General features: G+C 53.7%; 95 protein-coding genes across 95 annotated transcripts; 48 read left to right on the forward strand and 47 right to left on the reverse strand.

Moving 5' to 3' along the window:
• On the reverse strand, window positions 1–384 carry E0L32_008861 (uncharacterized protein; the record flags this gene model as incomplete). Its single annotated transcript, XM_031143762.1, has 1 exon — window positions 1–384. A coding segment is annotated over one exon (384 nt), but the record flags the coding sequence as incomplete, so codon positions are not given.
• Window positions 385–1,309: 925 nt separating this feature from the next.
• E0L32_008862 (uncharacterized protein) lies at window positions 1,310–2,431 on the forward strand (the record flags this gene model as incomplete). The annotated part of the gene is made up of 3 exons (XM_031143763.1): window positions 1,310–1,505; window positions 1,584–1,878; window positions 2,008–2,431. 3 exons carry the CDS (start codon window positions 1,310–1,312, stop codon window positions 2,429–2,431), a joined length of 915 nt encoding a protein of 304 aa, XP_030991551.1.
• A 670-nt stretch (window positions 2,432–3,101) lies between these two features.
• Window positions 3,102–3,531, reverse strand: E0L32_008863 (uncharacterized protein; the record flags this gene model as incomplete). The annotated part of the gene is made up of 3 exons (XM_031143764.1): window positions 3,102–3,125; window positions 3,178–3,297; window positions 3,472–3,531. The coding sequence occupies 3 exons, from the start codon at window positions 3,529–3,531 to the stop codon at window positions 3,102–3,104; spliced, it is 204 nt and encodes a 67-aa protein (XP_030991552.1).
• A 1,079-nt stretch (window positions 3,532–4,610) lies between these two features.
• On the reverse strand, window positions 4,611–6,797 carry E0L32_008864 (uncharacterized protein; the record flags this gene model as incomplete). Its single annotated transcript, XM_031143765.1, has 1 exon — window positions 4,611–6,797. The coding sequence occupies one exon, from the start codon at window positions 6,795–6,797 to the stop codon at window positions 4,611–4,613; it is 2,187 nt and encodes a 728-aa protein (XP_030991553.1).
• A 472-nt stretch (window positions 6,798–7,269) lies between these two features.
• Window positions 7,270–8,367, reverse strand: E0L32_008865 (uncharacterized protein; the record flags this gene model as incomplete). The annotated part of the gene is made up of 1 exon (XM_031143766.1): window positions 7,270–8,367. One exon carries the CDS (start codon window positions 8,365–8,367, stop codon window positions 7,270–7,272), a length of 1,098 nt encoding a protein of 365 aa, XP_030991554.1.
• A 4,886-nt stretch (window positions 8,368–13,253) lies between these two features.
• E0L32_008866 (uncharacterized protein) lies at window positions 13,254–14,907 on the forward strand (the record flags this gene model as incomplete). The annotated part of the gene is made up of 2 exons (XM_031143767.1): window positions 13,254–13,327; window positions 13,386–14,907. 2 exons carry the CDS (start codon window positions 13,254–13,256, stop codon window positions 14,905–14,907), a joined length of 1,596 nt encoding a protein of 531 aa, XP_030991555.1.
• A 183-nt stretch (window positions 14,908–15,090) lies between these two features.
• On the reverse strand, window positions 15,091–16,482 carry E0L32_008867 (uncharacterized protein; the record flags this gene model as incomplete). Its single annotated transcript, XM_031143769.1, has 1 exon — window positions 15,091–16,482. The coding sequence occupies one exon, from the start codon at window positions 16,480–16,482 to the stop codon at window positions 15,091–15,093; it is 1,392 nt and encodes a 463-aa protein (XP_030991556.1).
• Window positions 16,483–17,614: 1,132 nt separating this feature from the next.
• Window positions 17,615–19,454, forward strand: E0L32_008868 (uncharacterized protein; the record flags this gene model as incomplete). Its single annotated transcript, XM_031143770.1, has 3 exons — window positions 17,615–17,724; window positions 17,795–18,547; window positions 18,623–19,454. 3 exons carry the CDS (start codon window positions 17,615–17,617, stop codon window positions 19,452–19,454), a joined length of 1,695 nt encoding a protein of 564 aa, XP_030991557.1.
• A 725-nt stretch (window positions 19,455–20,179) lies between these two features.
• Window positions 20,180–21,779, forward strand: E0L32_008869 (uncharacterized protein; the record flags this gene model as incomplete). The annotated part of the gene is made up of 2 exons (XM_031143771.1): window positions 20,180–20,451; window positions 20,519–21,779. The coding sequence occupies 2 exons, from the start codon at window positions 20,180–20,182 to the stop codon at window positions 21,777–21,779; spliced, it is 1,533 nt and encodes a 510-aa protein (XP_030991558.1).
• A 548-nt stretch (window positions 21,780–22,327) lies between these two features.
• On the forward strand, window positions 22,328–22,762 carry E0L32_008870 (uncharacterized protein; the record flags this gene model as incomplete). The annotated part of the gene is made up of 1 exon (XM_031143772.1): window positions 22,328–22,762. The coding sequence occupies one exon, from the start codon at window positions 22,328–22,330 to the stop codon at window positions 22,760–22,762; it is 435 nt and encodes a 144-aa protein (XP_030991559.1).
• A 517-nt stretch (window positions 22,763–23,279) lies between these two features.
• E0L32_008871 (uncharacterized protein) lies at window positions 23,280–24,223 on the reverse strand (the record flags this gene model as incomplete). The annotated part of the gene is made up of 3 exons (XM_031143773.1): window positions 23,280–23,690; window positions 23,758–23,945; window positions 24,013–24,223. 3 exons carry the CDS (start codon window positions 24,221–24,223, stop codon window positions 23,280–23,282), a joined length of 810 nt encoding a protein of 269 aa, XP_030991560.1.
• Window positions 24,224–25,418: 1,195 nt separating this feature from the next.
• Window positions 25,419–26,048, forward strand: E0L32_008872 (uncharacterized protein; the record flags this gene model as incomplete). Its single annotated transcript, XM_031143774.1, has 1 exon — window positions 25,419–26,048. One exon carries the CDS (start codon window positions 25,419–25,421, stop codon window positions 26,046–26,048), a length of 630 nt encoding a protein of 209 aa, XP_030991561.1.
• Window positions 26,049–26,445: 397 nt separating this feature from the next.
• Window positions 26,446–27,808, reverse strand: E0L32_008873 (uncharacterized protein; the record flags this gene model as incomplete). The annotated part of the gene is made up of 2 exons (XM_031143775.1): window positions 26,446–27,544; window positions 27,609–27,808. The coding sequence occupies 2 exons, from the start codon at window positions 27,806–27,808 to the stop codon at window positions 26,446–26,448; spliced, it is 1,299 nt and encodes a 432-aa protein (XP_030991562.1).
• A 322-nt stretch (window positions 27,809–28,130) lies between these two features.
• Window positions 28,131–30,375, forward strand: E0L32_008874 (uncharacterized protein; the record flags this gene model as incomplete). The annotated part of the gene is made up of 3 exons (XM_031143776.1): window positions 28,131–30,152; window positions 30,209–30,265; window positions 30,319–30,375. The coding sequence occupies 3 exons, from the start codon at window positions 28,131–28,133 to the stop codon at window positions 30,373–30,375; spliced, it is 2,136 nt and encodes a 711-aa protein (XP_030991563.1).
• A 358-nt stretch (window positions 30,376–30,733) lies between these two features.
• Window positions 30,734–32,668, reverse strand: E0L32_008875 (uncharacterized protein; the record flags this gene model as incomplete). The annotated part of the gene is made up of 4 exons (XM_031143777.1): window positions 30,734–30,789; window positions 30,837–31,594; window positions 31,676–32,333; window positions 32,389–32,668. The coding sequence occupies 4 exons, from the start codon at window positions 32,666–32,668 to the stop codon at window positions 30,734–30,736; spliced, it is 1,752 nt and encodes a 583-aa protein (XP_030991564.1).
• A 394-nt stretch (window positions 32,669–33,062) lies between these two features.
• Window positions 33,063–34,931, forward strand: E0L32_008876 (uncharacterized protein; the record flags this gene model as incomplete). The annotated part of the gene is made up of 3 exons (XM_031143778.1): window positions 33,063–33,473; window positions 33,527–34,095; window positions 34,160–34,931. The coding sequence occupies 3 exons, from the start codon at window positions 33,063–33,065 to the stop codon at window positions 34,929–34,931; spliced, it is 1,752 nt and encodes a 583-aa protein (XP_030991565.1).
• Window positions 34,932–35,218: 287 nt separating this feature from the next.
• On the reverse strand, window positions 35,219–37,059 carry E0L32_008877 (uncharacterized protein; the record flags this gene model as incomplete). The annotated part of the gene is made up of 2 exons (XM_031143781.1): window positions 35,219–36,709; window positions 36,772–37,059. 2 exons carry the CDS (start codon window positions 37,057–37,059, stop codon window positions 35,219–35,221), a joined length of 1,779 nt encoding a protein of 592 aa, XP_030991566.1.
• A 2,585-nt stretch (window positions 37,060–39,644) lies between these two features.
• Window positions 39,645–41,158, forward strand: E0L32_008878 (uncharacterized protein; the record flags this gene model as incomplete). Its single annotated transcript, XM_031143782.1, has 5 exons — window positions 39,645–39,693; window positions 39,790–40,213; window positions 40,283–40,400; window positions 40,454–40,503; window positions 40,570–41,158. 5 exons carry the CDS (start codon window positions 39,645–39,647, stop codon window positions 41,156–41,158), a joined length of 1,230 nt encoding a protein of 409 aa, XP_030991567.1.
• Window positions 41,159–41,391: 233 nt separating this feature from the next.
• Window positions 41,392–46,048, reverse strand: E0L32_008879 (uncharacterized protein; the record flags this gene model as incomplete). The annotated part of the gene is made up of 5 exons (XM_031143783.1): window positions 41,392–44,401; window positions 44,458–45,024; window positions 45,078–45,273; window positions 45,329–45,543; window positions 45,600–46,048. The coding sequence occupies 5 exons, from the start codon at window positions 46,046–46,048 to the stop codon at window positions 41,392–41,394; spliced, it is 4,437 nt and encodes a 1,478-aa protein (XP_030991568.1).
• Window positions 46,049–46,461: 413 nt separating this feature from the next.
• E0L32_008880 (uncharacterized protein) lies at window positions 46,462–47,974 on the forward strand (the record flags this gene model as incomplete). The annotated part of the gene is made up of 2 exons (XM_031143784.1): window positions 46,462–46,981; window positions 47,049–47,974. 2 exons carry the CDS (start codon window positions 46,462–46,464, stop codon window positions 47,972–47,974), a joined length of 1,446 nt encoding a protein of 481 aa, XP_030991569.1.
• Window positions 47,975–48,103: 129 nt separating this feature from the next.
• On the reverse strand, window positions 48,104–48,951 carry E0L32_008881 (uncharacterized protein; the record flags this gene model as incomplete). Its single annotated transcript, XM_031143785.1, has 6 exons — window positions 48,104–48,169; window positions 48,228–48,291; window positions 48,351–48,502; window positions 48,560–48,656; window positions 48,723–48,814; window positions 48,868–48,951. The coding sequence occupies 6 exons, from the start codon at window positions 48,949–48,951 to the stop codon at window positions 48,104–48,106; spliced, it is 555 nt and encodes a 184-aa protein (XP_030991570.1).
• Window positions 48,952–50,043: 1,092 nt separating this feature from the next.
• E0L32_008882 (uncharacterized protein) lies at window positions 50,044–53,399 on the reverse strand (the record flags this gene model as incomplete). Its single annotated transcript, XM_031143786.1, has 4 exons — window positions 50,044–51,183; window positions 51,244–51,333; window positions 51,388–53,237; window positions 53,360–53,399. The coding sequence occupies 4 exons, from the start codon at window positions 53,397–53,399 to the stop codon at window positions 50,044–50,046; spliced, it is 3,120 nt and encodes a 1,039-aa protein (XP_030991571.1).
• A 5,935-nt stretch (window positions 53,400–59,334) lies between these two features.
• On the forward strand, window positions 59,335–60,276 carry E0L32_008883 (uncharacterized protein; the record flags this gene model as incomplete). Its single annotated transcript, XM_031143787.1, has 1 exon — window positions 59,335–60,276. The coding sequence occupies one exon, from the start codon at window positions 59,335–59,337 to the stop codon at window positions 60,274–60,276; it is 942 nt and encodes a 313-aa protein (XP_030991572.1).
• A 2,070-nt stretch (window positions 60,277–62,346) lies between these two features.
• On the forward strand, window positions 62,347–64,324 carry E0L32_008884 (uncharacterized protein; the record flags this gene model as incomplete). Its single annotated transcript, XM_031143788.1, has 3 exons — window positions 62,347–62,401; window positions 62,473–63,867; window positions 63,927–64,324. 3 exons carry the CDS (start codon window positions 62,347–62,349, stop codon window positions 64,322–64,324), a joined length of 1,848 nt encoding a protein of 615 aa, XP_030991573.1.
• Window positions 64,325–64,858: 534 nt separating this feature from the next.
• E0L32_008885 (uncharacterized protein) lies at window positions 64,859–66,352 on the reverse strand (the record flags this gene model as incomplete). The annotated part of the gene is made up of 4 exons (XM_031143789.1): window positions 64,859–65,119; window positions 65,212–65,988; window positions 66,042–66,115; window positions 66,181–66,352. The coding sequence occupies 4 exons, from the start codon at window positions 66,350–66,352 to the stop codon at window positions 64,859–64,861; spliced, it is 1,284 nt and encodes a 427-aa protein (XP_030991574.1).
• A 780-nt stretch (window positions 66,353–67,132) lies between these two features.
• Window positions 67,133–68,653, forward strand: E0L32_008886 (uncharacterized protein; the record flags this gene model as incomplete). Its single annotated transcript, XM_031143790.1, has 1 exon — window positions 67,133–68,653. The coding sequence occupies one exon, from the start codon at window positions 67,133–67,135 to the stop codon at window positions 68,651–68,653; it is 1,521 nt and encodes a 506-aa protein (XP_030991575.1).
• Window positions 68,654–68,885: 232 nt separating this feature from the next.
• On the reverse strand, window positions 68,886–71,389 carry E0L32_008887 (uncharacterized protein; the record flags this gene model as incomplete). Its single annotated transcript, XM_031143792.1, has 3 exons — window positions 68,886–69,831; window positions 69,900–70,294; window positions 70,361–71,389. The coding sequence occupies 3 exons, from the start codon at window positions 71,387–71,389 to the stop codon at window positions 68,886–68,888; spliced, it is 2,370 nt and encodes a 789-aa protein (XP_030991576.1).
• Window positions 71,390–72,338: 949 nt separating this feature from the next.
• Window positions 72,339–74,199, forward strand: E0L32_008888 (uncharacterized protein; the record flags this gene model as incomplete). Its single annotated transcript, XM_031143793.1, has 6 exons — window positions 72,339–72,585; window positions 72,647–72,790; window positions 72,851–72,957; window positions 73,024–73,158; window positions 73,215–73,588; window positions 73,650–74,199. 6 exons carry the CDS (start codon window positions 72,339–72,341, stop codon window positions 74,197–74,199), a joined length of 1,557 nt encoding a protein of 518 aa, XP_030991577.1.
• A 1,001-nt stretch (window positions 74,200–75,200) lies between these two features.
• E0L32_008889 (uncharacterized protein) lies at window positions 75,201–78,605 on the reverse strand (the record flags this gene model as incomplete). Its single annotated transcript, XM_031143794.1, has 1 exon — window positions 75,201–78,605. The coding sequence occupies one exon, from the start codon at window positions 78,603–78,605 to the stop codon at window positions 75,201–75,203; it is 3,405 nt and encodes a 1,134-aa protein (XP_030991578.1).
• Window positions 78,606–79,493: 888 nt separating this feature from the next.
• On the reverse strand, window positions 79,494–80,973 carry E0L32_008890 (uncharacterized protein; the record flags this gene model as incomplete). The annotated part of the gene is made up of 2 exons (XM_031143795.1): window positions 79,494–80,327; window positions 80,398–80,973. 2 exons carry the CDS (start codon window positions 80,971–80,973, stop codon window positions 79,494–79,496), a joined length of 1,410 nt encoding a protein of 469 aa, XP_030991579.1.
• Window positions 80,974–81,389: 416 nt separating this feature from the next.
• E0L32_008891 (uncharacterized protein) lies at window positions 81,390–83,093 on the forward strand (the record flags this gene model as incomplete). The annotated part of the gene is made up of 3 exons (XM_031143796.1): window positions 81,390–82,125; window positions 82,601–82,794; window positions 82,845–83,093. The coding sequence occupies 3 exons, from the start codon at window positions 81,390–81,392 to the stop codon at window positions 83,091–83,093; spliced, it is 1,179 nt and encodes a 392-aa protein (XP_030991580.1).
• A 574-nt stretch (window positions 83,094–83,667) lies between these two features.
• E0L32_008892 (uncharacterized protein) lies at window positions 83,668–85,363 on the forward strand (the record flags this gene model as incomplete). The annotated part of the gene is made up of 3 exons (XM_031143797.1): window positions 83,668–83,882; window positions 83,942–85,074; window positions 85,128–85,363. The coding sequence occupies 3 exons, from the start codon at window positions 83,668–83,670 to the stop codon at window positions 85,361–85,363; spliced, it is 1,584 nt and encodes a 527-aa protein (XP_030991581.1).
• Window positions 85,364–85,656: 293 nt separating this feature from the next.
• On the reverse strand, window positions 85,657–86,580 carry E0L32_008893 (uncharacterized protein; the record flags this gene model as incomplete). The annotated part of the gene is made up of 1 exon (XM_031143798.1): window positions 85,657–86,580. One exon carries the CDS (start codon window positions 86,578–86,580, stop codon window positions 85,657–85,659), a length of 924 nt encoding a protein of 307 aa, XP_030991582.1.
• A 122-nt stretch (window positions 86,581–86,702) lies between these two features.
• E0L32_008894 (uncharacterized protein) lies at window positions 86,703–88,176 on the reverse strand (the record flags this gene model as incomplete). The annotated part of the gene is made up of 3 exons (XM_031143799.1): window positions 86,703–87,284; window positions 87,375–87,890; window positions 87,961–88,176. 3 exons carry the CDS (start codon window positions 88,174–88,176, stop codon window positions 86,703–86,705), a joined length of 1,314 nt encoding a protein of 437 aa, XP_030991583.1.
• Window positions 88,177–89,621: 1,445 nt separating this feature from the next.
• E0L32_008895 (uncharacterized protein) lies at window positions 89,622–91,136 on the forward strand (the record flags this gene model as incomplete). Its single annotated transcript, XM_031143800.1, has 1 exon — window positions 89,622–91,136. One exon carries the CDS (start codon window positions 89,622–89,624, stop codon window positions 91,134–91,136), a length of 1,515 nt encoding a protein of 504 aa, XP_030991584.1.
• Window positions 91,137–91,459: 323 nt separating this feature from the next.
• E0L32_008896 (uncharacterized protein) lies at window positions 91,460–92,037 on the reverse strand (the record flags this gene model as incomplete). Its single annotated transcript, XM_031143801.1, has 3 exons — window positions 91,460–91,526; window positions 91,587–91,783; window positions 91,846–92,037. 3 exons carry the CDS (start codon window positions 92,035–92,037, stop codon window positions 91,460–91,462), a joined length of 456 nt encoding a protein of 151 aa, XP_030991585.1.
• Window positions 92,038–92,281: 244 nt separating this feature from the next.
• E0L32_008897 (uncharacterized protein) lies at window positions 92,282–92,835 on the forward strand (the record flags this gene model as incomplete). Its single annotated transcript, XM_031143803.1, has 2 exons — window positions 92,282–92,351; window positions 92,408–92,835. 2 exons carry the CDS (start codon window positions 92,282–92,284, stop codon window positions 92,833–92,835), a joined length of 498 nt encoding a protein of 165 aa, XP_030991586.1.
• Window positions 92,836–93,503: 668 nt separating this feature from the next.
• On the reverse strand, window positions 93,504–99,328 carry E0L32_008898 (uncharacterized protein; the record flags this gene model as incomplete). The annotated part of the gene is made up of 8 exons (XM_031143804.1): window positions 93,504–94,751; window positions 94,814–94,847; window positions 94,911–96,870; window positions 96,932–97,304; window positions 97,359–98,336; window positions 98,393–98,518; window positions 98,583–98,895; window positions 98,952–99,328. 8 exons carry the CDS (start codon window positions 99,326–99,328, stop codon window positions 93,504–93,506), a joined length of 5,409 nt encoding a protein of 1,802 aa, XP_030991587.1.
• Window positions 99,329–99,780: 452 nt separating this feature from the next.
• Window positions 99,781–100,808, forward strand: E0L32_008899 (uncharacterized protein; the record flags this gene model as incomplete). Its single annotated transcript, XM_031143805.1, has 2 exons — window positions 99,781–99,942; window positions 100,002–100,808. 2 exons carry the CDS (start codon window positions 99,781–99,783, stop codon window positions 100,806–100,808), a joined length of 969 nt encoding a protein of 322 aa, XP_030991588.1.
• Window positions 100,809–101,281: 473 nt separating this feature from the next.
• E0L32_008900 (uncharacterized protein) lies at window positions 101,282–101,907 on the reverse strand (the record flags this gene model as incomplete). The annotated part of the gene is made up of 3 exons (XM_031143806.1): window positions 101,282–101,650; window positions 101,710–101,798; window positions 101,880–101,907. The coding sequence occupies 3 exons, from the start codon at window positions 101,905–101,907 to the stop codon at window positions 101,282–101,284; spliced, it is 486 nt and encodes a 161-aa protein (XP_030991589.1).
• A 365-nt stretch (window positions 101,908–102,272) lies between these two features.
• E0L32_008901 (uncharacterized protein) lies at window positions 102,273–103,067 on the forward strand (the record flags this gene model as incomplete). The annotated part of the gene is made up of 1 exon (XM_031143807.1): window positions 102,273–103,067. One exon carries the CDS (start codon window positions 102,273–102,275, stop codon window positions 103,065–103,067), a length of 795 nt encoding a protein of 264 aa, XP_030991590.1.
• Window positions 103,068–103,158: 91 nt separating this feature from the next.
• On the reverse strand, window positions 103,159–104,292 carry E0L32_008902 (uncharacterized protein; the record flags this gene model as incomplete). The annotated part of the gene is made up of 1 exon (XM_031143808.1): window positions 103,159–104,292. The coding sequence occupies one exon, from the start codon at window positions 104,290–104,292 to the stop codon at window positions 103,159–103,161; it is 1,134 nt and encodes a 377-aa protein (XP_030991591.1).
• A 1,084-nt stretch (window positions 104,293–105,376) lies between these two features.
• E0L32_008903 (uncharacterized protein) lies at window positions 105,377–106,818 on the forward strand (the record flags this gene model as incomplete). Its single annotated transcript, XM_031143809.1, has 3 exons — window positions 105,377–105,437; window positions 105,493–105,728; window positions 105,781–106,818. The coding sequence occupies 3 exons, from the start codon at window positions 105,377–105,379 to the stop codon at window positions 106,816–106,818; spliced, it is 1,335 nt and encodes a 444-aa protein (XP_030991592.1).
• Window positions 106,819–106,929: 111 nt separating this feature from the next.
• E0L32_008904 (uncharacterized protein) lies at window positions 106,930–108,711 on the reverse strand (the record flags this gene model as incomplete). The annotated part of the gene is made up of 3 exons (XM_031143810.1): window positions 106,930–107,918; window positions 107,972–108,352; window positions 108,414–108,711. 3 exons carry the CDS (start codon window positions 108,709–108,711, stop codon window positions 106,930–106,932), a joined length of 1,668 nt encoding a protein of 555 aa, XP_030991593.1.
• Window positions 108,712–109,086: 375 nt separating this feature from the next.
• E0L32_008905 (uncharacterized protein) lies at window positions 109,087–111,451 on the reverse strand (the record flags this gene model as incomplete). Its single annotated transcript, XM_031143811.1, has 5 exons — window positions 109,087–110,370; window positions 110,443–110,922; window positions 110,978–111,005; window positions 111,065–111,148; window positions 111,240–111,451. 5 exons carry the CDS (start codon window positions 111,449–111,451, stop codon window positions 109,087–109,089), a joined length of 2,088 nt encoding a protein of 695 aa, XP_030991594.1.
• A 1,019-nt stretch (window positions 111,452–112,470) lies between these two features.
• On the forward strand, window positions 112,471–113,129 carry E0L32_008906 (uncharacterized protein; the record flags this gene model as incomplete). The annotated part of the gene is made up of 3 exons (XM_031143812.1): window positions 112,471–112,530; window positions 112,682–112,855; window positions 112,983–113,129. The coding sequence occupies 3 exons, from the start codon at window positions 112,471–112,473 to the stop codon at window positions 113,127–113,129; spliced, it is 381 nt and encodes a 126-aa protein (XP_030991595.1).
• Window positions 113,130–113,324: 195 nt separating this feature from the next.
• Window positions 113,325–115,095, reverse strand: E0L32_008907 (uncharacterized protein; the record flags this gene model as incomplete). The annotated part of the gene is made up of 2 exons (XM_031143814.1): window positions 113,325–114,681; window positions 114,743–115,095. The coding sequence occupies 2 exons, from the start codon at window positions 115,093–115,095 to the stop codon at window positions 113,325–113,327; spliced, it is 1,710 nt and encodes a 569-aa protein (XP_030991596.1).
• Window positions 115,096–116,472: 1,377 nt separating this feature from the next.
• Window positions 116,473–119,029, forward strand: E0L32_008908 (uncharacterized protein; the record flags this gene model as incomplete). Its single annotated transcript, XM_031143815.1, has 8 exons — window positions 116,473–116,608; window positions 116,679–116,915; window positions 116,965–117,518; window positions 117,592–117,716; window positions 117,767–117,915; window positions 117,974–118,149; window positions 118,201–118,384; window positions 118,467–119,029. The coding sequence occupies 8 exons, from the start codon at window positions 116,473–116,475 to the stop codon at window positions 119,027–119,029; spliced, it is 2,124 nt and encodes a 707-aa protein (XP_030991597.1).
• A 317-nt stretch (window positions 119,030–119,346) lies between these two features.
• Window positions 119,347–122,886, reverse strand: E0L32_008909 (uncharacterized protein; the record flags this gene model as incomplete). The annotated part of the gene is made up of 1 exon (XM_031143816.1): window positions 119,347–122,886. One exon carries the CDS (start codon window positions 122,884–122,886, stop codon window positions 119,347–119,349), a length of 3,540 nt encoding a protein of 1,179 aa, XP_030991598.1.
• A 466-nt stretch (window positions 122,887–123,352) lies between these two features.
• On the reverse strand, window positions 123,353–125,032 carry E0L32_008910 (uncharacterized protein; the record flags this gene model as incomplete). The annotated part of the gene is made up of 3 exons (XM_031143817.1): window positions 123,353–124,331; window positions 124,389–124,781; window positions 124,839–125,032. The coding sequence occupies 3 exons, from the start codon at window positions 125,030–125,032 to the stop codon at window positions 123,353–123,355; spliced, it is 1,566 nt and encodes a 521-aa protein (XP_030991599.1).
• A 499-nt stretch (window positions 125,033–125,531) lies between these two features.
• On the reverse strand, window positions 125,532–126,629 carry E0L32_008911 (uncharacterized protein; the record flags this gene model as incomplete). The annotated part of the gene is made up of 1 exon (XM_031143818.1): window positions 125,532–126,629. The coding sequence occupies one exon, from the start codon at window positions 126,627–126,629 to the stop codon at window positions 125,532–125,534; it is 1,098 nt and encodes a 365-aa protein (XP_030991600.1).
• Window positions 126,630–127,063: 434 nt separating this feature from the next.
• E0L32_008912 (uncharacterized protein) lies at window positions 127,064–128,070 on the forward strand (the record flags this gene model as incomplete). Its single annotated transcript, XM_031143819.1, has 2 exons — window positions 127,064–127,305; window positions 127,407–128,070. 2 exons carry the CDS (start codon window positions 127,064–127,066, stop codon window positions 128,068–128,070), a joined length of 906 nt encoding a protein of 301 aa, XP_030991601.1.
• A 152-nt stretch (window positions 128,071–128,222) lies between these two features.
• Window positions 128,223–129,251, reverse strand: E0L32_008913 (uncharacterized protein; the record flags this gene model as incomplete). The annotated part of the gene is made up of 1 exon (XM_031143820.1): window positions 128,223–129,251. The coding sequence occupies one exon, from the start codon at window positions 129,249–129,251 to the stop codon at window positions 128,223–128,225; it is 1,029 nt and encodes a 342-aa protein (XP_030991602.1).
• Window positions 129,252–132,896: 3,645 nt separating this feature from the next.
• On the forward strand, window positions 132,897–134,978 carry E0L32_008914 (uncharacterized protein; the record flags this gene model as incomplete). The annotated part of the gene is made up of 1 exon (XM_031143821.1): window positions 132,897–134,978. One exon carries the CDS (start codon window positions 132,897–132,899, stop codon window positions 134,976–134,978), a length of 2,082 nt encoding a protein of 693 aa, XP_030991603.1.
• Window positions 134,979–138,103: 3,125 nt separating this feature from the next.
• Window positions 138,104–145,951, forward strand: E0L32_008915 (uncharacterized protein; the record flags this gene model as incomplete). The annotated part of the gene is made up of 3 exons (XM_031143822.1): window positions 138,104–138,158; window positions 138,267–143,778; window positions 144,889–145,951. The coding sequence occupies 3 exons, from the start codon at window positions 138,104–138,106 to the stop codon at window positions 145,949–145,951; spliced, it is 6,630 nt and encodes a 2,209-aa protein (XP_030991604.1).
• Window positions 145,952–146,961: 1,010 nt separating this feature from the next.
• E0L32_008916 (uncharacterized protein) lies at window positions 146,962–149,231 on the forward strand (the record flags this gene model as incomplete). The annotated part of the gene is made up of 6 exons (XM_031143823.1): window positions 146,962–147,023; window positions 147,174–148,044; window positions 148,109–148,169; window positions 148,221–148,359; window positions 148,434–148,494; window positions 148,551–149,231. 6 exons carry the CDS (start codon window positions 146,962–146,964, stop codon window positions 149,229–149,231), a joined length of 1,875 nt encoding a protein of 624 aa, XP_030991605.1.
• A 161-nt stretch (window positions 149,232–149,392) lies between these two features.
• On the reverse strand, window positions 149,393–150,169 carry E0L32_008917 (uncharacterized protein; the record flags this gene model as incomplete). The annotated part of the gene is made up of 2 exons (XM_031143825.1): window positions 149,393–149,855; window positions 149,922–150,169. The coding sequence occupies 2 exons, from the start codon at window positions 150,167–150,169 to the stop codon at window positions 149,393–149,395; spliced, it is 711 nt and encodes a 236-aa protein (XP_030991606.1).
• Window positions 150,170–150,631: 462 nt separating this feature from the next.
• Window positions 150,632–153,160, forward strand: E0L32_008918 (uncharacterized protein; the record flags this gene model as incomplete). Its single annotated transcript, XM_031143826.1, has 2 exons — window positions 150,632–150,869; window positions 150,924–153,160. The coding sequence occupies 2 exons, from the start codon at window positions 150,632–150,634 to the stop codon at window positions 153,158–153,160; spliced, it is 2,475 nt and encodes an 824-aa protein (XP_030991607.1).
• A 4,547-nt stretch (window positions 153,161–157,707) lies between these two features.
• On the forward strand, window positions 157,708–159,343 carry E0L32_008919 (uncharacterized protein; the record flags this gene model as incomplete). Its single annotated transcript, XM_031143827.1, has 3 exons — window positions 157,708–157,970; window positions 158,010–158,202; window positions 158,351–159,343. 3 exons carry the CDS (start codon window positions 157,708–157,710, stop codon window positions 159,341–159,343), a joined length of 1,449 nt encoding a protein of 482 aa, XP_030991608.1.
• A 730-nt stretch (window positions 159,344–160,073) lies between these two features.
• Window positions 160,074–162,602, forward strand: E0L32_008920 (uncharacterized protein; the record flags this gene model as incomplete). Its single annotated transcript, XM_031143828.1, has 2 exons — window positions 160,074–160,583; window positions 160,638–162,602. The coding sequence occupies 2 exons, from the start codon at window positions 160,074–160,076 to the stop codon at window positions 162,600–162,602; spliced, it is 2,475 nt and encodes an 824-aa protein (XP_030991609.1).
• A 596-nt stretch (window positions 162,603–163,198) lies between these two features.
• E0L32_008921 (uncharacterized protein) lies at window positions 163,199–163,785 on the reverse strand (the record flags this gene model as incomplete). The annotated part of the gene is made up of 3 exons (XM_031143829.1): window positions 163,199–163,248; window positions 163,305–163,386; window positions 163,450–163,785. 3 exons carry the CDS (start codon window positions 163,783–163,785, stop codon window positions 163,199–163,201), a joined length of 468 nt encoding a protein of 155 aa, XP_030991610.1.
• Window positions 163,786–164,660: 875 nt separating this feature from the next.
• Window positions 164,661–165,931, reverse strand: E0L32_008922 (uncharacterized protein; the record flags this gene model as incomplete). The annotated part of the gene is made up of 2 exons (XM_031143830.1): window positions 164,661–165,297; window positions 165,423–165,931. 2 exons carry the CDS (start codon window positions 165,929–165,931, stop codon window positions 164,661–164,663), a joined length of 1,146 nt encoding a protein of 381 aa, XP_030991611.1.
• A 915-nt stretch (window positions 165,932–166,846) lies between these two features.
• On the forward strand, window positions 166,847–170,445 carry E0L32_008923 (uncharacterized protein; the record flags this gene model as incomplete). The annotated part of the gene is made up of 5 exons (XM_031143831.1): window positions 166,847–167,878; window positions 168,045–168,335; window positions 168,398–168,640; window positions 168,692–170,042; window positions 170,372–170,445. 5 exons carry the CDS (start codon window positions 166,847–166,849, stop codon window positions 170,443–170,445), a joined length of 2,991 nt encoding a protein of 996 aa, XP_030991612.1.
• A 4,063-nt stretch (window positions 170,446–174,508) lies between these two features.
• E0L32_008924 (uncharacterized protein) lies at window positions 174,509–176,347 on the reverse strand (the record flags this gene model as incomplete). The annotated part of the gene is made up of 4 exons (XM_031143832.1): window positions 174,509–175,049; window positions 175,108–175,502; window positions 175,579–176,068; window positions 176,148–176,347. The coding sequence occupies 4 exons, from the start codon at window positions 176,345–176,347 to the stop codon at window positions 174,509–174,511; spliced, it is 1,626 nt and encodes a 541-aa protein (XP_030991613.1).
• A 3,222-nt stretch (window positions 176,348–179,569) lies between these two features.
• Window positions 179,570–180,026, forward strand: E0L32_008925 (uncharacterized protein; the record flags this gene model as incomplete). Its single annotated transcript, XM_031143833.1, has 2 exons — window positions 179,570–179,726; window positions 179,806–180,026. The coding sequence occupies 2 exons, from the start codon at window positions 179,570–179,572 to the stop codon at window positions 180,024–180,026; spliced, it is 378 nt and encodes a 125-aa protein (XP_030991614.1).
• A 580-nt stretch (window positions 180,027–180,606) lies between these two features.
• On the reverse strand, window positions 180,607–181,461 carry E0L32_008926 (uncharacterized protein; the record flags this gene model as incomplete). Its single annotated transcript, XM_031143835.1, has 1 exon — window positions 180,607–181,461. The coding sequence occupies one exon, from the start codon at window positions 181,459–181,461 to the stop codon at window positions 180,607–180,609; it is 855 nt and encodes a 284-aa protein (XP_030991615.1).
• Window positions 181,462–182,712: 1,251 nt separating this feature from the next.
• E0L32_008927 (uncharacterized protein) lies at window positions 182,713–185,379 on the reverse strand (the record flags this gene model as incomplete). Its single annotated transcript, XM_031143836.1, has 2 exons — window positions 182,713–185,184; window positions 185,248–185,379. 2 exons carry the CDS (start codon window positions 185,377–185,379, stop codon window positions 182,713–182,715), a joined length of 2,604 nt encoding a protein of 867 aa, XP_030991616.1.
• A 2,218-nt stretch (window positions 185,380–187,597) lies between these two features.
• Window positions 187,598–189,937, forward strand: E0L32_008928 (uncharacterized protein; the record flags this gene model as incomplete). The annotated part of the gene is made up of 4 exons (XM_031143837.1): window positions 187,598–187,602; window positions 187,684–188,395; window positions 188,455–188,508; window positions 188,573–189,937. The coding sequence occupies 4 exons, from the start codon at window positions 187,598–187,600 to the stop codon at window positions 189,935–189,937; spliced, it is 2,136 nt and encodes a 711-aa protein (XP_030991617.1).
• Window positions 189,938–190,023: 86 nt separating this feature from the next.
• On the reverse strand, window positions 190,024–191,484 carry E0L32_008929 (uncharacterized protein; the record flags this gene model as incomplete). Its single annotated transcript, XM_031143838.1, has 1 exon — window positions 190,024–191,484. The coding sequence occupies one exon, from the start codon at window positions 191,482–191,484 to the stop codon at window positions 190,024–190,026; it is 1,461 nt and encodes a 486-aa protein (XP_030991618.1).
• Window positions 191,485–192,294: 810 nt separating this feature from the next.
• Window positions 192,295–193,293, forward strand: E0L32_008930 (uncharacterized protein; the record flags this gene model as incomplete). Its single annotated transcript, XM_031143839.1, has 2 exons — window positions 192,295–192,550; window positions 192,638–193,293. The coding sequence occupies 2 exons, from the start codon at window positions 192,295–192,297 to the stop codon at window positions 193,291–193,293; spliced, it is 912 nt and encodes a 303-aa protein (XP_030991619.1).
• A 443-nt stretch (window positions 193,294–193,736) lies between these two features.
• E0L32_008931 (uncharacterized protein) lies at window positions 193,737–194,545 on the reverse strand (the record flags this gene model as incomplete). Its single annotated transcript, XM_031143840.1, has 2 exons — window positions 193,737–194,202; window positions 194,259–194,545. The coding sequence occupies 2 exons, from the start codon at window positions 194,543–194,545 to the stop codon at window positions 193,737–193,739; spliced, it is 753 nt and encodes a 250-aa protein (XP_030991620.1).
• A 501-nt stretch (window positions 194,546–195,046) lies between these two features.
• On the forward strand, window positions 195,047–196,138 carry E0L32_008932 (uncharacterized protein; the record flags this gene model as incomplete). Its single annotated transcript, XM_031143841.1, has 1 exon — window positions 195,047–196,138. The coding sequence occupies one exon, from the start codon at window positions 195,047–195,049 to the stop codon at window positions 196,136–196,138; it is 1,092 nt and encodes a 363-aa protein (XP_030991621.1).
• A 632-nt stretch (window positions 196,139–196,770) lies between these two features.
• E0L32_008933 (uncharacterized protein) lies at window positions 196,771–198,419 on the reverse strand (the record flags this gene model as incomplete). The annotated part of the gene is made up of 2 exons (XM_031143842.1): window positions 196,771–198,218; window positions 198,281–198,419. 2 exons carry the CDS (start codon window positions 198,417–198,419, stop codon window positions 196,771–196,773), a joined length of 1,587 nt encoding a protein of 528 aa, XP_030991622.1.
• Window positions 198,420–199,194: 775 nt separating this feature from the next.
• E0L32_008934 (uncharacterized protein) lies at window positions 199,195–200,658 on the forward strand (the record flags this gene model as incomplete). The annotated part of the gene is made up of 1 exon (XM_031143843.1): window positions 199,195–200,658. One exon carries the CDS (start codon window positions 199,195–199,197, stop codon window positions 200,656–200,658), a length of 1,464 nt encoding a protein of 487 aa, XP_030991623.1.
• Window positions 200,659–200,904: 246 nt separating this feature from the next.
• E0L32_008935 (uncharacterized protein) lies at window positions 200,905–202,279 on the reverse strand (the record flags this gene model as incomplete). Its single annotated transcript, XM_031143844.1, has 2 exons — window positions 200,905–201,070; window positions 201,147–202,279. The coding sequence occupies 2 exons, from the start codon at window positions 202,277–202,279 to the stop codon at window positions 200,905–200,907; spliced, it is 1,299 nt and encodes a 432-aa protein (XP_030991624.1).
• A 1,541-nt stretch (window positions 202,280–203,820) lies between these two features.
• On the forward strand, window positions 203,821–205,140 carry E0L32_008936 (uncharacterized protein; the record flags this gene model as incomplete). Its single annotated transcript, XM_031143846.1, has 3 exons — window positions 203,821–204,046; window positions 204,117–204,629; window positions 204,707–205,140. The coding sequence occupies 3 exons, from the start codon at window positions 203,821–203,823 to the stop codon at window positions 205,138–205,140; spliced, it is 1,173 nt and encodes a 390-aa protein (XP_030991625.1).
• Window positions 205,141–207,149: 2,009 nt separating this feature from the next.
• Window positions 207,150–209,117, forward strand: E0L32_008937 (uncharacterized protein; the record flags this gene model as incomplete). The annotated part of the gene is made up of 6 exons (XM_031143847.1): window positions 207,150–207,248; window positions 207,483–207,552; window positions 207,638–207,994; window positions 208,057–208,279; window positions 208,334–208,721; window positions 208,788–209,117. 6 exons carry the CDS (start codon window positions 207,150–207,152, stop codon window positions 209,115–209,117), a joined length of 1,467 nt encoding a protein of 488 aa, XP_030991626.1.
• A 711-nt stretch (window positions 209,118–209,828) lies between these two features.
• E0L32_008938 (uncharacterized protein) lies at window positions 209,829–211,337 on the forward strand (the record flags this gene model as incomplete). Its single annotated transcript, XM_031143848.1, has 4 exons — window positions 209,829–209,869; window positions 209,949–210,963; window positions 211,023–211,120; window positions 211,184–211,337. The coding sequence occupies 4 exons, from the start codon at window positions 209,829–209,831 to the stop codon at window positions 211,335–211,337; spliced, it is 1,308 nt and encodes a 435-aa protein (XP_030991627.1).
• Window positions 211,338–211,753: 416 nt separating this feature from the next.
• Window positions 211,754–212,224, forward strand: E0L32_008939 (uncharacterized protein; the record flags this gene model as incomplete). The annotated part of the gene is made up of 1 exon (XM_031143849.1): window positions 211,754–212,224. One exon carries the CDS (start codon window positions 211,754–211,756, stop codon window positions 212,222–212,224), a length of 471 nt encoding a protein of 156 aa, XP_030991628.1.
• A 137-nt stretch (window positions 212,225–212,361) lies between these two features.
• Window positions 212,362–213,612, reverse strand: E0L32_008940 (uncharacterized protein; the record flags this gene model as incomplete). The annotated part of the gene is made up of 1 exon (XM_031143850.1): window positions 212,362–213,612. One exon carries the CDS (start codon window positions 213,610–213,612, stop codon window positions 212,362–212,364), a length of 1,251 nt encoding a protein of 416 aa, XP_030991629.1.
• A 763-nt stretch (window positions 213,613–214,375) lies between these two features.
• E0L32_008941 (uncharacterized protein) lies at window positions 214,376–216,720 on the forward strand (the record flags this gene model as incomplete). The annotated part of the gene is made up of 4 exons (XM_031143851.1): window positions 214,376–214,425; window positions 214,475–214,702; window positions 214,751–214,778; window positions 214,831–216,720. The coding sequence occupies 4 exons, from the start codon at window positions 214,376–214,378 to the stop codon at window positions 216,718–216,720; spliced, it is 2,196 nt and encodes a 731-aa protein (XP_030991630.1).
• A 159-nt stretch (window positions 216,721–216,879) lies between these two features.
• Window positions 216,880–217,860, reverse strand: E0L32_008942 (uncharacterized protein; the record flags this gene model as incomplete). Its single annotated transcript, XM_031143852.1, has 1 exon — window positions 216,880–217,860. One exon carries the CDS (start codon window positions 217,858–217,860, stop codon window positions 216,880–216,882), a length of 981 nt encoding a protein of 326 aa, XP_030991631.1.
• An 806-nt stretch (window positions 217,861–218,666) lies between these two features.
• Window positions 218,667–220,314, forward strand: E0L32_008943 (uncharacterized protein; the record flags this gene model as incomplete). Its single annotated transcript, XM_031143853.1, has 2 exons — window positions 218,667–218,744; window positions 218,815–220,314. The coding sequence occupies 2 exons, from the start codon at window positions 218,667–218,669 to the stop codon at window positions 220,312–220,314; spliced, it is 1,578 nt and encodes a 525-aa protein (XP_030991632.1).
• An 834-nt stretch (window positions 220,315–221,148) lies between these two features.
• Window positions 221,149–222,384, forward strand: E0L32_008944 (uncharacterized protein; the record flags this gene model as incomplete). Its single annotated transcript, XM_031143854.1, has 1 exon — window positions 221,149–222,384. The coding sequence occupies one exon, from the start codon at window positions 221,149–221,151 to the stop codon at window positions 222,382–222,384; it is 1,236 nt and encodes a 411-aa protein (XP_030991633.1).
• Window positions 222,385–222,666: 282 nt separating this feature from the next.
• E0L32_008945 (uncharacterized protein) lies at window positions 222,667–222,988 on the reverse strand (the record flags this gene model as incomplete). The annotated part of the gene is made up of 2 exons (XM_031143855.1): window positions 222,667–222,809; window positions 222,874–222,988. 2 exons carry the CDS (start codon window positions 222,986–222,988, stop codon window positions 222,667–222,669), a joined length of 258 nt encoding a protein of 85 aa, XP_030991634.1.
• Window positions 222,989–225,106: 2,118 nt separating this feature from the next.
• E0L32_008946 (uncharacterized protein) lies at window positions 225,107–227,268 on the forward strand (the record flags this gene model as incomplete). The annotated part of the gene is made up of 5 exons (XM_031143857.1): window positions 225,107–225,291; window positions 225,356–225,521; window positions 225,578–225,673; window positions 225,765–226,489; window positions 226,572–227,268. The coding sequence occupies 5 exons, from the start codon at window positions 225,107–225,109 to the stop codon at window positions 227,266–227,268; spliced, it is 1,869 nt and encodes a 622-aa protein (XP_030991635.1).
• A 208-nt stretch (window positions 227,269–227,476) lies between these two features.
• On the reverse strand, window positions 227,477–228,542 carry E0L32_008947 (uncharacterized protein; the record flags this gene model as incomplete). Its single annotated transcript, XM_031143858.1, has 2 exons — window positions 227,477–228,305; window positions 228,382–228,542. The coding sequence occupies 2 exons, from the start codon at window positions 228,540–228,542 to the stop codon at window positions 227,477–227,479; spliced, it is 990 nt and encodes a 329-aa protein (XP_030991636.1).
• A 771-nt stretch (window positions 228,543–229,313) lies between these two features.
• E0L32_008948 (uncharacterized protein) lies at window positions 229,314–230,568 on the reverse strand (the record flags this gene model as incomplete). Its single annotated transcript, XM_031143859.1, has 2 exons — window positions 229,314–230,309; window positions 230,380–230,568. The coding sequence occupies 2 exons, from the start codon at window positions 230,566–230,568 to the stop codon at window positions 229,314–229,316; spliced, it is 1,185 nt and encodes a 394-aa protein (XP_030991637.1).
• Window positions 230,569–234,709: 4,141 nt separating this feature from the next.
• On the forward strand, window positions 234,710–236,889 carry E0L32_008949 (uncharacterized protein; the record flags this gene model as incomplete). Its single annotated transcript, XM_031143860.1, has 3 exons — window positions 234,710–234,751; window positions 235,057–235,815; window positions 235,876–236,889. 3 exons carry the CDS (start codon window positions 234,710–234,712, stop codon window positions 236,887–236,889), a joined length of 1,815 nt encoding a protein of 604 aa, XP_030991638.1.
• Window positions 236,890–237,488: 599 nt separating this feature from the next.
• Window positions 237,489–238,284, forward strand: E0L32_008950 (uncharacterized protein; the record flags this gene model as incomplete). The annotated part of the gene is made up of 4 exons (XM_031143861.1): window positions 237,489–237,491; window positions 237,550–237,642; window positions 237,714–237,729; window positions 237,782–238,284. The coding sequence occupies 4 exons, from the start codon at window positions 237,489–237,491 to the stop codon at window positions 238,282–238,284; spliced, it is 615 nt and encodes a 204-aa protein (XP_030991639.1).
• Window positions 238,285–239,578: 1,294 nt separating this feature from the next.
• Window positions 239,579–243,041, forward strand: E0L32_008951 (uncharacterized protein; the record flags this gene model as incomplete). The annotated part of the gene is made up of 4 exons (XM_031143862.1): window positions 239,579–241,036; window positions 241,100–242,242; window positions 242,299–242,412; window positions 242,481–243,041. The coding sequence occupies 4 exons, from the start codon at window positions 239,579–239,581 to the stop codon at window positions 243,039–243,041; spliced, it is 3,276 nt and encodes a 1,091-aa protein (XP_030991640.1).
• Window positions 243,042–243,206: 165 nt separating this feature from the next.
• Window positions 243,207–244,223, reverse strand: E0L32_008952 (uncharacterized protein; the record flags this gene model as incomplete). Its single annotated transcript, XM_031143863.1, has 1 exon — window positions 243,207–244,223. One exon carries the CDS (start codon window positions 244,221–244,223, stop codon window positions 243,207–243,209), a length of 1,017 nt encoding a protein of 338 aa, XP_030991641.1.
• Window positions 244,224–245,852: 1,629 nt separating this feature from the next.
• Window positions 245,853–246,512, reverse strand: E0L32_008953 (uncharacterized protein; the record flags this gene model as incomplete). The annotated part of the gene is made up of 1 exon (XM_031143864.1): window positions 245,853–246,512. The coding sequence occupies one exon, from the start codon at window positions 246,510–246,512 to the stop codon at window positions 245,853–245,855; it is 660 nt and encodes a 219-aa protein (XP_030991642.1).
• A 2,682-nt stretch (window positions 246,513–249,194) lies between these two features.
• E0L32_008954 (uncharacterized protein) lies at window positions 249,195–249,878 on the reverse strand (the record flags this gene model as incomplete). Its single annotated transcript, XM_031143865.1, has 1 exon — window positions 249,195–249,878. The coding sequence occupies one exon, from the start codon at window positions 249,876–249,878 to the stop codon at window positions 249,195–249,197; it is 684 nt and encodes a 227-aa protein (XP_030991643.1).
• Window positions 249,879–254,076: 4,198 nt separating this feature from the next.
• E0L32_008955 (uncharacterized protein) lies at window positions 254,077–255,078 on the forward strand (the record flags this gene model as incomplete). Its single annotated transcript, XM_031143866.1, has 1 exon — window positions 254,077–255,078. One exon carries the CDS (start codon window positions 254,077–254,079, stop codon window positions 255,076–255,078), a length of 1,002 nt encoding a protein of 333 aa, XP_030991644.1.
• Between the last annotated feature and the right edge of the window lie 7,215 nt (window positions 255,079–262,293).

Consider the following 262,293-nt stretch of genomic DNA (forward strand, 5'->3'; position numbering starts at 1 on the left):
GCGCTGCACGGCTCGCTCGTCGCGATGCGCGAGTACGCGTCCGACATGCGGGCGCTCGAGCTCGCCGCCGCGCGGGACCGGGCCGTGCGGGCGGGCGACAGGCTGTCGTCGCTCGTGCTGCAGCGCTTCGAGTTCTCGGCCGCGGCCATGGCGCCGCTGCGCTTCGCCGCCGTGGTGCGCGCGCCCGTCCTCGTGGGAGGAGGGGGCCGGGGCGCTGCCGGCGCCGGCGGCGCGGCGCAGCTCGAGTGGGGGGCGTACTGCTCCGGGTGCCGCTCGGGCATCGCGGGCCGCACGCCCAGGCAGATGCACCCGCGCCGGCTGTACACGCCCGCGTCGTTTGAGAGGCACTTGGAGGAGTGCGGGAGGATAGAGGATGGCAAGCATGTTACGGAGTAACTAAAAAACAAAAGTGTTTATTTGCTTGCTTGGGATTTTTTGTTTTTTATTGGCATGGCATCGTTGTTGGAGAAATATTCGGGACATTTGGGAACACTCGGGAATGGGAAGTTGATCGCGAGGGGATCATTCAACACGCCACCCGCAACAACAACAAAAAGGGCGTTTTTCTGCTTTTGCTAACGAAGTCATGGTTTCTTCTTTTTGTTCTGGAGAGGATGAGTGGAGGACGCACATCCTCCCTGTTTCAACTAATTATTCGCCCAGCTGGAGGCGACTCAGCAAAATATCCACAGCGACCTCATGTCTAACACGATAGTAATGCTCGAAAAGTATTCTGATCTTGATCCTCTAGGGATGTTTTAATAGCGGTTGGCTTTCTAGGAAAGTCTTTTGGGATCCTGGGTAAGGGAAAGGAGGGGGCTTGGAACATCCCAAAGCACATCATATCATCCGGCGAGATGAAAGTAGGCGACTAGAGACTTCTCAGTCGCCCGGCCCCGATCTGTTAAATTCCGCGGCCGTCTGGAGGTTGAATGAGCCATTGATGCTCTCAGCCCAGGGCTTTGTCATAATGGTAGTTGGGGAACCTGTCTGTTCTGCAGAACGAACACAATATCCAGAAACTACTTTGCAGGCACATCATCCTCGCCAATGCAGACCATCATGTGAAAGCTTGAGCATAGCTGTTTTCCCGATGCAGAAAAGCGCCAGTGACATATGCCGTACTTGCAGATCATCAAGGTACGGACGGTGAACTTGGTGTACCAAAAGCGCTAGCCCAATTTTGTCGAATCCTACACAGATCTCCTCGAATCATCTCAAACTCGGTCGATGACATCTTTTGTTGCCGAATGTTCCGTGACCAGATCATCGCCTCGGGACAGGAATACAACCATATTGCAGTTGCAGCATGTCGTCAGTGCCGCCGTACTACCCGGAGGGCTGGGACCGCGACCGCATGCTCAACAGCGGCGCTGCCGACGACATGGAGGGGCTCACCCCGGAGAACATGTCCGCCTTCCGCGATGGTCTGCGGGCGGACGTCGGCGACGAAGAGTACGAAAAGTTCTTTGACGAGATGTGGACGCGGGAAAAGCGTGCCAAGGGTGAGTAGAAGGGTCACCAGCCATCTTTTTTGTTCGTTGAGTCTTGGAGTTCACGGTGTGTTCATTATGTACTCGCAGGTATCGCGGACCCGCCCCCGTCCGAGCCCCTGTTCATGCAGGCCATGAGGCTCATGGAGGAGCGCCGCGGTCCGGAGTCGCGCTGGGACCCGTGGGGGTTCGTCGTGTTCAAGAGCCCCGAGATCCGGGACGAGGCGGAGTGGGCTGCCTGCCGGGAGCGGTTCGACTTGATCCTGAAAGAGTCGACGGACCTTTACAAGGGGTTCGATGGCCTCGAGGAGTGCCTATCACGGATGAAGTTCCGCTGGGTAGAGGACGTGACCGAAGGCGACGCAGGGTTCGATGGAATTGCTCGGTGAGTGAACATTCATCTGAACCTACACACACGTGCTGTCTCTTTTGAGAATGAACTACGACGCTCCCCCATCCGCTCAATACCCACCCCTGTCCACCTAGTATCACTGACCTCACACCCAAACCAAAGCCTATACTCCGCAATGTCCGACAACCTGCCCCCCGGCCTCGCCCACAGCGTCTGCCTCTACATCACCCCGCCCGCCCTGCGCTCCGTCCTCGACTCCCGCCTCCCCTCGTCGGGCAAGCGCCAGTACCGCAGGGAGATCCCCTACGCCGTCGCCGTGTCCGCCAAGGCGGCCGAGCCCGTCGACCCGCAGGACGTCGAGGACGACGTCGCGGGCGCCGACTGGCGCGGATACTTCAACGTGGCGCTCGAGTCGCTGCTCGAGTCGCTCTTCCCGACCGTGGCCAGCGGCTCGCGGACGCCGTTCGAGATGGCCGGCCACGTCGAGGGCGAGGACGTCTGGTGCGACGGGTACCGGTGGGGGGTGCACAAGACCGGGATAGGGTACTGGGACAGGAGGACGCAGCAGCCTGGGACCGGGCTGTGACGGGTTAGAGGCTGCGTATGTCCAGGATGATGGTTCGGGGGTATGAAACTGCAGACGACCTGCGAGTCAAAAGCGTGAGAAGAGTCCCTTATCAGACACGATCCTATAGCGTTAGAGATGCAAGGGCAGATGTGGACTCGGTTATCCTGAGGAACTAGAAGCGCCTGCAGCAATGAATCACGAACAAGAGGCGTCAAGATCTTTGGACGCGCAAATTTGAGGCAAAGACAAATATGACAACAGGTCGCGAGCAAGTCATCCGTCCCATCCCTGCTTTCTGTCGAGTTGCCATATTCTTCAAGTCATGATCAATTCAAGAACGCACCATGCGGAACCATGACCGTAGCAGTGAATTTTATCAGGATGTCCGACGAAGTATCCGTATTTCTTTTTCCTGTATATGCTCTACCAGAAGGGGCCGGAATCCTCGAAAGGTCGCACCATGTTGGTTTTTCCCTGATGCCCTCTCTTCCCGGTGCCCTCCGCGCAAACGCAGAAGCCACAAGACCGAATGAACCGATAAAAAAGTGATGCCGGGAGTAAATGCGAAATTGTCCATCGAATTTCCAGCCACGCAGTAAAGTCATGACACCATCCCAAGAGAAACCACCGTCTCCGGCCGCTGTTCCATTATCGAGTTGAAAAAAGGAGAATTTTCGATTCGATTCGCTTAAGAGCCGGGGTTGGGGTTCATCTGTGGTGCAGAATCTTGTCAGCACTCCTGCCTCCTCATTATTTCGCAGTACCAGAATCTGACGCACCTTGCGCTTGCCACCGGTCAGGGTGACGTTGACGAAACGGCGGGTGTATACGAGTCTCTTGCGAGCGCGACCCTTGGGGGTCTTGGTCTTCTCTTGCTTCTCAACCTGTAATCGGGGGGGAAATCAAGTCAGCATTTTATTCGTTGCCGTCGTGTCGTCGATGATGGGTTTTGCGCGATGGCCTGCGGTCGGCTTTTTTTTCTTCTCGCCTTCCTGCCCTCTCCGCCCTCCCCCATGCTCTCCTCAGAACAACGCTCGGGGTCGTCGGGATATACGGACCTTGGGGGTCTGAGACTTGACCTTGCCGGCACGGGCAAGGGAACCGTGAACTTTACCCATGATGAAAGAGTAAGGTGTTGTGTTGTGGTGATGGCGGTACTCGAGGCTTGTCGGTGATGAGGGAAGTCGATTTCGACCAAGATGGGGTTGAGGAAAGATTTGTTCTGATTCTGTGTGTCTGTGTGGGCGGAGTCACGTGGAGGCGATAGGGTCCGTCTTTGATTGGGCTGAGGGGCTCGCTTCGTCGCCACCGACTCCGCCTGCGCTAGTCTCTTCCAGTCTCGCCGGCCCCAGCCAGGTGACTCAGCTCCGTTGTGACTGCCTCGCACCTGGCAGCCTGGAATTGTTTTGTTAGTCATCCATCCACTTTACTCCGTACAGTCGCAGCAATCGCATGGTGGGTCTGGCTGGTGATGCTGAGATGCTCTGCGTGATGCTCAAGAGTGATATCTCGCAATCGTGAAGGACACCAGCAGAAATCAGGGCCCAAAATGTTATGATCAGATACTTTAATGGTTAAATAATATTCATCCTTAAACCTACGAGCAGATGTATTGAATTGTGGAAGGCTGTGCTGGGTTAATTTAATAGCAAAACATATCAAATTTGTCTACTAGACATAAAAAATACCATCTATCCGGTTGCTTCACTTCACTATATAAACAGCCTTTTATGCAACAGATTCCCATCATTTCTATCAAGATATACTACAGTTTATGAAATATGGATACTATACATCTATAACAATTCTATTTGCGTCGTTGGCCAGGTCTCATTTTCAGAGTATTAGCCCTCAACTTAGACCTGAGGAGATGTCATGTAGGCCTAGGGTTGTCCATTGAGCTCGATGACCTTTGCGGTGACCAGAATCCCTTACTAGAAAGGAGCAGTAGTATGGAAGGGTCTCTAGCAAACGTATCCGAACCTGGTGACCTACCATTCTCCTGATACATATCGTTCTTTTTGGCCTTCAAATCGGCAGGATATCACTTCTTCTCGGGAGTCCGTGTTCAGATATTAGACATCCACCTGGATTTGCATTATCCCTGGGCATTCTCACAAGCTTTGGCGACGTTCACCTGAGAATGAGTTGGTATTGCCACTGCCATTGATTGAATCAATCTATCATAATTCATCCATCACTGCTGCTGCAGGTCATCCAAAAACCCATAGTTGAGGTCTCCAGACAAGATCGCCGCCAACTCGGCATCGAACAGCTCGCTCGGAAACGTCTCCATCTGCACCCCAGCGACATCGAACCCGGCCTCCTTTCCAGACGACTCCAGCGTGCCGCTCGTGACCACGCCCCCCCGGCTACTAGCCGGGCCAGACATGCCCTCCCAGCTCGTCAGGCTCTCGCGCGGCGTGCCAGCAGCAGCAGCAGCGGCAGCACTACCAGCCCTACCCGTCCCCGGAACCCCAGACGCGGGACTCGTCGAACCCGCGCCGGGAGTACCAGGAGCAGCGGCAGGCTGCGCAGAGGCAATCTGCTGCAGGCCCTGCCTCCACCGCGCCGACGTGGGCCACGCGCCGTGCAGCTCGCCCAGCACCTGCAGCGCCGTCATGGCCATCTCCTCGGCGCCGTCGGCCTGCGCCGGGCACAGCGCCGGGTTCTTCCACAGGTACGACGCCAGGGAGCCGCAGATGTAGACGCAAAAGACGAGGATGGCGGGGAACCCTTCGCCCTTGGTGCGCATGGAGAAGTAGGCGTCGATCTGCTCGTGCAGCTCGCGCACGTTGGCGAAGAGCTCGTCCGACATGCGCGCCCAGAAGCCCTCGGGCGGTGCGTCGGTGGTGGGTGCCGAGTCTTGCCGCTGCTGCTTGATACTGGTGGGGGTGGTGGTGTCTTCCACGGCGGCCATGATGTCTTCCAGGTAGATGCGCCGCAGGACTATGTTGCTGAGCCTCAGGACGGGCGTGACGGCGAGGTAGGCCAGGTGCAGCGAGTCTGCGCGCCAGCCGCGGAGGTTCCAGACCGACCAGGCCTGCCGGGCCGGCATCTTGTCTTCGAACTCTCTCAACTCTCGCGCAGTTGCGGCGTACTCGCTCGCGGGGTTCCATGGCGGCAAGGGTGTCATGCTCCCCTCGGTGCCGCTCATGTGTTCGATGGCCTTGGGGTCCGGCCGGCACGCACGACGTGCCACTTGCCCCCACAGGGTGTGTGCCTGGACGAGGGTCGCGAACATGCAACGGTCAGGCGCATCGGTGAGTCGCGGGTTGGCTGTGGCCGGTGGAGTGCCAGCGAGGGCGGCCCGGTGCGCAGGCACGATCCCGAAGGCGAAATCCGACTCATCACAGGGGAGCAGGGCAGTGATGTCGTCGAGGGCGAAAGGGGCAGGGGTGCTGTATCCAGAGTGCAGGTTTTCCTGGCTCTGGATCATCCAGAACGTCCGCCGAGCGGATTCTGCGCGGACAATCTGCTCTGCAGACGCACCTGCGGGAAGTTGGTACGTCTCCTCGCGGTGGAGCTTGAGCAGAGAGGCCATGCGCACCGCGACTCCCATATCCATGGAGCTGCGATCCTTGTCACCATTCCCCCACTCGGAGATCGCCAGTAGGAAGAACGCTTGGGTGCGCTCAAGGGAAGGCCTGTACATCTCGGTGGCAGCCCAGCCTCGCGCAGCGGCGAGGAAGTGATCCGTTGCGCCAGCGGCGCTGCCATAGCGGCGCACCAGAGCCGGGCAGAAGCGCGCTGAGATGCTCAGGATGCAGCTGATGAGAAATGGACTGACGGAGGAAGGATTGCGGTTGAGATTCTCGATGAAGATGGCCTTTGGCGTGAAGCCCAACTGGAAGTAGTAGGTCATGAAGGTGCGACAGCCATCCAGCATCTCTTCCAATGGTGGCAACACCCCTTCAGAGATCGCGGCGGCAGTATCGCTGGGAGGCACAGATGACAGGCGAGTCTGCTGAGCAGGCTGCTCTCCATCGAACTCCATGCTTTGCTTTCCATGGCTGAGTTCTGAGCCAGCCTCGCTCACCGCTACCGCCGAATCCCCTGGCTGCGGCAGCTTCTGCTGAGACGAGGGCAGCGGGCGTCGTCGGAAGTCACGGTCCATGTCTCTCTCACCCTTCCGAAGAAACGTGCACTGCGCTGCAACCGCAGACCCCGCCGTTCGGCAGCCTTCGCATGGGCTCGCGCCGTTCTCATTGACGCACTTGGTCCTCAAGCGCCGGCAGCGGCGACAGGCAATGCCTCCGCGTCGGCGCGGGGACGGTTGGACGATGGTCTTTTCGACTGGCGACGGGTCTCGCTCTGCCACCAGCGTGGTACCACCAGCTGTTGAAGCCTGCGAAGATTTCATGGAGGCCGCTTCATCTTGCATTGGGCTACGCCTGAAATGCGGATAACCCCTGGGGCTGGCCGAAATGTGATCATGGTCAAGGTACACACACCTTCTCTGTGGATGATGCAAGATTTTAGGTTTTTAGCGCTTTTTCTAAGCGTTGGGGCCGTTACGAGGCCGGCAAGAAACCCGCCCGAAAGAGCAGCGTAACTAGCGCAACAGGCCCTGGAGCGAGCGCTACGATATTAGATTGAGGAGGCATGTCACCTCTTTCATTGTATAAAGTAAGGTACCTACCTAGGTATCTACCTTCTGATTGGAAGGGTTTGCTGTATGAGAAATGATCGCAATATCGTCCCGGTATTCTATCATGAATCATTAAGCATAACGAACGAATAATTGACGTGGTAGTGCCTGGCCTGATATAAGGTGCAAACCGCCGTTCAACTCCTCAAGCCGAGATAAACAGACCCAAAATGCAAGCAAATGGTAGACTACATCCATGAACATCTCAAGCGGTCGCATTCTCCTCTAGAGCCGGAAACCGGACCACAATCTTGCCCCTCGCCCGCCCAGCCAGCAGCGTCTCGTACGCCTGCGGCACCTCGCCAAACTCAAACTCCCTGTCGATCGGCACCTTGACCTTGCCCTCGCCCATCCACCCGAGCACGCGCTCCATGTCCGCCCGGTCCGTCCGCATCGACAGGAACGACCACGCGCGCCTCCCGCCGCCCAGCCACGACGGCCAGCAGTTGATGCGCAGCGCCGACCGCAGCTCCGCCCACCGGAACCCGATGCCGACCTGCACGTACACGCCCCCCGGCGCCAGGAACTCGTCCGCCGCGCGGTACCGCTCCCAGCTGATCCCGACGTTGTCGACGGCCAGGTCGTACGCCGGCTGGCTCCCGGCGCGCACCTGCTCCGCCAGCGCCCGGGCCGGCTCGGCCTGCTTGTAGTCGAGGACCTCGTCGGCGCCGAGGTCGCGGCACAGCTGCGCGTTGGCGCCCGAGCACGACGCCGTGACGTGGAACCCCAGCGCCTTGGCGACCTGGATCTGGTAGGTGCCCGTGCCGCCGGAGCCGCCGTTGATGAAGATCCGCCGCGGCCCGCCGTCCAGCTTGCCGAGGTCGTACCGCCTGGCGATGGCCTGCAGGGCCGTGGCGCCCGTGGTGCCGACGGTCGCGGCCTGGACGGCCGACACGCCGGCGGGCACGGCGGCCGCGGCCCCCTTGTCGTTGCCGGGCACGACGATGTACTCGGCCATGACGCCGGGGGCCTGGTTCTCGCTCAGGCGGCACGCGACGAGCTGGCCTGCGCGGAGCGACGGGTCGGTCGTCTTGACGACGATGCCCGAGGCGTCGCGGCCCACGACGGCGGGCATCGGCTGAGTGAAGCGGCCGATGATGGGGATGCCGGCCATCTTGACGTCGATCGGGTTGACGGTGGCGGCGAGGACCTTGATGAGGGACGAGTTAGGGGGCAGGCGCTTCTCGTTGAACTCGGGCATGGGGATGTCCTCGAGCTGGAGGTGCTTGTGCGCCCCGTGGGCGGCGGTGTGGAACCGCCATGCCTTGATGGTTGATGGCAGCTCTGGTGTTTGTGCTGCCATTTGCCTGTATCTGCTCGTGCTTTTCCGATTGGTCGTGATAACTTGCTGTTTTGGTTTTTGGTGTAATTGAGATGCACTTCCAAATGAGAATCGAAGTCAGGACAACGCGACAACAGGAATCGCCCCCCTTACTTATCGACCTCACTGAAGCCAAGGCTACCGAGTGAGGAGGCGCAGCGGACGAACATTCTCGGATACATGCGTGTCTTGACAAGAAAAGCCAAGGAGTCTAGGAAGCTGGGCCGCCAATTGAGGGCTCACATATCACGTTGTTCTACCGCCACGAAATGGTGCTGCGTTCACATCACACCATGTTTTTAGCGTGTAGGGCGATGGCCAGACCACCCGGATTGCCTTGGCAGTTTAGCGACGCAAGACCTGACGCGTGTGGCAGTCATGCATTCTCTCAGGCGTGATTTTAATTCAAGGGGCCGGTACACCTGAGCATTGTAGGTATTTCCAAAGTTGGATTCAAAGCAATGGTGATGCCTCTCTGGCACCACGGTGAAAGTGTTCTGCAACTGACCCCCTTTTCTCTTCATCCAGATCTTTCAAAGACATTTTGTTATGAAGGCAGGCTGTCTCATTCATTCTAATGCTCCTATGCGACTTCAACTCCAAAAATGCGATTGCCTTTCAAGGCAATAATCAGCGCAGGGCGCTCTTCGTGACTTCCAAATGTCTCCAGCGCTTTATATGCAACCATGTCCATCCCGGATGCGCCTCCAAGTCTGCCGTCCCTCCGCTTCATGTTCAGGGCGACCTGCTGGCGGAGACAAATTGTTGCGGGTTGCATTTGAAGGGCCCAAAGATTATGTCCCTTGACCCAAAATCCATTCGTCTCCAAAGCCAGTCCGTCGCCATTGATTCAAGGATTGCTCGACTTCTTCGGGCGGTCTTGATTCGGGCATCCTGGATGCACGCTCGACTCGACATTACCGCCGTTCTCAGTCTGGGTATGGCAGTATGGGCGCCGATAACACCACCCGGTGGTCATCATGAAGTCGCGGTTGCAGCCGATGCAATGGAACTGGGTCTGGGTGCACATTGCAAAGATCTCACGGTCGTACAGTGCTTGATTGCAAGGTTGCGGTAACTTGGGAGCTATTGTGGCTGATGGTATCGGGATCGGAGGCTGCAGGCAGTCTTCGAAGATTGTGTGTTTTGCTGTCGATTTTGATATCTCCGAGGTGGTAGAAATAAGGTATCAAGAATGCTCAGCTTCTAGAGAATGACGAAATTCCGCGAGGCGATTCTTTTATCCAAGCAGAGCCCTATGACATGGGCTTCATAGAGGGCGTAGGTCATGATCGCGATGTCTGTATTCAACGTAAATGACACCAGTTTCACCAGTCGATAGGATTCGATAAAGATCTTGAAAGGCACAGAAAAAAGAATGTTGTAGACTCAGAGGGATCCATTGAGTCACTCACGTGCCACATATCTATGTGACTGCTGTTCATGACAGGTATCACGATCTTGTTTGCGTGTTTGCCGGCCATCAATTACTCAGAGATCAAGTGTCGGCGCTATGAAATATGACAGACTTGTCATCATTCTCGAATAGTGTGCTATCTAGTCATTGATACTCAGTATTGAGAATGAAAGTATACGATCACTATTGTGTGGGAGACTCTAGGCCGATGCTGATTCACGCAGTTCTAGGGGACTCGCTGACATCGCCTCTGTCTTTCACTTGTTGCTCTTGATCAGTACTCTGGATTGATGGGGCTTGTCTCATTTAGAAATGATAAGTTGACATTGAGATTGTCAGTGACGGTGGCCTGTACGCCTGTCGTCGTGGAATGAATCAAAGCACTCCCTCTTCTCCACCTCCTCTTCTCGAGGCCCAACCCCAATAGCTTGAGCAACTCGTATATGTCCAATTAAAACCCGGAAATGCGGCAGCTGAGACTTGCTAAATCACAAAGTCATTTAGTCAGTACGCTCATGACCGAGATAATACCCGAAATTTCACTTGATGCTCACACCATCCTGTCAGACAATCATTGACCAAAAATTATGAATTCAAAGTCCTGAACTGAGCACAATATTAACGCGGAGAGAGCCCTAACGCTACTGTATTGCTCTCTTTCCCCAATGTCTCAATAGCCGTGACTATGACCATGTCCCTGACCCGTGAGCGATATGTTCTGGAGACCGCAGAGCACCGCATATCCAAGGTAGCGGATACCGCGATCTCAAAGCTTGCTCTCCCTCTTCCGGCGCTTGGGTGGCGTAGGGTTAGAATGTAACGGGCAACCAGGGTGGCCCGAGGAAGTGACGGGACCATGATGGTGCCGGGTGATCCGGCAGTTCGGCGCCGCTGGACATCGGAAACCCCACACAGCGAACTCCCGGCGACAACCCAGGCAGAAGTAGTGGAACAGGAGGCACATGATTGCTACGCTGCAACCGGTTGTTAGGTCGGGGTTTCTGCTCAGGATGTAGATTATTCAGGCCTCTGGGACCGCGGTTAAGGCTTAGAAATGGTGGATGGCTGGGGAGTGTTGCTCGTCGATGTTCTCGTCGATGTTTGTGTCCTGAGAAAGATGTGATATGGAATAACTTATAATCCAAGAAGGAAGCAACCTTGAAGTGAGATTCTGCCACATATTTATACAAGACATCGCATCAACAGTCATGCGGCTGGGGACTACGTACTCTGTAGGTAGTGAGTTGAATGTCGTCCACGGAATCGGGTCAGTGGGTGACGAAGTCGTTGGGGTTTTCTGCGGATTATATCTTCGTATTGGTCGCCCAATGGATGGCGTTTAGTAGCATAACACGCGCACAAACACTAGTGGTAGACACGGGTCTGCCGAATACCTGGAGAGTTTGTCCCATAGCCTCGTGGAACAGATTCACACATCTCACTAGGTTGGACATGATTCACTGATGAAGGGGGATCATCGCTTCCAGACTGTCACAAAGCCAGTAAATAAAGATGCATAATCCGCCTTGTGACCACAGCAATCTCAAAGCACTATCGAGTTCCTCCATTCTGTCTAAGGTGACCAACCCCTAATCAGACATCTCAAGAGTGACCATCTAAGCCCGAGGCGAATTGTGATGCAGTAACTAATATGCAAGCCGCGTTGTTTTCAAGCAGCTTTGCGTTTACGCCTTCGAGATGGACAGCCATGGTGGTGGATGCGATCGACGGTTTCGTGGTAGTATATCTTGGATATGCCACAGTAGCCATCGGTATTGCAGAAGCGCAAGATTTCGAGCCATCGATCTCCGCAGCCAGCGCAGTACACCTGCTTGACATCGCACATGGTGTTTGTATGCTTTGGGTCCAGGAAGGGCTTGTCGAGTGTTTGAAGTTGAGAATACCTGATGGTTTGTGCTCTCGAGCGTATTTCAGCAGTGGATAATATCCAGAAGCATATTGAGGAAAATAAAGGGGCCTAGTGTATGTACAATATATAATGGTATGAGAAATGGGCACTTTCTAGATTACCTAAAAGTATAAGGAAAGGCGCGTGAATAGTAGAGCGCTGCTATAAGGTGGGAAAGAAAGATCCATGTACATGACACGCACCTTTGAGGTCGTCATGAGATAAACGCAGTCTCCGATCGTACCAGTCCAGCCCCTGGATTGATGAGAAGTCACAGACCAAATGGAGACGCTAGAATATTGTCTGGCTCTCATTGTACCACGTCCGTGTCACAGCCTGATAGTGACTTGCAAGGAGCCGCGCTTCATGTCGCACAATGATGCCGTACTGTGACGACAAGCTGGTCGAATTAGAAAACAAGTTAGAATTGTATGATCGTGGCGGTACGGTGAGCCATCGATATCCAGGCGGGGATGGCAATGGCGACGTACGGATGGCCAATGAGTATCGCTTTCAGCTCTCGTTGAAGGAATGAGTTCTCGATGTATGTTTCCGAGGAACATTAAACAGGGAATAACAATCGATCATAGTTTATTTCATTACAGACTTGATATGGCCATGGGAATGACTCCATAGCCTTGAAGTGTGCCTCTCCAAGAATACATTCGAGGGGCCAAACACTCTGTTTGTAGACAGCCTGTGGCTGTTCGACATCCTGTAGGTCAGGGCACATCAGTGCGCTGTCCAATGACGACCACCAAGGATGGGCCAGTGATAGTCGCTGAACGAGTATTAAATATATATGGATAACCGCCGGGACCGATTGAGGGGTGGCTCAAGGTCGTCCCGTGCCACCGGAGCTTCATGCATGAAAAGGCGCCATCCGTCGGAGACGGAGCTTGGCCAGTCACGCATCATCGTTGCCCTGAAAAGCGACCGCAACAGCCTGATACTACCTCGTATCAGTACCATCGCTGTACGGGAGGTGCTAATTCCATGCTTCGTACAGATGGATCCATGGCCTTCCATGCTTGGCTGAACCCCACCACCGTGGATGGGTTGGTCGAGCGTCAAGGCCGCAATCACGGGGCGTCAGCCTTAAGCCGTTCCGGATCAGTTGGATGCTGTGCCGCCGACTCGCGCGCCTCTGGGTGAGATTTGTGTAACGCTCAGTGCCCTTGAATGATGCTTATTCCTTAGCGCCCAGTGGCAGGGCTGTGCAGAACTCATTGGTCGGCCCCTATGAAGATCGGGACCGCCATTTGGTTCGCACATAAGCTGGGGGGCCAGCCATGTCATCAAAGGGTCGACGGTCGGCACCGAGAGGCGCTATTCCCGCGCTCTCTGTCACGTCACTGTCGCTGTCGCTGTCACCGTCACTGCCGTGCCTCCTCGTCCCCTTTATCTGGGCCTGTCTCCCGGCTCCTGGTTTTCCCTTGGGCATGGGCGTCGGCAGAAGCTTTTGCTTTTCTTTTTGCAGCCTTGAATCGTTGAATTGTTTCATTCCCGCGTTCCACAAGCCCTTGTGTAACACGGAACATCATGTCACACCAGCCCAGAGAGCGGCTTCGACGCAGGAGTGCGCCGAGGTCTAGGAATGGGTGCCCGACATGCAAGTAAGTCATTTATCTACTCTCGTTTTATCGCTCAGGATCACAGCTAATCGAGTGGCAGAGCTCGCCATGTCAAATGCGACGAGACCAGACCCGCCTGCCTCCGCTGCACGGAGTCGGGAAGAGTCTGCGACGGGTACCCCCAGCCGCAGGTTCGCCGCGGCGGCCTCAGCCAGACGAGCTTGGGCATCCGCCAGTACGACCTGCCCTACAAAGTCGCCGGCAGCCAAGAAGACCGCCTGCTGCTGCACTACTTTTGCGCGAGCGCCGCGTCGGAGCTGTCCGGATACCTCTCGTCTGATTTCTGGACCCGGCTCGTCCTGCAGGTGGGCGAGCACGAGCAGGTCGTCCGCCAGGCCGTCGTGTCGCTGAGCTCCCTGCACCTGGAGCTGACCACGGCGCCGGCACGGCACGGCGACGAGGTCGGCCCCGTCCAGCCCGGCGGCCCCCAAAGTATTAGCCACGGCACGGTGGTCCAGTACAACAAGGCCATGCGCTCCCTGCGCAAGTACATGAACGACCTCCCCGAGGACGGCATGTCTCGGCACGACGCCGCGCTGCCGGTGCTGATCTGCTCCGTCTTGTTCTACTGCTTCGAGAGCGCGAGGGGCGACAGCGCGGCCGCGCAGCAGCATCTCGAGAGCGGACTGGCCATCATCAGAGGCGCCATGTGCCGCAAGGACATGCCTCGAAGCACGCCGGACATTGAAGAGCTGTTGCAGATCTTTCGCCGCCTAGATCTGCAGGCGTCCATGGCGGATGACCAGCGCCTCCCCATCTTGATAAGCACGCCCTGTCCCCTAGACATTTGTACGGTTGACCAGCTGGTCGGCGATCTTCCCTTTACCAGTCTGCGGCAAGCGCAAGCCATCCTCACCAAGCTCGAGTCTCGCGTCCTCGGCTTTTTGATAAGCAACAACCAGTACAAGTTCTACGCTGCAGAAGAGCTCCCGCCGTGGCTCGTGGAGCAGAAGGCGCTTTACGCGGAGCAATACGACAAGTGGTCGGTGTTTTTCGACGAATTCACGGCGCAGCAAGTCCACCCATCCACATGCGCCATGGCAGAGTTCCAGTCAGCGACCTTGATGCTCCGCATACACTACCGCATCATGCTTCTGCTACTGCAGTCGAGCTTCCCCAACGATCTGTCAATCTTTGCCCCGTCGCCTGCAGACCCGAGCAAGTCGGCAATTGCCAAGGTCCTGGAAGACGCGAGATCCATCATCGAGGCCAACGATCGGCCAGAGGGAAAGCGCATGTCATTTTCTGCGGAGACAGGAGTCATCGCACCCCTCTTCCTCATCGCGATGAAGAGCGGCGACCTGAACATCATCTGCCAGGCGCGACTCTTGCTGGCCAGTAGCAAGCGCCGCGAGGGCCCGTATGACACAGAGATGGCCGGCGATATCCTCGAGGGCATGATGGCCTTTTCCAACGACTTCCAGGGGCGTCCTCCCAGTGATATGATGTATGAAGACGGATCTACCATGCCTTTGGAGTACTCGGGTATACACGTCCTCGACAGCTCTGTTGGTCTGGACGGCATCGCCAGGTCATTAGGGGCTATGAGACATGTTGCCTGAACTGTGTGAGTGATGTAAGAGAGAGAGTGTGTGAGAATCTGTACGAATTCTGTCGTTCTCGTAAGATCTAAGCAATAGTGAAATCTATTTACATTATATTTTCTATGCTTTACTACTGCTACGCGTAAAAGTTCATTTCCCAGATGGATCATCGCCGAGCTGTGGAGAATCCTGTAGCACCATCTAAACAGCATATGCAAGTGCAGCGACGAACAAAGAGAATGCAGCCACAGCCTCCATTAGAGGCTGCACAGTCAGCCCATCAGACGTATTGCTGCTGCTAGACGAGCCGCCGCCGGGTGAGCTCCTGTTTGTCGCGCCAGCAGTCGACACGCCCCCGCCATCTTGCCTAGCCATAAACCGCATCTCATCCTTCCCAAAGTCAAACACCGACACCACGTTCTTCAGGAACGGATCGCCCAGGAAGTTGAGGCCCGACCCATACCCCTGCGCAGTGTACTTCAGCGCCGATATGCACGACCCGTCGGGAGTCTGCAAGATGAGGTCCTGGTCGAGGTGCCAGAACGTCTGGCCGCGGATCGTGACGCCCAGCTTGGGCACTTTGGCGTCGCAGGGGGTGGGTGCGACGCCGGTGGCCGCGTCCATCGTTGCGGGTGGGGAGAAGAGGGCGTGGATGGGGTCGACAATCTCGGGGGGCAGGTAGTTGAAGGGGCTGCCGGTGTCGACGACGGCTTGGAACCTGGTACTGTTTGCCGCTGGAGAACTGTTGCTGGCGCCACCCCAGAGGACGGAATCGACGGCCAGGGTCCATTCGGTGATCTGTCGTACTCCGTTTGTGAGAGCGATGGGTATCGCCTCGGTGACCTCGACGGGCGCTGTGACGACGATGTCGCTGTGAGGGACCGGGGGAAGCTCTCCGAGCCCGAGGTAGCCGCCGTCTCCGATAGTTGTGTTTCGCGGCAATCTGTTCAGCGCGATGCTGAACCATGGCTCGATCAGACCTTGCTTGTGCATACTATAGAGGAGCGGGTCGTAGTTGGTGCGGTTTGCCAACGGGTTCGTGATGTCTAGAGCACCGACTGCATGGGCTGAGGTCAAAATCGGATATCCCAGGCCGAGGATGCCGCTGTTGATCGTGTCACCCGTATCTGTGGTCATGTTCACTACCCCCACAGTCTGCTGTCTGACTGTGACACCACCCAGAGCGATGTCCTCATAACCCAACAAGCCCAAGGCAATACCAGTACCGTATCCTGCCCCGAAAGTCTCGTTGTGGATCTCATGGAATGTTGCAGACTTGTTGTATGTGTTGGCGAATCTGCAGCTGGACTGTGGGAGCACGGTTTGGTTAGAATCGAAGCACTCAAATCCGGTGCCGACTACCCATATATCGCTGCTGCCAGTGTCTGGGATAAGGAGGAATTTCTGGTCGCCAAAGGAGACTTCGACATCGAATATGGTTCCGAAGTCGGCGGCTTTCAACGGTATGACACTTGAGCCGGCTCGGCTTTGCAACTGACGGCGACGGATGGGGAGGACATTCGAGGAGCCTACTTGGTTTGTGAGAGCGACTGATGCTAATGAGACGGCTAGAAAGGCTTTTGAGAATTTCATGATTTCAGCTGGGCTTGAAATGAATGCCAAAGAGACTGAGGATTTTGCTTTCACTAGACCTGGCGTTAACCACCGTGGCAGTCGCACTTTATAAACATGTTTAACGAGAACTCCCAGCCCGCCCAAAGACTCCGAATCGGTAAATCAGGACATTCTTAGGTTAGACATGCCATCGTATTCTCCGAATTTCATTCCTCCAGACGTCGTCAATTTTCAAAGAGCCTCATCACCCAAAACCCACTGCTCCCGTCCAAGCGGATTCGCCTAAAGAAACTTAAATCTACGATGCACGACGAGCGGCACGTCTTCGTGGCAACGCCATCGTTAGCCCTCAAATATCGCTCCCAGAGAAGTGGATCTACGGCAATGATTGGCCCTGTCGTGTATTTTGATTCTGCAAGTCCCGTCTTACATGCAGAGACGGCCGCCACCTACTAGTGGCGCAGTCCATGCGATGCAAACTAAGCTTCTTACCTCATCTGATATTGGCGGGTCGTTCGCAAGTCGCGCGTAAGGTCAAAGGCAGAAGCGCTTGTGCTACCTTGGAAAGCAAGGCTCCGGCCATGCATGTATCGTGTTAAGCAGTTTCAAAGAGATGTGTTGCTGAGTTGTTTGCGGAGCAGTGGGTTGCAGTTTACACGGATGCTTCCAAAGGTCTACGATTACGGAGCAGCTACCCAACCTGGCCACGCAAACTCGTGGGCCAGGTTAAGACTTTCAAGGAAGCCCGGTATTAGAGGATTGGCAAGGCTGCAAATACGGCAAATCAATACAACTTGATTGAAATAGGACTGATAGATCGTGAAAGCAGTCATTCTCAAGTAGATGGACGTGGAACACTGGTCTATCGCCCTGGTCAAATCACCTACCTAATTAGGCGTGGTCAGGATGGGAAGGTAAGGAGGAGATAGATGCAAGACCTCCGTAACGTTAAATGATCTGCACCCAAAAGTACCCGGAGCTGTGCGCGAATTGCGGGCAGGGTCGCATCAATTTGCCGCAAGGAATAGGCTCGAGTAAATGAATAACAAATCCCTCCTAAGGCTTGGAAGATCCATTGCTTCGGAACTTCCCCGCTCTCAATGTTTGTGCCCTTGTGTACCCACGAATGTTCGACATTCCATTGCCCATGATGCTTCGTCTTGTTGGGATCCTCGTATATGCAGCAGTGAGCTCGCTAGCTCAACAGACTGGAGAACATCCGGACTGGCCGAGATGGTGTGGCAAGGTCTACAAGTCTGGGTACGTAGTTCCGTGATATATGCCCTCCCCTCATCTGCATCCGCGCGCTATCATTCTAACCAAGATATAGATATCCCAGTTTCAACCCCGGTGGGCAGACCGTCGAGCCTCCTGTATCTCCAGATGCGCCTTTGCTCTATGTACAGCTCAAGCCTCGGTACAGTCTTTATCTTGATGGCGAGGCAAAGGGCCAGTTCGTCGTGAATGCTGGACTGTCTCAGCACTTTGGAGAGCCATTTCCGAGTTCGAGTGCTTCGCGTCTGGACTTTTCGATCAAGATCGCATCCACAGGTGAGAAATTGGTCGAAAGCCATGTTGATGTTGGTAAGACGGGTGCACTTTTCAGCTTTGACCTGGCATCGCTCAAGCCACAGCTGGAAGCGCATGAAGTCACGTTCGAAGGATCTCTTCAAGGCCATGCAAGGGGATACACAGCAACGACGGAGCTGTTCTATCTGCCAGACAAAAGTAGTGGCAGCGTCACGAAGCTGGATAATCTGAATGGCGGCATGCTATTTCGCAATGGGGCATCAGGCAACAAATTCCGGCCATTGCTCCCCTACGGCTACTACGCTTCGTACGATGGCTTCCTCGGCAAGAACGACACTGGAGAAATCCAGAAGTACGCTGACTACGGCCTGAATGCAATGACGCCCCTGACGACGTTCCCTGTCTCGACCGATGCATTTGCCTACATGGACAAGATCGACCTGCCATGGATGTACGATCTCCGAGATGGCTACAAGAACTTGACTTGGGTGGAAGAAGAGGTTCTCAAGGCGAGAGATGGCGAAGCCATCTTTTCGTACTGGAGCGCAGATGAGTATGTCCTGTCGTAACCCATATCCTTTCATCATCAAAACACTCTACTCACGAGAGCGATACTTGATATGTACAGACCGGACGGGTGGCAAGATCCTTTCAACAGCACCACGCTTGCTCTCGACACCATCCGCCGCCTGGATCCCTACCACCCCGTGGCTGTCGTCCTAAACTGCCAAGACTACTACTTTGGGCCTTATTCCGCTGGCGCCGACATCATCATGGAGGATGTCTACCCCATCGGCACCAACCAGTCCTGGTCCAAGTGGAACACGACGTGCAACACTACGATCGGCGACTGCGGGTGCGACAATTGCCGTGACGGTGTCCATGTCGTGCAGAATGTCGGCAACCGACTAGACGACCTCAGCAAATACGAGGAGTGGCTGGGGCGGTGGCCCAAGACCAAGATACACAACCCCCAGAGCTTCCACGGAGAAGGCTACTGGGCTAGAGATCCGACCCCGGAGGAGGAGTGGGCGATGAATCTCCTGGCTCTCAACCACGGAGCACAAGGAGTCATCTCTTGGGTGTACCCCGCCGCGGAGATCTTATCCCAGGCCCATGGTAAGCTGGCCAAGGTCATCACCAAGTCGCCCGTGCTGGACTTTGTCGTGGGTGGCGACCGTCCTCATCGGGTGAAGGTTAGCGCGAATGAGGATGTCGACGTGTCGTTCTGGAAGCTCGGCAATCGAATGCTCGTGAGCTTGGTCAACAGTGGGTACTCGGATGTCAACGGTCCTGTCGAGATTGCAGTGCCAGATGCGGCCAGCATCGAGGCTACGGTCTGGGGGGGCTTGAGCTGGAGTGTGGAAGGTGGCAAGCTCTCTGTTCCTGGTGTGGCAGCCCTCGAGACAGCCATGGTGATTGTCAAGCTGTCGTGTGTGAGACGTGGACCACTGATCTAGACGAATCTACTCTCACCAAAGTGTTGTTTTGTCTCTCGTGTGCTTTGGCGATGCCCCGATGAGGTATCAGGGCTGAGTTACCTAAAAGGGGAATTCAACAGCAGCAACAGTAGCACCAGTTGACTCACCCTACAAGATGCGGTTCTACTGCTTGTACCTACTTGAAACGGGCTAGCCCAACTAGAAGAAGGTGAAGGCCGGTTACGCTCGGCGGTCCTCTGAACGATTACCTAGCGCTCGCCCCGCGGAAATCTAGTTGACTCGGTGCTCTTCACGAATGGTTCGAGACCCGACTTCGCCCCCACACTGGGCCGTCTAGATGCCGCGCGATTCGCTGGCGTGCATGCCCAGAGAAAAAACCTCAACCGCGCCACTGGTTCTTATCTTTGTATCCCAGGTGCTTTATCTTTACTGCTGTTTTGCACTCTTTCGATCTCGTCGAGTCACATCATCCCTCTTGATTTGGCGAGAACGGAACTCTTGGATTCCTGAGTGCTACATGTGTTGTCAGAGATACCTCTTGCACGGATTCTGACCTCGGACGATTCCGTGTCGGACCTGCATTGCACCCGCTGAGGGCTCCACCGAACCTGACCTGACTGGGATCCCGGGTGGTGAATCATACCGGCCAAAGGAGTCATATATCACAGTGGAAGGATCTCAAAGGGTCGCCCTTCATTACTCTCCTTCGTTGTATAGTCCGGGCCCTATCAACAGTCTTCGCGATGACCGAACAACACCAAAACGGCTCGGAAGTGCACGTCGCCACCAGCCAACCAACGGCCTCGGGCAAGGGTGTGCCAACAGAAACCAACCCTTGGTCCGAAAAGGTCGAGGTCGAAGCCCTGCCAAGATGGCAACGCTGGCTGTGGAAGGCCGCGACCTGGGGCCGGGTTGAGATCCGTGGCATCTCCCCCATCCCTGTCGAGGAGAGGACGGTCAAGCGAACTATCAACATCTTCACCCTTTGGTTCGGCATGAGTGCCAACATCCTTGCGTAAGTGATGAAACCCAAGCCTGCGATGTCCTGGCCCCTGGCACCAGTGGCTGACATTCCGTGATAGCATTACGTTTGGCATGATTGGCCCGGCTTCCGGGCTCAGCCTTCGAGATAGCTCCCTGGTTATCCTGTTCTTTATCCTCTTGACTACTCTCTTGCCTGCGTATCTCGCCACTCTCGGGCCTAAGACCGGTATGAGACAGATGATTCAAGCCCGGTACAGCTGGGGCCGTTGGCTCGTCTCTATCCCGGTCTTTCTTAATCTGGCGACCATGATCGGCTTTGCTGCCATCATCTCGGTCGTCGGCGGCCAGTGCCTTTCCGCTGTGGCAGACGGTGGCATCACCCCAACCATTGGCATTGTGATCATCACCATCATTGCCCTCATCATCTCGTTCTGCGGCTTCAAGGTCCTCCACTATTACGAGCGGTACGCCGTGATCCCGGCTGTCATCGCGATCATCGTCGCAGTTGGCTGCGGTGGTAAGGGCCTCACCAACCAGGTGCCCCCCGCCGGACCTTCTTCGGCACCGAAAGTGCTCTCGTTCGCCATGATCGTCGCGTCGTACATGATCCCCTGGGCCTGCCTGGCATCAGACTTCACGACTTACCTGGACCCCAAGACCTCGTCGTGGCGCATCGCGGCGTACACCTACGCCGGCCTTAGCATCCCGACCATCCTCCTCATGGTCCTGGGGGCCGCGATCGGAGGCGCCGTGGCCGGCAACCCGGACTGGGAGGCGGCGTACGCGAGCACGCTGACGGGCGGCGTCCTCGACGCAATGCTGCGCCCCGCCGGCGGCTTCGGCAAGTTCCTCCTCGTCATCCTGTCGCTGAGCCTGCTCGGCAACGTCGCCGCGACGTCCTACTCCATCACGCTCAACTTCCAGATGCTGCTGCCCAAGCTGTCGAGCGTGCCGCGCTACCTGTGGGCCATCGCCATGACGGCCATCGTCATCCCCGTCAGCATCCGCGCCTCGGTCGACTTCTACAGCAACCTGTCCAACGTCATGTCGCTCATCGGCTACTGGAGCTCCGCCTTCCTGGCCACGCTCATCGTCGAGCACCTCTGGTTCCGCCGCGGCGACTGCTCGACCTACGACCCGGAGGACTGGAGCAACGCCAAGAGGCTGCCGCTCGGCGTGGCGGCGCTCGTGTCGGCGGCGCTGAGCTTCGCTGTCGTCATCCCTTCCATGGCGCAGGTCTGGTACACGGGCCCCATCGCCGAGAAGACGGGCGACATCGGCTTCGAGTTGGCGTTTTTCGTCACGGCGGCGTTGTATTTCCCGTTCAGGACGCTGGAGAAGAAGCTGGTGGGCAGGTGATGGGAGACAGGGAAGATGGGAGAAAGGTTGTTAGTATGTATGAGTCTGCAGAGCTTCAGATCAACTCGGAGCATGTTGTGATGTGTGCCATGTGGACTGTAAAGCCTTTGGATATGGGCTATCCGTAATAAAAGTGTAATCTTACGGAGGAACACCAGCTCCGACTTTGTGGTTGCCTGGCCTTGGTATGAAAGCCTGGTCACCTAGGTTAAGACACATGACTTCGTACGCCTTTCAGCTGTGTTTGTGGAAGCCTACGTTAGTGTATGTGTGCTGCAATGCTGACGCCCTGGTTCTGGGTTTGACTAACCTCGCTGTGGTTTTACTAGCGTCGGGTGCTTCATCACGCTGAGACGTTATGCTCCAGCGTTATGCCCAAGGTCTATAATAAACAGACCTCGACTGCACCGCACACCACTTACCGAATCACAAAAGCTTCACTCAAGACTTCTACCAAACATTGATGCCTTAAGGTATGCCAAGAAATATTTGTTAGCTTCATGTCTGACCCGGAAACCAACTCTCCCCTGCTCAATCCTCCTCCCGCAATGGACCAGCATCGACAAAAACAAGCCAAGCCGACCGCTCTGACCTCCACGGCCATTACATCACTTGCGGCTTTGAAAGTCATTCTTGGTGCATCCTGTGTCATCGCACCGCAGTTCGCCTGCAGCCTGTTTCTGCTTAAGCTGCCTCCCCAGGGGGCAATCGCAGGCCGTCTGTTCGGGTCTAGCTGTGCGGCTCTGGGCCTGCTCACCTGGAAGCTAAGCAAGAGGGCATCGGAGGGCAGCCTGAGCAACTCGGATCTGAAGACTGCGCTGGCATTGAACATCATGGCGGACACGGCGGACACCATTAGCTGCCTCGTGGGCTATTCAGCTGGGATGTATGGCCTGCCCACCCTGGGGATGCTGGGCGGTGGTTGCGTAGCTCTCGCGGTGTTGGGCGCCGCAGGCTATGCAGGGATCGATTCGCGTGCTTGAGGAGCGAGTGGCACCGACTTATTTTACGTTTCTGGGCTGCTCGGATTCAAGATACTCGGGAAGGGCTGTGAGTTGTCATCCATTGAATGGCATTCATAATGAAATAGCTAGACGATTTTATCTTTCTCCCATGTGATGAGTGAGAGTGACTATGTGGACTCCTGGGCGAATGCTAATCCCATGAAGCAGTTCACTGCATCAAAGAACCATTCGGGCAGAAGAGAGACACACGGTGTGAGAGCTTGTCACATCCCGGACCCTCGTCGGATCCTCCTCCGGCCACGCCACGTGGGGTGCGTCGGCACTGTGCCCAGATTGAGGTGTCAATCTGGCTCTGTGGGCCGCCGCCAGTCAGCCGTAAAGCCCCCCCTAATCTCGTCACAGGGGTGAGCATCAACGAAAGCCAAAACAACAGTCGAATCCTCCCGCTCTGCCATGGATCCATCATCCACGGCCCCGCGAGTGCGCGTGTTGCATGATCTGATGCTTGGCTTGGTGCCTCAGCTCTCCCTCGCTCTCACCTCTTGGTCGGAGCTGGTGTCCCTTCCAGCTCGAAAGTCTGGCGCTCGTGCGGCAGCTCGTGGTAGGTCGGCATCTCCTTGGCCGCTCCGGGGGCCGGCGAACTGGTGTAGAACGAGGGCGCCTGCGAGGGCTCCGGGCCCGTGGCGGCATGGCCTCGGCCGTCGACGAGGCGGGCGCGACGCCTGCGGACGAGGATCCAGGTCGCTGCGGCGATGATGGCGAGCCCAGCCAGGGTCACGACGACGCCAACGCCCGCTTTTGCGCCCGTGGACGGGCCGCTGTCGTTACTCTTGCTAAAGGGCGACGTGCTGGTCGAGAAAGAGGTGGATTGTGCTGCCTTGGTTGCGGCCGAAGTTGCCTGTGAGCTCGTTGCTGAGCTGGCTGTCGGTGCGAGGCTAAAGGTTTTCTGTGCAGAGAGCAGAAGGTGTCAACGGATTGCAAACCTCAAAAGATACCTCCGAAAAGCGACGCACCTTGCCATCCTCTTGCTTGACATAACCAAATTCGGAACTCTTGACGCCGATATCCGTGGTGAGAGATGAGGGCTGCTCAGGAACCAGATTGAACCAGCAAGGGCTGCCTGTGAACTCGGTGTTCGACTGCAGCTGTATCAGGATGCTCTGCTTGTCCTTGATATCACTCGGGCTATAGAAAACAATCTCTGCACGACTCAAGTCAGCACATGATGGGCCCGGAGGTTGTCTACCGAGATGGAGACTCGCCTTGACGATTGCCATTGGCGTCTCGGCAGTAGAGGTACATGTATGGCGTGCTGTAGTCGGTCTCGTACGCAACTTGGATTGTGTCAAGATAATGAAAAGTCAGGCCCGACCCGTTGGGGTACAGGATGCGATTCGCGTCATCCGCAAGCGCGACGGATGCAAGCACGCCGACAAGAACCAGCATGCCTTCGGCACCGCATCGTCGCTGGAAGCCCATGGTAACTGCAAATTATGATGAGGAGTCAAGTCTTGGCCGTGAGAAAATGGGGCGCAACGGGCCTTCAAGTACTCTGGGCTGCGCCCCTGCGATCAGACCTAGACGGGACCGATCCTCTGCGCATTAGCTACGGGTCCTCTTTTACCTAGCAAGGTTCGCCTTGACCCTTGAAGCAGAATAGCCTGTCGCCCTGTGTACCAGACCCTGGCCGGAAGGCGATCACGTACGCACTGTGTGATGAGCCAAGCGAAGGATCCAAAAGGGCTTGGCAGCGGGGGAATAGCTTCAGATAAGCTTTCACGGCTGGCATTCAATGTTCCATTCTCCCATCTTTCCGGCTCTTCAAGCAAGTCCGAAGCTATGGCGGAGTAAGCTAAGGTATGAAAGCCATCGATTGTCAACCTGCCCTTTCAGAATGAGCCAAATACACTTAGCTCTAGTGCTACTTCATACTTCACCCAATGACAACATCGATCGAGGATTGTTCAAATACAACTCGAGCCTCACAAATACGAGTGAAGAAACGACTCTGAGAGGGTTTACCCAGCAGAGGTCAGCAACATCGGAAGTAAGTCAAACCTAAAGAGTTGGCCATGACAAGCCTACCCACCATATTGGTTTCCCTTCACTCATGTGACCGTACTTCCAACCTTCCAGGCCATTTGGACGTAGATCTACCAAAAGGCATCAGCGTCTTCGGTTCTCTGCTCTCGTCCCTAACCAATTGGGTATGAAGCTGGCCTCCACCGAACACAACCCAACTCCGTGCTTCCTATCGTCAATTTGCAACCGCAAAATGAAGTCAAAAGTAATGAATGGGAGAGGTGGTGTCGCTAGGTGGAGAAAAGCCAGTACGGTAGTTCCCGAGAACATTGGGTCGTAACCCCGCCCACCAAGGGATCGACATCGTCACTCCCAACCATGCTCGCGATAGCTCGCACTCGCGCACTTGACATCCTCTGCAAATATCTGTTGTGATACTGGTCGTTTTCGGCGAGACGTGCGATATCCATATTTAGGTTGTGGATCTATGTGCAACTTAACACTACACACCTAGACAGCCACGCCTCGGTTCTTGAGCTCGCTCTTCCAAAGCTTCGTCTCCCATGACAAATCAAGTACCCAAGCCGTCAACAGCAAGACAACTTTCCATCGCCACTCAGACCGAATCACATTGAGTCTACATCAGCCCGCAATGGTCGAGATCAGGAAATTCACACTCCCTCCCACGGCTCTCATGCCAAACTCCCCCAAGCCCTTACTCCAATACCGCGGGGTCTTCAAAGAGTCAGAAGTCACCCCGAGCAACATGTACAAAGTCTTCAAGGGCAACGGCTGGCTGGGCCGCTGGATATTCCGCTACGGCAGCACCCAGGAGTCGCACTACCACTCCGCCGTGCACGAGTGCATGGTCGTGCTGTCCGGAAGCGCGCGGATCCGCTTCGGCGTTGCCGACACTGGCGGCAAGGACGACGGCCACGAAGACGGCGGGATCCTGCTGGACGCTCGGGTCGGAGACGTCTTTGTGCTCCCCGCGGGGCTCGCGCACAAGACCCACGGCGCCAGCCCGCCGGCCGAGTTCATGCTGCTGTCGCCTGGCAATGGGCATGATGTGGGCGAGGAGGAGATGGAGGCAGCGATGGCGAAGATTCAGCTCTCCGGGTTCACGATGCTGGGTGCTTACCCGCGGAATGGCAGGGACTGGGACTTTGCTAAAGGTGGAGATAGTGAGGGTAGATATGAGGAAGTTTGGGCGGTGCCGAATCCTGAGCGTGATCCTGTGTTTGGGGATTCCGATACGGGTATCCTTGCCGAGTGGCACTGAAGCTCTATCAAGACTGATAGTTAACCTATGTCATACAGTTGTTTGTTGCCCTGCCAAACTATTATCGTGTCTGCTCATGGCTGTGAAAGAGCCATGGGCACATCATATCAATGAGGCATGTAACAAAACACTTCTATTCGGAAACCGGTTCCGTACTCTACTCTATGATATCTATACTATCTAAATTATGTTTATCATCTATTTTGTGGTATCATTATCAGGAAAGTGAACATGTCTAATCTAAATATTCAAGTGATTCAACGCCGTTTCCTACCATGATGGCGGCTAATTGTCGTATGAATCGCCGAGGTGGAATGAAAAGTTCAAGTTGTCATACTCTTTGGTGAGTAATTAATTATGTTATTGAGGGACGGAGGCCGATTGGACAGTGACTGGCCTAGACCTTGACAAGGACCTTCGAGTTGGTCAGAAGCCTCGCGGCCAGAAAGAGAGCCGAGCCAACCACGAGTGAGGCTCCGGCAAAGTACGCAGGCCCATCAAAGCTGCCATTCACGTTCAGGATTGCGCCCGCAATTGGCGGCCCGGTCAAGCCACCACAAGCCCAGATGGCCATGGTGAATCCCATCATAGATCCGATGTACTTTGGATCAGGCGTGATCTGTCCGACAATAGCCGCCTGCAGACTGACGATGCTTCCAATGAAGAGGCCTGAGAAAACGGAGACGCAGTACACTCCAGCAGCGCTGTGCGTCCCAGGCCAGACGAACTGCATCAGAGCGCAGAGCAGGCCGTTCACTATGACGACGTTGAAGCAGCCAAACTGATCAGCGAGCGTCCCAGCGAAGATGCGTCCGAAGAGGGAGACGGCGTTGAAGATGGCGACAGTATAGGGCGCCATGGCGCTGTCTAGACCAGCGCTGATCGACCAGGACGGCAGGTAGAACAGAGGGACATACATCCCCCAGTTCAGCAGCCAACCGCCGGCAGCAATCAGGATGTAGACTGGTCGCCGCATCAGGCTGAAGTCCATGCTCTGGCGGGCAGGAGGCAAGCGTGTCTTCATGGTCAGGCTGGCGAACGCCAAGAGCACGAGAATAATCAGTGCGCAGACCCGGACGGACCAGCCGAAGCTGAGCCCCACGTCGTTAAGCAGGCGGTTCAGTGCCACTGGGAAGATAACTCCGCCCAGGGCTGCACCCGCCATGGCGATACCGACGGCGAGGCCCTGCCGCCGGTCAAAGTACTGCCCGATGATGGCGAGGGCAGTGTTGAACAGCAGGCCGAGGCAGATGCCGCCTAACACTGCTTGAGCAAGGAAGAACTGGTAGTACTCCTTGCAGAAGCTCGTGAGGACCAAGGAGACGGCATAAAGCACAGAGGCCGGGATGACTGCAACAGTGCCGTACCGATCCATGATTGGCCCCCCAATCAGACCGACTGAGAAGTTGAGGAAGATCTGGACAGACCCAATCCAGGATATGTCGGACTGGGTGTACTTTGCCAACTGGTGATCTCCGTACCAGGCCTGGTAGATGCTATATTCAACCAGTTAGTTTCATCGATCTGCCACATCGAGCTTCATCAAATGTTAATACGTACCCGAATCCAGTCAGGTAACCGAATGTGCAAAACATGATGGCAGCTGACCCTGACACGACAAGCCATGCCTTTGTTCCACCCTCTGGGTAGTCTGAGTCGGTTCTTTTCTCATCATGATGATCAACAGCGTGTGCTATGATAGTCTCCTCGTTCCGAGGGGTCTCGGTGGAGGAGCGCGTCGACTCCATTGGCCTCTCCATGATGCAATCGGTCTCTTGTTGCTTGGGGACTTAGTGCGATTCTCACAGGCTGCTTATGAAGACGAGATATGGATTGGAATAATCGATGTTTGATGCAAAGGTTGAAGTTTCGTAGTTTCATGCCGTTGGACTACCTGCACACCACGTGGTGACTTATATGTGGTGCTGCTTTTCACGATGGGTCTTCCTGAGTCGCGGACTTTAACCCAAAAGGGATGTAATAGCGATGGGTGGGGCAGATTCTGTGCTTACATCAGCTGAAATCATGAATCATCTTCGGATGTGCAAATTTTTAGGGAAAAAGTCCGCATTGCCACAAAACATGGCGAAAACGGAGCCCAAACGACAGCACAGGCTTTGGCTTTCGTGTAGGGGATGCCGGGCAAGGAAAGTGAAATGTGATAGGGCTAGGCCATGCCACCGCTGCGTCAAGGTCGGCAAGGCCGCCCAGTGTCACTACGACCTCCCGACCGACACTGATGACGGAACAGCCCTTGGTCAGTTTGTCTTTGCGGTTCAAGCACCGGAGCGGACTCCAAATAAGACAAGGACATCAGCTGGAGACACTGCCCCTCAAATATCATCCATATCCGGCAGGAACCCTACCGCAACCCTCGCCGGCTCTTCATCCTCCCAGGCCACGGCTCCCGAGGCTTCCAGTACTGAGGTTGGACCTGTCGGTCCTCTGCAGCTCCTTTGGCATGGCAGTCGCTCCGTCGATGTCTATGTCGAACCACTAGGCGGACAGAAGGATTTTGCGCCAAAAGAAGTGATCTTTGGAGAGAACGATGGAACCGTCTACTGGGGTAGAGGTCACGAGACCAACTTTGTGCCTCGTATCACCGATGCAGCAAGATTGTTACTCGAGCCCGACCAAGAGGACAATGTGGCAACGCTCTATCAAGTAGAGCGAAGCTCCAGGCCTGGCGATACAGTCCCTATCCGAATCCATGACCCGGAGCTGCGAGCTTTGCTACCAGAAAGAGAGGCGACCGACAGGCTCGTGGATGTTTATGTGAAGACTTTCGAGTCTTATTACAAAATCATTCACGTTCCTACATTTCGGAAAGAATACGCTGCCCTATGGGATCCGGACCCAGTCGTGTCAAGTAGCGGCCCGCCAACCTTTCTTGCGCAACTTCTCAGTGTTTGTGCCATCGGATCAGGGCTGGATGGTGCATCAGCGTCTCAGTCTCAGACTGCGAGGCAGTGGATTGAAGCTGTGCGCCTTTGGCTGTTCAAGCAAGATCCCAGGACCCAGATGACCCTTGGTCACATGCAAGCTCATTTGCTTATGCTCGTAGCTGGTGACGTTCACTGGATCAAGATTGATCGGAGCTGGGTCTCATCTGGCATGCTAGTACGCAACGCAATCTCGGCTGGCCTTCACAGGGAGCCTTCCGACTTCACTAGAGTATCTCCCTTCCACGCCGAGCTTCGAAGAAGACTGTGGTATTCTATCCTGGAATTCGATCTCCAAGCATGTTTTGCCAAAGGTCGCACACCTTTAGTAAGGAAGGACGACTACGACTGCCTCCCGCCTTCGGATATGCAAGACGATGATCTTATTGGAAACATTACTGCAGCCCAGGTGGAAGCAGCACAAACTTCAAGCAAAGCGACTCTACCTTTGTTTATCCGTCTTGCCAAGTCTTTGTCGCTACGGACAGACGTATGCCGCCTCGTCAATGGGATCAACCTAACGGCCGACTATGGGCAGGTGCTCAAGCTTGATGCTGAATTGAAAACATTTCTCGGCCAAGTTGCGACAGCCATCCACCAAGAAGCGAACCATTGTAAAAGGATCCTGCTCACCATCCTCATACGAAGGGCAACTATCGCTTTACATGCCCCATTCGTGACAAGGACATTGCAGGATCCCCGATATCTCTACTCAAGGCAGGTTTGCGTTGAGATGTCCACAACCATCCTCACCGAGGCCCTATCTATGATCAATGAGTCAGGAGTCTTTGCGACGATTAACAATGTCTGCCGTTGCGAAATATCCAACAGCGTGTTCTTGGTCTGTCATGAGCTCCTGACACGAGCTGTTGAGCGACGGAGGCGACTGGCATTTGTTCTGCCCCAATCTGGCAGTCAGGAACAGGTTTTGGTCGACTTGGTTGAAAGAACGGCACAAGCGACGACAGCAATATGCAAACCAGACATTGTGAGCCAGCGTACTTGCGCTTGGATGCAGTTGTCAGCAGAGCTATCCAAGGCTGCTGCTGGAGACGAGGCGATGACAGCTACTTCAATGAAAGAGGCAATCGAACGGAGCATCCAGGCGTACCGAGCGAGCATTCAACAGACCGCGCCTGATAAGGCACGGGGGTCATGTGTTGTATGTCTCTTCTGCCTGTTCCACGAGTTGTACTTGGGTGCTAATGAAGGTCTCAGGTTGATGACAGCTATTTGCATTGGACAAACCTCTTTGAGAATACAGTTGACGAAGATGTGAGTATTTCCTAGGTGAATGATCACATCGCAGCGTACTAATATTCTCCTAGTACTTCAATATGTTCTTGAATATAAACAACTTTGAAGACATCGACCCATGGATTTAGATCATAATGCAATAACCAATCTAGAGCGGTGGCAGGTAGCGAAGCCTCTAACCGGGTAATTTGCTGGAAGTGATTGGGCTTATTGTTTAAATTCTGTGAAAAGAATCTCGAATGCATGACACGAGTAAAATACTGCTCACTGGCTATCGTTAAAGTCTAGCTGTCCCAGCCTTGTTCTTCTGCTCCATTCCATGCCGGTTTCTATTCCATCATCACGCGTACTTTGGGACGGTTGACAGATCCTTTGTTTGAGTTTCGAGGAAAGAGTGCATTTGTATGTGCCCTCGGAAGGCTCTCGGGAAACATTTGACTCTCGTGTACTAAGACATCGACGGCGCCGCTTGCCAGTGGTACTGTCTCAGTCCTCAATATCCAGAATGATACGGATCTCCAGCTGTTCACGATAGGATCGAGCTTGTTAGCATATTTTCATGCACGTTTCCCGGTATGAGCGGTCTTACAAAGAGTAACGCGTTCCTTGCGTACTTGGCAATTCTTGTCTCTGAGATGTTGACAATTCGCACACTGGACATCGGGTGTCCCGAAGTTATAATTGCCGCATTTACAACAGGTCCATGTCTTCGAGATATCGAACACAGCCTCTGGATCTTTGTAGTCTGGTCGACGAGAAGCCTTCGTGGACTCGGTCACAGCCTGCGCTTTTTTGGAGGTTGGTCGACGAGAAGCCTTCATGGACTCGGTCACAACCTGTGCTTTTTTGGAGGTCAGTTGGAGCGGAAGCTCCTTTGACTTAGAGAGTGTGGCCTGTGAATTGTCGGATCTGAGGTGCTCGCTTGATCTGAGTACCGAAAATATAGCGAGTTGCTCCTGATGCGTGGCCACGTGTCTTTTGAAATGAATCGGGGAGACTGTTACATTGGAGACTTGTTGTCCATTCCTGCGAGATTGTAGCCACTCAGCCCACTCGTCGCAGAATTGACAGTCCCGTGCATTGAACGACGAGGGGACTTGACGGCTGATGTCGACCAACATTGGCATTTGGTCTGGAGCAAAAGAACCGTGCGACGATTCAATATGTAATTCGAATTCGGACTTGGAGGTGAACACACCCTTCTCACAGAGATTGCAAGTATACTGTGACCGATGATACTGAAGTTCATGTTCGAACCATTTATCCCTGTCGTCAAAGAGCTCGTTCTGGCACTTTGAATCGCGGAATGTACACACATACGCTCTGAGATCTCGGAAGGCATGCAGTCTGCGAACATTAAAGCCAGTCATACATTAGCAAAAAGTGTTTCAAAACAGGAAAGAATTCGAATGGAGAGCTTCTACTCACTTCCAAGCCTTCTCGTCATGGAAATCCTGCAGGGTAAAGCATATTGGACACTCGAAAGGCTCATCATCAGGCGATAAATCTTCCAAATAGGGCAGCCTCAGCAACGTGTCAGGGTCGAATGTCGTTGACGCGGACACCAATGAAGCAGCATCACCCGCTTCCTCAAGCTTGGATTGAAGGAAATCTGCATTCAAATATTTTGTCTGCATGAACTTGATAGCTTTTTTGAAGAGTAGTTCCGTCCTTGTCTCCGTCTCGGCCGGGACATCAACGTGGACAGTACTTAGTCGTGACTTGTGATCTCGACAATATTTGATAAACTGTCGTCGCTTCGCCATTGCGTTACCCAGACGTTGGGCAAACCACTTCAACTCGGGCCGCTGGAGCTTGGCATGCTTGCGCTCCACGTGCTGGATGTCGAATGTATTAGGAAAAGCCAATTCGGTATGCTGCATTGCCCTTTTGAAACGATCTTGCGGAGTCGCCTGGCGGATCAGAACCCCCATGCGGAACAGAGACCGAATGCACTGGTCGATGACCTCGACGAGCATGTGAGCCTCATCCTTAGGCGCGTTGTCAGAATCGATGGGCTCCTCATCGTCATCAGATCCCTCGTGCATGGGACGATTTGGACTTTTGCCTGTGGCAATCGCTTTCACTATGGAAGAGAGCAAGTCAAATATGGCCCTGTAGCTTCAGCAAGGGCTACTCACGGTCTATAGTAGCTTCCTGTAGATTCGCAAGGTAAGCGCATATTTGGTCCCGGATGTCCCGGGCATCTTGAAGCCTGTAGTCGAGGGACAACATCTTGACAGGGGCTTGAAGGGCCCCTAAGCTACCTGCCCACAGCGCAAATCTGTCAATCAAGTCTTCAATGGTGTTTGGTTGTATTGCAGTGTCGTCGCTGGTGGCCATTTGCTTTGTCTCGGATAGTAGCTGACCTAGGCAGGCTTTGGTAGCACGCGCCTGGTCGGCGATGGTGAGCGGCTCCATCAGAGCTTCACTTTGGCGGGAAGATCCTTCACGACTGCGACATGATTCACTAGAATCCATATTCCAAGCGCAGTACTCTGGAGCTTTGGTGCTGGTGGCTTAAGGCTTTGAACAGAGCAGGCCTGGCGACGTCAACGGCAGACCCGGCGGCTCACCTGTATCAAAGGGATGTGCGCCTGAGCTGAGGCATTTGCCCACACTCGTCAGGCATAATTGATGACGATCATGTAGGCGGGGAACATGCAAGACCCAGTTGCATGTTTGGCATGATTGGTGGAGGTGCATTGGTTGCATAAGCACGAGATACGCGCACCATATTTTCAGCTTTCCCCCTCATCAGGCTGGTGAGCTTCGTGAGCGATTTTGTTGTCCAGACGCCGTGAAATGCGCCATCATGTCCGGTTTCGAAGTGGCAGGCATCGTTCTGGGCGCCATCCCGATCGCCATCGAGGCTCTGGAACGATATAGTGAGGTTGGCAAGCGCCTCGGCTTCTGGTACAAGATCCGGTTTGAGTACCAGAAGAGCAGTGATCACTTGACTTTCTTTCAGGTTGCGTACAAGCGGCACCTGAAGTTCCTCTTATTGCCACTTGTAGTGGACAATGACAAGGTCGAGGAACTCCTATCTAAACCGGAAGGGGAGGGTTGGAAGGACCCGGCAGTTGCAAACCTTCTCGAAGCTCGCCTTGCCGAGTCATATGAGCTGTACCTAAGGCATATGACAGCCATCGCCGGAGTCATGGAGAAACTGAATCATGAGCTCGCTGTTGACAAGAATAGCGTTCAAAGTCGCATCAAAACCTCGGTGAGCAGGACGCGGCACATACAAGAATGAATAAGTGTACTAATAATGCCCAGAAAGGGACCAAGGAAGCCCGAGTCAAACAAGCGGCGAGTCAGGACAGATTGGAGTATCATCTCTACAGAATCAAATTTTGCAACGGAGAAAGTGTGCGAAAAGAGCTCTTCAAAGAGCTCGAAGATCTGCTTAGCAGAATGAAAGATCTGCTAGATACGAGCGATAAAGAGACACTACTTGTGGGTAAGAGGGCGACAGCAGCCAAGAACTCGGCTATAGACACCGCCATCTGTCGCTTCTTCGTCCATGCCAACAAGCTCTTCCACGCTCTCGCTTCGGCTTGGAACTGCTGTTGTCAGCAGCAGCATTGCGTCCAACTACTACTACAGCACCGCACAGACAAGAAGTCAGAGTTCGAAGTGGTCTTCGCCAAGTCTCTGCCGTCGAGTTGGGAAGTTCTCCAAACTCGAATAGTGGAAGGAAACCTCGTTTCAACCGCCGAGCAGCCTCCTCAGGCAAAGAAATCGAGTCCGATGGCTACTCTGCCGCCATCAGATCCAAAAGGAAAACAGCCCCTCAAGTCAGCATTGCGGACGACAGGCCAGCAACACATATTGGAAACGGGAAGGTAAGCTGGTTCGCGTATATACATGGCAGTAAGTATTTGGACCTGGCTGACTCTTGAACCCTAGAGCTGCGCCCTCTATCACCTTTATGGCTACGGGCACTCCTTGCGGACGTCCTGAAGATGCAACCGCCTTACCAATCAAAAGCCTATGTATCTCCCTTGACAAGGGTAGTGAACCGTGCTGTGGCTTCATACCCGAGGAAGACTGTCGCTACTACGTCTACAAGGTATCCCACCGGCAAATGAAAAGCCTCACATCCGTGACCCTAGATGAGATTCTACATGGCCATGTAGAGCCCTCCCCGACTCGCCGACAACGCTATTCACTTGCTCTGGTTCTTTCCTCTTCGTTTCTCCAGCTGTTGGATACTCCTTGGCTTCCAGCTACCTGGTCGAAGTCCGATATAGCATTCAGCAACTCTGGCGGTGATTCGAGTATATTCGCCTTGGACCAGCCACATCTCAGCCGCCGTCTAGAAGCCCCAGAAACGAGCGAGAGCAAGGCAGCCACGTTCCTCCAGTCCCTCGATCTCCTTGGCATAGTTCTACTGGAGCTTTGCTTTGGCACGGTGCTCGAGAGCCGGGCGTGCCGGAAAAGATGGCCGAGCGGCAACAACGAAAAGGAAAGGATGGCCTTTGATTTCATGGCTGCGAGGGAGTGGCAACTCGAAGTTAATGAAGAGGCAGGCCCCGACTTTGCCGAAGCCGTAGCATGGTGCCTAGGGGGCAATCGCAGTACGCCGCCTGAAGTCTGGAGACGAGAGATGCTACAGAGGGTCGTGCGGCCTCTTGAACGGTGCAGGCAGATTCTGATTGATGGGGCTGGTACAAGTTGAGCCCATTCCATTCACATCGCGCGACTCAAGGACAAAAGAAGAAAAGTGCACCATAATAAGCCGGACTAGGAGGAAACCACGCTTCAGTTGAATATGAGGAGACAACTTTGAAGGTGATCTCAGAGAGAAATATTGCTTCGTATATATACATTGCATAAATCATTGAACCCATTACGAAATTACTTAAATATATCTGGTCCCCGTTTTGAACAGTCGATCCTCAGCATTGTTGCCCACATGTGCACACAGAGAGCGTGGGCCCAAACTATGAAACATCTCTACATCCTCTACTTCGAAAGCGGGATGTTGCCGTTGCACATGTCAACGACCTTGTCTGCGTTCTTACCGGCAAGGCCATCAAAGTATCCCAGCATAGTCTCGACGGGAATGAGGTCCATAACACCCAGGCTCGGGTTGGACGACTTGAGGACCTGTCCGCCGAACAGGACACGGACGTAGTAGCCGCTCTCGCTGCCAGTACCGGCCTCTGGCTTGGCGGTGGAGGAAGGAGCAGCACTAGTGCTGTTCGAAGTGGGCGCGGGGACGACGCAGGAGCAGGCGCTCGAGACGCGCTCGGCGCTGCCCTTGCAGTTGCTCACCCAGGTGGGCAGGCTGGCCAGGGTCGACGAGGGCATCGGCGCGGCCGTGAAGCTGGGGCAGAAGGCGCTGGCGGACTGGATCTTGCCGATCATCTGGCGCAGGCAGTTGTCGTGGGCGCAGTTGGGGGCCACGACGCCGGTGGGCTTGGGCCCGCTGCTGCTGGCCTTCTTCTTGAACAGCTCGAAGACGACCTCGGAGCCCATGCCGGGCCAGACCATCTGGTCGATCTGCAGGACGGACAGGAGGCGGGAGATGGAGCCGTCGTGGCAGACGTTGTGGTAGTACTTTGTGCCGTCCGACTTGCCCTCGACGACGGCGCGCAGGTGGTTGGCCAGCGTGGCGATCCAGGTGCCGTAGGTGGACGCCGAGGCGGCCAGGGACTGCGGCGCGTCGCGGTAGTAGTACGAGTACTCCCACTGGCCGAAGCGGTAGACGTTGTCGGCGAGCTCCTGGGTGACGCAGGTGCTAGTGTCGTTCTTGCCGTTGACAATCTTGCAGGGCAGGGGCTTGCCGTGGCACTGGCGGGCCGAGAAGTTGTCGTAGTAGTGGTCGAAGCTCATGTGGAAGCCACCGTCGTTGCTGGGGACTCCAGAGATGTTGTCCAGGGTCGCGAACAGGTTCTTGGCCTTGTCGAGGTGCTCCTGCCAGCCTTGGTTGGACGAGGACTTGATTTGGTTGAAAAGGCTCGAGCCGGCGCTGCAGAAGCCCTGGGGCTCGAGAGAGTCGATTCCGTTGGGCTCGACGTGGAGAGGGACGCGAGTCGTAGTCTGGTACATGCCCTCGATGACCATACCGGCAACCTGGCTGGTGATCAGGTTGTTGGTGACGCGGTACTTGACCTTGTCCTGCCACTTGGAATCGGAGCGCTTGGGCAGGAAACCAAGCATGTCTCCATAGACGCCGTAGAGGTCAGCGCCGTGGACATAAGAGTCGTCGAGAGCACCAGCGGTCAGCTGGGGGAACTGGCAGTTGCCCTGGAATCCCTTCCTGGCCGCAGGGGTGAAGTGGTTCTCAGTGGTCTGGAAATGGTCGAGATAACCCTTTGCAGCAGTGTAGTCACCCTCAGAGACAATGGGCTCGCCCGTGTAGAACAGCGCAACGTCAGAGCAGTCCCAGCCGTATGACTCGACTGGGAAGGTGTTGTCCTGGTAAGGGGTACGCTTGTGGTGGCGATGCGCCTGTCGTGACATGTGAGAACCTGCATTGATACCCCAATGAGTTGGCACGCATGATGACTTACCACCTCAACATATTGCAGCTCGAACTCATCGGACGCCTTGACGTACTCGGTCTTCCTGACGTGAGGCATGTTGCACCAGTTGTACACGCCATACTTGTCGTCGGGGGTCTTGCTGGTGTCGAAGATGAAGTCGTAGACCCCGTTGCCAGTGAGAACCTGGGTCAGGTTGTTCACCTTGCTCGCAGCGGGGGCATGCCACTTGAGGTCGACGTCGGCAGCGACAGTCAAGGCCGGAACAGCCAAAGCCAGGGCGATGACGCCGGCACGCTGGGTCGAGAGGACAGCCATTGCGGAATTGGCGATGTTGAGCAAGGTATTCGAGCAAAGCACTGGGTGTTCTTGTCGAAACAGCAAGCGGACGCCGATCAAGGACGGAAGAGGAAAGTAGCTATTCAGGCGCGGGACATATGTATTAAATGGAAGCTCCAGTCACACCTCCGCTCCTTCACCAATGCTACCTTGTCCACCACGTGCAGGCGCAGTATTGTTGTGGACATCCCGGCAAGCGTTCAGGTTGCTTCTGACAGGTAGTGATGAGGTTCAACATTGTCCCATGCATCACTCGTAAATTGACATCTAGAGAAGAGACTATTGAAGGAATATCAGCTCACGTCCATCAGAATGATTGACACGTGCTGATGAGACACATGGATTTCTCCGGCGCGAGAGAGACTATTGCCCTGCCAAGGGCCCCGAGTCGGAGTATCTTGCGGAGACATCGTCGAGAGGGTGCAATCTCGAAATGGGCGGGCAGATCCCACGTGGAGCAAAGACAAGCTTCCGAATGGCGGCACGAAACGGTGTGGAGAATAAACGCCAAGCCGCCATCTCAACCCACTGCATCTGCCAAAGACCAGGGAGACCTTGCAGCAACCATGTCCACCAATCAACACGCTGTCAACCTGGTTTCTCTTTCCCTGAGCCCTCTGTCGGGCGCACTCGATCACGAAGTTGCATCAGATTGGCGTCCCGAGGAATTGGAACCAAGGGCAGCACTAATGTGCGCGGTGCAGGTTACGGGACGATCCAATGTAGCTCATGGCAAAACACTGATTTGGCCTACCACTCGCTAATAGAGCATACTTGATATTGGGTCCGCCGGGTAGATGGTGATGAAGGGGACTGCGGAAGGGAGGAGGCTCTGTTGCGGAGACTCGAGACTCGGATGTTTTGAGCTCGGGGCCACAGTTCAAGAGGCAACATCATGAACTGTCAGCGGTAAAGGGGGCTTATCAAGTACAATAACCCATCTCGTATTAGAGATTTCTCTTTTGCCAGAGTACCTCAGGCGGATTTATCTGACATGAATTTACCATAGCCTTCGAACCTTGGCCAATATGCCTTCCCACACCGTACGGGAATCCCTTTTCTTTTCCCTTTTCCACTTCTCTTGCAATTCTGTCGTTTTCCTTGCACACTCTCCCTTCATATTCCCCTCCTCCATCACTAATATGGTAGTATTGGGGCCAAGTGTTATCCACTCTTCGTCTTTGAGGACATATGCGAATCCTGGTTCGAGACACGCTCCCTGTCCTTCAATACCGAAACCGCCCTTGAGCAGGAATATCCAGCAATCAGCGAAGCAAAAAAAGTTGACTTTGGTCCAGGGATAATTTCGCCCGCCACCTATGCAGTGAATGTCGCTGGCTGGTTCAGTGCGACGAAACTGCTAGAGTACTTAGAAACTGCATTTCAGGCCCTCACTATCGTTCCGTACGCATACCTCTTCCTTCAGAGCTTCAGCTGCGAGCTGGTGATCCTCTGCATCAAAAGAGGCCCAGAAGTCAGGCCCCCGAGGGCCCCGGATCTTCGCTGTAACCGGCATGCTGGGGCAAGTGCTGTAGCAGAGGATGAATGGAAGTGCATTCATTGACAGCATCTGCCATTCTGCGATGTTATAAGGATAACTTGACTCTTGCGCGACCATGTAGTCGACCTGACGGAGTCCGTCAAGCCTGAGAGCTGCATTGATGCCTAACGGGCAGCAATGCTGCAAATATGCCACATGCAATCGAAGCAGATCCGATTGGTGCTGTATCTGTTCTATGATTGGTCACTGTGAGCAAGTGATTTTGATCTAACTGATAAGTTATGCCATCCTATGTTTCGCAAGCCTGAGATCAGGCAGGGAATACGAGACCCGTATTGGCAGTGTAGCGACAAGAGCATCTTGCAATATTTGGTTCAACCGATGAATTTCCTATCAATAGTGATGATATATCGAAGAGTGAAAGGCTGCGAGTCTTGTCTCGGAGGTGAAAGAGTTCCCTCTTGTAGACGCACTTTGGATGTTTGCAAGATGGAACTGCATTGAAGCGCTGCTCCTGAATATAACTCATCTTATTCATAACCATTGGAGAGAAATTTTCAAGGATTGTAAAGAGTTTACATCAGGCTGATGGCTGCTATCTTGATGTCTTTTAAAGGTCTCGCCGATGTGGATCTTGAATATATGAACTACTACCAATGCTTCTCCCTAGCCACTTATTCCACACCATGAAGGTTCAAGTAAGCGCTCAGGGCTGCGGACCCTCTGAAATCGAGATTAGGATCGATCAATCCGCAGTATCACCAATGCCGATGCATTACCTCAGCACTTGCGAAATCTTGATGCAGGCTGACTAAAGCCCATCATCCAGGCTCCACCGCATCTCGAGAGGCCCACCCGCTGACCTCAAAAGTAAACATCAGCTCTTCACCCACGATCGTCAAATGAGGCTGCAAGTTACCTTCTCGAACTGTGGTGCCGACCCGGAGATATGGCCCGTGGATGTTCGCTGAATAGGTTCTATGGAGCCTTGATAAGCATCCTGCTCGCATCATGTTTCAGCGCCACCACTGCCACCACTCGATCCGGAACGTCCGGCTCGTCGATGCTTGATGATGCAAACCGCGTCGTTCCCGGCTTTATCACACACTACGGTATGGTGTAATCCTTCAAGTCCAGAACAAGGACTTCATTCTCTTCCATGAAGTACTTTCCGGGCCGTCAATGAACGCCTACTGACAGTCTCAAAGCCCCGCTCATCTGGCTTCACTCGGAGGATCCATTCCGCCCTGCTGATCTACTTCGGCATATTCGCCATACCTCTCCTGCAGTCAATCACAAGTCGATTCCAGATGTCCCTGAGCTTGGCCTGGATAATCTAGCCATCCTGAATGATGTGAGCAGTGGGCAGGTCGCGTTGACCGCTGTCGATGATGTGACAACTCTCCCGACCTGGCTTTACGGAGAAACTCCGGATGGGTCGGGCAAGACCCAAAACGCTACTTCCTGTGTGGTCGTTCTTGTCGAGAGGGGACCTATAGATATCGATGCGTTCTATTTCTACTTCTACTCGTACGACCGTGGTCCGAACCTCACGCAAGTGGCGGAACCAGTGAACCGGCTGGTCAAGGACGACGGAAGCGGGACGCACTTTGGGGATCATGTCGGCGACTGGTGAGCGTTCTCTTGCGCAGAATTCCCATGACTTGGAAGAGATCCGTTAACTTCTTCGAATCGCTCAAGGGAACATAACATGGTCCGGTTCCATGACGGCAAACCAACAGGCATCTGGTACAGTCAACATCGAGATGGCGCCGTTTATCAGTGGGGCGATGCCGGACTGTCATTAGAGAATGATCGAGTACGTGTAATCTTCCTCGATCAAGGGGTTCACGGTTGTCTAACATACCGCAGCCCATCGTCTTTAGTGCCTATGGCTCGCACGCAAACTACGCCAGTGCAGGGTAAGTGCAACATGAATGCGCTCCTGGATATACGAGATATACTGACATGAACACACCCGCCATCAGCGACCATATCCACGACGAAGCGTTGATTGATTACTGCGATGCCGGGCCAAGATGGGATCCTATCCTTTCGGCCTACTTCTACCACTTGGATCCCATTAGCTTCACCCTGACGCAGCTGACCCCTCCCGGAAGCTCGCCCCCACCGACTTCTAACATCACCTCTTTCTTCTATTACACCGGCCTGTGGGGAGACGCCCAGTACCCGGACGATGATCCCCGCCAGAAGACCGTACCGCACTTTGGCATCAAGCGCTTCGTGTCTGGCCCCACGGGTCCAGCGACCAAGCAGCTCGTCCGCAAGGGCATCGCTCCCGATGAAGGCAAGCACAGGTCGTGGACGGAGTGGGCAGTCGGAGTCGTCATGTCGCTCTATCCATGCTGCATACGCGGGTGGAGGAAGTGGGTTTGGGGAGTTGTTCTGCTGGGCGTCTTGCTGTCAGTCCCATTCGGCATCTGGTATGCCCTGAGACGATACAAGGCAAGGAGAGGCTACAAGAGGGTAGAGACGGATGTACAACTGGACGATCTCACTTGGAGAGAAGACTCCAGCCCTTCTCGGTCCGAGACCGAGCTGAGACGAATTGAGTGAAGACCAAGGACCGTGTATAGCTAAGGAATCTAAACCCTCCTCTTGACCTAGTGGTCTGGGGCTTATCGCGGCTTAAGAACAAGATTGAAGAAATTAACGTCTGTAGACGATCAGATAGGGCCAAGAGTTTGATCGATGCCATTGTCCAGGACCCCAGGGGCGCCGCCGGTCTGCCATGAACACTGTGTGCCATTGTCCCTCAGACATTGCTGCCCATAGTATGTGGACCCTGCTCATTCAGGTAGCCAAAGCGCTTCAATCACTTCCCTGCAGCTGTTCAATCGCGCCCAGTCATGTGCCGTCTTCCCGTACTCATCTTGATGCCCCAGCTCGATACTGTTTGTCCCGAGTAAGATCGAAATCATGCCTGTGCTTGCACAAGGGGCTGCGAACGCCAGTGCAGTCCTCCCATCTCGCGAGAGAACCGCGGGATCTAGTTGTGGGCAGGCCAGCAAATGCTTGACTGTAGCGATGTCCTGCTGAGTGACTGCGTAGTGCAATGCGGCACGACCTGACTCATCAATATGGTTGACGAGCACGTCGTCACATGTGAGCAGAAGAGGCACTGCATCCGGGAATCGTTGTCTGATCGCCAGGATGAGCAGCGTCGCCCCGCTTCTGTCAACCTGCCTCATCGACACCTTGCCTGATGTGAGAAGAGTCTCGAGGATCTCAAGTCGTTTGTATCTAATCGCCAATTGTGGCGCCGTGTACCCTTCGGGGTCCGGTTCGTCCAGGTCGCAATCGCTGAGACCAAGCAAGAACTGCACGACTTTCGGGGCGTCGTGGATCACTGCTAGATGAAGGGCAGACTCGCCGTCCTCCCCGATATGATTAAGGTCATCGGGGTGCTGACGTATCATATAATTGGCGACATTCACTGCGCCTTTCATCAAAGCGTCCTTGATGATGGATCGATGATTAGAGAAGTCTAGGGCAGTAGTATCAGAATTTTCACTACTTGTGACGGTTGTTTGACGTGTACGATCTGCGGCAGCTGTGCGATCCAACTGTATCATGAACTCGAGATCCTTTTCGGTCATGTCCGATCTCGCCAGGAAGAATTTCATAGGGCCAGCTTGCTGATTCAATGTCGATAACGAAAGGCTTTTTCCGCTTTCAAGGTATCTCTGTGGAGTGTTTCGCAATGCATCGAGGAGTTTCATGGTGAATTTGGCTCCTGACTCCAGGGCCAACTTCCACGCAAGTTGGGCGTTGCTGGCAGAGATATTGTTGCTTGAGCGTGATTCCAGCATGATGTCGCAAATGACTGTATCCCCAGCTTTTATGGCCGCATGCAGTGCCGTGTTGCCTTGATAGTCTTGCACAAGCACATCTGCGCCATGCTTGAGCAGCAAACGAACGATGGCTCGCGACCTTGCCTCTGCAGCTAGGTGTAACGCCGTCCTTCCAAGGCTATCCTGGAGATTAACGTCTATTCGATAATGCTCCAGAAACTTCGCGGCAAGGCAGGTCATCCTGAAGTGCGCGCAGTTGTGGAGGGCTGAGACCCTCGCGTTGTTGATGTTGATGAGATCGACCCCGGGGCAGCTCAACAAGGCATGAATAACATCTTCCGAGCCTTCCCTGAAAGCCAAGTCTAGTGCCGTGCGTCCAAATCGATCGGGCGAGTTTATCTGCGATATGGATTGAGAAAGTAGGTGGTTTGTCAAGGTGCTACTACCGATGACAGCGCAGACACAAAGTAGTAGCCTTTGCGGTATGAAAAGGACCCGACCCTCCCACTCGGGTACTGTCGTCAGGGATCGCTCCCGGATGTCTGGATAGTCAAAATGAGCTTCAGTCTTGACGGCACTGGCCCTGTCTGAGGTTACCATCACAGGCGCGGTTCCACCTGGCTCAAACAACGCGATGAGGACCTCAGCGCGAGAGAGATAGCCCTGCTGTGAGGAACCCAAAGCATCGAATAGAAACGCCCTAGTTTCAAATTCAGACGTTTTCCGAGTGTGTCGCTCATCGGGTCGCAAGAAGAGCAGAGCCCACACTTGGCTGTCTCCGAAATCGACATCCAGCCTGTTGACAGGCAGGCGAATACCCGCTCGGGGTGGTTGGAGGCAGGTCCATACGTTCCAACGCGGATCCCGGGTCATGACAGACAAGCATCCATGTGCTTCCTGGGGCGATGATGGATAGTTGTACAAGAAGCACGGAAAAGGGAAACGTGAGCGACAAATATCTCGAGTAGCTTCGGCGTGGGTACAGCCGTGAATAATGTCCAGAGCAGCCCCATTCCACAAGGCGCGGCTACAATCCAATGCAGGAAATGATCTTATCAAACGCTCCGCGCGCCAAAGACTAAGGCTCGAGCAGTCCACAAAAGATGGTCCAATGCCCATCAGAGCGTAGTATGTTTTGTACTTCCGTGATATGAGAGTCCAGCCCAAGGGGGTGATTCCCGCACAGTCCATTTCGTTAATAGGATGTTCTGCAGCCGTATATACAGCTTGAGAAAGACGGTCCAGGATCGGATCCAAGGTGTCAATACCCAGCATACACGCCGTGTGAATCAAAGATTGCCTTGCAGGCTCCTTGATTCTCTTGCCCCCCAAGCTGTTGGGGACGAAGTGCAAAAACTTTGAGACATGCTCGGGAATTCCCAGTAAGTACTCTCCGGGCGCACAGCTGTTCAACTGGATGTTCAAGTTGACACAATATTTCCAAACCTTTTCCTCTAAGTCACTCGAAATGTGCTTTGATGTTTGCAAAAACCTGAAGAGACCCTCCGTCACAACTTGGTAGATAAGTGGCAGCCGGTCGCAGATCTGAAAGGAGAAGTATGTCAGACATGTATGTGCGAGGACCGGTACAATGCTGGCCAGTATATGCCGGTGAGAATCGAGGTACACGCTCAAGGTTTCGTGGGCCAATGCAACTCTGGAGTAGTTGTTTCTGCCCAGAATCAATCGTCTATTGAGCCGCACTAGCCCAAGGCAGCAGTCCAAGATAGTCGAGGAACTACCAAGGTTGTCGTTTTCGAACCGACGGTGCTCTGGCTCGATTGCTAGCACATGGCGCAGCTCCTCCATCCATAGAGTTCCACTATAGTGAATCCAAGCGAGGATTTTCAGCGCTTGTTCGGTATGAACATGTTCTTTGATACGAGCAAATGTCTGTCCAAAAGCATCGTCGAGCGTGCTCGGTTGGTTGCGCAAGGCCTGCCGGCGTCTGTATATTGTATTGTGGCTGAGAACGAGTGATGTATGTAAAGACACCAAGAGGAACCTGTCGTGATGTCAGAAGGTCAATCATTGCAGAATTCGAATTGCAAATCCACTTACATTCCATTGGCAAGACTTGGTATCTCTTTTAATATCTCATCCTCCAAGGACTTGGGCATCAGGTCCGGCTGGTGGGCCCGATCTGCTTCTACCCGACTCGCCACAAATGCACGGATGTCATCTGTTTGGGTTCTTATGGCGTAGCCCCTTACTTTCGGGAATGTCCTTCTGACAGTGTGGACAATAGAAGATCTCCCAATGAAGCAGAACGAGGTCGGAAATGGAATCTTTCCGCACGCATCAACAAGCCCTTCATCTTCATTGCACTCATCTAGAGCATCAATGCAGACATATAGTTTGGACACGCTGGATCTGAGAAACTCGAGCACTGTACGGATCTCGTCTAGCCTGGCAGTGGGTCTTCCTAGTCTGACTTTTGCTTCGCGCATGAACCTGGCTGCATCGCTAGGCAATGCGTTCAACTGTGGGAGAAGTTGCCTGACTAGAGCCCCAAAGAGTGCGGTTGCTGAGAAATTGGCTGTTCTCTTGTAGTCACAATAAAGATACGTGACATATGTCTTTGGCTTGGACTTCACGAGGTTCTTGAGGTACTCTACCACGTGAGACCTTTTGAGACATATTAGCCAATTACATGATGACTGTATTGGCCGGGTTCTTACATTGTGTATGTCTTGCCTTGACCAGGATCTCCGACCCAGCACACAACGTCGTTGGTAGAAGTTGCCCACTTTTGGAATCTTGAGTCTGTCTCGATCCATTTGCAAGTCCCGGAGATTTTATCAGCCAAAATCTCATGATGCTTCACAGAAGGGTCAATAGGAGATAACCACTCCAAAGCTTGGCCGTATAACTGGGCTATGTCTGGTTAGATCCGTCACTTGTCCAGCGTGGCTAAATTCGAAACCCATACCTGTCTCCATCTCATGCATTTCATCCAAACCCACCTGAATGCGGCTAAGTCTCTCTGCAGACAGCGACATGCAAGACTGGACGGCATTCAGTCTTTCGAGCATACTTTCCGCATGAGCAGCCTGGTCAGGGAAGAGTTGCGCCAACTGATTGAGCGCGTCCCTTTGAGATTTAAAATACGCGAGCACCTCCTTGTGTGATTTTGACATTTGCTCGCTGATGCAAGAGTCGTCAAAAAATGTTACACCTAGTGTAGACGCAAGGGAGCTTACCAGTTCTTGATCACCAAGCAAAACTCAAAAGTGCTTTGCATGATATGTAGTTGCGAGATGAGATCGAGACACTCCTTCTTGTCCAGCGGCCACTGGAACTTGGACAACGCAGTCTTCACCCTCTTCGTTGCAGGACACGTTGACGACGTTGTCCCCGCGAGGGACTGCTTCCGAAGCTTTTTCGACAGATCCACGACCCGGTCCTGGCAGGCTGAAATTGTCAGCGTCAAGCCGGAGTCGCCTGCCATCTCCAGATCCTGCGCTGCGTCAGATTTCAAAAACTCTTCGAGTCGCTGGAGCACGGTCACCAGGGCGTCCACCGTCCGCGACAGCTGGCCCGCCTCCTCTGGCGCCGATTTCATCGAGATGGCGGTGTCGATGATCTTCGGGATCTCGATGGCCAGACTGATGAGCCCGGCGACCGAGGCCGCGGCTCCCAGCACTTCCATGATGTGCACTCGCAGTCTATGTCGAATCTGTTGCCATGCCTTGATCCGTCTCAGGGGGTTTCAAAATGAAGTAGAAGGAAATTCGTGAGGGGTTGCGGCTGAGCCTGCAGGAGACATGGGTAACATTTATGACATGATTGGCGAAAGAGGAAACCAGCATCACGTGTGGCTGGGGTCTGCCACCTTGGAACGCATCATTAGGCAGCCCAAGGCAGAGTTGAAGGCTGACACCGCATGCACACGCTATCGTGGTCCACGTAGGCTGCAATTTATGTCCGGCCAACCAGGCATCGTTCTGCATATGATCGTCGCCTTTGCTCAGACATGTCGTTTTATGTGTCTGTACATCAACGTGGCCCCCATAAAGATCCGACTTTTGACCCAAACTTCACTTCGCGATTCAGTGCTACGCTATGGACCAAAGCTTCGAAACCGATCCAGATTCAGATCCCAACCCCTGGAAATATTTCCCATTCCAGCTGGGTGAAAGCGAATATCTTGAGAAATATGAGCCGGGAGGCTTCCATCCGGTACACATTGGAGATGTCTATGATGGGCGATATCGTGTCGTTCACAAGCTTGGATTTGGAGGGTTTTCGACCGTCTGGCTCGCTCGGGACACCATCTCGCACAGATGGGCCGCATTGAAGATTATCGTTGCAAGCCAGTCGCAAACATACGAGGCCCGTTCTACGATCGCAAGCCATCCCAGTGTCATTCAATCCCCGCATTTTGCTGTCCCCGACAGAAGGTTTTGGATCGATGGGCCAAATGGTCAGCACCTTTGTCTTGTTGGTCCAGTTCTCGGCCCTGACCTTGCCAAGCTCTCCAAGGGCATTTACTCGAGAATAAAGCCAGATTTTGCTAAGGAGGTGTCTCTACAAGCCGCCCAGGCTCTAGCACAACTCCATGCAAGTGGTATTTGTCACGGAGGTGAGCAGAATAATCCAAATGGCTTGAAAAGGGCAAAGTCGAGACCAATACTGATGCTGTCCTATAGACCTTACCGTCCACAACATGGCCGTGCGTCTGACTGACCAATTCGATCTGTATGATGAGGCTGATCTTATTGACCTGTTCGGACATCCTGCAACGTCACCTCTCATAACCTACTCTAGGAAGTCACCAAAACCGCACGGACCCGACTATATCGTGGTTGCCTTGGACTTCTTGGCATCAACCACTCCCATTTTGAGCAGAGATACTTGCATTTTCGACTTTGACCAGTCTTTTGCAGTCGGAAGCCCTCCCTCCGGACGCCCTGGTATCCCAGCCAAGTATGTAGCCCCGGAGGTTGCAGTTGGGCGTGTCCTGAGCCCTGCTTCTGACATCTGGGCCCTGGGCTGTGCCATCTTCCGTCTCAGGTCCGGAGACGACCTATTCTTTGACTACGACACATGTTGTCCGGAGGACGCACTCAGGCAGATTGCTAAATTTCTTGGTGAACTCCCTGACGATTGGAAACAAACCAGGTTCGACGAAGATGGGTTTGCAGTTGCTGGCGGGCAGGAGGGAGACGCATTCTGGACCCTCGACGTGACCGAGCGACTAGAGGATCGTATAGAAGCGATCCTCGATGAGCCACCGAGCCTTTTCATAAATGACCAGGGTCAAGCTGTTGAGCCTGTGGATACGAGCATGGATGATCAACCTGGCTTCGTTATCTTTGATCCAGAGCTCAGGATTCCATTTCCGGCAGCGATAGGTTCATTGGCTTGGAGGCCGACGGCAATTTGTGTCAGTGGCGGTTACTTCACCGCATATTCGGAAGAGTCAGAAGAAATGCTGAAGGCATTTCCGCGGCTATCTGGATCCGAGTCGCGGCTGTTGATTGATCTATTGTCTAGGATATTTACGTATGATCCGGCAAAGCGTATGAAGGCGGAGGACGTTTTGCAACATGCTTGGTTCAAATCCTCGACATAGATGTCGTCGATCAAGACCCGGTAAAAATTACAGATATCTCAGTCCTAAATCCTTTCAACCTTCCAGATTCGATCCAGTTCTGCCATTAGTCTTCGCTCATCATCAAAATGCGAGAGACTGCGGCCAAGTCTAAGGGCAACGAATATGCTTTGCTTTGGCATCGGCCTGGCAGGTCGTGCTCACGATAAATGCCCACTAATAGTTTGACAGTTTAGAATGAGACTTCTGTCATTTGCGGTAAGGTCTGACTTACGTTTTGAAAACCACCATCGCCCTTCAGATCAAAGGTTCCAGATTCGAATGTGATAACGTCGAAACTATGACATTGTCAAAACGCCACGGCTTGGGATTCAGTAAAAAGGTGCGATCAGCATACCTGACATCAGACCCGACCTTCGCCTTGTACTTGGTGCTCGTCCTCGACACGACCGTGCCGTCGAATGTGTATCCGACATTGGACATGATGACGTTGAGCCCCGTTTCCTGCCGCGCCCGAGCCACGACGTTCTGAGTGAATGTTTGGCGGCGCTAATTGTAGACGCAGTCAGCGATGCACTGCACCAGTTTGAAGTGTGCATTGCTTACCTTGATGTCGTTATCCACGAGTTTCTGAATCAAGTTGACGACTTTGTCCACGATGTCTGCCACAGCGCCAGCCACATCGGCACCATTGCCAATAGCTCTGCCAAATAGTTCTATGTGAGCCCAAGCACACAAAGCATGACATGGCGACGACAGTCCGACTTACGGGCCATTGACGGCATTTGGAGTCACCACAGTGCTTGTAGTAGGGACGCTAATCTGAGCTGTCTCATTGTCCGTGTGGACGGTGAGGCTTACCTGAAATAGATGTAAGTACTCATACCTTATGGACTTATAGAGGCTTCACTTACGTCTCGTTTAAGGGCCTCGGGAAGGGCAATACCCCACGCCGCAGTAAGGAGTGAGTATGACAGAACACAGGTCGAGAAACGCATCTTGTAGATCGTGGAAGAACGGAGTTGTCAACTTGAGAAAGAGTATGAATAAGAAAAAGGTCTAGGCTGATGAGTGATTTCACGATGATTCAGAATTGTCGAGAAGGACAAACTTCATAGTCAACAAACCTGATTATGGGTTATTTATACATATGCCCGTGAGGCATTTCCATTTTGGGCAGTTCGGCTATTGCTGAGTATAGAAGGATTGGTATTGATGATCGTGAAACGATCCTCACGATGGTTCAAGCTTCCAGAATGGAGTCCAACGCGTATCGTGGCAGCACGGGGCGGGCGGCCATCGCGGTACCAGACATCGACGTCTTTGCCGCCAACTGGTTTCACGATAATTCGATTCAAACCTTCAAGAAGACTACACCAACCGGGATCATTGACTAGAACAAGTTGCCCAGTGCTACGGTATCAAGATGCCCTGAAACGAAGCCTGCGGGGCAACGCAATGCGTTTTCCCATGTAAGCTCCTCTCAGTTAGGGGTGCTCTCGACTCGGGGCGCGGATCTCTTGGCACCTGCCTCGTGATAAGCATCGTAGACGCGCTTGCCAACACCTATTTGGTCTTCTTGGGAGCGCAGCAAGAGCCATAAGGGGTTTTCGCATGCGTTCGCATTAAGAGCGTTAAAGGATAAAACGCAAGTCTGTTTAAGTGGAGATAAAGTCGAAGCTATCGTCAAACATGTAGAGGGAGATAGTATGACGGCTAAGGCAAGGCTCAAGTGTTATCATACGTTGGTTGGGGACGCAGAGATGGGTTATCCATGTCTCTGAAGTATTGTTCTCGATACAGATCATCAAATGGATGGCCAACCAGCGTGTTTCCTCATCAATGCAATGAAGCGCCCACTCATAGCAGACTGTAGCTTCTGCTCTCTAGACCAGTCTTCGAGCAATAGAGTTCCAATACACGCCGCTGTAATCTCAATTATGTATTACTTAATAATCCGCTGGTGTAGCCGTCCCATCCTGTCTAATCATGTTATTTGCTTGTACCAATGCAACCAGTCTACAAACACATTAACACTCCCTCTCACTCTGCCTCTCCCTGACAGAGCCCCATACCCACCCTCTCGACAATCACTCCGCATCCTTCCTCCCCCGATCCCGATCCCGATCAGGGTCCCTGTCCTCATCCCCCGAAAACCCACCAAGCGTCTCCTCCAACAACATCTCCCTCTCCGCCTGCTCATCCTCATCGGTCATCCCCGCCTCGTCATCGTCATCATCATCATCATCCTCATCAGCCCCCAGAGCCCCTCCCCGGCCCATAGCGCTCCTCGGCGACCCCTCCCCAGCAGGCTTGCGCCTCTTCTCAAAGTCCTGCCTGTGCGCCTCGGCCATGATGGCCCCGATAGACTTCTTGCCCCACGTCTCGGTCCTAGCGCGCCGGCGGACAGTGCCCCCGCCGTCCTCCTCGGGCCGCGGCGTCGGCTGCATCGCCGTCGCCGCCCTCTCCGGCGTAGCGCCGCCGACGTCGACGCCCGTGGACCGACCCGCCGTCGAAGGCGGCGCCGCAGACTGCTCCTCCGCCGCACCGCCATCGCCACCGCTGGCCCGACCGCCACCCGCCAGCTCGGCACTCCCGCGCGCCGCCGTGAACATCTCGAGCTGGTAAGGCAGCGGCACGTCCCGCGAGGCCTTGTACTGCGCCACGTTGGCGCAGTGCTCGTTCTCGACGCGGAAGAGCGTCCACATGCCGCGGCGCGTGACCTCGGCGAACGCCACCATGAAGGACACGACCGTGCTATGCTGCGTGTCGTGCGTGAAGATGGCGTAAAAGATCCACGAGAAGCGCAGGACCGGGTCGATGGCCATGGCCGCGTAGTAGTACCAGCGCGTCTTGAGGGCCAGGATGTCGCGCAGCAAAAAGTGCCGCGAGCCGCTCTGGAGTAGCGAGAAATCCATGAACAGATCCCAGACGGAGACGTAGATGCCGTTGATGGTGGAGAAGAAGATGAAGAGAATCCGGTTGGTGTTATTGTTATCGATGCGGTACAGGCTGAGGCAGACGGCGGCCGTGATGGTCATGGTGTACTTGCCGCAGTTGACGAGGTGGGGGAAGATGTTCTTCGTGTCGTGGTAACGGCGGATACACTGCAAAGCACGCCAGATAGGGGGCAAAGCAGCGAAGAAGCCGAGCAGGCGAGAGTGGTTCGAGTTACATTGTACTGGGTTCTGCCAGTAATGGGCATAGAGGCAAAAAAACAGCTCGATGTTCTGGTAACAGTTAGTCCTCCTCCTGAATATCAGCGAGAGGGAAAGATTGGGGCTACTCACGCAAGTCGCATACGTCAGCGAGCAGTAAATATCGCCTAGGAAGAAATCCCTGAACTCAACAGGGTAGAGCCCAGCGAAGAACAACCGCCACTATTGATTTGATTAGCACAATCTGAATCCATTACAGCAGAGACATGGACATACATGAGAATACAAGAACCACCTCCGACTCCGATGCCAAAGCACCGGAGCGGGCAAGAACAGTATGACAAAGCTGATGAATATCAGCAGGACGGGGTAATAGAGAAACATGTCGGGCGAGCCCAGGCGCGAAAAGTTGAGCCAGATGAAGAGGCCGAACAGCAGCACGAAGAAGCTGGGGAACTCGGCGAGCTGCCTCCAGTCCAACTGAGACCGGGGGTCGAACTCAAAGATGAAGGGGTAGTTGATCTTGTTCATCGTCCAGAGGCGGCAGTCGAGGCAGAACAGGATGAAGAGGTAGAGCATGAGAAAGTAGCCGCCGTAGATCTGCATCAGGTAGCTGCTCTGCTCCCTCAAGACGGGATCCGTGTGGAAGAGCAGCTGCGCGCCCTCGACGCAACCCTGAATGGCAAAGACGCTGCCGATGCCTATCAGCAGGCCGTTGCGGAAGGAGCTCGCCGACTCGTCGCCGGGCCGCCGGCTCAGACTGCGCAGCTTGCCCGCAGCGATCTTGTGGTTGCCGCGCTCAAAGTACCGCGCGTACAGGTCCTCCACGGCGGTGATGTAGCCGTCCAAGACATCACTATTGACGAACCAGCTCTTATTCACCTTCTCGTTCATAAAGCGGTACGGCGGGCGGGCGTTAACGGCCTTGTCGTACTTCTTGTTGAGCTTGCGGAAGGCCTTACGGTTCAGCAAAGCGTACGCCTTGAGAAGCTCGAGCCCACGGTAGAACTCTTGGAGCGCCAGCTTGAGCTTCCTCTTGGCTGTGCGGTAGGGCACATCGTCTTCAGGGGGGCGGCGGGTGTAGTCCCGCCGTTCTTCGCGACCGCCAGCGGCACCAGACATCATGACAGGAGTCTGAGGCATCTTTTGCAGCGCTTTCGAGTTGGGGCCGGGCTTGAACAATCTGTTCTTCAGAGGATCAACCCACGGCAGATTCTTTCCATTACTGGAGTTGTTGTCTCCCGAGCTGCCGCCGTTGGAGTGAGCCGTCTCCCTTCGCTCCTTAGCCTTGCGGATCTCGTCTATCCGGCGGTTGCGCATCTCGTGCAGCTGCTCGCGCAGCAGCTTCAAGCGCTCTGCCGCCTGGTCTTCCTTTTGCTTGTAGAATGTCTCCACCTTGTCCAGCTCGCTGTCCAGGAACCGGAAGAACTCCCGCTCGCGCTCGCGGACGTCATCCAGGTTGGACATGCTGTACTCGCGAGAGTTCCTCCTCCCGAGCGGCGAGCTCGTAGAAAACAGCCTCTTTAACCGCTGACGCGGGGTTCCATCATCAGCCACCGTTGCCACCGAGGGTGTGCGTCTGCTCGCGGGGCCGTCCGTGGTTGGGAGGTCGGCGGCCATGGACACGCTGCGCTTCAGAGCTAGTCTACTAAGCGACTTGCGCAGCGTCATTGCGGACTTGGAACCACCAGCCATACCCTCGGATGGGACGTGCATCGCCGGAGCTGGCAGCTCGAAGGTGTTACTCCGGTCCAGCTCGGGAGGAGGGGACTGCGCCAGCGGCGTCGGTACAAAGCTGCCATAGTGATAATCATCGTCCGCAGCGTCTGTCAAAGCCTGCCTCTCGTTCCTAGCTATCGGCACACTCTTAGACGTGGGCTGGGGCCTGGGCACGGGTCGGCTGCCGAAGGGCGCAGGGCTGTCTCGTAAGGGCTCGCCGTCATCCGCGGACGCTGCCGTAGTCCGCCGAGGCGTGGAAGAGGCATTGTAGAAGGAGGGAGTCGCATGGGGAGGGAGGTCGCCCGATCTACGGACGCTCGGTGTGCCATGCGCGCGATTGATGGCCCGGCTGACGGCTTTGATGTACTTCTTGCCGGCCTTGTAGTTGAGGTACTTGATTCTCCACTCTGAGATGCGAGAGGTTTGGTTAGCATGGAAGTGCGGCACCGAAACACACAAACGACGGGGGTTTGCCTCAGGTGACAGCAATTGGTTGCCAGCCCGAGCCGCCTCATGTAGCAAGACGTACCGGGAACCAGCTCCTGGTCAAGCTCCTTCGCGAACTTCATGACGTCAAGCACCCAACGTTAACGACTGGGTCGAGGATACAATGCCATGGATGGGCCTCGGGTTGGGTTCCTTTAGGCGTGAGCGGCAGAATGGATGGTAACTAGAGCCTGGCTCTGTACCGCTGGGCCAAAATGGCGGTAGGCTTGGTGTTTCAAACGAATGGCGCACAAAGAGGTTCGGCTGATGCAGCTCAAAGTCAACAAAACAATGGTATTTGCATGGAAGTTTTGGCGATGCTTCTAAAGAGCCTAGCTTGGGCGGTGTCGGTAGTCAACCGTGCCTGCCAGTTTAGACGCGACAAGCGGGCCCTCTGAGCAAACAGCCCCGCGTAGAATAGAAAAAAATCACAATTGACAGCGACTTTCGACCAACCAAGAGCGCCAGAGCCACCACGCGGACAAGGCTCAAGCTCAAGCAAGTGCCGCCCCATCCTTTACGGCACCAGTAGCCTGTAGGCTGTAAGTGGCACGGAGTAGGCAATGCAGATCGTCGGAAGGAGAAGGCCAATTGCCCAACCACCACACCAGGATTATTCAAACTATTCGACGAATTGTTTTTTCTTCTCTCTCTCGGATTGCTTGGGATTCTTGGAGCATATGTTGCTCAGCGAGGCTTCGGATCCAGCACCAAGCCAGCAATGACATAATGGCACCCACAAAATCGTACGATCGCCGCACTTCTCGGTGGATCTTGACCGTGCATCGCAGTGGACTACCAACTTCGCAGACTGGGGATATGATGGCCTAATGCAAGAGAGATGTGGTCTAGAATGTAGAACAGCTCCCGCGACGGGTGGATTCCCAGTGGGACAGGCGGAGAGAACTCGCGCCTGCCCTGTCAGTGATTCTGCACGGCTCCTCGAATGCTTGGTCTCAAGGTCTCTTAACCTCACATGGCTAACTCAGCCGTGCAGGCATTCCGTTCATCCCGCCTGCTGCAAACGAACAAGGCTGTTGCGGCGGAGTCCACCAGGAGCAGGAGCGGAGTCTGATAAGGCGAGCAAAGCAAAACCAACTCCAGCAATGCACGTCCGTGGACGGCGTACCCGATGCAGCATAGATGAGATTGCATACGCTCGCTTGCTTCATGTCAACCAAGCCGTCGGGTTTGCCACGCGTTCCCCAGCGAATGAATCCGTCGACAAACGGGACCAAAGTCTACATGCCAGAGCATCGTTTTCCAGCACATGCACGTAACATTACACTCATGGCTGTGCATTCCCTAGGTGTTGAACCTTGTCTTGCTTCTCCAGGGCAAACGCGGTTTGCTATGCGGCTAAGCACTGGAAGAATGTGTGTGCGCGCCCTAGGAGCAGATCTCCCGCTCGGTTGGCCGTTTAGTTTCGGTGGTTCCCGAGCTGCAGCATCGACGACTAGAGCGAGAGAAGAGCCAGGAATGTTCTGTGGGCATGCGGATGTTCATACCTGAGCCTCAACTCCGGGCTACTCCGGAGGAGATGTGATGGGACCGGATCTAGGTACTAGAGGGGACGAATGGGCTTGCTGCAAGCGGCATGTTGGGATGAATCAGCACTCCAAACCTCAAATCGGTATCGATGGAACGCAACAAGCTTTTAGCCTGCGTGGTCGGTCTGGTCTCTGCGCCGCGGGCGACTCGCTAGCCATGGCTTCGACACTGATCCGGTAGTATTCTGCGTGCCGTAGAATCGCAAAGGAAAGATCTTGGACCGATGCCAAGCTCGCCGCACGTTGTCCGTTCCAAGGATATTCTGCATGGCGAACCGCCAAACCTGTCAGGGCGGGCACGGCGCCTGTTTAGGACGGCACGTCGCGAAGATCGTCGTCCATGGGCGTCATCGGCGAATTTTCCATCTTGTGGACAGTGGGGACCCGCCGGGAGGCGAGCACGTTACTCAAAACGGGAAGGAGAAAAAAAGGGAGTTTGGTACTGTTCCATATGGACGTAGGTACGTCAAGATCTCTGTGCTTGCGCAAGGGACCCATTTCCAGGACCAAATTCAGTCTGTCAAAAAACCAAGAAAAATGTTGGCTCTGGGCAGAGATAACGCTTATTCGGTGGGGGAAGCCTCGATGAGGACAAGCGCTGAAGATAGAGTCCAGCCCGGCGCATTCTATTCTCAGGCTAGCCCTGCAACCTGTGTGGTGTTTTTGTGCTCTAGCCTGGAACAGTCGACACCAAGGAGCGAGCTCACGATAGCTTCACCTTTGTTGAGCAGGGCTTGTCAATGGCTCGCACGCTTGTGTTTCTTCCTCTGCGGATTGGGGAGTCTAGACGACGGTGGTCGATCAACTAGTCCTCGGCCCTGGTCGCGGGGAAACCTCCCCGAACTTGGGCAGATCAGTGCCATTGTCTGTGTTGTTCGGTGTCGTGGCTTGCTTATCAGCCAGAATGCGGTAATTCTCCCAGCACGCACCGAAGCCCTTGTTTTCCCCCTGTCCACGTGCCGTTGGCAGTGACAGTCATATCGTTGGAGGTCAGAAGATGACGTCTGTGCTGCTCACAAATCTGCCAATTCTTAGATCACCTCAAGGATTAGGCGAATTGGCTGTCGGCGCACGGAAATCGGCACGGTCCTAGGTACCTTAACTTACTCTGCCAAGCAACATGTCAAATCAGTTGCTTTTCCACATCCAGGAGGACACTCCGACACATCAGACATAAGGGCTCATGTGGCTCACAGAGCAGAGCAGAGCAACAGTGTGACAAAAAGCCAATTTGGTGTGGGGTAAAGAGAAAGCCATCCCGGATTTGCCCATGCCTGCCACCCTAATGGCATGGTATCACGCAAAATACCGTAGCAGGGGTCCATAACCTCAAGATAAGACCACTTTGTGTGCAAGTTCATGATATTGTACCTAGTCAGCGTGTTGGGTTGGGAAGTGTTTCCGGCGCATCCTAGAGGCGCAGGAGGAGAAACGTCTGTTGACAGCAGCAGAAGCTGCATCCTTGCGGGTCTCGCTTCACTTGTCACAAAGGAGCCTGCTGGACGAGCACCACGAGGTGATGCTGACATGGATTGTTTTGTTGACAACGGCTCCAAGAGAAGACCGAAAAGCCCAATACCCGACGCTTGTTCTGCACAAGCTTGCTGGCCTAGCGAAGCAGCTCATCACATCAGGCATGGCGACGCCCCTCTTTTCAGCCCCGGATGCGCCAGCGTGCATACGTACATGCAGGCTCGTCAAGGTTCCCGCCATCAAGCGGGCCAATTGGCATCCCCTGTCGAGCGCTTCTGGCTGGGTGTGTGTGCGACGACCGTGAACTCTGTCCAATCACTCCGTAACTACCTTACGGAGTAGCTGCTTGTACTGGTGTTGATGTTCTTGAGCAATCCCACACCCGCCAGAGTCGTCACTGCGAAGCTTTGGCTAGCATCTCAGCTATCGTGGTCCTATTGAGAGCTACGTGTTGGCGTCTGCTTGGACATGTCCTTTTGGTGTCACCATGTGCTGGCTTCTGTAAAGGAGCTTCCGCTAGGATGGAGTCAAGTAGAGTGTTGTGCATCAGTCGTGTCTCCTTTGGGCTGAGGGGGACTCCGTTTCCCTGATGTTGCCAGCCAGGGAGACCAGAATGATTGTCGGCGATAGATTGTACCCTTGTCTCTTTGGAGTGCACGGAGGAAATCATTTTGGCAGGCGAGCACGCCTATCTTCCGTCGCGCTCGACCACCCTCCGAGAGCTCGCCCCGTGGTAAATTGCTTGTGCTACGACCGCGTTTCAGCTTGTCCTGAGACTGTTCGCTCAGGCCGGCAGGTACTTACGGAGTAAGCTAAGGCAGACATCCCAGCCCGCCGGATTGCTTATCGCAGACGCACTCTTCCTGCTGCTAACCTGGCGGTGTGTAAGAAGTAGAAGCAGGTAGGCTGTCAGCGTAGCAGACAGATGTCGACATGGACGGAGCAAGCAGCTAATAAGCCAGTAGTCATGCATTGCATTGGCGAGATTTGGGTCCCTTTCCCCAGGCCATCGTCCGGCTCGGCGTCGTTGGCTGTCAATCATTCAATGCATTGTCCTGGTGGCAGCTACTGAAGTTAGTAAAGTAGGTCAAAGCATCACCAGTTGAAAGTCAATTCCCCAACCAGGTCTAAGACAGCTTTAACAACGTTACAAGTGGCGCATTTGCCGGGCAATGCTCTAAGAAACCAGCCCTATCTACGAGGTGACCTTCTCCCGTGACCGTATTCGCTCCCCGCGGTGATCTTCAAGCGAGGATCTGCTGTGCTGAAAACCGAAATCTCGATCATTCCGGTAGTCAATTGGCATAGCAGGCAAAGGTCGGTCTCTCAGTAGTGAATGCGCTGGATCAGCGAGCTAGGCCGAATCACCATTACATCAAGCTCGGGCAGGGTTTTTGGCGCTAACGGCCAGGTACGTTGGCACTGCTTCGGTGGTTTCCCTGATTCTTTCTGCCCGTCAGCTCCCTCTTTGGGATCCCTCAGGCCTGGTTTTGCCGCTTCCGACGAGGGACCCCCGCGCTAACAAAGGATCAATCGATGCTTTTCCCACGGCAGTATCACACCCGAGAGTCAAGGCTGGTGCTAGAGGTCATTAGCGGCAAAGGCCTCGGGCCCGCCAGCCAACCTGCAAGAAGAAGAGAAAACCTTACTTCCCCAGCAGCGACAAGGAAGAGAAGCTAAAATTCAGCCATCGGACCGCATCAGACTTCCCATTGGGAGCATGACCGACAAAAGAACTTTTGAGCAGAGAGGTAGCTATGGTACGGAGTACTATTGCTCCCAACCCTGCTCTGAGAAAACGGTGAAGTGGATTGTGATGTCGTTTAGTGAGCGCCAGATGCTGCGAGAGACACAACCAGGCAGGCCAGTCGAGCGAATCCACCAAGCAGCTCTGCTGGACACCACCGGATCTCAGTCCCCCTGTCCTGTTCGTTAGGCTGGCCCGCTCCCGCCGCCAAAGTACCACCAGTTTTGACCTGTAACATCCATGGATGCTGGCTCGTAGCGGGCAATAAAAGCGCACATATCAGGCATAACATCATCAGGCCAGGGAACAGGGCCCTATGCAACGTTGGAGACCAGACTTGGTCTACTCTCAGTGCGCCGACATACATCAGCGCATACTTTCCAAGTAAATGTACTTACTTTACATACAACAGTCAGCCAGCCTTCACTCTCGTGTCTCAGTCCCTGCTTTTTCTTCGAGTCCCTCACACCTTAAAGTCTACCCCTCCTCGCTCCTCGTTGACTTCTTCTTCTCCTCCTACTTGCTTGCCTGATCTTTTTCTCAGAAAATCGTCAATCAGAAATTCGGGGGGTTGCTGACTCCAGTTGCGCATTGTTACAGCACGGTTGACAGGACCCTCGTCTCGAGCTCATCGGCGCTTCCGCTCCGCTCCTCACAAGAGAGAACAAGAGGCTGTGTAGAACCCACACATTCCCCTAACAACAAAGCTTCCCCATACCTGCGCAATACGAAAAGGTCGCACGCTATTTCGCTCGTGCCATCGCTCGCCCGCACCGTCAATCCCCTCCAAACCCTTTCAGTTGCGCCGAATGTCAGGGCCAGCAGCAGCCGCTAGACGTACCTTCCGTAGCGCGAGGTAGCCGACTCCACTCCTCTGACCACCACACAAGCTGAGCCTGGCAACCTTGGCGCACTTCTCACCACGCTAGCCCGACCCAGCCGGTCCTCTTTATCTATCGTTGACAGTCCCGCTCTCGCTTTTCCTCTGCATCTCTCCAAACATCCCAAAGGAGGCCAGTCCAGCACAGGTGCCTCCTCAAACAAAGACCAGCAGCAGCCGCAGCAGCAGCAGCAGCAGCCGCGGCGAAATTCCAGATCGAGGTCGGCCGTGCGTCGACGATGCTCGATTCCCAATTGCCCCGAAGGCACCCTCAGCAGATCGATCCCAACGTCTATTCACACTCTCGCACCAGAACAACCTCGTCCAACGTATTCCCGGCGCAGATCCAGTCGCCGACACCCGTCAACATGCACCTGGCTCAGCCAACCGCGAGCCACAACCGGCGCTCGCCCTCGGTGAACACCTTCAGCACCGTCTCCAGCTCAGGCATGGTCCCTCCCGCGGCCTACCGCACAAGCCCGACCGGTGAGATAAGGAGATCAACATCCTCCCGCTCCGGCGGTGCCGCTTCCGTCTCGCCCACCTCCTATGTCGCCCTTCTGCGGAAGCAAAAGGCGACCGTTTGGTGCGACCGTGCTCAGTATGAAGACCCTAGGCTGCTGGCCCAGCAGCGGGCAGCGAAGATGAGGGCCACCCAAGAAGTGGTCGGCTCAGGCGCCGGATTCACGGGAGCCGCCGCTGGGCGTACCAGCACCGGCCTTAGCAGCGCCGGCGGCAAGGTCGCGGCAAAGATTAGACATCACGGCAAGCCCGGCGTGGTAGGCTATTCGGCGGGAAGCAACTACATCGGCGTCGGCGGCGTCCCCCTACGGCTCAGCGCCACTGAGGTCGAGGGCGAGGACAGCGACGACGACGACCTGACTATGCAACGCTTGCACCACCGTAGGACGGGGAGCAGCGGGCGCAGCAGCACGGCCAGCGGCCGCCGCGCTCTGGCGTACAGGACGTCGGGCGGCCTCGTCGCCTCGAGCTCGCAGAGCGGCGGCAGGAGATGGAGCCCCGGCGACACTCCCGAGCGGACGGGCAGCTTGGTCGAGGAGCAGACGCTGGTCGACGACGCTGCCAGCGGCAGGGCGCGCAGCACTGCCAGTGGCAGCAGCGCCGAGAGGGCGGACGCCGTCCCCGATCTGGGCGGTGCCTCTCGCCTGCCTGCCAACAGCGCCAAGCATGCCACCGTTACGAGAGAAAAGAGTGTCAAGAGCGCTGACGAGCTACGGAGACGTGGCAGCGTTGACGAGCGCACGATGACTCTGACGGCTGGCAGACTGTACATTGCCAATCCCGATTAAATCCCTCACATACAACAACTACGCACCTACCTCGTTTCTTCCCACGCATAGTCCGGCGATGAGCGAAAACACCTTTTTTACCAACATCAATCGCACTGCGATGCAATGAACCTTTTCTATGCATTTCTCCACCGGCATACTCTTGTTCCATACACCACCACTCTTACCACGATCGCTCCTACGAAGCTTCTTTTTACACAACTATTTTGCATTGTCTGGCGTCAAGAGGGAAATTTGTCCAACTTGGGTTTTGGATTGAGGCAGGAGGGATATACCACTACCTAATTACGGTCGTTCAAGGCGCGGTCTCCACGGACAGTCCCAGCAATGGGATGATGGATTGAATACTCTCGCTCCACATGTGTCTTTTTGTTGCCTCTTTCTTTTTCTATCATCAGCGCGGCGGCCTCCCTGTGGACGCATGGCCGACTAATATCATACGGCGGGAATACGAGCATGGCTGTCAGCATGACTGGGAGGGGTGGTCATGATGGGGTGATTTGATGTCTTTCAGCTGGAGGGGAACAGCAGCCTTGTATTCTGCGCTGCGGAAGAGTAGGAAAAAGCCGCTACTTGGCTTCAGAGATACCAACACAGCGAATGTGAATTTGAACTTCCAAAAAAACTCTCTCACCACCACATAGGGCAGCCCAAATAATGACTTGTTGCCCGTGATGTTGCAGTTCTTCATGCAGCACACACGACGGCAATAATTTCTTCCAACAGCTCACCGTCGCCTGTTTGCCCGAGGGGCAGCAGTGTCGGTCCAGCTTCGGTCCCTGATGATCATCTCATCATCGCGTACTAGGTGCGTCATTGCTGCGCTTTTGCCAAATCCAGTCACCAAAAACAAGGACTCGGGACAATATAGTGTCTGTAGTACAAGATCAAGGAAGTGTCTGCCGCTTTTGGTCAACGGGCCGTTGCTGGCAGATGCTTAATACCGAGTATTAAGGACTAGGGGACTGCCTGCAACGCAGGCTTTAGGGAATGGGGTTGTAGTAGCCCTCACTGCTCGCAAGGCTCGCATTCGTAAAATGGGACCCGTTCCGCCCTCGTTCCTCTCGGGCTCCAGGGTCTCCGCCTCGGAGGCCCTTCGCTGCGCTCAGAGCCTTCTCGGCATACTGGGTTGTGTACTAACAGCCATGTACCTTGCAATGTTAGTGTACAGGGTTCTTTTGGTGCTTAGCGAGAGGATTCTAAACAGGCTGTTAAGGAAATGGCCCCTGCACCAGCAAATTTAGATGGCGATGCGCTAGCAAAACAACCGCAAAAAAGAGCGTAATTTAAAGTCGTTTTCTGGTTATTATAAGATGTGTTGATCCCGCCTTCGTCACAATGTCCATGATGTAAAATCTGACCAGGAAGGGGTGGGGGAGGGAGAACGGACCATGTGGAGTTGGCATGGACGATGGAGGAAGAGAGGGGCCAGGGTACGTAACTGCTCGCCTAGTGCGTGTGGACAATCCCAAAATGGAAATGCCTTCACCAAATAAGCTGAGATGTGGGTCTACGGATGCCTCAGCACACGTGACTTCAACTCCAGCCTCAAACGCCACATTAGGAAAGCAGGGTCTTTCCCCCTTTACCACCCTACGCGAGCTTTGCCCGGGCAAGACGCCAAACGAACGCGACTTCCTCGCGCGTCTCGTCCCGCCAATTCAGCCATTCTCGGCAGGGGTCAGTCACCACCACCAATCCTACCCCATCTTTTTGGCGACAACGGCTGCCTGACTTTCTTCATTGAATGCAGGCTAGAGCATCGAGACTTTTATTGTTGCTGCAATTCACGAGAGTTACTCCTCTAGATGGGAGCATTTGTTGGCGAGCCTGCTTGCAAAGCCCTGAATTGATGATTCATTGACCGTCCCTTGGTTTGCGGCTTGCACCTTGATTGCTTCACGACGACCAATCGACTCTTTCCTTCCTTGCCTTCCTCCCAGCAGAGAGCTACGTGGCTCTCCCGCCTCTTCGATGCCTCTCCTCAGTGTATCGCCAAACATACAAGAGTCAGAGTCGCCGGCAAGGAAGAGGAGTCATCAGGAGTTTGCGGACGAAGATCTTCCCACCATGATGGATATCGGTGCCAAGCGACCGCTGTCAGACATTGAAAACGTCCCGCTCCGTAAGTACTTCCCAGACCAAAGCAAGCTGTCGACGATGCATCCAGCCCCTCTAATCTTTTCCTCGCTACAGAACATCCGATGCCACACCTCCCCGTCATCGTACCTCCTCAATCACCGCCAGCACAGAGCAGCCCTGGCTCCATGACCGATGCGGGCAGCAGCACTCCGGCGAGAAACTCACCCTCACCAAATCTCACACCCACGCGACCTCAAGCCTCAACGGGAACCCCGGCTCAGCCTCAACAGCAACACCTAACGCCTTCCCAATTGCAGATATCCATCCCAGCAGCCAATTCGTCACAGCCCGATGCCGCGTCCGGCCAACCTCCGGCCAAGAGGAAGAAGCTCACGCAGGCTGAGAAGGACGAAAAGGCCAAGGCCGATGCAGCGAAGAAGCAAGAGCGGGACCAGGCCAAAGCTGCACGAGATGCAGAGAAGGCACGAATAGAGGCGGAGAAGAAGGCGCGTGCGGAGGAGCGGGAGAAGAAGCGCAAGGAAAAAGAGGAGGAAGATCGCAAGAAGAACGAAGAGAAGGAGCGGAAACGGCGTGAAAAGGAAGAAGAGGAGAGGAAGATCCAGGAGGCCAAGGACAAGAAGGAACGCAGTCAGATGAGGCTTAACTCGTTTTTCAAGACTGGTCCTTCGACACCAGCCAAAAAGGCCAACGAGACCCTTCAGAACGGCAGTCCAGTCAAGACACCGCAAAAAGCAAAGGCTGACGAGGTTTCCGAGTACGAAAAATTGTTTCAGCCCTTTTTCGTCAAAGACCAGGTCAGCCTAGGCCGGGGCGGGTTTGTCATGGATGATGAGACGAAGGAGGCTAAGTCACGAATTCTTGACGAGCACATTAGCGAAAAGCGAGGCCTATTCACTACCACCAAATTCACCTCTAGCTCCACCGTCGACTACTTCCACCTTCCTTCCCTCCCACCCCGCCGAGGCAGACAATATCCGTCGGTTCGCAAGATCGTTGCCGCCATGTCCGACATGGGAACTTCTTCAATGATGCCAGTGGATCTGACAACCGAGTCTCATAACGCGCAGATCAAGATGGCGCGCGAGTTGCTCAAGAGGGTGCCTATGAAGTTTCTCAGCTTCAGGGAGGACGTCCGACCGCCTTATTGTGGCACAGTCACCAGTGTCCCTCCCCATGCCAGTCTTAACAAGCTGGCAAGGAATCCGATGTCTAAGCAAGTCCTGCCGCTCAACTACGAATATGACTCCGAAGCGGAATGGGTCGACGACGGTGATGGAGAAGATGTCGATCTGCTCGATGACGACGATGAAGATCTCGATGATGATGAAGAGATGGGCGACTTCCTGGACGACGAGAACGATCAGGGCCCTCTGCGGCACGCCTTCATGTCAGGCATGGAACCTGAGAGTACGGGCTTGTGCTGGGAGAACCAGAAGCGGCTTGGTCCTCTGCCACACATGTACAAGTTCCGCACCGAATTCATACTGGGTAAGTGTTCCCGTCTTTTTTTTTTTCGGTACCAACTTGAAATATTAATACTTGAGCAGATACTCTACAACATCATTCTGGAATTGACCCGTTCTCTACCAAGTACTGGGAACCGGAGGTGCCAAAGTCGAAAGCCACGGCTAACGACCAGGCAAATCATACTATATCAACGGACACCTCGAAGCCCATGGCTCCACCGCCGAATCGAACCGATGCCTTTGCTGCTCTCACATCGGGATCGTCCAAGCCGGATCCCAAGACGGCACAGATTCCACCTGAAATGGTCCAGGATTTCAAGGAGACGATTCTCAAATACGAGAAGCTTAGCAAGGTCGGCCTCGTGGAAATCCTCAGCACTGAATTCCCCAAGTGCACAAAGATACAGATCAAGAACTCGGTGGAATCGCTGGCAGAGCGCGTGGGCAAGGGCCCAAAGTTGTGGAAGCTGAAGGCTTGATGTACTTGGCCTTGCTCAATGGAAACGTCCCATAAAATGAGACAAGGGAGTCGAATGAAAGAAACTCAGCGATAAATGGGGAGTACGGGAAAATCAAGCATATCTCTTGCGCAGCTTTCCACAAAGTGTTGGCGGTGATGATCATACGCCTCCTTGTATGTATATTTTAGAGCATATCATGTGCGCATGGCATGGAGATTCTCCCCTAGCCGAGCCGGTAGGGACTTGGGGATTGGGGATTGGTGCACTTGGTCTTTAGCTAGGAGTTCTTTGGCCGAATGGAGATCGGAGGGATTTTGGCACGCTTCTATTTGTGCATTCGTGATCATCGGACTTTACGTTGGCTGAACTTGATGCTGGAGAAAGCCTGCTCAGGTACCTCAAGTTGCGGTCTTGAAACCTGAGGAAAGGCCTTGTTTTGTAAATACTGAAAATGATCGCTGTCACTATTCTCACATGGTTGCTGCCTCTTTTTTCTTCGTAAATCGCTGATGAGTTCAACCGGACAGCTTAGCATCCCAGCATGGCCAGTCCTCAGGTTTTGAGCTTCTTGTTCAGCATATTCGCCGCGTGCTGTCGGCACAGCACCTCATACTCATCGTCGAGAATCGACACAGCAAACTCGTCGGCAAAGCTCGTTGGCGGCACGCTGGTATCTCGGGGGCTGAACTGCCAGAGCTGGTCGGCCGCCAGCGTCGAGTTGGCCTCGATGGCATCGAGCCACGGCTTCAGCGTCGCCGTGTGGTTGTGCGGGAACGGCGTGCCGTATTCCTCGAGGACGATGGGCTTGCCGACCTGCGTTGTCAACTACATCAGCACTATTGCCGTCACACTTGATATCTTGATAATATGCCAAAGAAAGGGGGAGCTGGGCTAGGCTACTCTACCTCGTCCCCAATGGCGTCGTGCTCCCGGATCCATTGCGCGCCCCAGGTGTACGGGTACCCCCACCAGCTGGGGTACAGATGGAACGTGCCGTAGTCGATGTTGGCGTCCCGGACGTTGCGGCGGAAGCTCGTGCCCGCGACGCCGCCGTAGATGCTCTGCCCGCCGCCGAGGCCGTCGGCGCGCTCGAAGAAGCCCTCCTCGCCCGTGGTGACCATGTGCGCCGGGTCGAGGGCCTTGATGTACGCCGCCGTCGCGGCGACCCAACCGGCGATGATGTCCGTCGACGCGCCGCACGCGCCGCCCTCGCACCGCGCCTCGTTGGCGAGCTCCCAGGCGAAGACGGCCGGGCTGGACCGGTACCGCGACACGACGGCCCTGACGTACGCGCGGTAGGCGCGCTGCGCGGCGGCGTCGGTGTACCAGGCGGCGGCGTCGGCGGCCAGGCCGGCCTTGTTGTAGGCTTTTATGCCGCCGTAGTCGTCCCAGTAGTTGACGAGGGGGAGGACGAGGCGGAGTCCCAGGCCTGTTGTTTTGTTCGTGTCGGCGGTGGAAGAGCTGGCCGGGTCCGGGAGGAGGGCCTCGGCGGCGGAGACGGCGTAGTCGAGGCGGTCGAGGCCGGCGGGCCCGTAGTTGATGTAGGTGCCGGTCGAGTTGAGGAGGTGGAAGTAGACGCGGTTGGGGTCGGTTGCGTTGGCCGGCGGGGGCTGGTTCACGTCGCCGAAGCCCCAGACGCGGACGACTTTGTATTGCGTCTGTGGGTTGCGGACATAGACTGTCTGTTAGGAGCTGGTATTTGAGGTTGGATTACGGTGGTGCGGTTTTATCTCACGTCGATCATCTGTTTTAGAGCGATGTCTATGTCGCTGTTGTTGCTCAAGTGCGCGAGCCACCAGGCGTTGGTTCCTGGACATTTATTTAGTCAGAGCGAATCATGAAGTTGGCGGTGGCTTTGAGTGTTGTGCTGCTACCTGCAAAGTACTGAACCTTGCCGTCGATCTCAAACATGCGGCCCGAGACCTTGGCGAAGGGCGCCTTGCTCACGCCGATGGGATACTTGGGTGCAGGGCCTGGCGCATCTGGCGGGAGCAACTGGGAGAGGCATGTCGTTGCTAGACTTAATGTCGGTAGAGAGTACCTCATCTTGTTGAGGTCGGGAAACTCGTGTTTACTTTGTATAGCTCGAGAGTATGTTTACCAGTGCCAAGTTGAACATGACTTCAGCGAGAATTTTATATTTCCATTACTCAAGTGTGATATCTATTCCCGTAAAAGAATGCAGCAAGCAGGCTAAACGCCCACAGTGGTAAATCAATATAAGACTTCAGAGTACCACCACCAGCGGCTATTCATAAGTCTCATTCTAAGGATCCGGGAGAAGTGGTCTATACAAATGTTCATTATAGCCTTTGCCCGCTCAAAGTCGCCATCTCGAGCTGTACAGGAGCTGGGAATCTAAACTGCCGAGTCTTTACCCAGGAGTGCTGTTGGAAACCTCACAGCGACTTTAATTCTCTCATGATAATGGAAAGCACAGCTTCAACAGTCCAATCGACTGCAGAGTAGACAGAAGCAGTCTTCTACGGGTCGAAAGAACTTCGCTTCACCATCGGAGGACTGAGAATTGATGTCGTTCAGCTGGTTTGTGGGGATGTCGGCACTTACAAGCCCGACTTGCCGATGTCAATCATTCCTAACTAATTGGCGCAGGCTAGCTCCTTGTCCCTGGCAACCGGAGCTCAGCTCTCGAGCTCGAGTCACATCCGACCTTATCATCACCGCATTACCTACCTAAACGATTGCTTCCCAAGTCAATCAGCCACCTAACAACTCTATCTGATACATCTATAACCTTACAGCTCAATCTCAGTTGCTTTGCTTTCCCTCGTTGTTTGTGATCCTTGGCAGCACACATACATAACTATGACCAAACACACGCCTGAATTCCTGCGCAAGCGGGCGTCCAACCTGTCCCTCCGATCGGCCTCCATGTCGAGCTCCTTCTACAGCACGCCCGCCCCGCCGATGCCTACGCTTCTCCGTACAGACGACCCTGCCTCCTTCACGAAACCCTTCTGCCATTTTCTAACCGAGAACCCGACCGTCTTCCACGCCGTGCAGTACTTCAAGGATGCCTTGGGCGACAAGGGCTACAGCGAGATGGCGCCGCGCGATGACTGGACGGGCAAGATCGCGCCTGGCGGCAAGTACTTTGTGACGAGGAACGGCAGCTCCGTGGTCGCCTTCTCCGTAGGCAAGGCGTACAAGCCCGGGAACGGCGTGGCCATCATTGCGGGGCACATCGACGCGCTGACGGCCAAGCTCAAGCCCGTGAGCGACAAGCCCAGCCGGTACGGATACGTGCAGCTCGGCGTGGCCCCCTACGGCGGCGCGCTCAACGCGACCTGGTGGGACCGGGACCTGAGCGTCGGCGGCCGGGTCGTCGTGCGGGACGAGCAGACGGGCAAGACGGGCGTCAGGCTGGTCAAGCTGGACTGGCCGATTGCCAAGGTGCCCACGCTGGCGCCGCACTTTGGCGTCGGCATGATGGGCAACAACAACAAGGAGACGCAGGCCGTGCCCATCATCGGCCTGGATAACCCCGATGCCACGGCCGCCGAGACTATCGGCGCGGCAGGCTCGTTCATCTCTACGCAGCCGCCCAGGCTTGTCAAGCTTATCGCGAAGGAGCTCGGCCTCAAGGACCCCTCCGCCATTGTCAACTGGGAGCTCGAGCTGTTCGACACGAACCCTGCGACCCTCCTCGGCATGGACAGGGAGTTCATCTCGGCCGGCCGCATCGACGACAAGCTGTGCTCGTGGGCCGCCATGCAGGGCCTCCTCTGCTCCGAGGACAAGGACGACGACGGCGTCATCCGCATGGTCGTCCTCTTCGACGACGAGGAGATCGGCAGCCTGCTGCGCCAGGGCGCCAGGGGCAACTTCCTGCCCTCGGTCATCGAGCGCTCCGTCGAGGCCATGTGCGCCGCCTCGGGCGCCTCCTTCGGGCCGGGCGTCCTCGGACGCACCTACGCCTCGTCCTTCCTCGTCTCGGCCGACGTCACGCACGCCGTCAACCCCAACTTTGCCGGCGAGTACCTCGAGTCGCACATGCCGCGGCTCAACGTCGGCGTCGCCATCTGCGCCGACAGCAACGGCCACATGACGACCGACTCGGTGTCGACGGCGGTCCTGGACCGCGTCGCCTCCCTCCGGGGCTGCACGAACCAGGTCTTTATGATCCGCAACGACTCGCGGAGCGGCGGCACCGTCGGCCCCACGATCAGCTCGATGCTGGGCGTGCGCAGCGCCGACTGTGGCTTGCCGCAGCTGAGCATGCACAGCGTGCGGGCGACAACGGGCGCGCTGGACCCGGGCCTGGGCGTCAAGTTCTTCAGGGCGTTCTTGGAGGAGTTTGAGAGGGTCGATCGGGAGTGGCATTGAGGTCTTCTCTAGGGCTGATGTGCGTTCTCAGGGTTAATGGGGAACATGGTCAGCGTGGTGTATGAAGTATTTGCCAGGAAGAGCATGATCCTTCTTTTTTTTGGTTACAGGGAGGCATTGTGGCGGCGATAGAGCATCATAGATGTCAACATGATAGAGATATATATACCATCTTTGGATAGACGTATGTACAATGTACAGTTGAAACTCCCAAGCGCGCTTCAAAACCTTCTCACACCCCAGCCAACATGCCTTCCAGCGTCTGCCGCATCCACCGCAGGTCCGTCGCGCCGTCCTCCCACCGCCTGATCGTGGCAATCACCAGCCGGACCGACTCCTGCCAGCCGTCGGGCAGCTCGAGCACCAGCGGCCGCCGCGACGCCGCGATCAGCAGTAGGCCCAGGCTGAAGGACTTGCGCAGCAGGCCCCAGATCCCGCCGTGCCGGTGGTGCCGCGCGATGACGGGGATCAGGGCCACGCACGTGTCGACGCAGCGCTGCGCCAGCGCCACGACGGCCGGGTTGTTGTCGATCGACGTCGTCGCGTTGTTGGCGGTTGTTGTGGTGGCGGTGGCGGTGGCGGTGGTGGTGGCGGTAACGGTGGTGACGTAGTAGAGGAAGGGCCGCGCGATCCACTCGAGGCAGATGAGATACCGCGTCTTGAGGAAGAAGGCGAGCTCGTTGGGCGGCAGGGCCTCGCCGTCGGCGAAGCGGAGCTGGGGCGGCAGGTGCGCGCGCCAGAGCGCCAGCTCCTCGCCGTAGGCGGCGTGCTGCGACAGCAGGGAGCGATTGATGCCACCGCTGCCGGCGGCGGCGCCTCCGGGAGGTGTGACCCAGTGCTGCTCGCCGCGGCCGTAGACGTCGTCGAGGATGCGGTTCATGATCTTGCGCAGGAAGATCTCGGCGAGGTAGTAGAGCCAGCTGCGCTCTTCCTCCGGGTCCAGCCGGTCCGAGGAGGAGACGGTCGCGGCGGAGGGCGTGCCTACTCCTCCTCCTCCTCCTATTCCGCCCAGGAGCATCGCGGCGGTGGCCTCGGGGCTCTGGCCCGTGGAGCCGGCGAAGCCGTCGGAGAAGTCGAGGAGTTCCGAGGACGAAGGGAAGGAGAGGGAGGGGAAGAGGTCTGGGTATTTGAACTTGAGGAGGCCGGAGGCCGGGAGCTGGAGCTCGGCGCGGAGTTCGCTGTAGGGCCCTGAAGTCAGTCGTGATCTGGATCATAAGGCGTGAAACTATGTGGGAATACTGCTTACCACTCTGCTTTTACGCAGAGCCAATACAGCCTCTGCTCAATGTGTCGTGCGGTCCGGACATCGCCCGCGCCGTCGACCGGCGTGGACAACGCCTTGGCGTAGAGGTATGCCTGAAAGCGCACGCACGCCTGCTGCAGCAGCATCCACGCCGAGAGCGGCCGTATGGCAAACTTCTCGTAGAGGCCTGCAAAGTAGTGGCACTGTATCGATATGAGCGAGGTCGGCAGGAGGCCCAGCCGGCGCTTGGCAGCCGAGTAGTACGCCTCGGCCGCCGACTCGTCTACCAGCGCGGCGGTGGACGGCGACGACATGTTGTAGTCTGCGTCGGCTTCGGAGACGGGGTCTTGCATTGGGTGGTAGGGCGTCGATAGCGACGCGAGGGCGCAGGCAAGGAGCTAGTTGTTTGGTAAATTCATTAGCACATACTGCACATGCCGACTGATAGTTCTGAGTAGACTTACCACCAAGCACCCGCGTCCATCCCAGGTCGGTCCACACTCGGCAGCCTGCCTCGCGTACCGCTTGAACTCGGACACGTCGAGTATAGGGTTCTTGACGTTGATCAAGACCAGAAACTTGCGGCACAGCGGCCATATGTTGTCCTCGTGGATGACAGTCCCTCTGCCGCCGCTGGCAGTGCCACTCATGGTCGCATCAAGGCTCTCGGCCTCGTCCCGGATGGTCGACTGCAGCGGGAAAGACGTGATGTTCTCGTCCGGGTACGCCTCGGTCAGCACCGGCCACTTGAGGATGGACTCGCAGGCGCTCGTCCGCGCGGCCAGCTCGGGCACCTCGAGGCGTCCGAAGCCATCGTCGGCGAAGGCGCTCTCTGTGCTTGGATGGGCGCTGCCGAACTGGTTGACGAGGGGCTGCAGGCTGGGATCCTGCGGGACGAACTGCGTGGGGAAATCTGCGGCTGGGAAGCCAGGCGTTGTCGTCGGGTTGAATGTCCTCCGCAGATCGAGTTCGCTGCGCAGACCCTCGACAAGCCCCGTTAGATGATTGAGGCTATCGAGGAGGGCTTCGTTCGAGGGCCCTTGGCCATTATGAGAGGAGGCGGCCGGTTGGGGAGAAGGTCGCGGTGACACGACGCGAGCACCGAGAGGCGTGTCTGTGTAGACGCACTTGGCCCCCTGAAAGATACAGTACCCGCACGAAGGCCGGACATTGTCACACTTTGTCTTGCGGGCACGACATAGCTGGCATGCTGTTAGGGCGCGTCGCCGAGCTCGGCGGCGAGCCCTGTCTGAGGAAGCGGGTGGGTGAGGGTGTGGCGAAAGGCTAGGCTGGCTACCAGAAGGAGGAGAGGCTTCTCGATCCAGATTCGACGTTTGCCGTTGCTCTCGGCGTGGATCGGAACCCGGAGAGGCTCCTGGCCGGAGAAGAGACGTAACCAAGAGAGCGCCGTTGCTTGGCAGGCCAGCGTCTGATGGCCGGACTTCGGAGTCGTGGATATTTGGAGGGGCGGCGGAGTTGTGATTTTGCAACATGGCTCTTCGCTTTGTTCGCCCCCCTTGCCTGGTATTAGTATGCCAGAGGATGGAAGCTGAGTCCCAGATGCGAAGGTCGGGGGCGTCGGGGAGCCGGGGAGGAAAGGGGGCGGGCGGGCACGCGGGCTTATGAGTTAATCAAGGTATGGTCAGACGGTCCACAAAGCCATTCACGATTGTTGTCAGCTTGAACTCCGAGATGGTTAGCTGATCTTGGAGCTGAGTCTAGACGGACCCAATACATTAAATTGGGGAGACGAATCTGTTGCGTAAAGTGTTTGCGACTCTCTGCACCAGCTCGCCTAGAGTAGCAATGGTTGGATGTTGGTTTAAGACAAGGCGGCTCACGTGTCGGGGAGCTCGGCATGAATACGGCTGCAAAAAGGCCAAGATCACCGGCACAGTCTGACTAGCGAATAACCTAGTGGGACCTAGACAGGAACCATGTGGCCTCTGAGTGGTCGCTAGTCATGCCATCTGGGGTCTGGCTGGGGGTCATGTCATCCGGGATGCCACCCATCAAGGCGAAAATGTCCTACTCCGTACTTTGTCGAGCAGGGCCAGCCCAGGGCGAGGGGACAGGGGAGCAATTTCTTTACAGCATCCCCTGATCACTGGCTCAACCAATTCCTCCTCGCCCCCACGGGGTCCGCACCCCACAGCCGGATTCCCGACCTTGTTCGCATCAAGAGGATATTGTTCAACGCGATCGCGTAGTCCATTTTTTCTTTCTTCTGTCGCTGCTTTGCCCTTGCGGTTACTTATATTAGGCTGGTCTGTCGTGTTCCATGCAGGCTGGGGAAGGTCATCCATCTCTATCTCGACCGGTTCGCCTCATCTCCTCTCCGTGTCGAGCGAAACCTTTTTCTCCCCTCCTTTCTTTTCATCGACCACGCCATCAAGAAACTGTATCTCGGCTTGATATCGTGACCCTGTGCCATCCTTCAATATGACGGGAACAAAGGAGCAGTTGGCGGCCATCCCGCGTCTGTTCAACAGGACACTGCTCCTCTCGGTTGGGCTGATCGCCGTCTCGCAGTTCAACTTTGGCTTCGACCAGACTGCCTACTCGACGACCCAGGCTATGGATGCGTTCCAGCAGCAGTTTGGCTCTAAGAACGCGAAAGGAAAATACTCGCTGGATACCAACTTCCTCGCTCTCCTCAACAGTCTGCCATACATTGGATTCGTCATTGGTGCGTCTCTTTGCTGTGTTGCGTCGTTGCTGTCTGCGTGCTGACTTGGAGTCTGCTATAGGCCTTCTTATTGGCAGTGAAATCTCTTCCCGTTGGGGCCGTCGCATGGTCATGTTCGTCATGAGTATCTACGCTCTCTGCACTGCCGCCATCACCTTCTCGTCCAGGAACCAAGCCCAGATCTTGGCGGCACGTATCCTGAACTGTGAGTGACACAGCCATTGCCAACCTATATAGTACTTGAGTTTACTGACCAATGATCAAGATGGTTACGTCGGCATGGAGTTGGCTGTTGTCCCCGTCTTCCAGGCCGAGATTGTTCCTAAGCAGGTTCGAGGTCTTGTTGTTGAGACTTATCAACTCATGTTGTTTGTAAGTTGGCCCCTCTTTTGGAGAGCCTCGTCTCGGCGCCGCCAAGGTACTAATGACCAACTGCAGTTCGGTGGTCTCATTATGAGCTTGATCTGCTTTGGTACTTCCAAGCTGGATGGTAACAAGTCGTGGCTCATCCCATTTGGCCTGTTCTTTGTCATTCCGGCTATCGTGGCGGCTTGTATCTGGTTTATCCCGGAGGTAAGTTATCATGTGTTTTATGTCGTTGATTCTATCTACTGACAACAAATCTCCAGTCTCCCAGGTGGCTTCTGCTCAAGGGCCGAGACGCCGACGCAGAGATTGCTCTACGAAAGCTGCGAAGCAGTGCCTATACTGACGAGGATATCAAACTGGAACTTGATGCCACCAGAGCTATTATCAACGAGGAGAAGGAGATGACCACGTTCTGGGATCTTTGGAAGGGCAGCAATTTGAAGCGAACGTTGATCACTTGCTTCGTCAACTTCTTCCTTCAGCTCACCGGCAACACCTTCGCCAACAAGTACGGCACGATCTACATCAAGTCGCTCGGAAGCTTGGATCCCTTCGTCATGACTGTGGTCAACCAGCTCGTCAACCTCATGGGTGTTGTCTTCTCCATGTCTCTCGTCGACAAGATGGGTAGAAGGTAAAACCTACACACCAGGACTCTTTTTTATGTTCTCTCAAAACTAATTGCAGTGCCGCAGACAAATGCTCTTCATGGGTGGTGCCATCCAGATCGCATCTCTCTTTACCATGGGTGGCCTCGGTGCCAGTTCCAGCAACCCTCCTCAGTCCTACAAGGTCGGCATCATCGCTATGCTGTCCATCTTCGGGTTCGGCTTCGCTTCCGGCTGGGCCCCGGTCTCCCACATTCTGACCGCCGAGATCCCCTCGACCCCTGTTCGCGACATGACCTACCGTACTGCCTCTGCCGTCAACATCGTCATCCAGTTCGTCACCACCTACGCGACCCCTTACCTCCTCGACAAGCCTTATGCCGGCTTGGGCGCCAAGGTCGGTTTCATCTATGGCGGCGCCGCTGTCCTAGCCACCATCTTTGCCTACTTCTGCGTGCCCGAGTGCAAGGGCAAGACGCTTGAGGAGATCGACCGCCTGTTCCTTGACGGTGTCCCCATTCGCCAGTTCAAGAAGACTAAGCTTACGGTCGAGCGTGTTGATGATGGCGATGTCGAGATTGTCAAGGAGCGCAACAACGCTCGGGTTGAGATGGTTGAGGCTGAGCGGGAGTCCTAAGGGCACGATGGAAACGGTATTACGAGCCTATGACTAGTTGGCACCTCCATGGTCTTCACCGACCCGCAAGGTGTCAAGGCAAACTGAAGTCCCGGGTTGTGATGACTTATTCTTACAGTTCTACGAGGCCACAATGTAGTCTTAGTCTAAGCTTAGGTACATGCACATGTAGCAAAGTAACAGAACTACGAATACTTAACCAGAAAACAAAGTGCACCCAAGAATAGGGCAACATGTTATGTATTGAAATGGACTACTCGCTAGCCTGCCCAACAATGTAGACGTCCTCGGTCATGTTTGGCCTACTATGTGGCTCCTTGGCTCCATCAAGTGGCCTTTCTGCTGCCCTTGTTTTGCCATCAGTTATTTCCTAACTTGTGAGTGGGCCAGTGAAGCTGCTGCTTTAACATGTCGTTGATTTTATCCGTGCTTTGAGAGCTTTATTCTGCCACCTTAGTTACAGTTGCTACCAAGCCCAAAACTGGAATATATCCTGCAAAGATTTGCTTTACAGCTCTCTTGTATAATATGATAGTCCTTTCTTGGTTTTGCTTCGACCCCTCTACTCCAAACCTTACTAACGTCGAACTTGCTGTCTAAGATAAGCCAACATCCAACACAGCTAGAGTGTTTAATAGAACTTTGGCCAATAAACCCTTAGAATCGTCTTTAACTACTAACCTTCGCTTTCCAGCCCTCTAAATGGCGTGCTATGGTATTGTTGGGTTTGTTCTATCTGGTTTGTAATACAGCCAAGAAAAGTGCTAATTTAAAACCTCCCTACTACAGGGTGTTGGAATCCGACCCCAAGCCGAAGCCCAAAGCCGAATATTCAGGAGGCTGGGAGCGCTGTACTTAGTCTGGGAAGGCCCTGGCCTTCACAACTCTCTCCTACTTTATTCTAATCAAGCAACCCATACCACCATTTCTGACACAGGGAAGGAAAACCTGCGGATGTGCGACACATTGAGTGCTATCTAGCACACTCTCCAACCTTGCTACTATCGATCCCAATATCCATACCCTCCACCGTAACTCGTCCTGGACGGCAGCTCTCCCCGCCATCCACTCCTGTAGTAAGCATCCGCAGGACCAGCAGTTTGCGGATGGAACCACTGCTCTGCCCAGTACGGTGGCCTAGAGTAATCCATCGAACGGTATGAGAGGTGGGGAGGGTTGGTTGACAGGGGTATATCCGGCCGATTTCCCCTCCAGTAGCTGACAGGACGACGGGGTGGCGGGCTATAGGTAGCATAACTGCCAGGATAGAAAGAGCGGTACTCGGGATATTCTCCTCTGTCGTCATCATATCCGTCGTACGGCCGTCTCGTGCCGTGATACGGCCGGAATGAAAGATTGCCATATGGGGGAGGTTCTGGTCGACCTTGTGGCGGCGGAGGTGGTCGACTCCTAGGCGTCTGGGCTGAAGGTTGATAATGTGTGTATTGATACTCCAGCGGGACTCGCCGTGAGGATTGGTCCCCACGTCGTCGTTCAGTCTTACTCGGCAGGTGACCAGATGAACGCGATCTCCTTGACTCGCTGCCGAGGCGAGGCTGCCCTTCCAATGAAGTCACGGCCTCTGTTGATGCGTTCGACTCGTCGGACTCGCTGCCGTCCTCGTGCCGTCCTCGCGCTGTCGGAGAACGACGGTTGTCGTCGGTCCGTCGCGCGGGCGGCTTACCCCTGTATTCCTCAAAGAGCTCCAGGATCCCCGCGTAGCCCGCGTTCATGGCCAAATCCCAGGCGGAGCGGCCGTGGTAAGGCTTGTGGCAGCTAAATCCCTTCCGTAACAGCGTCTTCAGGACCATGGGGTGAGGACCGAGCAGCTCCTTGTATTCCTGTGCCGTCGGGATCACTGGCGCTCCTTCTAGAGCCACGATCATGAGAGGCATGCTCTCTGCTTCCCTTGCGTCTTGGTAGTCCTCATTCTCTTCCTTCGGACTCGAACTTCGGAGGCGCATTTCCAGGTGCTGGTGGACGCCGCACACCGCCATCATGTGCGTGAAGGACGGGTTCGGCACCCGAATGAGAAAGAATGATGACCAGTGTTCATCCCCGAGAGACCCGTTACGATCCACGAATGTTGAGCTCCTCACAGGAGAGGTAGTGAGGAGTGTGACGGTCTTGTCCAGTTCATCAAGCAGGAGGACGATCTCCTTAACCTGCCTCTTCCTGTTCCTTGTATGGATATTGAGAGACATCTTGGCATACTTGATCGCCATCCAAACATGGAACCCCACTGCCCGTGCGGATAATGAATCTGACTCTAGGCTCTTGAGTTGTAGCAGGTGTGACTTGAGTAGAACAATGTGCGGGTCGAAAGGCTCTTCATTGGCAGATACCAACCAGGACCACATCTCAGAACTCTGTATGTAGTCCCGGACGCTTCTGTGGAGATATTGGATCTCTAGGTTTGCCATATGATGACCGGAAACTTCGCCGCTTTCGTCAGCTCGAGACCAGTCAAGGTCTGGCACGGGCTGGTCGTCATCGGCTTGGCCGTCATCAACTTGATATGTGACGGCCGAGGAAACGTCCAGGAGTCCACGGCATCGACTAGTCAACTTTCTCTTCATATTCTTGCACAGTGCCGACGTCTCTCCGAGAGGTATAGGCGCGACTGGCGCCTGCATGGCTCGATCGCCGTCCTCCAGGTCGGCCAGCGCGACGCGAAGGAGAGTGGGTGGTTCGTCGCAGGCCCTGACGATTTGAAAGAGCCGCGAGGCGTGGTCGAGGTACTTTTCGTCCAGGTTCTCCAGGATCTTCACGTAAAGGTCTTCGAGGTTCGGCGGGAGCTCGTCAAGCCGACTGTGGAGATCCCGAAGCCCGTCGCCGTTCGTCAGGCCCTCGAGCAGGGATTGGACGACGAGGTGCACCCAGAGGAAGACCCCCTCTGCTTTCTTGGCAATTGTCTCCAACAGCTCCCGTGCGCTCGAAGGATCTCGCACCTGGAACTCGGCGAACCCTTCGTTTGCGGCGAACTTGGACGTAATGTAGTACTCGATATCGGTTGCCGAAAGATCCTGGAGCATCAGGGCCGGCCGCCCCCTAAAAGCGTCCTCAAAGTTGTTCCAGGGACGGCTCGCGAGGCACATCTTCAGATTTTCGGCGTCCTCGGCAAGGTCTGTTATCAGCTCGATGAGCTGCGCCATGTTTCCGGAACACTCATCGAGGCCATCTATCATCACGAAGAACTTTTGCTCGGGGCAGAGCTCGATGATTAATTTCCTTAGCGCCTGAGCCACCTCCTCCAAGCTCCATGGGAAATCGTCCACGTCGAAGAGGGTGGCTGCCTCCCATCTCTCCGGCATGACCTCTTGAACAAGCGCTGGCAGTTGTCGGAGGCAGTCATGCAGCACAGTCTGTAGAAGACCCTCAACGGACATCTGCATGCGCGATCCACTGTTCCAGAAGTAGAATGCGGCGCGAATGACGTCGTTGTTGGGATCCCAAGTTCGCAATAGTTTGCTGGTCTCGGGGTGATGCCGAATATATTTCATAAGAGTTGACTTCCCCGAGCCAGGCTTGCCAGTGACCCAGTATATCTTCTTGCCGGAACCCTCCAGAAAGTCTTTGAAACTTGCCCAGGGTCTAGAGTCGGACTTAGGATCGCAGAAGATCCATTCGAAAGTTCGTTGATGCGCCTTGGATATGCGTCTCTCCCTATCTGTCATGTTCCTGAACGCTAGCTTATGCAGTATGCGTTCTCGAATTCGCCTCTCCTGAACTATGACTGCGTTGGGTGTCCACCCCTTCTCGTCCCTGACTTGGGTCAGGATGGTCATCCTCTGGAGCTCCCCTTGCCCCTGCTCATGAATCATTTGGATCAAGTCGCGCCTCCACTGCTCTCCATCCATAACTTGTCGGACGAAGCGGTCTCCTATTGGAATGCTGTTGCGCTGAAGCTGTTCGATCCTCTCGACCGACTCTCGCATCGAGGATTGCTCCCGGATTGACCTATCGGCCTCTTGTCTCAGAGAGCTCAGGACGCTTACCATAATCTGCTGTCGAAAACGATCGAGTCTGTTTTCCAGCGACTGCACCTTTCCTTCGCTCCAGGCCGCCCGAAGAGCGTGACGGAACGACCGCCATCTTGTCCTAGGGCCTTTCGATGCCAGACTGGCCAGGACATCCAGCAGCTCGCCTGCCACCGCTTGACAGCCCGTAGCAATCTTTTCCAAGTCCCTTTCGTTTGCCGTCAACTTCCGCCGCCCGTGCTGCTCTGCTAGCGAATGTGTGATCTCGTCACTGCTGTGGGAAAGAGAATCCGTGATGGTTCGCAGCTCGTCATGGTCGACGGCAAGACCGGTCGCGGATGAGTGTATTGCAATGCCTTTGGCGATGAGGCCGCTAGAGAACTCAACGAACTGAATGACAGCCGCTGCTACGGCTAGACCGTCCATGACGATGGTTTTGCATCCGGGTAGTGTTTCGATCTTGAGCAGGCAAAATCCCTGCAGGAAGTAGGTAAGGTGAAAGATTTTAAGGAGTACTTACCTAGAGACATCCTGTTCTTGACATCCTCATCTTCGACTGCAAGGCTCTCAGCTGGGCAGCCCCGGGAGGCGGGGTCCAGAGGCTGTGCATCATTCACCCCGCCCTTTGCTAGCTTCCTGCAAGTCCAGCCCAATCATGCTCGTAGAGTGAACATGCAAGGTGACACTGCCCCCAAAGCGAGACATACGAGCCAATAGGCCAGCTGGCTACTTTGGTACTTACCTTGGGAGATGCTATTGCTGGATTCAAGCCACAGCATATGGTGCTTCGAGGAATCAGCAAGATAGATCCAAGAGAGCCTTCGTAAGGATTTAGCTGAAGCCTTGTCAGGAACAAGTGAGAGCAAATGCGGATTGTCCCCGGGAGCCTGTAGCTTACACAGAAAGAGGCATTGCTGGAATCTAGTGCTGCCAATATCGTTTTTTTACTCGAGTTGGCGGCAAGGGACTCGAGCTACGGTGCTGAGATACATGCCACGATTCAAGACAACTCCGTCGATCACGCTGGTATTGTTGTTGGATTGGTATCGTCGGGCCTCATTTATCACATACTCAGTCCAACATGGCCCAGAAAACAACTCCAAGGATGAGACTGAAAATACGACGTCCTGCGCATCGCAAAAGTCGTCTTTTTTTCGTGTTGGCATGTGTCTTTGGATTGCTAACGAAGCCTGGAGAGCCTAAAACACCTGCAGCACCCATGCTGCGCTGTACCCGCCTTACGCTCACCTACTTAAACCCAATTTGGCGCTCAATGACGACGTTGGGGGCCGAAGCTGGCAAGCCTTGGCCAGATCAACAGGGGGTGTCCCGAATGTCCTTCCACATAGGATCGAATCCAGCACCCCAAACCCACTTCTTCTGACCATCGACGAACATGTAAGTAGAGTCATAGCACATCTGTGCAAGCTTAAGCCACGTGCCGCCCTTGACAGGTAGGAAATCAGTAGAAGCACTGCCGTTTTGATGGCCATTAGCAGCCTCCTGCTCGTATGGACGAGAAGCGTCCTCCCCGTTCTTGCAGGCCCTCACAAATTTTGCGACATGTCCATCGTCATGATGCTGGTTCACTACATGATATAGCTGATACCAGTCCATGCCCTTGCTCACAGTGGGCTCATAGTTGAGCAACCTCTCCGGCGTGATCTCCGGCGCAGCACTCGCGGCGTACCACACGAGGTCGAGGCGCATCTTGAACTCGACCAGACGAGCCTTGTCCTCGATCTTGATCCAGGGCTGCTGGTTCAGCACAGAAAGGAAGATCGAGGTGGTGACGTTGTGCATCATGAAGAAGTCGATCTTGGCCTCCTTGCCGGGCTTCTGGCAGCTACCGCAGGTCCAGGCGGCGCAGCTGATCATCTCGGCGATGGCGCGCTGGACGGCTTCTGGGGTGGGCTTAACCTGCACAGCCGCGGCGATGGGAAGGATCTCCTCCATAGCGCGGCCGAGAATGCCGTCACGGACCTTCCAAGGTCCATCAGGCAGTCTAGGAGCCGTGCGAATGGTCTCGTTGGCGCGAATGTCCTTGTAGAGCTGGGCGAGGGGCTTGGGCGCGATGCCGCCATTCTGAGCTAGCTCTTCGGCGCGGAAGAAGTACACGTCAATGTACATGGGATCGTGGCTAGCGGCCTAGTCGCCGTTCACAGATTAGTTACTACTCTGTCATAAGAAGAACACTGGACTTTTGACGAGATCATACATGTGCGAGACCTTCTGCGACGAGGCCGGGCAGCTCGAACTCGATGCCGAAACCCATATGAATTATGGGATGGAATAGTCCCTCAAAGATCTGGGTGAGGAGGAAGTCGGCCTCGGGGCTCCGGCTGAAGACATATTCGTTCACCACTGCCCTCCAGTCACCGTCCTTGGCGGCGATCTCCTTCTCGAAAAATGCCAAGAAGTTGGAGTACTCTTCGATGTTCTGCATATGCTCGCGGAACTTGACCGGATCACGCATCTCCTCGACAATCTGAGGATCAGCGGGATTCTTGGGGCGCTGGATGCCCTCGCCGTCATCATACGCCCGCCTGAGCTCCTTGGGGCCGCCGCCCATAGCGAGCGTCGTGAGAACGGCGTGCGGGATATGATTGTGGCCTGCAACATCGCGGAAGTACATGTGGAACTTCTCGTGATTCTGGTGCAGAAGACTGGCGACAGCCTCGCGTGAGCCCACCTGGTCAGGTTTGGCATCGAGGCGGCCCAGTCCCAGGTACTCGGAAGGCAGACGGAAGTCTTCGGGTGTGGAAACCGGCTGAACGATCTCAAGTCCAGGCATGGTGATCTGTCTGAACAAGTACACTGGTTATAGTTGCACACAACTTTTGCTATTCTTTCACTGAGATTTGAGATGAGCCATCACGTTATGCCTAGTGGTGCTCACCAACCCTGTCTTATCAGCTTTTCAAGCAAGCAGCCACACGTAACACAGCCCGGGACGCGGGCTTTTCGATGAATGAGGTGTGTGGTACAATCGGGCGTGTAATGGCCCGTATACTGGCTCCATTGACCCGAGACAGAGCCAAAGTAACAGCGCATTGCCTTTTGCTTCTGTCTTTCTCGTTCGAAGACACAATCACTTTGTCGACATAGTGTCGTAACCTTACCTTCGTCACCAAGCTTCTGATTTTCATCACAATCCTTACCAGCGAACAGAGAACTGAAGGCGTTATTCTCATCCTGTCTTTGGAGAAAATGGCAGTGAACGGCAGATCTTATGCTGTCCTCGGCGCAACGGGCAATTGCGGAACGGCCCTGATCGAGAACCTGTTGAACAGACCGGATACGATCGTTCATGCGTACTGCCGCAGCAAGGCCAAACTTTTCTCTAAGCTACCCGAGATCCGGGAAAATAAGCATGTACGTGTTTTTGAGGGAGGAATTCACGATGCCGATCTCCTTAGATCGTGCGTTCGTGACTGCCAGGCGGTTTTCTTGGTCGTCTCAACGAACGACAACCTTCCCGACTGTCGGCTGGGACAGGATACTGCCTCCATCTTGGTGGATGTCCTGCGGAGTTTGAGGGCCGAAGAAAAGAATAGAAAAATGCCCAGGGTCCTCCTCCTTTCTTCAGCTACGCTTGACGAAGGATTCTCCCGCCATCAGCCGGCCCTTCTCCACCACATCCTGATACGCTCAGCATCTCACGTCTACAAGGACCTGGTGGAAGCAGAGAAACTCCTGAGAGCGAATGAAGACTGGCTCACATCGATCTTCATTAAGCCGGGCGCCCTGTCGGTGGATATCCAGCGAGGACATGCCCTGAGCCTGACCGATGAGGACGGACCACTCTCATATCTGGATCTGGCGGCTGGAATGATTGAAGCAGCTGATGATGAAGAGGGACGATATGACTTGAAGAATGTCAGTGTGGTGAACATCAATGGCAGAGCCAGATTCCCGCCTGGCACGCCCTTGTGTGTTGTGATGGGTCTGTTGCGGCACTATTTTCCATTTCTTCACCCGTACCTACCGTTGGCAACTGGGCCTAGATGAAAAGGGGAGAATGAGGTAGCGTAGTTCATAGTTATCATTGTTATTCTTTGTGTTGGTATATTGCAGTTGCAATTGATGAAGAGACTTATTTGCATTGTTCTATTCTCAGAGCCACGAGTTTCCGATCGCGTATTGGCTATGATATGCCACTGAGAGACCTGCCTCAGAGCCAGAGTGTTACCTTGCCTTTACCCCGATTTACGTAGCGTGCAGCTTTGACCCCGAAATGTTCCGATGGCCGATCGGAACGTCAATCGTCCTCCCGCTTGTTCTGGACAGCTTGACGGGGTATTCAGTACGACGTAAAAGGTTTGTCTCCCTCGACACTTTCAAGCAATCACGTATTGTGTTCGACTTTTGTTACTCACTTGAAACCCGACTCGAAGCCACCAAAATGACTCAATCGATAGCTCGGACACAAGCGGCCACGCTTGACAAGTTCATCAAGGGCTGGGCCGATTGGACAATCGACAGCTTCATTGCTACCTGGTCGGATGATTGCACGCAGCAAAACCTACCGTTCAGCAGCAACTCTCCGATCAAGGACCGTGCCCATGTTAAGCGGCTGTTTCCCGTTCTGATATCTATTCTGACAAACTTCGAGGTAAGCGATCCACTGACCGCGCCGACCAGCCTTGTTCTAAACATCTCCAGCTTACCGTGCACAATGTTGTCCACGACGTGGCGGGAAGCAAGGCCGCAATCTACGCACTCACAAAGGCCGACTCTCCGTGGGGGCCCTATCGCAATGAGCATGCTCTTTTCTTATGGTTTGATGAAACTGGCACGAAAGTGAAGAAGATCGAGGAACTCTTTGACACGGTCGTGATGCAGGAATTCCTTCCTAAGATCCATCAATACACTGAGGAGCATATGAAGAAGGTGGCTAATGGGCAGGCCTGAGACGATGGAATAAGTAGAGTCATAGCGAGGAGAAATCAATAAAATTTTACCCCATCGTTCTTCTGTCTGTGTGAGACATGTGGGATCACTAGCCTTCAGAAGTACTGGTCAAGGCGCATCGGGACAGAAGGAGCTACGGCACCAATTGAGGCCGTAATATCCACAGAACAATGCATGCAGCAAGCAATCATCTTGTCTTTCAAAACAAGGAATGTTACGTAACTGCGCTGACTGGACCAGATAGTCTCGGATGGTCAAACATTCTTGTGTAACGAGAGCACTGCAGATCGCGGTCAGGAGTAGCTATCGGAAACTTGGCGAACTTCGGGAACGCCATGCAGACGGCGTGTAGACTCGCATGAATGCTCATTGGGCATCGATAACCACCCGCCGGACTTCGGAACATAGACTCCCTAATGTTGAATGCGGCGCGTCCTCAGCCAGGTGGACGTATATCTACCTGTACCTGCGCGAAAGCTGGGTGTCAGCAGGATCCCTCTCACCTGCATGCTTCTTGCAATCTGCACTTTGAGGAACTCACACCAGGTAGTCAGTGCCTGCTTCGATCTCAAACATGGACTCGAATCAGACATCCACCAAGCTCCTGACAGCAGCGGAGATGGAAAGATTCCAGTCACCGCTGTTTCTTGGGGCGACTGCCATCATGACAGGGGTCATCACTTTTCTCATGTACCTATCCCAGAAGCCGTCTGTTCACTACAAGTCTCCCCGCTTTACAAAGAATGTGCTCCCTATACTGGGATCCATGGGTTTCATCCTTCACCCTTGGTAAGTTCATGATAGTTTAACTTCTCGAGTCGGCCGCCCGGACTTACCAGTCTCTACAGGGGATTTTGGCAAGCGTGCTCCGAAGAAGCCAAGAAGGCGACTGGCAATTTCAGCTTCTGGGTAGGCAAAAAGCACCTTGTCGGCATCACGAGCTCGGCCTCGCGCAAGATGTTCTATGAGCACCCGACCCTGGACCTGGTAAGCGGAGGTGCACTCCTGCCCTTCGGAGTGCACTTCTGGCCTCCAGTTCACGAAATCTTCAGGGCAGGCTATGCCAGGGGAATCAACAACACATACTTCCTCCGCCGTCTTGTGGACTTCCAGTCCACGAAGCACCTGGCCATGAACCTTCCTCGCCTTCGAGACGATGCCCGCAAGGGTCTAGAAGATCTCATGGTGGACAATCCTCGGGCTGTCATGAGCCCACCCTCGATCTGGCCGACCATTCTCAGACAAAACAATCGGGTGCTGGTATCAGACCAGGTTGTAGACGACCCTAAGCTCGGCCCACGCGTTCTCAACGCTGGAGACATCCTCGCCCACTGCTACAGTCCTTTCAATGTGCACCTTCCATGGCTGCCCTCTCCATCGTGGATGAAGCGCCATTATGCCAGGTGGACACTGGAGAGAACAATTGCAGGCCTGATCAACCAGCGCACAAAGCCTGGGGGCCCCCGATACCAAGACGCCCTGCAGTCCATGATCGACAACGGCGACAGACACGACTGGATCGTCGAGTACTGCACGAGCATCATCTTCATCGGCAGCGCAAACGCTGGCGTCATTGGGGCACAGATGCTGAACATCATGGCTATGTATCCTGAGTGGCAGGAGCGGATCTTCCAGGAGGTCAAGGCGACTGTCGAGGCGCACTCCAAGGACAAGACGTCGCCGTTGGTGGACAGACTCAGCGCTCTGCCCCTGGAAGTGTGGGAGTCGGGCTTCCAGTCTCTCTATCTGTGCCTCCAGGAGTGCATGCGCATGTGGGGTTCGTTCAATGCGTCACGCTTGAACATATCGACCGACCCCATCCACATTCCTGGCACCGATGAAGTCGTTCCCGGCAACACGTACGTCGTCTACAACACTACCCAATGCAACTACAACGAAGACTTGTATCCCAGTCCATTCAAGTTTGACCCGGAGCGGCATATGGAGGGGCGTGAGGAGTTCAAGAAAGAGCAATACGGATGTAAGTGAAGTTCTATTTGCATGCATCAACTACTTGACGGCAAACACTAACAGTTTTCACACAAGATGTTGGATGGGGCCAAGGTAAGCACCCATGCGCAGGCAAGCGCTGGGCCAAATTGCAGCAAGCAATCCTAGTTGCCTATGCTTTGGCATTGTACAAGTGGAAAAGGTGCGACGAGAACGGAAAGCCTGATATCACCTCGCAGCATTACAAGGATCTTGACTCTAGGGAGCCATTCAATTTGCCCCCATCATATTGCAAACTTGAACCCCGGGAGAACTTCTAGATTGGTATCATTCGAAAATTAGTTGCTTTAGCAGAGGGAAGGGATATATAATGAGAAGCTAGTCACGGATAGGCAACCGTACTTTTGATTGCAATGAACTCCTTTCCATTCATCGCCACTGGCTACTGAATCGAGTTTGAACGACACTTTGGTAGCTTGGGTTGCCACTTTCTACGAATATGTAAATTACATAGAACATTCAGCCCAATGGAGGATCTTGAACACTGTGGACCAAATGCATCTAGCCCAGACCCTCCTCACAGACTTCATTTGGGAAACATCTATCTTTGCTACTAGCGACGAGTGGCAAGTATGATCTTAGCGGGAAAGTATCCCTGAACACGTCTGCCGCTTCCAACAAGCTGATCGAGCTCTCTGTACAAATCGACGAAGGCATCAGGGAACTGGGAGACAAAAGGAAACGATGCAAAATGCTCTTTGAGCCCAGCCAGATCCGTCTCGAAATCCCACCCAGCCTCATCAACATGCTCCTCGATGTCATCCGGGTTGGTGTAATTCGGCTCCACGTCTCGATGTGCCTCCTCCGGTGGCAGCATGCCTTGTATGCCGCCGTCCCTCATGTTGAGATTGATCCTTCGGACCCCAGGCTCGAACAGGTCTGAGGTCAGAGGTGCGACATTGTAGGCGCCCTGTGTCCTCGACATGATTCGAATCGTCTGATCTGGGTCATCGGCGATTTTGAGTAGCTCACGTCCACCTTGATGGCTGATGCGAGACCAAAGATCCTGGAGGCGGGGATCCTTGAATCGGGCTGGGCCAAACAACGCAGCAGCAAATGTGCCTCCGGATCGCAGTTGTCGGGCAAAGGCATCTATAGCTGCTTTCTGGGGCTCTGCGAAATGCATGACATTCGTCGCAAAAACCATGTCGACGCTTACGGGAGGAATATCGTCGGCATCTTGCAGGCTGGCAACACGGAAGCTGAAACCGTCGCTGTCTTTGAGGCGCATGCGGGCGAGCTTGATGTTGTCGGGTACAATGTCAGAGACAATGACGTGATCGAAATTGGAGCGTAGCCGCTGCGCGTACGGGCCTACGCCAGCACCGACATCGTGAACAGTGTCGTAGTAGCCTCCCTTGGCTTCGTGGTAGTCAATGATGCGGTCGAAAAAGCTGTCAGGTGCACAGGGCCGACCTTTGAGGTATGTTTCCCAGAACCTATCGTCCTGGGCAAAGAATTTTCGATTGGAATTCATGGTAAAACTTGTCTTTCAGAAGTAGTCACGAAACGGTCATCTTGGTGGCTACTCAAACCAGCAGTTGATCATCTCTTTGCTGTCCCTTTCTATCCTCTATCCCATGGAAGAACCCGTCCCAGTCAAACCCCATGAGCTACATGTTTTAAAGCCAGAGCAAGGATTAGGCCATTGTACGACGCAAGCCTATTGGCAACCACGAGCTTCCCGACATCGTCAGACACCGAATCGACAACCTGCAGAAGCTCAGTCATCTCCATCTCCCCCTCGTTGGCCAGCTGCAGCATGGCTAGGTCCCGGGCGCGGGCCGCGGCCTCGACACGGGGGTTGGGCAGGCTGCCGGGCTCGGGAAGAACCCGGGTGGTTAGCACTAGGATCATGCCCCCACTAGCCCTCAGGGGGCCAAGATGGCGGTACAATTCAGCTCGGGCCAAATCGCCCACAGCGGGCAGGTGCAGGATGTAGACCGCGGCGCCTATCACGGGCTGGGGCATGCCAGTCTCCCGAAAGGTCACAGTTATGCGGGCGCTTGCGGTAACATCCGTGGTGGCCTGGGCGGCCAGGAGCTCGGACTCCGAGGCATTATCCCTGTCGTCATCCCGAATCATAGCCAGGGTGTCGGTGTTGTTGATCTGCACGAAGAAGTGCAGGTTCGGAAATGTCTTGGCCAGGCTGCGTGCCATCGAACTTGACTGGGCCCCGACCTGTTGCCGACACGATCATGGTCAGCCACACGAGAACGAGAACGGCGGAGGAACGCCATTGGGACTGATTGGGACCGGGTGTGGACTTACCTCGACAATGCATGCATCGCCAAGGCTCAGCCAGTTCAATCGAGAAAAGGTCTCGACCAATTCTTTCTCCGAATGCAAGCTTGCGGCATGATCCAGATAGGCCCTCCACTGCCGGCCCAGCTTGGAGTGCCCCTCACAGGCCGTACGAAACGGTCTTTGCGGGCTGAACGCCACATCGTAGGCAGTAGTGTTGGTGCCTCTGCCGGCGCTAGTCAACCTGGTTGCGTCAGCCATCCGCAGGGCGGACGGGATGGCTGAGGCCGCGATGAAGATCGTAGCGTCGCAGAGCGGCTGGCTCGCCAGGAACCGAGCCGACATGGCTGTATGTGAGACATAGTGCGACTTGGGCTCCTGGAGAAACCCAGAGCTGGCTGTGAAACGAATCACCCGGTGGAGTTGAACATCCGGGACGCCAGTCAGTTCTGCCAAGTCCCCGATAGGTAGACTTCCTTCGGGAGGGATGCATGCCAAGATTTGGAATTCAGCAAGCCATTTGAGACACGCAAGAAATTCTACCTATTAGATGACAAGTTAGTGTCGCTGAATACAATTGGTAGTGAGCTCAAGTCACTGGGGCGCTACCTACCTGAGTAGTCAGCGACGAAAGTAAGTAATCCGGCTCGTCAAGGAGGGTTCTGATGCCGTCAAGAATCGCATATATGACTGCCCTATCTTTCGTGATATCAGGCGGGGATGTGCCTACTGGAGAGTCCAGAGAGTGTAGACGTGTACTCAGAACCTTGACAGCCTCAGCAAGGTGCTGGCTGTAGGTCTCCAGCTGGCCTAGCGTATGTGTGTCCATTGCAGGATGCAGTCAGGCCCAAATTCCTAGGGGCATGTACACTTGGGATGAAAGGGTGGAAGGATCAGCCTTACAGTCTTAAGCATGCGCGCAGATTATATCATCATTACTCTATTCATCCGCTTTGGCTCGAGCTTCTGGCTGAAATGACGAGCAGCAAAGCAGATGTGTGCTCTGGCATTTCTTTCCTAGTCACAACATTGAGTCGGGGCACCGTGCAGAGCTGGCTCGTATCGGGTCACTAGCTAGCGGAAATGGGGTGGGCAACTCGCAGCAAGGCGTGTGACACAAAGCAGATCTATCGCCTAGTCAGGATTAGAACTGATCCTCGAAGAGCAGGTGGCTTGCGCGGTTTGACCGATCAACGGTCCGGTCCGTGTGAGAGACATCTAAATATTGGGAGACAAAGACAAGGTGCAGGTCTGGAAGAGCCTCAATATGCGTCGGAAATGCACTTTCTTCTAGTAGTTACCAGGCACGGAGGTACGATAAAACTGAATTCTAATACGGGACCTTTCATTCCAAAGCTGATGATTGAGAGAAGACGATTGAGTGTGACAAATACTGAGTATACTAGACCGAGCTCCTCCAAGTTGAAAGAGAAAATAGAACATCAGAGCGCGGCTCACATGTCTGACTTTTGACAACAGACAATGGACGAAATTTCCTTTCCAGAGCAGACAGTCCTTGACCATGGCGCTGAGATCACCTTTGTGACTGGCCGACATAGGCACGTCGAGTGTCACCAACACGGACTTGGTTGAGCAAGACCAGCGGTGGCTGGTAAGCCACCCAAGCTTAGCCTGGCCCAAAGAGCTTGTTTCTTGATAAGATAGGGATTGTCTTGTGTTTGTGACAAGCTCATTTACTATGTAGCGGACTCCGAGATGGGGGACAGGTGCGGAACATCCCTCATCGATAATCACACCTGCAGGTGGCGGCGTCTATCGGTGGGGCGCGATATCTGTCCTACCGTGGAAAGCTCCGGTCATGTTGATGAGATGAAGTTGAGTAGATGAGGAGGACCAGTCAGCGCTATGACTTGTCGGCTTTGAGTGCTCGATAATCTCTTGCATGCAGAAGATGGGCTGGACCCCCACACAAATGATTGGCTTCCTCTGAGGCCGTATTGGCCAGGTTCTGATGTGCATGAGAACTGACGTTTGCAGCAGCCTCTTCAGCGTTTCCATTGATATAGAGGGAAACCAAAGGCACAGGAGCTTTATGCCCGTTCCGGACTGTAGTGAAACCTCTCCTGGCCGTGTGACATTGGTGGCGCATCCAAGCCGAGGCACCCAGAGATTAGTCAAGTGTTCTTAAAGGAACTATAGGTACAAGTACCCTGAGTAGAGTTGCTGATGTGTGAACTTTACTTCAGTTGCGAATGACTCAACAAGGGTCCTAGTCGAGGAAATATTGCCGAGACCTCGAGACACATACAAATCATGTCATCGGTTACCAGCAAGCTCCGTGACTCCTGCAACGCCTGTGCAACTTCGAAAATCAAGTGCCCAAAAGAGAGGCCATCTTGTTCACGATGCGAGATTCGAGGCGTCAAATGCCACTACTCCTTCACCAAGCGGCCGGGGAGAAAGCCAGAGAATGGTGCGAGCCGTCGTCCGTCGAGCGACATCATCACAGTCGGCGATAATAACCCAAAGAATATCGATTCCAGCACTGACAGCGACCGCGATGGAGCTCATTCAGTGCAAGGAGACAAGCAAAATCATCGGCGCGCGAGACAACCTTCAGTTGGGGCTCTGTTCTGGGCTCAGAGCCCTACACCATCAACAACACTACCTGGCAACGCACCTACTACGATAAACACTTCAAGCGTCAGCGAGTACTTTGCTCTAACAAGCGCCACGGGGTCGACTGCTGTGGGCTCTCCTCGGACAGGTAATACGCCAGGCCCAGCAGACACGTCCGACATTTTCTCAATGCTTGGCGACATCAATGCCTTCCCTGATTTCGACGGGTTCGATCCCAAGCTTGACAAGTTGCTTGAGTCAGATATTGAATCTGTATTTTCCATGCCATTGCCGGACCCTACAAGCAACATTCAGCAACCAGAGAGCGACATCATATCACTCCTGATCCCCAGCAGTTGCAACGATTTCAATATTGGTTTAGTGGACGCCCCAACAATCGGGGAAACGGGAGCATTGAATGCGTCCTCGGTAGCTTCCACTTTATCGTCCTCCTTGCTGTCATGGTCGGCTCCAGTCCTTTCAACATCGTCCACAATATCCTCATCATCATCGTCTCCATCATCGAAGCCTTCCCACCCCATCATCATTGGGGAGAATGCAACCTCTGGGACTTTGGCACGAACACTTGACATCTTGAAAAGTCTATCATCCTTACAGAGTTCTCGAACCTCCAGCTACTCTGATCTGACCACGGCGTCTGATGCAGACACTTTCGCAAGAGTTGTGCTGGAAGAGAACCAGAAGAGCATCAATGCCGTTTCCACCATCCTTTCTTCCTCCGCTTGCGGGGAGGACAGCTTTCTCCTTGTGGTCCTGTCCATGATAGTGCTTAAAATCCTGGAGAGATGCGACGCCGCGGCACACATTCAGCACGAGGACGAGACAGGAAGGGGTTGGAGTTCGCAGCTCAAAAGTAGCGCCATCTCGCGAAACATGAATCAAACACACCAAAGATCGTTGAGCGGTCCTTCCACGGGCTCATCTCGCTACGATGCCGATTCACGGGAAAACTCGGTTGCCAAGCTTGTGCTTGGTGAGCTACACCGTGTGCAAAGGCTTGTAAATGAGCTATCCAAGGAGATCAAGAAACAGCGTGAAGGAGATGGTGAAGACCAGATTATGAGGGATATTGAGAAGGGCCCGAGGGCATTGGTCACGGCTAACACATTGGCACAACTCGAGACCGACATGCGGAAGAGCTTGAGGGCTTTATCTTCCGAGATTATTGACCGACTCCGACACCGTTGATGTAGATACGGGAAGCCGCATTTTGTGCCTGGCATATACATGGTAGACATTAAAGAAGATGATCACTAGAGGCTGGCATATTTTAGAACCTTATCTAGGATAGAGACTAGACTTCTCATAGATACATCGGCTCACCATTGAGATTTCAATTGCAAGTCGTTTCTGCGCCTAATGATTTGTGCAATCCAATGCACTGCCTTCTGAACAACACAAATCGCCTCCTTGAACAATGCCACACATTCAGATTGTTGCAAAAGTGAGTTCTAGGTACGTCTGAGTATCGAAATTGGGTATTGTCATAAACTAAACTATTTGCAGAAGATCTATTGTTCAACCCTTTCGACCTCCTTTCCATCTCTGACAAACTCCTCTACCCAACCAATAGTCATCCTGACCAATTTTGATTACCACGCTGCTAATTGCATCTGATGAGAGATGGGTACAACTTACATGCTCCGCTTGGTGTCAGCGAACTTCTCATGATCCCGTGTGAGGTGCTCCTGATACCATGGATCCTGCTTCATGCGCTTGTAGTCATCGACGCGTTCGAATACCACCTGGCTAAAGCAATCAAAGTCTGCAATATTGATCATTTGCGGGTCAATAATCTGGCTCATCATAGCACGTGTGGCGCTTTGGTTGTGAATCTTTGACACCAAGAATTAACACATTGGACACCTTTAGAAGGGTTGATGTTTGTCCAAATTACCTGGGTCCACCTCTTTATGCCATACTTGACCATCAGGCCCTTGGTCATCGGGGCCGAGACGTTCACCATGTGGTTACGATAATCTTCCTCTGACATGCCTGGTTTGCGATAGCCCAGAATGGTGAGACACAGAAAGCGCTGCATGCTCCCCGAACCCTGTTGGGTCGCTGCTTGATCAATGTTTGAAGCCATATTGGAGGTGATCAGAGGTCCAGCTAGCCACGATAACGATTCCGGTGAAAGATCTGTGACGTCTAAACGGGTGAAATGCTTGTGTGCAAGTTGTGAATATGTCGGACTGATGTATTCAACCCGCGTAGTGTTTTAGATCTCCCGATCAGATCTCGGGATGTTGTGTGACTTATATCTAAGTTTCTTCCATGACCTGGAGGCAAGCTGAGTCTTCCCTAAAATCAAGCCTTGATGTATGCACACCATGACGATGAAGTATGAGCCAAAGATCGGCGTGCCGGCCATGGCTGTCGCCTCGGGGGCCTTTTTGTCAGGTACGTCAGGTACTTTCTCTCCCGCCTCGTGGATCCGAGACACCAACGTGATACAGGCGCCATGATGAGCCTATCGGTATTCTCAATCCCCGTTATGCTGGGTACGAATGCCGACGCGGGACACACAGCTCAACAGTGGGCTCTCCTGTACCACTATGGGCGCATGTACATGCCTGCCCTCTGTATCGCCACCTGCGGTTTCTATTGTGCCGCGATTCTCGGCACGAAAAGCGCCAGTCGAAAGTACATCATGGCAATTGTGACGACCGTCGGAATGATTCCTTTTACGTGGCTCGCCATGTCGCCGACCAACACCTTGCTCTTCGGGCTGGACGAGTCATCGAGGGCTGGATCGATTGTCGAGCAGAGACTTGTTAGCGGACTTGCGGTGAGGTGGGCTTGGCTGCACGTTACACGGTCGATTTTCCCCCTTGTCGGTGCATTTCTAGGTTTCACAGGCCTTTTGCAGGAGTTGGCTGGTTGATGGGCTATGACAAATTCTCCGACCGCCGGCCTGAAGAGCCCCGAGCTCTGCTCGCTGAGCACATCTCTCTTGACGAAGGTGCTTATCAAGCGAATCACCCTATCATAAATCACCCGGGTCCCGATAATATTCGGCATTCGGTGCTCGGTGTTTTGTGCTCTGGGATAAACCGAAGTAACATAGCGTGACTCATGATAAGCGTTTTACTGCTAATTGGACACATGAACATGACTGGTAACGAGACGTCTGTGAACATTCATTGGCCCGATGTCATTCATTGTTGAGAGTTCCAAACTGTTTGTGTACTCCTAGCTACGGCCCTGATTAGCCGCCCATCACAAGCCTTGTAATACAAGATTCTGTTGCGCGCTGAATATCAAGTTTGATTTTGAAGGACTTCTGGCTCTTGCTGCGGGACCTAGTTTCGATAATACTGATGTTTCAGGTTGGAAGACAAGGCAGTAGAGCTTAGGAGGGATCATACATTGGTTGGGTCTGGCAAAGATGCAACATGAAATAAATCTATTCACTATGTAGGCAGTAGCATGAAGAGGAATTTTAGAGACTGTGATCAAGACTGGAACCCCAACAAAAAACCCTTTCGAGTGTGCTTCGACCAATGAAATAATTCGGTAAGAAGAAAGCATCCAGAGCAAGACGACACATGATCAACTGTAATACTCCACCAACCAAGCCCGTAGATCACCCACAGTTGGGTACTCCAAGAACAGACTCCCGCTGACCGTCACTCCGAGCTGATCACGGAACTTCTCAGCAATGACCAGGCTCATGAGACTGTCAACACCGAGGTTGGCAAAGCTGGCTTCATCTTGAAGCTCACTGATATCGATAGCTGCCTCTGCCGCCACGAGCGCCATGGCTTTAGCCGCTGTACTGTCCGTATCAGCGGCGACATCCGGTGTGGCCTCGACGGCCTGTACCACGGCCGGCTCCGCCTTCTGCTGCTCCTTAGGCTCGGCCGAGACCGGCTTTGCAGCAGGTTTATCGGCGCTGGATGCGACCGGGACGGGTTTGACTGGCTGTGCGGCCTTTCGTACAGGGGCTGGAGCCTCATGCTTCACCGAACCCTCGTCGGGGGCCGAGAAGAAGCGATTCAGCAGCAGGCGTGGATACCGGCGGAACTTGATCGCTCCGACCATGCCGATAATGACACCATCCTGCATGATGTAGACATCGCCCAAGTAGACGCTGGGATCCTCGACAGTCGGGATCATCTTGACGTAGGACCTGTACTGCTTGCCCGCAACGAGCGGCTTGGCGAAGCGCATGGAACCCCAGCCCGGGGTGACGCAGAAGTTGTTCTTGGTATCGTTGGCGTCCGAAACGTTCATGACGAATCCTGCGAGATGGGCCACGCTGTCGATGAAGTACGGTGGCACTGTCCAGGTGCCTCCTTTCTCAGTCGTGAGAGTGACATCGGCGAAAGCCTCCAGCCCATGTATGACGACTGACTGCATCCCACGATACTTGTTGGCATAGTCGACCAAGTTGTTGGCAAAGAGAAGGTAAGACATGTTGTGAGACAGTCGGTTGGCAATACCCGTCGCGGCCAGGCGTTCGAGCTCCTCGATCCGGCCTTGGATTAGATGCGTTGCGGGAACCCAGCTATTAAGCCAGTCATCCGAGTCGCCGTAGTAAAGATCGGCACTAGCGAAAGGCTCGTCGACTTCTCCTTTGGCAGAGACGTTGTGCCACTGGAGGTGCGCCGTTGCGGAAGCGATGTCCTCGATAGTAGCAGAAACTTGAATGAGCTGCGGCGAATCGGTATTCTTCTTGGCCACCAGACCTTTGAGGACTTCAAGGTTGGCGATGTTCATGTGGATGTCCTTTGACTTCGGACGCAGTTTCTTCATGAGATACTCGCCAAGCGTATAAGCGATGTCGGCATGAATAGACTAAAGGGTCATAATTAGTATTCGAGAACATTGAGCAGATAACCTGGATAGGTTTGACCTACCGAAGTCACCACACCACATCCATTCATCTTGTGTCTGTATGCATATTGACATTAATGACAGTTCTTGCTAATAATAACTGGGTTGGACAGGACTTACCCATATGCGGCCGCAAGGAAATCAGACTCCATCAAATCGGACTGCATAACAACCCGACCTGAAGATGCAGTGAAGGTTTCCTCAATCACCTGTTGAACAGTAGACGTTCTGATACTGGAGGGTGGCTTGCCGGCACCCGCAGCCGGAGCTTGAAGAGCCTTCTCTTCGTCGTAGAAAGTATTGCCTTTCGTAAGGGCCCAGTCTCCGATGTACTGCATCCAGTACGTCTTGGCGTTCCAGGCATAGGTCGGCAAGTCCAGGAGGCGGAGATGGCCAGCAAACGGACGATGGAACTCGTTCCAGTTCAAGTCAAGGCCTGCACTGTAAAGGAGTGCCATGCTGTGTGAAAGCGTCTGCCAGTTGTCCTCGCCCCTGCGTAGCGAGGGTATTGTGAGACTGACAGCCGACAGAGTGGACTTGGCAAAGTTGACACAGACTGGGTGAGGACCGATTTCGATCCACACCATAGTCTCGTCGATAGTGTGCATCTTCTCCGCTGTAGTGAGAGCTGACAAGAAGTTGACCGTCTCCCGCGTGCCTCTCCGCAAGTAGTTGGCATTGACGGTCTTCTCATCGAAGACGACCTTGCCGAGAAGAGGCGAGATAATGGGCAGATTGGGTGGCTGGAATAATGCGCCCGAGGTGGCAGCCTCTTCAAATTCGTCGAGGATAGGATCAGTCTGAGACGAGTGGAAGGCAAATGCGACATCGAGAACCGAGCACTTATGGCCGGCACCCTGGAGCACCTCGGCCAAAGCGTTGACCTCCTCCAGGGTACCGCTAAGCACGGTGTCTTTCGGTCCATTGATGCAGGCGATTTCATAAGGTAGATCGGTAATGCTCTCCTGCACTTGTGCAAGGGATGCTCGCACAGCAAGCATCTTGTGGGTTCCGACTTGGCACTTCTGTTCGAGAAGAGTTGCTCTACGTCCCACAAGGAAGATGGCGTCGCTTGCCGACAAGACCCCAGCAACATGAAGCGCAGCGTATTCTCCCAAGCTGTGGCCGACGACGACATCTGGCTTGATTCCCAGCGACTCCCAGTACTTCGCCAAGGCGATCTCGCTACAGACCAGGGCGAGCTGGGTAGCCGTTGGCCGATGCACATGAGTCTGGGCATGGCTGCCGTCAAGCACGGGAATGAAAGATGGGAACCCCTGTCTTTGTGCGAGAGCATCAAGATGCACCAGCTGGGAACGGAAGAATGGCGAATCGCGGAACAGCTCTAGGTTCATCGACGGGAAAGAGGCGCCCTGGCCAGTAAAGGCGAATACAATCGGGGGTGCACCCGTTGCGGAGATAGGCTTGTGTGATTCCACCGACTTGAGATAGGAGTTGAGCTGCTTGTTCAACTGGCCAGCATCGGAAACGACCACGGCCACTCGATGGTTATGGTGGTGGCGCCTTGCTGTAGTCGTGTAAGCGAGATCGGACAGCGACACATCTGGGTTGGCTTCGACATAGGATATCAGACGCTCCAAGTTGCCCTTGAGAGATATTTTGCCCTTTGCAGAGACGATGACCAAGTGCGATGGCCGGGGATCCACTTCCGTGACCGGCTCGCGCAGGGGGGCTTCCTCGAGAAGAATGCTGGTATTGCCGCCTGCAGCACTGAAGTTGTTCACCACTGCAATGCGCTTCTTCTCTGCAACCCGTGGCCATGCTGTCTTCTCGAAGGGAATGCGCAGATTCCTCTTGTCGAGATCTTTGGGGAAGGCCGGATTGATCTGATTCTTGATGCCAACGTGTCGAGGAATGGTCTCGTTCTCGAGCATCAGCAGCACCTTCATCAAGGCCGTCGGACCGGCGACGGCCTCACCGTGACCCACGTTGGCCTTGACGGCACCGATATACAAGGGGTTCTTGGAGCTGCGGCGTCTAGCCAAGGGTGCAAAGACGTCTGTGACTGACTGGATCTCTTGCATGTCGCCCGCCTGTGTGCCAGTCCCGTGCATCTCCACTGTAAGAGTGTTTGTCAGCAAATGATTCGCGTTTCAAGAAGGACAACTAAGTTTGCTCACCAAATCCAACATCAAGAGGATCAACACCTGCTTGGTTGCATATCTGACTGGTTAGATACGACTGTGCACCGGCATGGGGGTGGGTGATGGAGACTGCCTCGGCAGAATGGTTTGTCCCTGCACCTAGGATGACGCCCAGAATGTTGTCATTGTCCGCTTCTGCGTCCTCAAGTCGCTTGAGGACAAAAGAAACAACACCATCAGCACGGCAGTACCCATCTGCCTCGGCATCCCAAGTCTTGCACGCGTTGGGAGTCTTGGACAAGAAATGTCCATTGCTGAGCCCAGCAAAGGCATCGGAGTTTGTCAGGACGTTCATGCCTCCTGCGACAATTGTGTCCGCTTCTCCATTCCATAGGGTCGTGCATGCCACCTTTTACAAACTGTTAGCAAGAATATGTGCATACAGCTCAGTAGTGCTACTCACTTGAATGGCTGCCAGCCCTGATGAACAAGCTGTGTCCACATCGTAGCTTGGGCCGGAGAATTTGAAGAAATAGTTGATACGGCCTGGACCAAAGGCTCGGCATCCACCCGTGATGAAGTATGTGCTGATCTCCTGAGCTGTGTTGACTTCTCGGTAATCGTCACTCGCTTGTCCATAGGATGTGCCAACTCGGTGCGGGTTGCTGGCCGCACTTCTATTAGGCACGAAGCCGGCTCGTTCGAGAGCCTCGTAAGCCGTCACTAGTGCCAGTCTCTGCATCGGGTCGGTCTGGATGGCTTCGCGCGGAGACATATTGAAGAACGGAGCATCGAAAAGACCGGGCTCGTCAATGAAACAGCCGTAAGGAGTCCAGCTGGTGTTCATTCGCTTGCAGTTCGGATCATAATGCGAGTCCACATCAAATCGGTCCGCTGGGATCTTCATATGGACATCTAAGCCTTTGTCGAGGATATCCCAGAACTTCCGGGTATCAGTAGCCCCGCCGGGCATTCTGCACGACATGCCAACAATCGCAATCTTGGCTTTGGCCGTTCCACTGGGCCCCATGGGAATGGATGGTGGCTTGATGATCCACTTGAGTAGATCTTTGCTCGACATTTTCAAATCTGGAAGATCAGATTCAATAGCTGTCATAAGCTCTTGAGCAGGTAACGACGTTCGGAACAGTTGGATCTCGGATTCGATGGCGGTAGTCTTCCTCGCCTTCTGAATGATGCCCTTGACTGCGACATCCCAGTGAATAGGCCGTGTCAAAACCTCTTCGAGAACGTCATGAAAGAGCTCCTTGGCTGACTTTGCACCATACGGCTGGCCTGTACTAGTAGAGATGACTGGTATCTGCGGAGTGAACTTGGCATCGACTACATCCATCGACCGGATGTTGATGATGCTGGCAAAGTGTTCCTCGCCGTAGACATGTCTCGCGTGACACAATCCAGCATAGACAGGTAGAGCAACCTTGTCAAGTAATCAGAGCGAGATCTCAGGATGTAGAGGTCTTTTAGTGTACATACAGATTTGCGGTCGCGGAAAAAGTCCGACATGAGGAACAGTCGCTTCAAACCTGCCGGGGGGCCACTAACAGTGACCGAGGTCCGACTGAGCGCGCTAATAAAGAGTTTCGCTGGCTCTGGTGTGTTCTAGAAAGGGTTGAAAGCTGTTAGCTTAGGAAGCCTCTTAGTAGAAAGGCTCATAGTGTATTACCTTTGTTGCGTTGTATGAATTGAGCTCATGTTGGACCTCATCCACATCCACATCGGGCACAACGTAGGCCCAGCTATCGCCAGGTCCACCATCGGTCGAAGTTGGGCGGGATTGCAAGTTTTGAGAGACCTCATCAACGAGCACTCCAAGACGAAAAGCGATTCTGACGACCTCGGCGCCAATCAAAGGCAGATCTGCCAAGGATGGTGCGAGGGACAGCGCAACCGAGGTCAGAAGGCCAGTACCTAGGCCTGAAAGACACGCATCGATATGGTGAAAGTCGAACTCGCTGTCAGAGCCGCTCTCGCAAGATCTGTAAATGTTAGTTTGTTGGCTAGTCAAGGCTAGGGTAGAGCAGAGCAGCCTTACCCTATCAAAGCCGCAATTTGAAGGGAACTGAGGAGGACCCCGTCGATGGAGCCACCGAGAGGCCCATGTCGAAGCGTCGGGTGATTGATCAAGTTGAAAATAGTGTCGAATGGGGGCATAAGACTTTTGAGAGCAGCAGGCAGCAGCCTGACCTCTTCATGAACGGCCAAAGTCGCCTCGAAGATAAATCGTTCAAGCGTAGGATAGAGCCTGTCCTTGCTATGAAGATGGAGGCGCCGGAGCAGATCCCTGAGGTCATCAGGTAGCTCGTTGCTGAAGTACACTACCTTCATCTTGCCGGACTCGACGAAAGACTCTGAAGTCCTGGATGATGGCACGTCGGACTTCTCAGGAGCTCGAGGTTCAACCCACTCCATGATGCTTGAGATGCAGACTCAGAAGATCACAGGCAAACAGGAAGCAGGAGACACCGCATATCTAGGGAATATAGCAATTCCAGTCCATAGTATGAAACAGAGGCGTGCTTATCACACGGGTAAGACAGACCTGGTTTGTGTCACTTAAGGGGTCAATATTCGCCTGATAACTGCGGCATCGGAAAACTAAATTCCCCGTAAATAACTACTGACAATGTCCCAGCCGACAATGCATGGAGTCGGGTAATATTTAGTCAGCAAGAATTATTTTCCTATCTTTTTGTCCGGGTTCGGTCCGTTGGCTTCGGCGAATGAGTTCGGTGTCATTGGGTGAGGGCAGCTGAGCTTTTAGAAGATTCATATTCCTTACAGTCCTCCCCGATAGTGTGATCTTTGTGACATACTCTCCCACATCATCAAACTCAGAGCCTTCATGACAGCATTCTTCCATCATGGCTCCTGGTAAGGGCGGCTATAAGCAGATCAATAAAGCACTCGACATACGTGCTTTTGAAGATTACTTGGACGGACAACAGTCTGTCCTGCCTTTTCTTGAAGATGTGGAACAGATCAGCCCTCGGGTGATTCGTATTCTGGGCCAGAACCCGGGAAAGGTATGCTCAACGCCACGGAAACTTCATATGTTAAGGCTGGCTAGTACTAACAACAATAGTTCACCTTGCAGGGAACGAACACCTACATCGTCGGCACAGGACAGGAGCGACTCATCATCGACACTGGGCAAGGAATCCCAGACTGGGCTGATCTCGTCTCAGATGTTCTCCTTACCGAGAAATTCTCCTTGGGTCGTGTCCTCCTCACCCACTGGCATGGTGATCACACAGGCGGTGTTCCCGACCTTATCCGGATGTATCCAGCCTTGACAACAGAGATTTACAAGCATACTCCGAGCAAGTCTCAACAGCCGATTGTGGATGGGCAAATCTTCAAGGTCGAAGGCGCGACAATCCGGGCTGTCCATGCCCCAGGGCACTCACATGACCACATGTGCTTTGTTCTGGAGGAGGAAGAAGCCATGTTCACAGGTGACAACATCTTGGGACATGGAACCGCTGCAGTAGAGCACCTCAGTACCTGGATGGGGACTCTGCGCCTCATCCAGTCACACAACTGCAAGAAGGGCTATCCAGCCCACGGCGTTGTCATCGAGGACCTCCCGGCCAAGATTGAGGGTGAGCTGACCCAGAAGGTCCGGCGTGAGAGGCGGATATGCAAGACTCTCGAACAGATCAAGCAGGAGGAAAAGGCCGCTGGAGGCCGTGGCAAGGGCAGCGTCACCGTCAAGCAATTGGTGGCGACCATGCACGGTAACCTCGACGAAGTGATTCGGCAAAGAGCACTTGAACCGTTCACAGAAGAGGTACTGCGGAAGTTGGCTGAGGATGGCAACGTGGCATTCGAGATTCGGGGTGGGGTCAAAAAGTGGTTTACCGTGGAAGCAGTTGAGGTGCAAGCTTAGTGTACACGGCGGCTTCTTTCTGTAAATTGTGGCGTTCGGCGGAGTTGGTCGACGATTAGGGTCGGACTCCGGGTGCATGTTTGTTGAGTCCTGAGATTGAACATCGATATTCTATATGCAATTGCAATTCTAGTAGCCAACAATACCTATGCTCCAAGATCTGATGTTTCCTATGAGCCGGGAATAAAGCCTCCAATGTTAATAAACAAATCTAGATCTTTCTCAGTCGCGTTGAAGTGAAGTCCATATTACAGAAACGATCACGCATGTGCAAAAGGACGTTCACTGGGATAGCCTATTTGTGTCACATTGTCTTGAAATAACAGATGCTTGGCAACGGCTCGCCTAGACAATGAAACATAATCATAATACCCCAAAGCCCTTAGACCTGTAAGTCCACTGCGAGACACGTCTCGGCGATTTCTTTGATGCAAGCCAAGCAGATGTAAGCTGGTTTCCAGCCAGGCTGACGGCTAATCTTCTTGAAATATCTTATCGTAGTCGTGCTCAGCCCAACGAATGTCAGGCGTAAGCCCGGCGAATTTCCAAATCCCGTCAACCTTACGATATCTCACAGTGGCCTTGCCATGAGCGTGACCTTTGTAGAGAACCTCGGTCAAATCATCGTCTTTATACTTTTGGTGAGCGACACGCATCTGATGCAAGCCCGTTATCTCGTCCTCGGCCTCGGAGATCCATTTGCCGGCCCCAATGAAGTGCTGTGTCTTGATGCGCGCATTGCCGAGGAACCTGGGGCTCGATGCCATCTGTACAAATTCTTCAGCCGGCATGGCCTCCCAAAGCATACCCATCACATCGCGGTAGTCAATCTGGACAATCACCTGCCGGTCAGTCATGCCGTACAAGCGTTGGACTGGCTTAGCTGGCCATGATTACGCACGTATAGAGTTGGAGCCACGCATTTTCCCAGCCGAGACCAGTCCTTCGTGTCGAAGCTCTCAGCCCACTCGAAGACAGCAGCTTGACAGCCTAAGACATCTGTCGCTATCTCTCTCAGCAAATTCCGTCATTGTTTCCACCTGACCGCTAGAGAGTAAATACTGGACTGACCTTCGCACCGTGGCACAGTGGATCCCATAATGATATGACTTTGAAATGGTTAGGTGGTAGAAAGTTCGATGTTGGTGCTGGGGCAGGTCAGTGATTGCATCTCGGAATGCTGATTACTCTAAAGTTTGGAAACATGCTGGGGTTCTCTGTTCTCGAACTGCACGCGCGGGCGAATTGGCCCGGGTTTGCCCCGAAAGCATCGGGCACCGATTCCGGCTTCATCCCGGCACCGAAGGTAATACGCCGTGTGCAATCTTGTGCAATCTTTCATCTTGCACAGCTGTAGAAATTGACCACTGTTATTGATTGATCATCGACAAAATCACTACCATAACTACCCTTCAGTAACAAATCATCAACTTACCTCTCCTATACCCTCTTTGCTAAGCGACTATGGCCACCCCATATATCCCCGGCCGCCTAGAGGGCAAGGTCGCCTTGGTGACAGGTTCCGGTCGCGGAATCGGTGCTGCGATTGCAATTCATCTGGCCAAGCTGGGCGCAAAAGTCGTCGTCAACTACGCAAACTCGTCCGAGTCGGCCGAGAAGGTCGTGCGCGAGATCAAGGACCTCGGCACCGACGCCGTCGCCATCAAAGCCGATGTGCGTCAGGTGCCTCAGACTGTCAAGCTCTTTGACGAGGCCGTCGGCATCTTCGGCCCGCTCGATATCGTCGTCAGCAACTCGGGCGTCGTCAGCTTCGGGCACCTCAAGGAGGTGACCGAGGAGGAGTTCGACCGCGTCTTCAGCCTCAACACACGTGGGCAGTTTTTCGTCGCGCGCGAGGCGTACCGCTGCCTGCGCGAGGGAGGTCGGATCATCCTCACCTCGTCCAACACCTCCAAGGACTTCAGTGTGCCCCGCCACTCTCTCTACTCCGGGTCCAAGGGCGCCATTGACTCCTTCGTTCGCATTCTGTCCAAGGATTGCGGCGACAAGAAGATCACTGTCAATGCCGTGGCTCCTGGCGGAACGGTGACGGACATGTTTCACGCCGTGTCGCAGCATTACATCCCCGACGGCGAGAAGTATACGCCCGAGGAGCGGCAGCAGATGGCTGCTTTCGCGTCTCCTCTCCACCGAAATGGATTCCCCGAGGATGTGGCCCGTGTCGTGGGCTTTCTGGCCAGCAGGGAGGCCGAGTGGGTTAACGGCAAAGTCATCACACTGGATGGAGGAGCAGCTTGAATGAGAAAGACATACAATTTTATCTAGAAGCTAGCTACTAGGGACTAAGCCGTCATCGACAATCTGGACTAATGATACTGTTTCGTTATATCTAAGGAGTGATGAGTACCTGCACGCATGGTCCAGCCATTTCAGCCGCTGCGTCAAACGCTTGTGAAAATTGCTCCAACGGAAATGTCCCTACTGTTCTGATGCCGCGGAGGCTTAGGTATCCAGCCTCAAGCAGCCGGATCATCACCCTCATGTCTTCCACAGAGTACATCCACCTTGGCTTGAGAGTGATATCGTTGATAAGCATGTGCATCATGGGCATCGGGAGGCCATCATGAACACCCATCATGCTAACTCGCCCTCCGAGACGAAGCGAGTGGATGCAGCTCCTGAAGTGTGTGCTGGTGAAAGCCTTCCCCGGTGAAATATCGAAGAACACATCCGCTGGGCCGTCTCGTGTAAGCTCTTTGATATCGGCATCCATATCGCCGGTGTTGAGAACAGTTCTGATTCTCCCTTTGGGGCCATATGCCTTGATCTTTTCGAGCTTTGCAGCATCCCGGCCCATCGCGATGACCTGTGCTCCCATAGCCAGGGCAGCAAGTACAGCGGCGCTGCCGTAGGCGCCCGTGGCGGGAGTGACGATAACCTTCTCACCGGCCTGGACGTTGACGCTGCGAAGTCCACCAAAGGGGACAGAAATGTAGAAGAGAAAGGCGAGGTCTTCGATTGTGTAGCCAAGACCACCATCAGCCGGGCTTCCGCACAGCCGAGCCTCGTTCAAAAGGTGGCAGTTCTCCAATGGCACCTTGGCATATTCGGCGAAAGTGCTGTCGCGCCACTCGCCCTCAAGCAAGACATTGCTGGCGGCGTTCATGCCAGCACTGAGGCCGGAGAGGCACCGCGCCTCTGGGCTATCCCGGCCGTTTATGAAGCAGTCAAAGAACACAAGCTGACCAGGTTTGAGAACAGTGGCATCCGGCCCAACAGCAGAGACTCGACCGATAGAGGTAAGTCCCGGCACGAGAGGGGTGGGATATGGGTACGGTTTCCTGCCACTGTAGACCTTGCCTGCATAAGTAAGCACACCAACGGCTAAGACACGTAGCACTGCGCTTCCAGGGCCTGCTTTTGGTGTCGGCCGTTGGACGACGGCGATGTCGTAGGGGTCGCGAGTTGAATTGAGCAGCAATGCCTTGTGGGTGGCGGGAATCGCAGCGTCTATAGAATCCATGATGAAGAATTCCTTGAGAAGGACTCAATGATTTGATCAAGCATGTCTGAGGAACGAATTCTCCATGACGGTATATATACCTTGCTCTTCTGAGGTAATGGTCTAGCCATCATCAAGCTAGGTGCGTGGTATTGCAGTTCTCATAGCCATTGAAGCCGGACTTAAATTGCCCTCATTTATCACCTTAGCTATGTTTGGATGTGTCTGGCAATGTACTAGTCTACCAATCTAGCTGGTGTTTCGAACTATCTCTGAGCATGGAGATATGTAGCTTTATTTCCGGTCGATCGCAGGGTTCCGGTCCCAAAACCCATACTTTTAAATCCGTCCAAATTTCTCCTCTCCCCCATTTGGGCGGAAGAGCGAGGGCGACCGCAATCTCTTTCCAGATGACGAAAGAATCATGTCGAAAATGAATAGCGATTCTGGCTATCAGATCGATCAGTGCCCGGACAATCGGGAACAGACACTGGAATATGGCGGGGATAGCGTGCCGGCCAGATCCAATACGCGAGCCGAGGAATGGATGCCCAGGTCTTGTTATACTTGCAGTCGGAAGAAGATACGCTGTGATAAGCAAGAGACTTGTTCATCGTGTGCGCGGTCCGGCGTTGCGTGCACATACCCGCCGCGAGGCCCTCGTGTAAGACGCACGCGCAAGGCTATCATCAAGGACAAAGCTGCACGCATCGCTTACCTCGAGCAAAGTCTGGCGGAGGCAACAGCCAAGTTGGCTGTTGTGAACTGGCAGTCTAGTTCGCCTGAATCAATTTCGCATACGGGCACGACGAATATGTGTTGCTCTATACGAAGAATCGCGGTCGACGAGAGGATCGGTTGCAAGCAAGATGTGCTGCTACAGCAGGGGGGATCGAGCCAATACTACAACGAGACACTCCTATGTCGGGTCATCGAAGTGAGACAAACAGCTTTTGCCAGCAAGTGATGCATTCTAACAGATCTTGGAGGAGCAGTACACCGACAAGACGCCCGCTAGTTCTACGCAAGAGTTACCACTGGCGCCGTCGGCATTGCTTTTCGATGCTCGCGGTATTCTGTCCTCGCCGATTCCCTCATTGCCACCATGCAGCCTCCATCCGCCAACGCCGATCGCAATAAGCCTCTGGAATATATACACGAGCAATGTCGAAGGCGTTCTGGGCCTAAAGCTTCTGCATATCCCAACTGACGAAATCAAAGTCTACTCGGTCATTGACGAGCCTAGTTCATCGCCTCTATACGACCTTGCATTGTGCTATGCTGTCTACTTCGCATCATTAGTGAGTCTGGATGGCGCCGAGGCTCGCGCAATCTTGGGTCGCGATAAGGCCTCACAACTACTAGACCTGAAGCTTGGGCTAGAACAGTCACTTTCCCAGGCAGACTTTCTCAATAAGCCGAATGTCGTGGGCCTACAAGCTTTGGCAATCTATCTTGTTAGTACAATATCACATCTTCTTAGATACAGTTCAGCTAATCAATATCCAGTCCGCTCTGCGAGTGCACAATCGAGGCAAAGGGCTTTGGATCCTCAACGGTTTCGCTATCCGTATAGCGCAATCACTTGGGCTTCACCGCAATGGGGAACTACTTGGGCTGTCTCCGTTTCTCTCTGAAGTTCGCCGACGACTTTGGTGGAACCTTGTTACCCGCGACAGCCGCTCCAGTGAAGACTATGGTCTGGATCAGACTACTACCTTAGGACGCGATGTCGACATCCCACTCAACGTAGATGATGCTCAGCTATCCCCAGACTTGAAGTCACTCCCTCCGGAAAAGGCCGGCTGGACGGCCATGACTTTCTCGCTAGTCCAGATCGATCTTGCCCTGGCACGACAGGAGCTTGGAAGTGCTGCAGGCTCTTCTTCGAATCCACTTCCTGGTGAAGAGATCCGCATACAAATCATAAATAAGGCCAAAGCTAGCATCATCCAACGAATAGAGCATTGCAACGCTGTCGTGCCGTGCCAGCGAATGACGTCGACCTGCTCGCTCCACCTCCTGAACAAGTTCGACTTCTTCTCAAGGCAACAGTGGTTAGCTCTGCAAAACCGCAGATGCTTAGAAAACATTGCTACCGAGGACAGCCTAGTACAGGCACTGGAGATACTTGAACCTCAACTCTTGGCCGACAACGACCTCTTGTCGCCGTTCAGATGGGCGAAGAGAGCCTTCCCACAGTACGATATAACTATGTACGTCTTGTGGCATCTATGTGTGAAACCGGAAGGGTCACACGTAGATCGGGCATGGCGCATCGTGGATGAGGTCTTTGCAGCTGAGCACAGCGACAGCCTCGTTGGTGGGGTTGGGTCAAAAGGAGCTGTACTGGCTTCATTGCGAGCCAAGGCGATGGCGTTGCGAAAGGGTACAACAACTCCTGTTCCGCAGGATGGAGGAGTTGATCTCCCTAATTCTTTCGAGCTGGAAGTGGATAACTTCAATTTCGACATTATGGCAAATGAATGGCTCGCGCGGACGCCATGGGGGCAGTACATCCCATTCACTCCGTCGGTCGCACTCTAACAAGATTACGAAATGCAGTTCATATTCTAAGCATATCACAAGAGTATCTAGTGTCTTAGTAGTCTAGCAAGATGTGCCCAATGCCTTGATCCCTACTTCCAACTATATCGTTCAAGACCAATCACCGTCAAGAAGATCCTGAACTCTTTTCCCCTCTGCAATCTGCTTGTGGATGTCCTGAATGGTCCAGTGACTGAAAGTATGACCAGGCGGAATGTTTGTATTCTGGAACTTGGTCCCCTTCTTCAGATGCTCCGAGGCCTCAGACCACTTCTCCGAAACATACGCCTCCGGGTCGTGGCGGAACAGCCATTTAGGGTACCGAATGCGAGCCTTCTCCGGATTCTTGCGCAGGGCGTCCCAGTCAGTGGTGTGGCCCAGCGTCTGGGCGTTCACAAAAGCCACCTTCTGGGTGCAGCTCGCCCTCTCGTACCGCAGCAGGTTGTAGACCCGGTTGGCGAGGGCTACGTCGCCGACGCCCGCGAGTCGGAGACATGTGGCCAGCGTGACGGCGTCCTCGAGAGCCAGGGTCCCGCCGGCGGCAGACGCGGGGACGGTGGAATGCGCCGAATCCCCGATCTGGACGATTCGCCCCGTCTTCTCCGAGACCCAGTCGCTCTTGAGGTTGCGCCAGAGCAGGGGCCAGTGGATCAGGCTGCCCTTCGGGGCGGTGCGGACCAGGGCCTCGAGCACCGGGTGCCACGCAGAGTCGGACTTGTCGGCGGCGGACGCCATGGCCCGGCGCATGACGGCGATGACCTCGTCGGGGTCGACCTCGGGGTCCCAGTTCTCGCTGCGCGGGAGCTTGTCGGGGTCCAGGAACTCGTCGCGCGGGGTGATGCCCAGCGCGGCCACTTCGTCCGACATGTACAGCCCGATGTGCATGCCCGAGCCCATCCAGAACTCGTACGTGTGGCGGCCCTGCCAGCGCGCGCGGACCATTTCGTCCCTGAGGGCGTACTCGAGCGGGAACGCGGTGCGGTAGACCGACATCCCGCTGGGCTCCATGCCCGAGTCGCTTTTGCCCGACATCAATTGCTCCGAGCGCGAGCGAATGCCGTCGGCTGCCACGACTGGTTGGAGGGGGAGGCATGGGTTAGCTGGCATGTACCACCCGAGAAATGATGACGCAGCGCGGGTGAATTCAACCTACCGACGTGGGCTGCGCGGGACGAGCCGTCTGCCAGCACGACGCCTGCCTCCCCTGCGTCGTCATCCTCATAGTACCGTTCGACGCGCTGGCCGTACTCGACTCTGAGGCCCAGGCACGCGACCTGCTTGAGCAGCATGCGGTAGAACTTTCTGCGGATCTGCACGGCCCCGGCCTCGGGGAACCCTTCGGGGTGTCTCTTGGCGCGCTCGGCCACGAACTCCGGGGCATTGAAGTTGGGGACAGAAGGCCCGTCGATGAGCTCGCCGTCGTGGCGGTAGTAGTAGGTACCGGCCACGACCTTGTCGTGCTGCAGGTCGCGGCGCATCTGCGGCCAGTACCGCATCATCTCCAGTGCAGAGGGCTGGATGATGATGAGGTCACCTGAGCATCATGCTCCGGATTAGTAAAAGAAAACCTTGCCAAGCTTCGAAGGAAGCCTTACCACTATAGTTGGGCCCTTCATTGCGTTCTAGGATGCCGACCACTTCGTGGCCCTTCCTCCAGCACTCTAGTGCGGCGGTCAGCCCGGCGAACCCGGCACCGATGATGAGAACCTTGATTCCAGTATCTGTATCACGCTCTGGCAATTCAAAGGCTTCTCCGTGTTTGTTAGCCGTGTTGTTGTTGTTGTTCGAGTTGCCATTTGACTTCGGGGTCCAGTTCTCTGGGTCAAATTCGCGCTTGTCTCCGACAGCGAAGAACGTCGGCGCTCCGTTGGTGGCCGCAGATGCGTTGGACATTGTCACTAGCTTGCAGTGATTTTGCTTCCTTTGCTTTACACGAGAGAATAATGACCTAGATTACTTCTGCACAAGAAATTCAGAGCCATTTTGATATAGTTGTTTGGCCTCGCCTCATGCGTCACTGAACGACGCCTGACCACTTAAGCCCGATGTGTGGCACCAATACTCGATCGGGATAATTCATCACCGAAGCCATGGTATCGGAGAGGCCGAACCCATTTTTTTGCTTTTGAGATAATGGTTGACGCGTGCTGCTTATCCACACTTTCCACGCGTATGAAGAGACGAGAGGAAGAGGGAATTGCAAACGAGTATGTTGTACAACCAGTAGGCCGGCCGAATAGGTTCGGTCACCCGTTCCCAGCGTAGTGGTTATATCCATTTAAAGCCTTCTCCAGTCCAGAACTGATCCATGTTGATGCCGGCACAGCCTTGTCCCGGCATGTCCATCATGAGCCCCGCGGATGCCGGGAATCCGAAGCTCGACCCGGAAGATCCATAAAGCTGGCCGGTGCCCATGTCCGTGGGTGAGGGAAACAGGGACGACATGCCTGTGCTGCTACCTGGCGTAATGCCAAAGTTGGGTGTCAAGCCGGATGACTGCCCGCCGGGGCTCGTCCGCTGTGCCGCCGACGACCGGCCGCGGCCCAGGCTCGCCTGCGCATCCCTAGCCTGGGCGTCCACCACAAGGCGAGGTGGGGGACCCGACGGGCTATTCTTGCCCTTCGAGTGGGCCTCGCGGGCATGCCACGCTTGGAGCGTAAGGCGCGTGAACTTGAGGGCAAACATGATGCGCGTGCGGTGGTGTTTCGGCCCGTCCATGAGCGCCTCGTAGTTGTCGCACAGGGCGCCCCACAGCTCGTCTGCGAGCTCGTCCCCGGGCCGCTTGATCAGGCTGTGCAGGACGTGGAAGTAGGTGAGCACGGGGGAGTAGCCGGCCTCGGCGAGCCAGAGGAAGCCTTTGGTGAGAGGGGAGGTCCTGATCTGCGTGTCGCTCTCGAGCATGCGGATGGCCCACCCGTCGGCGATGCTGTGCTGTTCGCTGGTCGGGCTCTCCGAGGCCGGGCCTAGCCACTTCAGGTAGTACTCGGTTAGCCGGCTCCTGGCGATGGTGCTCCGGGTTGCCCAGACGGTCATGAAGTGGAGCGGGATCTCCATGTTGCATAGCTTGAGATGCCTGTCCTCCAACATTGTCTCCAAGACTTGGAGCTCGCCGCCCTTGCGTTTGGTCCTAGCGACCGCGTCCGGCGAGGGGCTCCCACCGATGACTTCAAGGTGCGAGACGCTGCGGCGCACAAAGTCGGCCAGCTCCGATCGCACGACGACAAACATGGCTTCAGTGGCAACATTCTCATTTGGAGCGGGTGGGGTCTTGACACCAGCCTGCATCTCAAAGTCGTTGAGGTTCAAGGGGACATGGCAGTTCCAGTTTGGGGTCAGCGAAGTAGACTTGTCCTGGCCTGTGATCTCGCAGAGCCGGTGCTCGAACATAACCAGACACCACCACAGCCTCCGATTCATCTCATGACCGAGTGCGTCACCGTCTGGGGCACCGCTGCTCGACTCGTAAGGCATGCCCATTCGTTTGGCAATGTGGACCGCCACCGTAAGCATACATGATAATGAGCGAGGCTCAACCTGATTGCCGAGAGACACCTGGAACAAATTAGAATGATGAGAACTCTATGTAACTATATGGATAGCACATTAGGCAGGGTAGATACGTACCAGATAGAGTAACAGTGCCGTCAGGGCGTCGCGGTTGTTAGATCTCCAAGGAGAACATTTCAGCAGGGCTTGTTTGCAAGCTACTTGATAGCTTCCTAGAAGAGTCTCCCTTGGTGTTTGAAAAGCAGCGTGGCATTCGTCATCATCAAGACTGAGAACGGCCACACAGTAGATGCTAAACATCAGCGCCTCCATAGAAGGACTGATGCTCTCCATGTCTCCGATAGCCTCGATGATCATAGGTTGTAAGGTGGGAGTGTGCGTGACTTTGAGCAGCGGGTTCACATTGTCCAAGTAGATCTGCCAGAGCCTGAAAATGTGTCGATGATTCGGATGGCAGGCGGCCAGATTAAAGCTTGGATTGGGCGCGCCGAAGAGAAGATGGTCGTTGGCGAGGGCCGCTTCTTTGACGCTCTGATCAACATGCTCGAAGCTGCTTCCATCACTATCACTGTCGCCCTCATCATCTTTGATCAAGGCCTACCCAACTAGCGTCAGTCGCGGATGGCATAGAGATCCCATATGGGATCCTTACCACTCGTTTGATGGATTGCCAAATATCTCTGCGGAGAGGGTATTAGTCTTGCGCAGGAGTCACGCGTTGGCAACACAGGAGACTCACATCGGCTCTTGGCTCTTGGGTGTAGTATCAGCATCCTGCTTTGTCAAGGCAAAATGCAGATCGTCGTCGCCATGTTGGTGAGTGCTATCAGGAGCAGTAGAGAGAGGTGCAGAAGGCCCGCCGTGCAAGGGTTCGAAGGGGATGTTGTTTCGCCTAAGCAGCCCCTCATACTGACGAAGACGGTCGAGCAGCTCGCGCTCGGCGAACCGACGACGGCGCTGGTGAGCCGTCGGCGGATGACAGGCCACCCCGGCCCGGACGCAGTTCGTACACGGAAAAGTGCGACTGCACTTCACCCTGCGCTGCTTGCACAGAGCACATGCCAAGACCCTGGCTGGCTTGCTGGTCTTCACCGAGGACATCGTTCGCGTAAGTTGCCCAAAGCATTGAAGATTGTGTCGAACACGGATCGTGAGCGCTACATGAAGAATCCGAGCAGCAAGCAATGAGTCTGAGAAGTTGCCAACATGCAGGCTGTCTTACAGCGACTGGCCTTGGAACGTTCCGGATCAGCCTGGTCAATGATCTCGCACCAAACTAAGGTGCGAGATGAGCGTCGGTCATTTCTAAAGTGCGAGTGCGAGCCAGTAAAGTGCGGGGTCCACACCTCTAGAGACAAGATCTTGGCTGATTCACAGTGGAGGTTTCTAAAGTCCGACGTATCACAGCTTACAGGTGAAGCTGACCGCGAGACCCAAGTGGCTGGCTGGGGTAGTTGTCAATCCTTACAAACAGGTCCTTGCTTACACTCGAGAGAGCCTTCGTTTCAATAGAACTCATCAGGCATGCAGATGTGCCAGGACGCAGGCCGCCCTTCTCACTCCACGGGTGCCTTGATACGCCCAGGTCCGATTTCCCCAGAATAGGTACCTATCCCCAAGATGTTCACTCCCATATCCGCTTCTTTAACTCAGCGATCGACTGAAAGGGCTGAAGGATTCGCCCTATCTCTTGATGATCAGGATCAGTGATCGCCTAACATCTGAGAATGAAGAGTAGTTTTGTGAGCGGCACGACGGGAGATGGCCGGTCTTGGTTTGCTGCGGAGAAGAAAATCGGGATGCCAGCTCGATCCGTTCAGGCGGCTTGGCCCGGTTTTCAGCGGGCGCCAACGCAAAGCACAGCGCAATGACAGGCCAATCAATCGGTATTCCGCGCTGGATCCAGTTGACGTTGGATGCTCAGTCGGGTCGGCAAGACCTGACTCCGGCTTAAGCCGATCTCGGCCATGCGGGGTCCCCTCCCGAGATAGCTATTTGTTGACCTTGAGCCCATCGCAAAACCTAGGAGTAGACAAGGTATCTCGAAAGAAGAGAATGCTACGTCGCGCCGTCTTGACCGCAATCCCACGCCGAGCTCCTCTTCCTTTACTAGCACGCCGTCAATTCCACGCTGCAGCGATCACCATGTCCAACGCCATCCAGACTGTCGTCAGCGACGAGCTGCCCGCCGCCCTCGGCCCCTACGTACGTCATCCCACCTCTCACTCATCACTCTGGTGCTGCCCACTGCCATTCAGCCACCTTCCGTCTCCGTCTCCGTCTCGGCGGTCCGGCCTCCAATTGCCGAGAGGATAGCACAGGGGAAAGACACGCGACGCTAACCCGATCCCTCCAGTCCCACGCCGTCAAGGCCGGCGGCTTCGCCTTCCTCTCGGGCAACATCCCCATCACCAAGGCCGGCGACGTCGTCCCCGGCGGCGCCGCCGAGCAGACCGACCAGGTCTGCAAGAACATCACCCTCGCCCTCAAGGCCTGCGGCACTGAGCTCCCCAAGGTCGTCAAGGTCAACGTGAGTAACCAAAAGAGAGATGATTTCCCTTCTCCTCTGAGCACCGTGGGAGTTACGTGGTGCGAAGTTACGTGGTGCGAAGTTACGTGGTGCGAACACGTTCTCATTACTGACACACACTGCCCAGATCTTCCTCGCTGACATGGGCGACTTTGCCGCCGTCAACGAGGTCTACGGCAAGTACTTTGCCCACAAGCCCGCGCGCAGCTGCGTCGCCGTCAAGGAGCTGCCCAAGAAGGTCCTGGTCGAGATTGAGTGCATTGCCGCTTTGTAAAGCGCAGCTAGTCGTCTGGGATAGATAAAAAGAATCAAAATCAAAAGGAATTGCGCCCCCATCGATGATAGACAAATGTCTGCCTGAATGATTGCTGAAGAATCCGGTCCGGCAAGATGATCTCTTTTTTTGCAAAATTCACATTTCTATATGCTTTCTCTACTGCTATGCCAAATGCCTTCCCTTACCCGCTACCTACGCCGCGACCTCGACCCTCTTGTCCTTGACGACGTGGAAGGTGACGTCCGGGTCGAACATGCCCACCTCGTTGTAGTACACGTTCCAGTGCTGCACGAGCCGCTCGAGCACCTCGGGCTCCTCGCCGGCCCTGTCGTGGATCTCGCCCGGGTCGGCCTCCATGTCGTACAGCTCCCACTGCTCGTTGCCGCGCGGCGGCGTCATGTAGATGGCCTTCCACTTGCCCTCGCGGATGGCCCGCAGGCCGAACAGCTCCCACCCCGTGACGGCTGTGTCCTCGTCGTGCACGGCCGGGCTGGCGGCGTAGTCGGCGCCGCGCAGGTGGCCGACCCACGACTTGCCGCGCACGGGCACGACCTCGCGCCCGCGGAAGGACGGGGCCGGGTGCGCGACGCCCGCGAGCTCGAGGAAGGTGGGCAGGACGTCCATGACGGTCGTGAAGGTGTTGGTGTGGGTGCCGCGGGCGGCGCCGGCGACGACGGGCGGGAAGCGCACGAGGCAGGGGCAGCGGATGCCGCCCTCGGTGATCCACGTCTTGAACCCGCGCGAGGGCGCCATGGAGGCGCAGGCCCACGAGGCGCCGTACCAGGTGAAGGAGTCGCGGTTGCCGATGTTGGCCAGCTCGTTGTTGTAGTGCGTCTCGATGAGGGCGCCGAGGCTCGTGGCGCCGCCGAGCATGGGCAGCGCCTCGAGCAGGGTGCCCTCGGCGCCGTTGTCCGACATGAAGACGATGAAGGTGTTGTCCAGCTCCCCGGACGCCTCGAGCGCGTCGAGCACGCGCTGGATGTTCTGGTCCACGACGTCGACCATGGCGGCGAAGGTCTCCATCTTGCGCGCCGAGAGGGCGCGCTCCTCGGCCGTCATGGTCTCCCACTCCGGGTCGAGCAGGCCCACCATGGGCGCCGGCTCGACGTCCTTGGGCACGAGGCCCAGCTCGATCATGCGCTCCAGGCGCTTCTTGCGCAGCGCGGCGGGGCCGTCGTCGTAGACGCCCTTGTACTTCTCGATCACCTCCTTGGGCGCGTGCAGCGGCCAGTGGGGCGCCGTGTAGGCCAGGTACGAGAAGAAGGGCTTCTCCTTCTCCTCGTCGGTCCTCGTGTTCAGGTAGTTGATCAGCTCGTCCGTGAAGGTCTTGGTGGAGTAAAAGTCCTCGGGCAGCTCCGTGCGGCGGTCGAGGTAGACGCCGTCCCTCATCCAGAAGGTCTTGGGGTCGGCGACGGCCAGGGACGGCCTCGGCTGGCCCTCCTTGAACTGCGGCTCGTAGTTGTAGTGGTTGCCGCTTCCCGGCAGGTAGACGAAGCCCTTGTCGAAGCCTCTCGAGCACGGCGCATGCTCCTTTGCGGCGCCGAGATGCCTGTGGGTAGGTGTCAATCAATATGCGCAGACCTTCTGCGAACAGGGAGCCTAGTACTCACCACTTGCCAGACATCATGGTCAGATATCCGGCATCCTGCAAGATCTCGGAAAGCGCGGCGACACGGAAGTTCAGGTAGCCCTCGTAGCCGGGCTTATCCTTGAAGAGCTCCCTGTTGCCCATGTGCTCAGCCATCTGGCCAAGCCCGGCGATGTGGTTGTCGCTGCCCGAGAAGAGCATAGACCTTGTGGGCGAGCATGCTGACGCGGTGTGGAAGTTTGTGAGGCGCACACCCTCCTTTGCTATCCTGTCGAGCGCAGGCGTCTTGATCTCTGATCCGAAGGGGCCGGTGTCGCTGAAGCCCAGGTCGTCGGCGACGATGACCAGGAAGTTGGGACGCTTGGTGGCGGACATCTTGGTCTGATCCCACAGATCGGAGGCCTGGCTAACTCTACGCAGATGTGATCGATCGGAAGGTCCTGGGACGTCACTTCTCTTCACGAGCTCGAGGTAAGCAAGGCAGTGTAGAATATTTATTTGACGAGCAAAAAAAAAGATAGAAAACAACTGAAGCCGCGCTGTTCCGCGTGTCGGACGGGAGGCGTGCTGCTCATGCTATCGGTGCGGCCTTAGTCGCCCCGCAATCAACAATGGGCCCTTGCAGGAGAGACCCCTCCATCTGGAGCAGTCTGGAGTCTGAAAGGCAGATCCGTAGCTTCCAGGACCGGCCGACCCAATTGATTGCCGTAGGACCTGACTCTGTCGTGGACCGATGAGAATCGTGGAGTGCAAGGGTGGGGATCTTAGCTCGCTACGTCGCGGAGGACGGGGAGGCCGGCAACGACGGGGAGCTCGGGGCTAAGCCTTTCCCAAATGTCTGGACGGCCCACAGTAGGAAGAACAAACAATTGATCGCGTGCCATACCAAAATGATCTTTGAGCAAAAGGGGGCAATGATTGGTCACTCCAAGTCTGTCAAGGAGTTTCTTCTTGGTTTTGAATTTCGTTGCTCAGCCCTGAAATCCGTGTAGTAGACCATGTATCGCGCCAACCTGAAAGCTGGGTAGACGCACTAACATCGCCACTTTCGCCTAGCACTCATATAACAAATTAGGATGTCGCATCTCACATCCGAATCGGGAAGCCAGCTTCCGGTACGGTATCCATTCCGATATGGTGTAGTGGCTAACATCCGGCACTCTCACTGCCGAGCCCGGGGTTCGATTCCCCGTATCGGAGAACTTTCTTTTTTTGCATTTTTCATCCTCAATTTTCCTTTCGTTGCTTATATTAGAGGACGCTGTTTCATTTTTTTGTCTTATTTGATATTTTACTCTTAGGCGCACATTATGCAAAAGGTATTTCCGATACCTACATTACCCAGCACGGTGTCAATGGAGTGTCCTGTGGGCTGTGGCCAGGACACAGTGAGTGTTCTCAAATGATTCGGTAAACACCCGAGCTCGGCAATAGTCCCGAGAACTAGTCACTGTTAGCGACCTATCGCATGGTGGGCTGCAGAGATGCGTCATTTGCAATGCATCCTATCAAGCACAATCGGGAATGGAATTTTTGGCTCAACATTGAATCCGGTTGTGACATTGACTGTGTTTCGGCGGAGATCCTGCTTCCTCGGCAGCCTCATCTGTATACGACCTGTGCGCAATTGCGCAAGTGGAGCAGAGAAAGCCGAGCTTCAGGATGGCTCCTCAGCCGACATCGACAAGGTCGGCCAATGCGTGAGAAATCTCCTTTCCAGGTCCGTACGAATGATTCCCGTAGCTAACGCCCATGAGCTCGATCAAAGCTGCATGCAATGCCGGCGCCGCAAGGTTAAATGCTCCGGGGACTGTCCTTGCCGGACCTGCCTGCGGCACAAGATCCCCTGCTCATTCTCGGCTCCAGGCCGAGCAAAGTATTCGGATACGTAAGTCGATCCCGAGACGCCGAGGCAGGCTACTCATGCGAACTAACACTATTGCGAAGCTATGTGCAAGGCCTTTTGACTACCATCAAGGCCCAAGAGCAGCAGATCAACAGTATTGCAAGTACGCCTGGTACGCTTCTCTTCAACCCCGACGATCCCGATGAAACATCAGTTGACTCTGCCTCTTCATCAGCGCCTATCACAGGCAACGCATTCACCCATGGCGCAACTCCGATATCACAGCCCGTTAGCACCCCTTCAACTCGTGGTGGGCTGAACGTTGATGGGTTGTCTCCTTCGAGCTCAGGTAAGTCAAATCCTTCACAGAGGGGTCGCGTGTTGTTGACAGTATACAGCTCCGACAGAGAGGGCATCCGGTCCCGCGTTTGAACTGCGTGTCAGGTCTCTCCTTCAACAAAGGCGTAGCGATGGGGCCCTAGATCCTCCTCCTGGCAGGCCGCAACCGAAATCTCTCCTGCAATTGCCAGCAGCATCACATGGGCTGTCGCAGTTCCTCCAAAATGCTCCAATTCCCGACCTCCCAACGCAAGCAGAGTCTCATCATCTCTTGAGCTTGTTTCTCACGTGGCTCGGAGTGAACCAACACTTCTTTGACTCTCGAGCCTTTGCCGATACCATGACGTCGCTGTTCCGGAGTGAGGCGTCGCGACGAGAAACGATGAACTCTGTTTGGTTCATCGAGTATTTACTAGTCATGGCGATGGGTAAGCTCATGGACTTTGATACAGAAGTCGACACCCCACACGGACTCGACTATTTCGCGGAGGCCATGCGCCTCATGCCGCCGATGCATCTCATCAGCGATCATGGCATCATCGGGGTCGAGATCCTCAGCCTCGTGGCTTTGAATCTTCGGTGGCGCGATCGCAAATACGAAGCATATTTCCATGTAAGACCAGATTGAAATCAAAAAGGCTATGGCGTTCCCGTGACTACTGCTAACGGCTTTGCTTCGGCTGTAGATCGGCATCGCCGTACGATTAGCTCTGACTCTTGGATGTGCTCAGCCTTACGACGAACAAGACTGTCTTCCATCAGAGCGAGCACACCGAATAAGACTATGGTGGACGGTGTTCATGCTTGACAGGTACAGACCAAACATGCTGTCATGAGGATCTTCAACTGATGAATATGTAGACGATTCTCGGCTGATCTAGGCTTGCCAGTGGCCGCTGACGACCGTCAGCTATCCACCGAGCTCCCTCAGGATGCCCCGGGTTTTCCTTCACCTCAAGCCATCATTATCAACGTCAGAATCGCTCGTACTACGGGAGATATCATGACATGTAAGTTATCCATTCCTTTGCATGTAATTCTCCAGGGGGCTGACCCGCGTCGCTGTAGCCCTATACGGCAACACATGCCTTACCCAGCCAGACTTGGTCCACAAAGTGCAAAACATCCTCAAGTCCTTGTTTGAGACTGGGCATTCCATTCCTCCTGAATACAGTATTGATCTGACTCGCCCGTTCCCGTGTGTGACCAGGACGGGCGGGTCGCTCTACCTGATGCTGTTCCAGGTGAGTAGCTCATCAACCTCCCGAAACCTCAGGCTGACTCCCTTCTTCCAGGCCATCATTCTCTGCACGCGGCCAATCTTACTCCAGAGAGTGAAAGAGAAAGTGACCGCAGCTTCGACCCACACCGCCTTGGATGTCACACCACCTGTGATTGATCGTCTTTGTATGCTCAGCAAGGAGTCTGCGATCAAAACCATAAGAATACTATATGCACTGGATAAGAAGCGCCAAATTGGTACGAGGACCTTCTGCTGTTTCACCCATGTATGGCGTATTATTATTTGGATGCGTGAGCTCACTGAAAGCGTTCCTCACAGCCCGTTTCGGCTTCTTCGACCTGGATGCCACATTCTCCGCCGCGTTGACACTAGTGATGTTCGGGTTTCTGGACGGCGTATCAGACATCGCCAATATGCCCCCTGAACTGGATCAGGCAGTTGACGTCCTTCTCCATCTATCCCGAGCGGGGAACAAGGCAGCAGAGCAGCGACTCCGGGACATTAGGCAGTTCTGCAGCTTCATCTGGCCTGACCTTCCGGTATCGGAGGAAGCACCTTCAGGTGCCAATCTCGAGAAACAATATACCCGGGAGGAGCGAATCAGAGGAAGTTCCTCAGCAGTCCCTGATCCAGGGATTGAGGTCGATAGGACCGCCACTGGTTATGGTGATCTACAGGACGCAATGGACAGGACATCTCAGGCCGACGAAGTTGTGATGTCAGATATAGTCGACTTCGAGAAGGGGAACAATTTCCTGGATCTCAACATGGAGGCGGACGGTATCTATTCGAGTTTCAATGACCCGACACTCCCTTTGACGGGAGTCGATGATTTGGACTGGGCCGAGATTGAGAAAGTTTTTACAGGAAGGCTAGCTTGAGTTGTACATTGATCATCTTGTGGGAGAAATCCTCCAAGAAGAATTATTGCATGGAACACGGTGATTCGCCCATTTCAGACTGGCATTGCAAACCCCTCCTGTTGCGGGACCATTTGAAGCAGTGTGAGATGCAGCAGTTGGTGAGAATTGCAACCTCCGTGCAGCCGATTACGGTCAACGAATCTTCTCCACATCATCTCAGACGTGAGGCTCGTGAAAGTCAGATGTCACTACTTGCATTGTATGGCGTGGACAATGTTTCCACATCGTAAAGATTTGCGTATTCAATTTATGGATGACTGGGACCAAAGTTGAACTTAATTCTCCCCATTCCGCAATCGTTTGCGAAAGTGGCGTAGAGATAGCTTCTCGATCCATGAGGGCGTCTTTGTCCTCCAGGTCTTGATGTTCTCCAAAGTCTCGACACAGCGTTTTGTAAGATCATCATCTTCTCCAAACATTTCTCGGGCTGTCTCGCAAGCCCAAGTACTGTACCTCCCCCGGAGGGCAGCATCGTCTCTAATCCATGTTGCCAAGGTTGAAACGTATCGAATGATTTCCCGCGCTAAGCTTTGTACAAGCGTCGTCTTCTTTCTCGCAAACTCCGATAGCGCACTATCCAGTAGATCCGCATATGGTGCAAAGCTCCCTAATTGTGCAATGAGGATGAGACGTGAGAGAAGGAGTTCGCAACCTGACCACTGTCCAACTTCGTCCCAGATGAGAACCGCATCATCAAAGACAAACACATCATAGCCCTCAAATATGTGAGATCCGTCCTCCTCGGGGTTGAATTGAGCCCGACTTTGCCTGTGCCGCGTCATCTCGATGAAAATGTAAATTCCCGCATCCATTATGCGAGCAGCAACCGGTCGCGTTTCCTCAACGAGAGACAACCTAATTGCCCTATCGGCAAATTGCGGGAGTCCGCCATGGAAACCCAGAAGTCCCTGTCCCGCTTTGCACATGAAATCCCAGAGGGACCGAGCCTGATCAAGTTGGCCGCATTCAAGGTGGCATATCGATAAACAAGCCAAGGCATCAAGGCAGACGGGTGCTTGGAAGCCATCGACCACCTGTGCTGTGACCTCAATGGACTCAAGGAGATATTTCTGGCCCTCACCATGCCTCTCTAGATCGCACATACCCTCACCAAGCTCTAATAGACACCAACTGAGGACCTTTTTGTTGAGTGGATAAGTGTGCCGTATCTCTGACAAAAGACGCTGGTGTATATCCACGAACGCTTCCGTGTTGCCCCAGGTATATAAAGCTTTGGCCAGACCCATCCACGCTCGCCTTGTCCTCAAATCTGCCCCCCCATACCGCTCTTGCGCCATGGCAACCCATTCATTTTGCAGCTGGATTTGATTGTCGAAATCATCAAGCCTCAGCACCTGGAGCCATTGGCTCATCGACAAGCGCCGTCGACGGTCCTCCGTAGTCCATCCGTCCTTGCCTATTCCCGCAAAGATCGCACGGAGGGATGCCGCCTTGGCAAAACACTCCTGATGCCCGCGATATATCAGTAGCTCTGAAAGCATCAGTAGGATCGCACGTGCTAAGTAACTGGTCCTGGGGTCCAACAATCCATGGTCCTTCTCCAGTTGCTCTAATAGAGTCTCGGCCTCGCTAACCGACCTGATTGTCTTTAGCATCAGTAGTCTTTCGGCCAACCGAAGGGTTGCGCATGCTTCGTAATTAATCTTGCGCGCGGTAGCGCTCTGTCTCCCACGCCATAGCTCGACAAATTCTCTGCAGAAGTCAATCGATTCCTCCGAAAGGCCCCTGCCCACTAGGCAATCAATCCAGAAGAGTCCGAGCTGGTACTTTATCCAGTGCAATACCTTATCATGGGTGGCGCAATACCTCCAGAGTCGCTCGCATATGCTTGGATACATGCCATAGACAGAAAAGGACTCCCTCTGGAACTTCAGCAACACGATCTCTGAAGCGACATTCTCACAGGGGTCTCGTCTCTCGAAAAGGCCAAGATGGGTCATTTCAGCGGCCGCGAGTCTCTCTTCCCAAGCCCTAGCGTGGGCTTTGAACGGCAAGCTCAGGGTCGCGGTTGAGGAAAACCAGCCACATTCCATATTTGGATCGTTGACTTCGTCCCAGAATATGTTGCTATCGTCTGCGGTTCCCCAGTGTCCCAGGAAGGTAGCTGCGAGAATGGCTGATGACGTCGCTGAATTGATCGCCACTGTCTCTTCACATTGCCGTAGGAGTGCCCAGTCTCTCACTAAAGGATGTAGAGACACATGCCAGAATTCATCGCTGGACTTGGTGGGTGGGGTCGTTGAGTAGACAAGTGACAGCGCCTTCATTTCACTCATAACCTTCCCAAATTGAACTGACGACCAGGATCCTCGCTCGTGAAATATGGATAACCAGTCAGGTATACCACCATGATGGACCACGCCATTGTGGTAGCTAGAGAATAGCTCCTCTGAGATATCCGCCTCGTCAAAATAAGCCAATAGAGTGAGCATCTGCGACTTTGCCGGCCCGATATGAGGCTGCTCCTGAAGAAGACGCATTGAAAGCTCCCAGGTAGTGAAGACGGACTTGGTCGTCTCTTCTTGACCTGGCAGTGTTCCTGTGTGAAGATAGTCCCAGACCGCAGGCGTGGACTCGAGAATTTCCCGCTGGTTAGCCTCGTAATGAGATAAGAAATGCTGAAAGGTGATGGAATTATCAGAGGCAAGCAGATATGCGCCAGCCTGGTCAATTGCCAGGGGGAGATAGCCCAGTCGTCGTGCAATGTCTTTTGCGTACTCGATATTGGTATCATCCCGAGTAACGCGACTGGACTTGTAGAGGAGGTTCACGGCGTCGTCTTCTGCCATGCCGTCCACCTCAAGGAACTGAGTATCGTCTGAGGTGAAACGCCGTGTGTGCGCGCTACGCGATGTGACAAGAATACTTCCACTATTCCCAGTGGGCATATAATCCCTGAGATTCTTGAAATCCATGGGGTTGTCGTAGTTGTCAAAGACCATCAACCATTGCTCTGGCCATTCGGCAAGCAGGCACTTGACATAGTTGATGCGGCCATCTGCATCCTGGAAACTTTGCTCTTCAGACTTGAGAACGTCTGCCAGTGCCTCGAAGCTCTGTCTAGTTGATGTTTCGTTGGATGAATCGATCCAAAATGTTCCGGAGTACCGGGTGGCTGCCTTTGCAAGTCCACAGTAGCGTAACGCGAGCTGTGTCTTGCCCTGTCCCCCCATTCCTTGTAACACAGCTATTCTCTGGATAGGTTCCGCCTTCTCATCAGGTTGAAGGGCCTTCGCGATGCGAGATAGCAAGTCCTCCTGGCCGACGAAGTGACTGACGAGCCTGTTTGGTACCGTCCAGATGGTCCTCCCATGTAAGTGGGACCACGAGGCGGACACCTCGGTCTTGTTGTTCCGCTTTAGACCGAGACAGCTCAGCACCATGGACAGCTGCGTGGCATCAGCGTTCATGCTGGTCATCAGATCCCGGAGCCTGTGGTCCTTTGCGAAGCTTCGAAAAGCGAGCGCTACACTCTTGAATGTCGAGTCTCCATCACCAGGCATGTATTTGCTCAGTATCTCGTGCACGGATCGACAGTGCGACAGGACCGTAGGCAACAGCTGTGATACGAGGGGTTTAATCCGCTCAAACTCTTGTGAGGATTGTTCGATGTGCTCCTTGATGGTTTCGGATGCAAGCATGATTGTGTTGGCATGGTTCTCAAAAGCTTGCAGGTAACCGAGCGCGTCGCTGGTTTGCTTGGTGAAGCTGACGACTCGGGTGCCGACGCCTTTGACCAGCCCCGCTATCTGGATGATTGAGGCCAGAAGCCCTACAGCTGTGACAGGATCCATGACTGCCACGAGGCTTTGGAATCGTCTGCGGGATTGCGCTCGATAGGTGTGAGTTGGAACGATCGCTTTGATGATGTTTGGATATGCGTCAGGCTCGACTGGTATGGAGGAACCGGGAGGAAGAAAAAGTCCGAAGGAGAGAGAGTTGGGCTGCGACGAAATTTCCCATCAGAACGTGAGGGTGGTGTGGCGCTTGCATAAGAACACTGCCACCGCCAGCAGTCCTCTTGCGCTGCCTGATGCACATGCAAGCAAGGCAGATTTTCTCAACACACCACAGAGTCATTGTGACCAATCCTCGCCCTTCCAGTAAACACGCTCTACAAGGCAAGTAAACATCGCACATGACCTATTCCAATTCACAACAATCTGGCTACCTTCCCATGACATGTACCAGCTCAAACGCATTTCTCAGCTTCTACAACTAGTGAACATGGTGATGATTACCCTGCTTAACCATACTCTGCTAGCACTTGGCAAGGATAGTCGCCTGCCTCCCCACCTCGGCCAACCGGCCCACAACCTCGACGTTCGCGTCGACGAAGCCGTACAGGGCATACGGTATCCCCACATCGTCGCAGAACCTCTGCACGAGCTTCTGAGCCCTGCGCAGGTTGTGCCTGGGGACGCGCGGGAACAGGTGGTGGACGGCCTGGAACTGCAACCCGCCGTGGAAGAAGTCGAGCCAGGGCGGGCAGTCGACGTCCATGGTCGTGCGCAGCATCCTCTGCGGGAACGACTCGCCCGGGCCCAGGTCGGCCGTGCTCATGGCGAAGTGCGACAGCGTGAGCTGCACGTGCAGCGGGGCCTGGCCCATGTGGCTGATGAGGATGAAGACCAGGCGGGCCCAGTTGGAGTCGATGGCCTTGTAGATGATGCCGTAGCCGAACCAGGCCCAGAACGCGACCTGCCCGACCACCTCCACGTACCAGTGCCACCAGCCGGGGCCCTTGGGCCGCGGGCTAAGAAACAGGTGAGTGTATGCTAGGCGGTACAGGTTGAACCTGCCGAAGAGCATGATGATGTAGTAGGTCCACGCCTGGATGGGGATGAGGATCTTGGCCAGGGCATCGTACTCCATGACGGTGTCGTAGTATGTCGACCGCAGGGACTGCAGCATCCGATGTGAGACGGCGAAGAAGGGGATGTACTCGATATCCGGGTCGTGCTCCGGGGAGTTGGTCACGATATGATGCACGTTGTGGTTCCTCTTCCACCAGCCGATAGACAGCCCACCGATGAAGTCGGCAATGAGCGCGCCTATGAGGGTGTCTACATGGAAGTTGTGCGTGATGCCCATGTGCCCTGCGTCGTGCGCGGTGAACGTGATCTGGTGCCAGAATGCGCCGAGAAACACGGCGCTCAGCGCGTACCACTTCCAGCGCAGGAAGAGAAGCATAAGGGAGAACAGGAGCGTATAGCGGAACATCTCCCAGGCATATGCTCTGTAGTTGCACTGTTACAGACCTTCGGCCTTGATCCTGTCGTTCAAGAGGCAATACTTTCGTATGATATCTTCTTGGGTGCGATCGTCCAGGGAGGGATACTTGTCGAGATCGAGGCGGATAGCCTCTCCCGTCTTCGCATCTAGGAATGCCGTACCATCGTCTACCTCTTGCTCGGAATAGGAGGACACCGACGACGGTGATGAAGACCCAGTCGAGCGGTGCCGTGCCTCACTATCATCAAAGATGGGCGAGGGCGATTGTGAGCGGGAACTAGCACTGCTAGACTCCGGTATGACCGACACCTGGTGCTTCTCATCATGGCTCTCCGCGGCCGAAGGCGAGCGGAAGATACCACCTTGTATAGGCGGCAGGAAATTGTGCCAATGGCCCTCAATCCGACCGATGCGATATCTATCCATCATAAGGCGAGCCTCTGGAGAGTGTAGTCTGAAAAGTTGGCGTTAGCATGGTTAGGATGTGGTTCTGTTCTGGGGCCCAACGAACCCATTCACTTCATCTGTCGCATCTCTGCCAACCATGTGCATGATAGCCTTGTCGCCTCCAGGATGGTACGGCAGCCACGCGTCGACCTTCATCACGAAGTGGTCCACGATGATGATCTTGCGTCCCTGGGCGATGAGGCCCTCTACATCGGCTCGGGACATAACGGGGTACTCCCGCTCGTTTGAGTTCGCCATCGTGATCCGGTTCACCTTCTCTAGAAGCAAAGCCTGTTTCAAGACCGTAATGTGTCGAAAGCCAATTGTTTGAAATACGTGCGTAAAACCTCACCGCCCGCACCGCCCGCCCCGCCCGCCCCGCCCCGTCCGCGGGCTCCGGCTGTATTCTGGGGCTCTGCAGGGGAGTGGGCATGGCATCCTTGTGCGTTGTGGGGTAATTCCATGAGAGAAAGGCCAAATTGATCAGAAGCAAACGTGTTTAGAATAATTTTGATACTGATGTGTGCGATCAGTAGAATGGTGATCATGTAGTCGAAGGTCATCCCCATCCATGAGAGCTCAGGTGCTCGACGTCTGTAAAGGGGGAGTGTATCAAGACGAACAGAGGTATATTGCAAGTTCAAGAAACCAGTAAGACAGAGATACAATATAGCAGGAATTATTTGTCCGTCCAGCCGTCTTTCTTCTGAGATTATAGTTCTTTTCGAGTTGGTGAACGAGGGGGTTTTGCCGTGGCTCATGCTTTCGCGTAGGCTGAAAGGACAGTCTGTCCACCAGTATGGATGAAGAGAACATTGACCTTGCTGATTTCTTGGTGACCATGCTGCCGGCTATCCTCAGCGAGCAGGCCACTGTCGATCCATTCCGACATGGATCTTGCAGCTTTGCCAGAGTACACCGGATCCAACAGCACCTGGTCCTCACGTAGAAATCTCTGGACTGTCCCTTCGATCTTCTCGTCAAATACACCGTATCCGGGATGGACAAAGTCCCCCACCAGTCGAACATTGTGAATATGCATATGGTCGCCGGAAAGCCCAACCTTTGCAGCAGCCGTGCGGGCAATCACCTCCACTTGCTTCTCAAAGCCGGGCTTGTCCATGACCATGACACCCACAAGCTGACGCTCAGGGAGCTTAGACTGACTGTTTGCCTGTGATGCCAGCTTGCCATGTAATCGAAACCCGGCAGCCAGTCCGCCTATGGTACTGCCACTTCCGCAAGCCACGAAGATGTAGTCGTACCGTCCCGTACCAGGGAGGCTCATCTCCTTCTCCTGAGCAACTATCTCAAACGCGCAACGGGCGTACCCGAGACCACCGAGAGGGTGTGTGCTCGCACCACTGGGGATGAAGTACGGCACCTTGCCATCCGCCGTGAGCTGCCGCAGTACAGTGCCTTTATCCTGTGGGCCGCGACCGACGCGGATATCGGCGCCTAGGAGCTTATATATCTGCTGGTTGCCCGCGCTCCGGAACGCCTCCGGGCTCGCTGCCGTGCTCAGCCCGCCCGCCTTTTCGTCGAGCAGCAGCACGCACTCCATCCCGAGCATGGCGGCAACGCCGGCGGTCTGCGCGGCATGGTTGCTCTGCAGACCGCCCTCGGTGACGATGGTCGTCACTGCTGGCGTGGCGCGCTGGAGGTCAGGGATGACGTACTCTAGCTTGCGATACTTGTTGCCGCAGCAGACGGCTGGTGACGACTGGTCCTCCCGTTTGATGTGTACGTTGCATGGCCATTGTCTTTGCGAGCCGAAGACATGAATCGGGGATGGTTTGTCATATCGGATCGGATAGAATGGGATGCTCGCGAGGGGTTCTGGTATGTCTGCCATCCTCTCCTATGGCCTTGAATTCGCCGAGATCAATATCCTTGGGGAAGAATCATGACTGAAATTGGTGGAGGGCTTTGCTCGTCTTGCAGTGCACATAACGTCATAGGCCAAAGTCAGCAACCATGGAAGCCTTTACCTACTAACCTAGGCAGGTAGTTAGGCTAATTCATGGTGTCTCCCAATCGGAGGCGCTTTTGCTTGATGTGGCTTACTCTGCACCCTCTCAATATGGCGCCGGTTGGTGATGGTCCAAGTGCGGAGCACTAGCACCAGAGAGTTGAGGCCTGGCACCATGGCGGGTCGGCGATAAGATAAAGAAAACCTAGGCCTCGCAGATCAGGCACTAAATCTCAACTGGCTTGACATTTTCTCGAGATCGTCCAGTTCTGGGGGACAAATACCACACCAGATTCGCCATCACGACCGGCTCAGGGATGGCTGCCACAAACCAATGCCTTGCCTCGCTGGCAAGGCTCAGTCTCTCGACGACATCAAGACCGACGGGCGCCGTCTCGCGCGCCGCCCGGCCCCTATTGCAGACGACGTGCGCCTCCCAAGTCCGGTACGCAGGAGCCGGTGGCACGAGGAAACGCGAGAAGAAGAAGAAGACGTATAAGGAGTTCAAGGTCTGGGACAAGGAGAAGCTGGAGCAGTACTCACTATGTGACGCGATGAGGTATGCATAGCACTCCTGCCAGATTGAGGCGACAGCCGGCTGCACGGTTACTCGTCACGAATCTGATCTCCAAGAAACTGACCACCAACGCGCAAAACCAGGTACATCCGCGCCTTCGAGGTCGGCCGCAACCCCATGTCCGTCAAGTACTCGGTCGCCCTCAAGCTCAAGACGATGAAGAGCGGGCCCGTCATCCGCAACCGCATCCGCCTCCCCCACCCGGTAAAGTCGGACGTCCGCATCGGCGTCATCGCCAAGGAGGACAGCGCCGCGGCGCAGGAGGCGCGGCAGGGCGGCGCCGTCGCCGTCGGGGAGGAGTCGCTCTTCGAGGCCATCCGCGCGGGCAACATCCCCTTCAACCGGCTCATCTGCCACTCGGACTCGGTCATGGCGCTCAACGCCGCCAAGCTGGGCCGCGTGCTGGGGCCCAAGGGCCTCATGCCCAGCATGAAGACCAAGACCATCACCGGCGACGTCAAGGGCCTGATGCGCGAGCTCGTCGGCGCCGACGAGTACAGGGAGCGCGAGGGCACGGTGCGCATGGCTGTCGGCCAGCTGGGCTTCTCGCCCGAGCAGCTCGCCGACAACGTCAAGGTGTTGATGAAGCAGATCAAGAGCGACATTGGCGCCGTCGACGACTCCTTCACCAAGGAGGTCGACGACATCGTGCTGAGCTCGACCAACGGGCCCGGTTTCAGCCTGAGCGGAGGATTCAACCCGACGGATGACAAGATTACGCCTGCGCACCTCGCGGGACAGATGTAGAAATGGAAAGGAAAAGAAGGGAAAGCGAAGAGAGACTCGATGTATTATATCTGTATTTGACTGTATATCCCCGTCAATAGGCTGAAGAAGCGTTGCAAATTTTTGCATTTTTGTTGGGTATCTCGTCCATGATGAGCCATGGTCTATCGCAGTTACTTTTCTCGCAAGACTTGAACCGCCTCTGCCTCGGCGTTGATCAGCCGATAGATGGCAAGCAGTTTGAGCGTCCTTGTCTGGCCTGCCGTTCCAGCAGCAGACTTTGCTTCCTTGACTGCCGTCTTGAGGTCCAGCAGTATGGTATTCCGGCACCGTATCAGTCTCTCCTGCATCTTCTTGACAAACGGGACATCCCGTCCAATGCTATCGACCAGCTGCTCAGCCAGCATCAAATCCTTTGCCAGATCGAGCAACTTGGTCGGGCTGCTCGCCACAAACATCTTGTGCCCATTCACACCATCAGGCATATCCTGCCCTTCCTCATCCTCCTCGTCATCATCGTCACTCTCCTCCACATCAAACCCGCCATTAACACCACTGCCTCCGTCTTCGCCACCCTTCTTGTTCACCTCCTTGTTGGACGGCAAGCTCGCCAACGCCAGCCGGCCCTCGAGCAGGCCCACCCGCTCGTCGAGCTCTAGCATCCGCCGCCCGAGCTCCACGGCCGCCCGCACGCCGGCCAGCTCGCGGCAGGCCTCGGCGACCTCGACCCTGCGGGCGCGGACCCGGGCCTGCACGTCCTCGACGCCGCGGCGGAAGCCGAGCAGCGCGACGCGCACGTCCTCGACGCGGTCCTCGCCGCCCTTGAGCTCGTCCCCGAGGCCCAGGAAGCTCGTGTAGTTGGCGTTGACGAGCTCGAGCAGCTCGGCGCCGATGGCGGCGCCGCGGTCGCGCAGCTCGGCGCGCAGGTCCTCGAGCGTCTGGTGCCGGTGGGCGGCGGTCGTGTCGCTGCCCGAGGGGAAGAGCGAGGAGAGGAACTCGGCGGCGCGGAAGTCGGGCGCCAGGAAGTCGCGGCGGGAGAGGGCGGTGGGGAAGGGCAGCGGCGTGTCGTCGCCGTCGTCGTCATTGCCGTCTGCGTCGGAGGGCGCGCCCGAGGAGGGGGAGGAGGGCAGGGCGAAGCCTGAGTAGGATGAGGTCGTGCGATTCGGGGACTGGGGACCCGTGCGGAGGGTGAGGGAGGTCATGGTTCTTCTGTCGTGGGGAGCGATGGCCGGAGGCGGCGGCGGTCTTGTCCTGAGTTGGACGTGATGGTACGGGTGCGCCCCGCCACGTAACCTCAGATCAGTTGCTCCCAGCCCAGGTTCTAAGACCTTTGTGAAGTGATCACAATACCAGGCTGGCGGTCTTGTGATGTGACTCTCCCAGTACTCATAGAGTGTGAAACAGGATGCAGTGTTGTGCTAAGCAAGTCATTGTCAATTCAGGCGGATTACGCTGCTTGTAATGCTGCTGGAGTTCTTTCCAATGCTTTGGAGCTTTCTTAGGTGGGGCTGCATAACCCCAGAGTCTACGCAGGTGGCCCTTCCTTACCTAAACAAACATAAAGTTATGTCACTGCATATTTCACATTACCCTTTTGGTATCACTTTTATTCAGCATTATTTTTCAGAGCACTGTTCAGAGCACCAGCGACAACCACGTCCGCTACCTGATCCTTCGTATATCAAAGTTCATTACTCGTCATTGTACCTTGATGACACATAATCGCACTCGTGAGAGATATCGAGGTGTATTCTACCTCGACAATCATAAACACGCCGTTCTCATGAATTTGCTCTTCCCAGTGGTGAATGGAATTCCACTAGAAATCTTCTTCAACAAGTTTGAGTGGCTTGACATTATGCTCGAACTGGAACTGTTTGTCCCATTGTATTACAGTAGGCAGAACCAATATGGTGTCCTATTGACCTGAAGCAGTCAGCGGCTCCCCGTGTGATAAAGGATGAGCAGTTCAATCGTCCCTTGCAGGCCAGTCTAGATAACAACGTCTTTCTCGCCCGCGAGTAGGTTCGCTTTGGAGATGCTGGTCGAGATATCATGTGTGAAGAAGTGGGCAAGCGGATTCAACCGATAACATCCTCCCAAGTGTCAGCATCAACATGTGACAAGGCTTTCTGTGAGAGTTCTTGTACTCGATTTCTTTCCTGGAATGGCTGGCCCTTTTTTTTTCCTTTTCTTTTATTTGAAATATATATTTCAACACCAGGATAGACTATGGAGCAAAGGCAGCATATTGATTATCCTGTTGCTGGATTGTTTAACCCTTATACCTAGAGTCTCCTGCAGAACTGCCTCTTGAAAATAACTCAAGCGGGCTTGAACCACAAACAGCTCTGACAGACTATCTGCATGATGGAAATAATGGAATAAAAAAGTGGTGAGAGGATGAGATTTTAAAGAAAACCCTTGGCCAAACTTTCGATCTTCTGTGGAAGTTGGGCGAAGTTGATGATGAGTCTCTTCAGGTATCTCGTTCGCTCCATAATGAAACAATGACACTTGTTCTTATCGGGAAACAATACGGTTCAGGCCGCAGCTCAATTGATTCCACGCACCTGTAGTGTTGCCTCCAAGCATGCTACATATTTTGTCCATTTATTTGACCAAAATACTAGCCAAGTGATCTTTGACCTTCAATCCTCTGCGCAAGTCACTCCGAGGTCAAGGGATCGGTTTCCGCGCTGCATTGCTCGGCAGACCTTTTGGGAGTCGGGTGTGGAACTGGCAAGAAGGCTGGGGGCAACCCCACTGGTCTCTTGGAAGGCCGTCTACGGACCTACAAGTACGATTCAGTTGGGGAAATGTGGGATCCAAGGTAAATCCGCGCGAAGAGTTTTACTTATTGCCAAGATGCTCAGCAGATCTATCCTCTTCCGATCCGTAGGCCGAGGAGCACAACTAGCACCACCGACGTGGAGATGTCTGCAAGGATCCTGGGGCCTTTTTGTGCTGCAGAGGGCATGGTCAACGGGTACGTACTCTCAGAAAAGCACGCCATCTCAGATACCACCGGCCCGAGAGCAATGGAGGGCAGGGAGGCGGTGGTCCAGTGGTCTGTGTGGTGCGGTGATGAGCTCCGGTCCCAGCTACCCCCAGTGCCGGCTGGCGAGGGTCTGCATGTGAATAGCGGTAAGAAAGGGACTGAAGAGGGTAGGGTTTGATTTATGGCATGTGCGATCACGGCTCCTGAGCTTGAGGAGAGCCCATTGAGAGACTCCACAGGGATTCTTGGGTGCCGGGATGTTCCAGCGAATACAAAAGGACGGAATGGCTTGGTGAGGGAATTAGCAATGTGGTGAGCCTGAGGGGCGGCTCGGGAAGCTTCTTGAACCAGCTCTGTGCATGAGCCCCCCTGGAAAGATCTTATCTGATCCGAAGATGAAAATTTGACCAAGGAGATGGAGGGCGTGTGACTGGTCTGGCCACGACCGAAAAGTGCCGCACTGTGCTTCTGTCCGCGGATGGTGGGGACTGATTGAAGATCAGATAACTGTGTTCCCTGTTGAAAAGGGTTGAAAAGGACGACGCTCCGAAGTCGGTCGCTTCGACAATGGCAACGGGCTGGCTTGGCAAGAGGCCAAGAACCCATCTTTTCCGCAGGTCGACAAATGACCAGAGGCCGTCGGTATTTCAGCTTACGTTTCTGTTGGTCAGACGCAATTGAACGGCCTCGCTGTGGCCCCGCGGGCAGCCAATAGGGGGGGATGTTGATGCCATCGTCTCGCCTGAACCGCCTGAAGGAGCCAGGATGGCCTGGTTTGAGCCGTCTCGCCGTGTCGACCCTGGCCAGGCAGGCCTCCGCTAGAGTGCTTTCTGCCTAGCGCCCCCCAAAAATTATCTTATCAATCAGTTCAATCAAATCAATCAGTGGGGGGAAATCTGGGCCATCGAAAGATCGCCAAATCCTGCGCCATTCTTTGCTCTCTCTACCTAGGTACTTCCTAGCTCGCGCACTCTCTCGCTGTCCCGAGGAATTCCCTCCCACCCTCTTCTTCCTCTTCCGCCCTTGAATCTGCGCACAGTTTGCGTTTGTCAAGAAGGGAGGGAAAACCAGGCAGCGAAGCAAAGGCTCTTTCTCTTTCCTCTTAGCCTCCGGAACTTCTCTGGACCCATCGCGTGCGACTGCGGCTCCAGGGCATCTACCTACCTAGTGTCTGGAGACGAATTGGCACTGGCACTCTACAAGTACCAGAGGCCGAGTCCGCTTGCGCTTCTTCCCGTTTCTCTTGGAGATCGCAATGCATTTATGACTTTGATTCCCTTCACCATCCGTTCCCCGCCCATTCCTCTTTTTGTTTTCTCCCCCTCCTTCTCCTTTCTCCAATTGATGCAATTGATATCATTGATGATACCTACTATTTGATGAATCCAGATCAGTCCTCCCAGTCCAAGCAGTACTCACAAGCCTGCTTGACCCAAGGACACGGCCTGGGTTGCCACTCAAAGAAGCACACAGAGATCAGGGCAAATCTCAACCGACATCAATCTTCAAGACCCCAATCGATGCGTCGGTAAGTCACCAGCAAGGCGTCTCCTTCTCCAATCCCCTTGGCTTGTCTTATCAATCTGCGTGGGCATTTCCTCATCTCGGGGACGACTACACGCTTGCCCAACCACAAGCTGAAGCGAGCCAAGAAATCTAACTCCGAGGCAGACTCCGGCCCACACCCAGCCCACGCCCAGCCCACTAAACCGCTACGAGAAGCCCGGAACCCACCCACTGAAAAATCATCTGACGAGTCGCCCACCCGACACCCGCCCACCCTCGCCCGCTAGCCCGATTTCCATTCGCCCTGTGGTGGCCTCATCCGGATTTCCCTCTTGCGAACATGACCGCCTCACCTCGCTCACAACAACAGCTGCCCCGACTATCAACGCGCCCTGTAGCTCCCGCGTCTGAAAGCTGTGGCGTGAGCCGTTCGACGTCGGTATCAAGTCCCGCATCCGCCGCCTCGCCCGGGTCCGGTGCTTCCACCCCTGCGCACACCCCGGGTGCCTCTGCTTCACAACCCCACCTCGCCATCAAACCGTCATCACACATTGCCGTCCAGGCCACGACAGCTAAGCCTGTCAATATGATGGCCATGACCTCTGTCATCACCCCCAACCAGCAGGCCGCGCCCATGAAGCCGCCCATGTCCGTCACCAGCAAGGAGTGGGTGATCCCGCCTCGGCCCAAGCCGGGCCGCAAGCCGGCGACCGACACTCCGCCGACCAAGCGCAAGGCACAGAACCGTGCTGCGCAGCGGGCCTTCCGCGAGAGGAGGGCCGCTCGTGTCGGCGAGCTGGAGGAGCAGCTCGAAGAGCAGAAGGAGGCTCACGACAAGGTCGAGCAGGAGCTCCGCGACAAGGTCCAAGGGCTCGAGGTCGAGACCCAGACCCTGCGCACGAGATGCCAAGTGCTCGAGAACATGCTCGAGCGCGAGAGAGTCGAGCGGGCCCGTGTCGGTACCGAGCTCGAGAGCATGAAGGCGCGCAAGGCGTCCGAGGCATCCCTCTCCCGCAGCGGAAGCACGTCGTCCTCCCAGCCTCTGCAGAGGCACCATTCCTTTCAGCACCAACGAGGATCCACCGGCAACGCCGACCACTACTCCAGATCAAGCCGCTCCAGCACTACCAGCGTTGCGGCCCCGAGACCGTCGGCGCACACCTTCTCCATCTCGCAGATCATCTCACCGCCCGACGAGCTAGACGACACGCTCACCTGTGGCTCGTGCAAGCCGACCGGCCCCTGCGCCTGTGCCGACGAGGTCCTGGCCAAGGCTACCTCTGGCTGCGGCAAGTGCTCCCTGGGCACCAAGTGCGAGTGTCTGGAAGAGAGCGTCAACGCTACGCTCGGCCACTCCGAGTCCTCGTCACCGGTTCTGAAGCGGCCGTTTCGATCCAGCTCGCCACTGCTAGGCCCCGACGAGAAGCGGTTTCGCCCAGATACTGAGATGGAGACCGACTTCACCTCGCTCTTCTCACGGAAGCGGACCTCGGTGACCGCCGTCAGCCTCAACGCACCCGCGCAACCCCCGACCTCCAACAGCACTTCGTATTTTCCCATCCCCAGCACAGAGGAGGAGCCGCAGCCCATGGAGACGGGCATCCCCAAGGACCCCTGCGGATTCTGTGAGGAAGGGACCTACTGCGTCTGCGCCGACGCCATGCGCAGCTCCTCCAGCGCCGCCCCTCCTCCCGCTCCCCCTCCGCAGTCGGCGGCTATTCAGCAACCCACCTCCCTGATGTCGGCGCAGGAGCACACCCCGCCGCCCTCCGAGGACGACGTCGTCCCCTCGCCCATGGAGGTCACGGCCACGGGCGCCATCAAGCTGCCCAGCCTCAAGTCGCTGCGCCTGCGCCGCGACAACAGCGGCACCCCCGCCAAGCGCTCCACCTGCGGGCCCGGCGGGCCGGGCACCTGCGCGCAGTGCCTGGCCGACCCCAAGTCCGGCCTGTTCTGCCGGTCCCTCGCGGCCAACTTTGAGCGCCAGGGCGGCCTCGGCGGTAGCGGTGGCGGTAGCGGCGGCTGCTGTGGCGGCGGCGGCGCAGGCGGCTGCTGCAAGAGCAAGGGCGGTGCCAAGTCGAATGCCGCTGCCGGTGCCACTTCATCAGGCGCTGCTGCCGCCGACAACAGCAGCAGGGCGGGGGCCAGCAAGAAGCAGCAGCAGATCGGGCTGAGCCTGTCGTGCGCCGAGACGTACAAGACGCTGGCGAGCCACAGGCACTTCAGCGAGGCGACGGACGACATCGGCACGTGGCTGCCGCTGCTGCGGGCGGCGCCGCGGCCGGACCCCAGGCAGCTGGCCAGGGGCGGGGGCGGCGGGGAGCGCGCACCGGGCGGCGGTAGCAAGCTGCATCCCATGGAGGTCGAGGCCGCGAGCATCATGAGCGTGCTCAAGGGGTTCGACGTGCGGTTTGGGGAGTGAGCGCAGCGAATGAGGGGGGGAGAAGATGATCAATCGATGATTCAATCAATGCTTTGCAAAAAAGTTAAAAGACGGGCTCTGGTCCTTCTTGCATACGGGGAAGCAGCTTCCGGGCCCGCTGAGAGGAGGGGATGGAAAGATCCTCAGACCGGCTCGCGGGGGGGGAGCAGCCGCGTGAAGGCTCATGCGGCCGAGTATGCGGCCGGCCTGATCGGGTCAGACGGGCGGCTAGGCGCCCCGGATGGGCTCCGCGCGAGGATGGGGTGCCTGGGCCTGGGTGACAGGGACATGAGAAAGAGGGAAACGGTTCGTATCCCTGTCCTGGCCTTGTGCATATTGGCCTGCGCATGCTAGGTGTAGTCTTGTACATATTACCATCGGAGAGGGACTTGTTGCTGGTGGTTGTTGGGAAGCAGGGGGTGGATGGATGGTGGATGTGTGTTTTTTGTGGGCGCATCGAGGACCGACCCTACTGTATGTCATTTATGAGGAGTCATATGTTTTGATACGGTCTTTAGAGGGACTGCAGGGGGAGTATATGGTTTGGCGGGCTTCAAGAGACGGCCCCCGGTTGGGATCAATGAAAAGCAGTTCATGTTTTGATGCACATTGAGGGTAGTTCCGGTGATCCATAGAGAGTTTGTGAGTGTACTTGCCTCTCGTCTTGGCAAGCTAGGCACCCTGTATCATGTCCTCTTATTGTTCATCCTACTGCAGTTCCTTGCCTTGCTGTTCTCGTCATCAACACTCCCCTTGTCCGGAGACTTGTTCTTTTGCTGCAGGTACCTGCAATGATTGCAAGCGCGATTGACCATGCCTAGGATGATGACTCCATCAATTCTACTTGTATGTGTGTCTGACTAGCAGTGTGGATCTATCATCATTCTTACCCCAATGCTTGAGGCACATCATGTAAGTGAGATCGTGGTCTGTCGAGGCATCGTGTTCTTGCAGCGGGGCCAGCGAAAAGCACCATGTCGAAATTCCTCTCCATCACCGTGGGCCCCTTTGCTATCCAATAGCAGACGCCGGGATTCGCCAGGCCAGGTGTTCGACCGCCGGAGGAGCAGCCAGCGACGCTCTGGTTGGTCTGGCGAAAGAACACGCCAAACACTACATCGGGCAAGGCAGGATACTTCGAAGGGGGAGGAGGCTAGACAGGTGGCCGCGGCGACAGGCCAGTTCAGATCCCATGGCCCCCTCCCCTGCACGGCAGAGAGGGTAGGATGCATGGCCGCGCCCAATCAGCGGTGTCCACGCTTGCTTGCGTCGGCCCCCCTCCCCCTCGTCTCACTCCACCACCACCACCGTCGCCTACGACTTGCCAGCTCAGCAGGCGGACTCCAATGGGCCGGCCGGCCGCAAAACCTTGTGTGTGGTGGTGGGTGTCTGCTGTGGCCGGGTGGTGGCCTGCCTGCGCTGGCTGCTGGCCTCCGGGAGGCGAGAGGATGGATGGCGCAAGGGTGTCTAGGTAGTTATGCAAGGCCACCTCAGAAGATGAGGGTCCCCCGCCGGTTGCTCAGAGGCCACGCCCGCTTGATGACTCTGCTGTGCTGGGTTTAAGGTGGTCTATGTGCGGTCTGAGATTAGGTGGTTGAGCTGTATGTGTGAGGTGGCCGCTTGGTTAGAAAGGGTGGCTGTACACGGCGGGCGGGCGGGAGAAGGGACAAGACACGGACGAGAAGGGGAACAGGACACATGTGCGAGGGAGTGCGCGGAATCTAGGAGAGGGAAGTTTCGTGGCATGGCCGATCCGAAGAGAGGGTTCTGGAGACGCAACTGGTCTTGTACTCGGTAATCTACCAGAGCTGGCCTGGTCGACTCAGCTTCAGCCTTGACGAGTTGCTTGTTTGGCGGTGGTTCGCAAGCCCACGGTGGAGAGGTGAGTGAGCTGAGTCTTGGGGGCGAAAGCTGGCCCAAGTCACTTACAGTTGCCAGCTGAGGGAGCAGCTGGGAGATGGGAGGGATTGGCTGCGACGGCATCACGAGCCAAGTTGGAGTCTTGGAACAAGTGCAAGCCAGAAGCACCATTTGTTGACAGGAGGAGGTAGCTGCGGGTAGCGTCTGTTTTAGCACTGTCAAGCACTAACGTCAATTGCGGGAGCGGCTCACGTAGTGCGCCCCGCCGGAGGAACGGTTGCGGGAAATGCAAGCCCAGCTAGCCCAGCCAGCCCCTGAAGACGCAGCGTGGCATCGAGACAGTGGGTTGGGATCACCCCGCTCCCAAGCGTTAGCGAGCCCGTCCCGTCCAGTGAGGCTGGCCCGCGTGCTGCTGGTTTCCCTCTAACACGACACCTGGACGGGCCTAACCTTACCTTCTGCCCTCCGTCCACGGGCCGCCTACAAACTCGCCCGCCAGCATCCCATCCATCAATCCCGTCCAACGCAACCACCACCACTACTGACTAGGTACCGCAAGTCAGGCAAACCAGGGAACGGAAACGGAGATCTTGTCCTCGACTGGGTCGGCTCTCTTGTGTGTACCAGCCTGGCTACCTACCACCGGCCACCACCTCGTTGTCTCTTGTTCTGTCGGTCTGTTCGACATTGATAGGCGAGGACCGTCGATCCAGTCAGACCTACTCGGCTCCCGTTGCTGGCCCCGATAGGTTGACGACGGTGGCAGGGATCGATCATCTCTCTTCCGCTCTCTCTCTCTCTTCGGCCCCTGTATATCCTTTTTCCTTTTCCCCCTCCCGCCTGTCTGGGTCCTCTATTAAGACCCCCTTTCCCCTCCAACTTGGCGCGCGTGCGAGGAGGGTCTTGCGGATTTTCAGAGCCCTGTCGCAAAGACGCTTCACTACCACTTGGGCAACCACCACCGGCAAAAGGCGTCCCAGTCCTGCCTGCCCAACCAAACAAAACCACCCACGGTACTCTCTTGAACCCCGCGACACAAGTCAGATGTGACCGACGACGACTCTTTGTCTTCAAGCTGCCTACCTACCCTTTCACACAACCCGATTTTGCGCGCGGTCTTTCATTACACGAACCCTCTAGCGAGACGCAACCCACCAGCTTTATCGAGTCTCGTCCTCAAGTGGTCGTTTCCCATGACTACCGGCAGCAAAAGCTGGTAGTTCCCGGGCGATCGCGCACGCCGGCTTACCTCACATGGGGTCGCTATGATCTCCATGCAGCGCTCCCTCTCCTCGCCCGTCCGCATCCACGCCTCTCCTCGTGCGTAGCTTGATATCCGCTAGCGCTTTGCGCAGTTCCTTCCGAGCTCTTTGGAGGAGCGGGAAGACAGACAGGACCAGGGAAATGCTGACAACAACAAATCAATAGCAGTATCTCCGACCATCACCCAGACGTCCTCGAGATCCCCAACCCCGTCGCCCGAAAACAATCCCCATGGCGGCGCATTCGACCGGACGAGGGGGCTCGATGCCCAGCCGTTCTCCCTCACAACAGAAAGCAATACTGCCTCCCTCCCCTTTCGCCGCAGCGCCGACCTGCCTCGGCGGCCCTCGACCCGCCAGAGCTCGAGCTCTACACCAACCCGAAAGCCCGTTATAGCCCAGGCCCCGACCAAGCTGCAGCCTCTGCCCTCCATGGAGCACCGCGACGGCTCCGACGTCCGAGATGACAGCGCATACGCGCGATCTCCCGACAGTCCTGTTCCGGCGCAGGACAGGCCGCAGCCTCTAATACAAGATGTCTCCTTGTACACGAACCCACACTTGGCCCCGGATGTCGAGAGCACGAGCCTCGAGGAGCTTGCACATCTTGTCAGGCTCTCCAAGTACCAGGAACGGAAGCGCGCCAACACGCGCATACGCCTCCAGCGGAGCCTAGTGTCCACGGCCATGTCTGCGCGCCTTGCCCGCTGCGGCGAGATCGCACATAGGAACCTCGTCGACTGCTTCCGCGGCGACGACAGGAAGGCCTTTGCGAACCTCTACAATGCCATCACCGACGTGCGTAACAGCTGCGACGAGCTCCGTAGGTTCGCCCTGCAGGAGCCCGAGATGGAGAGCCTGCGCTCTCCGGGAGCAGAGTCCTCGGATAGCCTGTCTACGCCTACCACTCTCCCCAACGCGGCGAGTGCTGCCATGGGCGCGACTTCTCCCTTTCTGAACGACATCTCTGCCTCTGCCCGGGACGCCCTTCTTGGATTCCTGATCCAGTTGCGTAATAACCCTGATTTCCTGGCTGCTAGGTTGACCGCTCTGAACCCCTCGGAGCTGGCTGCGCTCACGACTTTCTACCAAGGTTTGGAGCCGATCGAGACTGTCCTTCCCTTTCACAATCGGCCTTCCGGGCGAGGGCCGAGTGTCACCTCGAACAAGGGCGCATCCCAGCCGTCCAACACGGTGGAGCGCCTTCTTTCGTTCCAGAGACATGACCCGTTGTCCGCGTTGATACATACCTGCTTTGCCAACTCCGCTGGCCCGGACAGTGCCGAGGACAGGCGCCGGACTGACATTTGGGCTACAGCTTGTGCGCGGCTCATATCGGAACCCAAGACCGGATTCGACTCGTTTGTGATATCTGTGTTGAACGCTTGGTCTACCTTGAGGGACTGGTCCGGCCGTGCTAATATGGAGTGGTACCTAATGAAGATTCTCGAGGATGGTGCTTTCCTCCTTGACCGAGCCGAGGACCAGCACGGGACCAGGTTCAACCTGTCGGACTGGACCCAGAAGGACCAGATCAAGGCCGAGGAGTTCTACGACCGGGCCACGGACGAGCTTTTTGCCATTATTGATGATGAGGACGCCACTGGAATCCCGGAAGGCCTGCTAGAGCTTGGCAATGAGATCCTGAAGAAGCTGGACAAGAAGTACGTCGAAAGCACGAGGAAATGGTTTGTTTTCAAATGGCTCTTCTCCGTCTGGCTGATCGGCGTCATCATTCACCCAGAGAGCTACGGCCTGATGACTGAGTACCACATCACCGAGTATGGCCGGCAAAAGATCCTCAAGCAGGTTGCGCTGCGAGCCTCGCGCCTGGTCATCGACATGCTTTGGCAGACTGGCCCCGTCTCCACCCCGCCCAAGGTGAAAATGCACGTGGAAAACATCCTGAATCGGTTCAAAGGACTCAAGTCCAAGCGGTCGACTGCCAGGCTGCTTCCTGCCAGGTCAATCACCTCCCTGAGAGAGACGGTCGAGGTCCACCCGTACATTGTGATTAGCCCTGCTGATCTGGTCACACTTGTGAATGCCCTGTTCCCAGAGCGCCGTCCACAGTCGGCACAATCCGGAAGCCTGAGATCCACGGCCAATTCCATCTCTGGCTTCTCTGCTATCTCCCAGCCTATTTCGGTATCTACTTCTAGAGGTAATTTTGAGACTGGATCGGTGCTCAGCACCAGCGCTTCCTCAAGCTTCAGCGAGGCCACCACGTCCCGCGAACCCCTTTTGGAGGAGCAGCGCACCGGAACCTCGACGCGGTCCTCACCACCACTCCATGATTTGGCTAGCCAGCGACAGCAGAACCACTACGAGGACGATGGATACAGGCTGCGGCTGGCCGTGCATGACATGATTCAAGCCCTTGGTAGCGATGTTGCTCGCGGCTCGTGCCATCCGTGCGCAGAGCGTTGGGCAGTGCTATTCATCTCTGCCGATGGCAACAGCCTGTCTACGCAAATGACATATGACCCCGACGACGACTTGGACGACGAGGAGAATTCATCCACGAGTGACACGGACGGCGATGAGGCCGATGATGACCGGCCTGAGCTAGATAAGGACTACCATCAACTGCGCGACTCGATACTAAAGCTCGTCGAAGACTACGAGATACCCCATAACTTGGAGAAGGACGGCAGCAAAGCGCAGACTTTTAGCAACCGTGCCACTAGTCTGAAGAAGTACCGGCTGAAGAACAAGATCATCACCTCGGAGAGGTCCATGGAGAGCCGGAACCCCTACAGGCGCCAGTCTGCTGCGGGGTCTGTGGCCGAGTCCGTGGGCACCACGGCCTCGGATTACGGTAAGGGTAAGGGTACGGATGATGTGACCGAGACACCGGAGGAGTACCAGCCCGTGCTTGTGACGATGCTCGAGGCGGCGTCGTCGCAGTCGCGAGCGCAGTCTGATTTCGTTTCTGCCCATCTGTACTGGAGAACCCTTCAGCAGCTGAATGCACTCACATCGGACTCACTCCGCCGCGATGGATTTGCGACCCTGCTCAACATCTTCTCGCGAGGACCCCGGGACTCGATCCGCAGGTCTGCGTCCGCCATCGAGGAGTACGACGCATGGCTCGTCTGGCTGAAGCAGTCACAGGAGCGCGCCGAGGGCCTGCTGGATTCGATGGGGCGCAGGCTGCGGGCACTGCGGGACAAGATGTGGTATGTGACGGATGTGCGGAACTCGGGTCCGTATGAGCATACACGCAACATCGCTGCTGCGCTCAAGACGATGGGCATGCCGCGGCGCTGGGGCACGCTGCAGAAGAACCGCCATGCTTTCACGCGAGGACCGGCTGCATCGTACCTGTTCAGGACGGAGACGCAGATCGTCGACCTCCTGGCTGCTACCGAGGACCAGGGAGGCCCGAACAAGCTGTCCGACGACCAGGCGGAGAAGACGGTGCGGTGGCTCCAGCAGTACGGCATCGAGAGGAACTTTTGTCGCGGCGAGGAGCGCATCCACCGCTTCTGCTGCGAGATCGATAGCTGCATTGCGAAACTTGTGGGCGAGGGCATTGTGGACTCGCCTGTGCTGTGGTCGAGCGAGCTGTACCTGCGAGACAGGAAGATCTTTGAGGCTGCGAGGAGTCGAGACCGAGATAGTCAGATCTGGGACGATTCTGCGAGTGTCATAAGCGACCCCGAACGGCGGTATGCCTCGTCTAGCCGGCCCAACTCGATCGCGCGCGATTTACGGTCGATGTCTGCGCACAACACTAGTCAGCAGTCGTTGGACTCGGCCCGGTTCAGTTTCTCAAGAGCAAGCACGGCTCTGTCCGATGTGTTTGACGGGCACGAATACTTTGGCGCATCGTCGCCCGTCACTACGATCGACACGTCCACTACGTTTTGGTCGCCCTTCCATCCCATGTCGCCGGGGTCTAGCTTCTCTCGGGCCCACTCGCCGACGATGACGGGTATCACCACCATGTCGGGGTCATTCACGCCCTCTACGCAGTACCAAATGCATAGCCCATACACGCCTACTGGTCGCCCCGGCACGTCAGCGTCGTCGAGCGAGACGATATACCAGCAGCGGCAGTCGGACAAGAAGGCTCGTTTCCTCAAGGAGCTCCGGCAGACTCTGACCAGCTTGCTGCTCTCGGACCTGGGCAATCTCGTGTTTGCCCGAGGTTCAGAGACTGATCTCTGGTTCGAGTCGCTCGGCCAGGAATGCATCGAGCGCCGTGATATTCTCAACCAGCGGCGCATGCGTGCGATGAAGGACAGAGACAGGGAGAGCAAAGACAAGGAGCGGCGCAGAGCCAACCGGAACTCGCTCAAGCAGCGGACGCTGGAGAAGAAGAAGAGCTTTGGAGACCTGCGCGGTGCGACGGGCGATATCAGCGGGAGCAGCAGCCCGTCTCCGATGCTCGACAAGGCGGACACGCTAAGCCAGGGCACGGCGGACAACAGCTCGACGGCCACGAGCGACACGCCGACGGGCAGGCGCGGCGGCCACAGCAGGAGGAGCAGCGTGCCCGAGTTCCCGTTCACCAAGGCTTATCAGCGCCTGCTCAGGATGTTCTGCGTGCACCCCAATCCCTACGTCAAGCTCAATTCGCTCTTTGAGCTTGAGCACCTGATCGTGGCGTCTTTGTCGTCGAGCGGGTCCCGGCGCAGGGCAGCTTGGACGGCAAAGTTGCCGGATGCTGGGCTGTCCGACACGCACGGCGGTGGCTCCGGCAGTGGCAATGGTGGGCGCACCCGCCCGCTCGAGGAGGCCATCGACAACGTCAAGGAGCGGAGGTCGCACATCATAGCGCAGTCGGCGGCGGCGCTCTCGTCCCCCGGCGGGGGCGGCGCCATGGCCAACGCCGAGACGCGCTCGATCGTGTCGTCGTCGGTGGCCAACCCGGCCAACACGGACGCCATCGCCAACGTGCTGCAGTCGCTGTTCCGCGACCAGTCGATCCGGCCCAAGACGCTGTTCCGGGACCTGCAGTACATCGCGGCGTTCGTGCCGGCGGCGGTGCTCGACTCGCCCGACCGCGGCCGCGCGTTCTGGAACGTCGGGCTCGCGGCGCTGTCGCTCAAGGAGGAGGTCTGCACGACCATGGTCGAGGTGGCGGACCAGGTCGTGGCGAGCGTGACCAAGGCGCGGCAGGGGAACACTGGTAGCAGCGGCGGCGGTGCGGCGGCGGCGGCGGAAGCCGCGGACTCGCCGGAGCAGTCGCTGCAGCTGCCCGTCACGCACGGCCTCGCGGACGCGGCGCGCATGTGGACCATCACCGCCAAGGAGGGGGACCCGACGTCGCAGCGCGAGCTGGCGCTGTTCTACCTGAGCAACCCCGAGCTCGTGGAGCGGACGACGCTGCCGCTCAGCAAGCCGCGGGAGGTGTTCAAGCAGACCATCATTGACAAGTATAGCAGCAGCAGCAGCAGCAGTGCTGATACCTCTGGGAAGGGGGGCTCCGGGTCCGGGTCTTCTGCTGGGCTTGGGGGTGGCGTGGGCGGATCGGGGGTTGGTGGTGGTGGAGGGAGTGGTGGTGGTGCCGGCGGCGGCGGTGGTGCTGGTGTCAAGGCCGGGGCGGGGAACGACGTCCGGAGCGATCCTGCGCTCATGTGCGTTGCGATCCACTGGATGGAGGCGGCGGAGAAGGGCGGGGATGAGCTGGCGAGGATGTTCCTCGGGCAGAATGAGATGGGGGGGAGGTAAGCTGTCTGTGCTGCTGGGTGTTGATTGTGTATGAAGAGATGTGTGGCTGTGGATTTTGGGGTTGTGGATTTTTTGTTGGGGTGGGAAGTGGATAGACGATTGGATACATGTGTGCATGTCTTTGTCGATTTTTGGGGCTAGGATACAGGTTTATCTTTTTCCTTTGGGTTGCTTTTGTGTTGAGGATGTGGATGCTGTCTTGTGTTGGTTGTTGTTATAGCTTGGTTAGTTGCTGTCGTTGTTGTCGTTGTTGCTGCTGCGTTGCATGGGTTGCTCTTCGTTGTGATACCAATTGCATGCACCTCCTTTTTATTATTTGGACTGGGGATCATATATAGGACTTTGATGCATATACACGACTACTTCATTTGGGTTTTTATCACTGGAACTGGGTTCATCGGGCCAATTGCTTTGTGGATTGTTGGTGGGACTAATCGCGGATTTCAATCTAGGGTTTGGGATGATAGACAGTGCAGGATAGACTGGCATCAGACCTTTATATCCAGCTTATTGAACTCGGAGTTGACCGCACGTTTCAAGGTGTCCGTCCTTTGGCCCCTCGTTGCTTTCCTCGAAACAAACCCGTCAATCAGGTTGCATCATTACATCCTGCCTCAAACAAAACAAATTGCTCACTTCGGTCTTTGTCATTGCTGGTCACGGGCGGTGACATTGTGAAGACATAGGACGGCGAGAGACCGCGGTTTGGTCAACCTTACGGGCTCATGCTTTGGTTTGTTTGCATACACTAAAACAAGGATAATATTTATCTTGCCAAGACTTCAAAAGATCGCCCACAACCCAGACTTTCCTTTGCTGACCCATTTGGCCAAGAGCAAGCAGGTAAAACTGGCCACGTAGCAACCCGTCGCAAACAATATTAGAGCCAGATAACCGTTGTGTGGCAGTTCCAATATCTGGCCGCCGAGTGCCGTGCCGGTGAACATGCTAGACAAACAATCGGACCACGTTAGCAGAGGCGCTCTGAGTTGATAGTCTCTGTTGGGAACTGGCCCAGACTCACCCGACGCTGACTAAAGTATATGCTGTCGAATAGTAACGGCCGTAGTTGCCCAGCTTGCATAGCTGGCCTATGCACACCGGAGCAAGGCTGACGTTGCTGCCGCTGAAGAACCCGAAGGACAACGAGAACACGGCCAACAATGGCTGGCTCGATTTTGCGGGCAGCCAGAGGCATACCAGGCTCAGAAGGCAGCCGAAGACAGTCAGCATCAGTATGTTGAACCTCCCGAACCTGTCGGCGTAGTAGCCCGGGATGCAGCGTCCAAACACGCCGCCTGCGTTGAGCAGGGAGAGTTGCATGTACGCAAACCGAGACGAGCTCCCGTGGTCGAGCGCGTACGACGTGATGTACGAGAACGGGATGAAGAGGCCCCACTCGAGGAAGAAGACGCCGAAGCTCGTCAGCGTCAGGGCGGCGTGGCGGAGCACGCTCAGTTCCGGCCTGACGGTCGCGAACGTGAGGGGCTTGGGCGGGAACCGGGGCCGGATGAGCGCCAGTGCCAGCGTGAACGTGCCCAGGCACACGAACCCTGCCGCGCGGGTCGCCCAGGCGAACCCGACGCGCTCGAACAGGTTCTGCAGCATGAGGGGGAAGACGATGCCGCCGACCGCGCCCCCGGAGGAGGCGATGCCCGTCGCCAGCCCGCGCCGCCTGTTGAAGTAGTGCGCCACGATGGCGATGGCCGGCCCGTAGATCATCGAGAGGCCGAGCCCGCCCAGCAGCCCAAAGACCAGCATGAAGTGCCAGTACGCGGTGCAGAAGCCCAGCAGCATGAGGAACAGGACCGTCAGGAGGCCGCCGCAGGCGATGAGCTCCCGGGGCCCCCTGGCGTCGAAGATGGGGCCCGCCTGCACGCCCAAGAGGAATGCCAGCCCGTTGTAGACGCCAAAGATCCAGCCGATCGACACGCTGCTCTGGTCGCTCAGCTGGTTCCGCAGGAAGTAGGCCTGGAATGTCCCTATGCTGTTCATGAAGGACATGGAGCCGAAGAGCGCACACCAGCTCCCCACCACCACGCCCCAGGCTCTCCAGCCGCCCTCTGGGTACTCCGGTTCAGTCGGATTCACGCATTCTTCTTGGGAATCATCGTCGAATATTGCATTGCTTTCCTGGTGCCGGGTACCTTGGTCTGCTTTCTTTTCTGAATAGACTTGTACGGTTGGAAGGGAGTTGGTTGAGGTTGTCGGCTCGTCAGAAGAGGCGGACGACATGGTAACACGAGGTTGGGCTCACGACCGGTGAAGCATCGGGCCGAGGTCTCCTTGAGGAGGTCCTGCCATCTTACCGCACCACTCTGTAATAAATCAATCAAGTCATGCAGTGCCAGTAGGAGCAAAACTGATGTTGTCGGGCTCGCCGCCCTGGAGAAGCGGCCAACTAGATGGGCTCGGCGGACGGTCCGACGACCAAACCCATGTAGACCCACCGGGTGTCGGAGGATGCCCCGACGGTATTTCGGGAGAGACATCAATCTAAGCATTGAACAGCTTACTGAGTCGTCAACGAAGACCCATTACAAAAGTCCGACGCCTGGTTGCGCAATACAGATGACCACTCTATGCCCATCTAAATCGAAATGAGAGTCGAGCTAATCATTTGTCTTGAATCACAGACACGGGAAAGCATGAGTGTGGAGAAGATGATGGCAGGTGGTTCGACTAGTGTGGAACAGGGTTGAAGATGGCTAGTGGGTTGGACGATCGGCAAGCACTCGTTTGCACGTACGGATAGCCATAGCCGGGATCGGATGTCAAAGAGTTAGAACATAGCCGGATCCCTACCTATCCATTCATTCTCTAGCCTGTGGCAGGTAGCTGAACAATTCCGAAGCTCGTCGCCGACTTGGTGAATAGTGATGACTACTCATCTCTCAGAGCTGTGAAAGTCAACAAATAATGACCGTTGAGTCTGGTGTGCGGGGAAGTCGTCTGTGACTGACCGAGTCTCGAGAGCCATTGATCAAGGTACCCAGCCCAATCAATGTTGAGAGAACAAAGACGTCGCGCTGTCCGACGCGGGACTTCACCTGCATGTCCGATGCTGATCCGCTTCTGCACTGCACAACCAGGTACTCACTCGCTCCACCTCCCACGGGCTTTGCCGTCTACCATCCAATGGTTCTGGAGAGCAGCAACCAGGCACGAGCCCGTGCATCATGTTCAAGATGTCACGGGCGGAAGAAGAGGTGCGACAGGGCTCTGCCGCGCTGCAAGAACTGTCAGGCTGCCAATGTGCGGTGCAGCTTCCAAGATGAGAATGGCCAGAACGCGTCGTTTCCGATTGCGTAGGTGACATCATTCCCCTGGTCTTGTGTAACTCGTTGTGCAGACGATAAAGCCGGCTGAGCGATGAGCTAATTGACTGCAGTTATGTGCGAAGCTTGGAGGAGAAGGTCCGACAGATGGAAGCTCAAGAGAATGGACTCTCGTCAACCATCGGACAAAGTCCAGCCCAGCAAAGCAATCGCCTGGGTGACGTTACGGTTGTACAGTCAACAGGTAGTAACCCTTGGGCAGATGTAACATCAGATGGTGGCGGAAATCGGCAGCAGCAGAATGCCGGCGCTCAACTCGATAGCTTTGATATGTGGCAACACCCAACGCTACCACAACAATCTCCAAGCTTTGCTCAGGAACTCAAGACTCTATCACTCGAAGCGGCTGCCGAACGCCACCTTGGGCCCACCTCTGGCTTGTATTTCGCAAAGCTTACTCAGACTGTCTTGAAACGGCTCACACCGGACAAGGCCGACTTGGTGTTTGCGCCGTATCAGGAAAACGCACCTGGGGCGTCATTTTTCAACTTCAACTCCCCTTCCGAAGTGTTCAACCAAGACATGTATGAGCACTTGAGTGGATCAATATCGGTTCATCCTCTTCTCTTCGGCGACCTATTCCTAGCCGACCTCACTGGAAGTGGCGGCAACGAGGTTGAAGACATACAATGGCCCAGTGACGAAGCTCACGTGCAGCACTTGGTCGACATTTACTTTGCGCACTCTCATACGCTGTACCCCATTCTTGTGAAGAGCGAGATTATGCAGGCGCTTGAAGGTCTGAGGGGTGCTCCACAGAATCTCGCCGTTCAGACTCCGTTGCAGAACTTCCGGCTCTGGATGGTCCTCGCAATTGGATCGACTGCCTATTCATCTGTCTCATTGACGGAGGAGTCGGAATCGAGAGTCTACTATAACAAGGCTCTGCAATATGCCGATCAGGCCCTAGAATGTGATGAAATGGTATGTCCACAACACAGTACAGCCTCGGCTTCATTGCAGGTGCAACTGACTCTAGGTTGAACAGTCTGCTTTGGAAGTTATCATGCTTCAAGTATCATATTCATTTTTCAACCAATTAGGCCCAAGTGAGACATAGTTACTCGTGAACATCCCTTCCAGGACTGACATATCTATAGATACTTGGTTTTTGGTCGGCACTGCGGCTCGACTGGCTCTTGGCATCGGACTACACACCTCTTCCACTTATGACAATGTACCATTCAGCGTACAACAAAGATGGAAGCGGGTGTTCTTCTCAGTCTATATGATGGATCGGTAATACTTGGCCTTTCTCCAAAATTTCCTTACCTGTGATCCCGAGTTTGCTAACCTAGAACATCTGCATCTAGTGTTGTCTCCATGGCACTGGGTCGTCCCTTCGCTATCCATGATGATGACGTCGATATCACCGTAAGGACAACCCCTGCTGCCAAGTCTTGATACAGTTGGCTAAACTCACCGTGTAGCCTTTTGAGGATATTGATGAGGATAGCGATGAGCCTGCAGACGCAAGACGACAAAGCTTACTCCAGCCAACTTTGTTGGCCGTTCCACTCCACATTTTGAAGCTTAGACAGATTGCCAGCAAAATATCGCGCCAAGTCTACACAACAAAGAAAAGCTCAGATTCAACTGCAAAAGAACCCCAAGAGGTGCTTACCTCGTTACATCAGGAGCTTCTGGAGTGGAGGCGGGGAATGCCGTTCCCACTTCCTGATACGAATCCAATCGTTCCTCATCTGAACACGCTCTGGTACGACTTCAACTACTACACCCACCTGGCGATGATCTACAGGCCTTCGCCGCTTGTAAAATCCCCAGACGTAGAGGGAACCAAGATTGTGGAAACTGCAGCATCCATGTCACTGCGGCAAGCATTTGGCATGCACCAGCAGAAGAGGCTAGCGTACAACTGGCTCAATTTTCTCTCCATCTTTACTTCTACACTATCCCTCGTCTACGCCATCACGGTCCAGTCGGACGGTCTGCCCGTAGCAGTAAAGCAGAGAAGGGCCATTGATGATCTGGAGTTGGCCGTCCAACTCTTTGACGCATTCGGCCTGAAATTCGCCGCAGCGGGAAGCATTCGACACATGATCACGGAGATTGTGCGGCGATACAGAGAAGTCTGTGCAGCTGCCGCATGAAAACTTCGGTGCTTAAGGAACAGGCGCAATGAGCCACTGACATCCAAGACTGGGTGTCATCGACCATCTATGCAACCAGGGTTTGTGCAGCAAATCTCTCCTGGTGAAGGCGACCTGAGCCATGGAAATGACAGCCCATATGCCAGCAGTCCACGCATGATTCACGCCGCAGCAAACAAGCTTAGATAGACACGCCATCCAAGGCCGGCTAGAGCAAGGACAAGGGTCCGCATCCGCACCGTCTTGATCAATGAAAAGTTGACAAGCGCAATAGCCGGCCAAACCTTCCAATTCGCAACAATAACATGGCCGAAGTCCTGCATTGTTGCCTTCCACACAGCTCCGAAGTCGACCTTGGCAAAGTTGATGAAGCCGGGGGTTGCCATCAGAGTAACGGCTTTGAAGATGTTGGTCTCCACTGGTGCGGCAGGCATGGCTGCTCTCATGGAGCGGTTGAAAATTGAAAACAGGATTGTGTTGAAGGCGGCGCTGATCGTTTGGTCGAGTACCAACTTCGCAGCCGTGTTTCGCTTCGATAGCCTTGGCTTAACCGCCTTCTTGTCTGTCCCCTTTCCTTGAGACCTTGACGGATGAGCTGGGAAATTATCCTCCAGAAGTAGTTGCCTGGAGAATCTATGAGATTTAACTCACAACGGCAGTAGAGAGTACAGCGTCTCGCCGAATACTGACCATAAGTAATTTGGTGGTGCGGATATGGCATTGAAGAGAATGAACTGAAGCACAGGGATCCAGTTGATAGCAAGCGATTGCTTCGTGGCCATCATGGTTAGTCCAGCTCTGCCTCCCTTTCCGTGAGACGGGAAATTATGAATATTTACCTCATGCTTATAGGCTGTAATTGCCTGAGCCAACACATTTGACAACCCTCCTAGGATGGCAGACTGAAGAACAGCCGTCTGGAGAACAGAAATAGGCATGATTGTCGGCTTTGGGCAGGTGAGAGTAATCATCGGCGAGTTCTTGGCCCTGTCAGGATCAAGTGTATAGTAATTGGCAGGCAACTTCAACGAGGCTCATGAATGAAGCTAGTCTAAGTCTGCCGAGTCTATGAACCATGAGCTGTAGGTTCCAACTCGACAAGGGTCGATCTTGGATGTTGTTTCCCGTCCGTCGGAAAACGCCCGCTTTGTCGTCGCTGACCCCGACAAGCATCCCCACACCGGGCATAGCGCCGACTGGGGATCTGTCGGCCGTTGCGACACTGACCCCCATCTCCCCACAAGTCCAGCTTGTTCCCATCGAACGAGATCGATGGAGTCCCGCATCCAAGTCCGGATACCGGCATGAGCTAGAGCTCGGCATTCTATAAGGATCGGATCTTAGTCAAGCTCAGCCGTCTTCTGCACGTTTGGATACCGTCACCAAATACCGTAGCCACCATGAAGTTGAAGGGGGCCGTCTACGCGGGAGTTCTGTTCCCAGCATCCTGTGTGTGTGCTGAGGAAAACGTGGCTTCTAAAGACAACCTCTATTCCTTTGACTTTGGCGAAACCGTCCAGTACACACTCGACAACATCGTGGCACTCGATGATGCTTGGTCGCCAGATCACCTTCCTGAAGACAAGTCCCATCTAGACTATCTTTTCTACGGGCAAAGTCCCCCAGTCTATCCCTCGCGTAGGTCCCCCAAATATCTTAACCAACCTTGCAAAAATCAATGACTGACGGCAGCAGCTACCGGGGAGGGCAAGAGCGATGACTCGTGGAAAGCGGCCTACTCCAAGGCGAAGAAACTGGTGTCAAAGATGACGCTGGAGGAGAAGCTAAATTTGACCTGGGGATACCCTGGTCAATGCACAGGAGTGACCGGCTCGGTGCCCCGTCTCGGAGTGAAGCCCATATGCCTCAATGACGGACCGGCTGGTGTCCGTGGCCAGGATTTCGTGTCTTCTTTCCCTACGGGAGTCCATCTCGCCGCGACGTGGGATAAGTCCCTGATGTATCAGTACGGTCGAGCCCTAGGTTACGAGTACCGTGGGAAGGGAATTCATGTCGCCCTCGGCCCCTGTGCTGGGCCCCTCGGCAGGGTTGCCGTTGGTTCTCGCAACTGGGAAGGACTCGGTTCGGACCCGTACCTCGCCGAGGCCGGCATGACTGGCGTTGCCAAGGGTATCCACGACAGGGGCGTGATTGCATCGTTGAAACATTGGCTTCTGAACGAACAAGAATATCGTCGCATGCCTAGTGTTCTGGGTGAATCAATCAGCTCTAATGTTGACGAGCGAACCCTGCACGAGGTGTACGCCTTTCCCTTTATGGGCGCGATCCGAGAGGGCGCTGGCTCCGTAATGTGCTCCTACAACCGAGCCAACAACTCTTATGCTTGCCAAAACTCGAAGCTCTTGAATGGAGTGCTCAAGACGGAACTCGGGTTCGAAGGTTTCGTCGTCAGTGACTGGGGCGCCATCCAGTCTGGTGTGGCTACCGCCAATGCTGGCATGGATATGCTGATGCCAAACACTGATTACTGGGGCGCCAAGCTGGTGGAAGCCGTCAAAAACGGCAGTGTCACAAAGAAACGGGCAGATGACATGGCTACTCGTATTCTGGCTGCCTGGTACCACGCCGGCCAAGACAAGGATTTCCCCGAAACCACTGCGGTATTCAGCACCAGAGACAACCCTAGCCACGCGCTCGTTCGTAAAGATGTTGACGTGCGCAACGGACACCACAAACTGATCAGGGAGGTTGGCTCTGCTGGCACGATTCTCCTCAAGAACGAGAATAATGCCTTGCCGCTTAAGAAGCCCAAATATGTCTCCGTGTTTGGATACGACGCAGTCGCTCCTGGAACGCCATGGAACAGCCCCGGAAGTTTTGGGTTCCGGAAAGCCATCAACTGGATCCCTCGCGACAACGTCTTCGCTCGCCAGAAGCTGCGGACGTTCAACGGTACCCTACTCACGGCGTTCGGTTCGGGAAGCACGTCGCCCCCATATATCATTGACCCATTCTCAGCCTTGCAGAAGCGGGTGTCCGAGGACGGTGGCATCGTAAAATGGGACTTCTGGACCATCGATCCCCTGGTCTATGTCAACAGCGAGGCGTGTCTGGTCTTCATCAATGCCTACCCTGAAGAGGGCAAGGATCGTGCGGGCCTGTCGGACGACTGGAGCGACCAGCTTGTTCTCAACATTGCGAAGCACTGCGCCAACACGATAGTCATTGTCCACTCCGCAGGTATTCGCCTGGTCGAGGCTTGGGCCGACCACCCAAATGTCACTGCCATCATCAATGCAGGCATGCCGGGACAGGAAGCGGGCAACTCGATAGTTGACATCCTCTACGGAGACGTCAACCCCAGTGGCAGACTTCCATACACCATGGCGCATCAAGAAACGGACTACGGCACCCTTCTCAACTTCACACTCAACGATGGCGAGAGCACTTGGTTCCCTCAGTCGAACTTTGAGGAGGGCCTCCACATTGACTACCGGTACTTCGATCTGCATGGTATCACTCCTCGCTACGCCTTCGGCCACGGTCTCTCCTACACAACCTTTGAATATTCAGATATTCGGGCACAGGTGCTGGACGGGTCGAAAGCCGGACTGCCAGACAAGAAGATACCTATAGTGCAGGGTGGCCACCCTCAGCTGTGGGAGACTCAGGCTATCGTCGCAGCCGATATCACCAACACCGGCGACGTCATGGGTTCCGAGGTTGCTCAACTCTACCTGGGCATGCCCGTCAAAGACACCCCAGTGCGGCAGCTGCGGGGATTTGAGAAAGTTGAGATCTCGCCGGGGGAGACCCGACGGGTGTTGTTCAGTCTGAGCCGGAGAGATGTGAGTTATTGGGATGTGACCTCTCAGCAGTGGCGCATCCCAGAGGGCGAGTTCAAGGTCTATGTTGGGGCAAGCAGCAGAGATATTCGCTTGCAGAGTACCTTTGAGTTCAGATCATAATCGTCTCCATTGGGAGGTCAGCTCAGCCTGTTCAAGACTAGGCTCATAAAGAGAGCCGTCAGGATTTGCAAGGTTTTAATATTTCAGAAGGCTGCGCGCTGACAATTGGCAAAAACAAATCTTGTAGCCCTCTTTGAAAACACATCCTGGGCTTGATAGAGCGGTTCAAATTCAACATCAATTTATCAGAGAACCACCTTCATCACAACTGGCCCTGTTAGTGGTAGCTAGGCTCTCTGACGACGATCTGGATGTTGCTCGTCAACTTATGCCAACTTTCGGTACCCAAGATCCCATACTAAATGGCGAGGAGCACTTTCTATTGAATTGAACGCAAAACAAACACAGCTTGGCGTCGTTTTTATCATCTTGGCGCGGGACCCAAGGAGAACCAATGGCGACAGCTGAACTTGCTCATGCAACCGTGGTTGAGCCCTTGAAACCTGCTTAAACTCGGACATCCGACGGCCTTACTGTCGAGCCTGCACAGCCTTCCTCGACGCCTATTAATTCCCTTGGAATTCGTCAAAGTGTGCCTCCCTTGGGTCCCTTTCCGTCTAGCACATTTGTCCACACACACAGGGTCGGAGTCTTAGTGCAGCTGAACCCTGGTTGAAAGGTCAAAAAGTCCGGGACCGAATCCGGGCCTCGGACCTACATCGGAGACGGTCAGCAGCATTCGGGCGTAGGTAGGCCGAACATTAATAGATAATTGAAAACTATGAGGGCCTCGGCTGGTTTTGCGATAAGACGCGTTGCTCGATGGGTAACGTAGCCTGACAATATTTTTAAACAATAGTCGCAGCCCACAGTGGGCTCTAGCAATCATCTTTGTCGTGACCTCACGGGTGAGCCGATATGCATGGCCTTGAAGTGAGCTGATCTGAGCCAACGAAAGCCCGAGTCCTTGCTAGACTCAGTTTATCCTGACATGACTACATCGGAGAGCCCGCTGGCTGCTGCTCCGTGGCCCTCGGGACTGCAGAAGCCTGGCGGTGGCGGGGGAGGTCATCTTGAAACGTCTCGCGTCAATGTGGCGCAAAGGTCTGAGGATCAAGAGAAGCCGTGAACACTTAATTGTTCGTGGCAGGCGCAGTCAGTCACCTTCATCATGTAGACAGTAGCAATTTTAGCTTCTCACGAATTATTTGGGCGTCCAAGACCTTAGTCCTAGATAGATGCCTGGTAATAGCCTCAAATTCTGCTAATCCGCCTCGCCGACTTCTACCACGGTTTTGATCTTATGGTACATACGAGGTGTCCTTTTCGAGACATCCGTCCGTCCTTTATAATGTGCAAACCTCCAGAGACAGATTCCATTTCATCTTCTTTCCTTCAGCTTTTCATGTTCCAGACCAAACACAGCCACCCTGGTATCTACTCCGGCGATCAAATTCAACAATGCGATGGACTCAGCGACCCCCAAGCTATTCCAGCCTCCCTCCTGCATCCAACACGCCGTCACAAAGCCCCTCGCCCTGCCAACATGACACTCACCTAACTGAGCATCATGGCGATCAGCTGGAGGCATACAACCTAACGAAAATGCACCCGTTGATGGCCGCCGCATATCGCAATCGAACCGAAAGCCCCTTGTGCAGACTTCCGGATGTCGTCCTGGTGAGGCTGATGCAACTGTCCGATACCGTCACGGTAGAGTGCCTCCGCCGCTGTAGCCGCATCTTTCTTCGCCTGTTCCCAGCGGCCTGCAGTGAGATGGTCGCTAGGGCGGTGGCGTTCGATTACTTTCCTTGGCAGACATCATCTCTGCAGTTAAGTCTTCTGGAACGCCACGAGCTACTCTCCCTTCTGCAACGAGATGCATACTGCAAGAATTGCCTGGCCACGCGACGGTCTGCAGATTGGCAAGCCCGAGTTACGGCCCTTATCAAAACATATCTTCATTGTTCAGGCTGTGACTGCGACCACCCGGTATTTCTGTTCTCGCTACAAGAGCGTAAGAAGTCACAGTCGCAACGAATCTGTATCGGCCATGAAGGCTACTTACGTCTATGCGAACCCGAGACATTATCGTGGTCTCTCCTGTCCGAAAGATATGCAAAGAAACGGCTTCGGGGACGTGTGGCCTTGCAAGGCGACAGCGGCCTTAACATATTACATTGTCCAAAGCACCCGGCGACCTGCAAATGTATACTGTACCCGTCTTCTTTCTTGAAAGCTCTCAAGCACATCTCAACCAGTGTGGCCCATGCATGTGGAGCGACTCCCACAGCCTCCTTTTTCTATAAACAGGCCCCTCATGATGCTACAAAAATCCAACTGGAGTTGCAGCTGCAGTGGGCAAAGCACACGTCAATGCCTCCCATGCAAAGGGAACGCTTTCAAGCCAAAGATGTGGAGAAGGCGATGGAGAGGTCGTATGAGGAACAAGGACGGTTCATATGTCCTCAATTCATGCCTGGAGAAAGGGTTGGGAGAAGGCTCTGTGATCCAGGTCGTTGTAACTGCCTTGACTACCCGGGAAAGAGATTGACTGCTTGGGAGCAACCTCCAGTCCAGTGGCAGCCTAACGAACCACATCGCATGGGGCCTACTGGTCTCTACGACCAAACGGTTCCCCGCCACAAACATATCCAACAATACGGGAAAGAGCGCGTCTGTCATGTGGAGTACCATCAGGCAGACCTCCCAGATGGGCCCTATTCGCAGTTGGCCAGGATCGTAGTTTGTGCTCGTACAACAAGCTGCCTTGGTGCAAGCTATCGGTCGAGCCTCTTCTTCAAGGTTGACTGTGAGGGTCGCATTGAAGGAATGAACTGGCACTGGTACCGATTTCTTGACCCAGACTCGTACAACCTCACTGAGGATGTCGACGGTTTCGGAGTGTACTGGTGTGAGGACGAAACTTGCAGGAACTACTACCGCTTCACCGATTCCCGACTCGGCGGCGTGTTCAACCCAGAAGACTGCCTGCAGGCATGCCCCAGTATGCGCCCAGAACACTGCAGCTCGCAGCAAGCGCGGTATACATCTTGACTTGAAGATTGACCATTCGACATGAGTAGAGAGAACTCAAAGAACGTGAGAGAAAAGGCACCTACCGCAAAATGGAATGGGGTGGCTGTGAGCCAAAAGAAAAAATTAAAAAAAGACAAAAGTGAAAAAGACAAAAAGAAAAAAGAAAAAATGGCTGCTGGCATGTGTTGGCGTTCATAGCAGTTGTCAGCCCGGTCCCTGTGAATGCCATATCTTGCACCGCAACTGCTGGAAGGAGCAAGCTGACAACGGAACACTGTGGTGTACCTGTAGGTACCTACATAGGTATGTAGGCATTGACAATTTGGGACTCGCGCCTGCTTGCGAGCAACTTACTGGTAGGAACAGGAAGTTTTGCCAGGAATCATCGAGCCGGAAGGCATTGAGAATCTAGTCCCCCAGATTCAACTCTCTCGGGAGCCTTCCGCGCAATCTCGCAGGGACTTCGATATGCTTGCTAGTGATAACTACCTTATCGATCTTTCGACGACTGAACATCCCACGACCCCACGGTCCTACCCAGCAAACATTATGGTCACAGTAATGCTTGCTTTCTCGGTCGACTCCTTGTATTCGGCATCGTTCCGAGCCTGTCGTTCCTGACAACCAGGGTGCGCACACCTACTAACCTATTCACGTCGCCCATGGTTCTTTAATAAACCAATTATGAAAGTGGCCATTGTCGTGACTTCCCGCTGCTTGCCTGACTCTTAGCACAAAAGTCTCTTCCACCCCAGTCGGGCAGCACGTCAAGCTGGAAGGTGCATATTGCACATAAGTCTCCACGTACTCAGACTAGGTAGGTAGTACATGTCTCCTCGCGACCGTCAATCTGATCTTCTTTTGTTTCTGAACAAACAAACAAAAAATGCAAACACACACACACAGTAACCAAAACAGACCGAGACCAAGACCAAAGAAGAGAGACAGAGAGCAACATGGAGCAGACCGACAACATCGCCGCCGCCAACATAGTGGAGGAGGCGATCCGCGAGCACGCCGCGGCGACGCGGGACCTGGCCGCGGCAAGGCGGGAGGCTGGACTGCCCACCTGGGTAAAGGTCGCGGTTGGGGTGTTGGCCATCTTGGCCGTTTCCCAGGCCTGGGGACGGGCTGTTCGCCGCTCGTTCTGGCGCCCTCGTGCCGCCTCAGGCAAACTCTGATCAAGGTACGTACATGGCCTTATCAGCGAGGCCAGATGCGTCCTCGGAGCCTCTGAAATGATCCAGATCGTGTGGCTCATAGCAAAACAGGCCATCGTTGACTGTTTCTCGTCTGATTCCGACAATATGTTTCCAGGTTGAGGGGCGCGGCTTGTCCGACAACCCTGGTCTCCCAGCAGGCGGCCCATCCGATTACCAGCAGCGGACTAGCCCGACCTCAACCCTCCATGCGGGGGCGGGATCCGGGGTGCTGTGGGGAAGCCTGGAGCCATGAACCTGGAGATTCAACTTACAAAAGTGACTCCAGTTCCGCGGACTCGGGGCAGCGCTGAGTGGCAGATCACCTCATTGTCCATCTGGACGTCTAGAGACTTCATCACGGCTATCATGTTTGGCAAATACGCGCAGTCGGCCAAGGTCGGCTTTACGACGGCCTTGGTTATATCGGCCTGCGTCGTCGACTCCGTCACCATCGCCTACGATGGATCGGTGATGGGCTCCGTCAACGTCATGCCGAGCTACAAGAAGTACTTCGAGATCAGCACTGCCACCAAGGCCGTCAACTCGACGGCTACAGGACTCGGCGCGATCATGATGGCGCCCTTTGCGGGCTTCATCGTGGACAAATTTGGACGTCGTCAAGGTCTCTTGTACAGCGCGTAGTTCAACATACTCGGAGCCGCGATCAGTGCCGGTGCTCAGAACCTCGCCATGTTCATCGCCGGCCGAATGGTCATTGGGATAGGCATGGGTCTTGCTCAGGCTTCTGCTGCGTCTTACGTGTCTGAGACGACCGCACCGAGGCTTCGTGCACTTGCCCTGGGCCTGTATTACACGTGTTGGGCCGTGGGAGGGATTCTGGCAACCGGCATTTCATACGCTGTGAGTTGCAACCTTTCTCTCGCCGCGTCTCCCCTGCTATTGTTGTTTCCAAACACCCCTCTCCTGTTCCAACGTAATACAATGGTTCTCCCTCAGCTTCAACGATCATCATGATGCATGTCCGAGAACGGAATCTGACATCCGCCAGTGCACCTCTCTCGAACCCTCAGACTGGGCCTGGAGAGTACCTTCCTTATTCCAAGGCTTCGCTCCGCTCTTCATTGTCCTCCTCATGCCGTTTCTCCCGGAATCTCCTCGATGGCTTGTTGCCCAGGACCGATTCGATGAAGCCTTGCGGGTCATCGCTCGCGTCAACGGCTCTACGATCGACGACCCAATCGTTCAAGTTCAATACAGAGAGATCATCGACACACTGAACTACGAGAAGACAGAGGGCAAGAGCATCGCCTTTGCCGAAATCGTACGCAATGCACCGAACCGACGGCGAGTCATGCTGGCCCTGTCGATCGCTCCAGTGACCATGTTGACGGGATCAAACGTCATCACATATTACTACGGCGACATGTTGTCCCAGGCTGGCATTACCTCGTCCAAGACCCAGATGGTCATCAATCTTATTCTTTCGGCTTGGCAGTTTGTGATTGCTCTAACCGGTTCATTCCTGGCCGAAAGGCTGGGCAGATGGTTTCTCTGTCTCTCTTCCCTGGGCAGCTGTACGATCATGTTCTACATCGTTGGCGCCCTAACTTCCGCCTATGGCCATACATCATATATGCCCGGCGTGGAAGGCACAGTGGCTGCCGTGTTTCTATTCCTCGGGGCGTACTCGTTCGGACTCACGCCCTTGACGCAGATGTACCCTCCAGAAGTACTGTCCTACAATATCCGAGCAACTGGTATGGCCATGGTCACCATCGCGAACAAGGCTTGTGGAATCTTTGTTACCATGGTTTTCCCCTATCTCTTCAAGTCCATTGGGTGGAAGACATACATGGTCAACGCGAGCTGGAACGTGCTTTTCGTTATCTGGGTTTACTTTTGCTGGGTCGAGACAAAGGGAAGAACCCTCGAGGAGATCGACGAGTTGTTTGACGGCGAGAAGCACTCCGACGCGCCAAACCTCTCCCAGGTCGCCGGTGCTAGCGAGAAGATTGTGGAGACCCAGGTCGAGAAGATCTGAGGAAGGAATGCAGACGTTCGAGTCACATGTATTGGTGAGCCAGTGTGGAGGTGATAGATGCGATGAAAGAAGTGGGACATCTACCACAGGAGCATAACATCACTTACACTCTCGACGAAGGCTGCCAGACGAGATGGAAGAGGGAAGGATGGAATAAAACTACAATATATATAGGATATTTACAACACTGCCTAATCACTCCTAGACGAATCACGCCTGCAATCACTCCGACGCGAATTCACGCATGTGGTCACCTGGCTAACATACACATTGTCAACGCAAACGGGACGAGTTGCCCCCCCCCCCCCCCCAAAAAAAAAAAGGCGAGGTCATGAGTGCCTGAACTGGGAAATATGAGACGCACTGTTTTCTTCAAGAGTACTGACCTTAACCGCCCAGTGATCAACAGCTGAGCGGTTAGTAATAGGGATACTTGTCTGTCCATCAAATCCATCGATTTTAGGTAGTGGGATAACCCCCCTACGAATTGGTCTTTTCGTCCGCCGAGCCCGGCGGAAGTTTCGGACATACCTGACAAATGCACACTAATCATCACTAATACCGTAATACAGCTCTCCCACCGGAACACCGGCTTGGTCGACCTTCTTCTTACAACACCTAGCATTGGGAAAGACTTACCAGATCTGGCCGCCAGCCATTCAGCATTGGCGAACCTGTGCGGCGGACGGAACTCAAAGGCAGAAAACATCCCTGCTACCCCGTGGGAAGCATGCCTCGAACCACATCACCAGTCGACAACGCGCCGGACCCTAAGCGCCGCAAGATACGCAAGGGCACCCGTAGTTGCTGGGCCTGCAAGCGCCGCAAGGTCCGCTGCGATTTTGACGACGAGCCTTTCACCTCTGATGCCCATCACGATGATGCGACGCCGGCCGTGTGCAAGGGTTGTCGCCAGCGTGGCACGGCCTGTGTAGGACAGGACTTTCCCGAAGATTCGGACCCTGGGTCCGGGTTCTTACCCTCACAGGCCGCTGTCGGAGGAGTGAGGCAAGTCGGCGACCGGCTAGGACGGATGGAGGCCCTTGTAGAACGGTTAGTCCAGACGCAGACGAGCGGCCAGAGCGCCAGGGAGATATTGCATCAATCAGGATTGTTGGGAAGGCCGAGGTCTGAGGGGCCAGGTAGGTGTGTGAATGAGACCGGGGAGGGGATGTTGACGCCCGAATGCTCCGAGTCGGACGGCCCTGCGTACATGAATTGGTATGGACGGGTAGTAGAGGTGAGTTTGGCGTGAGGAGGAGACGTGCGTGTACAAGACTGATCCTTTTGACAGAATGGTCTGGAGCGAGAAACGCTCACCGATGCCGACACAACACCGGCAGCGACGGGCAGCACACCAGCCAGTGGCCAACATACCCGGGCCGGGGCAGGCAAGTACGCCTACATCTCCAAGGCGCTCATGCGCGTCTGGCCCTCGGAGGGCGACATCGACATCATTTGCAGTGTCAAGGTCCAGATCCCCAGCCTGCTCCAGCGCGCCTTCTTGAAGCCCTTCCACAAGCAGTCGTCCACCGATATGGGCCCTGCCGCGCACGCGCGCTGCCCGCCGCCGCTCGACACCCACCACCCGGTTATTATCGCTCGCAAGCTCCTTCACCTCGCCGTCATGCTGCAGCATCTGCACCCGAGCTTGCACAAGGAGCTCGAGCAGCTCTCCGTGCCGCACCGCGAGCTGATGCGCCGCATGGCCGAGCAGTCCATCACACTCGTCACCACCAACGAAGAGCTCATTGGCTCACTCGAGGGCCTCGAGTGCCTGGCGCTCGAAGGCATGTACCAGGGCAACTGCGGCAACCTGCGCCGATCCTGGCTTGCCTTTCGCCGCGCCGTGACGCTGGCGCAGCTGATGCGGATCCACAAGGGCATCGACTCGCCGTCGCTGCGCATCCTCGAGCTGCAGACGCGGCAGCGCATCGACCCTCAACACCTGTGGTTCCGCATCCTCTATGCGGACCGGCACCTATCCCTCATGCTGGGCCTGCCCGCCGGCACGCACGTCAATCACTTTGCCTCCCTGCCCGACCCTGTGGACGCCGCCGCCAGCAACACCGACAACAGCCGACCCGGCGACGCCACGCTCGCGGCCCAGGACCGGCTCGGCTACGTGCACGCCATGATCGCGGGCCGCATCCTCGAGCGCAACGAGAAGGACCTCGGCGACGAGGCCTTTGCCATGACGCAGGAGATCGACCTGGAGCTGCAGCGGGCGACGCGCACCATGCCCGCCCAGTGGTGGCTGACCCCGAGTCTCGTTGACGTCGTGGCAACGGCCCAGGGCTCGTCGGCGCGCCTCTTGTTCTGCGAGACGGCGCGTCTGGTTGACCAGCTCTACCACTATTTCCTGCTGACGCAGCTGCACCTGCCGTACATGCTGAGGCTGTCGACGGAGGCGCGCCGGTATGATTACTCCAAGGTCGCGTGCATCAACGCCAGCCGGGAGATCCTGGCCCGGTACGTGGCATACCGGCAGGTCAGTGTCATGGCTTTTACGTGCCGTGGGGCTGACTTCTTTACCTTTTTCGCGTCCATGACGTTGCTGCTTGGCCACCTGGACAGCCACCAGCGCGGGTACAGCGGCGGTGCGGCGTCAAATCACGACAGTTATCTTGTGCATCAGCGTCTGGCTGACAGGGGGCTCGTTGAGAAGGTGTTGAGCTACCTCGAGGACCTGGCTGCGCTGAATTCGGACATGCTAAGTCGTCAGAGCGCGGATATACTACGACAGATGCTGGTCATCGAGGATGACGCAGCGGACGGCGGCGGAGTATACAGCACCAGTCCTGCGGTGAAGGGGGAAGACTGCGGTACGGTCTCGAACGACGGGGCGATCACATGGGCTGTACCGTACTTTGGCTTGATACGCATTGCAAAGGAGGGTGTGTCGAGGCCGAGAGCCGAAGTCGACGAGGTGAGGGGTGCAACCGGCCAGCAAGCGGCGAAACAGCCCTCTGGGCTCGCGGTCGGAAATACTCTTCTGGGCGGGTGGCAGTTGGGAGCCACCGCGGCCTCAACGGAGATGGTCGCTCCTAATGGTGCCGAGGAGGTAGTGCCTGAAGACCTGGGCCCGTACGAGACCAGCGGCGCTCAGCAGACGCTCATGCCTGGGCTCACGGCGGAGGCGGAGGACTGGGCGTTCCAGGGCGTGGACATGGCTTTCTTTGACAGGTTGATGGGTGGCGCGGTGGATCCAGTGACAGGAGCGCCGGGCACTGAGATGGGTCACGGGTGGTCATATTGATCGAGGGTACTGGTTACTTGAGCTCACGGTATCGCGGCACTCTGGTCACTTGATATTTGGAATGGGAATCAATGGATATTTCTTGCTACACAAACAGGAAATTACAATTATTACTAAGGGCATACCAAGGAAATGACTAAAAGCTATCTGAGATACATAAGACCCGAGACATAAAACACATAGGATACATGCATACATGCATACATCATGTAACATATCACATACCATCGAGCTTGTTAGGAAAGAGACAAAAGATAGAGCCCGCAAGTAGCTGGGCCAACAACTGGAGTCCCAAGGCTCGACTCGGAATTATCTCTTCGCAATGAAGTCCTTCTGCCCGCCTTGACAGTGGCAGCTTGGGAGGGCTCGGGGCAGGACGAGGCGTCTTGACAATGAAGGTAGCATTGGAACACGGATTCGCTGTCTGCAAAGACTGGCTCGTTCTTCAACTAGGGGCTCTCTGTATCTCATAATGCATCATACTATCTACTTGAATAAAGGGATACATTGTAGATTTCAGAGTTTGTTACCCTGATACTGGACTATGATCCATCCGCCCACTCTGGGCCTGTGCATCGAATTGAATACCTAGCCGTCTAAGCATCAAAGCAGTAATACATGGCATGACATAGAATACCAGTTGAGCCTAGATTGCAGCCAGGTTAGATCTAGTTCAAACAAGCATGGACTGGGAACACATACTGTAAAGGGTGCGGCCAGTGTCTTTGTAGCAGTTGAAATTTGTCTCTTTGTTGTGGCCAGTTCCCGCAAAGGCACCGTCCGCCTATGATCCAGGTTAGAAGCTGATACTTATGAAAACGATTGGGAAAGGCAGGAAGAAACCCACAAGACTTCCTCCATTGGCAACAATGTTGGAGCAGAAGACCTCGCCGCTGCTGGAAAATGTTCCGCAGACGTGCTGTCCTTCCCACTTCACGCGGAAGTCCTTGCCTGGTGTGTATTCGCCCTTGTAGCCGCCAAGATAGGTAAGGTCGTTTGGACGCTCGCCGTTTTGAGACTTGTGCTTAGCGTCCGTGTAGTAGTCCATCTCGCTGTAGTTGATACCGGGCTCAAAGCGCAGGCAATTTGTCAGGTAGACGCCCTCGTTGGGACCGCGAGCCTCGATGATAGGCCCAGCGGCGGCCAGAGCCGGAAAGATGACGGAGATAAGAGAAGCGCGCATGATGTGCAATATGAAAACTATGCGCTTCTTTTAACTAGGGTTGGAGTGGTTGAAGAAGGCCTGGTGAGAGACATTCGAATTGTGAATATTGGTCAAATCGTTTGTCTCTTATACCCCTTGGCTTGAGCCCCTTTCTGCTCTCCAGTAACTATTAGGAGCCCGGCCAGTAGGCTATCCTAGCCTTGTCTTACTCATCTGGTTGCGTCCCTTTTTATACAGATGCATTTGTGCATTTGTGGAAGTGACGGTGCAGAAAGTAATATTTCCATGATAGGCTCAGGAGGTTGAAGCTGATAGGCAATTGAGACGTTCAAATGGGGCCAAAGAAGGGGGCGCTTTGAGTTATAAGCCTCGGGACTGGTGTTTGGACGAAACCCCTGAAAGAGGCATAATGTAGCGCACAACAAGTGAGCAGGTGGTGTTGCATTCGGCCGCCCCCCCTTGGGCCACCGTCCCATTACTACTCTTTTGGCCCCCTGCCCCAGCTGGCAGAAGTACGATGCTGACATCAGGAGAGCCAACTAAACCCAGACATCGGCTGCAGCTTACCACACCTGTTTTCAGGTGGTGCAATACAAATTTATGGTGTCCGGGTACTACGGGAAGAGAATTAGAAAGGAGTTATTCTTGGAACACTGAATGCTTGAATTGACCCTCCTGCAGCACACTCGTTACCTACCCAATGACTTCTACCCGCAACCGGAACAGTCCTGGCCGTTAAATGGGCAGAGCAAGACAGTGTGGAATGAAAAGAGTTGAGGGGACCAATCACATTAGACATCGCGTAAACTGATGCTGGGAACGAGCACGCGTGTGTTACGTGAAGATAATGATAAACTTGGTGTTCGGACTTCAAAAGAGATCGTTGTAGCGCATTATTCCTGTTTGACCTCTTCTCCTCGTTGGGTCTTCGTCTCAGACGGGATCATACTGTCCACCCAGGTATTCCCCGTCCCGGTGCTACTCCAGTAGGGAAGTGCTTTCATCGCTGTAGCCCGGACGTCTTTCCAGAATTGGTCCTCGCCCTTCTCTTGCATTACCCTAACCCACATGTCGACGTACCACTGCGGCTCTTTTGTCCTATCCGGGCATGCGCCCAATCGGAGAAGCAACTCCGCCCCATCACGCCTGTCATCCCTGTAGCAAAAGGAAAGGGGTGTGCCTCGCTGATAGTTGATCCTCCGCTGATTCGTATCCAACCCATTGATGTCGACCCCGAGTTCGACGAGGTGAGATATCATAGCAGCCCGGTCCATATTGTGACGGATGGAGTGGCTCCATGCAGCCCTGTGAATGGGTATGGCATACTCTAGCTTGGCTCCATGGGAGAGGAGCAAGTCGATCATGCTAGTCGAGCACCAGACGGCTGCTTTCTCAAGTGCTGCGCCGCATTTGCGATTGATAGGAGCCCCCGGCCCAGTGATGTGCATCCCGAATGGACCTAGGTTCGGGTCGGCTCCTTGTTCGAGGAGATATCGAATAATTGCTTCGTTCTCATCTTTCAGGAGATGCCTGCCGACCACAAGTCAGTCAGAACATGGCCATCTTGCTAAAGGGACAAATAGAATTCCAACCAAACGAGGCAATGGTACATCTGAGTTAGAACTCTAATCCTCCACACTCCAATAAGAACTTACAATAGAGGTATGTTAGAAGGGTGTGAGACCTGATTCGGATGCCAGCCGTGTTTCTGAACCAGATACTCGAAGAAGTCCAATGATGGGTTGCTGTCGCACATTTCAACGACAATTATATCCGTGAGCTGGGCGCCAGCCCCAAGAAGATATTTGACAATGTCAGCCCTGCCTTCCTTGGCAGCAGACACTGTGCCGTACTGCACATATTCTGGATCAGGCCTCAGTGTCTGCATGCATTGCTCCACTGCCTCAAGCTGGCCGGCTTCGCAGTCTCGATAGAACTTTTGGAGAGCCGGGGGGTCATTCCGAATGGTGGTTGGGCTGCGAAAGGACTTTTCAACGGGAAGAGGTGGTTGCAAGGGAGGGCGGCCTACGTTCTCTGCGTCCAACTCCTGGTAATATTGAGTGAGGGCCTGCTGCTGCAGGTCTCTCATCATCTGCCTGCCTCTGCGTCGAGTCTCAGCGGAGACCTCAGGGGCTTGGGCTCCAGTAGAATCATTTGGGTCCATTCTAGGAGTAACGACGACGGGTTGACGTAAACCTCGAAGCGATGCTCAGTGCAGCAGTAACCTTGCTTAAAGGTTTGTGGCAATCTCCGGATTGTTGAAACTTTAGGTCCTTGTTTCTCGCTCAGTGGATCGATCATAAAGAAATGAAGGGTTGGATGTTGGTGTAGGAAATTGACATAGGTTGAGTGTTGGTTGTAACATTGACACAACAAGGCTAAAAATACGTTTCGCATCAGTGCTGAGTCACCCATTCATGCATGTAACCAGGGGGCTGTTGGTAGAGAAGGGGGGCCAAATATCCCGTCTAGTCGCATGATCCAGGGCGCCAAACAACCCTCGAGATGAGGAGACGCCCGCGCGCCTACAGGGCTTGGCAAGCGACTGTGTCCTGGTCTTCACGCGTTTGGGAGCCTAGAATAATGTGAGAGTGCCTGATATTCTCGATACAGGCCAATTCGGCCAATCAGCTACGCTAAACAATCTGCGGCCTTATTTGGGGCCGGTTGAACCCGTCCGTCCATTGGCGATACGTTGCTTAAACGCCATCCGGAAATCATTGCTTGTATCGTCATTATTTGATGGGGGCGATATTTCATTTGAAACACCAACAAATGTTGTTGGTAGTTCCCTCGGATCGGCTCAAGATTTCGAACCAGCTTGAACGTCGAAAAGCAGAACATGGATGCGGTATTGGTCTTTCGGATTTTGCAATAGCATGTTAAGTCCTGATCAAGAGAGGTCCTTGGGCTCCAATGTGTATATAAAGTAGATCAATGGAACCTTTGAGAACGTGAACTGGAACAAATCGTTTCAAATCAAAGATGTTGACTTGCTCGAAAATACTTTGATTGGATCTTCTGTCACATTTCTCGAACATACAAAACATTGACCTAACGCCTAGCAGCGTTGTTGAACATGGCACTGCCTCGCCTGATCTTCTGGTCGTTGGCTCTCACTCTTGTTCAACTCGGCAATACTGAGAGCCTCCAACTGCCACACCTACCGAAACATACCCCCAGACAAGCTCCCTTCCCAAGCAACAGCTCTTCCCACGGAACTCTTCCCGGCACAGTTCTGAGCTCTGCCGCGACTACCACCACAGACCTCCGCCATGATCCACTTTCGCCCGCCTTGACAGATACGACCAGGGTTACGACCAGTGAAACAAGTCCAAGTCTGACAGGCACCAGCTCTTTGACGGAAACCAGTCATCCTTCTGTGACTACCAAGGTGTTGACAACGTCATCAACTCCTTCTGAAACTACCACGTTGCCGGATGCTACGACGTCCCAGCAGACAGCCGCATCACCCGTGCCTAGCCATACTGATCCTCCGAACATTGGTGGCGGAGGGCACGGAGATGACCGAGGCGGAGATCATAACCAAGGGGGCGGAGGTGGCAGCAGTGGAGGGGGCCGGGAAGGGGGCGGCGGCGGATCCAGCGGCGGCGGAGGATCGAGCGGCGGTGGAAGCTCAGGCGGTGGCGGAGGATCAAGCGGCGGCGGCGGCGGCGGCGGCGGCGGTGGTGGCCAGAACGGAGACGGCAAGAATGGGGATGACAAGGACGGTAAAGATAACAATGATGACAAGTCGAAGACAGAGGAACCAACTTCGAAGAAGACCAGTGAATCCCGGTCTTCAACATCGACATCATCCGAATCCTGCACCGAAACTGTCACTGCTACTTGGCAGAGTGTCTTCTGTACCGTCACAGTCACTACCATTACCGCAGGCGCGTCTCAGCCGGTGCTACAGAGGAGAGGTAAGGAATGCTCCACCCTCGCATACCGTACAGTATCTGGCTGCTCGGTCACTGCAAGTACTGCCACCTCTTCGGTATCCGCCACAGCCACCGCCCGTCCAAACCAATGCGAGGCGGGTGGGCCTTGTGCTGGAGGTGTTGGATGCTCCGTTGGAAAGAGGGCTCTTGGATCTCCAAAGTCAAAGGTTAGTATGTTCCGTGAGCTTCGTTACAAGATTGCCTAACTCCGGGAACCTATGGAGGTCAACCTGGGGAGCCTAGCAAGCCCTCGAACTGACCCGGGTTCTATGACTACTCCTCCCCTTGTATTTATTTCTCTTGAAAAAGCTTCTGTACTGAATCAGTATTTAGGCCCTTACGCCAAGGCTTGACGAACCATCAAGGCCAAACCCGCAAGCCGCCCCCAAACGCAAGACAGAACCAGACCCTGGCTCTTGGGCCGAGCCGGCTAACTACGAGGAAGCTTCAGATAACCTCTTCTTTCGCGGGGAGGTTGCTCTGGCATATTCGAAGAATGACCACGTGACCACAGATTTCCCTGGGACTTCATCGAACTCCTTCGAATTCCAGGATAAGCCGGACACTCTAGCAGTACAAGGACTCTATGGATGCACGGCTGTAGTGATAGTATCTCAAAAGGGGGTAAGTACCGTCCTCTTTTGGCTTTGTTATCTCTACATGACTAAAGGGTATATACCTGCCAGGTTCTCGCATTCCATATTTGGCAGCTGCCTACGTTTGAAGGACGATTTGATTTCGCAACTAATCAAGCACCGCCATCATCGGATGCCGAGTTTAAAGCCGGTGCCATAGACCCTTTGTCTTTCGGCACGACTATGTCTCATAAGCTGGGAATTCTCAACCTTCGGGACCAAAACCCGGCATACAAGGCTGTCCCGGATCTCGAATACATGTCGAAAATGCTCAACGACGATGCAGCTCCAGAGGTACGCTTTTGTCATTATTTTATCATTTTCAGGCTAACAGTAGTCTTGTAGGTCTATGTAGTAACTCCTACAGCTATCAGGGGACAGAGCATCATCACTGCGCAGACCTTACCACTCAAGTTCCCGCGCATAAGCAAAGTTTATGAGGAACTAAAGAGGATCTTTACTCCTTACGACATCCCCATTAAGGAGGTCAAATACTCGCAGTATTCCCCGCTTGACGACGATAACCTGTCGGATCCTCGCTATGAAGTTCCGGGTGGGAAGGTTTTGGTACAGTATCAGCCAGCATCCAGTTGCGATGGCAAGGCAAGGTATCGAGTGTGGTTTGAGGGAAAGTTGATGAATAGCCCGGATGGTGCTCGCAGCGAAAAGGCATGGAAGCCGTATAAGTACCAAATATTCAACTCTGGCAAGCCGGGTGGCTTGAACGCACGTGATGCGTGTCCACTGAGGGATCCCGAGTCGTCTGGGAAGACAAGCCAGCCAACGACTACAGAGGAGAAGACAACGGACACTGCAAGCTCCACGGAAAAGTCCTCGATGATCACTCCCCCGCCGGCAACAACGACGGCGGTAGACGTGAAGCCCTTCTGCCTACCAGACAACCGCCCTGCCCAGAGCATATTCCAATGCAGATGCTCTGAGGGCATCACCGTATCTCCTTTCGCTCCCGGCCACGACATTCAATGCCCGGAGACTTCACCCGGGCCGGAGTGGCAGACAATAAGCCCCAAAGTCACACCGACCAAGACGGAGGCGCCGGTGTCGTTTACCACTACGGACGCCATAGGCAACGTCCAGCTGTGCACTTCTCTCTCGACCGCCAATTTCGGAGGCGTACAAGCCACAGTATGTGTCGGTCCGACCCTCTCGGAGAAGACGTTCGCTCCGCCTCCCCCGCAGCCCACCCACACGTGTAGAGTGCACATCTTTGAGCGTGCTAAGTGGGACTACGACGGCCACCATTTCACCGCCGAGATTACGCTCTATGACCGCAAAGATAAGGTCCTGTACCAGCATGCGTACAATGACCTCATGAGGTACGGGACGAAGCTGACTCTCCCTGAGGACCTTTTCCTGCAGGGCATAAGTTTCACGTTCCTGGCGGGAAAGGCAGAACCGAAGAAGAATAAGAAGCGTGAGAATGTAGATTTGGAATACGATATCGAAATTACCGCTGGTCCGGACGTGCGGTGGTCGACGAGGGATAGGGATACGTCCAAGTTGCCGCACTGCCAGGTCGGGGATTGGAACATGCATCCGGGCGAGGCAAATTGGGTCAAAGGGGAGCCTTATGATAAGCCTCCAGTGAGTTCTTCTTTCTTAAAGCTGATCGATGTTGAGCCTGAAACTGACGTGAAAGCAGGACCGCCAGATGGACTGTCGTTTTGCGTGTTAGGTACGTTCAAGACATAAGCGTATTTAGGCACTGCGTGGTGTTCAATATAGCTAGGATGTTGTCGTCAGATGTCACTGTCGTAAGCAAATATAGCACCCAATGTCCGGAGTTAATCAAAGCACTGGCTCTCTTTTCCGCAACGATCTTCCGTCAAGACCGCTCGTCATCTCATCTCAGCCTAGCAGTAAAGTTGATAAGCACTTGACGCTACCAAAAGCGTACAGTTAGAGACCTTGCGGACCCGGTCTTGCTCGGCGATCTGATTCTAACGTGGGAGAGTCCAGAGGTCCACCAAATATTCTATTCATAGCAGCTCTATGACGTTATAGAGCCTGCGCATTTCGAAAAGCTCATCTTCACATTCTTCTCCAACAATATGAGTGGAAAACTTAATACTGGTTGAGCGTTGCATTGTATCATAGGGAAGGAAACGATTGTCTAAGGTTAAAAAGAAGCATGACATCAACTGTCCTCTCTGTCATAGGCTGCTGTAAGCGCTAAGCTTTTGTGAGACAGACTCAGCCAATGATTGTGCTCTGGCCCCCAGGATCATCATTATGGGCCTGGATACGGCACTGTGAATCGCGCCTAATCGAGAAAAGGATAGGTAATTCTGTGGAAAGGCACGGCTGTGCAAAGGCTTAGCACAGTCTTGCCGCTAAAACGACCGCAATTGAAGTGCCGACGCGCGCTGTGATCTACTTGTGCGGCCTGGCCCCCTCCAGGCAAATGGAGATCTGCGAAGGAGCTCGAGGTTGCCATTGCAAGGGTAGATCTATCGAGAGAGGGTCTCTTTAACCTCATACCTACCTCTTCAGGATCTTCAGTTACAGGTGCTGACGGCTCTGCACTGCCCATCACAGGGTAACATACAATGGCAAGACCAAGCAAGACAAACTGGGGCGGGTCCTAGACCTGTTCACTATTCTCAAAGACTAGGTGTTCATCAATGTTTTCACTCAAGAGCTGGCTATACAAACTCCCGTACTCTTCCTGAGACTCAACTCAATCTTCTGGTTCATCATCGGCAAGCTGTGAAGACCATCAAGATCACTCTAAAACTTGGCCTAATTGATCCGTCTTATCATAAGAAAATCTACATTATCAAAATGCATTTCGCGGTGGCATCTTTCATCCTTGGTATTGCTAGTCTATCAGCAGCCTTCCCGCAGAACTACGTCTCAAATGGACAGTTGTCCTGCTGGCTGTGGGCCGATCATCACCGAGAACGACAAACCAGATCCCCATCAGGTGTACTTCTTCCAGCAAATGACGGTGTGTGAAGCACTCTCCCCTTCTTACACTTGTAAAAGATGCTAATTGTTCGCACAAGAACAACCACCAGTGCGGCAACGAATGATGTGAGATCTCCAAGAGCGACGTCAAGGGCCAGACAGTCGGTATGCACGCCGATGTCAGCGCCGACGGCTGGATCTCGGCCGGCTTCGACGTCTCGCAGTACGAAGAGTCGGGTGAGGTGCAGACCTGCTACGGCGACCCCGGCGATACCATCTGTGTCTTCTGGCGCGCGGCGAACACCAAGTACACTGTGAACATCCAGAGCAACGAGTGCTGCCGTGCTGGCCCCAAGTCCCCCAAGGTCATCACGTCGCCGAACAAGAACGAGCTGGGTTCGGGTAGCATTTGCGGTCGCAATGAGCAGTGCCACAGCAAGGGCCACTCGTACTCTCGTACTGGAATAACAGTATGTGTTAATCTGTCGATGCCGTTGACTTTATTGATGTCTTTTACTTACTGAACCAATAGTGGAGCGCGTCAATGGCGGACAGGCCGTTTCTGGCGGACCTCAGGAATGGAGGTTTGGGAACAAGTATGCGGGAATCGTTCCCGACCTCGATGAGCTTCCTCCGGCAAAGAAAAAATCGGACTAAGGCAGTCTCTGCAAGAGAGCAGGCCCGCGTGAGGCTGAACTTGCTCTCTTACTGTGATGACCTTATCCTGTGTAATCACTGTACCATAGTCGAGGGTCAAAGTGCCAATTCACTCGCAAAGTTCTCGTGTCCTATGCGTCTGTAGCCGACCCTTGGAACCGTGATACGATAGGCCCTGAGAAGATGCGCAACGACTGGTACAAGAAGCCTCGAGTGTTCTGTAAGTCAAATCATGGAGGAGGGCCCCAATCTGGTAGACAGGTAGTCCTGATCTGGCGTGGCCTCCACACACTCGCGGATCAAAGTAAGACAGACTCCTATACCGCCCTCGACGTAGTTGTTCCGGCTCTAGCCAAGAAAATGCGCAGCACTCAACACGGGTACAGATTGCCGTTGGTTGGCCTCACCATCTGGTGATTATGTCATTCGTCGTACACCTCATCCCTTGTATTCCTTGTGTAAGGCAAGTGTGACATTGTGCCCCAGGCAGAGAATGTGGCGCAATAAATAGAACAGCGCCGATTCTTTCCAGTTACTGGACACAAGCTCGCCCGAATGCTGTCATATTGGTCTTGTTGAGTGGGGATTCAGTCTTGGCGTAGGGCAGAACACGACCCCAGATTGCCCCGGATGATGTCAATCCACGGCGATCCCTTGGCGGTGCAGCAGGTATTCACAGCCAACAGCACCAACAACGCCGTCGCTGATATCATGCCGATCGATCAACGAGAAGAATGCACAATCGATCGAGGTCGATGTGTACAGTACAGGATTGATATGCATATATGTTCGCTCTATCATCCTGGCTGACTCGAATCCCTGGACTTCCCTTCGTCCCGCTTACCGCACTCCAGCACAACACTACGGACTCTACACAGAACAAACCAAACACATCATCGCGCGAAGTCCCAAGATCATGCCGGCTCAGACAGTCTACAGGGCCGCCCTGTCCGCCGCAAACGACATCCTGTCCAAGCGTGTCTACACCGGTGGCAACGACCAGTTCCAGGACGACTTCCACCGCACACACACAATCATATCGACTGGCGCCATTGTCGGGATAGTCATCGCTGTCGTTGGTTTTATCCTTTTCGTCTCCGCTGTCGCGTGTCTCTGCGTGCGTTCCAGGCGCAGGCGTAGGCGCGTCCAAAACGTCGACAACTATGGGTACGGCCCTGGGTACCAGAAGGAGCGATACAGCCACTCGACCATGGGCGGTGGGGACTATCAATACGGCCATGGAGTGACGGGCATGCCTGCTGCGCACACGGCGCATCATCACCACCATCATGGTGTAGGGGGGCTTGGGGGTGCACACGCGGGTGGTCATCACGGCGGACACCATGTCTAAGACTTGGTTGTGGATTCAAGGGGAGGTGTATGAAAAGCTTACAGAGAGTACACGTGTCGCTGTATTATCATTTCTTCATATTTAAAACTTGTACAATAACCGCCTCTGTACAATAACTATCTTAGATGATACCCGAATTACTTTCATAACAAGCGGAGTAGCGGTTTAGCTGATGTTTTCTGGCCACTTGTCTCGTGTGTTGTAGTACTTGCTCCTGTTTACTTGAAGATCAGCGTAGCGCTGCACGAGAGCACAATAAACGAGCGTTCGCTACACTGTGGAAACTCGGTGCCGTTCTTCGACGATGGAGTCTACGCCGCTACTACGACGGCGAAGCCGGACCCACTGAGCTAGATCCCAGTTGCGATACTGAGCGACCAAGTTTCTTACCATGTGACGGTCAGAGAGAACACCTACTCGAAGTAAACTCAGTGCTGGTACAGACAGTGAGTGCTGTTCGCGTGCGCTACATTAGTGCCCTTGGCATAGATACCGTCCAAGGACAGAGCAGAAGCTGAAGCCTCAACAGGCCACACATGCGTGCCAAGACATTACAAGGTTGTTCTAAGAGTAATATGATTTCAGCCATAGCCTCGATTCACAGAGGGAATGAAAGATAGAGATTCTACCTGAAAAAGTCGAAGACTCTAGATGTGTTACAGGCTCGTAAGAGTCTCAGGTGGAGTCTCTCCATGGTGGTAACAATGCCAAGGGTCTTTAGTTAAGGGCCCGAGGACACCTCGTAGAGCTAGTCCCATTGTGGATCATTTCTAGACTAGGTTGGGCGAAATTGTAGGCCTGTAGATTTGGTAGCGAAAGATCCTCATACAGCAAGTCCTGTTTCCTCAGATGTCTAAGTGTTCGGGTTAAGGCGTAGTTAGAATAAGGTTGGCTGAGCCAAGCTGGGACAAGGAAACGGATGCTGGTGCAACGAGAGCAGAACAAACGGCAAATATCATTAAATAGGACAAGTCTACTTGGCGTACAGACATTAGCAGACGCCACACGCTCTTTAGCACCAAGCCACAAAATTTGACTGTGAATAAAACAGATAAGAGTACACTGATCCCGTAACCGTGGAGCCGTCACTGTATTAGGAGATGGGGCGGTATCTTAATGAAATTCATTACTACATGTCGTAACATTAAGTCAATCAATTCTACTTGAGAAGTATGTTGTGAGATTAAATCTGGGGAACGGGTATAGCCGTTCAGTCACATCGATTATTTGGTGGCCTGCTCCTCCTTGACCTCGGGCTCGGCAGACCGCTCGCCGTATGCGTCCACCTCGGTCGAGGCGAACTTGCGCGCAGGCACCTTGTGCTTGAACAGGATGTCGAGCTCCTCGTATGTGCGGCCCTTGACCTCGGGCATGCGGAAGAACGACCAGACGAACATGCAGAAACAGGTCGAGCCCCAGACGAAGCCCGTCTTGCCTTGCAGGTTCCACTCTGTCGGGTTCATCATGTAGGTCTGCAGGACGATGGAGATGATGTTGACGACCTGGTAGGCGTTGCGAGCGAGCACGACGGCTAGCGGGCGGAGGCGCACGGAGGATGTCTCGGAGATGATACTGTAGGTGACAGGACCGATGGTGAGTGAGTAGACGAAGAGCCAGACGACGCAGAGAGCTCCCGAGGGCCACAGGGCGCGGTCGTGGGCCGCGACGTTGAGAATGCCGATAATAAAGAGAATGATGAAGAGGCAGCCCAGCCCGCTGACGTAGAGCGTGCGACGGCCGAATCTGGTGATCAGGAACCAAGAGCTGCGGCATTGTTAGTATGTCGTCTTTCGTCGAGACGCCAGTCAAATTTGATACATACCAGACGGTACCGATGAAACCAAAGGCTTTCGCGCCGAGGCCCATCTCGAAAGCGCGGGCAGACTCCATACCCGCAGAGGTGAAGAAGTATGTAGGAGTGTAGGCGAAGCTGCTGCCGGACAGAATCTGGCCAACGAAGGCAAGCATGCAAATCTCGCTACGGCGGATGTTGACGCCGCGGAAGCAGTCCAGGTAGGTGGCGCCTTTGCTGACCTGCGACTCAACAGTGGTGGTATGCAGCATCATGGCGAGCTGGGCGTTGATTTGGGCCTCGGTCTTGTCGCCGCTGAGCCTGTGGATGCTGTGCTTGGCTTCCTCTAGACGATCAGACCGGACGAGGAACCAGGGAGATTCGGGAGCGAACCAGGCGAGGACGATGATGGGAGTGGGCCACATCTGTGTAAGAGAAGACTGGTTAGCTTCTTTTGTTTCTCGTATTCCAGACAGCAACAGAATCAATCGGACTACTCACCCATTGCAGAGCAAAAGGAATCCGATAGCCCATCTCCCCGTGAATGTGCAGGCAGCCACGGAGAACACCGGCAGCGAGTAGCTGACCGATAGCCCAGCACAGGTTGACATAAGTGGTCATATAACCTCTGAGGTTGGTCGGGCAGACCTCGGAAGCATAGGCTGGCGCGAGGGTGGCAAAGACACCCCAGCAGAGACCACAGAGGACCTGCCCGGCAAGCAGCATTTCGCGGCCTGTGGCGAAGAAGACGATAAAGAGGAAGCAGTTCAGGGCCATCATGGCCGCCATGAGGACCTTGCGGTAGCCGAGCCGGGAGGCAAACCAGCCGTTGGCGAGACCGCCGATGATGGCACCGCAGGTGGCGGCCATGGTCAGGCCGGTCTGCCAGGGTCCGGAGACCTGCCATTTGCCGAGCTCGGGGTAGTAGTGGCCGAACTTCTTTTGAAATTCCGGGTAGGCGAAGAAGTTACCAATCAGAATGGTATCGTACCTGGAAGCGGGGAAGCCAACAGTCAGTCAGGCGACTCCCACGGAAAGCCTCATTGGAGCCTCTTATAGATTTAACGCACCCTTCCATGATGATACACATGGAGATGGCCATGGACCAAATGACAGCCTTGCGGTTCTCCCGCAGGGCTTGCTTGAGCGTCTGGGCATGCTCTTCCTCGGTGGCCTGCTTGGCCTCCTGGAAGGCATCCAGGCCAAGCTTATCCTGGATTGCCTGGTCGGCAAGCTTTTGGGCAGTTTTGACGTGATGGTTATCTGCCATTGTAGTTGAGAGTGTGATGTTTTACTGGTTGTTCAGCAATATGCTGTTGATGGACATGAGGATCGGAAACACAACAGGATCAAAACCGAATCGTGAGAGGGCACGAATTATATCAACTTCTCATGAGTCCGCCGCAACGCCGTTCCTGAATTGCGGCCCGGTAGGCCGGTTGGTCTCCATCTTTCTCCGTACCAAGTGGACTTCCAGGCCACTGAAATCATCCAATTCTGGTCTCCAGATCTGGAGGTTGTAGTGGGATGGCAATTGGCGGAGTTTTACTGGGGGCTAGGTCTTGCACGGGGAGTTGCCTTCCCAGGTATTGCCTTTCCAGGGCAACTTGGGCAGGTCGTGGGCTTGCCATTCAGGCCGGTGCGGGTTTGGGCGCGCCCTAGTCGGCACTTCGCCGACGGTCATGCCCACACGACTCGGTAAAGGGCTCGCTTGCTCGGGTTTTGTGTGGCCGCCTTACTCGTCTTTTCGTGCCAAGCCGCGATCTACATATCAAGCCATACGCTATTAGGTGAGTAGGAGTCCACACAGCACCGTTTGAAGCCGAACCAGAGAGGAGTTCACTGTGTTTAGGCTAAATGGCACGTGGCTTTCATCCGGGTGCTAGGTAGGTGGACAACATGATTTTCCAGAAACATGAACATTTCATATACAGACACATTTGAAGACGATGATGCCCCATGAATACTGCTTCCTGAGATGATCTTCAGAGCTTCTCCAACCTGGCCAACTCTTTACCCCATGGGTTCTCGGGTTCTCCCCACATGTCCAGTGAACATGCAAAAATTTCCCCTTCGACGAGGATGAAACACAGGCCAATCTCTTCCCTGGCAGGCGTGGAAAGATTGCCAATTGCTGGATCGAGGCGATAATCGACAGCAAATCCGTCATACGTTACGACCTCTTCTAGAATCCTAAGAAAGGGCAGCTGATGCTTGCAACTCCTATTCTAGTGCAATTGGGAATTAGAATCACGCTGTTTATTTCGTCCAGCCCCTGGCCTAAGAAACACGACCAGTTCGGGTGGAGACACACCGAGACTGGTAACCTTGTGTTTTTTCGGTGGAGACTGGGATCCAGCTGATCCAGCCAAGTCTGCTGAGGCTCTCATATCCCTTACGAACCCATGAGGATTTGGTAGACCGTTGTAGGCATTGGACCTGCCAGGTTCCTTGCCATGGGGTGACATTTCTTTACCTGGCCCAAAAAGTGGGCGTTTTGCACACTCCTCACATGTCAGTACTGAGCTAGGCCTGCTTGACTTCGGAAATCGACGGTGATAGCCGTAAGAGACCTGACAAGCTTGGTATTAAGCATACCCTGATTCTACAAGGTAGAATGGATCCATGCTCGAATGAGGTACCGTATAATCTCAAAAAGTTCGACGAAGAGCCAAAAACGCCCAAAACGACCCCTGCTCCCATACAAAAACTCCAAATTCTTTGTTTTGATCCGCATGTACCTCGAGGAATTCCGCTAAGAAATCCACCAAAAAATCCACATTGAGAGCCATTCCATGGTTATTTGTATGGAGGACAGGGTTGATGCAGTAGTTCTTCGTCGAATTTCTTGAGATTTTACGGTATGAGGTTGGGACAGTGAGCCCAAAACACAGTTGTTTCAGGGTATCAGAACGGTCATTCCAATAGGAACACTGCGGGTCCGCCTGACATGGTTCCATCTTACCTTCCCAACACCATGGTCACATTGGTTACATCAAACTCTTCTTGGCATCACATCCAGGGTGAGGGGATAGAGGAGAAAGGGAGGAGAGAAGCAGGCGTCCCAATAGCTCATTGAGAAGAATACGCCTGCAGTATGCGAGGTGCTGAGTCCAGGTTCCATTGTGCGGCGCGGATAGGCTTAGCCAAGACTCCGATGAGCACCAGCGAGACCAATCGCTCAGTGGGCAGCGGGCGGGCTGATAGTGTGACAATACCGGTCAGATGAACCTGTGGAGGATCTGGGAGGCAAACCCGGTCCTGCTGATCTGACAGCAGCACTCCACCCCTACATGCCTGCTCTGCAAAATGGGCCGCGTTGTGGGCCCCCACGGAGAACTCCCCGGTGTGTCAGGGTCATCATGATCCGCGTATGGCGCGACGCGGGTGAACGATGCTTTATGGTCAGCCCTACAGCAATTTGAACCAGACTTTCGGGCTCGGCTCGATGCCATTCTCCACAGAGTTGCCTTGGTTTGATGACCAGAGAGACTCAGAAACGCCTCCCATTTGTACAAAGTGGCTGTCAAGATTGGACTGATGGCGGTGTTCGCTCGGGCTTTGTCTGCGATGTGCTCACGTCAACCTCTACCACACCAACATATCTTCGTTTTGACCGGTTTCAAAGTCTTGGTAAAGTGCCGATTCGGAAGCCTTCCGTGTTGCTGTCAGAGGCAGTTGATAGCGCGCATACGGACCAGACCCCGGCTGGCAGTACCAGAGGGCCAGGTGTGCGTGTAACACCACAGTAAGACGTCGCAGTATGACACCATGGGTAGAAAATAAGCATTGGGTTGTGCTTAGAGATACGAGGCTCGCTGGTTACCTGGTTTATAGGCTCCACGGGCCTGCCTTCCGCCCAACAGTATGTTGCGTAACCAACTCACGGCGAATGCAGCAGTTGCACAGAACATGAATACGCTCGTATGTCAGCAACGCACCTCCATTCGTAGAGAAGAAGACGTCAAACTGACAGATGAACAAGCCACATGTGACATCCGCTTATGAAATGTCAGAGTTTCGGTCCCAGAACAATCGAACTGGTCCAGAGTTCTCAGCACAAGTCGGCTCAATCCACCGCTTGATCCGGGATGTCTACTCGAGTGAGACGTGAGACGTGCTCACCTTGACACTGGTCAGAGAAAGTGGCAAAGTATTGGTATCATATTCAGGAGGCTTGAGTTCTTATGGTTCAAGGCAAGAGCCGCTCGACGTTGACTGGCTGAAGCAAGTGACCATCTTGCAATGTGAGCGCGTTTGGATCCTCACATGCTCTCACACCGTGGACCGATGTGGGTAGCATTGAGAGACAATGGATGATTGTAGAAGGGATTCATACTTTGGCAGGTGTCAAGTAACGTAGGAGAGGGAATTTGAATGATGAGCTGGAGTATAAAAAGATGGACCAACCCCTCGAGGTTGATCGAGGGAACATCCACCAGACTGCACCGCGAATTTTTCCAAGTACAGAGTCTACTCTGAAAACATCACCATGCAGACCTTCTCCGTTCTCGCTACTGTTATCGCGGCCCTGAGCGGCTCCGCTGTCGCCCTGCCCAGCCAAGCCTGCCCTCCCGGCCCCATCCGCCCAGATGGTGTTCCCGGTTGCCCTAGCGGCCAGTTCATCTGCGCCTATGAACTGCGTGATAGTACATAAACCCTCATTATTTCCTCTCTTATCTACACATTGTTCAGACATGATTACTAATCATCGTGACTCTCTTTTAGGACTCATGGTCTACACAGAGGAGCAGCTCGGATGCCTCGTCGAGAACGCCCAAGCCGACCCCAGCCAGATCAACATCGACGGTCTCTACCAATGCACTACTACCGACCCCATCTGGATCCACGCTTGCAACAACGAGTCTGGAGTCCCTGATCAGGGTAAATGCCAGGGCCGTCCCGACCCTGGCCCCATTGCTATGTGCCGGTTTGGCCCCCCTAACTAGATGGTGACACGACACATCGACGCTTATAGAGTCGGAGGTGACATCTTACCACGTCGAGGGTGTGGGACAGGAAATGCAATCGCAGGGGATTTTCACTCTTCATCAACTTCCTCCATATTAGACTAGCTGGCCAGCCATTCACTCTTTTCCCCATAACTCTTGCATTTCCCCTGCTGTGATGATGCAACAGTCCACGTGCTTTACAGAGGCGCTTTAGGTGACAGGCTTGAGTCGCAGCCAGAGAAAGTATGCAAACCCCTGTTTGAGTTTAAATGAAATTGTGCATCTAACATCGTATCACGCTGGGTTTGTGGACTGGCGTCCATGCCCATGGAGGGCCTAGCTTGGGACGCCATGTCCACATCCCGGACAACACGCGTCGCAGGACGATGTCCACGGCCTTAAATGTCACTGAAGGCAATGGAGCTTACGATCAGACTTGGGAAACTGAATATATTCGCACGCTATCTAATATGCCTTTTGTTGAAAATGTACAGGTGAAGAAGTGAGCCCGTCTTCATTCGAACTGAGTAATCGGAAACAAAAATCGCTGAATGCCGACATGTATCAAATGGGGTATCTAATCATCGTCATCGCTATCGCTGTCGCTGTCGCTGCCACCACCCTCATCTCCGCTACCGTCTCCATCAAAGATGTTGGCCTTGGGAGCAATTGCCTTTTGGGAGGCACCGACTGGTGCGCCCGCCTTGGCCGCAACAGCGTCAAATACAGCAGTGGCTGCATTGCCCAATCTGGCAGTGAAGGGCCCGAAACCGCGCTCGTGGAAACCCAGTCGCGCACCGGGATCAGCTGCACTGCCTTTCGGTGCCTTCTCGGACAGAGCCCACCCCATTGGGCGGTTACCAGCCGTGGCCGCTGGGCCCAGGCCCAGAGTGGCATCGAGGCAGTTCTCGCAGAGGAAGGTGTAGGTAAGGAAAGTGTTGTTGACCGAGACACCGTCGGCTATGGGCCGTACGGCAAAGTTGCCCTTCACCTCGGCCGGGTTGTCCTCGTCTATGGCCTGGCGGAACGAGGCCATGACACCGCCCTTGCCGTCGGGCCAGGCGGCCAAGATAAAGTTGCCCTCCATCTCGCCCGTCAGGCCCATGGCGCCCCACCCGATGCCGTTCTTAAGGGGGAAGGTCATCTGCCCGATGAAGCTGCCCGTCTGGCTGGCTTGCTGCCGCCGTTGCCGCTGCTGTTGCTGCGGTAGGGCGATGGCGAAGCCGAAGCCGGTGCGGGCGCCGAAGAAGCGCTCCATCTGGAGGCCGGTGGCCTGTTCGGTAAAGGGAGTGGTGAGCTGGGCGGTTGAGGAAGTGGAGTCTTTGGCCAAGGCGACGGATGGTAGGAGCAGGACTGTCATTCCGATCGTGCCTGGGTTGACGTAGCGACTTCGGCTCGGAAATCTGGAGCGGGTTTGCCTTGAGCGAGCCATTGTTGGGTACGTGTGGAGGACTGAAGAGACAGGGTTCAAAGGGTAGAGATGGAGGCAGAAGTAGACGTTGAGCAAGCTGGATTATTTCCTGAAAGTAGCTCCAGACGAGGTTGAGAATTGTAGATATTGAGGCTTTGTGGTGTTACTTGTTGGATGCTGATGATGGTGATGCTGATGGTGATGAGAGATATGATCATTCCAGTCTGGAAAGTCAGGCTTGTTAAGTACTCACGAAGAAGAGGTCTCCCATGCACCGACTGCACTCCCTATCTGGGGCAATCGGGTGTTCGGCATGGCCCCGTATCAACAGCATCATCGCCAATTTTCTCTAAATTTTCTCTAGTGTCTCATCAGTTCCGCTTACAATACCTCCAACAACACAGGCTGACCAGCACAAGCAGCCAGAACCAACTTTCCTGGGCCAATCGCACCCACCTTCAAGCCATCGCTGTCAAAATTGACAAGTTGTGCCGATAATAGCACATGTTTCATATGGCGCGCAGGGGTTGCTGAAACTTTGATGTGCTGAAAATAGCTACAACAGCACCAAACCGCCCCGGTTTTCCTGTCTCAGATCCCTCTTGGATCGCTGCCAGGGCACCATCGGGTGGCCATTCCCAAAAGCCCAGTTGCTCGCGTGCACTTGTCCTCGATTGAGCCACTCAGATTTATGCGATTGTAATACCCCATGCTGCGTGACTTTTCTATTTGTGGCCAATAGCTGTTCCAGAGTTGCGGCTGGGATCCCGCGATGTAGGTAAGTTGCCAGTCTGTGCGGTGCCGAGATGCCGATGTGGACGCTCAGTGCTGCCAAGGGCTTCAATGAATCACACTACGACAAGGAAATGAAAGAGGGATTTCGAAAGGCTGTGAGGTGGCTAAGATGCCGTGAAATTTCTAAATTGAGGTCTGCATTTTCAAAAATCCTTTTGCTCGGTCCTGACTCGTTTCAGGGCCTTGTTCAGGACTCTTAGCTACGAGGTTCTAGTTGCTATCTCGTGGGAAATTAGAATCCGCAAAAAGCCTATCAGCGGTAATCTTTGTTTGCGGCGTTGAAGGATCATATGGAAGAACAGTGATTATTGGTGTCTTCCAAATATCCCAATTATCCGAGTGATCCGGGTTGCTGAACGGACTCCGCACGGCGAAACGCATGCTGGGAGAGAGAGGCTTCATCAGCTAAAGTTGACTAACAGCCGAGAAAATGCACGTCTGTGAAGTGTGCGAGGCAAGGAATGATAGGGGGTAGACCTACGTGTAATTTCCGGGGGAAATGTAGCTGCCATTCGCTAACTTGCCGAACCACCAGAAGCTGTACTCGCCGAAACTCCACACCGACGTTCGAGGGGTGTTGACAACTGGGAAAGGCAGAGTCTTCTCCTTGTCCATCGTTGTCGGATCAAACGCCCAATACGAGCCTGAACTCTCCCAGTACGCCGCCGAACCGATGTAGCCGTTCTCCCCGACGACGGGCGGGTACTGCCAGTGCGACTCTTTCCAGCCAGCCTCGTAAAAGTCCCAACGCAACTCTCGCGCACCCCATTTGAGCTCGACCTGCACCTTGGGAAAGTCCTGGATAAGCCACGACAAGTTGAAGTCATATGAGTGGAATATGTCGATGTCGTCCCTGTTCGGTCCGCCCATCTGACGGGGTGACGAGTCCGAGAACATGGCCCGCCGCATCTCGTCCTTGAGAGAGAATCCCAATCCCATGTACGGCACCGAGAACTCCTCTCCGTTGCTGCCTGAAATCAGAACCTTACCACTGTACAGAGGCAACGTCTTTGGGTCAAGGCCCTCCGGCTGTGCGAAGTTGAACTGTGCTGTCCTCGTCTCGCCGGGCTCGACAGTAAACGTACCCGACGGGAAGCTGACCTTGGGCACGATGGCCCTCGGCTTCATCTCCAAGAAGTACACCAGATAGGAAGGAATTACAGACTGTGTGTCAAGACCACCAGCAGGTTGCAGCGAGAACGTGTAAGTCACAGGCTTCGTGCCGCCGTTAGTGATGTCTACCTTGTGGTACCGGCTGAAGTGAGCAGTGTCGTTGAGCGCGAAAGGCTCGAATCGCAACGACGTCGTGTAGTTGAGGACCTTGACAGCACTGATCAGGCCTGTGCCTACTTGCGGTACCGGAGCCCAGAAGCCATAGTCGACTGGCAGACCGGCGGGCTGTTCGACCTGCCATGGGATAGCGGCACCGCTGGACCGAATGCGATCTGCGACCATCCGAGCCGCCGCCGGGCCGTGGACTGATCGTCCACCGTACTTGCCTACGTACAGGGCAGCAACACCTGCGACGTAAGGGCACGCCATGGACGTGCCGCTGAGGACTGCATAGGAATTCTCGAGGTACGTGCTCAGGATATTGCGACCCGGCGCCGCCACATCCGGCTTCAGCTCCAGATCGTACGTGCCGCCCCAGCTAGTGTACTCGCTCGGGATTCCGCCGGCCGAGTTGAACACACCGACGAGTCGATCACCTTCATCGGAAAATGTCACTGTCACATTGCCGCCGGCCGCGATGGTAGCGATAATAGCCTCGCCTGCCTTGGCTTCAATCAGGCCGAGTTCAGAGTCAAAGTCCGTGGTAGATGGAGTGGTGATGGGGTTCTCATTGGTGTAGACCAAGACGTATTTTGCCCCGAAAGCCTCGAGGTTGGCTTGTTTGACAGCGAAGTTGCAGGTACCACGGCGGACGAGAGCGATGGCATTGGCAAGATCAGGTGTGTTAGCAGGCAGAGGGTTGCATGCTTCGTCCAAGATGGAAGTATTGTTGGATATTGGAATGATGGGCAAGCCCTCCACACGCCATGGATTACCGGCTGGGAAATATCCCAGGGAGCTGGTGTTCACTTGTCCATTAAGGGAGAAGGTTCCTTCAAAAGGCAGAGCCGCAATTGTACCGGGATCCATAGATGCGACGGCCAGCACGTTCTTGCCCGAAGATCCGTTGCTCCCGAAGAAGACTCCATCTTCGCCGTTATTACCAGCAGAGATGGTCACGATGACGCCCTGGTCCACCAATCGAGACGCAACCAAAGCCCAGGGGCCATCGGGGAAACCGCTCAGTCCGCCAATACTAGAGGTGATGATGTCGGCGCCGGCATCGTAGGCCATCAAGAAGGCGTCAATCAGCGTGTCTTCGTCGGTCGAGTCAACGGTGGAGAAGACCTTGTATGACAGCAGCGTCGCCTCGGGCGCGACTCCGGTGTACCAGTCGGACTTGCCCGCAATGATTCCGGCGACATGAGTGCCATGGCCGAGGTTGTCCTGCGGGTCATTGTCGGGAGCCTTGGGGCTGCCATTTGGCCAGTCGGCATCGCCGACTAGGTCATATCCACCGGCGACCTTGAATCCCAGGCCGAAGCCACCTCCAAGAGCAGGGTGTTTGTACCACGTGCCAGTGTCGACCACGGCTACAACCGCCCCCTTGCCATATATGCCGTCCTCGTGTAGCTTATCTACGCCGGTGTACTTGTGAACTGAGTAGTTGGCTGCCGCTGCGTCATCGCTGAATGATTGAGTGGGCACATGAGGGTCAAGCTGGATCCTAGCCGCAGGCCAAGCCTTGACGAATTGCGCGAACCTTTCGAGGGTATCGATGTTCTCCCGGTCGGACTCGAGAGACAGTCCCGTGAAGATATCGCTCTTGAACTTCCTGACCACCTTGGCCGTTGACACGGTATCAATCCTATCGGCTAGTTCGTCGAGATCGACGCCCTATTGATACCGACAGTCAGCTTCTGTACAAGACATGCGCAATGACTTGACGTGACAGCTTACTGGTGCTACCTCAACAATGAACTTCTTCGGCGCCTGTAGTGTGACGTTCTTGACCGGCCCGAACTGATCGCGACGGCTGAGAGCCCATGCTCCGGGCAGCAGCAGAGCGAGGGCAAGCCTTGGCAACCGCATCTTTGGACGAGATGATGCGAATAGCTCAAGACGGCGATCGTCGCCAACATAGCGCAAGCCATGATTTAAGTGTTCCAGCGGCAGTGCAGTGTATGCAGCTTATCTGCGGCGGGGCAATGATGCTGGTCGGGCGTGTCGACGTTGTCAAAGGGTTTGATATCCACCTGCCAATATGGGCTCAGTCTGTACCGATCTTGGACATGAATCTGGCCACACGGTAGAGTCCCTAGATGATTTGGTGACTCCATACAGTATGAGTTCGTCCACTCATAGGGTCTGGAAGAGCTCGCAATGCGGGCGCCCAGATGAGTCTCAAGACCCACTACCGCTGAATCCGTAAGGTGACAACAGAAAGGATCCAATGACGGTCTGTGCCACTCCATCAAGCAATAAGGATCAGGGAACGACAACACTGGTCTGGGAAAGAGAGTACCCTGGAAAGTGATTCTGGATTGCATAGATTTATCTTCGCCATTGAGATTAGGGACTGAGGCACTTCTTTTGTTCGCTTTGAATCGGAGGAATTTGGTTTCGACCTCGCACTGCAGCTAGGATCCTGGATGACAATCTGCAGCGCGCAGATGTCACTTGACCTCATTTGGTGTTGACCTGCCATATGCGGTATGGGAGATGACCCAGCAAAGACCCGAATTTCTCATGTCGACAGATGAAGTTGTGATGTAGATAAACTTCTTTTAGAACGAGAATTGTTTCTATGAATATATGCCCCGAGCTTCCCATTTCGTGTGTAAGGAGCATTGCAACATTTATCTAGTGAATCCTTCTGGGTGCCAACGATACCAAATCCCTGCAACCCTCGACCTCTAATTACTATCACTTTTGAGCCACGAAGTATCTGGGCTTTCGGTCCGCCGAAGATGATGCCTCATGGGACAGGTGTAGATCCGATTTACACGGATGTTCGGGAAACATTGCCTATCAACAATTAGCTTAGTTCCGGTGGCAGTACTTCGCTTTCGGCATACTAGATTGCCTGTGAACTTCATCAGTACGGAAGCATATTGCATAATTTTAAGGCTACAGCAACAGCTGGTGTTATCTGGTGCCCTTTGGTAAACCGGCCGACTTTTGTTTGAAAGTTTGGAACCTGTGTCGTGCCGAAATTTCTTACTTCCTCTGCTCAGGTTGTCTCTTCTCAAGATTGTGAGCCCTCTTTTACAAAATTCAGTACCCTTGCAAATGTCTGCTGTCAGACTACCTGTTCATCATTAGCTTGTAATTTGGCTTCATCTATTTCGTTCTTGAAACTCAAGTAATGATAGGATGAGTTGACGCGCTATTAGCAGATAGGCCATGACTATCTACGAAACCCGTTGTGTTTACTTAGTGAGATGACTCTTTCCAGTCTCAGTGCAATATTCACATTGAGGTATCTTCTGAGGAACTTCTGTTCACTATTCTGACTGCCGCTTGAGACTTTGCCCTGGGGTACTAGACATATGTAGTGTTCATTGTATAGCTTTACAACTGAGACTCGTTCGCGGGCGAAACTATATTTACACTTCATCGACCGGCCTCGATTACGTTTGCCAAAAGTGCCGTGGCTTAATGGGCACCACGTGCGCTGCCTGGGAACATCCACAACAAGAAACGGGTTGTCCAAGGTCAACTTGGATATTCTCTAGTGCCACCAAATACATCTGGGTTCGCTATGTTCCTACGTTAAAAAACAAACATCTGGACATATTCTGGGTACAGCTCCAAAAGAAGGTAGGCCCTTATCAGTTAAGGAAGAGGGCCATTTATCTTATGCGCTAACAGAAGCCATCATGGATCTAGATCTAGTTATCGGAGTGTTAGTAACCATACCAGCTATTAGCGCGACGAGATCGGCAGACTACTTGATAAATGCCTATGTCTACTCATCTGTTTTGCAACAGTTCAACTCCACTTTGTCACAATCCCCCGCATTCTCAACACTGTAGACCGCCCTGCATGGTCAACACGTCCGACACTTACCACATTCGTCAGCCTTTAAGATCGCTTGCGCATACGAGAAGCATCTTCGTCTCTTCTTGCTCTCTGTGCCATGACAAATCCGCATACGGCCAAGAAGGCACGCATCGGGGAGCGGACGTTGCTGGCCTGCACCGGCTGCAAGCAGAGGAAACTGAAAGTGAGTCAATCTCCACCGACTTCCTTTCATTCCGTTTTGAAAATACTCATCGGAGACCAAATCCTTCTCTTTTGACTGACAATGGTGTTAGTGTGATGCCCAAACCCCAAGATGCAAGAACTGTGACAGAACGAACAGAGGTAAGTGTACGCCCTCTTCGCCTGAAGACCCGACCCTATTCCCACTGATGAACTCATCTTCTGGAAAGAATGCCTCGTTGAAGATCCTGCTACCGGCCTGCAACGGCCCCGCAACTATATGCAATCGCTCGAGTCTCGCGTGGCATATCTCGAAAGTCTCTTGCAGCAGGTCCGCCCCGATGTGGCGACAGACCACTTTGCCCTGTACCGCGACGGGGAGGGGCTGGGTGTTCCCACCGCTGGCGGAGAGGCGGCTTCGGATGTGCCTCAGATGCTTCAAGACCAGCCCTTCCAGAGCGAAGTAGGCCTCCGGCACCGCGCACAGTCTGCCGAGGCCGATGAGCAGAATGTCGACCAGCTCTCGTCCGAAGTGGCGCTCCTGTGTATTAGCGCCGCCGGTCGCGAGCCGCACTACTTCGGCCCTTCGTCGGCCGTGTCGTTCTCGCGCATTGTCAGCGCCACCATGGGACTTCCGCGCAACGGCGGCACCTCACGGCCCAGCGTCACAAGCGAGCCGGAGACGGAGGATAAGACCCAGCAACGGCAGCAGCCACGCGAGTTGAAGTTCCCTTCCGCAGCTGCAAGGGCAAAGCTCACTAGGGCATACTTCAACAATATTCATCCGCAGTATCCGTTTCTGCACCAGCCAACATTCTCCGCTTGGGAAGAGGCGTGTGTCATCGCTCTCGAGTCCGACCCGACCAAAGTGAATGCAGTGGCCCTGTTCTTTGTGCTAATGGTAGGACCTTAACACAGCCGTGATCTTTGCAACGCCCCTCTAATTGAATACTTTTGCAGGTCTACGCGATCGGGTCGATGGTCTTGGGTCAAGCCCAGAGGGAAGCAGCACAGGTGAGCAGACCGATATGACATCGTACGCACAACCAGAGCTTGCAAGCTGAACATTCCCTGATAGTTGTATTATTCTCTGGCCTTGGATCACATATCTGCGGTTCTCGAACTGGATGGCCTAGAGTCCATCCAAGCTATCCTCTGTTGTGCTGTTTACTCCATACGGTCGCCGGTTGGCGTGAGTCTATGGTCAGTCTCTGGCATGGCGATCCGCCACTGCATCGATCTCGGGTATCATCGTAGTGCAGAGACCTTTCGCCGGCATGCCGACCCTTTGACCAAAGAGATGTCGAAGAGGTGCTTCTGGGTTGCCTACGATATCGATCGCGCCGCAGCATTCATTCTCGGTCGCCCGGTTGGTTTGCCAGATGATGCGATTGATGTTGAATTTCCTCTGGATATCGACGACGAGAACATCACACGACAAGGACTGCGACGGGATCCGCGCACATCGCCCTCGGATCCTCCCACGTTGATGACCGGCGCAATCCATGAGTTCAAGCTTCGACGGTTCTGGACAAAGATCGCAGACATCCTTTACCCTACCACTTCGCAACGGCTTGGCGTGAACAAGCAGAAAGGCTCTGTCGAGGGCTTGCGCCAGGAGCTTGAAGAATGGTTCTCAACAGCGCCCTGTCGTCTTGATTACTCCAAGTCGCATCCCTTATCAGTGTTCACCTCCAGTCTATGGTTTCAGCTGGCTTACGACCACAGCATTCTTCTCTTGTACCGGCACTATATCGACGGGACAGCGATGAGAGAGCAGCAAGACGACCCTGCCTTTGGCGAGATTACCGAGAAGGCCTTTGAAGAGTGTGCACTCCGTGCTCGAGAGATGTGCTTGCTGTATCGCAGGGTCTACCAGAGCCCGACAGTTCAGTTCACATGGGGAAGTGTGCACATTCTGTTCACTGGAGGACTCACATACCTGTATTGTCTCTGGAAGTCGAAGCGCGTCCGGTCCATGGCGAAGCAAGCCGACGTCATCAACACCTGCCTCGCGTGCACCACCGTCCTCATTATCATCGCAGAACGGTGGAATCTCGCCACATCTTACCGGGACATCTTCGAGGTTCTGTCGCAACGCACCATCTCCATGGTTTGTGGAGGCGACGGGTCAGCGGGATTCTCCGAGGGGCCGTTTAATGGCTTTCAATCGATGTCGAGCCACACCCAACACCTTGTCGAGACCGACCCTCCGCCGCTCCAGGATTGGATCATGGGCCTGGACGACATGAACATCCCGCAAGACTCTAACTGGCTGGTCCAAGAGCTTCTGCAGGGAGTACAGCAGTTTCAACCCGACGAGTTCTATAACGATCAAGATCCTTCGACCGCGCCAAATATTCTAACGCAAGGTTTTGATCCCACGCTTATGGATGGGAATGACATGCAAGGGTCCTCATTCGAGTCACACCAACTGGGTTAGTGGAAAGTTCTTTGTACGGATTGAATAATGATATTGGCTATAATCAAGTTTCAAAGACTGCATATATGATGCCAGGCTATCCAAGATCAGGCCCGAAGCTTGCGTGCACAAGATATCAGGCTCTCCCTTTGAGCCGTCGAGTACAGATCATCTGGGTCTAGAACGGAGCCCCCCAGTGCCTTCTCCATGCCAGGTAGATCGGGACATGGCTGGGGCACTTCTTGCTCTAGCTTGGCCTTGGGAGCATTCCCTTTCAGATTAGACTGAAAGATGCCAGCTGCCGAGAAAGGGAGAAAGTCTTCATAAGTTATCGGCACGGCTTCTAGTACTCCCTGCTCAACAAGCCGTTCCACCAAGCTCTCTGAGATCTCGCCCGACTCAAGGGATGGTGAGAGGGCCTTTCCAGTACAACGGTACTCGCAATAGACTAGCTCCCGCTGGCGAAGTTCTTTCCACGTGTCAGGGTATCTCTGGAATGCCTTGGCCAGTATCGCGTCAGCTGCCTCGGGACTTAGTCCGCGGGCAGCTGACATGGCTTCACTGAAGAGCCGGTCATAGAGATCCCTCCCAGCAGGGGTGACTGCAGCGCCGCGTTCTTCGATTTCTCCAAACCGCGCCTTATGCGAGCCGCTGGTGAGCCGCTCGCCGGCATCGTCTGTCTTGAAGCGAATCGCCTCCTCGAGAGCCAAGAAGCTTGTCTGACGCAGCAAGATAGGGCATGCCCGAATAGGCGGTCCTTCGATCCTGTCTTTGGTGTCCATATCTTCCTTCTGCATGGCAATCTGTGCAGCGCCGATGTCGAGAGTTCTTGGCGTGAGGTGGTTGATGTGAGCTGAGTTGAAGCAGGCTATATCGGCCAGAATAGGATGCTCGGCTCTGAGGATCTGGTACTCGGCATAGGTTGCAGCTGCGACCGGTTTCCAACTAAACGTGTACAGCGCTTCACGGATGAGCGTTGCCGCCTGATCAGATGTCAGGCGGAGGTTTTGGGTCTCGGCGACATCGAGAATTCTCAGAAGGTCTTGACTGAAGATCTGGCGCTTTTCTAGAAGCTGCAACGCTAGATCTCGGGCGTTGTCGGACTGTACAAGCTCTGGGCGGAGGAGTGTTGTAAATACACGAAAGGGGTTGCGTGCAAGCGATATGGTAGAAACGGGTCGGAAACAGGTAGCATGCATTGGGAGTCCAGCCACGGAAAGATCATAGTATCCTACGGCTTGCATTCCCAGTAAAGCAAAGATGCGCTTGACCGTGAGAAGCTCTTCGGGAGTGCCAAGCCGAATAGCACCATGGCGCTCGAGTGTGAGTCGCTCAAGCTCGGCGGAACTCCTGACGGCGCCGTCACGCCCTTGTGCAGTGATGACTGAGTGGTTCACATCCTGCACGATGCGAATTAGATCTCCATAGAGTGGAACTTCGTTTCGATACATTTGCGACATGGCGAGAGCAAAGCTTGTCCGGAGTTCATCAGGCTCGACGAAGTCGCTCGGTGGCTGATGCCTCGATGAGAGGCCCTGTCGGCCCATATTGGACAGCGCGGAGGTCATCTTGAGGAGGGAATTCATAGGCCACCGATGAAGAATTTCGTAAAAAATAGTCTCCAGAGGCAGTGTTTGAAAATGTTGCTCATCTACATCATCGAGCACATCTGTTTCCATACTTACAGCATAATGTCACACATTAAGGCCGCCTGTCCGACATGCTGGTCCTTGTCGGCCTCCGGCAAGTGACCTGGCGTCCAAAAAAATGACCTGACCCATCGGTTGATGCCGACCCCTTACTACCGTACACTCCCTCCGGACCACGTCCATTACCAGATATCACGAAGCGCCCATCTGATGCTGAATGATCCACGGTTTCCCCCGATCGCCTTCGCCCCGCAAGTCTTCATGCGTGCGAGTGGGGCAGGTGATGATGACTTGGGTCGGGGTTCTCGCCCTTCGGGGGATGCCGAGTAGCCATCAAGCGGGGGCCAGAATAATTAGTTGGCGGAAGTTCATCAGCAAATACCTCAATGCTAACAATACGTGCCCCTGCTGTACAATTCAGGGGGGGGGATCAACAACCTAAAACCAATGAGTTTGATGGATCACAAAGTACTCCTGTTAACAGCCCCGTCAACTAATCGGACCATCACTTAGCCCTTTGCCACCCAGCTCGTTCTGCCCAACATCTTGGAGAAGGCGACATCACCGACCTTGAGGTCCGTTATGTCCAGAGGAACGTGCGGTGCGGTAATCTCGCAATATTAAAGAATAACAAATTCAGCCAACGTTCATCTCCACTTGTGAGTTCTTTCGTATCAATCGCTTGAACTGAGAACAACATTATCTTATCACTACACTCGACCGGCAGCCATGTCCTCCACACAAACAGTCACCCTGTCCTCAGCGACCGAGCCGGCCTCGTCGGTCTCTGTGCAGACTAGAGGTTCGGCTCTCAATGCCGTCTCTTCCGATGGACAGTTGAACTACAAGCGGATCCATCACATCCCTTGGCCTGAGACTAAGGAAGCCCAGCGGCGCTGGCAGCTAGAGCAAATGGCTGGTGCCTTTCGCCTATTTGCCAAGCTTGGATACGCGGATGGATGCAGTGGACATATCAGCCTCAGAGGTACGTCAAGCCGATGAGCTTTGCAATGTTTTATCAATGACACCCCACCCGCTGGTGAAGGTGAATCAAGCTAACTCTTGAGCACAGATCCCGTAGAGCCCAATACATTTTGGATCAACCCTTATGGCGTGCATTTCGGCATGCTCAAGGTGTCTGACATGGTGCGTGTCGATGCCAACGGCAACCGCATCGATGGCGGCAATCGTCCCATCAACACTGCAGGCTTCATCATCCACAGCTCTATCCATGAGGCCCGGCCGGACATCAACGCGGCTTGCCACATGCACAGTCCCTACGGCCGAGCCTGGTCGACCTTCGGCCGTCCTATCGACATGTTCAACCAGGACAGCTGCATGTTCTACAACGATCTCTCCGTCTATGCGGGCTTTGGCGGTGTTGTGTTGGCTCGTGAGGAGGGCGGCCGTATCGCCGCTCACCTCGGCCCTCGGAACAAGAACATCATCCTGCAGAACCATGGCCTTCTTACGTGTGGAGGGACTGTGGCGGAGGCGGCCGGTTTCTTCGTGGCTTTGGAGCGTGCTTGCCAGACGCAGCTGTTGGTTGAGGCGGCCGTGGCACCCAACAGTCTCGGAGCGTCGCGCGGTCTACAGCCTACGCTAGTGAGCGATGAAGAAGCTGAGTACACAAAGCAGGGAACCGGCACTCCGGGGGTCATGTACATGCAGTTCATGTCCGAGTATGATCTCTTGTTGAAGGAGACCAAGGGAGAGTTCCTCGAATAGTAGCAGTTTGCAAGGTGACAAATCTATTTGCTTGAATTTCTTGGAGAAGGCTATCAACTATCAACCACAAAGTAAAACCGGACATATTGGTACCAGCAGGGATCAGGGTCAGTAATAATATTCAAGATTGATAAAATGAGATAATGGAAGAAGCTTGGAGTACAAGTTTTATTAATCTGTTCGGTTTCACGAGGGAGGTTAAGTCTAGTAAAATTTGAGAATCGGTTGATCTTCTTGATATTAAGAGTCTGAATGTTCTTTCATCTTATTCATTCCTAAAGCTGAGGCCTGCCCTTTGACATAGCAACGCATGTACCGCAAAGACTTTTCAGATCTCCTCGATCAGCCAGACTGACCACTTCGTCAAAGTATTGTCCATTATTCGACTTGCGTTCATCAAGAATTCATAACAAGGGTTTAAATCGACTCGCTATCTGGCCAGGTCAAGTATCAATATTGCCCCATCTCTTGGGTCTCCGTCGGACCAGACCAGAGTAGAACCATGTTGCCATGGTGTAGACATCGTAAACGGGGATGTTCCCAACCGCCTTCTGGATAGCTTCCGCGAAAGGCGGCATCTGAGTACACTCCAGCACGAATGCTCCTATGTCAGGATAGTCCTTGAGCAGCCCGACGGCTACCTCGACCAACTCGGCTTCCACCTGGGCGTGGATGTAAGGTCCTAGGCCAACCATCAGCTTTCTCAGCGGACCATCCGCAGGAGGACCGCGAATCTGGATCCTAGGAGCATAATGTATGATCCCAAGGGACTCCAGATGCTTTTGGCCGAGGTTGTCACCGTTGTAAGTGATCACACCAACGGATTTGTTGACAGGAAGCAAACTCAGGACAGATGGCAGCTGGAGTAGAGAAGATGTGGCAATCGGAATCGGCAGACGAGCCGACAGTCTAAACAATATCAGCAAAAAGGTGTCCTTTCTGCCAGGCCTTTCCTATTGACATACTCGGGCTGGGCATTGCAAAGGAAACCGCAGCTCGTAAGGAGCCCAACGCATCCTCGGTCTGCAAGCTTTTTGCCAGTCTCGACGAAGCGATCAATGAAGTCGCTGTCATATTTGTCGCTGGTCACTATCTGAGACTCAGTCGACCCCGGTGCTATCTCCCGCAAGAGAGGGAACGGCCAGGTCTTCTCATTGAATGGATCTCCTGCAGGGCGATGGATCTTGACCTCCACGGCAATAAATCCCATAAGAGGGAGAGGCTCCGACCTGTCGAAGTCTGCAGTAGCCATCGTCAACTTGAGGGCATGGGCGGGCTTCTCCGAGAGACTTCATGAGCTGCGTATGCACCCAAGTTGGTGTCTCAATCTAGATATCTAAAGCACGGCAGGTCTTCTCAAAGGGTCGCTTCCTCCATGATTCAACAATAATGCGACGGCTTAGTGCGTTGCGAAGACCGGCCCAAATGACCACCGTCACTTGTTTGATAGAGTCCTAGCTTTGCGGGGCAGGCTTCTTCACACACACCTCGGGAGAATCCGAGGAACGTGGATAAGCGACTCGGCGATTTGCGAGGCATTGGCAAAAGCGGAGAATTGACCCCATGCTAAGCTAAACCGAAAATCAATACCCGCTGAACTTACTAGGGTCATTCTCATCTGCAGAAGGTACATCTTCAAGCTTGCCTTCGATCGAGCAGGCCAGAAAGCCTTAGATCATCTTTGCTCCCTCTCTTGACTCTGCCATTGCTTGGAACTTACCGCACACAAACACAGCAAACACATCGGTCCATCATGTCTCCAGGCCGTATCGATCTGGGCAAACGGCCCCGTGTGGTATGCTTGGGGCAGCCCAAGTTTGTTGGTGACGACTACCTGGCCGAGTTCCAAGAAGACTTCGACTTCTCTGTCCTCGAGGCATATAACCACAAGGAGACCAAGGAAAAGCTTCCTTTGGACATCAAAAAGAATGGGCCCATCGACGCTTTCATTATTCGGATGGGCACGCCGCCTTACGAGCCCTTTGACGAGGAGATGTTCAGCATGATGGCACCCAGCTGCAAGATTGTCGCCTCATCGAGTGCGGGATACAATGAATTTCCTGCAGAGTGGCTGGCTAGCAAAGGCGTCTACCTCTGCAATACCATTGATGCTGTTGCTGAGGCTACCGCTGATATGGCCCTTTTCCTGACCTTGGCGGTCTTGCGAAATACCACCAACGCCGAAAATAGTGCGCGCAATGGCACGTGGAGAGCTGCCAGCGGCCTGGTGCCAGCTCGGGACCCTTCTGGGCTCACAATGGGCATCGTTGGCCTGGGAAGTATCGGCAAGGTGAATCGAATCGTCCCTGGAATCTCACGCGTCTGGCTAACTTCTGTGCGTCTCCAGTATCTGGCCAAGAAAGCAGCAGTCTTCAATATCAACATCCGGTACTACAATCGCAACCGGCTGCCAAGAGAAGAAGAAGCCAAGTACAACGCTACCTACTGCAGCTCACTACATGAGCTGCTCTCCTCAAGCGACATTGTATCGCTCAATTGTCCACTAAACGCCAACACGACCAACTTGATTGGACCCAAGGAGTTTGCCGCGATGAAGGACGGCACATTCCTTATAAACACAGCTCGCGGGTCCGTTGTTGACGAAGCAGCTCTGAAGCAGGCACTAGAGTCTGGAAAAGTTACACGGGCTGGTCTCGACGTCTTCTGCGATGAGCCAAACGTAGATAAATGGTTCCTGGAGAGTGACAAGGTTGTGATCCAGCCGCACCTGGGTGGCCTGACGGATATGGCCTTCCAGAGAGGCGAGCGGGAATGCTTTGAGAACATCAAGGCCTACTTTTCGACTGGTGTACCCAACTCGGCCGTTCTACCCTTGAAGAACTAAATCTCATTATAAAGGGCTGCATATATAGAAGAATTCGAAACGCATCTGTGGGATAGACAGGCATGATAGAAACAAGTCGTTACTCGGGTATTACTAAACGGGCCAATATAACAAGACCAATATGTGTGAAAGATAGTATCTCACCTCTTGAATGTGTCTTTATAAGCTGATAAATGAACGGCGATGCATTTCATGAAACCAATACCACTAGACTGATTGAACATAGATATATACATCATCAGTTGTGCATTAAATCGTATCGTACTCATACGAGAGGTTCTAACGAATATGATTGGGCTTAATCTCTCTCTTGGGTATATGGGATTGGTGATTCGATCGCTTCTATAGTTTGGAGATTGACCGTACATGTCTGAATGAATCCCAACCGTATCCTCAATCCAACCCAGCCGATTTCCGCCAATGAAACCAATATGTCCTTAATTGAAGCTCTCCTTGGACGTAAGAGAAGCAATCTTCTATCTGAGAATAGAGAAAAGCCATTCGTCACGCTTAAACTACAACTTTAGGCTTCACACTAGGATCTTTGGATGTTGACGACCTGTCATTGGAAATTTCCCTGGTGTTGGCATTAGTTTGAAGGTATCGCCGAGGAGGCATCATAGCTCGTCAACTTACAAGGTCGCAGAGTCAAGAACAAGCTCCTCATCCTTGAGCTTCTGGGCTTGTCGATGTGCATCCCACCATCGCCCTTCGAAAAGCTTGTCAATCTTCTCCATACTTAGTCCTGCTGTCTCGGGAACGCAGAAGAAAACATAGAACAAAGAAATAAAACACCATCCAGCAAAGAACAAAAACGCGCCCCAGTTGTGGGTCTGAATCAGAAGAGATGGGACGCCCTTGTTGACGCCAAAGAAGAAGATCCAGTGGAATGCTTGGGAAAAGGCAGCGCCAAATGACCGGATATTGTTAGGCCATAGCTCGGCACCGAAAACGTATGGCAGGACCAAGAGCCCGACCGCATATCCGAAGCCATGAAGGAAGATAGCGGCAAGGGCGGCCTGGCTCGAGCTTTGGGACACAGGACCTTCTTGGCGAAATTTGATGAAGACTCCGACATAGATATCCGAGATCATCTGAATGGTTATGCCGATAAACAAGCTTCTGCGCCGTCCGAGAGCGTCGATAAAGAAGAAACTAGCAATGACAGTGAACCAGAATTTGGCCATGCTGTACATGCCCGAGTAGAACAGACTATTCTTTGTACCACCCTCAACTCCGATAAGATTGAGGATAGGAACGAGGTATGAAGTGACACTGTTCGCTCCGGATAACTGAGCAAGTGCGTAGGATAAGCAGGCCTGGAAGACGCGGCGCAGATTGGCCTTGACGCAGAAGGTCTCTTTCAGAATGGGCAGGAGTTTTATACCGGAGCCGCTCCCCGGCTCGAACTCGCCCCTCTCCTTTGCAATCTGGCCGGAAATATCTTCAATCTCGCCGGCAACGCGTGGGTGGTCGCTAGGCAGGCCACGCAGCGCGACCAGGGTCTTGACGGCTTCGTCGCGACGTCCAACCAGCATCAACCAACGAGGGCTCTCATAGAGGAAGAAGCTGCAGAGAATGACCAGAGCCATGGCGATGGTGGGCGCGAAAAAGATGACTTGATACTGCAGAGCGCCTGCGGCGATGTGCAGGAAGGAGGCGTAGACTGCAAACACGGCCACCGTGAGGGACAACAGCATGGCGATACTGAACCACACGGCCAATAGCCCACGAATCTCAGTCGGCGCGATCTCCACGATGGACATGGGACCCGTCACGGTTAGGGGTCCGATACCAAGGCCGGAAACAATACGGGCGGCGTAGAGGACGCCAATGTTACCTCCCGAGCCGGTGGCCATCATCTGCCCGATGATCCAAACAGTCATGTAGAGTCGGAATGACCAGAGACGGCCGATGCGGTCATTGATGAAGAACGAGAGCATGGAGCCAACGCAACAGCCGACGTAGACGAGGGATACGAAGTTCGCGACTTGGGTCGGATTGGTGGCTGAGGTGATGCCAAATGCCTTTGCGAAACCTGGCAGCGACGGTACGACAGAGGATGAACCTTGATCCCATGCTAATAACCAGCACGTTAGCTCTATACCGAAAGAGATTATATGCTATAGATTGCCGACTCACTGATTGGGATGCCTGCCATGGCATAGAGCGCTGCCGTCAATAAGAGTCGGTGGTTGCAGATCAGCTCGCGAGGCGAGGATCTGATCGACTTGGCATATTTGCCCAGCGTCGAGCGGGCAAACACATTTCCAAGACCCATCCTGGAAAAGTTTAAGGAGAGGGCTCGAAATGAGTTTGGCAGGAAAGCGGTGTCTTGAAATTGACACAGGCGGGTTGAAGAGCAGAGTCTCAGGTGGGATGAAGAGGATGAGGTTCGACTCAAATACTTGATACCGGAGCCTTCCTCTGCGTTAACTAGCGACCCTTATCTTCATAGTTGACATCCTTGCCAATAATCGCATGGTGGTTGCCAACACTCGGTGCGATGATACTCAACCCCACGGGGTCTCGTTCCCACGAAGGCCTGTGTGAAGTTGGTTATCAAAGGGGATTCGCCGGGCTCGGAGGAATCCGAGCCACCCAAGAAGGCGGAGACGCTAGACTGATACCGAACTCGACTACAACTAGACTCGCGTGACCCCCAGTACTCGTTCGAATAGGGTAAGACACTGACCTATCTTGCTATCAGTCAGGTAGTTCTCTTTTCTTGGGATCTCCACACCACCTCGGTCATCTCCATTACCAGACAAGAAGTGCTCCTGGAGCTCACAACACGATATTCCAGCCTGTATCGCTTATTTACTCTACTCCGATTCGCCAATGCCTCTCACTTCAGCTGCGGAGAACTCACATTATTGAGATAATCCGAAGCCTTTCCACTAGAGTACATATTGGAACAAATACCAAGCGATCTAGGCTGGTAGGATCTCGAGGACGCATTTTTCAGCCCCTTGGAGATCCTCCAGTTGACCAAGGGGAAAATCGACTCTTTAAGAAAACAAGTTCTCTTGGATAGGTCTATTCGACGTATCGCAATGGCGACTCCGACCAAAAATGATGCCATTATCATCGTCGGCGCGGGCGCCTTCGGCCTCAGTACTGCCCTCGCCCTCGCCGAGCGTGGCTACGTGAACGTAACTGTGTTCGACAAGCAGCTGTACGATGAGACGCAATACTCCTATTTCAAAGGGAGCGACGCCGCCTCAGCTGACATCAACAAGATTGTCCGAGCTGCATACGGTGGCCAGACCATCTACCAAGAGCTCTCGTTCGAGGGTATCGAGGGCTGGAAAGCCTGGAACGATGAGCTCGCAAGCGGGCGTGTCGTACCACCGGGAATGTCATCGGCGGAGACGATTTTCTACCCTCACGGTAATCTGGTTATGACCGACACAGAAGAGCTGTTGCCCTTCGAACGAGACACGATCGCCAATATGGAAAGGTCAGGCAACAAGGACACCCAGCTTATTGCGGGTGATGCACGGCACGAGGAGATTGCCCGCCAGAAGGGTCTGGCGTTTGCCATGGACCCCTTTAGGCGAAGGGCAAGGGGTCAAAGGCACACGGCGCTTCTCGACTCGACGGGCGGCACGGTACTTGCAGACAAGGCCTGCCGCTTCGCCCTATGCAAAGCGCGCAGCTTGGGGGTCAAGTTCGTCTTTGGGCCGGCAGCTGGAGCTTTCCTGTCGCTTAATCGAACCCCGGGTTCTATCAACAGAATACTCGGCATCACGACACAGGACGGAAAAGTTCACACTGCAGCGTTCACGATCATTGCTTGCGGATGTTGGACGCCTACGCTCCTTCCTCAGCTCGACGGCTTGTGTGAAGCCACAGCTGGGTCAGTCGTGATCTTTAAAATTCCCAAGAGCTCCCCACTGTACGACCGCCTGGATCCCGAGAACTTCCCCTCCTGGCAGTGGAACATGCGAAGAGGGGCAGAAGGTGGTCTCTATGGCTTCCCTCGGGACTCAAACGGCCTGCTCAAGATCGGCTACCGGGGCACCAAGTACACGAATCCAAAGGTGCAATCTGATGGCAAGGAGCGCAGCGTGCCGATTACAAGGTGGTCCAAGAGCGAGCCTCTCACTACAATCCCCGTCCAGGCGATGAAGACCATTGATCGATTCGTTGATAGCCACTTACCAGAGCTACGCGCCGAGGGCATCAATGTCGAGACGACCCGCGCCTGTTGGTACACCGACAGCTACGATAACCATCTCGTCATCGATCGTGTCCCGGACACAGAGGGGTTGATGGTTGCGACAGGAGGCAGTGGTCACGCGTTCAAGTATATGCCATGTATCGGCAAATGGATCGTGGATGTCATGGAGCGGGTAGATCTGAACCGGCCAGCCATCAAAGCTTGGCAGTGGAGATCATTGAAGGCGAATGAACAGCCTTTTAACGTGCTGATGGAGGGAAGCAAGGGCAACAGGGCGCTTGGGAACGTGTCCCTTGTCCACGGGATCAAGGGACAAGAAAGAGCGAGGCTCTAATAGTCAATGCAATTGATGATTCTTGGAGACATTGCCATGTCAAAGTGATCATAGCACTCTCATCTGTTGACAATATTTCAGTTTGTACGACACCATATTCTTTTAAGATTTCATCAACCAACAGTACCTACATTCACCGCAGAAGAATGATTACGTTCGGGGTACGACGGAGGCGAAGGCAAATTAGAGTACCACCGCTGCATAGCACTTTTTTCTGCCACATTCCCTTCTTCCTTCTCATCATTATTACTCTGGCGTGCCATATGTCGCCGCCCAAGCGTCATAGGTTGGCAGCAGCATCAGCTGTTGCATGTGCCGCCTTCGAATGCCAACGTTCCCTCCATCAAAAATGGGCAAGACCATAGCGTTGTTGAGAAGTTCGGAAAAAGGCTGATCCAAATCGTACGCAGTGCTGTTGGCCGCAAGACGTTAGCATGTCCCGCAATCTCTCGATGCATTGATAGGATGGCGATGACGATTCAACTTACATTCCCACAGCATTAGTCGCATCGACAACCGCCTTGACGGCAGAGTCACTGCAAAAGATCTTGGCAGAAAGGGCCAGCTCCCGACGAGCGTTGTAGTCGCCGGGCCCTTTCTCCATGGCGTGCGCGGCCTTCCAGGTCAGCGCGCGGCACGCCTCGGTCTGCATCTTGATCCCGGACAGCAGGTCCGCAAAGGCCTGCCGCTCCAGCAGTGGCACGGCGCCGTTGCGGTTGTCGCGCTTGGCGAAGGCCAGCGCGGCATCGAAGGCCGCGCGCATGAGGCCCACGCCCATGGCGCCGACGAGGACGGCGCTGGCGTCGAAGGAGCCGAACGCAACCTGGGCGCCCTGGCCCGGTGGGCAGAGCACGTTCTTGGCCGGCACGCGCACGTTGGTGTACCTGACATGGGGCCCAGAGACCGAGGTGTGGCCGGGTGTTGAGACGTGTCGCAGGACCTGGAAGGCATCGGGTCCGCAGCGGTCTAGGTCTGCCCGTGTAACCAGAATGATCATGACGTGGTCCCTGGGGTCGCTGTTCGGGTCGTGCTTATCCGGCTCGGTCACATCGCGGCACACAACACAGGCGAGATCACAGCCCTTGAAGTCCCACCCAGCGCAGTTGGTGGCCCAGAGCTTCTCGCCATTGATCACCCACTCGTCGCCTTCTTTCCGAGCGGTGGTCTGGAAACCCGGCGCGCCCTTCTCCAGGGCATTGGCAACGCCACCTGGTTCGCTGAAGACGAGCGACGCCATCGGTGCTCCCTCTTGCTTGAGGAATGGTGCGACGAACTCGGCATGTTTCTCTGGGTCACCTGCAAGGTTCAATGGCGTCAGGCCCAGGCCAGACGCGAAAATGGTCAGGGCCGCCGATGGCTCCACGGAATAGCACTCCTCGACCATGATGGCGGCCTCGATCAGCGAGCCAGCTGTACCTCCAAACTTTGGCGAGACCTGGCCCTTGAGCAGGCCGCCCTGCACGGCTGCCGCGTAGGCCGGCTGGGTGGCCTGGAATCGCTTGTGCTGCTCAGTGTACTTGACGTACTCGGCGCGGGCCGGCTTCAGGACGCCCTGAGCGAATCCTGCGGCGGCGGTTCGAATGCCGGCCTCAGTGGGGCCGAGGTGAAAGTCGATAGGCATATTGTGATAGAGAAGGGGGGCGGGTGGGAAGAGCGGCTAATGCAGTAGACGGGAGAGGTGGCACGAATGGGATGTGCTGTCTGCTTGATGTGAACGCGAGAAACTGCCGAATGAGCACACACAGACTGGACGGGAGAATGCGAGTGGCCCCTTATATTGACAGGCAGCTGTGACCAGACTGTGATTCAGAGAGATTGTCGGCACAGGCAGCGAGAATGTGAGCTTTCACACCGCCAATCCTCCTGTCATTGTCAAGTGCCCGTTCTGTTGGGGGGCATTGTGTCGACATGGAAGACGCAGCACACCCTGCTAGTGTGTCCTATGGCTCGCCTGTGGCCTGCATATTTGTGCGTGAAATTGGGCCGCGTGTGATGGTGATTTCCGTGTGTGATTTTGCAGCAGGTGGCGTCCAGAACCCCTCATGCACGAGATGCTGCAGGAGATCTCTCCTTCAATTTTTCTTCTTTCCCCCGCCGCTTGGCCATGGCCGCATCCTCCCTCTGCCAAGGCAAGACGTGTTTTGAAGCGCACTCCGGCTCTGGGTTGAGAAGGTTGTCCCGATTAATTTAGATTCATAGATCGTCATTTTTTACATCTTGTCCGCCGAGCACTCCTTGTTCTTCGTAATTTGTTCCTTCAGCCACCACAAGGGCCGAGCGTTGCATCGAGAAGGAGCTGAAGCGGCTGGGCTTGCAATCCCCTGTTATCCCGGGACGGGAGCTCGGCTTGTGGAGGGTGTCAGTCGTAACCTGGATCCCTGCATGGCCCTGCACACTCGGGCTCCGGGTCTATCTATTCGAAAACATGCCTGCAGGCAATTGTGCTGTTGGCACCGTGATGTGTCGGCGACAGAGGGACTCGGCCTGTTTAGTGAGACATTGATAAGGCCCGGGGTGTAGGCGTTTGGTGTTAAGCCAGGGTAGCTATTGGGGGTTGAAAATCTCATCGCACACCCAGTACTTCCGTGCCTGGGCAGCAGTGATTGAGCCGGAATGGCACGGTGTATCTTTCCTAAAATTGCTTGGTGAACTGCCGATCGTAGGAGTGAATGCTTGTGGCTTCGCACTTACAAGGTTGATCATCTCGCTTCCTTCATTCCAGCCTCCACAATGAGATTCGCACACGACATACGGAGCAGATGTGCCTTCCGCAGTCTCTCTGCGGCCGAAAAAAACGGTCCTGCATAGCGCATGAGTGGCCATGCAGGTGTCTGTGTCCCGTCCACCAACATCGAGGGCCTGTCCGGGGTTCCTGCATAATCACGGGGTGACTGGTCCAAAAAGAGAAACTCGAGCGGATGGAACTAGATTCAAGGATGAGAGCAGTTAAGAGATGGATATATAGAAGGGATATTGTGCTGTGGAACGGAGAAAGACTTTGCTCACGTCCGTCTCGAACCTGGGGTTCAATCGTTCATTGGTGTTCCCTTTGATTAATCTTCTTACTCCGAACGCGACCAGCATCGCTGAAGCCTAATCGTGCCTTACCTTTGCTTCTTTTTTCTTAGTATCGACTCCATTTCTCGAACCCACAGTATCACCATGGCTGCTACTCCGCCAGCTACGGCTCCCAATTACATCGTGGGCGAGTCCCGCTCTGGAGACATCATAGCCATTGTGACTGCCATGACTGCCCTGTCCACGGTTGTCCTTGCTGTGCGTCTATGGAGCAGGATTGGTCTTCAAGGAGTGTCCCCCGGCGCCGATGATTGGACTATCATTGCAGCCTGGGTGTTCAGTGTCGCCTTCACGGTCGATGTGTCGACGCGTAAGTCCTACAGAGCCCAGCAGATTGATGAAATGATTGGGCTCCCCTGGCTGACAGTTGCTCTGCTCAGAAACGGCATATGGACTAGGAAAGCACCTTGGAGACCTTCCACCGACGACCAACTTCTCTGCCTCCCTAGAGCTCTTCTACTTCGGCGAGGCGATTTATTACATCACTGTCAGCCTGACTAAGATTTCCATCTTGTGCCTCTATCTGCGCCTGATCCCGCAGAGATCATACCGCTACATCAGCTATGGCCTCATGGTATTTGTAGGTCTCACGGGGTTCTGCTGCGTTCTTGCTGGAGTGTTCCAGTGCAATCCGATCCATAAAGCATGGAACCCAGAGTTGGAGGGAACGTGCTTCAACCAGGTAGCCCTCTTTATGAGCAATGCCGGCCTGAATATCGCCCAGGACATCATCATTTACCTCTTTCCCATCAAGAGGTTCTGGGAGATCCAGTTGCCGAGAAAGCAACGTATAGCGTTGATTCTCGTCTTCGTTGTGGGTGCCTTTGTCTGCATAACTGGAATCCTGCGCTTGCAGTCTCTCACTTTGGCATCTGTTTCTGCGGACGTAACCTGTGAGTGTGCAAAAATACTTTTCTTTGCCGGCAGAAGACCCTTGAAGTGCATGCATGGCTAACTGGGGCAATTCCAGGGGACAACTACGGCTCAGCCATCTGGTCATCGGTCGAGGCCAACGTTGGAATCGTCTGTGCGTCCCTGGTGCATCTGAAGCCGCTTATTATTCGATATGCACCGTCCTTGCTCAACATGACGCGGAACACCCGACTCGCGGACGAACGCTCCGGTGACGACAGCGGCCTGCGAAGCGGCGGTCGCTCAGGGCTCAAGGGCAACAAGCAATCCGCTATGAATTCAGCGATGGAGCTCGACGATAGCGAAGAATCCAGCATCATTCGGTCCGCAAGGCAGGAGACGACACATGGTTATCACACTCACGCCAATTCGAGCCCAACACATTCCCGGGGCATGAGCCGTGATGGGTCTCGCATTCACAAGACGACACAAATTCAAATTTCTTATGTTGACGCAAATCCTTATGGGGGACCGCGGACGCAGGGCATCTAGCCGTTCCACTGTGCTTGAGTCACGGATTTGTGAAACATGTGGCGGAGGCGGATTGGGAGGAACAAAAGAAACGGTTGAGCAGAGTTGAGCGGCTTGGCATTGTAACATTATCCTGTAGCTGTACCCTGTGCCTGTCACATCACATTCGAGAATTGCACACCTGGATTCGCACGTCCAATAGTCATGCATGCTACCTGTCCGGGACGTCGAGGCCCTGGCACGCGGGACGGATGCGGTTGGAGCTTCGGCACAACGACTCGCACCGGTGACCGTTGCGTCCTGTGTAATAGCCATATTTGGCAAATGCAACCCTACTTAAGTGGATATGTCAGCCGCTCCCCAAAAAAGCCTGTACGCGTCCCACTCAAGATGTGACATGTCTGAGCGCCGCTTTACCAGGGAATATCCTTGTACCTAGCTCGAGGGTGGTCCCCGATTCGCGGATTCTGGTGAATGTCAACCTTAAACACCAATGACTGAAGAAAGTGGACATCTGGGTTCTGAAAGAGTTGGGTTGGACGGCTTGACGAACAAGGGTTACATTGGCTCGATCCCCCTTTTCCTGCGTCTATGCCGTGGTCTCGAGCCTCAACGGCCGTTTGCCTTTGGTGAAGACCCCCGCAATGGCTAGTGGACAGCGGGTGAGGTCTTGAAATATGGTAGCGAAAGCGGAGCAGTATGAAGTATTGAACGACAAGACACGTAGTTGTGCCTATTTGGTTAGGTGGTATTGTTCCTGCAGCATTTTTCGAGAACAATGAACCTCGACAAGAATGGAAGGAGCTCGAATCGAGGTCTCGCAAGCTTGGGGTTTAATATCTGCAATTCTCGGTCTTAACAAGATGCATCTGCTGCAGATGCAGATTGCTGGCAGCAACTGTTCAGGAAGCCCGGCCCGCCTCTTACCACTGTCTCTTTGTTTTCGTTTTCGCTTTCATGAGGGATCAATCGTTGTCCCGCGGGTACATCGCGAGCTGCAGGATGCTACCTGTGCACTGCGTAGGGCCACAGTCGGCAACGCATCGCACAATCCGCAAGTGACGTGGAGGAACTCTGTGCTGTGTTATCCCTGGCCCTTGCTCAGGCATACCAGGATGTTTTATCGACATTTCTGAGGCGACCTGCCGAGGAATCGGTTCAAGAATCCTGGAAACTAATGTCATATTCTATGTCCCCTTAATCTCAGACGCGAAAGCCCGACCAAGTGGGCGTCTGAATAGTTGACGGAAGTTCATCAGGAGCTACCTCAATCTTAACAATCACTATCCTTGTCACATCCTTGCCCTGGAACTCGGAAGGGCTATCCCACTACCTAAACCCGATGCGCTTGATGGATAGCCAAGTACTTCTGTTAGCAGTCCGTCAACTAATCTGACCATCACTTGCCCGACGTTGCACTTCGTTCGGTGCCGATCTCTGACGGGGCCCTTTTTGGTTTGAGGGACCAAAATAGTTGTTCTCTGTTTGTGGGACGCATTTAGGCACTTCGTGCCTGATTCCGTCAGATCCTCTTGCATCCGAGATGCCCGTTCGTGATAGGAGTCAAAAAGAAGCAAGATGAATACGCGAAACGACTAAGCCCAAGACAGCGTCCTTGACCGGTACCACAATTCTGCTCACCGGTTCTAGTGTCTGCGTAGATGCCTGTTAACACAAAGGAGCGGCCCAGGATACGCCCAGGCTTTCCCGTGGTTTCGGATCCCTTGCGTTGTTGAGATGGGGCTTACTATTGCTGAGAACTCCCAACTTCATGGGATCTGGACGAAGTTGGGCTCGTCTTAGCGAAGCCATGGCGCGCCGCCACGGTGGGCCGGGTCCGGGGGACGGTGGGAATTGTCTTGGACTCGAATCAAAGCTATATAAATTGAATGACTGAAGGAGACACCGTGGGGATAAGGACGATTCGTTGCCATCGATAAAGAGGAATAGGAAGTGCCTCTGCTTGTTGTTCTCTCTGGTCATTCCTTTCTGCCTCTGCTGTTTTCCCGTTATATCAACATTCCTTCAAAATGGACTCCGACCCGTTCCTTCTCTATTTCTTGACGAAGCACGCGCTTTGGCTCGATTTTGATCTGCTGTCCAACATTGCAAAGCACTCGGCATTTCTCGTAAGCACCTACCACCATCCCTGGATGCTGTTGGTCTTGGTGTTCCACAGCCTTTCACTAATGCACAAGAATATCTAGTGCCTTGTTTATTGTGTCACCGTATGCACCTATCGCTACTACTTCCATCCTCTATCCAGATTCCCGGGTCCACCGCTCGCACCCTTTAGCAACGTAGGGCTGCCTCGGATTTTCCCTTGAAGATTGACTCCTGGCTTATATCAACACTACTTATAGGCACTGTGGTATTGGACACTACTCAAGGGCCGGGCCCCCTGGGTTAACCACGACTGGCACAAGAAATATGGTGGGCTCCTCCTTCTACGACCCTCTTTGTGCAATTATGCCCTGACACTGTCGCCCTGCACTTCGCTAACATGCTTCCCGCCCAGGACCCGTCGTTCGGGTTGGAGTGAACCATCTCAGCTTCTCCACCCACGATGCGCAGAAGCCCATCTACGGCTTCGGGAACAAGAAAGTCCCCTCCTTTGCCAAAGATCCCGAGTTCTCTACTCCCGAGGTCGACAATACCGTCAACATTATTGTCGAGATCGACAAGCAGGAGCATGCGCGCATGCGGCACATGCTCAGCCATGCTTTTGCCAATACCAACCTGTTCAAACACCAGGATGTCATTAAACGACGCACAGACGAAATGTTGGCCAACTTTCGAGGCCTTCGGGAAGAGGATGGGAAGCGGGGCATCAACTTCGTGAAGTGGTCTTACTATGTGACCTATGATATTATGGGTAAGCTGGGGTTCGTAGTCAAGCTGATGCAGGTTCATGGCTGACAACTCATCGGGATGCAGGAGAAATGTGCTTTGGGGACTTGTGGGAGATTCAGACCCAGAAGCAACCTCTGGGTAAATTTCACTGGGCCGATGTCATCACCGCCACTACCAACGTGAATGACATGTTGAGGGCCATTACAGTCATCCCTGGACTTTTCAGCTTGGTCACTTGGTACATGCCCAAGATCCTGCAAGACACCATCGTTCGTCATGCAGAGTACGCAAATGAATATACCCAAGCGTACGTATCTCACTTGTTGTTTGTCATTGGCAAATCACTAAATAATGCCACAAGTCGCCTCGCCATGAAGACCGACACCAAAGACTTTCTGTACCACATGCTCAATGACAAGAGCGTCCCAAGGCCGGCCGACAGTGAGATCGCATCTCACTTCCAAGCAATGATGCTTGCGGGTAGCATCACCACTGCCACTTTCCTGCCCGGAACGATGTACTATCTTTGCAAAGAGCAGCGAACGCTCACCCGCCTGACCAAGGAGATCCGCGACCGGTTTCCGTCGGAGTCTGACATTGACGCCAGGGCGCTAACCGAGGACTGCCCTTATCTGAATGCGGTGTGCAACGAGAGCCTGCGCATCTATCCCCCGGCGGGCGCAGCCCACCTGCCCAGAATCGTGCCCGATGGTGGCGCTGACATCGCCGGCTACTGGGTTCCTGGAGGCGTGAGTATTCCGCGAATAGCTTGGCTGGTGGGTGGCTGTATCATCTGCTAACGATTCAAACTGCAGACGCGCGTCTCAATTCACCCTTGGTCACTTGTCCATGATGAGAAGAACTTCCGCGAGCCCAACAGGTTTGTGCCGGAGCGGTGGCTTCCCGACGAGCCGGAAGGGCAGTGGGGTGACAAGTTTGAGACCAGCCTTCCTTTCCACTCTGGGCCCAGGGGCTGCCTTGGCAAGAACCTGGCATATCTCGAGATGCGCTTCATCATTGCCAAGCTCCTCTGGAGGTATGATGTCGAGTGGTTTGACACAACGCTTGACTGGGACCGTGACGGTATGGGATACACGGTGTGGAAGAAGCCTGACTTCCGCATGTTGCTACAGGAGAGAAAATGAGGAGCGAGACGGAAAGGCTACGTGTGTGGCATAACGTTCATGGAAAGCAGACTTTCTTACAAGCATGTCAAAGGTGGGGGTGTAATTGCTGGGGATAAGGACTTACAGATCTGGGCTCAAGCTCGTTTTCTTTTGTTACAAGTTTAGAATGATAGAGGTGCCCGACGCATAAAAGCACAGTTCGTTCAGTCGATCGTAAAATCTTTACCCTCATTTCAACATAGCTGCAGATACAACCAAGGCTTAAAGGCCAAACGCCAGCAAGTCCAACGGTGTAGAAGTGGATGCCACATCCAAGACCCATGCGAACCTCGTTACTGAGACCAACGGTAGCCGACAAGAAACGGGTTCCCAGAGATGTTTATTTGATATCAGAGAAGACCGCAGGAATCGTATCCTTGATGGTAGGGCCGTTTTGCTCCAGACGAAAAGTTTGCAGTCAGTGGAACTGCACTTTTGTGAAGGACAGGAAGTTGGTCGTCCAGGATTCGGATGTCTTAAGATTATCAGCCGAAAGGACCGCACCCATTAGGCTCCAACGTGCAGGATGCAGTATTGGATCCCTGACCCGAGCCCAGTACAGGGGCAGCCAGAGGGCCCCCCTGTCCGGTATATAAGTCCTTGGTCGGCATAAGACAATGTCCAAAAGTCCTGCCTGCTTGCACTTTTAGGCCCACGTGTAGCGCACTTGAGGGAACAGTAATTCTCAAGATGACTGCTAGGGGAGATGCGCGTACCCGTCCACACATCAGGTAAGCTTCATTTGATAAGGCGCATTCTTTGTCAATATCCATTCTACTCGAATGCTAAATCAAACCTTTTCTATCGTAGTCTTCGGTCCTGGACTGCGCTTGTCGGAGCATCTCTCGCCTTATACAGCACTGTCGGGTTCCTCAATGCGTTTGGCGTTTTCCAAGCGCATTATCAAGCTCACTTACTCGCCGATCGTTCAGCCTCCGACATATCATGGATCGGTTCGGTCTCCATCTTTCTCTTATACCTGGGTGCTGGGTTCGCCGGTATGCTCGTCGATAAATTCGGGCCGACCAAGCTGCTATGGTTCGGCAGCGCAGTCATTCTCATCGCCGTGTTCATGACCTCCCTCTGCAAGGAGTACTGGCAATTTGTCCTCGCGCAGGGAGTCCTGCTTGGCGCCGGCATGTCTCTAGTCTTTTGCACGCCGTTGGGTGTGGTCATGAGGCACATGCCGCATCGCCGCGGACTTGCAATGGGCCTGACAATCGGTGGTGCCTCGATCGGCGGTGTGATATGGCCGATCATGCTCCAGCAGCTTCTGGTAAGGCATGAGCTCAGTTTCGGCTGGTCTATGCGAATCGTCGGGTTTACTCTACTACCACTGCTGGTCGTGTCTTGTCTCACCGTTGTCGAGCCACCCGCGCCAAACCCTACGCCCTCGGCGGTCGAAGCATCGGAGACGTCCTCGCCCGAGACCGGATCTGGGACTGCATTACAAGATAAAGAGGAGTCTGCAGCGAGCAAGTCCAGGATCATGGACTTTGCGGTCTTGAAGAATCGCACCTACGTCGTTCTCTGCGTCGGTCTGGCCATCGCTCTCTTGGGATGGTTTACCCCCATCTTTTACATATCTGCATACGCGATCGAAAAAGGCCAGTCGCCCTCGACAGCGTTCTACCTTGTATCGGCTCTCAATGCAGCGTCCTGCTTCGGCAGAGTCGGGCCGGGCTATGTGGCTGACACGCTAGGTCATTTCAATGTTCTTGCGATTGTAACGCTCCTTTCAGGAGTGATAAGTTTCTGCTGGACTCGAGCTACTTCGTTGGCAGCTCTCATTATCTGGAGTTTAGCATATGGATTCGCTTCCGGTGTGAGTGCTTGTACCATGCTTGTTCAATCTTCGCCATGTTACTGACGACTCCAGTATAGGCCGTTGTGAGCCTCCAGAATGCCTGTGCTGGCAAGGTCGCAAGTCATGGCACACAAGGGACGGCCGTTGGCTTTCTGAACGCATGTATCGCCTTTAGGTAGGTCATGACCAACTCTCCATGATAACATTAACTGTCGAGGTTGCTAATATCACGATGCAGTGCATTGATTGGCACGCCTATCAGTGGTATCATTCTCAAAAGCTCCGGGTACTTGGCACTGTCTGTCTGGAGCGGTGCTACATTGTGTGGCGGCGCGGTGGTTATTGCAGCTGCACGTTTCCTTCAGAACAAGGACTTGAATGTTGCCTTTTGAGTAGAAGTCACTGGTCTGAAGTTTCTTCGCATCGAGGCCTAGAATTATTGAGCATTCCGCACATGCATGTTTAAGACGCCTGAGGAGTATTATTAGACCTAGTTCTGTATGCAATGTATCATGCTTGAAGACGCTTCGGCAGCGTGATTCGATTCATTTCGTGATGTTCCGCAATTATTGGCACTGCAAATCAGGATTTAAATAGTGGTGAACGGGGGGCAGATGCTAGCCTGTTCAAGATGCGCTTTGACAGCGGTCACCTGTCGGTCTGTTCTGCCCCTCTTCTGCATGATCCAGCTCTCATCCTTGATAATCTACTACTCCTCGATTTATCCCGCAGAGAACGCGAGTCCTCTCTAGACCAATGGCATTGTTCACCACTCCAGCATTGTTTACACCAAGTAAATTTTAGTACCATGACAACCCATTTCAACCCGCTCGGACACATATCGATCGGGGTCCGCGATTATCACGTCTCCAAGGCCTTCTACTCCGCGACACTTGCACCACTTGGACTGAAACTCGTGTATGATAGCGAGGCTGTGGCCAGAGGGAAAATCCCACGCACCCTGGGTTTTGGGCCCAACGAAGAACACGAGCTGGTCAACATCTTTGAGTACGGCACTCAGGCCTCACCGCCCGGCCCGGGTTTTCACATTGCTTTCGACGCCTTATCCCGTCAAGCTGTGCGAGACTTTTACGAAGCAGCCCTTAGATCCGGAGGTACAAGCAATGGAGAGCCTGGGTTAAGGTCTCATTATGGACGGAATTACTATGCTGCCTTTGTGATTGACCCCGACGGATGGAGATTGGAGGCAGTGTGTAAGGCTGAAGATGAGACGACACCATCCGAAGAGATCGCGAGTGCATGCACAGGAAGTCACTGATGGCGGTGATGAAATGATGTTATGTCTATTTATTGACTTCGACTATCACATAGTCTTGCTTAGATTCAAAATTCTGCGGTGTTCTCGGAGACCAATGATTCCAGCACAGATTATCTTGTTGTGATATTCTTCACTTCTCATTTGTACTCCGGCGATGGCGGCTCCCCGAAACTCCGGAGGAGATCAGCTGTACGCTGCACCGCGTCATCACTACCAAACATACTTCCAATAATGCGCTCAGTATCGGTAGCTGCCTCCTTGGCGCGCACCATCATTCCGGCCTCGTACTCTTTCAATAGCGGATCAATAGCTGCCTGGAAGGATTCAACGCCCTGTCCAGCCGTCGTCCATGCCTTGATGATGGCCCGGGAGAGCAGGAGAGAGTCGAACATGGCAAAGTTGACGCCTTCTCCGTTCGGGAGCATCAGGTGAGCGGCGTCGCCCACGAGCGTCACTCCCTTCTGGTGTGCCCACGAGCTCCCATACGGAATCGCATGCAAGGCTCGAATATCGAGGCTTGCGCCGGGGTTGTCTGCTGTCTCCTCGTCGCATGCGGTGGCAACCAAGTCTTTGATTGTGTCGCCAAATGTGCCGAGCAGCTCGTCGTTCTTCAGCAACTTGTCCTTGGCGCTCGACGCTGGCTTGCCAACAAGCTCGACGGTCGGTGTAAAGTTTATGTCGGCCACGGTAAGCCATATGAAGATCCGTGCCGAGTCGTAAGAGCCCCGCTGCGAGATCACGCCATGTCTCCGGCCCAGGGAGGTGAACGATCCAGTCCCGATCAGATCAGCTAGGTGGGGGTACTTCTTGGTGATGTGTTTGATAGTGACGGTCGCGTTGTACATGCCGGTGAATTCGGGTCTCTGGTCGGTGAGTAACTTCCGGACCACCGACCAAGCACCGTCTGCTCCGGCCACAAAGTCAAACGTGTATTTTCCATGTGTGCCGAAGTCAAGCTCGGTCTCGGCGCTGTCGGTACCGGCAGGTCTGGTTGCTGACAGGAGCTTATGGCCCCATTTTATGTTCTCGGGCGGGATGGTGGCCAGGAACAGTTTGGTCAAGTTGTTCCGCGAGACTTCAGGTCGTGTACCGTCACTCTGCAGAGTGTGCAGGACCTTGCCGTCCTTATCTGCGACGACGAAATCCTGGGAGCACTCCCCAGTGAGGGGGATAAAATCGTCGTACAAGCCACATTCCTTCATGACTGTGAGACCAGATCCTTCGTGAAGATCAAGCATACCAGAGGGCTTGCGAAGCTCCTCATCAGTAGGCTTCTGACGAAGCTCGAAGATAGTGTAAGGGATGCAATGCTGATGAAGCAGGAGGCCCATGGCGAGCCCAGCAGGGCCACCACCGACAATGGCAATACGGGGTTGATATGAGGGCATGACTGGCAGAGCTGAAGAAAGAACGTCTTTCTTTCTTCCGATAGAATGAGATGTAGGTATTGGAATCCTAACGTGAGCGTGATTGTGTAGTTGCGGTGGCTCGTAGGCTGCGAAACATGAGCCGTGTAACGGAGGTACTCGCGGTTGATCTCACAAACACCTGAGGGGACGAAGGCGAGAATGGGTTTCTTGGCGACCCAGGTATTTCTGGAAGATCTCTGACGGCATTTTATAGAAAAAGCAATTGTACGAGTCGGGAGTCTCCCATGGCCGAAAGTTATTCGGGCGATGCTGTCCTCCGAGGTGCTCAACCAACGAAGGACGGCCTAAGTTCCGTCTAAGTTCCGCGCCGCAGTAACCTCCGGCAGTCAGCAGGAGTGGAGCAGCTACAAGTACATGCCCTACGTCATGAGCTTCGGGCGACGTCGGGGCCGATGTGAGCCACCAATCAGAGACAGGCGAGCTAATCGAGAATGGCCGGGGATAGACAACACATTTAAAGACTCCGAGAGTACCTATCTAGGCAGGTAAGCTGGTGACTGGAAAAGTGTCTCGGGTCGATTCTCGTCTTGATACGAGACGCGATGACTCCTGCAGGGCCTGCAACGGCCATCCCGACCAGGCCCGTTCACTCGTGCGCTCGCTGCGCAGAACGGAAAGTGAAGTACGTTCGGACTTTTAGTTCTCAGTCAACCCCGATGAGAGCGGCCTCCAGCCGGCCTGTCTCCACTCTTCTATCTGCAAACTGACTTTTCATATGAAGATGCGATCGCAAGACGCCATGCAATGCATGTACGCGACACAGTGTGGAATGTGTGTACGACCCTTCCCAGCCAAGGCGAAACCGGCACAAACGCCTCAGTGCCAAAGTCTTGACGGACCGGATCAAGCACTACGAAGCACTGTTACGCGAACGAGCGAGTGAATCGGAACCAGAACGGCCCACTGCAGGCACGCAGAAGAACCGCATAAGCAGTCACACCGTGGCGGTGAGCCGCGGCCTTGATCATTCCCGTGAACCCGACCAGCGCCGACGTGCGGAAAACGCAAAGGTGATACATGTTTCAGGGCGATCCCGAGTGATAAACAAGTGCGTCACCTAGTACCGATCCCGCATGCGGGAGCTAATTTGATCAAGTGTGTTGTGGACAGGAATGGTGGACGAGGTCAGTTGCTATCCTTATCTCTGAAGACGGATAGCCCGTCTCTATCATCAAGACTGACGTCGAGTTCCGGCAGCTTCATGATCCTCATATCGCCTTGGAGGATCTGTCAGATGGCACGGATGAATCTGAAGAACTTGAGGACGACGATTTCTCCTTCGTCCTCCGATCCGAATCGGGATCCAAACTTCAGTCTCGCCACCCCACCCCAGACGATATCCTCCATTTAGGGCAGATCTATATCGAGAACGTGGATCCACTAACAAAGATTGTCCACGTACCTACCTTGCGCTCGGCGATTGAGAAGGCAGCTGGTCGCATCGATGAGACGCCGCGAACATTTGAAGCACTGTTGTTTTCCATTTGCAGCGCAGCTATCATGTCGCTGAATGATGCTGAGTGCAGAGAACGATTCTGCGAGCCCCGCAAAGTGCTGCTGTCACGATATATCTCCTGCACAAAGGATGCTCTGTCATCAGTCCGGTTCATGGGGACTACGAGCCTTGTTGTTCTTCAAGCTCTGGTCAACCACCTGATCGTCATACGCGATATCTACGAGCCTCGTGCTATCTGGTCTCTAAGTGGTGTGGCCGTTCGCATTGCTCAGAGTATGGGCCTGGACCGGGACGGGGAAGCTCTGGGGTTGCCACCTTTCGAGACCGAGATCCGGCGCAGAGTCTGGTGGCAGCTCCGAATGCACGACTTTCGGACTGCCGAGCTCTGTGGTGTAGGCAAGTTCCAAGATCTGGACACGCTGAACGTGGCTGGGAGCACCAAGTTCCCCACCAGTGTCAATGACGATCAGCTCTTTCCAGACATGACATCGCCCGCGATAGAAGAAAAGGGCGTTACGGACATGTTTTTTGTTTCTCTCAAGTGTGAACTCCTCAAGTTTGCCGCGAGCCGCATCTCGAACCTGAGAACACAGGGAAACTCGTCAAGTCCGTGGGACCCGGAGACTGCCGAACGTAACACGGCCGAGTCGGATGACTCCTTCCAAGAGATTGAAGAAACATTGGAGGCGAAGTTTCTACGTTATTGTGATCCTTCGCAGCCTCTGCAACTGATCACCATGCTAATGGCCCGGTGCTCTCTAAATGTCATCCGCTTCATGGCGCATCACCCGCGAAGATGGACCACCCAGGGGGAGACCCCGCAATCGGAGCGCCAGCTTGTCTGGGATACCTGTATCAAGCTTCTTGAGCAGCACAGCATGCTGCAGTCGTCCCCTCAGCTCCAGAGATTCGCCTGGCAAGCCCCCTACACCCAACAGTGGCACGCCATCGTCCATGTCCTCGACACACTCCGAGCGGAGCCGGCCCATGTGGATGCGCACAAAGCATGGCGGCTGATAAGCAATATCTACGAGCACAACCCTCAGATGCTCTGCGATATGAGGAAACCTATTCATGTCGCCGTTGGTAATCTTTGCATCCAGGCCAATAGCAGGCGCGAGTCGTTGGCAGACGCCGATAACAGATACGAAGTATCAGCCCCTGACTTTATCGCTCGGTTGCTTCACCAGAGGGAAAAGTTCAAATCCAAGCTACCAGAACGGGCTCCGGGGGACGACAAACTTGAACTCACTATGGCTCTCGATGGTGACATTCCTGGATGTGCGCAGGAGCCGAATTCGTCGTCAGAGTTGGATGAGAAAGCTACGAGAAGGAAATCCAAGGGAAACCAGAGCCCACGCGCTGCCCCTTCCCATATTGACGCCACTTTGGATCCGCCGGGAGCTGTTCCGTCATTGAGCTACGGAGTAAGTGACAGGGAGATAGAGAGTTTCGGCGGGATGGACATGGATTTGGACTTCATGGTTGACCAAACTTATGGAACGCAAGGCAGCGGGGAGATTTCGTGGGATCAATGGGACGCTTGGCTGACTGAGTCCAATATGATTCCAGCACTCCCTTTGCAGGACAAATCTGATCCGTGTGTTTAACTGGACGCTAATCGTATAATCATGACTATTATTGGCCTCCGTCCACGGACTAGACTGAATGCCTGTATTCTGACTTTGTGGTAGATCAGTTCATTCTCAATGTAATATTATAGGATGTCTGATAGACTCTTATATAGAACAGTGACGATCCTCTATTTATCACTGGTGCGCCTTTACATACTCTGCATATTCTCTTACCAGTGACTCTGCATCCTTGTCGATCTTGAGCCCTAGCTTCAGCGGGAGGGAGTAGTCATGGTTCCAAGCCCAGCTCCTGAGTAACCTCTCGGCAGTCTCGTCCGGCTCCTCCTTGATGTACTTGAGCTTATCCTCTCCGCCGACCTTGGCCAGCGCATCCATCATCGCCTGCACACTAGCGATGACGCCGGGTATGTTGATACCCCTAATATGAGATGGCAAGATATCCGACTTCCAGTTCATGACGATCAACAGGTTATCGACCAGCGTCTTGGGCCCGCAGAGGGTGGCCTTGAACTCGCGGTCCTTGATGGGGATGACGCACTCCTGCCCGGCCATGGGCTCGCGGATCATGCCGGACAGGAACGAGCTCGCCGCGGCGGTGGGCTTGCCGGGCCGCACGGACACGCTGGGGAAGCGCAGCGAGAAGGCGTCGATGCAGCCCCTGCGGTGCAGGTCGTTGATGAAGACCTCGGTCATCCACTTGTGCGCGCCGTAGGTGCCCGTCGGCGTGGGGATGGAGTCGGGCCTGACGACCTCGGGCAGGGGCGGGCCGTAGACGGCGTTGGAGGAGGCGTAGACGACGCGCACGCCGCGGCAGTGCTCGGACAGGTGCAGCAGCAGGCCGCGCGTGGCGTCGAGGTTGACGCGCATGGAGAGCGCCGGGTCGGCCTCGGACCCGGAGGACATGATGCCGTGGAAGACGAAGGCGGCAGCCAGGGGCTGGGCGGCGGCGACGAGGGACGCCAGCGACGAGGCGTCGCAGAGGTCGGCGGCGATGCACGTCGCGTTCTCCGGGTGGCGCACGCCGGCTGGCACGGCGGGCGGGACGACGTCCGTGAGGATGACGCGGTACTGCGGGTCGTCGAGCAGGCGGGCGGCCAGCTGCGGGCCGATGAAGCCCGAGGCGCCTGTGATGAGGATGTTCTTTGACGGCGGCATGTTTGGGACTGAGGGAAGCCGATCACGATGTTGGGGGGGCGGGATATGGTCAAGATGGGAGGCGAACCGGCATCTGGATCATGTAGGCTATTTAAAGGAGCCGGAGAGTGAGGCTTCTCATAACCTCTTCATGCCCACGAGGACCGCTCATCTTGGCGGCGGGCGATCGGTGAGAACTCCGGGTGGACTGGGGCACTTGGTGGAGCGGGGAAGGCAAAGTGTGGGTTATCCGGGGAAGTATTGAAGCGAGACCGGCACAATCACCGTCATCGGGTGTGGTTTCATCGTGGGGGGCAGCCGGAGCTAGCAAGTCTTTTCATTCTTTTTTGTGTTGTATGGTTAGGATGTAACTTCTAATGGAGAGCGTGTGATTAAAGCGTTTTCTCAAGGTACCTAGCTCATCATGTAGTGACAGCACAGCTATTTGTCGAATAACACTCTGACGGACATTGATGCATGTTAGGTGGATGGGATGGGGTTACGGAAGGTTTTAGTGATTCTCCAGCTGGTTTCGGCTGGCATATAGTGACGTGGGAGCTGAATTTGCCCCTGCAATCGTGCCATTTTAGTGATTGAGCGCGCTAACACCCCCAGTACTGATTGACTGGAGCTCTGTGACGCGAAATAATTCGCCCGAGCCGGCTCTTTCCCCACTTCAACGGAGCACCCCGCGGCCAGTGAGACCCCACGTTTCCAGAAATTCGATATGCCATCACACCAACAAGTGATCGCAGCTTTGCCACACCTCATCAACCATCCCTCATAGAACCTCACCTCAAAGGCCGTCGCACACCACACCCGCGACCATGGTTCTCCAAGATCTCGGCCGCCGTATCAACACGGCGGTCACCGACCTCACCAGGGCCCCTAACCTGGACGAGAAGGTATGCTCCTCGCCGTCATCGTCGGCTCGATGCGACACAGTCAATCGCTAATCTGGCATCTCCATTCCAGGCCTTCGATTCCATGCTCAAGGAGATCTCCGCCGCCCTTCTCGAAGCCGATGTCAACGTCAGACTCGTCAGCCAGCTGCGAAAGTCGATCAAGAGCACCGTCAACTTCAAAGACCTGCCCCCCGCCGTCAACAAGAAGCGCCTCATCCAAAAGACCGTCTTTGACGAGCTCGTGCGTCTAGTCGACCCCCATGCCGAACCTTTCAAGCCCAAGAAGGGCAAGAGCAATGTCATCATGTTTGTCGGTCTGCAGGGTGCCGGTAAGACGACGACGTGTACCAAGCTCGCGAGGCATTACCAGAGCCGCGGCTTCAAGGCCTGCCTGGTGTGCGCCGATACCTTCCGTGCCGGTGCCTTTGACCAGCTCAAGCAGAACGCCACCAAGGCCAAAATCCCCTATTACGGCTCACTCACCGAGACCGACCCGGCTGTCGTTGCGAAGGAGGGTGTCGACAAGTTCAAGAAGGAGCGCTTCGAGATCATCATCGTCGATACCTCTGGAAGACATAGACAAGAGTCGGCTCTGTTCCAGGAGATGGTGGATATCCAGAGTGCGATCCGACCGGATGAGACAATCATGGTGCTGGATTCAAGTATCGGTCAACAGGCCGAGGCGCAGGCCAAGGCGTTCAAGGAGTCGGCGGACTTTGGTGCCATCATCATCACCAAGACCGATGGTCACGCCGCTGGTGGTGGTGCCATTTCTGCTGTCGCGGCTACACACACTCCCATCGTCTTCATCGGTACCGGCGAGCACATGCTCGATCTCGAACGGTTTGCGCCCCAACAGTTCATCCAGAAGCTCCTCGGATATGGTGATATGGCAGGACTGGTGGAGCACGTGCAGTCACTCAAGCTGGACCAGAAGGAGACGATCAAGCACATCAGCGAAGGCATCTTCACCATCCGCGACCTTCGCGACCAACTTCAAAACATCATGAAGATGGGGCCTCTGTCAAAGATGGCGGGCATGATCCCCGGCATGAGCAACATGATGCAGGGCATGGACGATGAGGAGGGCGGCTCCAAGCTCAAGCGCATGATCTACATTTGCGACTCGATGACGGACAAGGAGCTCGACTCGGACGGCAAGATGTTCATCGACCAGCCGAGCCGCATGACGCGCGTCGCCCGCGGCTCGGGCACGCACGTGCGCGAGGTCGAGGACCTGCTCACGCAGCAGCGCATGATGGCGGGCATGGCCAAGAAGATGGGCGGCAACATGAAGAACATGCAGAGGGCGCAGCAGGCCATGGCCGGCGGCAACAAGCAGCAGCAGCTGGCGGCCATGCAGAAGCGGCTGCAGAGCATGGGCGGCGCCGGCGGGGCGGGCGGCATGCCCGACATGGGCAGCCTGATGAAGATGCTCGGCGGCGGTGGCGGTGGCGCTGGTGCCGGCGGCATGCCCGACATGCAGGCCATGATGAGGCAGATGGGCATGGGCGGCATGGGCGGCATGATGGGCGGTGGTGGCCAGGGCGGACGTGGCGGTCGGAGGTAGTTGTCGCTGCTGCTGTAGATACTAGACTGTTCCGCGCACGTGTGTGTTTTCTTACTGCGGCCTTTACACACCTGGATACCGGGTTAGCTGGATGATGGGTTGCATGGCTTTGGCGTTATTCTTGGATGGGATGGGCGGACCCTGCAACAGCAATTTGATGTCACGGCAGCAGAGTTAGTACGATATCCTAAAGTATATGGCTTTGAGTATACTGCTTGTCTTGATTCTTCATTGATCTGTTTCTTTCGGGTTCTTAGGTTCTGGTGCTAATGCTAATTATGAGGTAGAAACATAACCCGATGAGAAAGTCGAGCCGTGCAATGATACATGCTGGAACGAACTCTAGTTCAAAGTATTAGGAGTTATCCAAGCATTCATGTTGCCTGTCTAGTGTGTCAATGCGGCATGACAATGGTATTGCTACATCAGACTACTGCTTCGGAATAACAACTGTGATATCGGCTGCGACACTTAATGAGCAGCGTCTATAACTCAGTTGTCTAGTGGTGGTGACATAATCAACAGTCCCTCCCGCGATGCCGGATAATGCTTCTGTTGCAACCCCTCCAATCGGCATGGATCCCGCATAGATACCTAGCAGGGCAGAGTCGAACCGTTCAATCTCGGCAGCCAACCCGAAACATGCAGATTGGGAAGGTCACAGATCAAATGACCCACGTCGATGGGCTGTGAGAAAGAGGTTGAGAGATGTATTAGATAGTCGCGGCGTGAGTACTTATTAAAGCTTCACCCCACGGAGGTGAGTATTTGCTTCTCAAGGCCTGGCCATCATCCCGCAGCCGAGACTCACGCTGTGACAGATCAGTCTTGACCATGCTCTCCCTCCCGGCCTTGCGCCTCGCTCTGGCGGCGTTCATACAGCCAGTCCTCTCCGCATCCATCCCCGAGACACAACACACGGCCCTGTCCACTCGCGACGTATCGGCATGCCGCCTCCAGGCGCCGGCCGGCGTGTACCTCAGCCTCGGCTTCGACTACGCCGGGCCGTGCGCCCCGAGCACGGGCACGCTGCGCGCCTTCATGTTCTTCGTCGACTTCCCGGACCACCCCGCGCCGTCGACAGAGGACCCGCAGGCGCTGTACGACGAGTACTTCTCCGCCGCGCCGGGGTGGTACGCGCAGGCGTCGTACGGGAGGCTTGCCCTGAACGTGACTCTCGAGGGCGACGGCTCGTCGTCGGCCCCGCGCTTCGTGCGCATGGGCGCACGCGCGGACTCGTACGGATGGCAGCGCGGGCTGACCTACGAGGCGCACCAGACGTACGTCCTCGACGCGCTCGACGCCTACACCGCGGCGACGGGGCGGGCGGCGCCCACGGGCTACGACGTGCTGTACGTCGTGCCCACGACGCGGGCGGCGCCCATCTCGTTCAGCCCGACCTTCATGGGCGAGGTGCGGCAGCGGGGTTCGCCGTCTTCCGCGCCGCCCGTGGCCGGCAAGGCCGTCACGATCGGCATGGACGCGTACGCGACGTGGAAGTCCAAGGTGATCAACCACGAGACCGGGCACACCATGTGCCTGCCGGACCTGTACCCCGAGGGCCGCGACGTGGGGCTCTACGTCGGCGGGTGGGACATGATGGGGTACATCCTCGGGCCCTCGCCCGACTACTTCGCCTGGAGCCAGTGGAGGCTCGGGTGGATCTCCGACGCGCAGGTCGAGTGCGTCTCCGGGCCCGGGTCGAGCGCGCACACGCTCAGCGCGCTGGAGCTCGACGACGGGACCCGGGGCGGCACCAAGGCGGTCGTCGTGCGGCACAACGGGACGGACGTGCTGGTCGCCGAGGCGCGGACCCGGGCCGGCGTCGACTCGGCGTCGTGCGCGACGGGGGTGCTGCTGTACACGGTGTCGGTGGCGACGGCGACGGGGAACGGCCCCGTGCGGGTGCTGGATACGAAGCCTAATAGCGGAGGGTGCGGTGGGCACGAGAAGAACGACGCTCCGCTGAGTACGGTCGGGACGTCTTTTACTGTCCCTGGGTGGAATGTCAAGGTCACGCTCACGGGGCAGTGCGGCAGTCAGTACACCATCCGGGTGGATGTCTCGTAGTCTACGATTCTTGTTGGGTGAGGGTTCCGTCAGTGGCAGCGAGAGGGTAAGAAGATTACTGTGAGGTCGCCATCTGCATAAATCTAAATAAGGATTGGATTTAAGGACAAGCAAAGGTGGCATGATGAGTGACGTTGTTTGGGGATCCAGTGTGAGAAAGTTTGTTATTCATCTCCTTCTCCGAGTTGTGGCACTCTATTGTACATCATTCACCCTCATAACCATCGCTCCCTTCATGTTTCTGATGAAGAACTAGCAGTCCGAATGGGGCACCGCAGTCAATCAAGCCGCCTCGGCACGAGAACCGTACAGCTTCTCTGCCGCATCCTTGCTGATAGGCTTGGCCTTGTTGCCCTCGAGAGTGTCGTCGCCGCCGAGCTCCTTGAGAGCCTGCTCGCTCTTCTTCTTGGAGGCCTCGCTCGTGTCTGTGAAAGAGGTCAGCGCCATATTCTATGGAGGTTGATTCAGTGCTTTTGAGTGGCTACATACTTGGGTTGGAGAGGTTCGCCTTGTGGCCGCTGATGACGTTGGAGATGTGCTCCTTGCCCTGGGTGAGCTCCTGCATGTCGTTGGACATGACAGACTTTGCGCCGGCAGAGTCCATGATGGCTTTTCTTGAAGGATTTGCTTGTGAGAAGAGTGTGATGGATGTAGTGATTGTTGAAGTGATCGATGCAGCGCTGTATGTGTGGTTTGCAGCGGAATCCGATCGGTATTGATTTGGGAAGAAGGGAAGTAAAAGATGGAGGAAGTTTATCATCGGGTGTCCATGTTACTTTTAATTCCAAGACAATCGTCGATTGCCCTTGCCATCACATCCAAACTGACCAAACCCCTGCAAGCGCCGGCAGTGACGTAGGGCTACTTATGTAGTTACGTTTCAAGGCCAGGACAACAATCACCCACGCGACAGGCCTCAACGGTCGCTTTCACTGTCACCAGGCACGAATGGTGTAAGGCAAACAGCTCTGACAGGCTGCACTTTGTTTTTCGGTGACGATGAAACTGGCTCTTGCGCGACCAGCCAGCGCGTTTTTGACAGGTGCAGGACGGGAAACATGCGTCATACGTTTTGCATGGCAAACCAACATTCACGCCCCGCGTTTGAGGTGATCGACACACACACACACACACACACACACACACACACACATACAACAACAGGAAGACAGCACACCACCAAACCCCGTTGTTAGTTCCGACTTTGATCGGCATGGGCAGCTGCAAGTACTCCCTAGCTGCTTATGCGGCTATGCTAAGGCGTGTTGACGTCGTATGTTCTGGGCCAACCTGCCATTCCCATATCGCCGTAGACATCGATTAGCCAGGCTCTTGTCAGAGTCGTTTGACATCAGCGTTCACTGGAGTGCAAACTGCATAAACAGTGAATGTCGCGACTGAAGTGGCATCGGTCCGTAGTGCGCATGTGCTCCTCTGTTTTCAAGGCGCACTCGTCCTCGCAATACCTGAGGTGAGGTTCCTCATACTACCGGCTCAATGACAATCATGATTGAGAAGTGCGGGATAGTACACTTGAGGTCTTCCTACCGCTCGCATCAATAACTGTAATCGATTATGCTTCTGTAGCAGGATATTGGCAAAGACCTTCATGCGTGTGTGGGCCAAACGTTGGTAAGATAATATCCATATCGACAAAGTCATTTCATTATCAAAGGTGGACCGGAGGGAGAGAACCCTAATGAATACTTGCATATCTAGCGAGGAGACCACATGGAAGTAATGGTCAAAATGCACTGGGGTTAACTGTTACTGAACAAAGGCCCGGCCCTTGCACCGTGTTCAATTCTTCCCGCGCCGGTGGGCCGATCGGGGGTTCCGTCATCAACGCACATGCCACCCCGATGTCTCGTTTCTTCCCTCTTATCAGCGCTTTGGTCACGCATAACTGCAAAGGAGAGCTTCAAGAACGAGCAGTTTTGAGATCTTGCGATCTACATGCCATTCAGATATGGAGAAAAGAACCGGTAGTCACTCCGCTCGGGGCTGACGACCAAACGGCCATACGCAGCCGAGCCAAGCAACGAAACAAGCACGAGAGACAATTTCGAAAATGCTTGACCAGATGTTCCCAAGGCGCCTGCCGCACTAGACCCGGCCCGCTAGATCAGACGAGGACTTGAAAAAGTGAAAAAGGAGCAAACGAGCCTGCACTATGTGGGACATCCAAGAATATGCCTCGGGACCATAGAGGAGTCGACCCGTTCAAGTACTTTTGCATGTTGCCAAGCCAGCGAGTTCGGATCAGATAAGATCGATACACCTCTTGATCGCGCGTTTGGTCTCACCATGGGCGTCCAACGGCCGGGAAAGGGCCCATCTCGACTCCGCACTGGCGGCTTGGCGGTAATTCTTCGATGCTCCTCGTGGCCATGGCCCGCCCTTTTCCCCTCGCTTGCAGCTGATCCATCTGGTCCACAGATCTCGTGGAGGTCAGGAAGTTCCTTTCTTTCGCTCTCATCAGACCATAGAAGGCCGGGCCCGTTTAATGTCACCAATTTGAGTAGTGTTCACCGAGCTGCGGACAGGGTTGTGCAGATCGTCAGTGGGTGGAGGATCTTGGGAAATGTCTGTACAAAAGGGATGACAGTTGGCCCAGCTCAGTTCAGCTCGTGTGAGGCTGATTGATCTTCGCCATCGTTCGTATGTTAAACAAACAAACAATATCTATCAGCCAGCTAGGCATATCTTTCCGAGACCAGAAATGGCTGCCCCCTCCAGGCCCCAGGGCGCCCAGGAGCGCCCTCCATCATCCAACCAAGAGCACAAGCAGAGCCCTAGCGTGGATGAGGCCTCTCTCTCGGAAGAAAAGGGAAGGTCCTGGGGTGTGTTGCAGTCGGATCTGATTCGAAAGGCTCCCAAGAAATGGATCATTCTCGCCTTTTGCGGGTATGTGCATCGGAAGTGTAAGATGCCATGTATATACCTGCATAAACTGACGGCTGGCCTCCAGTTTGTATCTCATGACCTTCATCTTCGCCTTTGAAAGCCACACTACTACGACCTATGCGGCATATGCGACCAGTAACTTCAAGGGCCACTCGCTCCTAAGCGCATCCCGGGTGGTCAATGCCATTACCATGTTGCTGACGTATCCGATCGTGGCCAAGCTGTCCGATGTAAGTCCCAGAGACCATCACAGTTTCATTGAAGAAATCATTGACGATGGATCTAGCTCTTTGGCCGCGCCCAACTCTTCGCCTTTTCCATCTTCCTCTCAGTCATCTCCCTGATCCTCTTTGCCGCGTGCCAAAACATCGAGACATACTTTGTAAGTTGACACCGACCTCAGCAACCCCTTAGCAGCCAGCATCTCAGAGGACCCAGAGAAAGACTTACACCTCGCTCCCCTGACACAACAGGTCGCCGGCTTCTTTGGCGCCATCGGCAGCGTCGGCTTCGGCATCACCCAGCAGATCTTCATCTCGGACGTCACGACCCTGCGCAACCGCGGCATCTGGCTCTCCCTGCCCGACACCATCGCCGGCATCCCGACGCTGTACCTCGGCACCTACGTCGCCGACGCCTTCCTCGACGGGCCCGGCTGGCGCTGGGGGTACGGAATGTGGTCCGTCGTCGAGCCCGTCTCGGCCCTGCCCCTGCTGCTCACCCTCTTCCTGCGCGAGCGGAAGGCGAAGAAGGAGCAGCGCGCGCGGTCCGGCGCCGTCGTGAGGCCCAACAACGTCCTCAGCGAGATCCGCCCCGAAGACTCCCTGCCGACCAAGGCGTACAAGCTCCTCTGGGTCGAGCTCGACCTGCCCGGCGCAGCCCTGCTCATCGCCGGCCTCGCGCTCGTCCTCGTCCCCGTGTCGCTGACGGGCCGCGGCAACAGCACGGCCTGGGGCAACGCGTCCTTCATCGCCATGGTCGTCGTCGGGTTCGTTCTCTGCGTCGCCTTCCTCGTCTGGGACGCACGGTTCGCGCGGAAGCCCTTCATCCCCTTCAAGCTGGTGCGGCACCGCACCGTCGTCGCCGCGTGCGCCATGTGCGTGCTCGACTTTATGCACTACTCGCTCTTCACCGTCTTCCTGCCCAGCTACCTCCAGGTCGCGGGCCACTTTTCCGCCGGCCACGCCACGCGCATCGAGTAAGTCCCGTCCCTTCTTTGCTGCTGCAGCACCTGCCAACTCAACCCGGTCGTTTTCCGTGAACACTTCCTAACACAACAGCAGCAACTCCCTCCGCGTAGCCTTCCAGATCGCCTCCCTCGTCGCCGCCCTGCTCATGCGCTACACCAACCGCGCAAAGATGTGGGTCCTCGCCGGCGTGCCCCTCTGCGTGCTGGGCCAGGGGCTGGAGATCTACCTCGTCAACGTGGGCGGCACGCACCCGGCCGGCGAGGCCGCCTTCATCGCCGCCAAGTCCCTGGTCGGCGTGGGGCGCGGGTTCTACCAGACGGCGGCGCAGGTCTGCGTGCAGGCCGTGGTGCGGCGCGACGAGGTCGCCGTCGCCACGGGCGTCTTCTTCGCGAGCATGAACCTCGGCGGCGCCGCGGGCACGAGCGTCGCGGGCGCGGTCTGGCGCGCGAACCTGCTGCCGAAGCTGGCCGAGTACCTGCCGGCCGCGGCCAGGGGCCGGGCGGCGCAGATCTTCGGCTCCATCGTCGCGGCGCAGAGGTACCCCGCCGGCTCGCCGGAGCGCGCCGCCATCGACCGCGCGTACCGCGAGACGCAGAGGCTGCTGGCGATCGGGGCGACGTGCATCCTCGTGCCGATGCTGGCGGCCATGTGGTTCGTCGAGAATGTCGACTTGAGCAGGAATCCCAAGGGGATGAGCAGTGATGATGAGAGTGAGGGTGAGGGCGAGGGTGAAACCAAGGTGGAGAGGAAAAATAGGGTAGAGACGGAGAAGAAAGTGCAGCTATAATGGGTGGCCGACTGTTAAGATGAGCGGATAGAAGAAAGAATGGGGATTGTAGTTCTCGATCCGAGGAGACTTACACAACTTGAATATACCCCGAGTTCGTTCTATTGTTAGATCTATCATGTTGACGTCGACAACAACACCAAAGGTCGAGTATGCTAATATAGACGTCTCACGTATCCTCCAGCATCACTGCGCCGTAATCACGTCCCTACTCGTACTCCTCCAAAGGCCAGTCCTCAAAGAACGTAGTCAGCCCCCGGCTCAGCGAGCACGCAATCACCGTCCCGTGGTCCTCCCCATGAAACACCTTGGACGTGAACCGCTCCAGCTTCCCGCTGGCCCTCAGCCGCCCCGCCATGGCCACCATGTGTCCGACCATGTTGCGCTCCTCGCCGACCCTCCTGCGCTCCTCGTACCTGTCGTCGCTCTCGCCCCTCCGCCGCGGGGGCACCTGCTCGTCCCCGCCCGCAAACATCATCAGCTGCGGCCTCTTCTTCTCGACCCCGCCGTCACCACCAGCTGCTCGCTCCGCCGCAGCCCGGAAGGCCTCCTCCTCAGTGAGGAGAAACTCCTCGTTCCACCACACGCTGGGACTGCTGACGACATAGCAGTCGAACCCCGCAGCGGCCGGCCGGGTGAACAGCACGTGCAGCGCGAAAAGCCCGCCGTACGAGTGCCCGTACAGCGCCTCGCGGCCGATCTTTGCGTCGCCGCTCCCGCTCCCGCTCCCGCTTCCGCCGCCGCTGCCGCGGCGCTGCGCGATGCGCCCGTGCACAAAGGGCCGGACCGTCTGCCGGATGAAGTCGGCAAAGACGTCGGCGCCGCCCTCGCGCTCCGGGTCCGCGCCGGGCGAGGGGGGCGTCAGGTCGCGGCCGCGGCGGGGGCTGAAGACGCCCGGCGGCGGGTCGGCGGCGAGGGGGTAGCCTATGGCGACGACGACGGCGGCGGCGGCGTCGGTGGCGAGCGCCGGGACGGAGAGACGGCGGTGCAGGGCGTCGAGGGCGGTGAAGAAGAGGGCGTTGCCGTCGGTGCAGTAGCTGTTGTCAAATAGTCAGATTTGTTGCCATGATACCTTAGAAGGAGGTCAGTGTGGAAAATTGTATTCCGACTTACAGAATGTGCACCGGCTTACCCGCCTGCGCGGCGTCGGGCTTGCTGCTCCAGCTCAAGGGAAAGCCGATCTGGATGAGGTACTCCTCGCCGGCGGCGCTCTTGACGATCCATTCCTCGGCCGAGGGGACGGCCACAGGGGCGGCCGTGACGGGAGTTTGCATCGTCTTTTGTCTTTCGTGTAGTGACGTGGAAAAAAGGTCGAAAGACAGTAAGTTGTGGATAGCGGACGGAGACTGCCGGATCAGATAAGATGCAAGATGATCAGATAAAGAACACAAGAACCCGCTCGCTGGAGAATAGTAATATCGCTTCTGCGGCTGCTTGACCGGAATCGGCCCTCGGTCGACAGAAGTAGCGTGGAAGACGAAGACGGCGTGGAGCTGGCAGTGGGGACAGTCAGAGCTGCTTCTTGGCGGGAGGAAGTATGAAGTGAAGCAACATGCGATGTACGAACAGTGCCGGTGGGAAATTCGGCTTCCTGTCTGCTCTCAATGAGCTGCGGATGGTCAGGGTAGAAACTGCATCGGTGTGGACCAGACGCCGTTTTGGTCTACCAGCAGAGCCATCATGCCGCAACAACACCACAGTATGAGAAGGACTCGGCGAATTCTCACAAAGTCGATCAAGAACACATTGGGTGATTAAGTTGTTTACATTATGCATATCGTCGTGCTATTATTGTACATGTGATGAATAAAAAAGGAAAACCCACGCCTCTCAACACCTAAACATAGCTGACTTGGATATCACTGTCATAAGTTAGTTTTTCCCTCACACCTCGGATACTCATAGGCAGGAAACCTCATCGAAGACACCCTCATCATAGTCGCATATTCATCTCTCGCGTAATGTATACCTCCAAACAATCAACTCGGACCAAACCATCAAGGTCCGTCATGTCTCCCCTCACAGATCATCCGAGCAAAAAGACCCTAGACCATGTGCTCCGGACCCCTAGCCGGCGGCACACCAGCCCCGACCGGCCTGCGCACAGACGGATCGACACCATTAGTACCATTAGCAGTAGTAGCAGTGCCGTGGGTGCCGTGGCCAAGGCCGTGCCCGCCGCCAAAGCCGTGGTGGTGCTTCTCGCCGTAGTGCGACGAGGCGGCGGCGTCGGTGCCCCAGCCGACGCGGCGCGTGAAGACGGCGGCCGACAGCTCCGGGCTGGCGAACTGGAAGGGGGCGCCGCGGTGCAGGGGGATGTGGTTGTAGCGCCAGTCCCAGACGGCGGCGTAGGTCATGCGGTAGGCCGAGAAGGCGAAGACGGTGCCGATGACGGCGCCGGCGAGGATGTCGTACCAGTTGTGGAACTCGTCGATGGTCAGGGCGCCGCCGATGAGGCAGGCGCCCAGGAGGGGCGCGTAGATGGCGATGAGCTTCCACATGGCCGGGTGGTAGTTGGAGAAGACCTTGAGCTTGGCGTTGAGGTACAGGTACAAGAAGACGAAGCCGGCGAAGGCGGCGGTGGTGTGGCCCGAGGGCATGGACTCGAGCGAGTCGTTGATCTCCTTCTCGTCGCCCGTGCAGACCTCGCGCGTGTAGTAGATCTCGCGGAAGCCGGCGGCGTTGTAGCCCTCGCCGACGATGCCCGGGTTGTTGCTGGCGAGGGACAGGTCGGGCTTGCAGACGGTCAGGAAGTGCGGGCGCAGGCCGCCGATGAGCCACTTGATGAAGACCTGGAAGACGGCGGCCGAGATGAGCGAGTACAGCAGGCCGATGACGGCGTTGTTGACGTCCCAGAAGGAGCGGACGCGGATCTGCATGCAGAGGATGATGAAGATGGGGATGACGGAGGCGAGGAAGGCGGCGAGCCAGATGGGGACGATCTCCTTGCGCATGGGGTAGGCGAACTCCGGGTAGACGACCTCGCCGTCGGAGAAGGTGATGGCGAAGGAGCGGGTCGGGGCGGGCTTGGCCATGTAGACCTGTGCGCGGAGGAGGGGGTCTTGTCAGCGTGCCTGAGCAGAGAGGTAGGTCTTCCAAAAGGTTACTTACACCGAGGCCGATGGCGCCCATGGCTGCCATGGTGATGATGTCGAGCCAGGTCGCCTTGAGCCACTGGCCAAAGGTAGGGCGGGTGGCCATGGGGTAGGGCTCGCCGTGGTGATGGCGGCCGTGGCGACGCTCCCGGACCACGCCGTTGTTCGTGGCGGCCGCATCGCGACGTCGGTTAAAGAAACCCATCTTGTTCACTGTGGACGGCTATGTTCCTTTGAGTCGTGTCGACAAGATCGAGGATCTCAGTATCACCTTCTGGGGACGGTCAAGTCGGCCTCACCGTAGAGTGAGGTGGCCAGGGGTAAAGGGGAGCAGCGTGTGTCGAATTATTGACGTATTGTTGGACTCGGGGTTGAGGTAGAAGAGAGAGAAAGAAGGAGAGGCGGCAGAGCCTTGGAGGCTTTATGAACTCAAGGCGGTGCAGGGGAGGTTGGGGGGGGTTTGCTGGGGGGTGACGATGCCATCATCGGAGATCGGCCTTGCTTGGCGTGTCACTGTCACCGTCACTGGCGCGTGTGCTGCGGTGTCAGTGGGTGTGCACATCAATTACTACCTAGGTCTAGGTACCTAACTACCTGTAGGTATCTGGTCCTGTGTGCTGCGATGAGGCAGAAGCTACGATGGCAGCGCGTTGTTTGACGTCATGGATTGGGGGATTAGCCTCCGGGTGATGGTGGGACGGGCAGCAGCAAGAACTGGGACAAGGGCCACGGCACCAATAGTGAAACAAAGCCTAGACACTTCTGTCCAGTGCCTGAAAAGGGAGCTTAAGTTTAACGTTATTTTGCATTATGTCAAAGCATGGGATGTCTGGTGTCATCTCTCAGTCCATGGCTCCGCACTGCATCGACGATGTCTGCGACGACCTCGACTTGGAACATCCAATCACCTGGACAGTGGGTTTGATAGCCTAAAACAGCACCGTAGGATTAGTAGGATCAGTGGAGTCAAGCCCCCGACAGAACTCCAGGGCCGCTGCAATTGGGTCAAGCCACCTGTATCTCAGGGCTGCCCCACCAAACTCGGCGCTGTGGCTGCCTGTGCTTGGCCCGATGCGGGACAGCCCTGCCGGCTTGGCAGCCACAATGACGTCCCCATCCGCAAAAACTTGGCAGAAAGCTTGTACTTTGGCGTTCCTGGCAGACGCCATCCGTCAAATTGCGTCGCGTTTCCGATGTGCTTTTCCTTCTGCCGCGACAGGGCCGGAGAGTTTGCGCCGGATCAGCATATGTGAGCCAGGTGCCTCTGATACCGACCAAACTGCATGCATGGTGGGCATGTTTGTCTGACCTGGCACTCCTGGCTGGACTACAATACGTACAGTCAAGACAAGGACATGTCCATCTCTTGCAGCTGTTGGACAACTCATGAGCAGTTCCCCTCCGGTTCTTGCTTTCGGCAATGGGAACACCAGCGACCCTGATGAAATTTCTTGTAGTTGAGATTGGAGAGGCCGGATCTAGCCGCGCAGAATGTCATCAATGCAGCATGGTACCTTTGTGCTGAGAGCCAGTCGCGTGTGCTGGTTTCATCTCTGCAGGCCCACGTCCCTAGATATTGGCTCGTGTCCCGATTATTCTCTCGGTTGCCCCTGTCCGGCGGTGTGGACCTTCCCGAGACAAAGTACTCCATCCCGCAAACAGACCAGACCCAGATGTCGTGCCAGCCAGGCTATGGAGTAGATCAAATAAAGTTATATTGATTCCTTCGACATACTGAAAAAGAAAAACAGAAGTGAGAACAAAACAGCAAGGATAACAAACTCACAGACCTGTGTTTCCAGCCCCAACTAGCAGCGGTTTTCCTATTCCCAAGCCAGCCCACTCCCTGCGCCGCCTTCAGATTCTCTTGATCTCTCCCATTCTTATGAGCTCGTTCATTTGCCATGTTTCCAGTCCTCACTCAGAACGGGCGGCAAACGCAACATCCTCTCAGACAAAATAGAACGAATCTTTTGCCATCTTTCCAGACTTTAGACGGAGCCGACCGAGTATTCGCCTCTGTTTTGATACGTTCAATATCGTTCAATGCCATTGCTCATCGCAAGCTGAAGAGAGACCCAAAGAAATCTAAGCCGACTAGAAACTATAGAAATCAGTCATGCCACATGAAACGCAATTTCATATAGTCCCTGCGCTCCTTGCTCGAGAGCTGTGATCATATCGAATCCCAATCTTTCGACATTTTGGGCAGGGTTGTCATCTACGATGGCCTAGCGCTAAATGTAATGGTCATTATTGAATACTACAACCCGATCCAGATCGCCTCGGGTTCCTTCAGCTGTGCTGAGCGGGCAGGTGCGTAGCCGTCTAGTGATAAGCCTGCAGCGACCTGAAAGAGATTTTGGTAGACCACCTCAACTGCTTGCGTAGTACCCCCTCACACCGCAAAGAAGTCTCAGCATAGCTGCATATAACTTGGTCAGCTCCTCTCTGAGGAGGGCTAAAGCATTACTGCGGTATTATCCCAGATATAAGGACTCAACCAAAGTAGATATAATAACTTGTGAACGGCCTTGAAGCCTCCGGTATTAGCGTGGGCAGTACAGAATCCATTAAATACATGTTTATAGTAACCTGACATGCAGCAGGTCAACTTAAGCAATCACATCTACAATACTCAAGAACCCTTTCACGCATTAGATCTTCTTACTATACATGTCTCATACAAGAGTCTTCTTACCGTCAATAGCTGGATTCCATTTTCCTTGCTAGAGTCGATCATAGGATACTTCATAAGATCACAGGCAGGTCAGCACTCTAAGTTCTAAACATCTATTAATCTTCTTTACTAGGGTAGGCAACAGCTATATCCCACCTAGACACTACCAGTTATTCAATAGATTTCACTTCCCTTCAAATCTACAAGGAAGCTAGCATTTAAAATACAGAAGAAGAGCAAAAGTCCAGAGGGGGAAGAAAGGGATAGAACTCAATCAAGTTCAGCGTATCCTGCTCTAGGACTCTATAAGTGTAAATTCATGATTCATGAGCTTAAAGTGCACAACACTAACATTGCATATTCCATGAGCAGGAGTCTATGGATTTGACTTCTCGTGGTGCAAGGCATAGCAAGGTTATACAACGCTGCACAATGGTCGGCAAGCGTCGAACAACGTCATCAGAATGTGATACACCATCACACTAGGGCGGCCACGTCCCGAAAGTGCGTCCACTAGTCAACGAACAGTCGGCCGAAATCATCTTCACGTATCGGTTTGAACAGGACTCAGTGAACGCTTATCCAACCGTGGACTGCGCAATCGAATCCTCAGGTATCCGTGTACGCAAACACTGGCCAATGCCTGACAACGAGACTTGTCGTCAGTCCTTGTTGTAGCACGAAGGAGCGGGCTGATAAACAACCACCTTGGACGTCCTGGCTTTCTTGGAAAGCGAGGCGCACACTATCTTTTAATCCACGGCCACATAGTCTGGTTCACATCTCGAGGGAACGTAAAGAGTTCTGGCAGTCCCACCACCGGATGTGCTCCAAGAAAGTAAGCTGGCCAAGATCGTCGTCCTGTCTGGGCTGGCTTGAGCTCCGGCATACGTGGCATCTAACCTCATTGAGGCATGCTCTGAGGGTGCAAAATGGCAGCGAGACGGCCAAAGAAACTTCCAGGTGTACAGCGTCGTGGATCTGCACTTTTCTAGAGAGTCAGTGGTCAACCCCCAATCCCAACCTCGTCGACGCTGGGAAATGAGCATCATATGGAGGCCGTGGTTCAAGTCCCGATGGAAGCGAGAAGAAAGACCAAGAAAGCTCGTCCGTCGTCTTTTGCTTTTGCATGACAAGGCCGATTCCGGAAACGGGGTTGTCTTCGACAGACAAGAGTAGTATGATGCTTTTGGTGACTGATGACTGACGACTGATGACTGATCAACTTTGGTCATTTCTTTTCCCGCCCAACGGTTCAAGTCTCACTACATCGGCCTCGGCCTTGGCGTCGGCGGTGAGGCTTGCTTTCAGCTCTCAGCAGGGATTCCTCTTGCTTCTTAGACAGCTAACCGGGGCAAGATTGGGCACGTGGCTCACTTAAGAAGGGAGACCGTTGGGCTTGGCGATGCAACCAAGGCGCGGGAGCTGGCCATTTAATGCCATCTCTGTGCAGGGCCTGTGCACAGATGTGCCTTAGTTAGCGCATAAAATTCTCGGAGCTCCGCCCACTCCGATGCACTTGTTGCTTGTTCCCTTTTATTGCCTGTCTGACCCCCGATTTTGCGCTGCTGGCTTTCCCGTTTTTCTCCGCTTACGTCAACATCCCTGGTGTCTGTGTCTGTCTGTGTGTGTACTCCGTAGAGCGTGAGATGCAGCAGCAGATGCGATGCCTCCGCGACGCGCATGCGACCTATGCTACAAGCGCAAGGTATGTTGGGACGACCGGGCGAGAACGATGAAACGAAACGGAGCAATTGTCCATCGGATTAACAAGGGGGAATGGCTCGTATAGATCCAGTGCTTAATCACGACGCCCGGCGAGCCCTGCGATTGGTGTAAGAACCAGGGTCGAGAGTGCACCTTTGACAGGGCGGCGGCGGCCAAGGACCCGAATAAGAGGTAAATCTTCGCACCTGAAGAACACCCCCGGTGTGCCCTATCCGGAGATCTAAACGGTCGAGTGTGTCTGGCGCCTAACGAGAAAATGCCAGAACCACAACCGACATCGTCCAGGAGCTGTCCCACCGCGTGGAAGAGCTCGAGGATGCCCTCAAGTCCGCGCGGAGGGCGTCCGCCGGCGTCACGCCTCGCTCCGATATAGTATCGCCGCGGCCGTCGACCAACAACAGCCCGTACGATGTCATGTCTCTGACCGCCATCACGGGCGACCAGCCGTCCAACACCATCTGGACCCTGCCTACCGACTCCATACAGTCCCAGTCGCACTCGCCGCAGGCATGCCCATGCGACTCGACGCACAAGCTGTCGAGGTGCCAGCTCGGCAACAACTGGTATTTCAAGGGCGTAGGCATCCTTTCGTCACGGGGGCAGGAGTGGATCTCGTACGGCGCCGGGCAGGACATCTTCCTCGAGAAGTTTGAGATCTTCGACAACCCCGTCAGCACCAAGCCGGAGCTCGTCCCCATCCTCCCCGCGGGCTCGAGGATATTACCCCCCGAGTTCGCATGCAGACACCTGGTAGGTGTCTTCTTGAGGTCGAAAACCTCATTGGTCTTTCCCATCCTCGACAAGGATCTCATCGAGGGAACGATTGCAAGGGCGTACGACACGAGGCAGAACGACCCGAGGAGTCGGACATCAGCGGAAGCTTGCCTCTGGGCTATGTTTGCTCTGATCAACCGCCTAGGCGAGGCCGCACCGCAGACGAACTTTATCCCCGAGGCGAAGGCGTGCGCGCTGGAATCTAAGCGGCTGCTGTTTGTCCTGAACGGCGCAGTGAACTTGGATTGCCTCCAAGCCAACCTGTTATTGGTGAGTTCCTGGCAGAAAGGATGGTAGTTCTGTGACCAGAAGGCTGACATCCCAATCTAGTGGGCATATCACAAGATGCAAGGACGATGCCGAGAAGCGTCGGTGGTCTTCACAAGCGCATGCCGTACCGTCTGCTCCCTCGGCGGCCATGTCCTGCTAGACAGGCTACCCTTCGCCCCTCAGCACATCCCGACGTTTGACCAGATGACGACTTTCCACATCCGGAGGTTATTCTGGATTTGTTACTGCTTCGACAAGGACTCCTCGATCCGCACGGGAATCCCGCCCATCCTCACAGAAGACTACTGCGAAGTCAGCGACCCGGGGGAGTGGATCAACCAGCCGCCGTCGTGGTACAACCAGTCGCGAGACCTGGAACTGGCAAAGTTCAAGGAGAAAGCGAGCCGCCTGCTGTGCTCGCCGCGGGCGTTCAGGTACACAGAGGGCGAGCTCCTCTCCACGGTCCGCCAGCTCGACGACGAGCTCGAGGAGTGGCGCCTGTCGATCGAGCCGCGCTACCGGCCCAAGCTGTCCGTCCCGGAGAGCCCGTCGGGCCCGTGGTCGTCGGACATGAGCCTCGAGGACCGCACGCGCTCCATCAACCTGCAGCTCGACTACCTCTTCACCATGATCTACATCCACATCACCGTGCGCAAGTGCGGCGACTTCAAGCAGAACCTGCCCGACGCGCTGCACACGGCCGTGCACTCGAGCGCCGACCTGTCGCTCGAGGCCAGCCGCTCCATCTTCCGCTTCCTGCACGCCGTCGTCGACTTCTGGAAGGACGAGTCGGTCTGGGTCGTGTCGCACTACGCGCCCGTCGCCACCATGCCGCTGTTCGTCAACGTGCTCATCCACCCCGTCGGCAACCCGGCCGACGACGACCTGCAGATCCTGGCCTCCATCAGCAGCATCACGCGCCGGATCCCGACCAAGGGCTTGTCCAAGGCCGAGATCGAGCAGATCCAGGAGGTGGGCGAGTTTGTCATGGAGCTGATTCGGCTGTGCCACAGCGCGGCATGGAAGGTGAAGAAGGGGGACAGGGAGAAGGATCTTGATATTATTCATGAGTGAGTGTAATAAAAGCAATTCTCTACGGAGCACGTGGTTGGTGGCATGGGTCGAGGCGTAAGAGGTTGTGTTTCTGTCTGGTGGACATGATATCATATCATTGTTGTGTAGGTTTTGTAGGCAGGAGTCTGTTTTCAAGATGAGGAAAGTATTAAAACTCAATAACAACCTCGGCCCGAGTCGTTAAGAGATAAGACAGGACATTATAACACTATGGTCTAGTCCAGTGCTCATCTTGATAGCTGCCAATGCCACGACAGATTGTAACTATTTGACAAAGCCCACCACCAATGCCGCATATCCGACTTGGAGTCCTCTACCTGACTTGGCAAGACGATAGCCGCGTGTTTAATACTTCGTACATGATAAAGCTTGGACCTACGTGCAAAATTAGCTCCGAACGGACATGGCCATCTGCACCCTTCATCTCTCCTCCCATTCCATACACCACTCCCTGTTAGTGCGCGGTCGGCAGGAGCCCCACAAGTGCGAACGTCTAAAGTATAATTCAACAACCTGATGCTTCTCATTTGCCTATCCTGACTCCTCGGCATTGCCCTCTTCAGATTTCGTCAGCATATGCCTTCATCTTGAGACTCGAAATGGTACGCTTGCTTGCTCTTCCATCTGGGCTCCACATCGAGACACTGACGTCCGCGACAGGAGGTTGATTTAATGCAGATCGACTCGGTACAAGAGGCTCCAGGTCTCGAGGACAAGAAGGTCTCGGAGTTTCACGAGGTGTTTTCTATCTTTGTAAGTCTTGGCTCCTCTGTGTCCAGAACATATCCCAAGACTTGAACGAGGCTAATTTGGGTTTGCTACAGGATAAGAACGGCGATGGTAGGTCTTGGATTCTTCGGCCGTACAAAAACCGTTAGGACGACATGCTCAGCCACCTCCGCAAAAAAACTAGGCAAAATCACCGCCGCGGAGCTCGGCATCGTCATGCGATCACTCGGCCACAACCCGTCCGAGACGGAGCTGCAGGACATGGTCAACGAAGCCGATGCGGACAACAATGGCACGATTGACTTTGACGGTACGTTTCACTCGGCAAGCATGGGTCGGTGGTGGCAATTTCGTGATAACAGAACGAGGGTCTCGGAGAATATCTTTGTGGCTGACGTGTTTCATCCTTTCTCCAACACAAAAGAGTTCTTGGCTATGATGGCATGGAAAATGAAGGAAGCAGACCACGAGCAGGAACTCCGGGAGGCCTTCAACGTGTTCGATCGCGACAACGACGGTTTCATCACGGCGGAAGAGCTGCGCCACGTCATGACATCGATGAGCGAGAGCGAGCAGCTCACGGATGTCGAGCTCGATGTCATGATCCGAGAAGCGGATCAGAATGGAGACGGCCAGATTGACTGTAAGTGGATCGCCATGGGTTGAAAAGCGACTGGAAACGAAACGAAACAGACCCAACTAACAAGAATGTTTGTTTTCAACCCTAGTCAATGAATTTGCGCACCTGGTGATGCGCTCATGAGATGCCTAACGTCGGGATACACTGTAACTACTTGACTTTATCACTGATGTACCATTTCTACCGCTCCGAGTTTACGCATTCTTGTGCAATGAATCCCACTATCCGTGATCATGGAAAGGGGGCTTCTGCGTCCACATCAACAAAAACAGCGAGTCTCTCGATATGGACCCTGATCCTCAGGATAGGTGCCGATCATGCAAAAAGACATCGACTAGGTCGCACGACCAGCAACTCTACCCGATGTTGCTGTTTAGGTTTTGGGCCGGAAGCATCGGTGCTTACCCCAGCGTGCAGCCTGTGCCATGTGCTCACCGCATCCAAGGTGTCATCACCATTACTTTTTCGATATCAGACAAGGCCACCTCCGCTTAGGTAATCGGAAGCAGGGCATTCAGGGAGTGTCGCCGGCGTGGGGTTGATGCCAATCTGGCGTTCGTCCCATACATCAGATTAGATTAGATGCCGGGGTCCTCGCCTTGGCTGGGACGAAATCCCTCAGCTGGAGTGGGATGTGCTGGCTTGGCGATGTGTTTATGTAATCGGAGACGGAGGCGACCCCATTCCGGCATTGCCAAAAGTTTCATGTTTCATGCCAATCCCATCTCGCCTTGCGCCGCCTCCAGATGCCCATCCACTTATGTTTTGCGAGCCAGATCTGTTTCTTGCTTGCACAGCCCTCCCCTAGCGCTCGCTTACAGACGACAACTGTCACAGTTACCAATCTTCTGCCCTTGCTTTCTGGCCCCTAGTGTCGATCCATGATTGGGTCCGGATCTGCAGACTGCTGTCTGTTACCCCGTCTTGCCCATGTCCAGGGAGCATAGTGTAGCACCGAATGACATGCCTGACCTTCCGGCCAAGACGCCCGCGGCGATAGAGGAGACCGCGAAAAATGGGGTTTGCGGGTTTCTGCCGTTACCGCGCTCTGACTGCCCAGAAAGGAGTTGTCGCAACAATTAAAACTTTGAATGTGACGAAATGTCTTGTCCTCCCAACCTCTCCAAAGGCTCCCTCCCTGGGTCGTCCTGATATAAACCGCCGAAGCCTCATCGACATCGGGACCACCGGATCAGGCTCAGCGGATCGTGTGTGCATCGTGTTCCCTCCCTTTACCTCCTTCATCCCAATCCCAACTGCAGCCGGCGAACACACACACACACACTCGTACACATATACCCTCGAGTGGGCCATCCCGTCATGGCCAACAACCTCCTCGACCCAAAGGCGCTGCAGGACCCGCGCCAACGATCGCTGAGCGACGCCAACACCATCGCTTCCGCCGGGCCATCCTTCCTCACCACCAGCGGCACGACCGCCGCCTCGAGCTTCATCGAGGCCGATTCGCCCAAGGACAATGACCTCAAATCCGACCTCATGTCCGCCCTGACGCCGGACCCGGGCACCGAGGCCGACTTCCAGGTCGCCAACAACCCCTTCGACTACAGCCCCGGCCAGCTCAACAAGCTCTTCAACCCAAAGTCGCTCGACGCCTACCGCGCCCTCGGCGGGCTCGAGGGCATCGCGCGCGGCCTGCACACCGATGTCACCACGGGCCTCAGCGTCGACGAGGTCGAGGCCCACGCCGCGGGCGGTCACCACCACCACCACCTCCACCACTCCTCCGGCGGGCCGGCGACGCCCGGCGCCGAGCGCGCCCGCGTCTACGGCCGGAACCAGCTGCCGCCCAAGAAGCCCAAGTCCATCTGGCGGCTGGCCTGGATCACCTTCCAGGAGGCCGTGCTGCTGCTGCTGACGGTCGCCGGGACCATCTCGCTGGCGCTGGGCCTCTACGAGACCTTTGGCGTCGCGCACGCGCCCGGGGACCCGACGCCCGTCGACTGGGTCGAGGGCGTGGCCATCCTGGCCGCCGTGCTGATCGTCGTCGTCGTCGCCTCGCACAACGACTGGCAGAAGGAGAAGGCGTTTGTGCGGCTCAACACCAAGAAGGACGACAGGGAGGTTAAGGTCCTGCGGTCGGGCAGGTCCATGATGATCAACGTCGCCGACGTGCTGGTCGGCGACGTCTTGTACCTCGAGCCCGGCGACCTGGTGCCCGTGGACGGCATCTTTATCGATGGTCACGGCGTCAAGTGCGACGAGTCGTCTGCGACGGGCGAGTCGGACGCTCTGAGGAAGACTGCTGGCGCCAAGGTCTTTGAGCCGGAGCACAAGGATGGCAAGGAGATGGACCCGTTTATCATCTCAGGCGCGAGGGTTATCGAGGGCATGGGCACGTTCCTCTGCACGTCGGTGGGCGTGCACAGCAGCTTCGGCCGTATCATGATGTCCGTTCGCACCGACATCGAGTCGACGCCCCTGCAGAAGAAGCTGGAGGGTCTGGCCATCGCTATTGCGAAGCTCGGCGGCGGTGCTTCGGTGCTCATGTTCTTCATCCTGCTCTTTCGCTTCTGCGCCAACCTTCCCAACGACCACCGGCTGCCCGAGGAGAAGGCGTCCACTTTCGTCGATCTCCTGGTCGTGGCCATCGCCATCATCGCCGTTGCCGTGCCCGAAGGCCTGCCACTCGCCGTCACGCTCGCGCTCGCTTTCGCCACGACGCGTCTTCTCAAGGAGAACAACCTTGTACGAGTGCTGAGGGCGTGTGAGACGATGGGTAATGCTACTAGCATCTGCTCAGATAAGACCGGAACTTTGGTATATATCTTCATATCTGGTGGATGAAGCAGTACTGTGAGAGACGAGACTGACTTCGCATAGACAACGAATAAAATGACGGTCGTCGCCGGCCTCTTTGGCATCTCGGAATTCGCATCCGACGTCACGTCATGGGCCTCCACTCTGTGCCAGGACGTCAAGCAGCTCATCCTCCAGTCCGTCGCCATCAACTCGACCGCTTTCCAAGGCCAGCAGGACGGTGTCGAGACCTTCATCGGCTCCAAGACCGAGACGGCGCTGCTCGAGCTCGCCCGGGACCATCTCGGCCTGCAGTCTCTCGCCGAAGCCCGATCCAACGAGCAAATGGTCCACATCATCCCTTTCGACTCGAGCAGGAAGTACATGGCCGCCGTCATCAGGATACCTACCGGCTACAGGCTCCTCATCAAGGGCGCCTCCGAGATCGTCCTCGGCTTCTGCTCCACCCAGATCAACGTCGCCACCGGTGCCGCCGAGCCCCTGAACCGCGAGTCCGTGGAGGAGACCATCGCCTCGTATGCCCGCAAGTCTCTGCGCACCATCGGCCTCGTGTACAAGGACTTTGAGCAGGATCCCGACCTGGAGAACCTGAGCGACCTGACCCTGCTCGGCGTCGTCGGCATCCAAGACCCTGTCCGCCCCGGCGTTCCCGAGGCGGTGCAGAATGCCGTGCGCGCTGGTGTCACGACGCGCATGGTCACTGGCGACAACATCTACACCGCCCGGGCTATCGCTACCGAGTGTGGTATCTACACCGAGGGCGGCATCGTCATGGAAGGCCCCGAGTTCCGCCGTCTCTCCGAGGAGCAGCTCGACGAGGTCATCCCGCGCCTGCAGGTCCTTGCCCGTTCGTCACCCGAAGACAAGCGCATCCTGGTCACTCGTCTCAAGGCCCTGGGTGAGACCGTCGCTGTCACCGGCGATGGCACGAACGATGCTCCCGCTCTCAAGGCTGCCGATGTCGGCTTCTCCATGGGCATCTCCGGTACCGAGGTGGCCAAGGAGGCGTCGGAGATTATCCTAATGGACGACAACTTCACCTCGATCGTCACTGCGCTCAAGTGGGGACGCGCTGTCAACGACGCCGTGCAGAAGTTCCTCCAGTTTCAGATCACCGTCAACATCACTGCTGTTCTTCTGTCGTTTGTCACGTCCATGTACGACCCCAAGATGGAGCCTGTGCTCAAGGCTGTTCAGTTGCTATGGGTAAGATTTGGTTCTTTGGTATTTGATGCATATATATAAGTACTGACCATCTGTAGATCAACCTGATCATGGACACTATGGCCGCCTTGGCTCTGGCTACTGATCCCCCAACCGACGCTATCCTCGACAGACCACCTCAGCCCAAGTCTGCGCCGCTGATCACCATGAACGTAAGTAGCACTATTCATCGGCATACAATCGATACGAGAACAACCCACTAACACCCGGCTGTCCATAGATGTGGAAGATGATCACGGGCCAGTCCATCTTCCAGCTCGTCGTCATCCTCGTCCTCTACTTCGCCGGCGGGTCCATCCTGCGCTACGACCTCTCGGACCCGGACCAGAAGCTGCAGCTCGACACCGTCATCTTCAACGCCTTCGTCTGGATGCAGATCTTCAACGAGCTCAACTGCCGCCGCCTCGACAACAAGTTCAACGTCTTCGCCGGCGTCCACCGCAACTGGTTCTTCCTCGCCATCAACGCCATCATGATCGGCCTGCAGATCGCCATCGTCTTCGTCGGCAACCGCGTCTTCGACATCCACCCGAACGGCCTCAACGGCGCCCAGTGGGCCATCTCCATCCTCATCGCGGCCATGAGCCTGCCCTGGGGCATCGTCGTGCGCATCTTCCCCGACGCGTGGTTCGTTGCTGCGGTGCACTTTGTCGCGCCGCCTTTCGTCATCTCGTATCGGTGGATGGCCAGGGGCTTCAGCAAGTTTGGTGCCCTGTTCAGGAGGAACAAGAAGGTGGGTGTGGATGTAGAAGAGCACGTCATTGAGCCGAAGAGGGGCTGAAGCATTTCCCGTGAGGGTTCATTATTGGGATTTGGTCATTGCATTTGCATTGGGGGTACGGGCGCATCACACTGTCATTCACCGGAGGCTGAGCGATTGCATATTTTGGATTTTGGGGAAAAGGGGTGTTTTATAGCTAGATATATGGGAATATGAGAAAATTCATCACTTCTCTTGCACACGAACAAGAACTTTGCCCGCAGCCCCCTTCCTAACGTGCTCGATGGCCTTATCCGCCTCCTCGAACGAATACGTGGAGTCTACATTCACCTTCAGCTTCCCCTCCGCCATCCAGTCCCTGACCGTCTCCAAGTCCTTGCGCTTGTTCTCGGTGAGGAAGAAGACGAACTGGTGCGAGCCGCCGCCCAGGAAGGACGGCAGCAGCCGCGTCTTGAGGATGCTCCCCATGCTCGCCGCGGACACGTGCCCGCCGACAAAGACGAACTTGCTCCCGGGCAGCAGGAAGCTGCCGCACGAGGCGTACAGGTTCGAGGGCGAGTCGCCGACGTTGTCGACGCAGAGGCTGAACACCTGCCCGCGCTTCCTGAGCTCGGCGAGCACGTCCTCCTTGCGGTAGTCGATGACGTCGTCGGCGCCGAAGCCCTTGCACAGGTCGGCCTTGCCCGTGGAGCAGGTCACGGTGATGTGGCACCCGAGGGCCTTGGCGACCTGGATGTTGGACAGGCCGACGCCGCCGGAGCCGCCGTTGACAAAGACCTTGTCGCCGGGCTTGACGTAGGGCGCGATGCACTGGTACGCCGTCAGGGCGACGGTCGGCGCGCCGGCGGCCTGCTCCAGGTCGAAGCCGGCCGGGAGCGGGGCGTACGCGTCGCGGTCGAGGACGAGGAACTGGCCCAGAGAGCCGGGGGACTGCTTGGGGTTGGCGCGGCCGATGACGGCGTCGCCGGCCTTGACGTCGGTGACGCCCTGCGCCACGGCGACGACGTGGCCGCTGAGGTCCATGCCGGGGGTCTTGGGGAACGAGGTGATGGCCCGTGACGCGAGGCCGATCTCGCACACCTTGTAGTCGGCCGGGTTGAGGCCCGCGCGGGCGACCTCGACGAGAACCTGGCCGTCCTTGAGCTCTGCCTCCGAGGGGCGCGGGACGTCATCGTGGAGCTTGAGCGTCTGCTTGAATGCACCCGGCTGGGCGGCTTGCCAGGCTCGCATTGACTGTGCCATTATCGACTCCGGATGTTTTTGTCTGGAAGTGTTGGTGTCTTGACGGGAATGTAGTTCCATCAAAGATTTGTTTCGACAGTGATTAGACGATGAACCCTTAACACCTTGGTATCACCATGGTGACGTATTTTTTCTCTCTATCAGATCAGGAAGGCAATTTTTAAGTTTCACATCGAGTGGAGCCTGGCTGTTGTTTATCCTGGTTCTCCGGGCCGCGTGACGGGTACATGACACCTCTAGTTGCACCGGAATGAAGGTTGTATGGAAGCTATTTTCTAGCGCAACCGAGGCAACTACCGTAAACGGACGACTTTAGTTCACATGCGTGGGTGGACCTGACCACTGCCATACCTGCATAATTTGTAGCTGCATATAGGCCTGACCACTTTACTGAAGTGGCTGTGAGTGTTAGAGTTAGCAGCCTTAAAGACATCCATACAAGCTGTTATCTAAGTACTAGAGGGCTCTAGAAAGGTTCTAATAATATTAACGCTGGAATCGTAATCGATAGGAAGACGTTAAAATATCCTGAGCGATTGCTTGTCATGCCAGGCATATACCGTGAGGCTGCCAACGATCATCGAGGTCGTTGTAAAGTCCTTGATTGGTAACATTCGAATATGCAAGAGGTGTTTGGACTATGGTGAACAATCTCACCAACTTGGCTCCATACCTGACGAACATCAGTCACTCAAGCACCGGGAGGATGAAAGGTGCTCAGCAATGGAGCCAAGTTGTCGAGATTGCTTCACCAGAGTCCAAACACCCCTCGCGTGTCGATATGCTTCGAAAACCTATACAAACTGTCGATTGGGGAAAGATATTGGGTATTCATGAGCTCTGTTGTCCCGTCCACGTTGAGTTTGACGCTCTACGACTGGAGATGAGTTTGAAATGTTGAGAGGATCAATAATACAAAATGGCGCCAGAACTGAATAGACTCTTTCTGATGAGGTGCTGATCTTCTGAAAATATGTCTGTGGGAAGACTGCGTCATCAAGAACTAACAGCACGGCTAAGCGCGAGCGCCGTCCGTTCCACAAGACCCACTGCCATCCTGATCAGCAGATAAGTCAGCGTCACAATCTCCTTGTATATACGGTAAGGTCTTTTTTTTTTCATCATGCCATACTTCTCGCTTGTCTACATAGGGATCAACTTCTGTCCGTGCCAGTCGCGGTGCCGGGTTGGATTTCATTGTATTGTCATACAGACCGGACAACACAATCTTTCCGGTACTGAAGAGCGGTATCCTCTTTGGGATAAACGTGTTTCCTTGTATTTTCAAGACTTGGGATCTCAGTAAAGATTCAAAACACAGAGTATTCCTGTATAATAATCCCAGTATTTTGTATTGGGGAACATCGTATACTTGTATCCTCCAACTGCTCTATGGGTCAGGTATCCATGATATACCCTTCCAAAGTGCGAAGCTTTTCCTTTTCTTTTGTGTATCGCTTACTCCTCCCGATGAACTGATCATCATCCTCTTTGGGTTGTCTATCCGTGGTGCTGCCATTTCCACACTCTGCGGAAACCTATCTCCAAGATGTACTCTAAGTGAACACCGCTAGCTCCTTCACCCTCAATTTATTCGCCAGTCTCGATAGCTTCATCGTCCTCATTCAATCAATAGAAGAGAAAACCTGAGCCAGCCTCGAGCACCCGCTCATCTTCCAGGACCATCTCCAAGTCCTCGACATTGGCTAAGGGGCGGCTATGGTCATACCCGAATTTCCAGGCGAAGTCATCGGCGAAGCTGCTATCAACAACCTCGCCAACTTGACCATCTGTAATATAGTGAAGTCGTGGGTAATTGGGCTCCATTTCGCACGGGCAACACCAGTCATGGTAATCGGTCCATGGCGCCTCGCTCAGATATATCTTGCGCCCCTCGATGAGGTCAAGATGCAGCTGCTGCATTGCCTTCTCTTCGTCGATATCGGATAGTAGATAGACCTTGGCCCATGCCTCATCAATGTCGCCAGCCTGGACGAGCCAGTCGAGTGCTTCCTGGGGGGAATCCTCGGGAGAGGTGGGAGGTGGAGGGAGTGACGATAAGTCGACGCGTCCACGATCCGACATCCAACTAACTCTCCAAGCCAGAACCTTTCTGGGTTGATTTGTCCAAATCCAATCCATAGATGCCTCATCTTCCCAGGTTGCTTGCTTCAACTCGCCCCGACAGATGGCCTCCCAAGCAGCCAACTGGCCCTCAGTATGTCGGAGGTCAAAACCAGAGAATGTAGCCTCCGTGGCATTGCCCACATTCTCCCGATCTTGCTCCATCTCTTATCCACTCTGCTCTCGTGCTTTGCGGAAGAGTCTGGTGTGTGATGAGTAGATCGATCGAACTTCGCAGGGTGATAGCGGCGTGGCTGGGCTCGCGGTCGGGCGGGTGGACACGGTATTCCCGATGCCAAAGGGTTTTCAGGATGGTTGGATGGATGGCTTGGTCGAATATGATGATCAGCGTAGACGTCGATGTCTAGTGTCGAGAATGTAGGAAATCATCGAAATTCGTTCCCAGGGCGCCTTTTTATACCCTCGGGAGGGCTGCCAATTGTTCAGTAACATATGCCTCAGGAGCAGAGGTACCATCATATCGAGTGCTACAACGAGTTAATTCAGCAGACGGGAAGTTCACACAGAAAATGGGTGGGCACAGTAGTAGTTTTAGGGGGGGAGGGGGCCACCCCTAAGCCCCAAGGTCCCACCCCCTCGCCGGGTCCGGCCCCAACAGGAATGTCCATCCTGTTAGTACGTGACACACCATCGTCCAGACAATGAGATCAACGCCCTTTACAAAGTCTGATACTGCAGGAACTTGACGGCTTAGGGTGGGGGCGACAGTCTAGGGTAGGGGTGAACGTTCGAGGGTCATGGCATGACATGTCCGCAACTATCTTCTCGACCGGGACAACGCCATCCATCTTTTCTTTTGTCAGTGAGAAGCCAGTGGCATCTCCATGTGTCTTCTGTGAATAGTATGGAGATACCTATGTGTTTGGCCCATACGAGTCATACGACAGACCGAACGGTCCTCGCACGAATGGCAGAGTGACTGGACGAGAAGAGATATTCACAGCTAGTCCTCTCGTCCCTTGAAATCCATCCTTCTCATTTAACCTGTTCAGGAGTCTGGTACCATCTATGTTTGCTTCACTCGAGTGATAGATAAGGCAAGTACCCACATCCCGGACCACCGCTCGTCGTGGGCCACCTTGATACACCGAAAATCCACTTTTTAAACTTTAGATTACTAGTGTAAAAGAATACTCAGAAAAATAAAAATACCCAATTCGGAAAGCTTATTGAATTCTTATTGAAAAACAAATATAAAATAAAGTATGAATATTTTCTTGATAGAATAAAGTATATCTTAAAGCTCTGAACTAGTTTATGAATATATTCTATATTAAAGTATTAAGAGAGTTAACAATTTTAAAAATATTTTTTTAAAATATCTTAATTATATCTTGTTTATAATAGAAAAAGCTTTATCAAAATTATAATGCTATGAACTTATTTATTAAGAGAATAAGGGTTAGCGTTATGTATGTAAAGAATTGTTAAATGTGGCCTACGACCAAGGGGCTTGCCTTAACCAGTCTCGTCCATACATTGGTCTTGGTCCTGACCTGGCCACCCAGACACCTGGCACGCAGTAGTCAACGACCGGCTACTCACTGCTCGGAACGTAGCTCCTCGAACTGGGACTCAATTCTTGAAATATGGTACGTTACTTTGATGAAGAACCATCTAATGATGCCACCCTGTGGTTGCACCGAGCCTGCTAAGTTCTCTAGTCTAATACTGTACTGTATTTGTGCACGAGGACAAAGAGGAGATTATGTCGCAAACATGGCTACACCACAGAATGCCAATGCATACATCATACTAGATTGAACTAAGTCTTACGGAAATGGCTAGCCTCCATCTCATCAGACATTTGGCCCCATGGACCCTGGATGGCCAGACTCTTGACTCGGTTGTTTTCCTAACGCCGAGCAGGACTTGGTACAATGGACCTTGAAATTTCAAAAAGCCATATATAGGTCGCACTAATTCGCATCTCGGCTACGACTGCGCACGGTTTGACTGATGAGCCATTGCATGGTCAATATAAGTGCGTAGTATCCTGCCAGTATTTGGCAATCGGAATCGCCAGAGATGACATCACAAGCTTATACCGAGACATTGCTTTCCTCTGGTTGATTAGATGTATCAAACACCAGAGATGCACACGGGCCTATGGTAAAGTCATTGCAAGATTCTGCAGTACCGCCTCCGATGGTTGCCTCTGGGGCTTGGACGCAAGATCTAAGGGTGCGAGAGACGGGCCCGAGATAGTCAAGGATTAAGTGCCGAGATCCCTTTACGAAGCTACTTTCCTCGCAATATATCCTGACTTGAGTCTAATCGAGGCTGGCAAACATTGCGAGATTGCATCAAGTGAAATCTAATCTTGTTGGGTGCCTGTGCTAGTGTGGTATTCCAGGTTGCATTGGGCAGGCCTGATGTACATGTACTTGCTGACAGACTTGATATCATATGAAACGGCGCCATACCTATGCCTCTGAATGGTTCCTAATGGGACAGACTTATAATTGATGTCATCGACAGTTTTGCAGATGACTTCTGGTCGGAGAGTCTACTGCGATTAGCCAACCCCCTTTTGCCCTTTCTGATCACTTCAGACGAAAGCATTGAAGTCATCAGACGAAAGCATTGAAGTCATCAGACTCTACACCGTGGTATAGCATGTCCAGGAGGGGCAAGGTATTCCAAAATATGGAACGGATTCTCTGAAGACGTGCCCAACAATAGTGCTCCGCCTGTTGTCTTCTGGCCTAAAAGGTGACCGAAATGAATCATCTCTGAGGGATAGATCTCCCAGCCTAAGTGGTTCCTGATTCGCACCGACAGGAGACCTCACAACCCCGGTCTAAGGTCGTCAAGCGTATGGCGCTACAAGCCCGATTTCATGTGAACCATAAACAGTGACACCTCCGAACCCGAAAGAAGGGCGGTGGACTGTTCCCGTAGAACCCTATCGGTCACGTTGACTTCGCCTAGAGTGATCGAGCGTGGACCAGAGCCGGGCGGCCAGGTAAATGCAATGCCAACCGAAGTGGAAGCGGCAAGGAGAGATCCGATCCCCAGGCAACCACAGAATTCCACTAGACTGATATCTGCGGGAGTGATGCAGCCAGTCTGGAGTGAGGCATTTATGTATTGACTCACGACAGCCAACTCCTCCGCATCCCGGCCAGTGTTATTAGAGCTCTCTTCCCCATTAGTGGTCCACGAACCGCAGTCGCTCCGACCTTTACGCTGAAATGCGAACTGGACAAGACCTGTACGCGATAAAGCTGCTGAGAGGCGATCTGCCCTATCAATGCTTAGTGGAAATGCTATGTAATCAGGTGACGCTGATGGAGAAATGATCAATAATGAGTGAGCCAATAGGTTGATCGGAGCTCCAGGCCAGATGTGTTGATTGGGCTCCACCCGACGAGCTTCTTCCCGTAGTATTGGACGGGAGAAGACCTGAACCAAGATGTCCTCTTGGGCTGTTTTGTCGCTGTCGCCTACTGAGCCAATCTTGCGCCCTAGATCGTACTTGTGACTCAAGTCACCACCATGCACCATCGTGAAGTGTAATTCCATAGATATCTGGCAGTTTGAACATGACCATGGTCACTCCCTGTGCAAAGGAGCCGTTTCGATGTTGGGCAGTTCGAGCTTCGTATCTCTCACGATAGATACTGTATGCATGACATGCAACGGAACGGAACCGAGTAGTGTCATCTCAGTGCTATTTATAAGCAGATTTGGCTAGCTCCACCTCTCCATCCACGTAATATACCTGCATATGGACAAGAAATCGGTGGAGTATGTGCTGAAGGGTCACCCGTCCCGTCTGTTGTAGCGCCGATCCATACCGTGCAGATGAACGCTGCTCCCACTCAGAGCGAAGCGCCGAGATAAAATTGCCAAACCTTGCTGCTATCCATGCATGATAGAAGTGTAGCCGTACGTTTGACGTCGTGTACCCCTACGGCAATCATCGAGTTTTCAAACACTTGGTAAGACAGGTGGAGGGTTTCTGGTCGGCTTAGAATCCACGTCGGCAACGCTGCGGACTGCGTGTTGATTATGTTCGAGACATCAATCTGAGGCTGTCAATCGTTTCCGGGTCTAGCCTTACCTTCGTTTGACCATCGTGACTGAAAGTGGCAGGCAAAACCTCATTGGGCAATCTAATCATCCTAGTGTTGTTTTCATGGAGCAGAGCTCCTTTGGCTGATTCTCAAGCATAATACATTTATTGGAGCCCCAAAGGAACGAAAACAACCCTGTGACCTTTGTTTTGATAATAACCCGGACATGACCATCATAACACTGCACGCGGTGTGCCCATCAGTCTAGGAAGGGGGTCGGCTCGTGTTAGTCCTATATAGAACCTGTGAAGGTCAGGCGCTCCTTACCTACAGGCAGTTGCGTGCAAGAGGAGGCAAATGCGCTACGCGACGGTACCTGCCATGCGGCATCCCGCAAGCTTGGCTTCTTAACTGAGCCAATGGGAATATTTATCGCACGCCCTCCCTAATGCTGGAGACGGTTAAGACCGCCAAGCCGTCGGAGTCCGTCTGTCCTAAGATGCTAGCTGCCGGGTGTTCGATGTGTGTACCTTGATATATATAATCTTCTGTATATAGTATAAAGATATATAAGCTGACTGTATGACTCTGAAACCATATAGAACCCCTATACATCACAGTGGCCTTTTCTTTCTGATAATATAATTAAGGGAGCCACCTTTCTTCTAACAGCTTTTACACTTAATAAGCTATATTCTAGATTATTACTATATTCTACTTAATAAAAGTAAGGTCTAGAACCAGATAGACTTGTCTAAAAGTGTAGGTGATTGGTGTCAGTTTGTTGATGTGTTATCTATCACCTAGTTACTTTATATCTCTATTAATGTTCTAGATCCTTGCTAGGACCTGAAGGCTTCAAAAAGATGGCTGGCCTGTGTTGAATTCAGACTGTGAGGAATGGACATACCCAAAATCTCAGTACTATCGATGTCGACCTTCGCGTTGCGTCCCAGCTCTGATACCGTTACGCATACTCGAGCAGGCTTTGGGTCAGGCACAAGAGCGGTATCTGTGATGTTAGACTGATTTCATGAAGAAGGACGGTTTTGAGGCTCGCTTACAAGCGGGATTCATTGCTTCGAAGTCTTTTCTGCCAGTGATAAAGATATCAGCCTGATAATACCGGTGTTATTTTTTTTAAAACTTTCATGCATTTAGTTTGAACAGATATCACCTTTAATACCTTGTAGAGGTTGCTACTAGCGATGATAAGGACAGACTCAAGCAACTTGAGAGCTATAGTCTACATATAGAGAGCCTTAGTCCGTTCTGTGCTCGCCGGGGAATGAGTGGAACCAGGCACTTACTTACAGTCGTCTATTTGCCAACATTGTCCCCCACGAAGAGCTTGCTAGTGCCTAGGTCGAGACCGATCTTTCCACTATAGTACACAAGACCATTATAAATGACGGCCTCATTGAACGGGGGAGAGAAAAAGTCGGGCCTATGGAAAACTATCGTTGCGCTTCGGGAAATGGAAACTGAATCTATCAGGAAAGAGGATTGCTGGTAATGTTCCACCCACTTGTGTAGATGGGGAGTCTATTATAGTAATTTCTTGCTGCTCCCAGCCTTTCAACTTAGCCTCAGTCAGTTCCACATCCGGGTCTGAAACTGGGTCCTAGCAAGGCCAAGCTGAATTTTGCGTCTCTCGAGAGACATGTATTCCCAAAAAGCCTTTGCAGAGCCATCGTTGCCAAACACCATAGGGCAGTCAAGACTGCGCCTCGTGAAGTCGTCTGGAGCCAGGTGCCACACCGATACCCTCGTCCCTAGTCGACGCCATGTTTGCTGTCCTCTAAGTAAGTCTTGCCCGAGCGGTAGAATGCCTTCCGGTTCTGTCTGGTGTCTTCGGCCTGAGCACTGCCATACATCTCGCCGAACGAGGTTACACCAATGTCAATGTCCTAGACAACCAAACCTATCATAAGAGCCAATACTCCTATGACAAGGGTTGCAATGCTGCTTCTGCCGCTGGGCCTGTTCGTCTTGATTACTAAAATCGAAAGGCTGACTTCGCGGAAGATATCAACAAGATTATCAAGGCCGCATCTGGCTATGAGGGAGAGTATCAGACTACAGCTCTCGACGCCATCGCCCGATGGAAGCAGTGCAACCGAGAGATAAAAAGCGGAAGAGCCGTCCCTCCTGGTTTGACGACAGAAGACGTGCTATTCGTGAGCAAATGGCAATTACACCATGACCTCCGACTCGGCCCTTGCTCGGTTTTAAAAGAACACTATCAAGAACATGAACCACGTGGGGCTAACTCACACGCAGGTCGTGCTCACGAACCAGGATGATGTAGAACGTGTCAAAGGCCAAAAGTCGATTTTGCTGTGCTATACACCCGTTTAATCGCAAGAACAACCACGGTCTCCTAGATGTCCAGGGCGGCTTGTCTATGCCGACAAGGCTTGCCGATTTGCCCTTCACAAGGTGGGGTCGTTGGGTGTCAAGATGGTTCTCGACAGGCCGCAAGGCACCTTTTCGCATCTCCTCGGAGCAGCCAACTCCAAAGTGACTAGTGTGCAGACTGCTACTAACGGGACATCTCATCAAGCTAACCTAACGATCCTAGCTTGCGGTGGATGGACTCCGTCTCTCGTGCCTCAAGTCGACAGCCTCTGTGAGACCACGGGTGGAAGCGTGTGCATATTTCAACTGCCAACTCTCCCTTGTGGGACAAGCTTGCTCCCAAGAACTTTCCCCACACGGACGTAAGTCAAGCTGCATACCTACAAAAACATTTACAAGAGGCTAATCACAATGAACTCAGGTTTGACATACAAAACGGCAAGCATGGCGGGCTCTACGGATTCGCTCGTGATGCCAAAAGCGCAGTCAGGATCGCTTGAGGGACCAAGTACACAAACCCCCAGACACAAACAGGAGCGCCAAGGGGGGTCCCAATTGCCAGCTAGACTAGGCAGTCCACTCCGAAGCTACCCTAACAGCGGCCAGCGTCATCCAAGGCTTCATGCGAGAGAATAGGCCCAATGACTACCTCCGACATTGAAAATGGCGGAGCCTCAGGCCAGGCGTGACGCCCTACAATACCATCATGGAGGGTGCAGGTAGCGAAAGGTCGTTACAAACGCAGGCACTTGACGACGGAAGATGGCCTGAGCTCACGTGAATCTCGTCTGGAACCTGCTGGAGGCGGTAAATGCCGTATTCCATCTTTGAGGCCGTATGCCTGGACATCGCCAGTCACCCAAACAGAACGGTAAATTGCTTTCAACATACGAAACGCAGCGTCAGCTGGGGTCATGAATAGCAAATAGAAAGTGACTCACAGCAGTCTCAGCCGTGACGCAAGACTCAGCCACCGAATTTAACCGCCCAGCGCAGCGCTGCCACCTAATCACATGACGGCACCGACCGGCGCAACAGCAACCCGCAAGCCCGAAGCCCGGTACGGCTTCGGTGACTTTTTTGCGTAATCACTCACTATGCTAGCCTAATAAAGGACACTCGTCGCCTTTGTTCTGCTGCATCCTTTCAGTCCCTGCCTCTTTCAGTCCCTGCCTCTTTCAGTCCCTGCCTCTTTATTGAAAAGAAAGAAGCCATCTCTCCTTTTTAATATTCCAGAAGTCCTGTTTTCGTATGTTCTGACGACCATCATCATCAAAGAAAACAAAGAACACACACACACACACACACACACACAAACACCCGCGATGCCCAGCCAGGCGGAAATCGAGGCGTCCAACGCGCTGATCAACGACGCCACGGCGCCGCGCGTCTCCGTCTTCGCCGGGGCCACCTCGGGCGTGGGCCAGCTGACGGTGCGCGCCCTCGTCGCCACGGGCGCCAGCGTGCGCATCTACCTCGTCGGCCGGCGGAGCGCGGCGGCGCGCGCGGCGGCGTTGATCGCCGAGCTCGAGGCCGCCAACCCGCGCGCCGAGATCGTGTGGACCGAGGCCGAGATCTCGCTGCTGGCCGAGGTGAGGCGCGTGTGCGAGCTCATCAGCAGCAAAGAGCCGCGCGTCGACCTGCTCTTCCTGTCGGCGGGCTACGCGCCGTTCGGGCGGCGCACCGAGACGGCCGAGGGCCTCGAGGTGTGCCAGAGCCTCGAGTACTACTCGCGCCTGCTCTTCGTGCTGCGGCTCCTCCCCGCGCTGCGCGCCGCCGAGGCGCCGCGCGTCATCAGCGTGCTGGGCGGCGGGTTCGAGACGGCCAACGGCATCGACGTCGACGACATCGACCTGCAGCGGCCGGGCAACTTCAGCGCCGTCAAGGCGCAGTCGCAGTACGTCAACCTCAACTCGGCGGCGCTGGACAAGGTCGCGGCCGACAACCCGCACGTCACCTTTATCCACGCCTCGCCCGGCTGGGTCAACACGGGCAACGTGCACCGGGGCGACGTGGACCCCAACTCGCTGTGGGCGTGGTTCGTCTACCTCTTCCTCAACCCGCTGATCCGCCTCCTGGCCATGAGCGACGAGGTCTCGGGCCAGCGGCAGCTGTTCAACTGCACCAGCGCCAAGTTTGGCGGCAAGGGCGTGCCGTGGACGGGCAAGCCGGGGATCAACACGCTGCAGAAAGAGAGCGGGGGGTTGTTCATCGTCAGCCACCGGTGCGAGACGTGGCCGAAGGAGACGGTCATGCCTGTGGTGCGCGAGAAGGCGCAGCCGAAGGTCTGGGCTCGGGCTCAGGAGGTGCTTGGACCATATCTGTGAGGCAACTGCTATGTGCGTAAGGGGTTTCTTATTCGGGGAGAGGGATACAGAACATATCCCATCAGCGTACCAAGACGATATACTCGTCAAGATCTACCTAGAACTTGTATAAGGGCTTTAGTGCTGAAAGCCGGGATCGGTGTGTGTACTATAAGTACCTATACATAAGGCTATTCCTATTATCAGATGTTGTATATATTTAGATATAGCGCCTTCCTACTCTTCTAGGCACTCTAAGCAAGTTAATTAAGCACTATTCCAGTCTATTTTAATAGGTTGTAAGCCTGGAATTCTATATAAATTCTATTTTTTATACTAAATTAGCTAAGTATTAATACTTATACTTATAAAGAATATTAATTAGGATATTATAGAATAATTTTACTATCTTTAAAGATTAATCTTAGTTTAAATTAGCTATAAGTAATATTAAAGTAATAATAATAATAAATAATAAGTATTAATAATATAAGATATTTCTACTTCTTTATTATTATAATACTAACTTCTATTATAATAATTAATTATAAGATAGCTAAAGATATTAAGTATAGATAATTATATTAAGTTAATATAATAAGTATTTAAAGTTAATATTAATTTATTATTATTTATAGTTAGTATAAATAATAATAATAATAGAGATAAAGTTAAAGATAAGCTCTTAAGTATAAGAGGCTTATAATTATTATTATAATAATATTAGTTTTATAAGAATCTATTATTATTATAATTCTTATTATAATTAAATATATTATTATAATATTTAAAAGAATAAGATTAAATAGATATTATTATTACTTAAATAAGTATTATAGTTATAAAGCTAGAGCTATTTATTAAAAAGCTAGATCTATCTTTAATTAATATTAACTTATAATTAAAACTAAATAAATATAAGTCTTATATATTATAATTTAAGAATATTAAACTCTAACTTTATAATAAAGATATTAAAGATCTTATATTAATTTATTAAAGTTTTAATTAAGTACTCTTAATCTTATAAAAGTAGTAAACTAATAAGTAATATATATATCTATATATAATATAGATAATACTTAATAATATAAATATTAAGTTATTTTATAATAAAATTATTATTATAAACTTATTAAACTAAATTAAAAAGAAATATTAAGATATTAATATTAAAGTATTATAAAAGTAGTTTACTAAATTTAAAATAATTAATTCTAATATATTTATAGAAGTATAGACTCCCTCTTAAAGAGTTTATAACTATAGTATAATTCTATAGTATTAAATTAATTAATTAATTAGAATCTTATATATAAGTTATTTAAATAGCTTCTATTAACTCTATTTAATTTACAACCCTATTAGAACAACTATTAATATAATAAAATCACTATTAGTTCTATTTCTTCTTTCTTCTTTAAAGATACTTAACTATCTTTCTTAGATATTCTAGTTATAACTAGTATTTCTTAATATTAAAGAGATAGTTAAGATTTAGATTATTAGATTATATCTCTTTAAGAATAATCAGACTCTTAAGTAACTCTATAATATTAATAGTCTTTAATAGGCTATATTTAAAGCCTAGAAGACTATAATTATTAATATTATTAATTCCTTTAATAGCCTTATATAATTTATCTAAATTAGACTTAGAAAAGATAAACTTCTTAACTTTATTAAAGAGTTATTTATTCTTCTTATTAGATATTATAGAAATAAGAAAGAATAATATCTTTTTAATAGTCTTAAATATATATATTAATATTATATAAGATTATTTAATAGAGAATATACTTAAGAGTCTTAATATAGATAAGTATAAGAGATAGACTTAAGAGAATAATAAAAGGATAGACTATTTTATATATATTTAAGATAATCTCTTAGTAATAATCTTAAAGTATATTATTATATTAAAGCTTATAGGATAGATTACTTATTATTAAGAAACTATTTATTATAATAATTTAATTATATCTATTATTATTAAGTAGATAGCTTATATATCTAGACTTATAAACTTATATATATAGATATCTAGATAAGTTAACTTATTAGCTAGCTATAGGCTAAACTATAGTTAAGAGGTTAAAAAGTCTAGAACTAATTCTAGATCTTAACTATAGTTAAGAGATTTAAAAGTTTAGAACTAATTCTAGGCCTTAAATCTATATTAAAGATAATTAGTAGTTATTAGACTTAAGAGCCTTTATAATTAGAGAACTATACTTAATTAATCTATAATAATAATTATATTCTTATTATTAGATATTATTATAGTATCTCTAAAATATAGGTATTATATTTATTATATCTCTTTTAACTATATTATATTAATAATATAACTTAGCTTATATCTAATAGGTATACTAAAAATAAATAAAATAGATAGATAGATAGATAGAAGTATAGACTCTTTCTTAATAAATTAAAGAGATATAGAAGTTATTAGATAATATTAAACTAAAATATAAGCTTTTAAAGAGCTTTATTCTTTCTAAGTTTAATAAGAGTTTAAACTATTACTTTAAGATCTAATAAACTATATTCTAGATAATTTATTAAGAGATATTACTAACTCTTAAAGTTATAGTTCTTAGTATTAAAGTAGAGAAAAGTTATTTAATTAATAAGATTAATAATAAAAGAGAGAAATTAAATATATATATAGATAGAGTTAATAGAGTTAGAAAGTTAAGTAAGAACTTTTAGAGATAATAAAGTTAAAAGTATAATATAACTAATATATTATTAAAGAAAGAGAAGTTTAAAATAATTAAGATATCTTATTATATCTATTATAACTATATAGAGTATATTAAAGATTATTATTAGAAGCTATATCTTAAATTAAGAAATAAATCTATTAAAAGTAACTATAGATTTAAATAGATAAGTTAGTTAGATTATAAAGATTATAATACTAATTAAAATAGCTATAATAATAGAAATAATAAGAAGCTTATTAATAATAAAAGTAATAGCTTTATCTTTATCTTTTATTAAATAGATAAGAATAGAGACTATTTATAATATAAGTAATAATTAACTATTATACTCTTTACTAAGCCTAAATTCTTAACTTAAGCTTAGAATCTTATTATATCTTTTAATAGAAAGAGTTTTATAAATAGTACCTCTTTAATTATAAGATCTAAAATATTAGAAGAATTAATATTAATATTATTAAAATTAGTATTATTAAAAGGATATACTTTATTAATAAAAAGAAAGTTAAATTTAAACTTTAGAATATACTCTATATCTTAAATCTTAAAGTTAATCTAGTCTTTCTTATATAACTTCTAGATAGTAGAATAGAGTTTATAATAATAAGAGAGTATTAGAATATTTATTAGTCTATTAAAAATATTAATAATAAGTGTATAAAAGAGAGATATATTTAAGAAATTTAATTTAATATTCTCTTTATATTATAGATAACTAATCTTAGAATCTAAGTACTTATATCTTATATAATTAATAATAAAGTATATCTATAATATAAAAGAATAAATTATCTAGATAAAGAGAATATTACTAAGCTTTAAGAGATTATAGATAGAATAGAGAAAGTCTAATAATTTTACTTATATAAACCCTATATTTAAGAATAAATAATAGAGCTATTATACTATAGAGAACTACTTAAAGAGAGGTATATTAATAATACTATCTATTATAATATAGTTAGATTATATATTAATAGCCTAAATAATAAATAATACTAAATTATAATAATTAATAACTATAATTAATATAGTAAAACTAAGCTGATTCTATCTTAAGAAAAGATCTACTAATATATTTAAGAATTTATCTTTATATTTAAACTTTAAGAACTATAATAATAGAAGTATAGTCTAATATATTTTAATAATATATAAGAGATTCTTAATAAGATCTTTAAATATTAATATATTATAAAAGAGATAGAGATATATATTTTAAAGATTAAGTAATACTAATTAAATAGTCTAATAGAATCTTTTAACTATTATATTAAAGATAAGCTACTACCTATAATATTTAAAAGATATATTCTTTAGAAGTATTAACTTATTATTCTTAAGATAATTAACTATCTATATAATTAAAGCTCTTACTTAATACTAAATATTATACTCTTTAAGATAGTCTATAAATAGTAATTAAATCTATTTAATATTAGAATTATTAATATAAAAGTTGATGGGCAAGGATGGGACTGGATGCAGTGGTATGAACGTGGTTGGATTCCAACTACAACTAAAGGTTTGTATGCTAAGCTATATGTAGATGATGATGACCTACAACTTCTGACAGTTGTCAGCAGCTGCCATCAGCAGTCATCAATCTAGGTCCGTGCGCAGCAGCGCACATCGACAAGCATGGCCATGTGGCCTAACAAAAGTTTAAAGATATCTATTATAATAAAGATTAAAGAAGCTAGATAAAAGAGTAGAATATTATATTTTAATAGGCTTTAAAGATAATATAATATATAGATTACTTATATTAAATAATAAGATTATTAAGATAAATAATATTTACTTTAAAATAAAATAACTTAATAACTCTATACTTAATTTAAACTTTAAGAAGAAATTATATAATTAGCCTATCTCTTTTATCTCTCTTATTTATTATCTCTTTAATAAGAGTAGAGATATCTCTTAATATTATATATATTAAGCTATATAAATAAGTAGCTTTTAAGCTAAATATATAATAAAGAAGCTTAATAAATAGTAAAGATATTTAATAATTATAGATATCTCTATAATAAAGTATTAAAGAGTAGATACTTATATAATAAGTAGTAAATTATTCTTACTACTACTTAATCTTGAGAGTAGAAGCTTTATTATTATTATTATCTTTAATAATAATAATCTATTATTTTATTCTATATTAAATAACTAAAGCTTTATAATTAATATTAATATATAAGTATTATTAAGTAATATTATTATTTAATCTATATAATTTAAAGTTATTAAATAAGAGATCTTAAATTAAAGTAAGCTATATTTTATATATTAATATCTATCTATCTATTTTATTTATTTTTAGTATACCTATTAAGTATAAGCTAAGCTATACTATTGATATAATATAGTTAAAAGAGATATAATAATTATTATAGATTAATTAAGTATAATCCTCTAATTATAAAGGCTCTTAAGCCTAATAGCTACTAATTATCTTTAATATAGGTCTAAGGCCTAGAATTAGTTCTAGACTTTTAAACCTCTTAACTATAATTAAGATCTAGAATTAGTTCTAGACTTTTAAACCTCTTAACTATAATTAAGATCTAGAATTAGTCCTAAACTTTTTAACCTCTTAACTATAGTTTAATAGATTTCTTACCCTATAGCTAGCTAATAAGTTAACTTATCTAGATATCTATATATATAAGCTATTTAATAATAATAGATATAATTAAATTATTATAATAAACAGTCTCTTAATAATAAGTAATCTATCCTATAAGCTCTAATATAATAATAATATATTTTAAGACTACTATTAAGAGATTATCTTAAATATATATAAAATAATCTATCCTCTTATTATTCTCTTAAGTTTATCTCTTATACTTATCTATATTAAGACTCTTAAGTATATTCTTTATTAAATAACCCTATATAATATTAATATATATATTTAAGGCTAAAGAGATAGTATTCTTTCTTATTTCTATAGTATCTAATAAGAAGAATAGATAACTCTTTAATAAAGTTAAGAAGTTTATCTTTTCTAAGTTTAATTTAAATAAACTATATAAAATTACTAGAAGAATTAATAATATTAATAATTATAGCCTTCTAGGCTTTAGATATAGCCTATTAGAGACTATTAATATTATAGAGTTACTTAAGAGTCTAGTTATCCTTAAAGAGATATAATCTAATAATCTAAATCTTAACTATCTCTTTAATATTAAGAAATACTAATTATAGCTAGAATATCTAAGAAAGATAGTTAAATATCTTTAGAGAAGAAAGAAGAAATAGAACTGATAATAATTTTACTATATTAATAGTTATTTTAATAGGGTTATAAATTAAATAGAGTTAATAGAAGCTATTTAAATAACTTATATATAAGATTCTAATTAATTAATTAATCTAATATTATAGAATTATACTATAGTTATAAATCCTTTAAGAGGGTTATATATTAATATATCTTAAATCTATCTATCTATTTTATTTATTTTTAGTATATCTATTAGATATAAGCTAAGTTATATTATTAATATAATATAGTTAAAAGAGATATAATAAATATAATATCTATATTTTAAAGATATTATAATAATATCTAATAATAAGAATATAATTATTATTATAGATTGATTAAGTATAGTTCTCTAACTATAAAGGCTCTTAAGCCTAATAACTATCTTTAATATAGATCTAAGGCCTAGAATTAGTTCTAGACTTTTAAACCTCTTAATTATAGTTAAGACCTAGAATTAGTTCTAGACTTTTTAATCTCTTAATTATAATTTAATAGATTTCTTACTCTATAACTATTAGGCCATAGGCCATAAGTTGTTAATATGTGCTGTTACACATTAATACTGATAGATAATAGCTGCTGATAGCTATCAAAAGCTATTGGTCATTGTCTGTACATATCTTACACTGATTAGCTCTGATAGCTTTAGTTAGAATCCAACCACATTCATACTACTACATTCAGTCCTATTCTTGCCTATTAAATTAGTAGTAAGAGGTGTTCTTATCTGGTGTAAGCCAGCAAGGAAGATCAACCTCCTTTTACTTCTATTCCATTCTTCTCATAAAATTTCCTCCTCCCCCTATATCGTCCTAAGAGATCCTCACTCTTTAGATACCATCAAGCATTATTATTTTTTAATAATAATAGACATAACAGCAGTAGCAACAATAATAGCTACTTATATTAGATAAACTATTACTATAAATTAATAATTTTATTCATATAAACTGCTTGGTCCCCTATATAAAACATATATAGAAGAAGCTAGACCTCCTTCAACTTATTATAAGATATTACATTAGTATCCCTAAGGCAATATAATAATTAGTAGCTAAGGAAGATCCACTATATAATCCCTAATAAGTTATTGTCACGAAACCAGCCGCAGTTACCGCGGGGCACCGCCCCAGACGGGCCGCAGGACTGGCCGGCAGAAAACCACACACCGCCTGCCCGAAACGGCGTGCTAACCAGTGCTCAGTTAGCAGCAGTTAT

This window comes from Thyridium curvatum (genome assembly GCF_004353045.1).
Source record: "Thyridium curvatum strain D216 chromosome Unknown NODE_61_length_262293_cov_79.419913, whole genome shotgun sequence".
NCBI classification, from domain to species: domain Eukaryota; kingdom Fungi; phylum Ascomycota; class Sordariomycetes; order Thyridiales; family Thyridiaceae; genus Thyridium; species Thyridium curvatum.